Source organism: Leptidea sinapis, chromosome 22, assembly GCF_905404315.1.
Source record: "Leptidea sinapis chromosome 22, ilLepSina1.1, whole genome shotgun sequence".
Lineage (NCBI taxonomy): Eukaryota > Metazoa > Arthropoda > Insecta > Lepidoptera > Pieridae > Leptidea > Leptidea sinapis.
In genome coordinates this window covers 7570951-7859308 of record NC_066286.1, presented here as the reverse complement: position 1 = coordinate 7859308, position 288358 = coordinate 7570951, and the positions used below count along the sequence as shown (strand labels likewise).

Here is a 288358-nt window from a genome sequence, read left to right as displayed (position 1 = left end):
GGATCTATTATGCCCCCTTCTTGCGCTAGCGCGCCTGTTCTCAAACATAAAAGTTATGGTGGAGAATTGAGGCTACTAACTAGGGTATGTGTTACTGTGCCGAGATTTAAATTATATCCTTGAGACTTTTAGAAGGCGTAAGATCATCAGAGGGTCGAGGCATTGCACGTCCACTGCTTTGACTGAAGGTGTTTTAAGACACCCCAGCCTGATTCTGGCAATGGCTTCGCATTCCAGAAGAATGTGTATGGGGTCTTCAGTGATTTCGCAGCAAAATCTGCACAGGTTTGATTCACTGAGACCCATTCTGCCATAGATTTAGCATATTATATCGCAGAGACCAATTAGTGCGTTATCAATGTGTGTGTTATCTAGTGGTTTTTTATTAAATATATTAAGGAGCTAATACCAAGCGTGGCTGACTGTTAACGACTTGTCAATCAAGATCGGTTACATTCATAATTGATTCGCTTTCCTTTTCTATCTTGCTGTACCTCCGATAGAGAATATTATCTTACACATCTTATAAACGGATTGTGGTAGTTTTTAGTAAAAAACATTAAAAAATCACAGAAAATCACACCTGTCTTATAGATTTGATGTTTTCGAAGCTACGAACAAAAAAGAACGTTCGAAGATTTTTTCGCAGGTGCAATGTTGACCTCCTTGCACCCGCCACGCACTAAACCTGCGTCAAAAATATTCTACCTACTTACTCAGGAAGTAGAGAAAACTTACGCATTCTAACCAGGACACTAACGGGGCACTGCAGATTAAACAAACTCCTCTCAATCTTATGTCTTAGAGATTGCAGAGCGTGTGTATTCTGTAATAGTGCACATTAAACCCCGTTACACATTCTTTCTGAATGTAAATGTAGCATCTCTTTGGGAAGTCCAATTCTTCAACCACTTGACGACAGCTCACTGCAATAGATATAGTAAGATTCATTAAAATAATCAATCTTAGCAGTGCGCTAAAATTAACAGTGGCTATCACAATAGATCACATTGGTCGCAGTGAAACAGGGCTGCACTGAACTGTACCAAAGCCACTTTACAAACCATACTAACTCGGGGCTGCGCGCTCCATGAACTTTGCCATTGTCATAAGATCATGTCAACCTTTGATGTAACTGACAAAGAACTCAAAACATCCACCCTTTGATCTCTCTCCGAGGTCCGTATTCTTTTATTCAAAACTTTTTTCATCATAATATTTTTAAAAGTCTGATGAATGCTGCTCGGTAATGAGATTAATGGGGAAAGTTCGCGAAGAGTTCTCAAAGTGACACAGCGAAAGAAATAATTCACAATAAAATGTTTATTACTATGATTAATTACCGAGACAGAAACTTTTTCTAATTTTATAATAAATTTCAAATTATGTTGCGTCAGTTAGCTTATTATTGTGATGATAAATTGTTCTTCAAATTTTAAATAATACCCTATTACCGTACTATTAATTACCATATTATTAATAATAATATTAGTCTTCTCCATCATCTTTCAGTTCTTCCTCTAATCCTCTGTTACCATCAAGCGATTTCTGGCAACTGTTACGAGATCATCTGCCCACTTTTCGGCTTGCCAAGTTTTCTTTTGGATCCAGATCCGGTCCATTTCATGACCTGTAGTGTCTGCCTCTTACCCGCATATCTGCAAATGCGCCTGGTCTATGTATAATATATAGCAAGGGTAGGTTCCGTTGGGGTTCAATGAGGCATTCATTTTGGAATGGGTGGTAGTTCTGACTTTCAATAAGTGATGTCACATCCTATTTTGAATAAAACTCACTGTTGGTAATACGTAGGTCACACTGAATGTTTTGCATAACTTAAAAAAACAACATGCTTTAACCAAAATATTATGTTTATTGCTTTTCAAAATACCCTCCTTAACATTTTAAACATTTTTTCATGCAATCGAACAATTTTTTAAAACAGGATATGATAATGAAAGTAATTTGTAAAACGATAAAGCTGTAAATGTTGATTTTAGATTTTCAATGAGTTCGTATCTCTTGTGAGACAGACAGACCTCAGACCATAAACTTAGTATACTAGCGTAATAGACAAATATTCTCCTCATTACGACGAAACTAAATTTAGAATATTCTTATGTGCTAGTTTTACAGATGCGAGTTAGTTAAGTGTATAGGTAGTATTTTTCTTTTAGGCAATCCCTGTGACATAATATAATGATAAACGGAGAGTTATTCACGTATACAATATTTTATTTTCTAATACAAATTTTCTTGAACCGTTATAATATTGAGAAAATGTTTGAGAAAGTGTTTACTGCGTAATGTAATATTTAGTATTTTAGTACATATTATGTTGTACGAAAATAAATATTGCGAAAATACTGTTGAAGAATCGGTATTTACCTGTTTTTCTTTAATTGGAGAGAACACAACACCATTATATTTTTAATTAATATCCGTTAAAACACAGAACAATAACGATAAAAACACTAAAATTAATAGGTATGTGTTCCAATTTGACAGGAGACTAATGTAAGACACAGTTTCTACTTTTATAATAATTTGATCTATTCTACACACAATAATTACAAAATGTTTATATAGCAACAATTTCTCATTTAGCATAAGTACGTAAAATATAATTTAGAAAGCTTAGCTTCAAGATATTTTTCCACTTTGTCAACGTAATTTTATAATTTAATGGAAAATTCGTGATACATCAAACTCACTCATTGACAAGGATGAATCATCCTTCATTGCAATTTTCGATATTAATTGGAACGAAGTTCTTTACGGCAGGCTTGGAGGAGATAGGGGTTTTGCTGCGGGACCGAACTGAAAAAAATGTGATAGTAAAACCGTAAGAAAAAGTCCGTGAAATAAAACCGTTAAATGAGACGTGCGCAGGCGCGACAGTCGTATACACAAGCGAGTAGTGTATAATACCTTTCTCTTTCTAATGGACTTTATATTTCTTTATTATTATATAATATTTAAATATTATAAAAGTTATTTATAAACGAACAAAAGCAAGGTTACTTTCAATACAGTTATTAATATATTCTTCAGACTGTACGTTCTCTTTCGTAATTTTATTGTCATAGCTGTTGTAATGCAATGTAAAATTGCATTACGACAGTATAATAATATTTATTCAACTTCCAGGACAATCAGTGCGCGAAATTTAATTGGAAAATGACTTACTGTGTTAATATATTTATTATTTTTATGTATTTAAAATATATGTCATGTCAATCAAGAAAACCTACATAAAATTAAAGACGATTTTTTTTACAAATTGTGTCGATTCTACATAAGCCGAAGGAACTTCGTTCCTACCTGGTGTCCCACGACACCACATCTTTTTATTGTTAATGTGTAACTTACTATGTCAAGAATTTGTTTAATATAATTCCCGCAAGTGACGAGTGGGTCTAGACTCCATCATAGTTTTCGTTTTATTCCCATCAGAGTTTGATTTGTTTCCGAAGCGTTAGTGCTCTAAAAATAAGCGATACAATTTGTACTTCGAATTTAAAATTATAGAGAATATTAATTATAACATAAGCCTTCTCCATCCTCTTCCATATCTTCCTATTCGCTTCTGTTACCATCAAGCGATTTCTGGTTACCGTTACGAAATCATCTGCCTACTTTTTGGCTTAGCAAGTTTCCTTTTGGATCCAGATCCGGTTCATTTCATCACATGTAGTGTCTACCTCTTACCCGCATTGTAGATATTGACCAGGCGCATTTGTATCTACAAATGCGTCTGGTAATGAATAATATATAGCAAGGGTAGGTGCCGTTGGGGTTCAATAAAACTCACTGTTGGTAATATAATTTTAATGTCAACTAATAACATGAGAAGCGATATTATACATTTTTAAAGAGTTATAGTATGCAAAACACAATATAAATTTTAACATATCTACTAAAGGCAGCACCGCACGCCTTAAAGCCCTAGGTATGCTTCATAAATGTTTTATTTTTTCGACATATTTCTCTGCTTTTTACATTAGATTTATGTCTAGATAGACAGATTTGAACAAGTCAAGAAAAATAGTGGCAAACTGTTAACAACACACGCATGCTTTAATTATCTTATTTTAGTGTTAATAAAATTTTATTACTTTTTTATTTTACTTACCTAAAAACTCATAATATATGATTGATATATAATTTAAGTGTCACATTATATTATATAAATTATCAGGTACTATGTTTATTACTGGCTTGAAAATTATACTCGTAATTACCATGTTTTAACTGTAGTATAGTGAAGTCGTTTCTTTTATGATATAGTACAATACGAGTGCTTGTACGAGCGAGTGCAGGGTGACATACGTGCGCACGAGTATCCTATACTATTTTTCCTATTAAGTTGCGCAAAGTTCAATCACTTTAATTATAGGACTATAAATAGGCACTATATATTAGAAAAATTTAATTTTCCTATTATCGTGCGCAAAGTTCGTTTTTGCGCATGCATTTGCGTTCGCAAAGTACCACTTTCCCACACGTTGACAAGAGCGTGCCGGAATGTAGCTGAGCGTGCGGGAATATTTGAAAATAATTATTGTGGTCGTACTTTGCGCAACTTAACAGGAAAAGTAGTAAACGATACAAGTGCGCAAAGTAGGTCGTTCCCCCGCGTGCAAATCGAGTAATGTACTATAATATTAAATTAATAGCGATTATTAAAATTATAGCAAATGTTGATGATGAGTTATCATTAATTATAAGCTTCACTGTGCTTTATGCTGGAAAATTATAGGCCGTAAATTTAAGGTAGGTACAAATGGTTGCAGTTCCGAGGTGCACCTTCTGTAGACAGTGCAGACCACAGATTAACTAAGACTTTAACTGATGTCTCTGCAAAACACAAACACCTTTACACTAAGAAAACACTGTATACGCAATAAGCAACTCTATCTCAATGCTTATAAGTCAAAATTGGTATAAACACATTTTTCGGACTTGTACATTGGAGTTGCGAAGTTCGTATACAAAATATCTGTTTTGCAGTTAGAATTATATAAGTCCGGGATATTGAATCTAAAGGGTAGCCAAATAGGGGTGAAAATAACATGAAATATGTCACTAGAAATGGCCATACGTTTTGTATTGCTATTCTGCAGGTGAATAGGAATTAAATACCCATTGAAGGAGACTTGCTTGCGAAATTTATGTAAATACTCCGGTGAATCTTTGCTCAGGGAATTCGGTGAATGAATCGAATAGTTAGACACTTTAGATTGTATTCATTACCAATGACTTAAATAATTTATACGTATATAAATGGCTCGACACTTGCTAAGAGACAACCGATGAAAACAGGCCAGGTTTATAACGGAAGTACAAACCACAAAATTGCACCTGGACTTCTCCAACTATTAAGGTGACATGGGTCCCAAAAACCATGTACGAAAAATCTCTATATTTTTTTTTAAATATTTTTCTCTATATTTATGTTGGTATTAGTGTACCTACGTCTGTGACTAAGTTCATGCAGATGTCGTCCCAAGATTTTAATATTTTAATGGCTACCGCTGAAAACTGACAAACTTATGAATTTTAGAAGCCGGCCACTCGTAAAGTGAGTGATAACCATATATATGGGATATACTAGCGAATAAAAGACCTGGCAGCCGGATAATACGCGACCATGTTGATTTGTCAATATAATATGCGTGAGCCCAAATGCCCAACGTGGCTGACTGTTTACGACTTGAGTATGAAAGTCCGTAAATAAATACGCCGACAATATTTTACAAAAGGACGGCTATCGGTCGTTGATATCTTTTGGATGTGGACAAGAACTTAAATTATAAATTCAAATTCAATAATAATTTATTAATTTATGTTACAAAACGATCGCTGTTGTTCCTTAGATTTCGACAAGGCTTTACATGACAATTTCAAATTCAACAATGATTTATTTATTGATGTTACAAAACAACAGCTATCTCTGGTCGTTTTGAGATGTGCAAAAGGCCTTAATTTCAAATTCAACAATCATTTACACACTTATGTCATATACTGACATTTTTAATCTCAACGCAAAATATTTTAAATCAATATTTAAGGCTTCAGCATTATATACAATATTTATGCAATATTATATACCCAAAAATAATATTATATGCCCGTCAGAGTAACGATATTACATGTACAGTCAAAGAAAAGCCGAACAAAATACAATAACCATCAAAATAAAATAATAACTAACGAAGGCGATATCTCTAAATTCAATCAATTGTCAAAGCCATAACCAGAAGCCTACAAGCAATTCAAAACAAAAATAAGGAACATAAAACTCTGTCAGAGCGCACGTTACAGCTTATGGAGAGACGGAAGGAATGCCAGAAGACAAAACCCAAATCACAAGCAACTAAAAATGAGATCTCTGCCCTTTCCAAGCTTATAAGTAAGTATATTAGGAATGATTACTCAAACCACAGATATAACACTATCGAAAAACACATAATTGAAACCGGAGGCACAAAGAAAGCTTTTAAAGAGCTGCAAACACATAGAACATGGATCGAAGGTTTGAAGCAGGGCAAAAATATACACAACAACCGTAAAGACATCATCACTGTAGCAACACAATTTTATAAAAAATTATACAGCACCAGAGAAACAACAAGCATGGTTGGAAGAGATCAGTACCTTATTCCTAACAATAGAAATCCACTTATACCTCTGATTGAAATAAGCGAAGTCCTAACAGCAACAAAAAACCTTGAACAAGAGAAAAGCCCAGGCTCTGATGGCATCACGAATGAGATACTAAAAACCGATTCCGCAACTCTTATAATTCACCTGACCGACCTGTTTAACCTCATTCTTGAAACTGGAGAAACACCCACCCAGTGGTCAGAATCTGACATTATCCTTATCTACAAAAAAGGTGACCCCAATGATATAGGTAACTACAGACCAATAAGCCTGCTACCTAGCATCTACAAGCTCTTCTCATCAATAATAAATAACAGAATATACTCAACATTAGAAGCGCGTCAACCTGTCGAGCAAGCTGGGTTTAGAAAGGGATACTCAACGATCGACCACATACACACATTGGAACTTCTGATTGAGAAATACCGCGACAAAAAAAGACCACTCTATATTGCATACATTGATCACAGTAAAGCATTTGATTGCGTGTCACATAAAAGCATATGGGAAAGCCTAACAACACAAGGGATAGAAAAAGAATACATTTCTGTAATCAAGGCTATATACAATAACAGCAAGAGCAGAATCAAACTAGAGACAGCTGGGCCTTGGTTCCCAATAAAAAGAGGAGTAAGACAGGGCGACCCTCTTTCACCATTGCTGTTTCTAGCAACACTGGAATCAATAATTAGTCAACTCAATTGGAAAGGCCGGGGTATTAAGATTAAAGATGCCTACCAAAGTCACCTAAGGTTTGCAGATGACTTGGTTCTCTTATCTGAAACAGGACAAGAAATCCAATATATGATACAATCACTTAATAATGCCAGTAAACTAGTAGGTTTGGAAATGAACTTGTCCAAAACAATGAGTGAAAAGAGAGCAGTATATGTTGGTACCGAGCCTCTTAAATATACAGACAACTACATATACCTGGGTAAACAAATTAGCTTACATCACAATAGTAACGATCAAGAAGTTGAACGCAGGACACAGCTTACCTGCAACAAATACTGGGCTTTGAAGGACATATTCAAAAGCAGCATGCCGATCAAAATTAAAACCAAAGTTCTAAACACGTGCCTAATACCGTGCCTCACGTATGCTTGCCAAACATGGAAATTCAACAAAAAAACAAAGGACAAAATAATTGCATGTCAGCGGGGTATAGAACGCAGTATGCTAAATATTAAAAAAATGCAAAAAATAAGGCACACCAAAATTAGAAATATAACCAAGGCAAGAGATGGATTAGAACACGCTCGGTCACTAAAATGGAGGTGGGCCGGACATGTGGCTACGTGACAAGAGATGGACAAAACGGTGACCACATGGGCGGGTCCACAGGGAAAAAGAAAGAGAGGTAGACCTGTAGCTAGTTGGGAAGATGACATCAAAAAAACAGCTGGCACCAACTGGATTCAAGTAGCCCAATCTAGAGAGGACTGGCTATCTTTGGAGGATGCCTTCACCTACAGCCTTCACTACACACTACATTCTTACAGAATGAAGAATAATAATATAGGATTAAGGAAAAACTAACACAAGTAAATTTTAGGAACCAAAGTTAATTACTAACAAAACTAATAATCGTATATAGGTAAACTAACATAATCTAATATAACTTCATGTTTTATAAGCTGTAAGAAATAAAATGCTTTTTTATTTTTATTTATTTATATACCCAAAATTCTCAAATTTTTTTTTTGTCTAACGAATTATGAAAATGGAAATTATTTTTATCAACGTAAACTTATAAAAGCATTTGTAAACAGTCATAATAAAAGATAATCATAATTGAGTATGTTCAAAAAAAGTAATTGAAGCATAAAAATCTTCAAGCAGCCTAGCGAAACTCTAAGAATGTATGAAACGTGCAGTCGATAGATAGATTGACAGATGACGGCTATAATCTTGTAAAAAAAGGAGATTTATAGAAAATTATCTCATAGATTTCTTACATTCATACAGAAGTAAATTTAAAATATTAAGGTTCACTAATCGAAATAAAAACTATCCTATCTGTCAAGTTGGATCAAACTGCACACCGTAGATAATTTATACATATAGATCCTAGAGCCTCTTCGTGTTTTACAACCGATGAAAACAGGCCAGGTTTATTAGTTGAGATTGCGTGACAAGCTACGTCTTACACTCGCGATTTGTATGACACTTTGTGTTAATATGCATAAATTGCTCAAAATATTGATTGAACCTCAATTTTTGTCATCACACATCACATGTCACTGATCTAAGCTGCACATGGCGTAAAATTTTTTATTAATATCAATTGAGTAGTTCAATTGTAGAGCTGACCGCGGGCAAACAGCAAAAATTTTAAATGCATCTACAACAAAATGTACAACGATACCAACAGAAGATTTATCCTTCTGAAACAATATTTCATTAAAACATTCCCCTGTCGAAGGAATACTGCAGAGAATATGAAAGATATTATTGTTATTTATTATTACTTGTACAGCAATTCACGTTGAGTCCACTCAACGTTAGAGCCCACTTTATCGCTGAAAGAACGTGTTTTATGTCGCACTAGATGAAAACATACGGGCGTACGCTCTCACAGTTAACATCACGAAACGATCGATGGACTTCTTGGGTTAAAATTCTGGTCATAAATATGTTACAGCTTAAAATTGTTTTTGTTTATATTTTAAATTTCAATATGGAACGCGTTTATTTTGTTGAGACCTCGATCATTTCCCGTCATTTTACATGTTTTTAAGAGGTTATTATTTATTCTAGTCAGTTCTAAGCTTCAGTGAAGATAAATTATCTAATTTGTTAAAACTATATTTTTATTTTGTACAATACTTAATTTAAACGAAAGCTATCTATTTATTGCATGATAGACATATTGATAGCTTTGAAGTCGGTGCCAAGCCAAATGTAATAATAGGTACCTACACTCGCCACGCGTGACTTTGAGCGGGATAGCTTCGTCTAGAACAAAACAACCCAAGGGGACAAACACGCGCTGCCAGAAATACATAATAATTACAGTAAGTAAGCTGTTTTTAATATAAACTTAAATTTTATTTAAGGCTTGGCACCGACTTAAAACTTATCAATAGGTAGCCCATCTAAATAATAGTATTTCATTAATATTAAATGTATTCGTTTGCATAAGAGGTGTATTAAATTACTTTTATTTTATACTTTTCAGTTTTAAAGTCGGTTTTTTTTAAACGTAGTATTTTTTTGTAATATAAGCTTTGTTTCATTCCTATCTGAACACAAAAAAAATATTTAATCAAAATTTAACATGATTTTCTTTAAAAGCGCACTACCTGTAGTTGTAAATTCAAATTCAAATTCAAAAACACCTTATTCATGTAGGTCACGGAAATGACACTAATGAATGTCAAAAAAAAATGTTTCTTATTGAATTTACCGCTACTTCATTGCCACTCTTTTAAGTCAAGATTTACATTGTAATTGTTTTACAAATCATTTCATTAAATAAAATATATAATAACTTTAACTTTAAAGGAAATAATAATAAAAAACACATCAAGCAGACCTCCCGGTAACAAGATCATCTAGCCACCACGAGTAGCACCCGTTCACGAGCATGACGCATGGACCAGCCATCGCCTCCCTCGCCCATATTTTAGGGACGGGAACGACCCGCTCCACGTCGCCGCCACAAGCAGAGGCATTTAAGCGAGCATGACGATACCTGTCACGAGAAATCTACCGAATAACAAAACAATTCAAGTTCATCTACATATTATGCAATACTTACTAAATGCCTCTACTTAAAATTTTGTTTCAAATTACATAACTCATGATAATTATTATTATTCTTATTAAAATTGATTAAAAAACAGAAACAATATTAATATTTAAATTATATAACTATAATGATATTTATTAAACTAAGACAGACATGTAACAGCCCAGCAGTTCAGTCCCAAGGGTTCTTTAGATCCAGATATTCAGATATTTTATAGTACCCTTTTGTATACAACTTTTTCTTTAGCACTGATTTATATTCATTTAAAGGTAAGTTCTGAATGTCAATAGGGACCTAATTATAAAAACGTATACACAGACCTCTGAATGAATTTGTGACTTTTGAAGTCGACTTACATGAACATCAAGCATATCCCTATTTCTAGTATTGACATTATGAGTGCCAATAATTTTTTTAAATGAATTTTTTTTTTTACATAAACAAGGTTTTCATATATGTATTGCGATGTCAAAGTCAAAACTTTTATTTCCTGTAAAAGCATGGTTGAAGGTTTAGTTTGTAATATTTTTGAATCGGCTGGTCCAAATTAAATTTTAACTGACAATTTTAGTTAATTTTACAATGAGCAATTAATGAAATCGAAGAAGGATTCCTTGCAACAAAAATCTATAATATGGTACACAAAATCAAATTCTACTATAAGATTTCCACAGATTGCCACCAGTGGGAGGCTACTTTGCACAGGAAACCGGCTAGATATTATGGGTACCATAACGGCACCTTTTTCTGCCGTGAAGCAGTAATGTGTTAACATTATTGTGTTACGGACTGAAGGGCGCCGTAGCTAGTGAAATTACTGGGCAAATGAGACTTCACATCTTATGTCTCAAGGTGACGAGCGCAATTGGAGTGAGAATTTTTGGGCTTTTCAAGAATCCTGAGCGGCACTGCATTGTAATGGGTAGGGCGTATCAATTACCATCAGCTGAACGCCCTGCTCGTCCCTTATTTTCATACAAATAAAAAACTTTCCTCAATTCTGCGCGGACATAAGCGCGCGCTCTCACTAGTCATTGCATTACTATACTTTTAGTAGCTTTGCATTCAAGAATTTATAATGCACTAAGGACGAGGAACAAAAAGCTTCTTGTTATAGAAAGATATAAAGTTTAGATTTATTACGTGCACTTTACTTATTTCAAATTTACGAGCAACATACTCATGCATTAGCTTTCAAGTTTATTTCATTAAGTTATGTTCATTACTTAGTCAGCTTCACTACACCGCGACTATCTTACAAGTTATTTACGATTGTAGATGTTTAATTGACGACAGATTTTTTTTTAGAAGAAGAGGGCAAATTAGCATACGGGTCATCTGATTTTCAGTGATCACCGCCGCCCAGCTCTTGTAGCACCGGAGGAGTCAGAGGGGCGTTGCCGGCCTTTTAAAAGTGTACGCGCTTTTTTTGAAGGTACTTACTGAAACTTTTAAGCGTTCTATTTTTGTACGAAATATAATCAAAATTGAATTCTTAGCTAGGTGTGAAAGCATCCCTTATTCCAACCCCACCAAACCTCTTATTCGCGATAAAAAGTAGCATATGACCAGTTCCAAGTTTCAGTGTATCTCTGTATTTTATTTTATCAAAATCTTTTCATTGTGGTATAGGCGTGAAAGCGTAACAAACAAAGCTTCATTCACATTTATAATATTGGTATACACAGCACTAATGTTGCATAATATGTCAGCTGTATAGCTATACTTCTATAAGCATTTAGGTGACTTTAACTACATATATTTTCTAGCTGACTCGACAAACGTTGTTTAACATACTAAATAAAATACTGATTTATTTTAATTCTTCAGTAACATTTGACAACATCAAGAATTATTTCGTAAAATAGTTATACTTCTATAAGCATTTAGGTGACGCGAACTCACCCATTCAGAAAATGTTTAACTATATATATTTACTAGCTGACTCGACAAACGTTGTTTAACATAATAAATAAAATACTTTTTTTTTTATTCGTCAATAACATTTGATAACATCAAGAATTATTTCGTAAAATAGTTATACTTCTATAAGCATTTAGGTGACGCGAACTCACCCATTCAGAAAATGTTTAACTATATATAACTAGTTGACTCGACAAACGTTGTTTAACATAATAAATAAAATACTGTTTTTTTTTTAATTCGTCAATAGCATCTGATAACATCAAGAATTATTTCGTAAAATAGTTATACTTCTATAAGCATTTAGGTGACGCGAACTCACCTATCCAGAAAGTGTTTAACTTATATACTAGCTGACTCGACAAACGTTGTTTAACATACTAAATAAAATACTGTTTTATTTTTATTCGTCAGTAACATTTAATAACATCAAGAATTATTTCGTAAAATATGCTCTCTGTTGTTTTAGTGAAATTGTTTCACAGCAGAACTGTCAAACCGTGCGTCTGTCAAATTTTCTCACAGAAAATATGTCCATACAAAGCAAATATTGGAAATAAAAATAATTATGGGTCCTCAATCGAAGTAAAAAGTATTAGGATACCAGTATATAGATAGGTCTCTCAAGTTGGACTAAACTGCACTCCATGAAGTAATCCCCATTAAATCCGTTCATTACTTTAGGAGTCCATCGCGGACAAACAACGTGTCACGTTATTTATATATATTCAGATTAATTATTTATCGCGTGAGCCAGTCATGAGCATGTCGGTAACGCGAACCCATAAGATTTTCCCCTACTAAAAAGAAGACGGCTAAGAATTTTTCACTTCATTAACGTTAATTTTGCGTATCATAGTTACTAACATTGTAAATTGAACTTTATTATAGTTATTTATGCAACTGTTGTGTAATAAGGGGTATTAAAACACGAGTATGGATTTATCACACGAGGAGAAGCCGAGTGTGATAATAGTATCACATGAGTGTTTAAATACCTAATTATCAACAGTTGCATACAAGACTTTATCTACACCCAGAATATGAATCCTCTAAAAGATTCTGAAACAGTTAGCTTACTGCTAACATTAAAACAGCCAGTCCTAGTAGTAACCTAATATCATCCATCGCTGATTATATAAACTATGTATTAAGAAAGAATTATTTATTTTTGTAGTAATTTACATTTTGTATAGTGCAATAATTAAAATTCACTTGAATATTATGTTCTATTGCAGCGATTAAAATGAATCGCTCATTTTTTGTAAACAAAACAATAAAATATCGAAGAAAAAGGACGGAGATTCGAATAACCTATTTTTTTTACGGCGCGCGAAGTTCTGGTAGTGTGGAACCCGCGTAAACGAAAATGTTCTTTTTTTGAAATTCATACAGATACCACGCATCGAGCAATAAGAATGTGGCTGTCTGTTAAAACTCTTTGAGCATGAAGGGATTGAAAAAAAATAGGAGTGTTGTTATGAAATTCATTACAACATTACAACACTCGTTTAGATGATGTAATGGTTATTAGAACATTGGGTGTTTTAATGTTGGCAATAAGCTAACTGTTTCAGAATCTTTAATAGAGGATTTAAAGCATGGGTGTAGATAAAATAATTAAATAGGCTTAATAAAAATATATTCCTTAATTCAATAATGAGTTATAACACAAGATCTAACACAAACGGATCTAAAAAATCCATTTTTCAAACATCTCTCAACTCAACAATTTGGCAACATTATCTAAAAGGCTGGAAGTATTGCACTTGGATAATACTGAAAAATGTATTCATTCCTGAATGAAAATGTTCTTGGACTCACTCCAAGTGAATAGATAAAGATTCAACTGTCACGTATCTTTATTGAATCTTATGTTATATGCATTGATTTATTAAAATTTATAGTAGGCTTCATAGGATACATAATAGCTTTAAGGGTAAATGTATACACTTCTATAATTTATTATAGAAGTGAATGGGACTTTAGTCCCAGCCACTGTTCAGGCATTATCTATAAATAAATTTAAATGTTTTATAAAAAAATGGCTCTGTCGTAAATCTAATTACTCCACTGCTGAATATCTAAATGATCGGACAGCCTGGGACTAGATTGTGATTATTTTATAGCGATAGAAATGACTGTACAATATTGTATATTTTTATTGAAAAGAGCGCAAAAAAGGATGCTGGGAGAGTTGCTTGCGCCGCTTCTTCTCTCTCAGAGCGCCATTTGTTTCTGAAGCCGTAGTAGTATCTAGTAGTTATTAGATATAATATCAAAAAGAATTCTAAAGGAATCAATTATGAGAAAATAAATGCCTTTTATGCCTTTTTATGCCTTTTTATAGAGAACTTTATCAACCCTTTTCGAAATGAGTTACAGCTCTGTAGCAATGAAAATAGTTTTGTTAAATGATTAACGATGTTATTACAAACAAAAAATTAACATGGCTTGTACACGTTTTTTGTTAGACAGTGACCTAACAATAACGACGTCTAAAATTGAGTTTATCTTTTTTAAAGTGAAACTTTTTCGTCTGTGTGTTGCATGTCGCGTGACAGTCGGGCGGCGCCTGTTGTTCGCAGCAGCTGACCGTGTAGTGTATAGACTATTACAAATTTGTGCCAATGCTCCACGCTATTTTGTATGTTTTTGTCAGTGTTTAATGTAAATGTTGGTTTTAGTTAAATGTCTATAACGTGAAAAAAAGTTTCACTTTTACCGTGGTTTCATAAAACCACACAATCCTTTTTATCTTTTATATAATTTAAACATCTAGATAGTCTCTAGCTGTTAGACAACCGATAAAATCAGGCCAGGAATATAAGTTTAGTGTGCGTGATAAGCTACGTCTTACACTCGCGATTTGTACGACACTTTGTTTTAGTGTGCTTGAATTGCTCAAAATATAGTTTAGTTCTAAAGTCTATTTTTTTTCGACAGCTGTCATAGTCTATGTAGACGTTTAAATACTAAAAGTATGTTGAACTTTGAACCCGATTCGGACAGTGACAGTTGACACACCACTAAGGATAAAAGTGTGCTTTCATTGTCTTTAAGCACACTTTTTCCGTTCCGCTATCAGACTGCGAAAGATATGTATTTATTGCTATATTTAACATGGACACAAGATACTCACTTAGATCTAAATTTAAAAATTTCCAAATTATGACGATTCCCAATCAACATTATATAAAAATTTAGTATATGCATATAAATGTAAATTTTAGGAAACATGTGAAAGACCTAATATTATTACCATGAAATCAACAGATTATTAATTATAGTATCATAACGGGGGCACCGCGGACAAAATCTACGGTTCTATCAAATACGCCACCATTGTTTTTTGAATCTATCTTTCCATTTCAATGTATGTACTTCCTACATGTTTTTTGTCTACAACAGCTAGCGCACAAATCTGCCAACTTTTTCCTACTCTTTCCCACCTAAAAACATTCAAGGACAACTTAATACCAACGTGGACGATAAGGCAAACTGCAGCTCCGACTAAAAATTGTGAGTAAAATACTCAAAAACCAGAGTTTTGTTCTTGGCAATATCCTCCAATAAAAATTAACTAATCCTAGCGAAATTTTGAAAATGGAATGGGAAGGAAAATTATGTTGGACTATTCTGGCTTATTTGCTTGTTGTTGCTGGATTTGTATACTAGCATTCAGTTTGCTACCTATAAGATTAAGCAGTTTGAAGTCATTTTTGAAGTACTCTAGGACATTTTAAAAAATAAAAAAGTAAAAGAAAATTAATAATGATATTATTTTAAAATAAAAATGATCTAGGTTTAAAAACCAATAAGAAAAGCAAAAAAAATTGTAAATAAAAAATAGGAATAACCCTCTTAAGTATCATCTGCTATCTAGACATCCATAAAATCTAGTTCGAATTTTACGGCACATAAAAATAAAGTCATTCATTTAAAAATGAGCGAATAAATTAAAATAGATTCATACCCAACTACAGCGTGGACACCCGACCATTAATTTTTAATTAAGCAATCAGGCGTCGAGAACTGCCGGGGCTCGTAAATAAGGATGTTAAGGCCTTACTTTATTGAGCTATACTTTAATTACACAATGGGAGAATATATTTCTGTATTAAAGATCATTAAAATATGAGAATTTTAGGTCTTTCTGTATTAAAGAAACTTTAGTTCAACATATTGACACGAGAGTGGGTCAGGGATTGGAAATAATACTCCGCTTATAGGAACGAGTCTTTATTTGCGTTCACTTTTTCTGAACTTGCACTTCACCGGTCTGCCGCTGTTCCTCTTGTGAGCGGCGGTACATTCAACGCGTCACACCGCACCGAACTCTAAGTCTCTTCTATCTTCTTCTTCTTGGAACACTTCCACATTTCACTACTTCTTCTTCTTTACACTTTCGAGTCATTGCCGTAGGCCACGCTTAGTACGGCTTATATACCCCCGGAGCTGTTCTATTTTCAAAATGATTCTCCCATTCCATCTTTAAATTTAAAGTGTACTAGAAAATTCTTTTAAGTATTTTTATCCTGCTTACACATTTTCCATCCCTTTTTTTCTGTTCGATTTGATCCTGAACTTTCTAGAAATTTTCATTAACTTTACAAAACCCAAAGAATTCCATACACTGGTAGGTGTATCGATCCCGGGTCTACAGCAGCTAAAGTAAACACTTTTACGCCAAAGCTACGTATTGCTGACGGAGCTGTTGAAATTATCAATGTCTTGAAGTTTGACAACTCTCGTCATGTACGTTGAAGCGTTGCTACGCGACAATATTATCTTCACTGTTTTCCAAAAGTCCAAAAAATATCTATGAGTAACATCTTATGCAAACTACACTAAAAGTTACAATACAGTTGTAGGTGTTATGATAATTTATTACTAGCTTATGGCACCTCTTCACAGTCGGCGATTAAAGGCGATTACACGCGAGCACGATTGTGTGGAGGGCTTATTTGCTTCTAGTAGCCGATCATGGACGATGATCTATACTCTACGAAGTTATTCTATTCCGGGGTACTATTCAGGGGTGGAACAGGCGCCTTAAAGTGAAGTTTTCAGAAGACTGTAGTGCTATCTGTTAGTTGGCCCGAAAATTAAAGCTTTGTCACTGCCTACTGGTCATAAAATGGCGGCTACTTCTAGCGTTTGCGCATGTATGTAGCTCTCGTGTTCCATCTTGCATATTTATACTACTGAATCTATCCTTTATGTTCTATGTTGTGACAAAATTAAATAACTAACTCTACGCGCAATTTCAACATGGTAAAAAATTACAATACCTACATTAAAAACTAGAGTTAGTTATTTAATTGCAGCACAACATTAAAAATGAATTTTATAATTTAGAGCTTATATATAGTTATTTTCGGGGCCAATCTCCAGATGGCGCTAGTTTTCAAATAGACAGCTCATAATGCGTAGAGAGGGCTCTATTTTCCCTACATATTATTATACTCTTTGGTCATAGTGATCGCGGCGCTCGGATACTTGTCGGTTTTTCGGGCACGCATCAAAGGGAATTCGCGTGTAGCCGGTCTTATTCTGTATTAATTCGTACTTCGCCTCGTCGCGGTCGTCGTGGGGTTGTTTTGTTTTCCTTTTATTTTCATAGAGCGAGTACGATACAATGACTGCTGGGTGGTAAAATAATGAAACATTTAGATTCATAGAACTTTATCAGAAATACATAAATAAAATTTGAAAAACAAAATTTTATGAGCGATGCGGGATTCGAACCCACGACCTCCGGCGTTCCGTGCCTGTGCTCTAACCAACTGAGCTGACCGTTCGAGTACCGCCTCGTTATAAAATTCTGTTTGCTTTGTTCAACTCTCAGGTTGTGGCTTCACCTACAGGATCTACTTTACAGTTGATAACCTGCTCAACCCCAATATTTCCATATTGGGAAATTGACTTGAGATGTCGCTCTTTTAAATCTAAACAATATAATAATAATACTTTTATTTTTATAATTTTTTAATACAAATAAAATTTGTATTAATCCTAGAAGTAAGGGTTATCACTTTAAAACCATAACATAATGTTTATCAGAAATATGGAATCCCAAACATATCTATTATATACTGGAATTAAATGAATGATTAACTTGGCGATGACAGACAATAGATGATTATAAAATTAACGATCATTGCCTATCGGCAAGTGGAGAGGAGGCTTTTAATCCAAGATATACGTCGCATAAAATTTTTACTGTGCAGAGCTTATTCAGGCTTAAAAAGGAAATATCCTTTTCTGTACTAATGTCAAAACACATGATTCATGATGATCGGTTCTGTAGTTGACCCTACGTGGGACTTGTCTAAAGTTAAACCCAACCCGGTCGCCATTTGTGCTCTTTTACTACTAGTTAACTTAATAATATTTTCGGAATAATCACTAATTATATCAGTATCGATAAATTTATGCCTATCATATCTCATGATTTCCTGGTAATTACTCATGACATCTTATAACTAAAACCAGAATGAAATATTTATCAGACCCCCGGAAAACAACATTTGGCCCCAAGGCAGTATTCTAGGACCACTGCTTTTTCTTATTTATATAAATGACCTTCCTCAAACTATTAATGATCCAATGGTCCTATTTCCACGATAGTACTGCCATATTTATTGACAACAATCCATTAACATATGAAAATTACATAAACAATTCGCTTAACGAACTAATAGAGTGGTTAAATTATAATAATCTAAAAATCAATCTAAATAAAACATGCATGACGAAATTTGCTTAAAAAAACACACAATCTTATGGATTAAATATAAATTATGACGGTAAAGCGATTAATGAAGAGAAGTCCACAAAATTCTTGGGCATTTGTCTTGACCACAATCTGTCATGGAGAACACACATTGATTATGTCATTAAAAAACTAAATAGGTTCTCATTTGCTCTACACATGCTGAAGAAAGTAGTTGATATGACTGCGGTGTTAGCAGCATATCATGCGTATGTAGACAGCACTCTGAGATATGGAATACTATTCTGGGGTAATGCTCCAGGGATTTATGAAGTATTCAAAGCTCAAAAGAAATGTATCAGATTTGTCTGCTCACTTAAAGCAACCGAATCATGTAAACCTCACTTTATTAAATTAAATATTCTTAGCATGCCATCAATATATATTGATGAAGTAGCAGTTATGGTAAAGAATAATATCAATAAATATGAAACGCTAATTTCGAAACGAAACGACAACAAATTACGACCTTTGAAGTCTAGAACAGAGTTGTATCGAAACAGCATCTTTTGCATGGGACCAACAATTTACAACAAATTACCTGACAATATTAGGCGCGAAAATATATTCTACTTTAAAAAGTATCTCAAATCTTACTTAATAAAAAAAGCATACTACTCATTAAAAGATTTTCTTGACGATAAAATAGTAAATAATAAAAATTAACTTCGACTGAACTCAATATCATTGTATAGCTAATGACATTATATTATAAATTAAACTTAATAAGCCTATGAAATAATAAATATTGTATGATTGATGTTAATCTAAGTTTGCTTGGGATGTATATCTTTTTTTAGTATAGTACAATATATTATAATTGTTACAGAAATTAAAACGTGAACTATGTATTCCTCTATGAGTTTGCATGCCTTGTGGGTTAGGATAAGAGCACTTGTTAATTATAAGCCAACAACATATTATTACCTTATCTTGCAAATAAAGATGATTTGATTTGATTTGACTCTGGGATAATCTTAAACAGATTCTTACTCTTTTCTAATTCTGATTCAAAAGGGACCATCTATCCGTCTGTCTATGAGCATCTGGTCTATTCATAGACTCAGAACTCAAACACAAGTGCATAGTTTAGTCCAAATAAGATTTTAAAATCACTTATTGATCATCAAAAATTACAACCTCTTCGAAAAGATATGCGTAGACTCGAAAAGAGCGTAGGTTTCCCTTCACTGAAAAAAAGGCGTGAAACTATAAAAAGTAACCACTGGCTAGTAAAGCTCAAATGTTGATTAGATTAAAAAAGAAAAGAAAGAATAACAGAATATCTTTTATTGTTAATTTGGCTGAGCATATTGCCGAAAATGGGATTAATTTAATTGGGTGCGGTTATTATCTGTAAATGCAAATACTGCATCGTATTTGACAGTTGGTGCACCGCATTTAAGCGATTATGAACAACTGTCACCCAACGATGGTAGGTAATTACCAAAAAAAAAAATTTAAAATGACATAAGACTGAACAATACTCGAGCTTACTTGAAACTATTACAACAACATCCTGAACATTTCTTAGCTTGACTTATAACCATGAATTAAATATAGCTTCACTATTTTGGTCCAGGCAAAAAGTCAAAGCCTGGAAGAGAGTTTCGTCTGCAACCCCTAAAAAATATAAGGCGACTCTACACAATTTGTTATGTTTTTAAAGTGGTAGCCCTCACTTCTGGAATTAATTACATAAATAAAACTGATAACAAAATTTTAAGGAACGATGCGGCACTCGAACCCGCGAGCTCTCGCGTTCCGTGCGAGTGCTCGTCCAACTGAGCTAACCGTTCGAGTGACGTATCATCATAAAATCTTGTATGCTTTGTTCAACTCTCAGGTTGTGGCTTCATCTACAGGACATCTTTTTGACAGTAATTGATAACCTGCTCAACCCCAATATAATGCAAATATTAGGAAATTGACTTGAGAATTGAGATGTTGATGCTAAGAGCGCTCGCACGGAACGCGAGAGGTCGCAAGTTCAAGTCTCGCATCGTTCATAAAATTTTGTTTTCAAATTTTAATTGTTAAATTTGAAAGAATTTGAAGTATAATAAGGCGAGTTGTTTGGCTTGAAATATCATGGGCTCTCTTTTCTAGGATAGTAGAAAGTGGTCATGTTTGAATTTCAAGACCACCCCTTTTACAACCATCATGATCCCAACCAGTTACTGTTACAGCACAAATTACTACTACAGAACAATTTAATGAAATGAGTAACAAAATTAGTATTAGCCAAATATTGTATAATTTCATCGAGATTTCATCATCATTCAATAATCAGATGTTATTATGGCTGCAATATAAAATCCTGCCTTGGAAATACTTGAGCATCATCCATTTTAAAAGGACAGAGATTTGAAGAAGATAAAGCCGTAGTCACTGCAGTGCAGGAATGTTTAGGTGTGAAGGATGAAAAGTTTTTTAAGAAAGAAAAGCTTTAAATTTAGAGAAAAGATATACCAAGTGTGGTGTGCAAAAATCGACTATATTGAAAAATAAAATTCGGAACCCTACGCAACTAAATGTGTAATGGTGCCTTTTTCTGTCACCCAAGCAGCTATTGTGTCTCTGAAAGGAACTGTAGCTAGTGAAATTATTACCTGCTCCTTGAAAAATCATTAGGTATACACATGGTATAAAGGAACGTCTCATAATTTATCTTACAAAACACTAGTATTTGACTGATTTTTTAGTTTATTGTGTGGCGAAAGACAGCCGCCGCGAGGAACATCTTTATGTTTTTTTTATGAAAATAAGGGAAGAGACGAGCAGGTCGTTCAGCTGAAGGTAATCGATATGCCCTTCCCATTGCAATGTAGTGCCGCTCAGGATTATTGAAAAACCCCAAAAATTCTGAGCGGCACTACAACTACGCTCGTCACTTTAAGACATAAAATGTTAAGTCTCATTTGCCCAGTAATTTCACTAGCTACGGCGCCCTTCAGACCGAAACATAGTAATGCTTACACTTGCTTCATAATCTTAATACATACTTCTTCAAGGCAGAAATAGCCGCCGTTGTGGTACCCATAATCTAGGCATCCTGTGCAAAGGAGCCTCCCACTGGTAATTATTACCTGCTCATTGAAAAACCATTAGGTATGCAGAAACATCACACAATTAATCTCATAAAAAAACTAGTTCTTGACTGATTTTTGAGTTTATTATTATATCTTATATCAATGTATAATAGCTTTAAGGGTTAAATACCTCTGCTCAGACATTATCTATAAATAAATTTAAATGTTTTATTAAAAAATGGCTCTGTCGTAAATCCTACTACTCTCCATAGCTTAATATCTAAGTGATCCGATAGCCTGGGACTAGTTTATGATTAATTTTATAGCAATAGCAATGACAGTACAATATTGTATATTTCATTTAAAAGATCGTAAAAAAAATGCTGGGAGAGTTTCTTGCGCCGTTTCTTCTCTCTCAGAGCGCCATGTGTTTCATAAGCGGTAGTAGTACTATTATATTAGAAATGATATCAAAAGTAATTCTAAAGGAATCAATTTTGAAAAATAAATGCCTTTTATGCCATTTATTGTGTGCAGATAGACAGCCACTTGGAAGAACACCTTTATGCTATAGTATAGTAGGATTATTAAAGCAAACAGAAATGGGTCAGCCCGGTCAATAGTGGGCTATAACATTGTTTTGATCGTCAGTAAATGTGAATGTCGTTAAATCTGAGTATGAAAGTGTCATGTGTTCACTCAAGACATTATAACTTGCGGAACATACGACTCTACAATGTGTGCGGACACGCCTAAAGTAATAAATGTATTTTATTATGGATTACAAACGAGCTTACCAGTGGGAGGCTCCTTTGCACACCACAACGGCGCCTAATTCTGCCGCGAAACAGTAATGTGTAAACATTACTGTGTTTCAGTCTGAAGGGCGCCGTAGCTAGTGAAATTACTGGGAAAATTTAACATCTTACGCCTCAAGGTGACGAGCGCGATTGTAGTGCCGCTCAGAATTTTTGGGTTTTTCAAGAATCCTGAGCGGCACTGCATTGTAATGGGTAGGGCGTATCAATTACCATCAGCTGAGCGTCCTGCTCGTCTCGTCCCTTATTGTCATAAAAAGGTGTGCTCCGGAAGTGCATTATAAGAATATACTTCTACCGCTACTGTAAACATGAAATTTATTAGCATTTGTGAGAGATGTCTTTTCAAATGAATGGCGTACGGGTCACCTGATGTTAAGTGATTACCGCCGCCCCCTTCTTTTGCAACACCAGAGAAATAACAGGAGCGTTACCGGCCTTTACGGCATAAAGGCATTTATTTACTCGAAATTGATTCCTTTAGAATTCTTTTTGATGTCATTTCTTATATACTAGATACTACTACAGCTTCGGAAACAAATGGCGCTCTCTTCTGAAAGTACCCATGTCGTATCATCCCGTAAACACCGATAAAGGAAGCATTTGGTTGTACGTGGAAGAAAAATCACCACCACATTTTTCACTGCTTTTTTATATCTGCAGAGAGTATATTTCTCGTTGAAGTCGTCACTTACTTTTGCAGACCAGTCAAACACCCTTCACCTTCCGTGATCAACATGTTCTCCCGCGCCGCAGTATGCCATAGATCGACGCCATTTAAGGCGCGCGCGCAGCGACCTGTCAATATGTATTATTTTACGTGAATCAATAGATTGTTTATAATTATGATAATTTGAGTGAATGTATAAGAAAACTATTGAAACAAGCTATAAGACCATACAAAATAAACTATCTTATAAATAAAATGAGAGTTTTTGACTCTCTTGGTTAGGGCGTAGTGTGCAGAACGGCACATTCGATTTTGGTGTTTATGAAAGATCTAGTGCCAAATGGCCCTTCCCGATTTTGAAAGGGTCATCACAATCTGAGTCCAAAAACTTCGAAAAAATATTTCTCTTTAAAAAATTCAAAAGCTATTTGGTTAGTCTATAATAACCCAGAGCTTCATCCAAATTTAATTTTATAGCTATATGTATACATTCATATTTAAACGCCTTAAACCTTTAATGTAAGGAACCCTACTTAAAGTGCTCAGGACAATCGAAGTTGCTTGAAAAAATGTATCAATACTAACTAAATCTTGTTGGCTCGATTTTGTTTAAAAAAAAAAAACATTACCAGCAAATCTAACAATTGTCAATGAAATCTGAAAAATTTAGTAACTGCTGAAATATACGATAAATTCCACATCGACTGATCGTTTTTTTTGTAGTATCTGCTGGTTTGCTCCTCAAAAAAAATCAAATTCCAAATTTCTGTATTTGTTATTAAATATATACAAAACTAGCTGACCCGGCAAACGTTGTTTTGCCATATAAAGTATAATTCACGCGATAGTTTTATAAGTAATAAAATATAGCCTGCACATCATTTTGTTCTATTGTCAATAGTTTTTGCAGCGCACGCAAAAATAGGTTTTCGATTTTACACCTTGTGTTACAATATAGCAATTTTATTACGGATCCCTAATTTTGAAAAAAAAAAACATAGCCTATAGCCTTCCTCGATAAATGGACTACCCAACACTGAAAGAATCATTCAAATCGGACCAGTAGTACCAGAGATTAGTGCGTTCAAACAAACAAACACTGCAGCTTTATAATATTAGTATAGATTACTTATAATCTACTTATAACAGCAATTTTCAATTAAGCCTTATATATGTAGGTATCAGAAAACTTATTTCTACAACCCTATCTACAAGTTGAGGGATAAAACTTAATTATGCTTAAAAACGAATACAAAAGGTTTGAAAAATCCAGGAAACTGGGAAAACCTGGCTATTTGCTATCATTTGCGCCTCATAGATTTATAAGTATTTATTTATAAATATTTATACCACTGCCATAATACGTGGGTAACACTGAAAATGTTTAGAACTGGCCAGTTAGAAACATTGCTCATGAAAACTTTTTTTGAATTTCAATTTTAAAACTCTTTGGTAACCTAATGTAGTATATTGTATTCATTTGTCATTTGTTTTTGTGAATTGGCGGCAAAGCTAAAACTCTTGTTACACGTGAAAATGAACATAACGCGAGAAAATTTTCGGTCAATGATTTATTATGACTTTCGTTGTGGGCTTACTCAACAACAAAACCAGGATAGGCTGCGTTTAGCATTTACTGAAGCCCCAACTCGTGTCACTATTTACAATTGGCTTAACGAGTTTAAGCGTGGACGTAGCAATCTCAATGATGATTCGCGTGAAGGACGTCCTTTAACAGCGATTTCTGAAGATAACATCAGTGCTGTGCGACGCATGATGGAGGAAGATAAAAGAGTGACCTATCAGCAAATATGGGGAAGCCTAGGCATTGGTATGAGTCAAGCTCAAAAATTATTACACGAACATTTAGGCGTCAGGAAGCTTTGTACCAGATGGATTCTCCACTTTGAACCGCGACGACCAGAAACACCTTCGCATGGATCGCCAAATGTTTGATAAGTTCAACGGCGGTGACTCAAATGCTGTATTTGACATCGTCACAGGTGATGAAAGCTGGATATATTGCTACGAACCCGAACCCAAAAGACAATCAGCTCAGTGGGTGATTCCTTTCGAGTATTGCGCCACTACAGTGTTGTAAATGAAATTTAGTCAAATAAAATAAAAAACATAATTTAAACAATACCAACCTCTTTACCTAAATCTTTCCAACATCTAGAATAAACATTTAGAAAAACTTTAGATCTGCATTGTAATCGTTATTAGTTTGCCCTCTTTACTATGTATCCCACCTTACACCTTAGGGAGATGGGAATGGCTGAAAACCAGCGCTGCATGAAAATATTATTTCAAGCAGCATAAGCTGAGCCTACTTCTTTTTGTCTTAATGTATGTTTGTAATAAGCTGATATTGTATACTTAAATTAAGTTCAAGGCAATAAATTTTATTATTATTATTATCTTGCTAACATCCAATTAGCAAGTATCTAAATATCGAGGTTTAATTTAAGCCGCGGATGATTTCTTCGTATTTTGATAAATATTCATGATTGGATTAATCCTTCAGATGAAGCCGGTAGTCCTTTTGTAAAAGGATTAAAGATTTTCCATCATTAATCCAATTACGTGTATCTGGATGATGGAAAACGTGATATTATTTAATATTTTTTGTCGCTACACGTTAATAACGTTAATTCTTTTTTAATAATTACTTGTGTAGTAAATATTATACTATTTTTTATAATTTTATTTTATTTATTATTATTTTTCGTTGCTACACGTTTTATTATGTTATTTCTTTTATTTATGTAACTATCCAAAATATACGATGCGGTATACGCCCGTGCGCTCTGAGTTAAGCTTTTTTAAAGTTAAGAGTCGAATTTCACATCGTGCATACAGTTTCACTTATAAATCAAATTTATATATTTAATTTCGGAAGTGATGGAAATGACTGAAAAAATAACAAATTTAAATTTTGTTTATAATTCAAAAATTTTAACACCATCTAAGAATTTTGTAGGTATTTCATCATAGCTTGTCGGGTATTATAATATTCTTGAAGTTTTCATAAAATTCACTAAAAATCCTATAAGTCTTTGATAAAACCGTGAAGGAGGAAGCCAACGGACGTCAAACATTTAATGATTAACGAGCAGTATTGTTTGTTAACTTATTGTTGCTGCAAAAAGTGTCCGTCAGCAGAAAATTGCTGACTTTTTAATATCCCTTGATCGCAGCGTCAATGTCACTTTTGTGCCGACAGAAAATACGAGATATAAGCAAATATTTGTGATCATTTTTCAAAGTGGAGCCATTAAATGTATCTATTAGAGGTGCCCCTATATTAAGGTTGGGTTGCATCAACTAACTTTAACAATAACAAACATTTTAAAGTACCGGTTAAGCAAAAAATTAGTTTCACCATTTGACAATTTCAATATTTTTAGATGACATCATAATAATAACTATGGTCCGGAAACAAGGAATACGATGGTGCAACACATTCCGGAGTCTTTGTTAAAATCAACATAAGGGTTAACGTTAAATTTGACTTAACCCTTAAAAGTAACAGCTAATATGATGCAACCAAATCTAAACCTTACGTTGCATATCATCTGTCAAGTTTCTCAAAGGATGCAATGAAATTTCGTAAAGGATACAATGAAAAAAGTAACAATATGAACTGAGCGTGATGATGGTATATTGAGACTTGCCATGAGATGCAATTGCAAGTGAGACTTGCCTTCAATAAAACCTTCAAGCTCAATCTTCTAATCGGAACAGAACATTTAAAATATTATAAACTAGCTGACACGGCAGACTGCGTACTGCCCCAATGGATAAATAAAATACCTAATTCACGATCACGTAACCTGTGCGATTTAAAAATTCCCGCAATTTTTTAATCTGTAATATCTTTGAAAATATTCATTTAAATCATATGCTGTAAAGGGCCATATTGATCTATATTAAATCAACAATGTATTTAAGGTATTTAATTAGATAAGAATTAATGCTGTATTGGTTAAAATCGCTTCGAAATTTAGCCATTATTTGTCGTAAAAAGTAAATGATAAAAAATGTTATTGTGGGATATCCATAAGATAGACATATATGATAGCGGAGTTTTCTGTAGACCTTTTCAATGTGTACAATACTTGGTACATTATTTTGATAAATCTCGAAGGGTTCAGCCTGCGTTTGCAATGTAAGAGGAAAAAATGTAATTATATACGACAACACATTAGAAACTTCAAAAATAACAGTATTTCCCCACTATTTAATGGATGTTATTATACATATAAACCTTCCTCTTCAATCACTCTATCTATTAAAAAAACCACATCTAAATCCATTGTGTAGTTTTAAAAATTTAAGCATACATAGGGATATAGGGACAGAGAAAGCGACTTTGTTTTATACTATGTAGTGATGACTTTTAGTGTTGATTCTAGTAACTCCCACAAAATCCCATCAACGCATGTCCACCTCTACACGAGGTCATATCTTAATCAATTAATTAATGATTCATTTATTTTCTCAAAATTGACTTCCTTAGAATTCTTTTTGGTGTCATTCTTCCATCGCTTTGGAAACAAATGGCGCTCTGAGAGAAGAAATGGTTTAAGAAACTCTCCCAGCATTCTTTTTTGCGCTCTTTTTAATAAAATATACAAGATTGTACTGTCATTGTTATAAAATAATCATAATCTAGTCCCAGGCTGTCCGATATCACTTAGATATTCAGCCGTGGAATAGTAGGATTTACAAACAAATATTAAGATTACAATACATTACTAACTTTAAGAGAAGAATTTAAGGGAATAAACAAGTTGACTTTTGCATCTCAATATATCATTGATAATGTTCTGTATGTTCATAGAGACATTTGCTAGAAACTGCGAAGGTCATGATGTTAACAGAAAACATTGTCCCAGAAAATGTACAATACAAATATATACATGGCCCAATAAAAGAAGTTTACTAACTCGACTTAACCAGGTATTAGGCATAATAGGTTTATGTCTGTTACGAAATTTAGAAGAATTATTGATACTATAACCTAAATGATTTTCTTTATGATACCACAGGCTGGGAATAGGTTTTTTGATTATAAATTTTAATGTACGATATTACTACAGTTTGTTTTGTAACGAAATTAAAAAAAAGCCCGTTGATTTTCTTGCGCCCGTTCGTCTCAGGTCTGAGGTATACTATTTCGAATGGGTGATGATAGTTTTTGACGTTCATAAGTGATTTTTACTCCTATTTTGAATAAAAATATTTGAATTTGAATTGACTCGCCACACGGGTGGCAAACAGGTGACAAATCTGCTCCAGAAGTACCTACATTATAAGTATATACAGTTCTTCTTCTATCGCTACCGTACGCATGAAATTTACTACTATTACTGAGGGATATCTTTTCAAATGAATGATAGTTTCTAACACATAATCTTGTTTATTTTCCGCAGTTTTTGTGGATGTACCGTCGACACGGTAAAGGCTCAGTACAAAATATTTGGTCCCCGTTAATATGTACTTTAAAAGCATCATATAATACATTTTCATACAAAATTTATTGCTTGCTCTAAATGCATGGAGTATGTTTATGTATGCGAGTAACGCTAAATCATTTTATGAAATTATTAAAAATTTTATGTATGTGCTGTCCGGGGTATTTCTGTTGGTCCGTTTTATTTATTTTAGATTGTATTTTATGATAGAAATGAGTTTTTGTGCTTCATTCGTATCTTTTCTTTATGAAAATAAGGGACGAGACGAGCAGGACGTTCAGCTGATGGTAATGAATACACCATCCACCACTGTGCAATGTACAATTTAGTGCTGCTCAGGATTCTTGAAAAACCCAAAAGTTCTGAGCGGCAATACAATTGCACTCGTCACCTTGAGTCTTGAGACATAAGATGTTAAGTCTCATTTGCCCAGTAATTTTATTAGCTACGGTGCCCTTCAGACTGAAACATAGTAATGTTTACACATTACTGCTTCACGGCAGATATACTTCACGGCAATAGGCGCCGTTGTAGTACCCATAATCTAGTCGGCTTCCTGTGCAAAGGAACGCGTTGTAGTGCCGCTCAGAATTTTTGGGGTTTTTCAACAATCCTTAGCGGCACTGCATTGTAATGGACAGGGCGCATCAATTACCATCAGCTGAACGTCCTGCTCGTCTCGTCCCTTATTTTCATAAAAAAAATAATCTTTGTAGTTTTTCAACGCCTTGTTTGAGACATTCTGCGCTAGTTAGAGATTTAGCTTATCTTTACGTGCTTCATATTTATCTATTTTGAAAAGTTCATCAGTTTTGGCTCATTATATAGCTCGTTATGTTTTATAATATTTTGTGAGAAATTTAGTATATCTACACATATTAAGACAAATTGTTAGTAAGTGTACTTCAAATTCACTAAAAAAAAAAAAAAACAACCGACTTGAAAAATACAAAAGTAAGTAAAAATATTTGACGGCTGATGTGATCCCTCGAACTCGCGGTGTTTCGTCTTAGTCCAATGCTTTATGTCGATAGGTCATTGAAATGTAAGTAAGCGTAAAAGGACAAATTTGTCCACCTCTAGTAAGTTAAACAAAGGATAGATAGGTTATTGAAAACGGCCGTTAATCGCAATCACAATGATTTAACTAATAAGGTACAAAGACCTTATGATCATTAAGATGAAATAGATGAACTAGTTAAGAAGTAAAAATCTTTCATCCATAATTTCAACGACTGTCTTACGAATTTTCAATCAGGCCACGTGTCCTGACGCGAGTTTAACATTCTATCCCAAAAAAAGGTATCAACGCCGCTAAAGAAGTTTTCATTTCAAAAAATTTCTTGCGTTGCTAGGAACACGCTGTATAATCATAGATGTTGGAATCACCACATATAATTTTAAATTTAGAAATAGAAAGGGTGTTCAAACGTTAATTACTTTACTCAAAGCAATTAAAAGGTCGAAACAGTATTTTATAAAGGTTGTCCCATTTTCATCAACTCAGTTAATTTGTGTTATATTATTCCATTATAAGTTATGAAAAAGTTTCCTCTCTAGAGGATAAGTTACAAAATTTGAATGTCTATAATTTGTCGTTGGAAATGTAATTTTAAGTTTAAGTTGAGTTTAAGATTTATTGAGCGACTATGGCGAAGCAAAATTGAGGGTTATCTGGGTTTCTATGTATGTTCATCTGTTCCCTTATAACTATTAAACTGTTTATCATATAAAATTTATTGCAGTAGGTGTTACTTTGCGGAAATCCATAAACATATATTTGAGTTATAATTCACACCGGTCACTCACTCGGAAACAATAATAATTTTAATATTTTACATACATGTGAAAAAGGATTTCGCTTGAATGTGTTAGAGCAATTAGAAATAATAAAACACAAAAATAACATGCTTACATTGTTGAATGAACAAACAAATTTGGTCCCTTCGCCATTGTTACGTATCTCTTCCGAGGGTAATACGTCACAACAGCCGACCAATCACAGCCCGTCATTTCATGGGACTAGGGTATAAAATAGCAGTTTCCGGCTCATTTAATTCAGTCTCGTGCCGTCTTGTCGTAACGTCTACTGAGGATACCTGGTGAAGAGGCGAAATTTTGTCGAATTGTTTAAATACAAATATTGGTGGAATTAACACTAAAGAAAACTCAAATCATTTGGACTGTTTATCATGTGTAACGATTCATATATAAAATTGATTATAGCTCCTCTAGAGGACATAAAATCGTGAATTTAAAGACGCGTTGTCAGGGGACAAGTAAGGGCCCTATCTTTATAAGAAAGTTACTTCTTAATTCAATATGATGTGGTCAAAAAAGAACATGTAAAGATCACCTACAATTATTCAAAAGAGAATAAACATTTTAACTGTTGCATTTCAATACATTCTTGATAATGTCTTGCATGTTCATAAGTATATTAACAAAACTAGAAATTGCGACAGTCATAATGTTAGCACGAGGAACGAACATAAGCTTGTTATGCCTACTACTCAGTTAAGTCGACTTAGTAAGTCTTTTATTGGGCGCTGTAAGCATATATGCTTTTACGACATGATCGCAGAGAATGTACAAAACGAATGTGTTTCGAAATTCAAAAGAATTGTTAAAAAACGGTTACTATAACATAACGATTTTCTTAATGATACCACAGACTGGGAATGGAGCTAACGTCCTTATGATATTTAATTATCAATTTTATTGTATGATAATGCATTTATTGTAACGAAATTATAAAAGTCCACTGAGTTTCTTGTCTTGCCCGTTCTACTCAGGTCTGAGGCATACTATATCAAATGGGTGGTGGTTTTTAATAATTTATTCTAAATCCTTTGTATAAACGTATTTAAGGCGACACTAAATGCCAACGACCTTGAGCGATATGAGTTCACGGCTGCCAGCCCGCTATCTATGTAACAAAGCCAATATTTTCAAAATTCTTGCGTGGAAAACAGTTTATATGCTTACAATCTTCGTTATTCACTACTAATCTGAATAAATGAACCTACACAAAAAAGTACAAGCTATAAAAATAACTTTTCTGAGAGAAATACTAAAAAAATGCGTCACGCCATGCCAAAAAACTTGTTTAACTTCAAAGAAAAGTGGTGGTTCAAAAAGGCTCGGTAGTGTTAACTATAACCAACAGCAAGCATTAACAACCTACAAATAAGACCTGAGGATATGTGTAACAGGATTAAATAGTGTTCATTGCTCGAAATACTATATTTTCACCACAAAACTTGTCTAAAAACACCATGTTTGCGTGTCTTCTGCTTACTCTTCGCCTTAAATTTGAATTAGGTTGACATGAACACTCGTGGATTTTCCATAAATATTATACATACACAGTGGCTGTGTAGTGAATATCCCGAGGCAATATGGTTAGCTAGTAAATATTAACTTCGTTAAAAACAGCTGACAGTTTGCCGTTATTAATTACCGATACCAGGACGAGCAAATTTATTTATACTACGATGATAAAACCTTGTTTTATATAGAATTATGGAAGAGCCCGCAACCGTGTTTATAATATTTTTTTCACTCAAATATTATTTTTGAAGAACAAACCCATTTTAAGAGACAGACACCAAAAAGGTCGAGGTTCTCAATTCATTCGGTATTTTTTTTATGTATGTACACCGATTACTTTGAGATCTCGATTTACGTAATTCTTCGATGCCGTTTGGTCCCATAAAAAATGTACATAGTTTGGCTCAGTAGTTTTTATTTTATGAACATTTTTATGAAAATTTTTGTCTACGTGGATGATATAATTGTTTTTTGTGTACGGCTTAATTAGGAGTTTTCATTTAGGTTGATTATATATTATTAGTATTAACTGGCACTAATAAGTAAAAAATAAAAAGAAACTACTTCTAAAACTTAAAAAATTAATTCAGTTTTTGAAGTCGGTATTTTTAAACGTATTTTTTTATATATATATACTCATAGTGGCGTGGAAGAAAGTATTCCTAACGCGTTCAATAATTACAAACAAAACAAAAAGTTTATTTTGTCTCATAAAAACGAATTCTACAACAAAACCATGTACTTCAGATTTATAATACCTACTATAAAACATATATCACAACCACTAGGTACAAATATTAATAGAAGTCTATATACTTAAGTTTGGTAAGTGCATACTTAAGCACTATATATAAAGAAAAAGTTGGTACGAAGTTGATAATGCTAGGACTTATTTAAAAAACTAGGCACATACAGACATTAGGTTTATGTGAAAAAGACATAAAAGCGTAGATAAAACTTACCTTAAAACGAAGTCTGAAGAGTAAAGTGTCACTTAGCCGACTGCCGAATGATATAATAATAATAATATTGACACACTCTTACACAGATTATCTTGCCCCAAATTAGGCATAGCCTGTAACTATGGGTGCAAGTCAACGATAAATTTTATACAATATGTTTATATATTTTAATACACATAGCTTGAGCCAAAGAAGAGATTTGTTGGATTTGATGTTTATATATAAGAGTCTTAACAACATCTATGATAAGATTTAGTTTCCAACATTAAATATAATGCCTTTAGATATCCCCGCAAAACAATAACACTTCTTCAAAGACCTTTTCGAAAGACTGTTCTCGGCAATAACTCACCAATTTCCAGGATGTCTGAAATACTAAACGATAGTTGCAAACATTAGGATCCTTTTGGGTACTCACTCATATCATTCCGTGGTAAAATTTTATTAAATGATAAATTAAATAATTTGTAATATTAACAAAATATTATATTTAAATGATTTCATTGTGATTTTTTTTCGGTAATAAGTTAATACGTTTTTTAAATTATGTATAAGTACTTCATTTGATTATACCATACAAATATATGTAAGCTTCATAATGATTGCATGCTGTATCTGCCTTAAAAGATAATGCATTTAGAATTAACTTTAGATTGAATATTTTATTGTTGCTTGAATTAATGTAATTATCGCTGGTGGATTGAATAAATTAATAAATAAAACAATATACTTACATAAACATACACATAAACATCCATGACTCGGAAACAAACATTTATATTCATCATATAAATGATTGCACCTACCGGGACTCTAACCCGGGACCTCTAGCTCCGTAGGCAGGGTCACTAACCCTTGGGCTATATATCTGCGATGTTTGAACAAAAACCAATCAACCAATGCCAACTGATTGGCTGATTGTGAAAAAAAAATTGATTGATGTAGGCGTTACTTTGCGGAAATCTATAATTATAAAAATGATTTATTTTATTTATTTAGATTCACCAGTGGTACTTACAATAATACATTTATAATTATTATTATTATGCTAATTTACAAGGGTCTTATTACTAAATGCATTACCTTTTAAATTAAAATTATATTGCTAAATTATATGTGAAATAGTTACATAAAATAAATATAAGTTATAAAACAACCATTCTATAATGTAATTAAATTAAGAAATAAACAAAATCTACTAAACAAATCAAGATAAACGTATTAAACAAATCAAGAATACTTATAAATTATTTATTTACAATACATTTTTTTACATGTTTGCGAAACCTTGGCAAGGAATCACTGAATGGGTCCAAGCATTTATAATCGTTTATAATTTTGCATAATCGCGACACAGGTGAATTGATCCCCAAAATAGTTCTGCGAGAAGGTTTTTCAAATAAGTTCACAGGTTTACGTGGGCATCTAGGCCCTCTAAAATTAAACAGAGACACAAGAAAGGAGTTGTCATAAATGTTGTTAATACTTTTTTATAAGAAAAGTAAATCCAATATGTTTATGATATTTGAGTTTTCTTTAGTGTTAATTCCGCCAATATTTGTCTTTAAACAATGGCACGAGACTGGCCAGATTTTGGCGAGACAACACGTCCTGAGGATGCCGCGTGTAGAGGCGAAACACGTGTCGAATTGTTTAAAGACAAATTTTGGTGGAATTAACACTAAAGAAAACTCAAATCATTTTTATTTGTGAAAACGCAGATCTCCATGTCACTGAACAATAAAAAAGAGAAAACAAAAAAAATTCTGGAACTTAAACATTTAATCAAAACATCAAGGTAATCAGAAGTCACTTAAGTATTCAATTTGTTTCAACTTTGACAATTCTTATTCAGAATTCCCTTTTATGCATATTCAATATTGTGAGGCAGAAAAGAAATTTGCTGAAAGCTTAGATCAGGGAGGCTTTTACGTAAATTTGTGTGTATCTAGTAAATGACGTAAACTCCCCCCTCCCCCCTCCTAAACCCCTACAATATCACAAACGGCTGAGTAAACACGTGAATGTGTAAAAAATGAAATTTACAAGAGAAATGAAGTGCGCGAAGCAATTTCCCTCAGAGATCGAGGTAATGGCTACTTGGTTAAGTTCGAGAGTAGGAATAATGGATGTGACAATAATTTTTTGAGCAATAATTAATTGAAAAGTTAATTTACTTTATTATATATTGTGGATAATGGTAATTAAGGAGGCTTTAAAAATTGTAATAATAGATCTAATTGTATTTGCTTTTTTCCATCCGACTAGACAATCAATCGTTTACAGAACTCATCCTGTAACAAAGACACAATCTCAGTTGTTTGGATAAATATACACTTGCAATTCGCATTAAAAGGTTACATTACAGGTTATTTACTTTCTACGTACGTGGATCCTATTTAAGTTGCAAGAATCGAAAAAAATAACCTAAGTATTTCTTTTGATTAACGCGAGACATTTAAATTAAACACTTTTAATAGGATTAAAACGCGTGATTGTAACTCTGTTTCTACATTAGTTATTGTTTTTTCGAAAAAGTTAAATTTTTATTATTATTTTATATTTTACCCTACGTTTCGTGACCTTTTCAGAGCACGTTTTAGAGAAAAAAGTGCGTTGTAATCCTTTAAAAAGTCTAAGCCTATGCGCCATCGATGTTCGTTAAGAGGCCTCCCATGCTGTATTGCTTCACCAGAAGAATCATACTTGTGACTCTTATTAAGTAATGATCTTTACAATCATCCCAAAAATTTACCACAGCGATCCCTTAGTCTATATAAGCCGAGTTTACCCGAACGAGAGTCACATATTATTTAAATAAATATTAAAATGCCGCATCCATTTAAGAGTAATCTAAGTTGAAAGTACTGCGGTTGGCCCTGACTGAATTCCATAGTAGAAAATTGCAGCGATCTTCCCGCCTCTGCTTGTTTTAATTTAAAATTCGACTTGAAAAACTATTTTTGTATGAAGCCTCTAAAGTAATATCCTTTGAAATTGTTTCATCAACAATTTCATGTATAAAATGTTTTAAAGTTAGTCTCGCTTATGACTTTTTCTTACATTTTAATATTTATGTAACATTATGACCTTATCATTATTGAGATATTAATTTCATACAACTAAACGCATATTTTTCTTAGTGGCAAATGTACAATGCTATTTCGCTCAGGATACTTGAAAAACCCGAAATTCTGACCAGCATTACAATTGTGCTGGTCACTTTGAGACAAACTGTTTTCAAAGTGATACAGTTGTAAGCATACAAGATTTTATAACGATACGTCACTCGAATGGTTAGCTCAGTTGGCAGAGCACTGGCATGGAACGCCAGAGTTGATGGATTCTGGTCCCGCATCGTTCATAAAATTTTGTTTTCAAATTTTATTTGAGACAAGATGATATCGCTTGATTTCACCACCAGCTCCAAAATAAGGGATTCATGGTAGAATTAAGGAGTCCCTTAACCCGATCAAGCTGTCACTTAACTAGGTGGCCTATTCTGTATCCCCAAGGGATATTTTTCTGATTCCTTTATTTTGCCTTGAGGCCGATGAAATACTTCTTCTCTCTTTTCTTTCTCTGCGATTGCGGCCAACTAATCCATAAGCGCAACACCATGTTATATATATCCAGTGTTAATATGATACTGTGGTTCGAAAATGCGGTAGGGTTTGACGAAGTGCTATAAGTATTGCGAACATAATAGTTCAATTCAGGACGCAGTGTTATTAGGACTCATTAGGACTAGAAATAGCCATCCTCTCCAAATAATAATGGATGATAACAATATTTTAGGTAAGGGATACTTATCAGGGAGGGTGAGGGAAAAGATTATAATTATTTTGTGTTTAAAGGGGTACCCTAGTTATGTGACCTTTAGGGGCTTATAGGGGGAAAACGAACGTAAGTCTTACTAAAACTCGCCCCTCAAATCATAACACAATAATGTTTGCAAATAGCTGCTTGACGACAAAAAAAGGCACCGCTGTAATACCCATCTCGAAAGTATCATGTGCTGAGAAGCCTACCGTGAAGTAAATATCAATAAAAGATTCTTGGTAAATAATTGTGTTTGGTTTTCCTAAATATAATATTTTTAAGTTTTGAGACTCTTATCGTAATATTTTTGTATGAAATCTATAATATTAAAAAAATATTATCATAAAACAGTTTATCTATATATATAAAAATGAAATGCTGTTCGTTAGTCTCGCTAAAACTCGAGAATGGCTGGACCGATTTGGCTAACTTTGGTCTTGAATTATATGTGGAAGTCCAAAGAAGGTTTAAAAGGTGAATATATATGAAAATGCTTGGAATTAAATAGTACAAATAAACAATTTAAAGTCATTAAAATGACGTAATTAGTGGTACCTCTATTGACGTAGATGACTTAAGAAGTTAAAGTTTTGGCCAAATTATCCCGACAGATGCTCAACATTGCCTATACGCGGTGTAAACTTAAGAAAACAGTTTGACTACAGTTTCGGGAATCTATAACTTTAGGTAATTTCGGGGATGTGATATTTGATTAACAAGAATTAATTATGGGATAATTGTTTAATAGACACTCTTTGTCGTAAAACGTCAATATGGCGGGATTGTGGGATATTCCTCTCGAAAAACCGCTTGCGCTTTCAATATCCACAGAGAGCATTGTATATTCTTTTGCATCTATGTGTGTTCGAGTATTTTACGGGTTGATCGATGTTTAAGTAATAAAATCCGCCGTGGCGCCAAATCTGCATTCACAAATATGATGCCGGATGTAGACCCGGTACGGGTCTATCACGAGTAAGTGTAGGCCTGCCTGCGAAATCAAATTCCAATATTTTTATTAAAAATAGCCACTTATTGAACATCAAGAAGTACCCCGGCAAATAACCAAGGCAACAACTCGTAACAACACAACAACAATATAAGGTTGTAACATCCTTTTTTGCGTGGCAAAAAACCGCTAATTTAAGAGGTTATTTTACATTGTACTAATAATTGCACTAAAATGATGCTGTTTTAACGTATAAAAGAAAATTTGCATTGTACTTTGGACCTCATTGGTCGATAGATAGGCGCATACATCATGTTAAAAGCCTACTCATAGCTACTATTTGATTTCAAAATGAATATAAAACTGAACAGAAAGCCAAATTGTTTGAAAAATGTAATTTACCACTACTCTGCAGTAGAGCTGAAACTTGAGTATTAATAAATATAATTAGTTACCTAGTAAAGGAAACACTTAGGGGTTATGCAAAGAGAGCAAAATAAGGTGCTGAAGATGGCATCAGTCGAGTGGAAGGTATAATATATATACATAGCCCGGAAACATGGCGAGGCAAAACGGCCCTAGAATGGATGCCTTGGGACGAAAAGAGATTACTAGAATGCTGGTATGTGGTAAGATTAAATGCTGGTTTATTATGATATAAATAGAATATAGAAATCCAAAATAAACCGCAATGAAAGTAGATTTCCCAGAACAAATAATAATTTGGAATGCACAGTGAATAATTAAAATGGCTATACAAAGTGGACAGTATGAATTTGAGCTAGTAAAGAAATGGCCCATAAAAAGGCAAAAGCACACAAATTGCCAGTGTTAAACAAAGAGGTTATGCAAAGAGAGCAAAATAAGGTGCTGAAGATGGCATCAGTCGAGTGGAAGGTATAATATATATACATAGCCCGGAAACATGGCGAGGCAAAACGGCCCTAGAATGGATGCCTTGGGACGAAAAGAGATTACTAGAATGCTGGTATGTGGTAAGATTAAATGCTGGTTTATTATGATATAAATAGAATATAGAAATCCAAAATAACCCGCAATGAAAGTAGATTTCCCAGAACAAATAATAATTTGGAATGCACAGTGAATAATTAAAATGGCTTTACAAAGTGGACAGTATGAATTTGAGCTAGTAAAGAAATGGCCCATAAAAAGGCAAAAGCACACAAATTGCCAGTGTTAAACTTTAGATGGAATATCTCCGGAAGGCGTGAGGAATTCTTAAATAGTCTTAAGGAAAATTAAACTCGTCTAATAGCCTCAACAATTTACGCCATTCAGCCTTTTCTTGAATCATTCAGGAAGAGTTAATTTTAACGACTAACATTTCTTACGATGGTTATAGACTTTTATATTTATTTAATTATGATCCAAACTGTCATAAATCAAATGTTACAATAGCAAAAAAACTAACAAAAATTATTCCTATACTTTCTGCTTATAAGGAATTTTTTTTTTTAAGTTATGTTATTTTTAATAATGGCACATTTTTGTCAATAATATATTAATATTATTTCTACCTACTCAATAGTGTTCTTTGCTAACAAAATGAATATAACAGCTGAATTTCTATTCAGCTTTCTAGGTAGGTTGTTTGTATAGTATACTTTAGAAGTACTCACATTAATAGTAGAAGTTGTTGTTTGTTTGTTAATGACTTATGTTGAGAAACATAAGTCATCTATCGGAAGCTAGATAGGAAAATTGAAAAACCTGGCTGAGATGATCCAATTTTAATTCTTATGTTTATATTCAAAGTTAGCTTTTTAAATACAAAATTGCAACTTCAAAATAATAGCCCATTTAAACATTCAATGGTGCATAAGGGACATTATGACAAGCTGAAAATCAGTAGAATTGTTCAAAACATAATAATAAATAAAAAAATTCATTTCTCCACCATACTTTATCGCGATTTTGAGATAAACTGTAAGTTTTATCATAAAAGTACCTCAGGCAAAAATTGTAGATCATAAAATTATTTATAAAAATGTACTAATATTTTTTTTCCTACGAGCCACCGTTTCCGAGATATAGTTTCAAAAAGTTGTAAAAACGCGCTAATAAACGCACTATCTCAGAAGCGGCGGCTTAAGCTTATTTATATTATTTCAATATTTTCGAACATTGATCGTTGTTGATGCTGGCTTGACTTGATATCAATCAAATGACCTTTTAATAACCTCATGTGACACAACAGAAGCAGCAAAAAACCGATCCGCACTGTGACAGCTCGCAAAATGTAATTTAATTACAAAGTCCAAGCGAATATATCATTCAGAGCGGTGTCCCTTCTCATTTACAAAGTTCATTATACGTTACAGCAAAAGGTTGTAGGTCGAATCGGCGTTTTTGTGTTCTAAATATAAACATATCCAATTCATTGGGTACTGAGTTTAATTAATAATCCGATTGATTCAACCCTTCTTTCAAATTTGGTCCTTAGAGTGGACGGGCGGTGAATTTCCATTAAAATTGCCGCAACGCCAGCGTTTTTCGTGATTTTCGTAAAATTTTACATTTATCATCTCGAGACTACATTGACCGATGTCTTGAAATTGCAATACTTTTTTTTAATTAAGTAATATTTACAATATCAAAGGATAGCGATGGCATATTTTGCGTTGAGGTCCGTCGCGTCGGTTGGTTGCGTCGCAATTGTTTATTCTCTTTGTTGTATTTTTTTTGTTATGGCAAACTATAGAGCAGATAGGTCCTGTAGAAATAGAGAGATACCTATAGACAACAGACGCATTAGTTTCTGATTGGCTAATCTAATTCCAACTAACTTTCGCGCCAGATAATAACAGAAATGTCACCGATCATCGAACACAGTCGCACGCCTTTATAATTCATCAGTGGTCAACGACCTATTCGCATCGTATCAAAGTACTCCGTGTAATGCAATTCATATTTCAATCACAAAACGGCGATCGAACACAGTAGCAAACTTTAGCACCAGGAGTTCTTTCAGGATTAGCGGGGGCCCCATAACATATTTTCATTTTTAATATCATATATTTTCCTACGCACGCGTTAATAAAACCGTTAATGTGATAACAATTCCTTTTTTTTTTAATCCTCAGCCAAGAATATCAAACAAAATACAGACTAATTAGCTTTATTATAATTTGCATGCAGTTTAGTTGCTTAATTCTTCTACTTCAATTGTCATCAGGTGAACGTCTAGCTCATTAGAAAAAAGATAATCGTATTGAAATCGTCGCTGTGAGCTCCCAAATAATTTAAACCAAAATCACCCAACTTCATGCACAGACGCAATCAAAATGACAAATATATCACACTATACCTGATATTACACAAACACACGCCATGACAGATTTATGAGGACGGCTACTAATACCCGCGCATTGTAGAAAGGACGGTAGCCTGTCCTGCAATATAACATCATCATATTTCAGACATTTCCCAAAATATAAGGCCAATACTTTAAGGTTGTCGCAAAATTTATTTACGAATCTTTTGAAACATTTGAAAATAAGTACTGACAAAACAACAAGTCTTTTTATGAGAATGGGAGACGTTTACCAGATGGAAAGTGATACGCCCTGTCCATTACAGTATAGTGCCGCTCTTGAAAAATCTAAACGGCATCGCAATTGCGCTCGTCACTTTAGCAACACATTATGTTAAGTTTCATTAGCTCAGTAAGTTTGGCATCCTGCATATCGAAACATGATTATACTAACAGTTTACACCATATATCTAAACAAACCATCCGAATGACATGAAAGAAGAAAAGAACATATTATGATCCATTACTTCTATCCCCCAGAGATCTAGGTTCAAATACCGCATAGTCCATAAATTTTCTCTCCAACATTTGGAGTTGATGCCAGAGAGCGTACGTAGCTTCTTTTGCTAAGTCATAACCGGCACCTAACCACAGCAGTGTTTCCAGTCTTTATGGTACTTAAGGTATGCATTTCTTTAAAGAAACTCACGTCTTAGAGGAAAGTCATTCCGTAAAACTCTGGCTAACTTACAGAAACAATTCCCTGAAAATTGCAATGTGGAGGAACGCAACACATATAGATGCTGATGTTGATATATTTGTTTGGTTCCGAAATTTGGCGGCAGGAATCATATCAAACACTGCTTCATATGCATTAGACACACAGATGATAAGATACTATTAACCTCAGTACCACCAGACCAGAGATTGAAATTTCAAGGCTCCGTCTTAGAGCATTGATTCGACGAAATATAGGGTTTTTGTTATATGGGGTTTCGTCCAAATTGAAGCCTACTGGGGACTTTAATGATCAAAAATTTTATCCCATTTCGTAACGTTAGCAAAAGAAGATAAAAGATATAAGTTTGTTCAACGATATCTAGAAAACTGGCCAACGATATCCCGAGAAATTAAGATCGACGATAATAAAAACAGTGCATGAGGAAACACAGCCTGCAGACTCCAGCGTTTATAGACTTACGGCCCTAGCTAAGCCAAGTAAATCTTTGACAACAGAAAAAGAGGCAAAAAATTCTTGAAACATTTCTGTAGGATTTCCGAGGCTACGAACTTGGATAGACAGTAGAGTAACAAAGCGGCATTGTCAACGTTGCTTTGTAGCACCGATAATAACCAAAATATCTTACCGCTATCCATGGAACATCACACTTATCTTTATGGCCTCCTTCATTCTTTTCTGCTAAAGAGGGACATGAGCGTATGGGTTTAATTTAAAAGAAATATTCAAATTGGCTCACTAGTTACTGAGCTTTACACCACATATAATATAGTATGTCAAATACTAAGCTTTCAAATGTCATCCACATTTGCCGTTTTGACCTTATGTTGTGAACTCGAAATTGAAAAAAAGCTCCATCGGCAGTGGTTCCATGATATGTGTCATGCGGGGAGCCGGGGTGATAATCTAGCACTAAATGAGCCCAATACTTTTCTGATAACTACTGACATAAAAAAGGTCTTTCTTTAGTTCTTTTATGTAGTAAAACTCTATTTCACAGGTTGAACCATCTGAACACGTGCAACGCAGAGCTATTTGAATCGTCACGAGTCCAGTGCTCTGTAAACAGCTAGATCACTTGGTGTTGCTTAGAGACGTCGCTTCATTGTGAGTCTTCTACCGCATTTATCATGAGGAGTGTTCCGCAGAGCTGTTTGGCCCGATTCCTCTCTATGAAATTCACTTTCGCACGACACGCCAGAAATTAGGATATCATCCCCAATATCTGGCCTTTAACCGATTACAACGTACTTTCACAATCAAACTAGTTCACCAGTGGGAAGCAACTTTGCACAGGATGCCGGCAGATTATGGGTGCCACGCGCCTATTTCTGCCGTGAAACAGTAATGTGTAAGCATTACTGTGTTTCGGTCTGAAGGGCGCCATAGCTAGTGAAATTACTGGGCAAATGAGACTGAACATCTTAAAATATGACTCAACGTGACGAGCGCAGTTGTAGTGACGCTCAGAATTTTTGGGTTTTTCAAGAATCCCGAGCGTTGTACGAGGAAATAACTTTAGATATAGATATAAAATAAATAATTTGTTATGTTTTTTTAAAGTGATAACGCTCACTTCTAGGATCAATACAAAAATAAAATTTGAAGAAGAACATTTTGTTATGTCATTGTCACTTTACATAAAAAATATCTTGCAATGATAAGAAGAAACAGTATGGCGAAGAATACCTTTTCAACGCTATTAAAGTAGTTAAAGTTTTCCTCGAAGCTGTTTAAGAATTCTTCACACCTCCAGAGATGGAACTAAAGTTTAACACTAGCAATTTGTGTGCCTTTGTATTTTTTCTGGACCATTTTTTTGAACCAGTGCCAACTGCACACTAGCGACTTCGTTAAGCCATTTTGAATATTCAATATGCTTTAAGAATTTAAAATTTTGAAATTCCTCAAAATCTTTAACATGCTCGAATCAAGTAAAATTATTATTAATGAACCTGGGGCGGTTCCATTCCCAACCTGTGGTACAATTAAGAAAATCATTTACATTTTAGAAACCTTTACCATTCAAAGATACTTAATAATTATTTTACATTTGGTAATTCATTCGTTTTGTCCGTTTTCTGAGGTCATGATAAAGATGATTCGAGCCGATATTCGGTGTATACGGTCAAAGAGAAGAAGCTCGTACAGGGAAGCACCCGCCCAGAGATAAACATAGTAGGAGTACTCTGGAAATGTGAGGCTGAATTTGCATATATAGTTGCAAACGGTGGCTAGAAGTGAACGAGAACATCAAGCTTTTTAGAGGCTAATTTGGCCTTCTCTTCTAGGTGACCATGGAAATGTAAGTCACTTATTGAGTAAGTATCGACCCCAAGTATGCCCATACAAGCTGTGCCAGTTAGAGGAGTGATCTCGAATCGAGGGGATATAAAAAGTGCAAATTTATGTGCATCTTTGAGATAATATTTTTTGCTTTCAATAGTTATTTATGCAACTTTTGTGTAATAAGGGATATTAAAACACGAATCACATGAGTGTTTTAATACTCAACAATTAACAATAATTATCAACAGTTGCATACAAGACTTTATCAATACACATAATATGAATCCTCTATAAAAGATTCTGAAACAGTTAGCTTACTGCTAACATTAAAAAAGCCAGTCCTAGTAACCATTACATCATCCAAGCGAGTGTTGTAATGTTGTACTGAATTTCATTACAACACTCGTTTGGATGATTTGCTGGAACCCCTTCCGTTCTCATCTCACCCCCTCGCGCTCGTCCTGTTGCGTTAGTACCGTTGCCGTACAATTATAGTGCTATCACTGCTTTTTTTTTGAAGTTTTCATTGTTACGTTTTGGCTTTTGTTGTTAATTGTTCTGTTGTTTTGTGTCGCAATAATAGTTTTGTCCGGAAAATAAATATTATTTATTATAATAATAATAATCAGCATCACAACACAACACCTTTACTTAAATCTATAACAATAAAATATATTCCTAGTTTTTTTAATTATATTATCCTAGTGATACTTGTTTTGCACACCGTACCATAGCGACGCTGTGACGTCATCGGCGTCAGGTCTAGAGATAATATAACCGAGTAGTAAATACATAATACTTAGTTGTTAAGCAAATCCAAAATCACCTAAATATCTCAAACTCATTATTAGAGATATACGAAAGTTTACCAAAACTGTACTTAAACTGTTTCAAGGTTACACCACGTACAGGCAATCTTGAGCATCTGTTGTCATAATTTGACCAAAACTTTAAATTCAAGTCTTCATTAGTTGTGCAGGTACTTCTATTTTGCGGCAAAAATAAGTTTTTTACATGGAAGTACTTCTCTAGACATCCGCGTGCTTATGGATGTGTATGTGAGTTGGAAATAGGTTAAAAATTCATACCGAAATATTTTTTTTTTATTATCTAAAGTAACACACTGAGGGCTTTTAATAACTAAGGAACTTATAATGCTTACTACTCGGCTAAGTCGAGTTAGTATTGTGTGGGGCGATTAAAAAAAGAAGCCCGCTGAGTTTGTTGAGCCCGTTCTTCTCAGGTCTGAGGTATACTTTTTGGAATGGGTGGTAGTTTTTGACTTTCAATAAGTGATATCACATCCTATTTTGAATAAAAATATTTGAGTTTGAATAACAAATCCTTATTAGCTCTTTTGTTAATGTCATCGAAATATCTTTCATTTGGACGAGCTATTTTCCATAATTCCTGTTTCGGCTAAACAATACTCGAGAAGTTATATTATATACAAGCTAACTAAGAACCAAGTGGCAAGTTTCACACTTCAGAACTTCAATTAATACTACCTCGTAGCTTAGCAACACTTGGGATGAAATTAATCAATTACTAGAGAAATACACTTTGTAGGAAGTGGACTTACAGTGAGTATCTTTTACCAGTAAATTTATATAAAATTTAACTGCTGAAATATAATTTACGTCAAATATTATTTTCTATATTAAGTATGATTGTGCTGCCAATACATTTTGTGACAAACAAAGGAGTGCACAGATAACTTGATGTAATTAATAACTGTAATGTAACCAAAGAGGATGTAAATACTACGAAATAAGAGGCGGGAAGTTTGAAATAGTAGTAATTACAGTATCGCGATTAGCCACGAAATATAATCCTGTTAAGTTTGAAACCGAACAGTTGCTTATAACATAGTGGATCTCCTTTTTTTACAAGATTATAGCCGTCATCTGTCAATCTATCAATGACTGCACGTTTCATACAATCGAGTGAACTGCTTTTTTCTTGGAGAGTTACGCTAGCCTAACTGTAACATAATATACTGTGATACTCTTTTGTAACACCAGAGGAATCATATGAGCATTTTTAATTTATTTATTATAAACAAATTACATTTACAATTTGACCGAATTGATATTATAAATAAGTGTAATATCAAAAGAAGAAGATACTTTAAACGAAATACTGATAGTTTCTTAAAAAATACAACAAAAGAATAAGTATTTCGGTGCTAAGACATAAGAACAAAATAAAAGAATTTACAAATACCCTCAAGATAATCAGAATCTCTAAAGATAATAAGAATCTCTTAACAATAAAAGTCTTATACTGCATATAATATTATGTCCCTCTCTTGTTAACATTTTCCGTAACGTATCTTTGCGTCCTTATTAACGATCCTTTTTTGATAGGTGTACGGAGAAAGTTCAAACCTATAGCTTAGTTTATGTGGAATAAACTCATTGTGGACAAAACTTCCCACATCTAGATGATTTTGTCGTGTTGTCCAATGTGGGAATTCCGTGACTGTAGTCAGGTTAAACAGCTCCTGACTCCTCCATGAGGCCTTAAACAAGCTTCAACTTGTCAAGAGATCAAGTTTGTTACCCAACATTACACGAAGAAGAAATGTTTCAGCACAATCCCAAATTAAAACTGTCACCATTCTCAACAAGTCAGCATATTTTGTGAATTCAAATTCAAATTCAAAAAATCTTTATTCACGGTAAAACTTTATAAGTTATTTAGTGCAAATCAGGATGAAGTACAAAACTTACAATGGCATTCAAATTCGTGTAACAATATTCATCCATATATTATATAAAAGAGAATGTATGTTTGCATGTTCCCTAATAACTCCTAAACTATTCGACCGATCTCAATGAATTGATTTTTTGTAAAAGATTCGTTGATGCTCAAGGAAGGTTTGCATATATAATTTATGTGGCAAAAGAACGTTTGCCAGGTCAGCTTGTTAACAATAAATTTATAAACATTAGTCCCAACTATCTTTATCATTCAAATTATCTTTCACATTATAATAGGCCTTGGGTATAAATTTATTGTTTAAGACACATTTAAATTTTGTTGGTATTATTTTAATATCATTTTGAAGTTTATTGTAAAATATAACACAGTCTACTTTAAAAGATTTAGCAATTTTACGGAGCCTAGTAGATGGAATTGTGACTTGAGTCAGAACAGTAAACAACAATCGTGTCTTTAATAAATATTGGAAAACTAATTACGGAAGGAACAGAATGTCATCCTATTTCGAAATATTGCCATTGCAAGTTAGCACAATTAAGTTGGTTCAGTTCGTGCAAACTTTGTGTCCGATATATCCGTTCTGGAAACTATACGCCCTAATTGTTTCCAATCAAACGTTTATTAATTTTGCCAAGAGTTTGCTCTTTAGTGCAAAATATTAAATTATTTTTACATTACGGTTAATCATTTGATACAAAATTTATTTTATGGATAGTAGTTTTAGAAGTTCAATGAGTGATTAAAAATACAATTTTGAATTTTAATTTGACATAAAAATCATCAATATGGCGCCATACATCCAGATGGTGGGTATGATGTACTAATCTGTAGCGTATCGAAGGTGGAAATCGGCGGCATGAATCAGGTTAAACAGCTCTTCGAAACACTCTCCGTGATAAATGCGGTAGAAGACACACAATGACTTTATTAAATTTTTCTAAAATTCTGATAGTACCAGTGGGAGGCTCCTTTGCACAGGATGCCGGCTAGATTATGGGTACCACAACGGCGCCTATTTCTGCCGTGAAGCAGTAATGTGTAAGCATTACTGTGTTTCGGTCTGAAGGGCGCCGCAGCTAGTGAAATTACTGGGCAAATAAGACAAAACATCTAATGTCTCAAGGTGACGAGCGCAGTTGTAGTGCCATTTAGAATTTTTGGGTTTTCCAAGAATCCTGAGCGGCACTGCATAGTAATGGACAGGCGTATCAATTACCATCAGCTGAACGTCCTGCTCGTCTTATCCCTTATTTTCATAAAACAATAGTAGTAAGAGATTTTAATCTTCAGGTTTAAGATAAGAACGCATATCGACATACATTCCGGTCAAAATCAAAATTTTCATTTTACTCCACTTACTCAGGTAAAATGTTTAGGAGAAGACTTACGAACCCTCGCAAACCGGATATTATAAATAAAGGTGCTAAGGAAAATGTTCCATAAAATGTATTTCACTTTTACATGACAAAGAATATATTCAACATTATGTACGCCAGCAAAATAGTTGTCATGTTCACCAACATAATATTTTATTGCTTTTTTTATGAATGAAATATTATGTTAAGAGGCAAGTGGTTATTGTTACCATAGACTTGAATAAAAGTATAGAAAGGGTACAGATAAAAATTTGTACACCGCGTCATATACAAAATTGTAGCGTTTCTTAATAATTTATACGTCTAGAAAGACTATGACAGCTATGAAAACGTCGAAAAAAATTAAGTTTAGAGTTAACCTCTATATTGAGCAATGCAAACACTCACACAAAGTGTCACACATGATACAAATGGCGAGTGTAAGTCGTAGCTTGTCACGCACACTAAAGTATTAAGCCTGGCTACGGACGAGTAAAAAAAGAAGGACTCCGCGCCGTGATATTAACAGGTGAAGCACCTTTATGCTAATGTGTGTGCGGTTACGGGGGATACTAGTTACACAATTTTTTTCCCTTAAACAATCATATATGACCACAAATACTTTTATAGTATTGTTTTAACACTTTTACACAACGCACGACGGCATTTTTTTAAATATTTTTTTGCGACGCAAACTGATCTGTCACAGACGATGGCAAATCTCATAATGGCGGCCGATCGACTTGTATTTGTGTAAGTATGTGCGTGGGGATAGCCCCATATAATACATAGGTATTTACACGTTAACCGGCTTGTTTTGGTGCTTCACTGTTATGTAAGGTGACACGGAGTCCTCCTTTATTTAACTCGTCCGTGAGGCTGGCCTGACGTATAAATTACCTAAGCTTTCAACTTACTAACGTATTAAAATATATTTAAGATATTTTACTGTGACTTGTAACAATTTCAAATAATTTAACGTTACCGTAGCGAGATAAGTAATTTTCTATAAAATAATTTTTTTTGTGAAAATAAGGAGCAGGACGTTCAGCTGATGGTAATTGATACGCCCTGCCCATTACAATGCAGCGCCGCTCAAGATTATTGAAATACCCAAACATTCTGAATGTTTGGGTATTGCGCTTATCACCTTGAGACATATGAGATGTTAAGTCTAATTTGCCCAGTAATTTCACTAGCTACGGCGCCCTTCAGACCGAAACACAGTAATGCTTACACATTACTGCTTCACGGCAGAAATAGGCGCCGTTGTAGTACCCATAATCTAGCCGGTATCCTGTGCAAAGGAGCTGGTGAATTGTAATTTGTGTATGAAGCTGTTTAGTTGTGACGATCTGTGAAGATCTCATTGTGGAAGCCTTATTTTGTTCGATTGTGCAATTCATTGTTCCATGGGTTTTTATATCATTTTATTGTCATGACTAAAATAATGAGGTTTTATTATTTTTATGTACCACACTTAAAGCTTTTGCCTAACTATGTAACTTAATATTATGATTTGATTAGCAATTAAATAAATCATCTTAATCTTCAATCACTTCATTCTCAACAATCAATCTCTTTTATTCATATTTTTTACACGTTTATTTTGCTGCATGCAACATGGTTGCTTTGTATTTAATAAATTGATTTAACCACCACCCAGGAGCTATCATCACCTAGAAGAATTTATCAGGTATTCAAAGTCAAAGTCAAAAAATCTTTATTCACTGTAAAACTTTATAAGTTATTTAGTGCAAGTCAGGATGAAGTACAAAAGTTACAATAGCATTCAAATGAGTATAACAATATTCATTAAAAAAATTTAGAACATTAATTCCAACTATCATTATCATTCAAATAATCTTTCACATTATAATAGGCCTTAGATGTTAATTTAATTTTTACGATACATTTAAATTTTTTAATAGGTAATATTTTACATTTGGGAGTTTATTATAAAATATAACACAATCCATTTTAAAAGACTTAGCAATTTTACGGAGCCTGGTAGATTGAATTGAATATATAAATTCGTATAATATTTTAAACGATGTTGGTGTTAGAGTGTTAGGAAACAATTTTTTATGATCCTTCAATAGATTTAAGATTGTACATAATATTTAGTTGATAACGTAACTTTCAATTTTAATTAAATTCCACCACAGTATGGCTTAAACTCTCGTCTACGGTTTATGTACAATTAATTAATTGTTTATTTAATATAGATGAAAACATTGATTCTTTCTTTTCAAAATTTCTTAAATTTAAAAAACAAATTTATATTGCTCTGCAAAATTTATAGATTTTAGATTTTAATATATCACATGTATTTAAATTGTAATGTTGTGTACCTACCTATAATTTAAGTAAACTTAAACTATTTTATTATATTTTTTTAATTCTTAGTGCATACGTTAATAAATTGTATTAACTTGGTAAGCCTTTATGAATAAATAAATAAACAAGTATCTTCTAGTTAAATCACGTTATTCAATAGAATTGTTAAAAAACGTTTGTGTGGTAAAGGTTACTATAACATAAATGTCTTTCTTAATGATACCACAGATTGGGAATGGAGTGACCGCCTTCAGGCTCTTAAATAATAAGTTTAATTGTACAATTTTACTTTGTAAACATATTTATTCGATGAAAAAAAAGCCCGCTGAGTTTGTTGCGCCCATTCTTCTCAGGTCTGAGGCATTCATTTTGGAATGGGTGGTAGTTTTTTAACTTTCAATAAGTGATGTCACATCCTATTTTGAATAAAAATATTTGAATTTGAATTTGAAATACGCTGCACTTACAATATACTCGTATACGAGAATTCGTGGGTTCGAATCCCGCATCGTTCATAAAATTTGATTTTTCAAATTTTAATTGCATATTTATCCTAGAAGTGAGGGTTATCACTTTAAAAACATAACATATTGTTTAGATTTACAAGAGCGACATATTAAGTCAATTTTCTAATATGCAAATATTGGGGTTGAGCAGGTTATCAACTGTAAAGTAGATCCTGTAGATGAAGCCACAACCTGAGAGTTGAACAAAACAAACAGAATTTTATAACGAGGCGGTACTCGAACGGTTAGCTCAGTTGGTTAGAGCAAATATAATACATGAATCACTTTGATATTTTTTTCCTAATTCGCTAATAGAAGTATAACCTTAAAAAAAGTGTGTGTACTTATGTTTGCACGCATGAAGTTATACTTCTTTGGCCAAACAAAGCAAAAATCCTTTAAATTATTTATTCCTCGTGCTATTCTACGTTTGTAGAAAGATCAATAGTGTAAAAATCTTGCAACGGTAGCCTTGACAATTAATTGGACGTAATTCCAGAAAAAAGTTCCAAACCACAATCATGTTGAAATTGAGCTAAGAACACAAAACTGATCACGTGATTCACATTAACGGACTGACAAAAAATGGCAGTCCTACTGTCACTCTTTAATTACATCATGACAGTATCACGATTATTCACGATTGACGTTCTTACATACATGGCTAATGTTTCTAATGTATCACTGGACTTCATTGGAACGTGAAGCCCTGCCCAGAGGGCCTACCATCAACTTTTAATAAGCAACGCGATTCCGATGCAGTTTAGTTTAGGTACCTAAACTGAATCACTAAAATTCGTACCATGAAGTGCCTTTTACTGAATGGCGCTTGGATCGCTTATGAAGAATGAACGAAAAAAAATTGTCTGTAGTCCGCGGTGTGAGAAAGAGATGATGCTCTACAGTCGTTGCATAAGTTTGTCTCTCTTACTCGAACCATATGCGTTGCGTTTCGAAACCTAAAATGATATAATTTTAGCGGTTTTTTTGCGTAGAAAAACTAAAAATTCTTTTTAAAATTGCGCTTTATAGCGTCAAATTATAAACCATTTAACCCTTTTTTATACTTATTAAATAATAGTAATATAAATAGTAAATATAGTTCTTTGAATTACAAATTAAATGTTTGCTTAGGCGTTTTCGTAAAAATAACGAGTTATGAACGCACCTCCATTGATATTTGGTTTGACAGGACCAAAGAGTACATTTTTTTTAATTCGTTCTTGCGAACAGGCCCGGGCCCTTACTGCCTCGTCTTTAGTATTTTCATTTTTTGTACTTATTTTCAGTATTGGTTTTACAAAAAAGTCCGAAAAAGTTTAGGTTGCAATATTACCTGATGGTACGAATGAATGAACGAACTAAATCAGTTTGCGATTCATTTGATATCATTTTTGACATCCAATTGACATCATTGCGATTTAACCAGTTGATTTGACTTCAACCTAAATTAGATAGCTCGTGGTACGAAATAGCAAAGCAGTTCATTTTAGGTTGTCAATTGAATCGCAATAAGAGTTCATAGTAAGCCCCCAGTTTTTTTTTTCATCCCCTCTCGCTCGTCCTGTTGCGTCAGTACGGCTTGCAGTTTCATTACCGATAGGTGCATATCGTGATATTTTCGGGCTATCACTGCTTTGTATTTGAAGTTTTCATTATTACGTTTTGACTTTTGTTGTTTTGTTCCGTAGTTTCTGTTGTTCTGTGTCGCTATAATAGTTCTACCAGAAAAATAAAATATTTTTAGTTAACCCTAATTCTTTCATTGATTTTTAATTATTATAATCTTAATGATTGTTTTCAGATCCGTTGCTCATTACAATGACGAGGTTCGGGAATTTTTTATTGAAGAGGAGGACAAACGAGCTTAAAGTTCACCTAATGTTAAGTGATCACCGACAACCACATTCTCATGCAACACTAAATTAATTGATTAATAACACATGAGTATTGCCAGTCTTTTATAAATGAAATTTATTAAAAAATAATGTCGAACTTTATCTATTGATTTTATGTGCAGAAAAGTAATTACTAAAGATTCACTACAATACCAGATCCACTGTTCAGGCGTTATCTAATCTTTTATTAATAAATGCCTCTGTCTTCAATTCTATTTCCACATCTAAGTGATCGGACAGCCTGGGACTAGATTATGATTATTTTATTGCAAATATTGTTTATTTTATTAAAAGAGCGCAAAAAAAAAACTGGGAGAGGTTTTGCACCGCTTCTTCTCTCTCAGAGCGTCATTTATTTCCGAAGCGGTAATAGTATAGAAATGACAACAAAAAGAATTCTAAAGCAATCAATTTTGAGAAAATAAATGCCTTTTATGCCTTATAACTCGTAATATTACTAAGTAAGAAAATTCCTTGGGTTATCCTACCTACCGTTTAATAAGTGATTTAGAATCCTATTTTGAATAAAATTATTTGAATTTGAATACCTATTGTCAATTGATCCTTATAGAATACCAGTAGGAGGCTCCTTTGCACAGGATGCCGGCTATATTATGGGCACCACAACGGCGCCTATTTCTGCCGTGAAGCAGTAATGTGTAAACATTACTGTGTTTCGTACTGAAGGGTGCCGAATCATCTTATGTCTCAAGGTGACAAGCGCAATTGTAGCGCTCAGAGTTTTGAGTTTTTTAAGAGTCCTGAGCGGCACTGCATTGTAATGGGCAAGGTGTATCAGTTAACATCAGTTGAACGTCTTGATCGTATCATAGTGATCAGAAAACTACACCACTATAGTATTAGGGATGTTGCTTTAGATTTTCTCTCTTCCTATTTGAGTGATAGAGTCCAAAGAGTCGACGTGAATGGAAAGCGTTCCCCAGGATCAGCAGCTAATTTAGGTGTGCCACAAGGCTCAATACTTGGACCATTTTTATTCTTAGTATACATAAATGATCTACCCCATTTTGTGAGGGACGATCATGAGGTTGTGTTGTTTGCAGATGACACGTCACTTTTATTTAAACTTAAGCGACAACAAAACGTTTTCGACGATGTAAACAATGCAATCTCGAAGGTAGTAAAGTGGTTTTATATTAATAATCTTCTACTTATGAGAATAAAACAAAGTGTATTAGATTTATACTAACAAATGTGAAACAAGTAAAAGCTAATATTATTATTAAAGACGAAGAATTAGCTCTCGTGGACACCACTGTATTTCGATAATAAGCTTCAGTGGGGCCCTCATATTAATACATTGTCGAAGAAGCTCAGTTCTGCAGCATACGCAGTCAAAAAGATCCGTCTCTATACAGATGTAGCCACAGCTAGACTAGTCTATTTCAGATACTTTCACAGCATTATGTCTTATGGTATACTGCTGTGGAGAAGTGCTGCAGATATTAAAGTCATCTTCGTGCTGCAGAAGAGGGCTGTACGTGCAATTTACAATATGGGTCCCAAAGAATCACTCCGTGAAAAATTTAAAGAGATAAGTATAATGACCGTCACTTGTCAATATATTTATGAAAATCTGATGTATGTGCACAGAAATATTAACTTGTTTAAGAAAAATAGCGATAGTCATAAGTTTAAGACTAGGAATAAAGATAAGCTTGCTGTTACCACTACCAGGCTCCATAAAGTTGATAAATCATTTAAAGGGCAATGTATACGCTTTTATAACAAACTCCCAAGTGATATGCTTAATCTGACTATAAACAAAATTAAAAATTCAATTAAAGGGAAACTTTATAAAAAAGCTTACTATAAAATAACGGATAACTTAGATGATAAAAATGCTTGGGAATGAACATGCTCTAACTCTGTCTTAATAAAACAAAATATGTATTATAATTTTCTAGAGTATAAGTATATGTATTATTTTCACAAACTACATTATGTAGCTCTTATTATTATAAGAAACCTTAAATTGACTATTCAAAATGATCAAATATGATTTCAATGAATAAAGATATTTTGACTTTGACTATCATCCCTTATTTTCATTAAAAAAAATCAGCCAGCAACAAAACGCCTTCAAGGTCAACCAAGCACATATAGACTCAGCGTACATAAAAGCTAAATTGCCTATAACCGATTTTATGTTTGCACATTAAAGTACGTACGAGTTTATAGACGCGTATTATTTAAGCTTTATTATCAGTATTTATTTTATGCACCGCCTCCTTTATGGCGCATGTATTATTAACATTATGGTATTGACTGCGCGAGGCTAATATTCTTCTTAAGAAGGTATCGTCTTTAGATTTCATAATTCATTAGTTACTAGCTGACCCAGCAAACGTTGTATTGCCGATATTAAAATCGCGATACAAAAGTAACTGTTGATCGAAGATGGGTAAAAATTTGTAGTTGTATTTTTTAATGCTGACTCATAATCAAATAAATTTAAAAAAAATCGTGTGGACCACCCTTAACATTTAGGGGGATGAAAAATAGATGGTGTCCGATTCGCAGACCTACCCAATATGCACTCAAAATTTCATGAGACTCGGTCAAGCCGTTTCGGAGGAGTTTAAAGTTTAACACCATGACACGAGAATTTTATATATTAGATGATAAAGGGGTTGGTAATTTAAATGCACATATTGAAACTGTTATATCTGTATTTTAAATTTTCCATTTAGAATTATAATAATCACCGGCAATTATAGTGACGGGGATAGAGTCCCCTTACAATTCCCAATAAGTAATGCCCACTCGAATTTTTACGCATTTACGTATTTGGGCCCATATGTCGGACTCGAGTGTCCTAAAGTGTGTGACTAAAAACCTCCTATATGCTGTTAGCCCTGAAGGCTTTTACAGCGACATAGGACGTGGGCCGTGGTGGCCGCAAATACTAGGCAACATCAGCCGTGGGGCGTCTCCTAAGGAGACTCGAAACTTGGATCGGCTGTGTGCTTGTGGGAAGGAGAGAGAATGAAGATGAAAGATGAGAAGATCACACTCGCCGGCGAGTGCGGTGATGTTTTGTGTAATGTAAGTGTGTACTTAGCGCTCTGGCTTATATAGAGCACAACCGTCTACCGTGATGATGCTACCAACTGTCAGTTAGCACTGCTGTGGTGCCAACTAACTTACACGAATCAAGTTAACTAAAGTACTGAATATTATATTCTATTATAGTTATTTCTAATTATAGTGTTATCACTTGTTATCACATTACTAACACAGTAAGTAGTGAAATAAAAGGTGTTATTATCAATTGGAATGTCATATGGTTGTTCATGACGTTGTAAGCGCTTATTATCACATCAAGGAATCAATATTATAATATTGCTGACATATGTGACTCGGCAGTGCTAATGACTATTATATATATTGTTTTGGACTAGTTTTTTTGAAAGCGGTTGTTTTTTTATTGAATTTTTTGTACAATTGTACATAGTTTTATATGTTGTACGAAACCCATCATATGCGAGTTCGACTCACACTTCCTGTAAGGATTACGAGTCAGTATCAGCTCGATCCATTTGACCGCGTGCTACGCAGAGCAGCTCAAATTGTCCTAGTGCTCTGTGAACGGCTGGATCACCGTTGCGTATAGACGTCGCTTCATTGTGTGTCTTCTACCGCATTTATCACGGAGAGTGTTCCAAAGAGCTGTTTCATCTGATTCCTGCCGCCGAATTCCACCTTCACACGACCTGCCACAAGTTAGGATATCATTTTCACCACCTGGATGTGTGTCGGTCCTCTATAGTGCGGTATTCTAGGACCTTTCTTCCACGTACTACAAAGCTGTGGAATAAACTTCCTTGTGCGGTGTTTCCAGGACAATACGACATGGGTACCTTCAAAAAAAGCGCGTACACCTACCGGGCCGGCAACGCTCCTGTGATTCCTCTGGTGTTGCAAGAGAATGTGGGTGGCGGTAATCACTTAACACCAGGTGACCCGTATGCTCGTTTGTCCTGCTTTTCCGTAAGAAAAAGACATATATGAAATATGCTGGCTAGCAAATAACATCCTAGACGGATGGTTGGACGCCCAACCGCACGTTCATTTCGTTTTTTCCTATATGAGAGTACGACTCACACATCACCTTGTTTTAAATCCCGTAATGATTACGAGTGAGACATTCATGAAATATGCAAATGCAAAATATGCAATTTTATTTTTTTATTGTGTTAATCTTGTCGTGTCCATAATGAAGAAATGAAACTGTTTGAATCAGGTTCGATTTACATGCATGTTTGAATTACATTCCAATCCGTCACCTCCCCTTATGTGAAACAGTTTTAATAATTAAATCATCAGCCAAAAAAGACCAAACAAACGAATTGAAAACTTCATTAAGGCGAGGTAAATAATATAAAACACAACTACTTCTTTGTTCTAAACTCATAAAGTAATAACACTCATAGCCACAGAACAGTTTAAGTGCTCATAACATATAGAATTCTGTGTATAAATTACTATATTTTTTTAATGGATGAGACCAGCTGAATGCTGGTAATTGATACGCCCTGCCCATAACAAATTCCGGTCAGAATTCTTAAAAAACCCAAAAATTCTGAACAGCTCCACAATTGCGCTCATCAGCTTGAGACATAATATGTTGAGTCTCATTTGCCCAGTATACTGGTTCCTTAGTAAACTTTACTCTAACGACATTGACATACAATAAATAACTACTCATAATCACGCTCAAAAATTGTCTGAAGCAAAACTCTGCCTACGAGTTTTTGTTCAGTTGTGTTCCGACCGCGCTTTGAATACAACGCCACGCAATTTTTGTAATTGCTTGGCGTTGTATTCAGTTTTCAGTGAAAACTGTCCAACTAACAGCATTTCCAAACGTAAAAAAGGTTGGAGTTAAAAGAATTTCAGGTAAATAGCCTTTTAAATTAACTAAATTGTGTAAGTTACTTAACGCTTTTAATCATTTAGCTAAAAAATTACATTTAAATGACGCACCACTATCAATGAGCTTCTTATGAGCGTATACAACAGACTTTGAACATAACTGCCAAGAAATAAGGTGTTAATTTTAATGAAAGTTTTAGTGTGATCTGTAAATCTGTTAATATTAAAAGTTGATACGTGTACACAACGCCACTCGGATATTTTTAACGATCTTTTAATAGGCGATTTTGAGTGTAGTTGTTGAACGCAGAGCAGCTCGAATTGTCGGGGACCCAGTGCTCTGTGAACGGCTGGGTCACTTGACGTTGCGTACTGACGTCGCTTCATTATGTGTCTCTTACCGCATTTATCACGGGGATCGTTCCGAATAGCTGTTTTACCTCATTTTTATTATACGCTATAAATTAGGATATCATCCCCACTATCTGGATGTGTATCGGTCTTTCACATTGCGCAGTTTCGTTCAGGTACTGCAAAGCTGTGGAATAATTTTCCTTGAGAGGTGTTTCCGGGACGATACTACATGGGTAACTTTAAAAAGAGCGCGTACACCTTCCTTAAAGGCTGGCAACGCTCCTGTGATTCCTCTGGTGTTGCAAGAGAGTATGGGCGGCGGTGATCACTTAACAACAGGTGACCCGTACGCTCGTTTGTCCTCCTATTCCATAAAAAAAAAAAGATATACCGCGATAAGCATTTCGGTGACGCGAACTCACGATATTTCACCCACCCAAAATTGTATAACTATATTATAATTTTTTTTTTAATTATTCATTTATCGCGCGCACCAGTTATGCGCATGTCAGTGACGCGAACCCATAAAATTTTCCTAAGTGCCTAACGCGGCTTAAGAAATTTTCAATTCAAAAATCTGAGATACCCTCATGTCGCTTCAAAGAAGTTTTACTTCAAAAACACAGAAGTGTCCCAGTAACAAAACACCTACACGTAGAAGCTTTTTCAAAATAACTAGCTGCTCAAATGGATCGAGCTGATACTGGGGTGCGCCAGACCAGAGATGACAGCAATATTCCATGTGTGGCCGGACCTGTGGTTTGTACAGCGCTAGAATGTGGGCCGGCTTGAAGTATTGCCGTCCTCTATTAATGACGCCGAGTTTCTTTGAAGCTAATTTGGCTTTGCCCTCCAGATGGCCACGGAATTGGCAATCGCTCGAGATTTCGAGACCCAGTATTCCGATACTAGGCGAGGCTTTTAGGGAAGTGTTGTCGAAGAGCGGTGATGCGACAAATGGGGTTTTTTTAGTGGTAAACGCGAAAACTTGAGTCTTCTGGGCGTTAAATTGGACAAGGTTCAACTTACCCCATTCCGCGACCTTCTCAAGAGAGGACTCGATAGAAGACACAAGTTTCTCCCGGCACTGGTCGACGATTTCCCGAGAGAGACGTGCATGGCCCGTGTATACGGCATCACCAGTGCTGTCATCTGCATAGCAATGAATGTTGGAGGTGTATAACATATCATTGATATGCAGAAGAAACAGCGTAGGAGATAGCACACAGCTTTGGGGCACTCCAACATTCACGGGCTTCGGGTTCGAGCAATGTCCGTCGACAATGACCTGTATGCTGCGCCCAGTGAGGAAGCTGGAGGTCCACTTGCACAAGCTCTCGGGAAGCCCAAATGATGGAAGCTTAGAGAGGAGCGCCTTATGCCATACACGATCAAAGGCCTTCGCTATATCCAGGCTAACTGCCAGGCCTTCCCCCTTGCTTTCAATAGCCGCAGCCCATCTATGTGTTAGGTATACCAGAAGATCACCTGCCGACCGACCATGGCGAAACCCGTATTGTCGGTCGTTGATCAACTGGTGACCCTCTAGGTATACCAAGAGCTGACGGCTAATTATGCTCTCCATGATTTTGGAGAGCATGGAGGTAATAGCAATAGGCCTGTAGTTTGCCGGATCCGAACTGTCTCCTTTTTTTTGGATCGGATGGACAAGGGCTGATTTCCATGAGTCAGGGACTACGCCTTTGGAATAAGAGTGCCGGAATAAACGCGTTAGCACCGGCGTCAACTCAGGGGCACACGTTCTAAGCATGATTGGAGAAATGCCATCCGGCCCGCTCGACTTCCTGACGCCCAACGAAAACAGAGCTCGCCTAACAGTTTTCTGTCTGAACTGTACTTCAGGCATAGAGCTCTGACACCGCGGGATGGTCGGCGGTGTTTTTCCGTTGTCGTCAAGAGTCGAGTTGGAGGCGAAAAGAGCGCACCGGAGATCGGCTTTCCCTTTTGCCGTAGGGGCGAGGGTGTCATTCCTCATGTGCAACGGCGGCATGGACGGCTGGCTGAAGTTACCAAGAGCAGCTTTCGATAACGACCAGAACTTGCGTGTTCCGGTCGGGTAACTGGAAAGCTGCTCGCTGATTTTGACGACGTGTTTTGACTTTGCACGGGCGATTTGCCGCTTAAAAAATCTGGAAGCACGGTTGTATTTCCTCTTTAGAACTATGCAGTTCGGATCCTTTGTGCCCAGCGCCGCAACCCAAGTTCGATACGCCTGTTTTTGAAGTCAGATGCTGCTTTAACTGACGCATCGAACCAGGGCTGTGATCTGCCACCGATCGGTACTACTGAGCTTGGTATAAAAATATCCATGCCCTGTAGTATCACATCGGCTACTGCAACGGCGCAGGCACTAGGATCATCCGAAGGGAAACAAACCCTGCTCCAAGCGTAGGATGCAAAAAAGGAACGCATCCTATCCCAATCTGCTGACTTGTAGTGCCAAACGCGGCGGGTCGCTGGTGGTCTGCGACGTGGGCGTCGTATAGGCACTACACTCCTGACCAGGCAATGCTCGGACGTTCCGAGAGGGGCGTCGACAATGATCTGGTAACCATCGGGATGTGTAGTCAGCAGAAGATCTAATAAGGACGGCATGTGGCTATCCACATCCGGGAGCCGCGTTGGCGACTCAACCAATTGGGACAGATCGTACGCCAATGCAAAATTATGCACAGATCGCCCTGCGTAGTCTGTGGTACGTGATCCAAGCCATTCGGCAATGTGCCCGTTGAAATCACCCAAGACTACGATTTCAGCGGAGGGGATCTGTGCAAGCACGTCGTCAATTGCCGCTTGAACGCAGCCCATGAGATGATCGGTGTCTGCGTTACCACTATGGGACCTGTAGACACACGCATAAATGCGGACGCGGTCCTCTAAATCTACGCGGAGCCAGAGAGTGGACAGGTCCCTACCCTCAAAATTGCCGAGACGGTGACAGCAGATATCCTCCCTAACGTACACACATACCCTGGCATGAGGCAAAAAATTGTGCTCAATTTTGTACCCGGGGTACGTTAAATATGACGTATCGCTAGGTCGAGATATCTGCGTCTCCGTAAGGAAACACAAGGCCGGCTTCGCCGTCTCAAGGTGGTGGTGGACGGCGTTTAAGTTGGAGTGAATTCCCCTGATATTGCAAAAGTCCACGTTGAGTGTGGAGCGGGGTGCCGTGGTGTTACTGCCTCGTTTGTCCTTGGTCATGCGCGGTACTGTGCCCTCCCCAGAATACGAAGGGCAGCCCGGGCTAGAGTGCTCGGGGAGGGATTCTCCGACTCCGGTAGAGCCGGTACCCTCCTGGGGTCCTATCTCTTTAGGGACCGCTTTCATAATCTTTGTTGGGGATGGGGGGGGAATGGCCTCCAGTCCTCGACACTAACCTATGCGAAACATAGCGGCACTAGGCCGCTACTTCACGCCGGTATTCTGTGCGAGTGTGGTAATTAACCCGGACGAGTGTGGCCCGATTGTGCTGACGTCAAAAGACGGCTGCGTGACTCTCCCACTTCTATCTGTAGTGTATAGTGTATCTGTAGTTAAACAGCTGACGTTTCGTGCGACATTAGTACTGTGTATATCTTTTAATTGAAATTGAATGCATTTCTTTGGTTAATATATTATTGAAAATAAGTTTTAAAAATAAATTTAAATTAATAATTTAATTGTTTTTATATTTTATAAAATTTCAAATCTTAATACTAAACCAAAGTTTTCACTTCTATCGGCAGTCTCTACAACTTCCAATTTTTTTTTTTTGAAGTTACGCTAACTTCCTGCAGAAAAAGAAATCAAATGAAGCAATTTTTAAACCGTAAAAAATTAATGTTTCAAATTGCTCAGTAATATTTTTTAAGTTTAAGTTTATTTGTTACTACTTTGTAATAAATAAATTAGGTAAGTATTTGAAAGGTTTTCAGAAATTTTCTGACGCCTGCGACATTCTTTATTATTTAATAACAACGTTAACAGCTTATACTTAGTTATTTTATTTAATGAGTGACAAGTTTTGTAATTTGAAAGTGGAACTTTGTGGAACGAATTTTATGTAGAATAGAAAATGAAATAATAATCAGTTAAATCAATTGTAAATGGTATAAGTACTCACTTATTAATATAATATAATTGCAAGTTCCATTTGTCGTTGCAAATGTGCAATTTGGAGTTTTCTGGCGGTTAAATTGTACGAGGTTTATTTCACCTCATTCCACGAACTTCTCAAGAGAAGACTCGATAGAAGACACATGTTTCTTCAGTCAGTGCCGGAAGATTCGGGGAATCGTTCACCAGTGTGTACGGCATCACGAGTACGTTCATCCACATAACATAGTTGCAATAGTATCCCTTATAAATCTAGTCCAAACCCAAAACCCAAAATTAAAAAGAGAGGTCTGCCTACAAAGCATTTTCTTACTTTTGGGGGATTGAATTACATAAGTCATTGACACCGTGGAAGAGCTTTTAAAAATCACCAGAGCCTCACGAATATAGATTAGATTTAAAATACAGAGAAACACTACTTAGTGACAATTTGTAGTAAAATTGTTTCAAACGTCAAAAACTGTCTTATTTTTATACGCCTTTCATTAGTTTCACCTGTATGTATGTTTGTTTGTAACCGACTCATTTGGGCGCGATTTTGACCGACATTAAAAGGCCAGATTTCGTTCAAACTTCTTAGATTTATCGGGGACAGATGACAGTACATTAAATTCATAAAATTATTCCGTTTGTCAATTTGCAATATAAGATTTTTGGTACTTTTTATAATTTTCATCTATCGTCTATAAGGCAGGAATTGATGTTAATTTTAAATTTCAAAATAATTTTTCAAATATTTAGTTCGGTTTTCTATAAAAAGTGTGTTTTTTTAATGACTATTTTTGAAATGTTGCAAACCTGTAAATTTACAATAGAAGATAGATTGATTAGGAACGGCATTATGTACATTAGTGCTATATACCTAAATACAAACTTTGATTGACGTCTGCTACAGAGTTAGATCATCTTTAAAGTAGGGTCAGAATTAGAGCTTTCTGTGGGTTAGCTATCTGTCAAAGATGGTCAATGGTCGAGTCTGTTTTTGTAATAACAAATAACTTAGCTCGTGGTTTAAATAAGTTTTAAGCTCAGTACTATCTTAAGTCTACGTTTTATACTAGGCGGTAAGAATTTATGATTTAGTTAGTTTAGTTTTCAATCAATAGAGTATTTTACAGTGGGTGTTCAAAGTTAAAATCACAACACACTTGACAGTATTGATTTAATTACTAATTTAATGTAAATACTTTGCTCCCGTTTTTGTCCAAATTCCTCAGATTGTTAAGATTTGACGTAAATGATGATTCAAAAGCATTTAGCTTCTACCAGTGGGAGGCTCCTTTGCACAGGAAGCCGGCTAGATTATGAGTACCACAACGGCACCTATTTCTGCCGTGAAGCAGTACTGTGTAAACATTACTGTGTTTCGGTCTGAAGGGCGCCGGCAAGTGAAATTACTGGGCAAATGAGACTTAACATCTATGTTTCAAGGTGACGAGCGCAATTGTAGTGCCGCTCATATTTTTTGGGAATTTCAAGAATCCTGAGCGGCATTGCATTGTACTGGGTGGGGCGTATCAATTATCATCAGCTAAGCGTCCTGCTCTGAAGTTTATTTGAATTTGACTTTGTATTTAAGACAGAGGTGCACACATTCACATTTTTTTCCTTTTAGTATTTATTAATAGAATAGAATCTAAACAATTTGTTATTATTAATTTATTAAGTATTTAAGATAAACGTTACTTCTGGTATTAATGACACAAATTAAATTTGAAAACAAATTTATGAACGATGCGGGACTCGAACCCGCGACCTCTCGCGTTCCGTGTAAGCGCTCTTCCACTGAGCAACCAGTTCATAAATTTTGTTTTCAAATTTAATTTGTAGAATAGAAACATTTTTCTAAAAGTAAATTTGTCAAAGAGCTTATGATTTTTTTAATATTAGTTTCGGCTTTTAAGTGCTCTGGTAACTAATTATAAATTTTAATAGATCTTGGATAGGGACCGGAACACAAATCTTAATTAAGTTTTAGTTTGCAAAATATTATTTTAACATCGAGGTGTGTTCTACCGGTGTATGTGTCATATGTACCTCTGTGTTATATCAACTCAAGCTACCAAAGTTAGGAAGGCTCTCAAGCGTCAAGTGGGGGGTGCAAAGGGTCGTGTAAGTACCTGAGAGTGTGCTAACGAGACGGCCACTTGAAGTTTTTCTTACCAGAGATCCGTGCTGTCTAAAATGTCTTCGTTTACTTTTAAAAACTTCAAATGTACGTGTTCTGATTGTAGTATTACATTTGCAGGCATTAAATGCTTTTGTGTAGAATTATTTAGGTATTTAATTTACTTTTTATAAGAAATACCTCCGTAAGGCTTGGAGACCGAAAAAAACTGTTAACGTTTAAGTATGAAGAGATCTTTTTCTTCGGTTTTGTTTGTTAAATACAATTTTACGATTGTTGGGTATTTCGTTCATCATAAGAGCATTGTTGAATAAACCGGTTTGGTATTTCCTATTAACCTTGATCCCCAAGCCATGAAACAATAAAAAAATAAAGTTTACTGAATATTTGTTTTACAAAAACGCAGTGGCATGGGTCCTAAAATTTTAACCACAAGACGAGCCTACGCATACGATTTGATACCTACGGTCTTCTCGCTGAGTTTTACTTCTAAATAAGTGTAGTAAAATACCTCCATAACGCATTCTTCGGAATAAATTAAATGATACCGACCCATTTTTAAACAATTAAATCCGTTTTTAAATGTACTACGTACTCTCTTCGCGCCTCAATAAGGCTACTGGAAACCCAAGCGCTGGCAGCTATTTCGGTCAACGATTCAGCCGAGCTATCCAGCACGGAAATGCTGCCAGTATTCTTGGTGTGTTTCCTGTGTAGTCAAAGTATTGTAAATTCAAATTCAACTATTTTTATTCAAAATAGGATTTAAAATCACTTATACTTACGTCAAATCTACCACCCATTCAAAAGAGACTGCCTCAGACCTGAGAAGAATGGGCGCAAGAAACTCAGCGGGCTTTTTTTTAAATATTAAATATGGATTACAATGTGATATCGTACAATAAACATTTATAATTAAAGAGCCTGAGGGTGTTCGTTTTATTCAAAATTTTCGTTTACCTCGATGATATAATTGTTTTTTGTGTACGGCTTTTTAGGAGATTTCATTCAGGATGATCATATATTATAATTAATATCCGGACAACCGAGCCTTGCTCGGATTTTTAAGAATGTGCAAACTTGAATTTAAAAAAAAAACTAATAGGACATCTGGATTCGAACCGGGTCTTCTGCTTTCCAGATCACCCAATGTCCCATCTGAGCTATAATAGTCTTGAATATAGTGGCGAAATTTACCTTTGTATTCTAATGTTATTGTAGCTGTTTCTCATTCAAACATGGATAAAACCATTTTTTTAAATTGAAACCTAGCTAGATCGATTTATCACCCCCGAAATCCCCTGCATACTTAATTTTATGAAAATCGTTGGAGCCGATTCCGAGATTCCAATTATATATATATATATACAAGAATTGCTCATTTAAAGATATAAGATTATCTGACACTAAAAAGTAAATTTTTATATCAAAACTTTTGATGCCTCTGATATTGTTTACCTAATTAGAATACTATTCGCAACAAATTATATTTAAAATATTAGCATAATTGCTTGAAAAGGAAACTAAAATAGTTAATTTTTTATATAAAAATATATCCGAAGAAAGGAGATCGTAAAAATTCTTCAAACCTTAATTAATCCCCGAAATTTTCGAACTTCATTGATTTTCGTCGTAAAAATAATTAAAAAAGGCACTAGGGTACCTCGTAATCATAAAATTTAATACATTAACAGAACCCATCATCCTTTGATGGATGTAAAAATGCTCTCGACCCAGTTTTTTCATCTCGATCGCCCCTTTGAAGAGCACTTGAAGCTTTTTGTCATTTCCATAACCAAAAATGTATATTATTAAGCTAAGGTATAATATTTTTATTTTCTTTACATTTGTGATACAGTCGACAAAACCGTCGTTGAATTACACAAATAATCTACGTACATTGCATGTTTTTTTTTTATATGAGAGGGGGCAAACGGGCAAGAGGCTCACGAGATGGGGAGAGGTGAGGTAACCGCCCATGGACATCCGCAACAACAGGTGTGTCAATAAATGCGTTGCCGGCCTTTAAGGTGGGAGTATGCTTTTTTCTTGAAGGTCCCTAAGTCGTATCTGTTCGGGAAGACCGCTGCCGGTAGTTGATGCCACAAAGTGGTTGTGCGAAGCAAGAAATTTCGAACAAAACGCGCGGTTGTGGAATGCCAGACGTCTACGTGATGCGGATGGTACTTTGCACGTAATGTCCGGTGGTGGAATTCGGCCGCTGGAATCAACCCGAACAGCTCCTCTGAGCTGTAAAGTACAGATTAATAAAATCAATATTTTTTACTTTCAAAGCTTTTGTGTTTTTGTTCTGTTTATTATTTTATCAAAATTAGCTCATCTACAATTCTAAATAAAGCGGCCAAATCGAGTCGGACTCGACCTTGAAGGGTTCCGTAGCAGCAAGTAACATAATATTAAATTTCTTGTAGTTCGTTGTAACATTGATCGATGTTTTAATAATAGTGTATTTTTTTCAATTAAGTTATTGATAATACGATTTATGACGTATTAGAAAAAACTTACTAGATCTCGTTCAAACCAATTTTCGGTGAAAGATTACATGGTAATGTACATTATATATTTTTTTTAGTTTTATCATTCTCTTATTTTAGAAGTAACAGGGGGGGGGACACATTTTACCACTTTGGAAATGTCTCTAGGACAAACTATTCTGTTTAGAAAAAAATTATATAAGAAACCTCAATATCATTTTTGAAGAGCTATACTATATAAATAATCCACACGTATGGGTTTGATGACAAAAGTTTTTAGTTTCAGTTCTATATAAGTATGGGGCCCCAAAATTTTGCTGAGCCTACTCCCCTTTGCCTTAATGTAAGTTTATAATAAGTTAATTTTGTGTACCTAAATTTACTTCAAGGATATTATTATTATTATATTATATAAGTGACTTTCCGTGTGGTAAGATGCCTTCCAACTTTACCCTGGATGACAAGGCGTTCTGTGGACTGACTGCCGCGTGTCCAAAGAAGGCATACTGATAGATAAACGCTATAATTTGCACCAGCAAACCAATATTTAAATACTAGGGGTTATTCCCTCCATTTACATAGGCGCCTATTTCTGACGTGAAGCGGTAATGTGGAAGCATTATTTTGTTTCGGTCGGAAGGGTGCAGTAGCTAGTCAAATTACTAGGCAAATGAGACTTAACATCTTAGGTCTCAAGGAGACGAGCGCAATTGTAGTGACACTGCATTGTAACGGGCAGGATGTATCAATTACAATCAGTTGTACGTCCTGCTCGTCTCAATCCTTATTTTCATAAAAAATTACAGAGACAGTTTTCACTACAAAAGGTAAACCAGCTAAATCTTTGCACACCCTACTGAAGGTTTTAATGTCGAGCCCACCGTTAATACTGTCGCGTAGCAACGCTTCGACGTATATCCCGAGAGTTGTCAAACTTCAAGACATTGATAATTTCAACAGCTCCGTCAGCAATACTCAAAATTTTAGCGTAAAAGTGTTTACTTTAGACGCTGTAGACCAGGGTTCAATACACCTACCAGTGTATGGAATTTTTTGGGTTTTGTAAAGTTAATGGAAATTTCTAGTAAGTTCAGGATCAAATCGAACGAAAAAAAAAGGGATGGAAAATGTGTAAGCAGGATAAAAATAGTTAAAAGAATTTTCTAGTACAATTTAGTGAAAAGTGGAAGTGTTCCAAGAAGAAGAAGCTATAGAGAGAGAGAGACTTAGTGTTCGGTGCGGTGTGACGTGTTGAAGGTACCCCCAAGAGGAACAGCGGCAGACCGGCGAAGTGCAAGTTCAGAAAAAGTAGCGCAAATAAAGACTCGTTCCTATAAGCGGAGTATTATTTCCAATCCCTGACCCACTCTCGTGTCAATATGTAAGACACTATATTATCTATTATTATGTCCTAAATAAAATAGCTTTACAAATTCAGAAAAAAATATTCCAAAATCGTTTGGCCCAAATACATATTGCAGATAATAAATATCTTTAAAATAAAAACTTATTCTGAAATTTCCCCAATTCTAGTAGAAGAGATGTGCTGATATTTTAACCTAGCCGTACACTAAGCCCATTAACTAATCATTCACTCAAGGGCTATTTCCAGATGATCTAAGGTATTCATAATAAAACCGGTACATAAGAAAGTAAACACTTTATTATGTAAATAATTATCATCCTATTACCCTAATCCTCACATATTTGAAACTGCAATGTCAATACGCCTTTATAGTTGTCTACATATTTAACTGTTTACTTGCTAAGGGGTGATTGTGATGTATCAACATCATCAGCAGCCGAAAGACGTCCACTGCTGGACAAAGGCCTCCCCCAAAGATTTCCACGACGATCAGTCCTGCGCTGCCCTCATCCAACGTATTCCGGCGATCGTGACCAGATCAGTGGTCATTCGTGTGGTCGCCATTCAAAGACTTTTCTGCCCCATTGGCCATCGAACTAAGTGCCCTGCCCACTGCCACTTCAGTTTCGCAATCATTTGGGCTATGTCGGTGACTTTGGTTCTCCTACGAATCTCCTCATTTCTAATTCGATCTCGCAGGGAAACTCCGAGCATAGCCCTCTCCATTGCCCTCTGAGCGACTATGAGCTTTCTCATCAGGCGTGATATATGGTCAGGACCAAAATATCATTTTTGACACAAATAGCTTATTTAGCTACTAGTAGTGCTACTAGTACACGGTATAGAGCTCATTATATGAAGACTTGTCTTCAAGATCAATATTATATCGCAATAGTATTAATTATAATGAACATGTACAGTCATGTTGCTAAATACATGCTAGCTTTTTTTTTTTTTTTTTTTTATGGAATAGGAGGACAAACGAGCGTACGGGTCACCTGGTGTTAAGTGATCACCGCCGCCCACATTCTCTTGCAACACCGGAGGAATCACAAGAGCGTTGCCGGCCTTTAAGGAACGTGTACGCGCTTTTTTTGAAGGTACCCATGTCGTATCGTCCCCGAAACACCGCACAAGGAAGCTCATTCCACAGCTTTGTAGTACGAGGGAGAAAGCTTCTTGAAAACCGCACTGTGGAGGACCGCCACACATCCAGATGGTGACGTATGGGTAGCTAACGCGACAGATGTTGTTCTATATACATAATAAATTAAATATATATTTTTTTTGAATTTATCAATAATATTTCATAACATCCAGAATTATTTCGTAAAAAATGCTCCCTGTTGTTATAATGAAATTGTTTCACAGCAGAACTGTCAAACCGTGCGTCAATAAATTCTCTAACAGAAAATACGTCCATACAAAACAAATATTGGAAATAAAAATAATTTTGGGTCCCAAATCGAAATAAAAAGTATCCTATCTCTCAAGTTGGACTATACTGCACTCCATGAAGTAACCCCTATTAAAATCCGTTCATTAGTTTCGGAGTCCAACGCGGGCAAACAACGTGTCACGTAATTTATATATATTAAGATATTATATATATAAATGGGTAGTTATACTAACTGCCGATAAAAGTGAAATCTTAGGTCTAGTAGTTAGTACTTATTAAAATTTGAATTAAAATTATTAACATCAATTTGGTTTTCACATCTATTGACACTCCGAGCAACAATTATACGCATGTTTATATCGTTTTTTATTATTTAATTTTATAAAAAATTTAATTTCAAAATTCACAGTAAAAATAATATGATTGAACAACTAAAAATCTGTTTTGCCGCGATAGGAAGAAAACATCCAAGCCACTGTGACATACTTAGTGCGTGATGCGTTGCAGAGGCTAATTATTACAAAATAATTAATAATAGAAAACATTCCCATAAATATACGAAGGTTAAAAATAGTTTTCTGTTATTTTTTTCTATTTTTTTTCATCGTTTATTCATTTTTCCACGATATATCACCCGTCCAAGAAGTTTCTAACGCGCATACGGTCGCTGCGCGTGTTTCAGTCATGACCATGTCGGTGACGCGAACCCAAAAGATCTGACGCGGCAAAAAAGTTTTCACTTTAAAAAAAAAATAACAAAACAACAACCGACTTCAAAAACACTATTCCAAAACAATAGATATAGGGTATGTTCCGATATGCACTGCGAGCACTGCACAGTGCTATCACTGTAGAAAAATTCGTTCCGTTATGGACTGCCAGTATACTGCCGCAGTACCCTAGGGAAATATATGACGTCATAAATCGCCGCCATATTCTACTGTGAGCACTGGCGTTTTCGAGGTAAGGTACTCGCAGTACTTTGATCACGTGATCAGGCAAAACCACTCGAGTGCCTAAAGTCTTAATTAAAATATTTTTAATTTGACAGTACTCCAACAGCATTTTTTTAATGAACTAGAAAACTTTAATACACCAATTTGAATGCTGCGCCAAAAATGCGGCTGACAGAATACGGGATTGCGTTCCGTTTTAAATAGTAACCAGTATAACTGGCTATAAAGGAACGGCTTCACAGTATACTAAATTGACGTCACACTGTACAGTGGTCGCAGTGCATATCGGAACATACCCATAATATATATATAATATACACCATAAATTATGTAAATAATTGCGTATTTTTATACAATCTAATTAATTACGATTGTTGTTATTTTTGGAATCGGTGTTCTTCCGCCGCGACCCGCTCTCGCCTCTCGCCTATAACTATGTATGTTACAAGGTTACAATCCTAACTTGGCTGACACCGACTTCAAAAATAACAATAATGGTTACTAGAATTAGATTGTATAAAAATACGCAATTATTTTCATACTTTTTAGGGCATATTATATTATCTATTGTTTTGGAATAGTGTTTTTGAAGTCGGTTGTTCTTTTATTTTATTTTTAGTGAATTTGAAGAGTATATGTGTGTACAAACACTTAATTTTGCAATACAGCAATGGACGTAAGCGCTTTGCAATTTGATTACAGACAGTTTGAAATTCTGCCACAGATCCGTTCCCTTACTGTGAGTCGTTAAGGAGTTCCATTGATCATCCATATTCGACTACGACAATTACTTGACCATAACTACGATATGGTAAATGGCTTATATCCCACTAGCATAAAAAAAGATTCAGCCGAGTATCGTTAATTTGTTCCTAAGAATTGAAAAGTTACTTTGTCATGGATCCCATAATCGGAACCCAACTAAACTGTCACCAAACCTTTGAAGTAAACCAATAAAAAATGAATCAGCGAAATCTGTTTGAACGAAATTGAGTTATTCGTAAATTTGTCGTCCACATACGTATAGCAAATTAAAGACTTTTATGGTGTCCTCATGGATGCCATTGTCAGATCTGGACCAAATTACACGGGAAGCACCGGCTTTCAAATAAAAAAAGAATTATCAAAATCAGCTCACCCAGTCGAAAGTTTAGAGGATTGAGAACCTCCTCCTTTTTTGAAGTCGGTTAAAAATATTTAATTAAATTAACAATAAAAAATACGCAGTTGGCGTACCACTTAAGCAAAATCTATCATTTATTTCGAAATTATTTCTCTCAGGAATTCGACGAACTGCCCACAACTGGTTCAAATCTTATCTTAAAAAGCAGTGCAAAAGTTTTAAGCAGCTGTATAATACGACTGTACGAATTAAATTTACTAACCGTTACTCGTAAGCAAACCACTCAACAACTGAACTCGTCAAAACGAACGAAGCCGTGAAGTTAAGCTTATACTCAATAAATGTCAACAGGCAAACACGATTGTCTCGTAATAAACAAGTACACAATAAATATTGACACGACTTACAGGTGACGTACAGGATATTCCGAAGCGAGAATAAACTCAGGTGATCAAATAGACGGCACTCCTATAAACAACCTGTGCGTTTATATTGAAGATTCTTCTCTATGGCCGTGGATTACGAAGCGATGGATGTGGCATTTTATGGTGAATTTAATAAATAGCTCATTATTTATCCAAAGATCTGTTACAGGCACTTAGCAATGCATTTGATTATATTTTAAAATACTACAACCAAATAACTTATTATTATTATATTTCAATTACGATTAAATTTAAATACCTTTACGCACAAAATCGTCGGCTTTATAGATAAATTGTTTATAGATAAAATCCAGTAGGAAATAAAATTTCCGAAATAATTAAAAAACTCACAAAAAGACTCAAACAAAAAAAATAAAAACCCCAAACTTTCCTCAACTGCATCCAATTAATGTATTGATATTTTAAAACACGTTGTGACGTATTTAAAATCTAAATTGCAAGCAAATGTATGTATCATAAAAAAACTTACAATTTTATCAACATTTTATATTAATTCATATTCAAACCTCTTATAATTTTAACGATGATGTCATTTTCTAAATCTCAATAGTACTATACTCATACTTAATTTAACAAACTATCTATAATCTATAATCTTATCCAAGTTCTTTTTATAAAAATATAATTTTTGATATTATTAAGAAATTGCTAATCTAAGCTAAAGTACTAAGTAAAACTTAATTATAGGCTAGACACTAGAATTTATTATAATCTTATTCCATTTCTTTTTATACAAATGTATGTAAAATATATGTAAAAGATTTAAAATGGGAGCAACAAATGAGGTCTAAATTCGAAAAGATGGTCTAATCCAGTGGCAGAGCATCTTGGCTGAAAATCACACATGATGTTTCCGATCGGCATAACTTACAATAACTTGTCTATAATAAATAGAAGTAAGAACCATCACGATGTAGAGGTATTTAGTGAGTATTGCATAACATGTAGGTACACATTCTTTTTTATTATTTTATTGAGTTCTCGTGACAAGCTTCGTCTTGTTCACTTAAATGTAATTACACAAGCAATTGCTTGTGGCGGTATCTGGTAGGGGGGGTCGTTGCCTTCTTTAAAATATGGTTGAATTAAGCGATGGCTTGACTTGTGGTGACTGGATGATCTCGATATCAGAAACTCTGCTTAATGTTTTTAAAATTAAAGGTAGTTTATTTTTAGTTTTATATTTATTAAGACATAAGTGTCATTTCCATAACCTAATAAAATAAAGTGTTTATGATTTAATTTGATGTTCAAAATTGAATGTATGTATAATATTAACATAGAGAAAGAGGTTTAATTTAATTGCAAGCAATTTAATTAATTAGTTGTTAGACTATCTTATTAAATAAAACAATCGCTTGATGGATTTTTCATATTTTATTAATATCATACTGAAATGCCACATCCAAAACGACTCATTGGATTCGTAGCGCCATGTACATGTTTAGGAGGATGCAAATAAGTTACCGCACAGTTGCAAATTGACGAGACGCGCCGTCTACTGATGTACACGCAACGAACATTAAGCCGGCAGGTTTAATAGCTTCACTTGTACTTAGCTAAGCAGAATAACAATAGCAACATAGAATTATAATGATAGAAGTTTGAAATTTACAGTTTTTTTATTTATTTAGAAATAACTTTATGCGTTCGAGACTAAAGATACGTATGTACTATATACGTAAATCACACTAAAAGTTTTGCTTAACTTAAAAAAACAACATGTTATAACCAAAAAATTATGTTTATTGCTTTTCAAAATACTCTCCTTTATATTTTAAACATTTTTTCATGCCATCGAACCATTTTTTAAAACAGGATGACCACAGATCTGAAGACATGTTTTGTGTGTGCAGGATGGGTGACGAGTTGTACTTTTTCGGATGCTAAAAATGACTAAGTTTTGTTGGCCGTGTGTGAAGAAGCGTTGTCATGATGTAAGAGAACGCGGCTTTTTGGTCGCCTTTCGCGAACTTTCTTTTAACAGCCTGGGTAAACAAATGGTAGAATACCACTCGGCATTAACACTCCTTTGATTCAGATGGGACCCGTAGCTGAGAAAAAAAATGTGATCTAATTTTTAACAACGTTTCTCGCCTGCCTCATTTTTGTTGGCCTGTTCTCATTTTCAAACACCCATTCACAAGATTGCTGTTTTTTTTGGGTCCAAAGCAATAAATCCACGTTTCGTCTCCTGAGACAATGTCATTAACAGCATTAGAGATTCCGTGGTCGTAATTCGTTAGCATCTGTGAGCACCATTCCACGCGAGCCCGCTTCTGCTCCGGTGTCAGTTCATGAGGGATCCAACGCCACACAAAGTTTCCGAACTTATAATTCTTCGTATAAAACTTTCTGAATTTAGCTCATACCAATCCACAATAGTCTTCGAATTGTGTCATAGGTAACTCGCGGGTTTTCTTCAATTATCCGCTTAAAAGTAGCCACATTATTTTCGTTGATGGCAGTTGAAAGCTAAAGATTAGCTAGAAGTGCAAAACTTTTAGTGTGCCCCATGTATACTTTATGTCGAAAATTTTCGACCAGTCCTGGAAAGAACTAAGGTATCTCTTCGGTGCCCGCGTCCGCATAAACAGGCAACCAAGGCGGCAGCGCCTTTGCCTTCATGTTTGAGCTTTCAGAGCTGTTCGATATTGACGAAATCATAGCCCTGGCCAGCAGGCTCGAGGCTGTCCGGGACGACCCGCCGTCGCTCCTGCAAGTTATGGCAGACAACGCCAAAATATTCCGTGCCCTCACCGATATAGGGAGAAAGTATAAAAACATTCGCGATGCCTAATTACGTAAGCGGACGGGTTAAACCACATACACTCCGTATAGCGTATTTTAACGCCCAAGGCCTTAAGCTTAAACAACTAGACTTGGTGAAGGAGTTCGCTCACGAACATCAATTAGACATATTCTTAGTGCAAGAGACATTTCTAAAACCACGTATACGCGATCCGCGTATCGCTAATTATAACTTAGTCAGGAATGATCGCACCACCCGTATGGGCGGTACCCTCATTTATTTTAAAAGGTCTCTACACTGCATACCTTTAGATCCTTCGGTCCTCACTAACATCGAGGCCTCTGCCATCCGAGTCAGTATGGCGAATCACCAGCCGATCACTGTTATTTCAGCTTATCTTACGCCTAACAAACAAGTATTAGACACAGATATAGAAGCATTACTCGGCCACGGGGCCGCTGTTATAGTGGGCGGCGATCTTAACGCCAAACACTCCAGCTGGAACAGTAGAGCCACAAATAGAAACGGAATCTTATTAGAGTCGCTGACAAACAGGCCGAACTTTTCAGTAATAGCACCCGACGAACCAACACGTTATCCGGATAACGTCGCGCACCGACCCGATATTCTAGACGTTGCGTTACTTAAAAACGTAACGCTCAATGTAAATTCAATCGAGGTTTTTCACGAATTAGAGTCAGACCACCGGCCCGTCGTCCTAAATCTAGGCCCACCGGTTAACTTTCAACGACCGACGAAAACAGTGATCGACTGGCAACGGCTGGAAAAGGATCTCGAGTCTTTCAAGTTCGACGACCTTGACCTTATACCGGACGTCATCGACTCGGTCCACACGGCTCACAGTGCTATCTCTCATATGACGTCACATATACAGAATAGGATCAAGGCCTGCTCCAGGCAGGTTCCGACAATGCAACCGCATCGCCTAAACCTGCCTCCAGAGGTCAGGAACTTACTCACACAGAAGCACAGAGCCACTAGACTTTACGATAGGTATCCGTTGGTCGAGAATAGGCGCCACCTCCGCTACCTACAGCGGGTGGTACGGGAACGTATCGCGGAACTCCGCGGCGAACGTTGGGACCGCTTGCTCGGCAACCTTAAGCCATCACATGTGGCTTTCTGGAAGCTGCCTCGCGCGTTCAAACAGGAGCCGCCCACTGTCATGCCTCCTTTGGACAGACCGGGACTGCAGCCGGCGCTCGATGACGATGAGAAGGCTGAATGCCTCGCCGATAGTCTCGAGAGTCAGTGCTCTCCAAATGCAGCAGCCGACCCGACACACGTTGACGAAGTTGATCGTGAAGTTGAACGTCGCTCCGCTCTGAGCCCTTCAGGCGATGTAATAAAACCCACCTCTTACGAAGAGGTGAAGCTAATCATTAAGGAGCTTCACTCCAAGAAGGCCCCGGGGCCCGACACTATAAACAATAGGGTTCTTAAAATCCTACCCTCGACTCTTATTACTTTATTGGTTACTTTTTTTAATATTCTATTGTCTAATAGCGCGTTCCCCGAACAATGGAAGGATTCCATTGTTATCGGTATCCCAAAACCCAATAAACCTAAAGCTAATCCGAGTAGCTATAACTAGAACTAGGCAACTGGTTCAGAAAATGGCGGATTGAAGTGAACCCCACCAAGAGTGCAGCGGTACTCTTCGGTAACGCAAATAGCATGCGCGCTAAAAAACGACCGACCGACGTCATTAAATTGTATGAAACACCCATACCGTGGGTGAAGGATTACAAATACTTAGGAGTCACGTTCAACAGCAATATGAACTTCAAGAAACATATTGATACGGTATGCAATAGAGCCCGATTTGTCCTCAGTCGCCTTTATCCACTTGTGTGTGGGCGAAGCAAACTTCCGCTCAAACACAAAGTGACGCTGTACAAAACCATCGTACGGCCCATACTGTCATACGCAAGCGTCGTTTTCGCGCACACCCGACCGAGCTACTTACGTCGTTTGCAAGTAGTTCAAAATAAATTCACGCGCATGGCAACCGGAGCCCCGTGGTAGCTTCCGACGATAGCTCAACACTTTAAAGAGATCTCGCGACGCTTCTTTGACAAGGCGCCTAACCATCCCAACATCTTGGTTAGGAAGGCATGCGGGTACACCCCCCTTCACCATAGTCTCAACCCAATAAGACGTCCCAGACACGTAACGCTAGACCCGGATGACGACATCACCATCGCGAACGTGACACCCACACAAACACCGACACAGACACGCACACACCGCCTTCGCAGGCGTAGGCGCGGTCAACCACCGCAAACCACTGGCACTCGTCGCTCTGACGATGGCCAGCGGCCCGCACCCTAGATACACCACACATTGTTTTGATACCCTACGAGACGTTAGTCCTCATCCTGTAATCGCTTCACTACACTCGCTCACACACGGACTGACTAACGGACTGACATACACCACTTACACAATCACAAACACACTCCACAAACGGACACAAACACAAACATACATGCACACAAACATTTACACTACGTACATACATACAAACACACATACATACAATCATAAACACATACATACACACTTACATACATTACACAAATGATCACCACACTCGCCGGCGAGTGTGTTCTTATCACCTTTTCATCTTTCATCTTCATTTCATCTTCATTTTCATTCTCTCTCCTTCCCACAAGCACACAGCCGGTCTGAGGTTCGAGTCTCCTTAGGAGACGCCCCGCGACTGTTGTTGCGTAGTCTTTGCGGCCTCCACGGCCCACGTCCTACTTCGCTGTGAAAGCCAGGGTGCTAACAGCACAGAGGAGGTTTTAGACGGTATGGGGTGTCCGCTTACGCGGACACTCGAGTCCGACATATTACGCCCCGTTACGGGGCGTAAATACGTAACCGTATTTCCTCCTCTCAAAAAAAAAATAAAAAGGGTATCTCTTGAAAAGGTTCCGAAACTGGATTCTCGGTTCAATCAGGCAATTATACCATGTGGCATAGCCGTGGGAGGCCTGTATGAGACTGTCATATAAAAAAATGTGCGACGAATTTATTTTACGATAAGAAATAAGTATTTTTTTTTTCAGTAATCCAAACTTAATTTTTCGCCCATCCCACTGCTTCGCCGTTCACACCGTACATCCCCATGGCCAGGCCGTGACGGTGCGGCGGGCGACTGAAACAAATGCAAGAATCAATACGGCGCAATCCACGAAGTCTAGCGGTAGACGCGGCGAATATTACAGAAACTAACCAAGTTTAGGTGTTTTCGCCCGAATAAACTGTGAATCTTTTATTTCTTCTTAAGCACTAGCCTGACCAGCTATTTAAGAATATAATCGAAGGTATTTTTTGGATACACCGTATATTTTTTGGAATTCTTCATCTATACCCCGATTCCTAAAGTTGAACGCGCTTTTCTCGAGGTATATCGTGTCACCTGATATCGTGAAACACAGCATAAGGAAGCTTTCACAGTATGGTTGTACCTGGAAGAAAGTTTCTTGCAAACCGCACTGTGGAGGAACGCCACACACCCAGAGGGTGGTTATGATATTCTTATATATTGCGTGTCATGCGAAGGTGAAATTCGTACGATAGTGAAAGGTAGCTACATAAGTTAGTTGCAAATATTTTTCAAATAGGTCGCTAGTATAAGCATGGTATTATATTTCAAAAATATACCACTCGACCAATTAAGATTTTAATATCAACGAATGAGCTACTAACTCCGTCCCAAATCCTAAATTCCACCTCTTAATTAAGCTTCTAATTAAAATATTATATTGAGTGCGAAAAGAAGGCCGTCGGAAATTAAAACATAATTAAGTTAGATTGCCGCGGAAGAAACAAGACAAAAAGACGAAAGTCGTTTCATGTTCGTCGCGGGAAGTTTGTGACTGTTGTTTGTGAAACTTTCTCGCTTTGAGGATAAATAACAGATAAAGCATTCGCATAATTTGTTTGTTGAAAAAACGGCTCTGTCGTTCTTAAATTAACTGTAACTTTTGTAAATGAACGCTACAAGTTTTTGAAGCTGTATTTCAAGCCTCATTTAGAATTGTATTCCAATTTTTTGTGTGTGTGGCCTAATTCAGATCAAAGTTATTCAGCTAAAAAATATATTATTATTAGCTGACCCAGCAAACGTTGTATCGCCAGTATTGAAATCGCGATACAAAAGTAACTGTTGATCGTAGATGGGTGAAAATTTGAAGTTGTATGTATTTTTAATGCTGACTCATAATCAAACAAATTTAAAAGAAATGTAAAAAAAAAAATATATTGGCGTGGACCACCCTTAACATTTAGGGGGATGAAAAATAGATGTTGTCCGATTCTCGGACCTACCCAATATGCACTCAAAATTTCATGAGAATCGGTCATGACGTTTCAAAGGAGTTTAACTACAAACACCGCGACATGAGAATTTTGTATATTAGATGAATGTCAAAGCTATACATTTATTTTTTTTTATTTTTTATTGGGAATACCAAACAATTATACACGACATCTTACTAAATAATTACAATTCTTGTAATATAAATACATGTATAATCAACTACGTCATCCACAGATTACATAATATTTATGTTGGAGAAACAAATAAACTAAAACTACCTTATCATAAAGGTTTTAAAATACATATATATTTATACATAGACATAGATTCATACACATATACATATTAATACTTATCCATATTATATAATATATATAATATTAGTCAAAGATTACGTAATTATTTTATGCAACTTGTTAAATATCAGTTTCTAAAAGGTACCCATTCTTGTTTCTAGTATGTCAATATTAAGGAAGTTTTGATCATGAGACCATTGAAACATACATTTAACCATTGGTAAACAAACATTTCAAAAAGGTTTACTTTAATGAGAAGTAGCAGGCAACAGAGTGGAATACAGGAATCATCTGGCCAGTTCACAAAAACGGTAGCAAAAAGAATGAGTGTTCTGAAGAGCTGTTTAACCTGATTCCTGCCGCCGAATTCTACCTTCGCACGACACGCCACAAGTTAGGATATCATCCCAACCATCTGGATGTGTGGCGGTTCTCCACAGTGCGGTTTTCAAGGAGCTTTCTTCCTCGTACTACGAAGCTGTGGAATGAGCTTCCTTGTGCGGTGTTTCCGGGACAATACGACATGGGTACCTTCAAAAAAAGCGCGTACACCTTCCTTAAAGGCCGGCAACGCTCTTGTGATTCCTCTGGTGTTGCAAGAGAATGTGGGTGGCGGTGATCACTTAACACCAGGTGACCCGTACGCTCGTTTGTCCTCCTATTCCATAAAAAAAAATAAGAATAGCACAATTAATTATCGTCGAATCATCTTATTGCCGAGCGCGTACAAAGTTCAGACCAATGTTCTGTTGATGCGACTGGCACCATACGCGGAACGAATCTTAAACGACTATCAGTGTGCGTTCCGAAGAAATTTATTTTTCTAGAAATTTATTCCTCCTAAAACAACTAATGAATAAGAAAATATGGGAATACGCGCAGAGCATTCACGTCGTTTTTGTCGCGTTTCAAAAGCATAATTATATGATAGAATAGATAGTAAGTCCCAAAATATACATATATAAGGACCCTTGTTTCTTTGTTCAGCTTTTTTTTATAAAAATAAGGGTTGAGACGAGTAGCATGTTCAGCTGATGGTAATTGATACGCAACATAACATTGCAGTGCCGCTCAGGATTCTTGAAATACCCAAATATTCTGAGCGGCATTACAACTTCAGACATATGATGTCAAGTCTCATTTGCCCAGTAATTTCATAGCTACGGTGGCTACATAAAATTAGAACTATGATGTCGTGGAAGCGTACCAAGAATATTGGCAGCATTTCCGCGTTGGATACCTAGGCTGATCCGTTGACCGAAATAGCTGCTAGCACTTGGGTTTCCAAGTAGCCTTATTGAGGCGCGAAGATAGTACTTTGTACATTCTCCGCGCCTCTGGGTTTTTCGGGTTGATCGCACATTTGGTGTCGAGACACTTGATGTATGACTCAGGCACGGCACAAAGATGTAAGACTCACTGAGACAGACTTATTTGCGACGATTGCTGTCTTCGGCTGTCGAAGCAACAGCCCCAGCACCAATTGACGTAACTTGGACAAGAGAAGGAGCCAGAGTGTCGACGCAAGTCGCGTCCCACACCAGCGCCCTTCCTCGTACACAACTACACTCTTGTGAGCATGGTGTGTCAAGGGTTGATTTAACAAAACACCATAAAAAGACTTTGGGCCAAATTGAGTATTTTTTGCAGCAATACTTATAAGTACAAGGTAAGCTAAGTAGACAACTAATTTGTAATTGCTAACATTTAGTTGATAATTATTTTTTATTTGCATTTTATTGATTTCTATACTACTTTGTTTAAAATAACATCTTATAATAACTGTTTTAATTGAATATAATTGTTCTTTTCTTTTATAATATTATGTAATTTAATTTTAAGCGGCTTCACACACAGATAAGCTTCCTAAAGTTTAAGTGTGTGCTATTATATTGTAAGCTATAACTACATTGTATTTTAAATAAATATTATAAAACAAAAGTTCGCCTGCGTATTCATATCAAGAACAAAACTGACTGAACTTGTTGATAAGAGCTAGTTTTCAATTTCATATAGAGTGAAAAATATTGATAAACTAAAATCGAACCATGTGAATACACTCTTTAAGACTTGTAAATGTGGTAGTTACTCGGTTTTTGAAAGCAGTAGACGTTCAAACCAACTTAAGCAGTGGCAATACTTATTTGGATTGTAGCTGTAGATAACAACACAATCTAACACAGAATACGACACCATATTTTTTTTAATTATATCCGTTAAAACATATAATAACGAGAAAAACGCGGTCCAATTTGACAGGAGACTAATGGACACTAAATTGTTTCAAAACGGTTTCACAGTCCATCTATTCCGTCCCTTTCTGAATTTTTGTGTAAGGATAGTTATCTCAATCTCACACAGGGTTCGTCTATTACGCTAGTATACTAAGTTTTTGTTAAAAATACAAAAAAGCTAATGTTAAGCGTGGCTGACTGTTTACGACTTGTCAATCAAAATCGGTTATACTAAATATTGATTCGTTTTCCTCTTCTATTTGTGTACCTCCGTTAGAGTCGCACCTTTTCTATAACACGTCTATACGCTAGTATAATGTAAATCTATAGTTTGGAGCTCTTTCTCGGTCGGTCACGTACACGCAGAATTAATTAAAAATGTCATCGAAAAAATTGGAGGAACATCAGAAGGTACAAAATATCATTAGTTTCCAAGAAAACAGCTTTTTGAAATGGATATTGTTGATATATTGCACCGATGTAACGCACTGGATTTAACTATTGAGTTATACAGATCTCTCAAAGCCTCAATAAACAGTATGTTCAAACTATCGTTAATTAGAGTGACCACGATTCATGAATGAAATGTCATAAATGTAATTCTTCCAATTTCCATTTTAATTTTTCTTCACTGAATGAACATATGGTCGTTAGGTGGCTATCAGTAGTGATATGGTGGTATAAATGGCGATTGAATAAAACTAATTCAATTCTAACACTATGACAGTTTAATCTACTTTAACAATTCACACACACATTAAGTACACTGATACACATGAAGGTAAACCATTACAATATATAAAGAAGGAGAAAACACAGCAATTACAGGTACAGGTATTACGACACGACAGTTGCACAGTAGGTAAATTTTATAGGCAAGAGACACGGGCTTCATTGCGAAAGATCGAGACACGACTGCTGTACCGGCGCGGGCGCGGGTCGTTGAACGATATTCGTTCTGCGCAGGCGCAATATTCACCGGTTACAAGCGGTGGATTTCCACTGCGCAATTCTGAATATTTTATGTGGAATTATTGATAATATTAATCTGTATGTTTGTGTATAAGTGTGTTTTAATTAATATAGTTAAGTGTGAATATTAATATTGTTGTTGTTGTTGTAGTGTAATAAAATATATATCATAGATAATAATAACTAGTAATAATAAATAGTAAATAGATAGTAATAAGTTATGTGTTGTGTAGGTGTAGTGTACGTGTTAGTGTATGTATCGGCCACAAACAGATCATTTTCGGTCTTGTTTCATGTTATTATTCAGTTCTTGTAGAAGCTCGAAGCAATTCCCATAACAAAGACCCCTCGAAGTGTCGGAATTGTCTTCTACCGCACACCACAGATTAAAATATCTATGTGGTTCATTTAGTTTTGTATACCTAGCTGAAGTGATACGTATACTAAGTATATCATATCATCACGTAAGGTTCCAATCGACGCAGAAGATTACTTATCCAAAACTTTAATATTGAGGACCAGAACATTAAATTCGAACTTAAATCAAGGCTAATTGTACTAAAACTTTCTTGTACATTTTTCAAATCATATAAACCAGAGTCCACTTCACCACCCAAACTACCATCATGCAAGTAAAAATTTTGCTATGGCAGAATTAATGGCTAGGCTAAATATGGGTGGGCCAAGAGGGTCGCCTTACTGACAGCAAGAAGATCAAATATCACACCTTTTGAATAATATTTTTTTTATTAATGGAAAAGGAGGACAAACGAGCGTAGGGGTACGGTGTAAAATTTTAACTTACTTAGTACCCACGTGCTTATCAGATTTTCCGGCACCTTTATTTACACCACTTTCTTCCATAATTTATAGAATTTTCACTTAACTTTATGAAAGTATAATAATAAATCAATTTCAATAATGTAATAAAGCTTTAAAATACAAGAAATTGAAAGGTGCGCAAGAAATGTTGCGCACCAAAAACGTTACTATGCCATTTGATGAGTATGTTTTAGTCCCCATATTCTTCTCATACCGGGCGCCTTATATAAAAATCGATTCTAAAGGAATAAACTAAAAAAACTAAAACTAATAATAAAATATGTTATCAAAATTAAAAATAAACTACTAAGTATTTTAATTTTCATCTGTTACATTTTGTTAACAATAAATTGTATCATTATTACTACTCTTATACTGTACTGTTCAAGTCAGACTGTTACTTATTTAAATTATGATTATCATTTTGCTTATAATTTTGGTACTTTATGGTCACCGTAGTTTTATTTAGCGGTGAATACATCGTGTATTTACAGGAATTATCTGCTATACTGTAGCTCTATGAAGTGACTGTGTTTTGTCCCACCTGTCTCCTATAATTACGGAGGTTGCGCTTGAAAATACAGTATTGATCAGAATTTGCTTCATTTGAATACTGCTGTGCTTTGTTATGTTATTTCCTTAATAAAAGGCATTTATTTTCTCAAAATTTATTCCTTTACAATTCTTTTTGATGTCATTTCTAATATACTAGATACTACTACCGCTTCGGAAACAAATGACGCTCTGAGAGAGAAGAAGTGGCGCAAGACACTCTCCCAGCATTCTTATTGTGCGCTCTTTTCTATAAAAAAAATACAATTTTGTACAGTCATTTCTATCGCTATGAAATAATCATAATCTAAATCTAGTCCTGTCACTTAGATATTCAGCTGTGGACTAATAGAACTTACGACAGAGCCATTTTTTAATAAAACATTTAAATTTATTTATATATGATACCTGAACAGTGGCTGAGACTTTATTATAAAAGTGTAAACACTTGCCCTTAAAGCTATTATGTGTCTTATGAAGCCTACTAGAATTAGTTACAAGCAATCCCTTATTTCTAGTGTTATAATAATGAAACTATAAGAGCAATTTTTGTGAACGTATATTAAATTTTCATAAATGTACTGACACTGAACAGTCAAAATATTTATTTCTTTAATTTTTTCTTTGAGATACTGTCTATAACCAAGCTGATATATAGCACGAACAGCTCTCTTTTGCAGAGCAAACACTATATCAATGTCGGCAGCATGACTCCACAGTAAAATACCGTACGTCATTATGCTGTGAAAATAACTGAAGTACACTAATCTAGCGGTCGCCACATTCGTGTACTCTCTAATCATTCTAACGGCATTTACCACAGAGCTGAGTCTATCTGCTAGTTGGGCAATATGTGGATCCCACTGAAGCTTTTTATCTAACGTGATACCCAAAAAGACCGTAGTGTCCACAAGTTCCAATCTCTGGTCATTTATAAGTACGTTGCTTTGTACCTCCGATGTGTTTGGTGTAATGAACCGTAAACACTTTGTTTTTTTACTGTTTAAGTACAGATTATTCGTCTCAAACCAACGCACTATCTTTGGGAGTGCATTGTTTACCTCGTCATCAATATCTGCACGTCGACACAATACAATCTCATTGCTATCATCTACCACATACGGTAGATCATTAATATATATAAGAAACAAGAAAGGACCAAGAATAGAACCCTGCGGAACACCTATTCCCACAGGTTTATCCGAAGACCGTTTACCATTTACATCGACTATATAAACTCTTTCGCTTAAATATGATTTTAACAGATTTAGGACTCCATTTTTTACTCCATAATGCTTTAGTTCTAGGAGTAAAGTTTCAAGGTGGACGCAGTCAAATGGACAGATCACAAAAAATGCCCAATGCATCCTGTGACCCTTCCCAGGCGTCAAAGATGTGCTCAATGAGTCTAGTACCTGCATAAATTGTTGATAAGCCGCTAGTGAAACCAAATTGATTTTAGTTCAATACTTTACAAAAATGCATTAGTAGCTGTTGAAGCAAAACTTTTTCAAAAATTTTACTAAAAACAGGCAGCACTGAAATAGGCCTGAAATTAGCAGGGCCAAAAGAACTGCCCGACTTTTAAACAAAGGTATAACTTTGCTGTATTTTATGTGGTCAGGGAACACACCCTCATCTATGCATTCGTTAAACATTGAAGTCAATAGTTATAATGATTTAAGCAAAGCTGTTTATAATTTAATTTACCTTACCCGTGGGAGGGTCCTTTGTACAGGATGCCGGCTAGATTATGGGTGCCAAAATGGCACCTATTTCTGTCGAAAAGCAGTAATATGTAAGCATTATAGTGTTTCGGTCTAAAGGGTGCCGTAGCTAATGAAATTACTGGGCGAATGAGACTTAACATAATATGTCTCGAGGTGACGAGCGCATTTAAAGGTTCTTCAATAATCTTGACTGCATTCACTGCATTGTTATGGGTAGAGCGTATCAATTAACATCAGCTGAACGTCCTGCTCGTCTCGTCCCTTATTTTCCTAAAAAAAAAAGACTATACACAGCACTAATGTTACACAATACGTCAGCTATATAGCTATAGATATACCGCTATAAGCATTTCAGTTTTGGCTGTTTTGTTTTTACTTACACAATCCTAGAAGGATTCTTAGCCTTAGTGGAGGCCTTCGGCCGACGTATAAAGAAACGTCAATATGAAGTTGGCGCGCACACGTACGTCACTCGATAATGACGTTTGTGTGTAAACTTGACACTTAAAAAATTCCTCTGATGAACGTTTAAGACGCAAACACGTGTGCTGTATTAAAATTTGAGTAATTTGGTGTATTGATGTGGGTTTGGTAATCATTTTAATCGTAAAACAGTTCTACAGTCCAAAACGCGTAAAACGTATTTTGTACGATTCGCCTGCCTGGAGTCGTAACCGGGGCCCCGGAAAGTGAAGAAAGCTGTAATGAAGAACACTTCAAGTAAGTGACTCTATTCTTCTTTGGTGAAGGGTTGATTTCGGGGTTGTACTGGGGATAACGAAACGACCGATACTGGATAAGGAAATAAAGATAGTAATTGTATAAAATAAGAGCCTTGAATTCATCTGGAGTATGCCCAACACAAGTGGCGCGTACAATTTCGGTGACGCGAACTCACGAGATTTCACCCATCCATAAAGCGTCTAACTTATTTATATTTATTTTTTAGTCCTTAATATATCGCCAGTCGGTGATGAGCATGTCAATGACGCGTATCCATACAATTTCCCTTACCAAAAAGTTCCCAACGCGGCTAAAGAAGTTTTCGCTTTAAAAAACTTATACGAAGATTATAATAAACGTGATTCTTATATAAGTTTCAAGTAAACATTCTAAATAGCTATACAATGTTAAGCTGTTATTTCCACATTACAAACAGGCACTCAATTTTTTTTTGTATAGATTACTCCACCAAAAATGCTTTGTAATAATCCATGATACATTCTGACAGGTATAAGAATTTCCATTACCTAAAAGATCAGGCTAAAATTTCTGCAATGAAACCAATATTTCGTTTATAAATTAAGGCCGTGAAGCCTCCGCTAATGGCAAGCAATCATTAATCATTCCGTAGCAAAGGAAATAGAACTCGAATCCACAAGAAAACATTTTGTGTGCAAGAAAACAATTTTTATCTTCAGATTAATGATTTGATGAAATTTCTTAAGTGTTAAAATCTTATTTATGACCATTCAATACTTTTTCATCAAAGCGTCAATTAGAAAATGTAACAAAAAATAATTAATAATCACTGTGAAAATTTCTTCTATCAGGTATATGCCTCATCGATAAAGTGCGAAAGAGGATGTCAATATTATGTAATAAGAGGCGGTACTGCCTAAGTATAAATTGAAATTTAGTTTACTATAAAACGTGCAGGGATATGACATAAGTTTGAAATAGTAGTACATAATTACAGTATGGCGATTGGCGACGAAGTATAATCCGGCTAAGTGTAAAAGCGAACTCCGTTTTTTCCAAGATTATAGCCGTCATTTGTCCATCTACAGAGATTCGCTAGGCTGTAGAGTGCTTTCGAACAAGGAACGAAGATAATTTTACTGCCAAAAGCAAAAACATTTCTCTATCACAATTCCCAAAGAACTATATTATAACGCATCACTCTAGATTGACATTAAATAATAAGACGATGCAAGGCCGTTTACAGTATCTTCGTGTTTGTCACAAAACACAGTCTTATGCACACACTGTGTCACTATTAGCAACAAATACATCATAATGGTAGGTACACTTTATAAAGCCGTAGGATTATGTTATATGGAGGTGGAGTCCCCGGCATGCGCGTGCGACACAACCGCCTCGCTCGATAGTTCTTCTCTGACTGACTGCTCGCCGCTTGCCCGGCGCGCGCTCTTACCCGCACTTGCACCGCTCGCTGATTACACCCGAGCTAAGACGAATATCGAATCATCTTCGTACTCGCTTCTTGGCTCGACGTTCTTGACCACGACAAATATAAATAACATAATATTACACAAATAAAATTTGTAAACAAACGGGACTCAAACCCGCGACCTCTCGCGTTCCCTGTGATTGCTCTTACCAACTGAGCCAACCATTGGAATGACATATCGTTGATAAAGTCTTGTATGCTTTGTTCAACTCTCAGGCAGTGGCTTCATCTACAGGATCTACTTTACAGTTGGTAACCTGCTCAACCCCAATATTTAATATTAGGAAATTAACTTGAGATGTCGCTCTTGCAAATCTAAATAATTTGTTATGTTTCAAAGTGATAACCCTCACTTCTGGGATTAAATTTATCACACAAATAATTATTTGCTTTTGAGACACAGTCCCTCACAGGGCTTATTCATATCTCCAAGTTGTCCAGAATTGTATGGAACGTAGAACTCTCGGTCCCGGCCTGTACGTCATAATTCGAAACAACGCTATAAGAAGCAAATACCGAATTGTCAATACAGGGCTGCCACGCTGAAGTAGTCGTGGGCGGGACATGCGTATTAGCAACAAATAGGTTTGTCCTAGACTAAAAATAAGTACAGGTAAACCAACAGCTAGATTGCCTGATGACGTCATGAAGATAAAAGGCTCACTGTGGCATCCATATATTGAAGAAAATTCGATTCGCGCTATTTATTACCTAGGTTCAAAAGAACAATTTAAAGAAATACACGTCTTAACTGTTGCCTCTCAATATATTCTTCATGATGTTATGTACGTACAAAGGCAAATAAGTGAATTGGCTAGAAACTTACATAGTCATAATGTTGCCACACCAGGAACAAATATACACTTATAATGGCTTCTACACGGCTAAGTCGAGTTAGTAAGTAAGTCTTTCGTGAGGTGATGTATACCTATGCTTTTACAACAAGATCCCAGAAAATGTTCAAAACAAATATATTACGAAATTCAAAAGGATTGTTAAAAATGTTTGTGTGGTAAAGGTTACTTATAACATAAATGATTTTTTAATGATACCACAGATTGGGAATGGAGCGACCGCCCTAAATAGTTAATTTTATTGGACGATATTTTTTGAAAAAAAAATTGAATAAAACTATTTGAATATGTTATAAATGGTTAGAATCGAATCACTGTGGACAAGAACTAGTCATATCAATCGAAAGAGAACAGTTGAACTCGATTCAAAAGTTTAGGCTGATCACAAAGACAAAAAAGCGGCCAAGTCCGAGTCGGGCTCGCCCATGAAGGGTTCCGTAGCAGCAAGTAACATAATATAAAAGTTCTTGAGACGATTTATGACGTATTAAAAAAAAATTGTACTAATTTTCGGTGAAAGTTTGCATGGTAATGTGCATCATATATTTGTTTTTCAGTTTTATGATTCTATAATATTATAAGTTACAGGTGGGGGGACGCCTTTCGCCACATGAAAGTTTCTCTCGCGCAAACTATTCAGCTTAGAAAATAATGGTAGTTGAATCCGCAATATCATTATTGAAGACCTATCCATAGATACCCCACACGTATTGGATCAATGAAAAAAATATTTTGAGTTTCAGTTCTAAGTATAGGGAACCCCTACATTTATTGTATGGTTTCTATTTTTGTATGAAAATCTCAAAGCGGCTTACAGAATACATCTACTTCCTAAGTTTCAGCAGTATAGTTCTTATACTTTCAGAAAAAAGTGGCTGTGACACACACGGACAGACAGACAGATATGACAAATCTATAAGGGTTCCGTTTTTTGCCATTATGCTACGGAACCCTAATACAGAAGATCTACCAAAACTGTAACTTTAACCCGCTTCATTTCACGACGGGCGCCCCAATCAGATCTTCCACGAATTGCTTTTAGCAGTGAAAGATGTTCACGAGAAAACCCCGTCAAATCAATCAAATGTGCCAATAACTTAAAATATAATGAAAGTGCTTCTGGCTTACACAACTCTGGTAGAAATTTTATTCAATTTATATGAAAACAAACTTACTGTCACAATAAAACCTTTAAGGATTATTTCTCTGTGTTATGTTTGATAAGAAAACTTGTAAAATGGCAAAAGCTATAGCTAGTTACATATGGTTTGTTATTGGCGGGAAAATCAACGAATTTTCATAGGGTTTTTGAGCTCTAAAAGGGGAATAAAATATAATATACGATTCAAAAGATTGGCTATAAATTTCATATAATGGAATTTTATTTAATTACTAGTTGACCCGACAGACGTTGTTCTGTATATAATAAACAAAATAATGTTTTTAGGAATTTGTCAATAATATTTCATAACATCAAGAATTATTTCGTAAAATATGCTCCCTGTTGTTGTATTGAAATTGTTTTACAGCAGAACTGTCAAACCGTGCGTCAATAAATTCTCTCATAGAAATTATGGACACATCAAAGGAAAAACAAATTTGTTATTTTTATTTAATTTTGCAGCATTTTCCTATTTATTCACCTTTTAAACCTTCTCTCCAGAGAAGTCCACTTCCATAAATAATTCAAGACCAAAATTAGCCAAATCGGTCCAGCCGTTCGCGAGTTGTAGCGAGACTAACGAACAGCAATTCATTTATATATATATATCTTAATTATGGTAAGTTCTACTCATTTCAAAGCCTCTTTACGAACTGATGTAGCTTCATGAGGTTTACCAAGGGGGGTTACGTTTTTCAATATAATGTTATGTTATTGTCACTCCCTATGGTAAATAAATATATTTCTATTCTATATATCGATAAGCACGGGACGTACTACGGCGAGGAATATTGGAGAGGCATATGCAACAAGAAGAGAAAAATAATTCCTAAATATATTAATACATCTAGGAAGATGAGTATACTTTTACATAAAAATTCTGAGTATGTTTTATTATAACATCTTTATTGTAAAGTCTACTGAAATATTGGACTAATTAGGGAGTAAAAAGAGTAACATGAGAACTTTCTCGAATAATACATCGTTACAATGTACCTAATTTAAGAAAACATTAATGATGACAATGAGCTTTCCAAAAAAAAATAACAAAGCCGAGATTATTCTGGATTATTCGGGTGCAAGAAATTGTTTATATTAAAAGACGCATTCTTAGATTAAGGATTGCCACTGTACTGCAACTAAATACCGCAGGCGTAGTCGCAAAGTGCGGCAACTAATACTACGCCCAAGTGGGCGTACTCGAGCCAGTCTCGAACAATATGTGACGTTGACGAGCCACATGTTCTGTTAAGCTTTGATTTTTAAGACTTTGTAAAAATAGTACTACAAGAAATAAGTAAGACACTGGGACCACTTAACATCAGTAAGTAATTTGTATTTTATTAATTTCAATGTAAAATAACACGAAGCTTGTTTGCAAAATTTAAAAGAGGCCATTAAGTGTCAAAATGTCAAGCACACAAGCATCTAATAGTTGCCGTAATAAAAAAGTTATTATTCTTTGGTAGTGCGGTATCTAGTAGGAGCGTAGCGGAGGCCAATCCTTAATCTGAGGACGTATTATATTATTTTGATAATAGTTCTATACGCGGGTTGCTGGTGACAGTTCTCTAACAGAAATTGTCACGTAGGAACATTAACGTATAATTATCAACTAGACTTACAATCACGCTCAAAAATTGTCTGAAACAAAACTCTGCCTACGCTTCCATTAGGCAGTTTCTTTTTTCAGTTTCTTTTCAGTTGGGCTTTATCTGCGCTTTGAATACAACGCCACGCAATGCTTTGGCATGTATTCAGTGAAAAACTATCCAGATAACAGCATATCCAAACTTAAAAAGAATGTTGTATCGTATTTCAGATAAGTAATTACATTTCAATGATTTCTAAAACAAAATTCATCGCCTACGAACGACAATCTACTTTTCCTTCTATCAATGAGCTTCTTATGACCGTATACTACAGACTTTAAGCATTACAACCACAAAATAAAAAATATATAATTAATAAAGAGACACAAAACTGAATACAAACATTAATAAATAAAATAAAATATTCCATGATATCAAATTAATTGTAAGAAAGTAGTTTACTCGCCGTATACGTTTTAAAACTAATAATAGACAACAGAAGTTAAAAATATCTCTATTCCACTTTTATGTTTTATGTACTAAAGAATTAGTGCCCTGTGAAATATTTCCTTAGTTGCATCGTTGCTAAATAATAAAAAATATTGCTAAATAATAAATAAATAAAAAGCTTCAGTGGGGTCCACATATTACCCATCTAGCAGATAGACTCAGCTCTGCGGCATATGCAGTTAGAAAGATTAGAGAGTACACGAATGTTGCGACCGCTAGATTAGTGTACTTTAGTTATTTTCACAGCATCATGACGTACGGTATATTACTATGGGGTCATGCTGCTGACATTGATATAGTGTTTGCTCTGCAAAAGAGAGCTGTTCGTGCTATATATCAGCTTGGTTATAGACAGTCTCTCAAAGAAAAATTTAAAGAAATAAATATTATGACTGTTTATTGTCAGTACATTTATGAAAATTTAATATATGTTCACAAAAATCGTCACCTTTTTGCTCTTAATAGTGATTTTCATTATTATAACACTAGAAATAAGGGATTGCTTGTAACTAATTCTAGTAGGCTTCATAAGATACATAATAGCTTTAAGGGTAAATGTATACACTTCTACAATAAAGTCCCAGCCACTGTTCAGGCATTGTCTATAAATAAATTTAAATGTTTTATAAAAAAATGGCTCTGTCGTAAATGTTTTACTCCACTGCTGAATACCTAAATGATCGGACAGCCTGGGACTAGATTGTGATTATTTTATAGCAACTGTACAATATTGTATATTTTTATTGAAAAGAGCGCAAAAAAAAAGAATGCTGGGAGAGTTTCTTGCGCCGCTTCTTCTCTCTCAGAGCGCCATTTGTTTCCGAAGCGGTAGTAGTATCTAGTAGTATAAGAAATGACATCAAAAAGAATTCTAAAGGAATCAATTTTGAGAAAATAAATGCCTTTTATGCCTTTTATGCTATATGTAAATAACACAACCTAATACAGAACACGACACCATTATATTTTTAATTATTATCAATTAAAATACAGTACAATAACGATAGAAACACTAAAATTAAAACGTGGTCCAATTCGACAGGACACTAATAGACACTAAATTGTTACAAAACAGTTACATGGTCTTCATCTATTCCGTCTCTTTCTCACGCCTAGATTTTTATCTAATAGTTTCACTTGTATACAGGGTTCGTCTATTACGGTAGTATACTAAGTTTATGGTTGATACACGCACACAATTTGAATAAATTCTTGTAAAATCTAACACAAAAGCAAAACAAGGAGGCCAAAACACGTCAAGAATATGTGCATAACAATTTCTCAAGCTACACACATATTTTGAGCAAAAATGTACATTTCTCAAATCATTTGGCATCCGTAACTACAGCGAATTCACTTCGTAGCATTAAAGATACGATCGTAGCACGGATAGTGCATCTGCGTAGTATTTCTAGAATTTATGTCGTAGCATGTCACGAACATTGAGTTTTTTCGAAACACCTGGAAATATATAATAAAAAATATTTTAAACGAAACTGTGGGCTTGTACATTTTATTATAACTATAATTTCATGAACCCGATGACAGAATAGTAATCGTGTCTTCATATCAAACAACGAGATGGCGCTTTTTTGCTTCTGGGTGTATCGTATTATTTGAATAAATTCTGGGTAAATTAAAGGATTTAATGCCATCATAACATTGTCACTGTGTTATTTATTTTACGTGGGGTTATACTTGTTAACCTGTAATGCAAAAGAAAATAATGTACCGTCATGTAATTTTTATTATATACAGCCTAGTTGCAAGCCTCATACTTCTATATTTATGATATCATTTCGACTACTACATTATTTGAAGTTCTTATTTATGGCCACTACATTATAAATAGCATAGAAAATAGCTTATATAAAAAAAAAACGAAAGCAATGTTATATAAAAATGGAAGCAATAACAATGGTATTAAAACTGAAAATTGTATGGTACTGCTAAAGAAAACTACGCTGAAAAATTAATGTGGACTGACTAGTTCTGCGTAAACTTATGTAAAAATATTATTCACTTTTGTGCAAGGGGGTGCCATTTTGTTTTTGTCATACTCTGGCGAGAATCATGAACATCGTCAACATTAATTCTGTTGGATCTTCCAGACCGTAAAGTAAGTCAGCAAAGTCCTAGAATGGAGAATATGTACCGGAAGACGTAATGTTCCACGCATTGTTGCATAAGATGGACCGACGATCTGGTCAAGATCACCGGAATATGTTGGATGAAGGCAGCGGAGGATTAATCGTCACAACGTCGGGGATCATCTTTGGGGGAGGCCTTTCTGCAACAGTGGACGTCTTACGGCTAAAATGATAATGATGTCCAGACCGGGCTATTGCGATACTAAAATCATATCAAGAAAATAACAAAACTTCTAAAATACAGAGACAATTCAATGCCAAATATCTCACAAAACCTAACCATATTTACTTCTAAAACGGGAATTTTGAAAAATTCCCGAAACCCATATTTTCCTGTGACATGTTTTCTCCAAGCAATATGCACTCAATAAGACCGGCTGTAAATCTCATAATATGAAATGTTTATGAGTCGGTTATACCAGGAAGTAGTTATAAACTGTATTTATGTCAGTCAACAACGGACGATCGTGAATGTTTCGAAGGAGATACGACATGGGTACCATAAAAACGAGCAAACCTACCATAAAGGCCGGCAACACTCCTATAATTTCTCTCGTATCGCAAGAGAATATGGATGCTGGTGATCATGGACCATCGTGTAACCCGAATACTTGTTAGTTCATCTCTTTCTAAAACAATGATCCTTTATTGAGGATCATACGAGCATCATAATCACGAAGCATCCTTACACAAACAAGAAATTCAAGATCTAAAGGTTGATGCATCCAATATACGATAATTCATATTTAAACTGTTTATACATTGCATTTTCTAAAATAGTTTATATGATTTAAACACGATTTATTCATTGGATGCAGCACCTTTCAAACTTGTTTGTTTTGTATATTACAGCCATTGTAAAATACTCTATTTGATTGAAAGGAATGGACATTGAGTTTCTTGTATGTTATTCTCACGGGCTCTACTTTTTCTGAACATATAATAACAAACGTTATTCAAATTACCTTAATATTTTTTATGGTGACTCAAAAGCGCTTAGTTAAAGCCTAACTTAATAATGTTGTTTATTTGACTTTGCCATTCCAGCCCATTACATGAGTTACAAAGCTGCCGCTGATGGATTTTTTTTATTTCAAATTGGGATTACTGTGGAGATCCACAAACTACTAATAATAATGAATAAAAAATGCAATGTCATTTATTGGCTTTAAAATTAAATTATAAATTATTTTTCTGACTGACAAGGGGTCGCCAGAATTTGTTAAGCTGTAATGGTGTCGCGAAGTAAATAAAATTGAGAAACACTGCTCTATACCATTAAGCACAACATCTTACAATCTAATACTAATTAAATTACCCTCATACATCAAACTGCAATATTTCTCATCATAAATTCAATATGTGCCTTTTTCTTGGATACATTTTATTCTGTTAAAAATATAAGGGTGTATTTGTCAAACTGTCACAATAAAATCCGTTTCTGATGTAAAATAATATCAAATCCCCATAAGGGTACAAATTTGATTTGAGCAGTTTAAGCTTTATGATCCTCTACGTAATAAAAGTTTACGAACATCCTTATGGTTGGACATTTCTGCGCGTGTGAAAGACCTTTGCGTGTCGCGGTTGGGGTGACAAGGACTTCTCAATTTTTTTGACTTTAAACAAATTTGTTTTGCTTATCTTTTAAAATAATTAGCAATCCAGCTTTAGCACTACTTATTGCTAAGTTTAAAGTCAGCTGTGGTCACGTCTACCACCAAAAAAAATGCTCTTGAAAGCCTTTGAAAGGTCTTGTCATACAATTACGATACAAGATAAAAGCTATATATTAATTAAATAAAAAATAAAATTGGTATTTTTTTTTGTCAATAAACGAATAAACATGAGCTCATTGCAATATTGTGAAGGTGTTTTCAATTCAGTTTGTCGAGTTTTTTTGTATTGAAAAATTTTTTTTTTGAAAAGATTCGCTGAAAATTGTTTGCATAAATATCATTGTATTTTACCTGAGTTGATGTCATTGGAGATGATCCAAATTTATCTCAAATAATTAAACTTGGCAATCGAATATGTTGACTCACCAAACTCTGGCACGAGACTCCGAGTCCCGTGCTTGATCATCTCTTAAGGATGACTCGTGTAGCTTTCCTCTTTTGGCTTTGGTGGATCAATTTTATCATGGTTCTCATCATATCTTGTGGAAAGACGTTTATGTGTTGCTTTAAAGGGCTATTGTTCTCAACCATTCAAAGTTACATCGGGTGTTCCTCAGGGATCAATTTTGGGACCACTCTTATTCAATATTTTTATAAACGACATCACCAAATGTGTAATAAATTCAAAATGCTTGATCTTTGCAGACGATCTAAAGCTTGCAAAAGAAATCCTTACTCATGATGACGCTCTATCCTTGCAGGAAGATATCGATAGAATTGCTGACTGGTGTAATTTAAATGGCATGGATCTAAATCCTGCAAAATGTTCCATTATTAGCTTCACTCGTACACGCTCTCCAATCGATCACATATATACAATTAGCAACTGCCCACTGCAGAAACTTGAAACTGTACGTGATCTAGGAATTACACTAGACGCAAAACTACGATTTAATGTTCATATCGAAAACACTTGCAGATCAGCACGCAAGATGCTAGGATTCTTGTTGAGAAACGCGAAGCCTTTCAAAAAGCTTAAAACGAAAAGCTACTTAGTTAGAAGCAAACTTGAATATCAACGGTAATTTGGAACCCTGGCTACCAAGTTTATAAGGATCAGATCGAAAGCATTCAAAGGAAATTCACAAAATTTTATTCCATTGGAAAAGACAAGCAACTACCATATATCATGCGGCTAAAAACTTTCAAATTAAACTCACTTATAGATAGACGAAAAATACATGATATGATATTTTTATTTAAGCTCCTCAACGGCATCACAAATAACACTGATCTTTTGAGTCAAATATGCATCAAGGTTCTCCCCCCCGTACTCCACGGCATCCTATTTCACTTTTTACGTACCCAACCCACAGGACCAATCTCGGTCATCATTCCCTAATACCCCGATTAAGTAGACTATATAATGAATTTATTAGTAGAAACAAGTCCATTGATCTGTTCAGCGATAATATAACAAAATTTAAAGATAAATTAATTAAGACACTCGATTCATAGATATTAAAATTGTGAATATTTTTTCATTATTATTGTATTCTTATTTTTATATACCATTGTATAAACATAACATTTATATAACTTTATTTAGCCTTTACTTATTTTATAAATTTTAACTTTTTGTACGACTTGTATTTGTGTACATGCTGTAACTGCCTATAAATATAATTATGTGTATCCCTAGCACCTAAGACTTGTTTAATGTTAATGTATCACATGTAATTCTGTTGGTAGTTCATTACTAAATAAATAAATAAATAAAATCTGTTCTAAAAAATACAGTTGTATATTTTGCTGCTTCGTATCTTGTACCACAATTAAACTTAATAAAAAGAAGGAACTTATGAAAACTATTGCTATTTTTTTCAAAAAAATTAAAAAAAGAAGATTATTTTGCAAGGGCTGTTGTTAGTAGCGTTTCCATAACTCTAACTCGCTCCGTAATACATGTTGATATAATTTCGCATAGTGATTGCATTTCATTAGCATATTTTAAACGGGGTCAAGTTAAAAGATGTACGTCTCATGTAAGAATACTAGATGAACTCATTTTAATTTTAATTCATTGCACTCATAGAAACTAATTTTATTACAATTGAATTTCACAGTTTAAGTTCTTAAATGTTATGTATTTGTATGTGGTCGTTGCCTGTAATTGCAATAACACATTAGATGTGATTTTATTTAGAATAATATATGTATTTAGTTAGTGCTGGCGATAAATAAATAAATAAATCACCAAATCTGTAATTTTAGCCGCACCGGAACTTTCGGGACGATAAATGAACGGTTGTACCGTGCACTGCAAAATAGCAGTATAGTTATTTAATTAATAAGTGTGATGGGCTTGAACGAATATTGCATATTATAGAGGTAATTAATACAAATTTCTTACACTTAATACATTTATAAATACTAAAAAAGTTAGCATACCAAAAATGTCCACAATAAAACTTAACGCATGGTTTTGGTACAGGGTCGGCAGTTTTACGAGACAAAGGGGCTGACGCAATGCGGATCGTTAGCGGCGAACTTCACCACCTGTTATTGGGTTCCGCACTCTTTGATATCAACATACTTACAACAGTTACATGTTTATGTCAACATATTTGTTTTAAAATTAAATCTTTATGACCATGGGGCCAGAATACAAGTTGTCTACTTTATGAGCTTCGAATTTGGTTGATGTGGGAATAGTATCCATCGTTGTGGGGCATTTTCTTTCTTAAAATATGGTCAAGGAGGCGATGGCTGGTCCATGCGTCATACTCGTGCTCACTTGTGGTGGCTAGATGGTCGCTTCATCGTGAACTCTGCTTCATGTTGTCAAAATTAAAGTTATCTCATATATTTAAGGTTTTATATCTCCTTATTAACGTTAATAATTGATGCATTTACTGTACTCAATTACTTTTGACTTTACTGATTTCTTTATTTCATTAATTTCCATTTTTTTAACTTTCTCGTCAAAGTCATTAATTGACATTATTCAGTATATTTTTTGCATCACAAAATAATTAGTAGAAATGTTCATTTAAAAGAGTGACCATGAGATTTTTGCCTGAATATTATATCATTCATATATTTTTATTCAAAATAAAATTTTGAATAACCTAATGAACAACCAAAATCTACCACCCATTCGATAGATGTTTTAGAACATACAGTTTTTTTCAGTCAATTTTATGTACCCATTTATTTAACACAATTTCCTTAAAAACATTATTATAAATAACCTCGCGCGTCACCATTTGCCGACCAGTTCGCACTCAATGATATCGACAATTGATTATAAATATTATCATCGCTTAGTGAATCCGGATACGGCTGAAAATAGTATGTTGCCTATCAACCCCTGCCGTTCCATACAAACAAGACACAATACTTCACCAACAATAGAAATGCTGGCACGTTCCAAGATAGTAATGAAATAGCCTAAAATCGACAAAGAATTCACACATTATTATTTATGGGAGCTATTAATCGCGCGCGAACAATAGCGGCATTCTGATTGGAAAACTTCGCCGTTTGATCAAAGTTTTCATATTAATTCTGTCTTTTACTGTCCGCTTAACGTTGATTATTGTTTTATAACATAATACCTATCGAATATTGTAACTATTTCAAACTACCTTCAATTGTATGTTCCTCTAATGCAATCTTATATAAAAGTTCTTTGAACTAAAATTCTGACTAGCTTTCTCATTGCGCTCGTCTCATAAGTGCTATCATTACTAATTTGGCCATATGGTAAACTATTAAAAAAAGTGTGTGTGTACTTATGTATGCACGCAAGACGTTATACTTCTTTGGCCTAACAAAGCAAAAATCCTTAAAATTATTTATACCTCGTGCTATTCTTCGTTTGTAGAAAGATCAATATTGTAGTTGGCTTTGAAAATTAATTATTAAATAACGAATACGGCTGTACGGGCTTGAACCCATTGCCGCCCTAATAATGGACGAAGAAACCAAAAAAAACGAATGTCGCAAACGTCAGAAAAGAACCAACTTCAGCTGTTGTTTTGTGTTACAGTGATGTGCGCGCATCTTTAAATTTCACTATCATCATATTTTCATAACGCGCCTAAAGAACTTTAAAAGTCTATCGGCCTTACAAATAAAATTAGCATAAAGCTATAACTAAGCATAAACCGAGAATATGTAAAATGTTAACAAATAGACATTTTGCTTACGAATGGTTTGTTCGGACGTATAACGTTTCCCGCGTTTATTTGCACGGCAGCTTGTCATTAGGAAAACTTCAGAATTATCATTGTATTGACAGTGTTGTCAACGATAGTGTAAACATTTTTCATTTTCTTTGTTTATCATCAGTTATAACTTTATACCAAGTTTATATGTAAGGCCGTGTGTATTTTTCACTATCAACTTAACTGTTCAAATCAATATTCAAATACTCAACTATCGTATGTCATATCGAAGTATAGGGATCAACACAGTGTGGAAAATGTAAGCTCTTTGTTACACGGCGGTTCAAATTCTATTATTTACAGCTTTCAATTGCAAGTATTTTTACTGTATTTAATTGGATTGATGAGTCCGTTCGCCAATCGATACCAAAGGCATTAGAACGACAATGTTGTCAGTTGATATTTTTTATTGGTTTTTAAAAGCCAGAATCCAAATATGCAAGAAATATAATAAGCAACTCTGAAACTAAAAAACTAATTGTTTGATAATAAAACTAATTTTAAATCAACACAGGAAGCAATTACAGTGTTAAGTTACAAAATTGTTAGACTCATCACACAACATCAGGAGACGACTGAATGGTAGTTAAAAAAAACTAAAAAACACGCTTTTTATAGAAAGCCAAACTAAGACATGAAAAATTTATTTTGACATCAAAGATTAACATCAACACCTGCCTTGAAGGCGATAGATGAAAATTATATAAATTAAAAAAAATCTTATTTTTCAAATTGAAAAATGGAATAATTTTATTAAATTAATGTTTTTTCATCGGTCCCCTATAAATCTACGAAGTTTGAATGAAATCTGGCCAAATTAGTCGGTTACAATCAAACATACATACAGGTGAAGCTAATAAAAAGCGTGTAAAAAAGGAGACAGGATTTCTTAAATATCATACGAATAGTTACAAATCCATTCCCTCGAAACATACATCCGCTTATGCCCCAAAGGGCTAATTGCAGACATAGATATAAGGAAAAACATAAAATTTGTTTGCAAGAAATATTCAGAAATTTCTGTCTCATCAGCTAAACACTTCTCAGATGAAAGCGCTATTATATAAAGATTTTTGTCAATGCTAATGCTCAAAGTTAAAAAAATAACTTTAGAACATTGCCTTAACGTGAACATTGTCAACTACCACCAACATACGTTGTATTTATTGGCACATATGGTGATGAAAAAAAAAATTCGGGGTATAAAAAATAGATGCAACCGATTCTCAGACCTACCAAATACATCGTACTACAATTATTGTATTCGATTGCCATCTTGCAACCCTATAGCGGATTTGTGGATGGAACAAAATATTATAAAAATCGCGATACAAAAATAGTTGTCGGATTGTAGAAGGAGGAAAATTTGAAGTTGTATGTATTTTTCAATGCTGAATCATGGAACTAGTAACATGGGACATGGAAGCACCAGCTTTCAAATAAAAAAAAAAGAAATATCAAAATCAGTTTACCCAGTCGAAAGTTCTGAGGTACATACAAACAAACAAACATAAAAAAACATACCGACGAATTTTAAACATCCTCCTTTTTTCGTCGGTTAAAAAGAGCAACTCTATTGTTTTTATTTCTGACTGTATCCTTTCATCTGTCCTATTCTGACAAGCGGGTCTTGTCTACGGACTTGTCAATAATTAATACCATATTTAATGAAAAAATATTCGTTTTATTAAATTACTTACGCTTTTTGTGTATCAATCTTTTATAAATAAAATAACCTTAGATACAGATGATAAGTCGCATCATCTTTTTTTGAGTTGTTAATGTATTATTTAAGCACTTTTAGCATACATAGGCTTGTTGATTGACACGCAGTTGACACACGACTAAGGAGAAACGTGTGCTTTAATTGTCTTTAAGCACACTTTTGCCGTTCCGTTATCAGACTGCGAATGATATGTCCATATGTATAGAACGTCATTGGTTGCAAGACAACGATATATATTGTACAATATACCTACTTAAATATACATGAATATGTATAAACATCCATGACTCGGAAACGAACATCCATATTCAACATAATATAAATGTTTATACCTACAGGGATTCGAACCCGGACAACTAGCTCAGTAGGCAGGATCACTAATCACTGGGCTATATGCGTCGTCTTATAAATAATTAAGCTTTCTAAAACTTGGGCTTATTTCGCTACACCCGATTCAAGTTTATTTTATATTATTATTGTAATAAAATTTCTTAGAATATTTTTTTTATTAAGTAGCCTGAGGGCGGTCGCTCGATTCGCAATCTGTGGTAACATTAAGAAAGTAATTTATGTTATAGTAACCTTTACCACACAAACGTGTTTTTTATCAATTCTCTTTAATTTCGTAACATATCAAGCATTATGGGGAAGAATAACTAATTTTTGGCAAACACTTTATGCATGTAATATCACAGAATATGGATGGATACTTGTAATATCATTATTTTGTTTGGTTACAATTCTAAAAATTATAAATACGTTGTTGGTTGCGAATAAATATCTTTCTTTAACTTGTTTTGTACATTATCTGAGATCATGTTGTAAAAAGGATTTAGCATATACATCGCCCGACAAAATAAAAAATTATTCATGTATGGAAAATGAGATAGGAAGCATTATACAGTTTTTGGTACCAGGCGATCGTTGAAGAAGATCTTATGTATGATGTGAATATACCTTTATATATTCTGACGACATGTGCATGACGTACACAGACACCAGAAGGCACCTAGATAATAATGTCTTTAATAGCGGTTGAAATCATGTGTCATCCTAGCAACATGTACCAGGACTTCATATACAGTTTAGAGGTTGATGCACATCTTATGAATTTATGAGTCTGTCTCATTCTCTCGCCGGCTGAATCCTATACATTTACCTGTTTATGTTTCTACCGTCTCGCTTTTTCGTTTCATTGAGTTTCAAATCACATCAATTCTTAAGATATTTCACATCAAAAATTAGGTACTACCTCGACTTACCCCGGTATAAGGCATAAGAATTTTATGTAGGTTTCCTGGTGTTAACATTTTCATTATCACAGTTTCTAGAATATAGCTAAAGCATATAATTACCGAATAACAAAGCAATTAAATCCAATAAGCCACAAATAAAGTAAGCATTGTTACGCTCCTGCTAGTTGGCAACCCGACCGCAATCGAAACGGTAACAGCGTGATAATTCATCTGTGGTATTTGGCAATAATTTATGGACAAATCGGGTGTTCCGCGCGATTGGCGAACTTAACGGCACCGAAACATATGAGCTAAGGAATTACGTAATGATAAATAGTATGGCTTTCTACACTGTTTTCTCCTAATAATGGTCTTAGGAGGTTTAAAAGTGGAAGGCTTCATTCCACAGGATGCCGGTTAGATTATGGGTACCACAACAGCGCCTATTTCTGCCGTGAAGCAGAAATGTGTGAGTATTATTGTGTTTCGGTCTGAAGGGCGCTGTAGCTAGTGAAATCACTGGGCAAACGAGACTTAACATCTTATGTCTCAAGGTGTGCGCTGCGGTCTCAGTGCCGCTCAGAATTTTTATGGTTTTTCAAGAATCCTGATCGGCACTTCATTGTAATGGGCAGGGCGTATCAATTCCATCAGCTGAACGTCCTGCTCGTCTCATCCCTTATTTTGCATAAAATAAAAAAGTTTCACTTCAATTTTGTGTTTTTATTTGAATGTTTTACTTAATTTAATTTAATTTAACTGAATTACCTACATGCGAAGTTTTAACACAAAAACACCCAACAAAAACATGAATATGCTAACCTTTATTAAACAAAAACATTACCTTATCCCGTGAAAATTCCCGAGTTATTTTCGAAGGTAAAAAGCGAATTGAGAGATTAGATAAGCATTAAGGCAACTGCCGTTAAAGGCTGTATATTTTTATCGTGCTGCCGGTTGTGCCCAAGAGCCGGTTTAACCGTTAACTGGGTATCCGGGTAAACAATTGGCCGTAATGCTATGCTAATCTGCCTGTGATGAGTTCCCTTATTCTGGCGTGTATCTCTATAGGAAACTGCACTGTACAAACTCTACTTTAGATAAAATACGGGAAATGTAGTCTGTACGTATTTCAAACACTGTCCAGTTAATAAAATTTATCTACACCTATGTCAAATCCTCTATTAAAGATTCTAAAACAGTTAGCTTATTGCCAACATTAAATCACCCAATGTCCTAATAACCATTACATCAACCAAACGAGCGTTGTTATGTTGTACCTAATTTTAACAACACTCCTTTGTTTTTTTTTCGATCCCTTCATCCGCAAAGAGTTTCAACAGACAGCCATATTCTTATTGCTCGATGCGTTTTTGAACATTTTCGTTTACGCGCGTTCCACACTAACAGAACGTCGCGGACCGTAAATAAAGTAGATTATTCGAATTCCCGTTATTTTTCTTCGATATTTTTATTGTTTTGTTTACAAAAAATGAGCGGTTGAAGTTTTGACAGCACACCGCCAGATATTATAAACGCTGCAAACGAGCATAATATTCAAGTGAATTTTAATAATTTCTTATCTTCTTATAAATAATTAATTATTTCTTTAATACTTAGTTTACTTGTATACTTTTTTTTTTTTTTTTTGTTTTTATTATGAAAAATAGAATTACAATTTATTATTATATAACAGGCCAAAAACCACAGAGGTTTGTCCGGCATGTTAGAAGAAATACTATTATCGATTACAATTACAATAAACATTAATATTAACTTATAAATACACAATTTAATAATATAGGTACAATACAAACGAAAAAATTAATGTAGGTACAACAACAACAGTACTTATTGTAGCACGGGTGAGTCGCATGGCCTGCCACCGCAATGTATTGAATTTTTGAATGACCGTCTGTTTAGATATATTAATTAGTAAACAATACTCAACTTTATAACGAATAGTTAAGTACTCAATTGCGGATAGCACATCACGCTACGCACTAATCATGGCTTCGACAACGAAAGGCAACTCAAGACATAAAGTTATGACCAATATACAGGTTGTTTAAAAAGAATAACTTTAATTTAGTTTTAATATTTTTTGTATTTATCTTGTTTCTTATTTCAGGATTGATTGTATTAAGTAGGCGGGGTACTAAGTATGCTGTAGTTCTCTCACCGTATACATTTCTGGCTTTCACCGTTTTATAAAATTTATTTGTTTGATTGCGTGTAATGGTTTCATGATTATATTTTTGTATAATGTTCTCATTGAACATTTGTTCTTTTAATATATTGTAGTAAAATTTAGATTGTACTGGTAGCACCTTACAGTGTTTGAATAAATTGAACTCATCATTTTGGCTAGTTTCTTTTATGTTTTTTGAAACAATTTGTTTTAAAATTCTGTTTTGCAACTTTTCGATCTCATTTAAATACGTTTTGTAAGTTCTACCGTACGAACTAATACCATAACTTACTATTGTATCGGCCAATGTGTTATAAAGCAACAGTAAAATTTTATAAGGTAGTTTACTTTTAATTACTTTAATGTTTGCGAGGAAAGCTCTAAGCTTATCACAAACTGAATTTATTTGAGGGTGCCAGTTAAATTTATGGTCTATAATTAATCCAAGATATGTGTGCGTTTTAACCGAGTCAATTGTAGGACAGCTGCAAATACTAGGGTCCAAGTTGTGGTGAAAGCAAATGTGACTATGTGCTTTTACTATTTGGGTAGTATCAATTGTTGATTTTATGTACGGGGATCGAATGTGTATTAGCTTGGTTTTTTTAGCGTTTAGGACAAGTCCGTTGTCATGGCACCATTTATTGATTAAATCGAAGTCGCTTTGAAGTTTATCGAGAGCGTCTTTGACATTCTTTTCACCTATTAACAGACATGTGTCATCTGCATATTGGTATGAGGTGCAATATTTTAAAACACTCGTCATGTCATTAACATAAGCAATGAAATGAAGCGGACCGAGCACTGATCCCTGAGCTGTGCCTTCAGTGACGGGAATCACCTTGCTGGAAGCATTTCCCACCTTTACATAATATGACCTATTATTGAGGTAATTTCCACACCATTGAAGTAGATGACCTCTTATACCGGAGTCTTCTAATTTGTTTATTAAGCAACCATGATCTAAGGTATCAAAAGCCCTGGAGAAATCTATAAATAGTGCTAGCACATGCTTCCTATTATCCAGGTATTGGTTAACAGTATCCGAAAAATCTGATAGAAGGGATGTTGTGCTCTTTTTTGGCTGAAAACCATATTGACTCTTGCATATTATTTTATGTTTAGAATAAAATGACTGCATCAAGGCACTTATGTATTTCTCCACTACCTTATCGATGGCTGATAGTATAGAAATGGGTCGGTAATTACTTACTTCATCTTGTTTACCGTTTTTATATATGAGGCGAATAAAACATAGCTTTAATTCGTCAGGGTAATTTGCTGTTAGAATGCTGCAATTAATAAGATGTGAGATTGTACTTGATATTTTGCTAGAAATAGATTTCAAATCTTTAATTTTTATACTGTCAGTACCGGGAGCTTTTGAGTTATTCAAGTTACTGATAATTTTCTCTACTGATTCTTTCCCAGCTTTTCTGAAGTTTAAGCTCACATTAGACTTATTGTTAGTTTTATGTTCTAATAATTTGACGTCACAGGTTGGGAGTATAGATTTTACTGCGTCCTGAAATTCGCATGCAAAGCGATTTGCAATATCCGAGTGTGATTCTTTTGCTGTATTAAATGCATTAGATATAACATCATCAATACTATGCGAAACTCTACCACAAACAGAATTTATTATTCGCCATAATTCCCTGGGATTTTTTGCATTCATATTAATTTTGTTTTGATAGAATTTATTTCGCTCTAGTTCCACTATTTTATTTATTTTATTTCGAATTTTATTATATCTAAGACGAAGACACATGTTTGATGTATCTTTTTTCCATTCTTTGAAAATATTTTCCCTTTGATTTGATAACTGAATAATATACGGTTTTATCCATGGTTGCTTAAAATTCTTCACTTTGTATTTATCTTTATTAGGTCTGCGGGATTTAGTATACGCATGTTGAAAACTTGAATTTATAAAGCTATATATCTTGCTTGGACATGTCATATTTACTGTGCTAGACCAGTCTATTTTATTTAATTCTTGTTGCAAGGTTTCACTATCACAATAATAAAGATGTTTTTTTGTTGGAACACGCTGTATATTGCTCATGCCTGGACACTCGCAAGCTAGTACAATAACACGATGATCTGCCAGAACTGTATCGACAGTCGCCGTACACGGATTCAAATGAATGAGACGCGTAAACAAGTGGTCAATGCAACTTTTTGTGACTTTATTTAATCTTAATTCGATTCTAGTGTAATCTGATATTCCCATATTGAATCCGAGTTCGGAGAGCATGTCCAAATACTTAGTTTTTGTGCTGTAGTCACATTTTAAGGTAATATAACACAAGTTAAGTGTCACCTAACACGACTGCATCATCAGTTTTAATATTACCTAAAATTCGTGATAATTCGTTTATGAAAGTTAATTTATCCGTGTGTGGTGGTCTATATAATGCACAGAGAGTGACCGGGTGATTATTTGCATCAATTAACGTGCCAGTTATTGTCTCAAAGCTTGTTGTTTTGGTGGATATTGTTGTAAATTTAAGATAATTTTTAACGTAGACTATTATTCCTCCTCCCCTTTGTTTAGAGCGAAGCTCACTGTGCATTCTATAGCCTGGTATATTATATAAATTGATGGTACTATTTTTTAAGTTGACCTCCGTTAATACAATTAAATCAATAGGAGTTTTACATGATTTGATCAAGACTAATAACTTATCATAATTCTTGATTAAAGATCGAATGTTTACATGCACACATAACAAGTGAATTTGGTTAAATGGAACAGAATTGACAAATGTATTTATGGTTGAACAATTAAATAATTCAGTACTTTTGAAGGAAGTGCTTACAGTATCCATTATTATAAAGTAATAGTCTTAATTGTTAAATAAAATCTAGTGATGTGAAGTAGATACACAGCTAATAATTTATTATTGTTTACTTGCTAGGGATTCAATATCTGATAGAAAGCGTATGATGTGAGGGCGGCTCTTATCATCTGTTTTTTTAACATAAATAGTACCTGATTTACACCAAATGAATTTATAGGTATCTTTCAGCTTTAGTTTAGCATTGTATAGTAGATTTTTTGTTCGGTAGGTAAGTGCTTCACGTATAAATAATCGACGAGCAGCTTGGTCTGCAGGAGCTCGCTGTACGATATCTCCAGCTGTAATATCCCTACACTTAGAAGACACCAACCACTGGTTACGCACTAAATCGGACTTTACTTCAACTAATATGTGTCCTGGGTGAGGGCGGTCCTTTGGCTTAGGCATTCGGCGACAGGATAAAATATCAGATGGGTTCACTTCCAGTTTTTGAGCTATACATTGCATTACTTGATCCAGACTCATATTAGGGATTTCTGGAACGCCTGCTATTTCTATAGTACTAGCCAACATTTTTTGTTCGATACCACTAATCTGTTGCTCTGCGGCGGCTAGACGGAGTTCTAGGTTTTTGTTTCTATTTATCAGCTCAATATTTTTGGTAAGAAGTGATTTTATGGTAACATCTTGCTGTCTTATAATTTGTTCTAAATCTGTAATTTGGCCGTTCATATGGTCCATTGCGCTCGTTAGTTCGTATAATTCTGTTTTAATTACTTTTTGCATTTCACGAGTTATACTGGCAACTAGCTTTTTATGGTTAAGTACTGAGTGTGGTCCAGTATCTTCCTCATCGGAACTGGCTTCAGGAGGTATAAAGAAAGATGTGCGGCGGGTTATATTGCCGAGACACTGTTCACAACTCCATTCTAAGCCTTCAGAATTTCGAAGTGCCCTTTCGTAAGCTTTGCACATGAGCTTGTTGCATGCACGGATTTATTACAGCGGCTACATTCTAATTTTGTGTTATGTTTTTATCACAATTCACACACTTTTTACTCGACATTATGTCTAACTAAGTCTAACTTTATAATTTCTACAGAAAAAACGTATATATGAATAGCACACGTGGTAAGGTTAAAAACGATCCGATCGTTGCCGACGTTGAGGCCGAACTGACTATATTTTTATTACATTTATAATCAGTAATGGGTGATATAAGGTTACTACTAGGACTGGCTGTTTTAATGTTAGCAGTAAGCTAACTGTTTCAGAATGTTTTAGAGGATTCATATTATGGGTATAGATAACTTGTATGTAACTGTTGATAATTAGGTATTATACCTACAACAGTTGCATAAATAACTATTACTTATGTCGTAATTCATAATGCACTTCTCGTCAATAAAATGGAAAACCTTTTTTAGGGTTCCGTTGCCAAATGGCAATAAACGGAACTCTTATGGAAAAAAACCCAAAACTATAAGAACTATACTGTAGAAACTTGGTAAGTTTTGAAACCGCATTAAGATTTGAATTTGACACTTAGAACTGAAACTCAAAAAAAAAATATAGGTCTTTAAAAATGATACTGAGCTTTCTAATATTATTTCTTTTCTAAATTGAATAGTTTGCGCGAACTTCCAATGTGGTCAATTGTTCCCCCACCCCTAAACTCCCAAAAAATAAGAGAATGATAAAACTAAAAAATATATATGATGTACAATCCATGCAAACTTCCACCGAAATTTGGTTTGAACGAGATCTAGTAAGTAGTTTTTTTAATACGTCGTAAGTCGTTTACCGCAATTTACCATTCATTCAATCAACTCAATTATGAGTAAAAGTCATGGTAATGTTGTAGTTTTATGTTTACAAAATAATAAAAAAATTAAGCCTGACAATTTAGTCCGGGTTTTGACATTGCCCGGCGCGAGCAAAAATATTTTGCAAAAATATGTAAGCCATAGTGTGAGAGAGAGCGCTCACTCGCACCTATATATAACTTTTTAGTTCACCTGGCAGGTAGAAAGTACCACTAAAATGACCTGTCTTTTTGGGAATATTATTAGTTTGTCATAAATAATGGCCCTATAAAAATTTGAAGTTGCCTCAAATACATTTTTTTCCATATTTTGGCAAAATATTTATGCACGCGCCTGGCAATGTGAAAACCCCGACTAATTGTCTGGCTCAATTTTTTTTTTATTTTGCAAACATAAAACTACATCATATATAAATTGCATATGGCCTCATATATATTTTTTGAAAAAAATAATATTTTTAAAATTTTAAAAATTTAGGAGTTTATATAGCCCCGCTACTCACCAGCCAGGTCTGCAGTTCCAAGTTGGGGTATATCAGGAGAGGTATAGACCAAGTTTTCAGCTTGCCTCAAATACCTACCCAAAAATTTGTGCCAGCTCTCCTACCATTACCATCCTTTTATAGTTACATCTTTTGCTGCTGCACATATGATGATGAAGCTATACTTTTTATTTAAGATGTCTGAGTAGGTACTCTTTGTTAGCAAGTTTTCCTGTTAAAATAAAATAAATACAAAATAAATATTGTTCTTTTTAAAACAATAATGAAATTTACTACTACTAATTTACAAAAGAGTAAGTAAGTAAGATAAAGTTCTACCTTTATCCTTTCTAACAGTTGTACTAATGCCCTTCGACCTGCCTGTAGAGCTCGCTCAACTCGGGAATATTAATACCACCCTTGATACATAACTATGTTAAACACAGCATGCTATAATTTATTTTATTTTATATTTTTCTACAAACTCTAAGTCGGGAATTTCACTAATATTAAATTGATTGCATAGGCGGCGTCGGGTCTTTCCACGTTCTAAACGTTTTTCACATAGAGCCTCGATTAAAAGCATTCTTAAAGCCATTCCAAACAAATTTGCAACAAAATTCACAAAAACGAAAGGTAACACCTTTGGTTTCGTCAAAATTAGGTTAAAATTCCGAACAACCAGCTTTCATATTCAAATTTTCGTTCGCAACGTCGAATGAATTAGAGTAGGTTTGGAAAATCGAAATGTCAAACAATGACGTTCGGGACGATACTTCGAAACGAATTAATTCGTTGAAGGAAACACCCGAAACTTCAATCGAATCTTCGTTTTTCGTTGAAAAAGAGTAGACCTACAGGATTCTTGATTGAACGTGACATTATGTGAGGGTTCGCAATTACTCGCTACTCGCTCATCACTTCGACACATAAGATGTTAGGGTTCATTTACCCAGTAGTTTTATTAGCTACGCTACCCTTCAAACCGAATAACAATATTGTGCAATACATACTTGTATAACCGGGGTCATAACGATTGTTTACAGGATTTTGGTCTCCTTTTTCTTTTTTCAGACGGACAAACGAGCGGACAGGTCATCTGATGTTAAGTAATCACCGCCGCCCACATTCTGCTGCAACACCTGTAAAACGTAGGAAATGACCTTTTAGAAAAGTGTATGCGCTTTTTTTGTAGGTATCCATGTCGTTTCGTCCTGGAAACACAGCACAAGGAAGCTCATTCCACAGCTCGGTTGTACGTGGAAGAAAGATCCTTGAAAACCGCACTGTGGAGAAAAGCCACACATCCAGATGGTGTTGAAGTTATTCTAAATTGTGGCGTGTCGTGCGAAGGAATTTGGTAGCAGGAATAGTCGCTGAGGGATTCTCAGACTTTCGCAGAGCCGGTACCCTCATGGGAAAAATATTTTTAAGGACCGCTGATATATTCTGGTGGAGGGGAAGGGGCTCCGGTCCTCAACACTAACCTATGCGAAATTTATTTTGCGTTATTTCACTCCATTTTTCTATGCCGAGTGTGGTACTTAATCTGACTCTCCTACTTCTAAAAGCCTGTAGTCGCCCCTTATGACACCCTTGGGTCTGGGACTCCCTTATTCTAATCAAGCCCAGGGAAACAGGGCAACGCAAAAGGCAAAGAAAGGGCAGGTGTCTGTATGTCTGTATATCCGTTTGTTTATTTATCTACATGTATGTTCGCCCAAATTGCAAAAGTACTTTATAGGTCGGAACAACATATTATAAGCCACATATAGTCAGACTCAACGCAGGCACAGTATTTCTGCTGCTTTAAGGCGAAGGGTAAGTAGTAAACACGCAAACAAGGTGTTTTTAGACAAGTTTTGTCGTGAAAATGTAGCATTTTGAGCTATAAATACTACTTTATCCTGTTACATATACCAAAGGATGGCAGTACTTGTTCTCATTTATAATTATCACTCCAGAGCTATTTTCAACTATCACTTTTCTTTGCAGTTAAACATGTTTTTTCTCGGCATGACGCATTTTATTTAATACTACTCTCAGAATAGTTATTCTCATTGCTTGTACTTTTTTTGTGTAGTTACATTTATTAAGATTAATAATCATTAATGAGGATTGTAAATATTAAATGTTTGCCCCTGTTAAAATGTTACGTTTTCCACGCAAGAGTTTTGAAAATATTGGCTCACATTGCTCAAGGTCGCTGGCTTTTAGTGTAGCCTTGTCCACGCAGAGCAGGCGACGTCGCGGGCAGCAGCTAGTATTTAATAAATGAATCGGAATACGCGCCCCAATTAAATATAACAGTTCTATCATAAAGCAGTTAAGAGCGAACGGTTGTTTCAATATAATTAATAATTTCTGTATCTAAAATGAATTTATTGCAGAACGTGATATTAATAATGATAGCTTAGTTGATTGAATTCAGTATTCATTTCAAATACATGTATCATTTTTATCGCATTATATTAATTACTTGGGCCAATTGCTTCCCTGTGAATGTATGAATGAAAAACATTGTGACGTTGCTGATTAGGGTAACGTACATAAAATTTATATTTTTTTTTATTTAAATAAGGGACGAGACGAGCCGGACGTTCAGCTGATGGCAATTGATACGCCCTCCCCATTACAATGCAGTGCCGCACAGGATTCTCGAAAAACCCAAAAATTCTGAGCGGCACTGCAATTGCGCTCGTCACATTGAGACATAAGATGTTAAGTCTCATTTGCCCAGTGATTTCACTAGCTACGGCGCCCTTCAGACCGAAACACAGTAATGCTTACACATTACTGCTTCACGATATATTCAAATAGGCGCCGTTATAATCTAGCCGGCATCCTATGCAAAGGAGCCTCCCACTGGTGTCCCTCTGTATTGTTATTATGCTATAGTCTGGGACCAATTATTACACTGGGCGGAGTATATAATATGATAGCTACAAATTTTTATTATGTGCATATGTCATTTCTACTAGTAGTAGATGTAGTTCTACTATCATACTGTGAACATTTAAATCTTTATTTTTTATCGAATATCTAACTCAAAACAACTAAGTATAATGAATAATTAGTTAGTATTTAATTACGTAGGTACCACATCCATAATCTAGGTGGCATCTGGTGCAATTTATAATGATGATTATAATTAAAGTAAAATTGTTCCACTTCTAGGAAACTATGAAAAAGCAAAACAATCCACCGCCTATCAAGTACGAGTATATACGATACACCCGAATATGGAATAGTATACATATATATGTAGATCTGTGCATATGTGGTAAACACCTATCTCGAACCGACTAGATTGAACTGGAAAATATCCAATGCAAATATCCTATTGATATGCCCCGGAGACTGAAACTTGGATCTGGCATATCTGACGGGCGTTCTCTCAACTCTGCATAATACACTGAGTTGTACATAAACGGCATAAATAAATCAACTTACAAATAAACATGGTATAAAGTTATAACTGAGAATAAGCCAAGTGTTCAGGCGTTTAATAACATACGCGGTGGTACTTCAAAACGCGTTAATACTTTTATAACAATACCCACAATATTTTGTTGCATCTGTCACATTGATTTTATATACACGTAAAAGTGGTTGCTCGCATCCTTCTATATAAATAAAACTTCTTTTTGTAATAACGAGTACATTAAACCGTTTCTACAATTTATTCGGTTTTATCATTTAAATCAGTACGTAGGTCTGTTTATTGATTTTCAAAATACTCTCCTTTACATTAAAAGCATTTTTTCGTGCGATCGAACCATTTTTTGAAAAAGGAGGACCACAGATATGAAGGCATGTTTTGATTGAACGCTATCACTGCCTCTTCGGAATTGGTAAAAGTGAAACCTCTCATCAAATCATTGATTTTGGGCAAAATACAGAAATCACAGAGTGGTAGGTCGCGGCTATGTGCAGGATGGGAGACGAGTTGTACTTTTTCGGAAGCTAAAAATGACTTGTTTGATTTGATGGCTGTGAATGAATAAGCGTTGTCATGATGTAGGAGAACGCGACTTTTTGGTCGTCTTTCGCGAACTTATTTTTTTAACACTCTGGGTAAAGAAATCGTAGGATACCATTCCTCATTAACACTCTTTTGATCTTCAAGTGGAATTGTGCAGATGGGCATTTTTACCAACGTTTCTGGCCTGCCTCACTTTTGTTGGCCTGTTCTCATTTTCAAACACCCATTCACAAGATTGCTGTTTTTTTTTCGAGTTCAAAACAATAAATCCACGTTTTGTCTCCTGTGATAATGTGATAAACAGCATTAGAATGTCAGTGGTCGTACTTCATTAGCATCTGTGAGCACCATTCCACGCAAGCCCGTTTCTGCTCCCCTGTCCATTCATGAGGGATGCAACGAAAACAATGTTTCCGAACTTTCAATTCTTCGTGTAAAATTTTCTGAATTTGGCTCATACCAATCCTCAATAGTCCTCGAATTGTCTCATAGGTAATCCGTGGGTTTTCTCCAATTAGCCGCTTAACACATTATTTTCGTTGACGGCAGTTGAAAGCCGCCCTTCACAAAATTCGTCATGTAAAGAAACCCGACCTCTCCCAATATCAGCAAACCATCGCCTCACGGTGCTCAAGCAAGGTGCTTCTCTCCCAAGAGCATTTTGAAGACGAGCGGCACAGTCTTTTAAAATCATAAAAAATCATCGCTATAAAATATTTTCGACTTAATTCCATTTACGTTGCGTACGTAGAAATTTGATGTGTTATACAAAACAATTGGCAAATGATTTCCCGCCATTTGTTTTTTTACTAAGAAGGTTGCAACGTTTGAAAAAATATAACATTCGAAATTCAAATAGTTTAGAGTGCAAAACTCTACGCGTGCCCCATGTGGTGTACATGTTGGGTACGAGTAACGTACACCAAGAATATGCAAAGTGGTTACAAATAGACATTTTGCTTTGCTTGCATTCAAACCGAGGATGAAACGGTCATTCATGCAATACTGGAATGTGCTGGGGTGGCCAACCAACGGGTAAAAACCTTAGTAAATACAAGGTAGCTCCAGAAAGTTTGCGAACATCCCAGGAGTGTTCTGAACTTCTGGAAGGAGCTGGGCTGGTTTTTTTATTATTTTTTTTTTATTTGGGTGAGTTAAAGCTAGCTTTCAATTATTATTACTTATGAAATAATTAAAACTAATGGAGGCTATATAAAAGTTTCCACATTTATGTAGAACAATTGTATTGTATGTGCTTTTATTTTATGCTTCAATAACTATCATAATTACAATTATTTAAACTAGAAGAACTTATTAGTTAAGGTTATTTTTAATTTAGTGCTAGTTGTAGAAAATAAATCTAGATCTACGTCATTTAACAAGTCGTTATAACTTCTGCAGGATCTAGTAATGAAGCTATTTGCACGATAGTTACACCTCGCCATGGGAGTATGTAAAAGGCTAGGATGAGGTATTGGAAAGGCATGCGCTACTAGTCCAAGCATGCTAAGTAACTCTGGACAGTCGATCTGATTGTTCGCTATACTGTACAAATACGCCAAGTTGGTTGAAATGACTGGCCAACACTGCACTCAGAATGTACCCAACTACCGCTTAGTTCTGATTGCGGAAACAGGAGCCCTTTACCTTTAGACATTTTGCTTATGATTTAGGCACAATAGACATATGATTTCGGTTTATTCAGATTTCAGACGTATCCCGCGTTTATTTGCAAGGCTGCTTAACATTGAGAAAACTTCAAAATTATCATTGTATTGACAGTGTAGTCAGTGATATAGTCAACATTTTGCACATTTTTGGTATATTCTCAGGTATATATTTATACCAAGTTAATTTTTTATAGTGTAATTTGTGGAAAATTCCATATGATTACTGTTCTATTACTTGTATTATGGCAGTGATCATTTGCATCAGGTATTCGTTCTAAAGTAATCTTCAATCATTTAATAAATCCACAACTCCATTTTTCATAGATCCCAAGTAATTGTCGAGTTCGGAAGAAGGGTGAAATAAGGCACGCGTCGGGCTCGGTAAGTCCTCATAAATATTGTAATCGGCTCTCTGTTCCTCCTTCAATGAAATTTATTATAATGCTCTACAGTATAGTCACACTCAGAAACTGTCACATAGAGTTATGGATATCTAGATTTTTTATGCCTACTACTCGGTTAAGTCAAGTCTTTTGTAGGGCGCCGTTTGTGTGCTTTCAAATTATGATCCCAGAAAATGTGTTACGAAATTCAAAATAATAACGCTTATGTCGCGAAGGTTTTTTTAAGGGAGAGGAGGACAAACGAGCGGTCATCTGATGTTAAGTGATCACCGCTGCGCACATTCTCTTGCAACATCAGAGGAATCACAGGAGCGTTGCCGGCCTTTAAGGAAGGTGTACGCGCTTTTTTTAAGGTAACCATGTCGTATCGTCTCGGAAACAGTGCACAAGGAAGCTCATTCCACAGGTTGGTTGCACGTGGATGAAAGCCACACTTTTAAATGGTGAGGATGATATTCTAATTTGTGGCGTGTCTATGATATTCTAATTTAAAGGTGGGATTCGGCGCTATGAATCAGGTCAAATTGCTCTTCGGAACACTCCCTATGATAAATGCGGTAGAAGACACACAATGAAGCGATGTCCCTACGCAACGCCAGGTGATCGAGCCTTTCACGGAGCACTGGATCGCCGACAGTCTGCAGCTCTGCGTTGCACGCGGTCAAATGATTCAAGCTGATACTGGGGTGCGCAAGACCAGAGATGACAGAAATACGTGGGGCACACTAAAAGTTTTGCACTTCTAGCTAATCGGAAGTATTTGAATTTCGAATGTTATATTTTTTTAAGCGTTGCAACCTTCTTAGTAATAAAAAAAAATTGGCGGGAAATCATTTGTCATCTGCCGTTTTGTTTTTATCACACATCAAAGTTCTACGTACGCAACGAAAATGGAATTAAGTCGAAAAGATTTTAGAGCGATGATTTTTTATGATTTTGAAGGCAGGACTGTGCCGCTCGTCCTCAAAATGCTTAAGGGAGACGCGATGGTTTTCTGAATTTGAGACAGGTTGGGTTTCTTTACATGACAAATTACGTGAAAGGCGGCCTTCAACTGCCGTCAACAAAAAAAATGTGGCTACTGTTCGGCGGCTAATTGAAGAAAGCCCGTGGACTACCTATGAAACAATTCGAGGACTATTGGGGATTGGTATGAGCCAAATTCATCATGCCCTCATGAACTGACAGCGGAGCAGAAGCGGGCTCGCATGGAATGGTGCTCACAGATACTAATGAAGTACGACCATGGACATTCTAATGCTGTTTATGACATTGTTACAGGAGACAAAACGTGGATTTATTGTTTTGAACCCGAAAGAAAAGCAGCAGCCTTGTTAAGGGTTTGTTTCAAAATGAGAACAGGCCAACGACAGTGAGGCAGGCGAGAAACGTTGGTAAAAAAATGACAATCTGCACAATTCCACTTGAACATCAAAAGAATGTTAATGCTGAGTGGTATTCTACCATTTGTTTACCCAGGGTGTTGAAAAAAGTCCGCGAAAGACGACCAAAAAGCCGCGATCTCCTACATCATGACAACGCTTCTTCACACACGGCCAACAAAGCAAAGTCATTTTTAGCTTCCGAAAAAGTGCAACTCGTCACCCATCCTGCACATAGCCCCACCCTAGCTGTGATTACCTTGTGATATCTGTATTTTCCTCAAAATCAAAGATTTGATGAGAGGTTTCAGTTATACCAATTTCGAAGAGGCAATGAAAGCGTTCAATCAAAACATGCCTTCAGATCTGTGATCCTCCTGTTTTAAAAAATGGTTCGATCGCATGAAAAAATGCTTAAAATGTCAAGGAGAGTATTTTAAAAAGCAATAAACATTATATTTTGGTTATAACATGTTGTTTTTTTAAGTTACGCAAAACTTTTAGTGTGACCTACGTACTCCATGTGTGGCCGGACGAAGTTTACTATAACGTAACTTTCTTTATCATACATTTTACACACAATACAGATACACACGTTTATATCCTTTAAAAAGTATTTTATTTCAATGTGTTTATCAAAGAAAATACTAACATACATATTATTATATTATCAGGAATAGATCACAACATTTCACAACTCAAATACAATTAGAAGCCTTTCAAATTGGCAAAATAACCAAAAAGGTATAATAACCTTTTGTTATTCAGTGGCATAAAAAATTATAGGCCGTTAATCTTACATTTTGATGAGCCAACTTCCCGAATGAAAGAAAAGCCATTTGAAAGGTAACATAAATCGTTGCTTAATGATGATTCAAAAATTGAATCCGAGTTTCTTTAATGAAATTTCGAAGGCTTGCTGTGAAAACGTTATTAACTTGTTATTCTAGTACTTTTAGAATTCCGTACAACAAATAGAATTGTCACCCGTTTGTATGTCTGTCAAGAAACATTATCTCGGGAACACGTAGAGGTATGGAGTTGAAATTAAAATATATACTCAGGTCTTTAGTCGCTTGAAGCTGTGAAGATCAACTTTTTTAGTTTAAATAAAAAGATACGGCCATTTATGCTGCAATAAATGTATATCTGGACACTGTAAATGGAACCAAAATTTATAGGGTATTTTCTTTTGGTCTAGAACTATAAAATTTGGCAAGTAATACCATCTTATAATAAAAGTATAAGATGACAGCTAGTACATGGGCCCTCGCGAGTAACTTGTTTAAAGTATTTTTATTTTTTTTGTAGGGTACAGTTGCCAAATTACGTCCCTTTTTTTTATGGAATAGGAGGACAAACGAGCGTACGGGTCACCTGGTGTTAAGTGATCACCGCCGCTCACATTCTCTTGCAACACCAGAGGAATCACAAGAGCGTTGCCGGCCTTTAAGGAAGGTGTACGCGCTTTTTTTGAAGGTACCCATGTCGTATTGTCCCGGAAATACCGCACAAGGAAGCTCATTCCACAGCTTTGTAGTAGAAGCTCCTTGAGCTTTCTTCCACGTACTACAAAACCGCACTGTGGAGGACCGCCACACACCGCCCTGAGCTTAATTTCGTCCCACTCAGTATCTTTTTTCTAGATGACTCGCTTTAGTTTAAATACGTCAAATCTAAAGTTCGTTATGTTAAAGTCGGCAATTGCAAAAGTTCCAGCCAACATACAAGTGTCAGGAAATCTTCAACAACAACTATGCAAGTCAGATACATGGGAATTAAGGATACGTGTAAACGCGTAAATAATATAATAGACGCAGAAAAGGTAAATAAAAAGATCAACGCAGAAGAAAAGCAGAGAGCAAAAGAAAGAAAAATACGGCAAGAAGTAACAAAAAGAAAACAAAACAGCGAATCAATCTCCTGACGAGGACACGTCTGATAAAGAGCGTTTTTTAGTCTTTACTGACGAATAAAATAGTTAAAATGATGAAGCTGAATGTTCACACAGCAAACAGATTGTATCGAGATACGAAGCAAGAGAAATCGATAAGATACCCCAATGTTTCCAATAGTTGCAAGATGATTGTGTTGAAAATCCAGGACTAAATTTTGTTTGTGCAATCTGTTTTGAGAAATAAAATGACTTTACCCATACCAATAATACATGTAAGGCTGCTCAAATGTTATAAATATTATAAAGATACAATGTGAATAATAATTATTGTTAAAGATACACTTGAAGTTAAAGAAGTGATCTCAATATCGTTCCCGGGACGATATTAGACGGCTAATAAAATATTTCTAGAATTCCTAGTTTTTTGTAAAAATATATTTTTGTATAAGTAATAGCAGAGGTGAGAACTGTTTTGTTTAGACTGTTTAAATAATAAAGGAATATTTTTTAAATATACATGAGGACAACATACCTTTGATGATTGATTTATTAAATTCACTGGTTGTATTTTTTAAAATTTTACGAAAAGGGGACGTTATTTGGCGACTTTACCTTATAGGGGAAAATCTGAAAACTATACATTCGAGGCGAGTGCCGTGCAAGTGTTATGTGAAAGAATAGTCGTACAATTAGAATGACGGTTGTGTTTGACAGGTAGATGATGTACTATTGTAGTAGTACCTACATGACGAAGTTATATTTGAGTAAGTTGATTGGTCGAGTTTATAAAAAAGCGTATGATGCTAAAAGCTATAGGCTCGAATCTATAAAATTTTGCGTCTACAATGGATACTGTAAACTATACGTAAAAATTATTTTTATTTAAGCACTTCTTTCCCTATTTTTATATGAAAACGTGACGTCACAATCAAAGTTATATCATTGAATTAAAAACCAGTTCTTATTTTTAGTTTTTGCGATAACTAACGTTACCATCAGAAACCCTATCAAAAATATTCAGTTGTGCACCCGTGTGTCAGCGAACAACAAAAAAACAAGATTGCAAACTTCAAAAAGGTCACCATCGAAAAACAAAAAGATTATTGTAAAGCAGTCAGGTAAAATAAAAACAGAATTCCAACACAAACCATTATATTGTGTACAGATTTCACAATTTTAATCTCGGAATTATTTAAAAACACATTAACACTATTAGAATATTTTTTAAGGCTACCCTCCGGGACAATGACGGGAGGTTGGTGGTGAATGCTCATGCAACGCAGCCTAAGTCTGCATTGGTTATGTGGGACTCACGTAAAACCTAAGTGCCTACCCACTAAACACCACCTGAGGTTGGCTTTGGGCGCTACACTAGCGCCACCTCAAAAACACCCGCTGCTCACTTCACTTGACTCGTTACATTATTTTTAGAGTGTGTTTCACTTATTTTAAGGTTCATTAAAATATTATAATATTTGGTATAGGTCTACAAGGTTCTGATGGCAAAAAAAAAGTTAAAAAAATAGCGATTTTCATATGGCAACAAAAAAAATGTCATCTGTCAACTGAAATTTCGAGGAATTGTTTTTGGTTTAGCTGGGAATGACACGTCTTGATACTTTGGTTTATTGCATTTTTCGTGTGTATTATATTATGTATACTAAAGTTTGGTTAACTTCAGGGCTTTCTAATACTATCATAAGACGAATTGTTGCTGAAGGCAGATCTAACAGAGAAATTCTTCGGGAGGAAATCAATTGAAATGGAGGAAGAGAATCATTAAAGTAAAATGAATTTCATTTTCTTTCAGTTTGAATATATTCTAAAAATAACAATCTTATTTTGACTTCAGACTTATTTGAATGACATCGGATTCGAAATTCGTGACGTGCCATTAGGACTATTTTAATGGAGCGACATGACATAAAGACGACAGATTCAAGTAATCAGAGCGTGTGCAAAATAATCGAGAAGCCGATGATAAGCTAGATGTGGTTTATCTAGATGAAATACATACACGGTTCATGTTCAGTGAACAAATGCTGGCAAAATAAAGATATTGCAGGCCCAACTAAAAGTATTTCGGCAGGGCCTAGATGCATCATTGTACATGCTGGTGGAGAAAATGGTTTTGTGCCAAACTGTTTCTTGGTGTATAGGTCGAAGAGTACATCTGCTGACTACCACCATGATATGAATAAAGATAACTTTACAAAATGGGTTACGGAGAAGTTGATTCCCAACCTTACAAAACCTTCTCTAAGTGTCATAGACAACGCCAAGTATTATTCTGTATAATTAAACAAACCTACCTACACAAGCCGACCGTATTGCTGTTATAAAAGAATGGCTTCAATCATACAATATCCCTTATGACGATAATTGGCGTAAATGTCAATTACTGGAAGCAGTGAGAAATCATAAGTCTGAACCTAAATATCAGATAGATGAGATTTTAAAATCACACGGCCACGTAGTCTTGAGTCCACTGATCACCATATCATTCAAATTCAAAAACTACCACCCATTCAAAAGAGACTGCCTCAGACCTGAGAAGAATGGGCGCAAGAAACTCAGCGGGCTTTTTTTTAATATAAAAAATATGGATTACAATGTGATATCGTACAATAAACATTTATAATTAAAGAGCCTGAGGGTATTCGCTTTATTCCCAGTCCGTGGTGTCATTAAGAAAATCGTTTATGCTATAGTAACTACTAGTACATTGTACGTTAAACCCCATAGAATTAATCTGGGAAATAATGAAAGAAAAAGTTGCGGTAAAGACGCCAATAGACCTGCAAGTGATATAAAATATTAAACAGATGAAGCTTTCCCTCAAATAGAGATCGATGCATGGCAAAAATTTTGTGGACATGTAATAAAAATTGAAAATCAGTTCATAGAACAAGATCGATTTATTGACATGCAGGAGGAAAGGTTTATCATCAATACTGCGTCTTTCTCGTCTTCCTCTGCCCATGAAGACTTCTTTATGGATGTGCAGTATTTGGAACCATTTTCAAGTTCTGATAATTAATTAATAAACTCGTGAACAGAGTAATTGGAGATTTCATCTAAATTTCGAACCCCACATTGCATAAATTTTTATATTTGCATGTATCACACAGAATCAGCCGCTATAAGGAAAATAATGTATCAAAACGTTTTACTCCAATTTCCCCAGTATTTCTAGCGTCAATTTCTTTTTTTCCTTTTTGCCATCAGATTCTTGTAAACCTATAATTATCCTAACTAAACGATGGTATACTTGACTTGCACATGGCCTTTTCTTAGGCTTTTTAAATAATCCAACTCTGAAATTAAGGTAAAATTGTTGTAGCAGACTTAGCACAATACACGTGTACCTATAATTAAAATTATGCAAATCATCGAACACAGTGCGGTCGGAATTTGCATAACGCCTTAAGGTAACCCAACCGATATTTGGTTTTAATTAATCTCACTTGAAGCCAGCCACAATACAGGTACCTACACAGCGTTGATTCTACGCTTCGCTGATTCGGGGAGATTGAACTTAGCTACACTAACGGATTTTTTTTATGAAAATAAGGGACGAGACGAGCAGGACGTTCAGCTGACGGTAATTGATGCGCCCTACCCATTACAATGCAGTGCCGCTCAGGATTCTTTGAAAACCCAAAAATTCTGAGCAGCGCTACATTTGAGCTCGTCACCTTGAGACATAAGATGTTAAGTCTCATTTGTCTAGTAATTTCACTAGCTACAGCGCCCTTCAGGCCGAAACACAGTAATGTATATGCATTACTGCTTCACGGCAGAAATAGGCGCCGTTGTATGTTGAAATAGGCTTTCCGCTTTACGGTTAGTTTTGTAAAGAGAATTTCAACTAATCAATTGTCATGAACCGTTCATGGTGCGTGTCCATAAATCATAACATAATCAAACCATGTACCAAATATTATTATAGCAGAGGAGACCAAGCAAGCATTTTGGATTTATTCGAGTGCATCAGAATAAAATAAGAGGGGCAAACCTGTACCTTGTGAAAATTCCTGCCATACCTGAGCCCTGAGGGTCGAATGTCTAGAGCAGCCAATCAGATCGGTAAAAAAATCGACTGACAGAACAACTCGAGCGCGTCAGATTGGGGTAAGGTAAGTTAATTATATGCAGTAAAGTGTGAATTTCAATAATCTAACAATTTGAGCGTTACATAAGGAAATCGGAAGTCACATAGTTTCAAACCAAACATTTCAAACCGTCCGGTTAAGGGAATTCCTTCACATAATTGTCAGATTAGGGTCAGGACGACAAAGACATTAAGTTGAACCATCTGTATAATAATCTAACGCGCTTGAGTATTTCATGTTCATGATTTTTTTTTGTATTTTCAAAAATCATTCATAGCTTTTGGTCACGTCCAAATCGTCAGTCTTTTGAATTGCTACACTTCACGGGTTCTTCGGGTTCATTTAATATCTCGTCTGAAAGACGCATTATATAATATGATTTTTCAAACTTTCTACCCCTTCATATGGGCATCCCCACCATGCAAACCGGCAAATTAATATTTATCCATTATTTATTATCCAGAAACACACGGGGCGCATACACTATTAATATCTAAAGCGCTTTAGTTTTTCTTTTTGATTGCTTTTTTTAACATTGTTGTACACACTTCAGTGACACACATCATATAAACTGTTTTTCTTTTCATCTAATCCTCACAATCCAATAGGTGCCCACAATGATTGATTAAACCTTTATTTTACTCTTGGGCTCCCCTACTGTTATATAACTTGACATCATTTGGTCAAATGCGTGTTACTCTGTCTGGTCTGTCACTACTTCCATCCTTTAATTTAAATGGCCCTTACCTGTTAGATAAAACTATCTGTTCATTGTGAAACGAAAAATATGATGTCTTTATTCGATAGGTAAGTAGGAAGTAGCCTATTGGGAATTTTACTTGTATATTGTGAAAATATGACGTACCTATTTACTAACGGCAGTTTTCAATAACGTATCTCTAGTTACGGATAAATTGCTGTCACCGTTTAATGACAAGATCTTATCTATTTATAGTTATGTCCAATATATTTATAGTCCAATGCTTAATGTCGATAGGTTATTGAAATGTAAGTATGCGTTAAAGGATATATTTGTCTTGTCGTAGTATCGTGGTATGTTAAACTAAGGATAGATAGCTTATTGAAAAATGCCGTTAGTGCGAAAATAATCATGACATATTGTGTTGATTTAATAAAGATGTTTTGACTACTCGTTGTGAAATATCGTAGTATGTAGATATACTACGATATATCACAACGAGTCTTATATATTAAGAGTCTTAGAGAGATATATTAGTACTTCTTTATAAACCTTAGTCCCGCTTTTACATATAAAAGGTACTTCGTGAAATTCACTAAAACATTTATGCCTGTAGTAATAAATCCCAATCAATGAAATCCAGCAAAACCCAACTAGAATTAGTCACTTATGAATGAACTCACGTTTTCAAACAAAAATAAATGAAAGTGGAATTCCAGGGCGTGAATAATTCACACAAGACATCGAGGAGCCTAACGGAGCGTATCTTAATAGGAATCTAAATTTCATAATGTCCACCTCATCAACGTTTTTCCAAAATTACCTCTTGAGAATTGTGAACTTTCGCTGATACTGGCATTTCTTATTTTAGGAAGAATATAGCCTTTACGCAAATCATTGTTAAGTTAAATTTTCCTAAAGTGAAATTTTTAGATTGAAAACTTCTTTAGCGTCGTTGAGCACTTATCTTGGGATGGGTATAAAATGTTAAACTCGCGTCAGGATATGTGACCTGATCGAAAATTCGTTGGACAGTCGTTGAAATTACGGATGAAAGTAGATTTTTCTGTAATTTTTATTTAATATAAATTGTCATTTTTCTGAACAATAGCGCAATAAATGAATATTGTATTTAACAGCAATTCGTGCGAAATTATTCCCAAACAGTTTCAAAATATTCAACAATGCACAACGTTAATGTTCAAGTTTTCACTTCTGCCGGCACTCCTGGAGTACAGCCAGTTATTTTTTTCGCTTATCTATCGCATGTCGCGTAGTAGGAGTGATATTGTATGATTATTATTTTAAACACTGTTTTCAAGACAGTTTGTCCGCGCGGCGCCAGATTTAATCTCTGTAGTCTCTCGGAGAGTAGGTTCGAACCCCACCCCCTGACCAAGATTTTTTATTCTTTTTATAAAGAAATTCATATTTTATAAAGATTTTTTTTATAAGTGCAGTTTTTTTGCATGCAGTTTTTTTTTTCTTTGGTTAGAATGCTGATATTAAGTATATTATGTTATTTTGTGAAACAAAGTATCGCTTGCATTTTGGTTTCACAAAACCTAAGTGTCACGTGAATAATTGACACTATTTTTAGTATAAATTATTCACGTGGAACTGTTTACACTCATGTAAAATATTTTTTATTTATTTATTGATTTCAAAGGAACAAAACAGTCATATACAAATACAATATATATAGATAATTAAATCTAACAGACCAAAATAGTACCAAAATATACTTTACAAAAATAGCTTAGAGAGTAAAGACAGTGTTATAAAATATCCTTTTTCATTTCTCATACTCGGAAAGTAATGTTGTCTTGATCTGATTATTGGGTGGAAAATGCTGCTTCCCTCCATAGAGAGGGAAAAACTCATACAAATTACTTTCCACCTAAGGACCGGAATGAACTTCAAAAATAGAACTGCTTTCAGCTGTGAATAGTTTTATGTAAAAAAAAAATAATTAAAAAAATGCTGCGTCCATGTGACTTTCTAAACAGCCAGTGTGAACTTAGCGCAAACTTCTTTGAGCGGAATATGCCGCAACAATTACGCGGAGAGTTCCATATTTAAAATTTAAAAAGTCATCATAAATTGTCCTATTTTGACAATTAATTTAAATAATATATATAATTAAATAGGTACTACTAATATTATGATTTAATATCAATAAATAGTTTAGATAAACAACTAGTTTTATTTTCCTCATATTCGAAATGAAAAGTAAAGTGCTCAACACGGGTAAAACAATCAATTCCTACTCGGACTATAGCCGTCTAAATACCTAGGTTAACAATCTACTATTACTTAAAATATTCTCGTACTGCGTACATAACCATTTTCAAAAGAAAAATAGAGTCCGAATACTTGCGTCTTCTTAGTCAAATACTCTCTAATGTATAAATAAGATGTTGGGTTGAGGTAGTCTCGTAGTCAACGAAAATGAAATTAATGAAATAATCTGCATATTAACTTAACTTCAGATTATTTTAACGGCCTGTACCGGAAGTGTTTTATTAAAAAACGCAATGAAAAAAAATTTTTTCTTCCTTCAAGAATCATAAAAAGGCATAAAAGGCATAAAAGGCATTTATGGCCACAAATACTTTTATAGTATCGTTTTTACACGTTTTCACAACGCACGACGGCATTTTTAAAATATTTTATTGCGACGCAAACTGATCTGGCAAATCTCATAATGGCGGCCGACCGGCTTGTAAGTGTGTGCGTGGAGCTATGTATTTACTCGTTTCGCGGCTTGTTTTGGTGCTTCACTGTTATGTAAGGTGACACGGAGTCCTTCTTTTTTTACTCGTCCGTGAGTAGACATAATATTATGTACAATAGACACTGACTTTGCTTATGATTGGTATATTCAGACGTGTAACGTTTCCCGCGTTTATTTGCAAGGCATAAAGGCATTTATTTTCTCAAAATTGATTCCTTTAGAATTCTTTTTGATGTCATTTCTAATCTACTAGATACTACTACCGCTTCGGAAACAAATGGCGCTCTGTGAGAGAAGAAGCGGCGCAAGAAAGTCTCCCAGCATTCTTTTTTTGCGCTCTTTTTTATAAAAATATACAATATTGTACTGTCATTGCTATTTCTATAAAATAATCATAATCTAGTCCCAGGCTGTCCGATCACTTAGATATTCAGCTGTGGAGTAATAGGATTTACGACAAAGCCATTTTTAATAAAACATTTAAATTTGTTTATAGATAATACCTGAACAGTGGCTGGGACTTTATTATAAAAGAGTATACATTTACCCTTAAAGCTACTATGTATCTTATGAAACCTACTAGAATTAGTTACAAGCAATCCCTTATTCCTAGTGTTATAATAGATAATGAAAATCACTATTAAGAGCAAAAAGGTGACGATTTTTGTGAACGTATATTAAATATTCATAAATGGACCTACTGACAATTAACAGTAATAATATTTATTTCTTTAAATTTTTCTTTGAGAGACTGTCTATAACCAAGCAAACACTATATCAATGTCAGCAGCACAGTAAAATACGTCATGATGCTGTGAAAATAAGTGAAGTACACCAATCTAGCGGTCCCGGTCGGAACATTCGTGTAGGTACTCTCTAATCTTTCTAACGGCATATGCCGCAGAGCTGAGTCTATCTGCTAGTTGGGCTATATGTGGTTCCCACTAAAGCTTTTTATCTAACTTAATACCTAAGAAGACCGTAGTGTCCACAAGTTCCAATCTCTGGTTATTTATAAGTACGGCTGCTTGACATTCGGAAAACTTCAGAATCATCATTGATAGTGTTGTCAGCAATATAGTCAACATTTTGCATATTCTTGGGTTATTCTCAAATATAACTTTATATCAAGTTTTGTTGAAAAAGTTTCAAATTTGGAATAACTTAGTGCACCAGAGAACACGGCAACTTAAAACATATTGTCTAAGTGCATGATGAATAAAGGAAATAAATCTATAAACAGAAAAAGTGCTTATCACTGGGATTCCAGAAAAGCAAACACGGCATAAATGGATATGGGTAGGACACCCAAATGGTTTTATAAAGGAGTTCCAATTTTAGCCCATAAGCAAATTAAACAATTGCTAAATGCATCAAGTCTGGGGAGGGCACCATAAACAGCATCCGCAAGTTACTCCACGAGAAGTACGCCAGTCTTCCCGAACAACTCGTCGATTTTTTTGAAAAATTACTTGAAGATTGCTAATTTAGAATCTCGCACAAAAGAACTACTACCATACATATAGCAACATAGGCCGCATTACTGGATTATGTTTTATGGAAAAGGAGGACAAACGAGCGTACGGGTCATCCGCCGCCCACATTCTCTTGAAACACCAGAGGAATCATAGTAGCGTTGCCGGCCGTAAATGAAGGTGTACGCACTTTTTTTAAAGTAACCATGTCGTATGGACCCGGAAACACCGCACTAGGAAGCTCATTCTATAGCTTAGTTTCACGTGGAAGAAAGTTCCTTGAATACCGCACTGTGGAGGAACGCCACACATCCAGATGGTGGGGATGATAATCTAATTTGCGAAGATGGAATACGGCCGCGGCAGAAGAAATCAGGTCAAACAACTATTCGGAACACTCCCCGTGATAGATGCAGTAGAAGATAACAAATGAATTTTGTGAACAAACTTTTTCCCCGACCAAGTATAATATCATCACAAATAGAAGCCCTTACAACCCCTGCTATTTAAAAAATATAGTTTTTAGTGCCTATAGAAAATTATTATTTATTAAATTTGTTTCAGCCAAAGAGGATGTAAATACTTTACCATTCCAATTCCAATATAAGAAGACGGAACTATTAAGAATAAGCGCCAGCTATTGGTTTCTAATAAAACTAAATGAAACTAACATGCCGCATGCCGTACTTTTGATGATGGTTAAAACCAACTCGGCGGTTGGCTTGTGGACTTAAACGAAATAAATATAAATGATTGATTTGATTATGACCAAAATTTAATATAATATTTAATTATTTATTTAGCAACGAAGATTAAATCAGAATTGAATAAAATTGTTACCATATATTAAAATATTATTTCGTACACAGTAGTTACACATAATCTGAGATAACCATGAGTATAGTAAGTATTTTGAGGAGGTATTATTATATGCCATAAGTCATGATTAATACAATATAATATATAAAATAAACGTTAAACATTATTTGTCTTTTTTGCAAGTGGTAAAATATACTTTAATTTTATTATGTGTACCGAATCGGAATTTTATATTTCGGTATTTATGCCATCTAGTTGAATAATAAGAAACCTTGCAAAGATACATCAGTACTTCACATAGTTCCTATATTTTCCGTAGCGCTGTTAGCCCAAACAACAATGAATTCCAACATGGTGGCAATGTGGTACACAGTTTGAAAATGCAGGCCGTGTCATGCTGTGAAAAAATTCATTTAATGCTTGAATTTGGTGGAAAATGTCGGACTCTAAACGTGCTACGCTTATAACAGTGGGTGCTCCAAAAAGTGCAAAGAATAACGTGAACAAAACAATTAGATTAACCATAAATTTGGACGAAAGTAACGAAAGTAAATATCCAGAGCTGAACTACAAGGAACTAGTCATAGCAACAGCAGTAAGTTATCACAGAAAATCATAGTAATTTACGCAACCATACTGCTTTTTCAGTCCTTTGTAACATAAGGAATCTAACAGAAATATAAAACCTTGTTTAAATACTTCGCTTGTTGACAAAATATTGGCCCGAAAAAGGTTCCGAGCAGAACACTTAGATTTATATTTTGCTTATTTCTTATTGCATTGCATTAGGTTTGTTACATGATTTTGCGTTCACGAGCCATTTGAGAAGCCCAGATATCGGTCGCCATGTTTGCTATAATCTTTGGTGAATATTTTCATCCTAGGACATCTGTTTACAAGCACAGTGTTTTGGTCTGAGTATGTGATGTTTAATAGCATAAAACGGGTATTTAGTCCAGCATTTTTTGTTGTAATTTCCAAGAAATTACACGTTGCATATTTGTCTTTGACAGGAATTATTTATTATTATAGGAAATCAAGCGAAAGTAGTCTATTCGTATGACCTAAGTTAACCCGCCGTTGTAGGTATTGCAGCAAAAGTTTAGGTTACTTTCTATTAATTTACTAAATAATTTTTGTTACGAAGCTTTTTACATATTCCCAAAGAAGAATGCATATTTTAAGTATATTACTTATTAAAAAAGATAACTAACAGGCGTTCACTTAGTGACACATTTCCTTCTATGTTACGTGTCGGTATTTTATAGTGGTATATAAATTGGATAGAAAAGTACGTATATACATACATAATGTACAAACAAGGTTTATTTGCCAATAGCAATTCGTTAATTAGAATAATTTTATTATGGAGTACCTAGTATTTTTATTATATCAATCCTGTTGTTATGTTGGTACTCTGGAATTGAAATTATTTTTATTATTGCATATCCCGAATGATGTTGGTACGTGTTGCGAATTCTGTGATCTTTGCTGTTTCATCTTTCAAGCTTTTGTGTGAATCGATCAAAGTTAAAATAAAGAGATAGGTTATGTTATATATATCTATAGCGTCGAGTTGTCTATATGTGTGTGTATTGTTCAGTATATCGCGTATTTGTGTGTTTATTTACTATGTGAGAGGCAAATCGTTCTCGCAGGCACTCTCGAGACAGGTTATTCTTGCTGTGTGACATATATTGGTAAATGCACATACAGAGGTAATTTTCTGCATACGTTGCTATAATGTAGGTATTTTATTATCATGATTGATGCATAAAAAATAAACAACTGATTAAATTATTCCCATTATTACTTATATATAAATATTATATGGAATTATGTCTGCAATGAACAGATGGATAGCTGATATTTATACTGTTTTACTTTGGGTAAAGATTTTAATTTTCGTTAGTTCACGCGATTGTTTTGGGAATGCAGATGGCATATTGAACGACCTTGACTTTAATCAATGTTTTTGTTATCTTTTTCAATTTACAGGCGCGTAACTATTATTATTATTACAATAAGAATAATTTTGTAGTTTCGGAGTTGAAACTCCAAAACATCGGTGATGAAAACCGATCCTTCCTAAGATTTTACAAATAGAATAACGGGTTCATTTTTGTTATGTCATGATTTTATGTAGTGACCGATTTGAATTTGTTTACATTTTGCCTATTTGAATTAATTAAGCTTATATTCAGTACAAGTTCAGTTCAACATGATATGTGTCGAACGTTTTTTTTTATTATATCGTCGTAGTTAATGATTTCTTAAATTCGTAATCGGCTCTACTTCGTTATCTCTTATCTGTTTTATTCATTGACGGCGATACCTATATTATTTTTTTAGTATTTGGATTGATTAGATGTATTTTTCCAAAAAAAAAAAATTCTTCTGAGACAGCCTATTTCTGCCGTGAAGCACTAATGTTTAAACATTACTGTGTATCGGTCTGAAGGGTGCAAAGTGAAATTACTGGGTAAATGAAACTTAACATCTTACGTCTCACGGTGATAAGCGCAATTGTAGTGCCACTCAGAATTTTTGGGTTTTTCAAGAATCCTGAGCGGCACTGCATTATTGTAATGGACAGGGCGTATCAATTAAAATTCGCTGAACGTCGTGCTCGTCTCGTCCCTTATTTTCATAAAAAAAAACACTTTTCATTGTCTTTTTAACAGTCATCAGCTCATCTGCTCAGTGATCTGAGCGGGCTGTAGTCATACAGGAATCAGGATCATACCTGATTTCACTTATTAAACCTATGATCATTGATATGAATTCTAACTTCAGACTTAAACACAGTAATGTTTACACATTACATTACTGTGTCACGGCAGCAATAGGCCCTGTTGTGGTACCCATAAACTAGCCTGCATCCTGTGCAAAGGAGCCACCATCTGGTAAAGATGGTTCCATATGCCGATGACTGTAATAAAGACATTGTCTTACAGTCCTGTATCTGGTTACTTGATAGTAGTAGTAATCACCACCACTCATTACCACTGCAATGTGCTGATGACTAATGGGGATTTTGACAAGGTCAAAATCTGCATAACATATGGATTTGTAGAATTATGGGTGGTTCACATAAACTAACTGAATTAATATATATGTAAATTAGATGGTTTAGCAGACTGCTCTTCGTTTTCTGAACAGGCAGAGACAAAGAAATTTGTAGCTACATAAGGCAATATTCAAAATCTACTTTTTTTATGGAAATAAGGGAAGAGATGAGCAGGATGTTCAGCTGATGGAAATTCATATGTCCTACCCATTACAAAACACACACATAATTCTTGAAAAACCAAAAAATTCCAAGTGGCACTACAATTATTGGGCTTGTCACCTTGCGACATAAGATGTTAAATCTCATTTGCCCAGTTATTTCACTAGCTATTCGGCACCCTTCACGCCGAAACACAATAATGCTTACACATTACTGCTTCACAGCAGAAAGAAAAGACCCTACCTGTGTAAGAGGTAACACATAGTCTTTTTAACAAATAAAGGTACTGGAATTTCGGGATGGGCTTTGTCAGTATATCAGCTAACTGATCTTTATTGTTTACATAACTCAGGTTAATAATTTTATCGCTAAGTTTTCCTCTCACTATATATTCTGGGAGTCAAGCTAATCAATCAATCAATCATTAGAATAGAGCATTTATATGGAAATGTTTACTTTTTTTATGTAAATATTTACTTTAAATCATTTAAATAGAACTTTAATTATCAATATGGGTTCGAATCCCAGTAGGTGCAAGCATTTATATGATGAATATGGATGTTTGAATGTATTATGTATGTTTAAGTAAGGATATTGTATTAAATATATCATTGTCTTGTAACCCATAACACAGGCTATATATGCTTAACTTGGGGCAAGATAATTTGTGTGAAAAGTGTGTCAATATTATTATATGAAAATGAAAAAAAAAACTACCTAACCAAACTACCTATGTCTTTAGTTGCATTACATGCAGCGATGTACTTTGCCTCACAAGTGGATAAGACAACATTACTTTGTGTCTGACTAGCCTATGTAACAGCTCGACCATTTATCATACTTACATAACTAATCAAGGGTATCTGAATCTATATCTGAAATTAAAAATCTGAATCACAATATAAAACAATAACAAAATTATTTGTATGTCCTTTTTTAGTATACACAATACCTAAATGTTTAGTAACATTTAAGTATTTTAAAAATCTTTGAAGAGCCTTCCAGTGCAGTATCGCTATATCTACCTACACATAGTATTAACAGCATACACAATAATTATCTGCATACAATGGCAAGACACATTAGTGCACCTACCATCTGATGGTAGTGCAATTTGAGTGAACTGAAATGAAATAACAAATCTTTAGTTTAGACTTTTACAACTGAGTCTTTTTAATACAGTTGCTCAAAAAGTGGCATATTGCAGGGACATATAGAGTCCGGGATGTGGGCTATTACATACTCGAGCTTTTTCTTTACCTTTTCCAAACTCAAGCGTTACCTAACAAACCTAGCCAGAATGGGTGAAGAAAATAAAATTAATTTCTGCTTATATTCTTTTATGGTTGGCGCTATTTTCCAAAAATTTTCTTTGCATGACAAATATACATGAACAATCATACGAAATTAATAATAGCTTGTCTCAAACAGTAAATTTGCAACCTAAAACATCTCCAGTTAGTATAAAAAACTGTACCAATTTCAATGTATATGTGAATTATAAGTTTCATAAGAAATAAATGATTAGTTAATTGAGTTTATTCTGTTTTTATTATTCTATCAAATTGCTTCATTTTTTCGCAACTGTATTAAAAATAGTTTTTCAGTACACGGGCGGAACCTTGTTCCGACTGTCAACCCTCACCTTCGGCTGCGCCTCGGCTCTGGTAGACATTTGTCAGAACTCTTCGCAATGACAGGCTTTCCGCACTCGTAATGAAATATACTATTCCAGCACTCCTCATAAGCATGCTTACACAGAGTGTGTTTTTTGTACAAACTCTCATATTCTAGAAGGTTGACCCTCATGTCACATTTCACTCCTGTCTTCTCATAAGTTTTCGCTTCTGCAATGACTGCTTATCATAAAAATTTTACATTCTCCTTGTAGTTTCTATTTATAAGTGATTGATGAGAATCTTTGAAGATATTGTAGTATTTTCTAACAAGCTTGTTAAGTCCTAAATTGGATTTTATAAGTGTTCTGCTAAATGTATTTTAAATAGGTATATGCGGAAATCTTGATGGTACAGTCCAAGATGTTTTATAAAGCTGTTCTGTTGTATCAATCTATTGAGGATTTTTTATGAAAATGTGATATTATTCTTGGTACTCGCCATGCCTTGACTTGGACCAGTGGGAGGCTCCTTTGCACATGATGCCGGCTAAATTATGGGTACCACAACGGCGCCTATTTCTGCCGTGAAGCAATAATGTGTAATCATTACTGTGTTTCGGTCTGAATGGCGCCATAGCTCGTGAAATTACTGGGCAAATGAGACGTGGTGCTCAGAATTTTTTGTGATTTGAATCCTGAGCGGCACTGCATTGTAATGGGCAGGGCGTATCAATTTACATCACCTGAACGTCCTGCTTGTGTCGTCCCTTATTTCATTTAAAAAAAAAATCTATTTAGAATGATGTAACTATAACATAGGTTATCAACCGAAACTCTATACTAATTGCCGCTGTCCATCTTACACACTATAAGCTCGTTTGTTGTCCTCATCCATAAAAAATTGTATTTACAGGCAAAAAAAAGAACAGAAAATGGAAAAACTGCAGGGCTGGACCCATTCTCGGATAATGATGACGATGTCGAAAGAGTTGCCAGAAAATTTGAACAAAAATATGTAAGTTGCATCTTTCACTGATCCATAACTGGTTTTCTGTTTGTTCATATCTTTTTACTACATCCATGTTTATATTGATCTTTTCGATACTCCATTATAACCCAGTGTAGATAAATTAATAGTGGTTGCAACAGTCAGAAAGTAATGTGATTTGGTGTCATATTGATTTTGCCCTAACTGGTTGACAGGTAAAATAAGGTAGCCATAGGAAATAAGCTGTAAAACTATTGTTTTTGTTTAAATTGAAATCTTTTTTTTTATATAAACTTTAGTGTTCAATTACAAATTGTTTCAATAAGTTGACTCATTCTTTAAAATTATTAATACTTTCGTGAGACATTAACTTTATTTATTTAAATCGAGTTTAACTACCCACAGTGTGAGACACGGCACGTCACAGCGAACCTGCTAAGGTACCTCCGAGTGGGAGGTGCTTTTACACTTGTTTCCCGGAGCATAAAAATATTAGGGGAGTACCAGGCCCAAGCGTGTCCGTCGTAAGAGGCGACTAAGGGCTTTTAGAAGTGGGAGAGTCACGCTACTGTGCACAAATGGGCCAGATTGTCTGGATTACTTACCATACTCGCACAGAATACCGGCGTGAAGTAGCGGCCTAGTGCCGCTTTGCTTCGCATAGGTTAGTGTCGAGGACTGGAGGCGGCGCTGGGCACAGGATTCGGATGCAAAGTTCTAAAGAGCAAATATAACCGTGCCTCCAGATCTGTAGGCGGCAAATAGCCCGTCCGAAATCGGAGCACATCGTTAAAATCGCCGACCAGCTTTCTAGTTTCCTGACTGGAACACGCAAGTTCTGGGCGTTGTCGAAAGCTGCTCTTGGTAACTTCAACCAGCCGTCCCTGCTGCCGTTGCACATGAGGAATGACACCTTGGCCCATACGGCAAAAGAGAAAGCCGAAGATCTGTGCGCTCTTTTCGCCTCCAACTCGACTCTTGACGACAACGGAAAAACACTGCCGACCATCCCGCGGTGTCAGAGCTCTATGCCTGAAGTACAGTTCAGACAGAAATCTGTTCGTCGAGCTTTGTTTACCTATGACATAAAGAAATCGAGCGGGCCGGATGGCATTTCATTCATCGTACTTTGAACGTGTGCCTCTGAGTTGATGCCGGTGTTAACGCGTTTATTCCGGTACTCATACTCAAAAAGCGTAGTACTCATGGAAGTCAGCCCTTGTACATCCGATCCAAAAAAGAGACAGTTAGGATCTGGCAAATATAGGCTATTACCTCGCTTTTCTCCAAAATCATGGAGAGCATAATTAACCGCCAGCTCTTGGTATACCTAGAGGGTCACAATTTGATCATTTGACGCCGACCGATAACGGCGAAAGCCGTCGGCGTCGGCTGGCGATCTTCTGGTATACCTCACATAGATTGGCATGGCAGTTAGCCTGGATATAGCGAAGGCCTTTGATCGTGTATCGCACAAGGCGCTTATCTCAAAACTCGACGATTATTGCTTAAATCTGAAACCCGTGATTGCTGGAGTTCCCCAAGGCTGTATGCTATCTCCTACACTGTTTCTTCTGCATATTAATGAAATGTTGGACATTACTATGCAGACTACAGCTCTTATGATGCCATATATACGGGCCATATACAGATCTCTCTTAGGAATTCGTCGACCAGTGCCGTAAGAAAGTCGTGTTTGCTAATAGACTTCTCTCTTGAGAGGGTCGCGGAATGGGGCAAAATGATTCTTGTCAAATTTATCCCCAGAAGACTTGAGACTGCGCTTTTACCTCAAAAAAATCCCATTTATCGTATCACAGATCTTCGACAACATCTCCCTTAAAACCTCGTCTAGTACCTATCGGAATACGGGGTCGCGAAAGCTCGAGCGATTGCCAGTTTTTTTCCTTACATGCTGGTATCACGAGGAGTGTTCCGAACTCTTTGAAGCCGAAGAGCTGTTTGCCGCCGAATTCCACCTTCGCAAGACACGCCACAAATAAGGATATCATACCCACCATCTGGATGTGTGGCGTTACTCCACAGTGCGGTTTTCAAATAACTTTCTTTCACGTAAAACAAAGCTGTACAATGAGCTTCCTTGTCGGACGTTGCTTCCGGGACGATACGACATGGGTACCTACCAAAAAATGCGCGTTAGCCATCATTGGAGGCCGGCATCGCTCCTGTGATCCTTTTTGGCGTTGCAAGAGAATGTTGGCGGCGGTGATCACTTAACACCAGGCGGCCCGTACGCTCCTTTGTTGTTCTCTTCCATAAAAAATTGTCCGAAAATTTTCGGTAGCAACACCGATGAATCGTGGGTTTGCCGCGAAATTGAAGCCGATTGAAATAAATAGAACTTCTTTATTGTTACACAGGGCGGTAAAAGCACATATGGAAGGAAGGGAAGATCAAAATATGAAGAGTTTGCCGACATTGGTGCTGGATATGATGAAAACGATTCCTTTATTGATAATACACATGGGGTATGTATTGATGATATATTTAATGCTATTTGAGCTTTCTTAAGAGTAACATAATTGAGGTTATGAGAACTGTAGTGACCCAACTACGTTTTTTCAATTGATAAGTTTAGGATTTCTGACAGTTAAAATTATTAATCTTGGTAGAGAAGAGACTGAGTGATTTAATAAGATCAATAAACTAATCACTTTAAAACATACTTTTTGAATGTTTTTAGTGTACCTTGTGCAAATTGTAGCCTATGGTTTGGTATTGGTATTACAATAAGAATATTTATGGTTGTACAGGAACTCTAAGAGTCTCATGAAGGTAATAGAGCGAATGAAGATGAATATTGGTGCAATCAACCAAGAATATGACAGTTTGTTAAGAGCGTCGGTGATGCAAAGGATGAGGCTGCTGCCTTTTATCCGGGAGATGCTGGTTCGATCACCGCTATGTGTTAGATTTTCGAATTAATATGTACGTTCGAGTTATGTACGAAGTAATACAAAGATTGTGTGTAAAGTGGCCCTTGCAAGTATTCATGCAGATATTGTGTGTGAAGTTGCCGGTGGCAGTGTTCACGCAGAGATTGTGTGTGAAGTTGCCCATGCAAGTATTCACGCAGAGAATGTGTGTGAAGTTGTTGCCCATGCAAGTTTTCACGCAGAATGAGCGCACAGTAGACATAGAGTTGGTGAGAACAGTCCGTAATACGTAAAGGTACACCTTCACGTAAGACAGCTTGTTTAGTTAAGTGTTTGTATTTGAGGTCTGATCTTCCATGTCTAACAGACCTTCAAATTCTCGGGCTACCTTTCTATTCAAATCTGCAGAAGATGGCTTTCCGCACTAATAATAATCTAAGCCCTAAAGAATCATTAAGAGAAAGGTCTAAAGAAATTTAACTGTTTCCCCTCAACATATTCTTGATAACGCTATGTATGTTGATAGGTACTTTATTTTATTTTTATTGTACTTACTACGTACATTAGTGATTTTTCTAGAAATTGTGATAATAATAATGTTTACACCAGGAACAAACATACTAAACTTCTCTTGCCTACTACTATTTTAAGTCAAGTTAGTAAATCTTTTCTTTGGCGATTTATATACATCCCATGCGCTTGTACAACATTATCCCAGAAAACGTACAAAAATAATATGTTACGAAATCTAAAAGAGTTATTAAAAATATTATCCACACAAGATGTTAAAGGTACTATAACATAAAAATATTTCTTAATGATACCACTCCTTGAGAATGTGACCAAACAAAAGACCGCCCTCAGGCTATTTAATAAATAAAATTTATTTAAAAAATAAAAGGAAAACCGCTGGGTTTCTTGCGCCCGTTCTACACTGATCTGAGTGATGATTTCGCGATGAATACTTACCCCGCGTGCTCATTAACATTCACAACAACATCCTTTTAATATAAATTTCTGGACAATATCTTTCATTTGCCTATCGTATTGTAGCAACAGCTCGAAAATAATTACATAGTCGAATTGGTCCTTCGAGCCGGATTTAGTTCTAATAATTTACCTATGTTTACATTGTGATCTCTATTTTTGTTAAATCAAATACAGCCAACAAATGAAATAATTTTTAGAATTATTCAAATAGACTTTATTCATTTCGAAGAGAAATATAAATCTTTCCTAATTATTGTAAAATTTATAATAAACTAACATTTTTTCCAGTACGATGAGATGATACCACCCGAATGTGATACACTGTACGGCGGGTTCTACATAAACAGTGGCTCGCTGGAGTTCAAAACTGTGCCAGAGAAGCAGATACTACACTCTGATGGCGAGCCTCGGCGGAATAAGGTTTCTATTTTCAGGCAATTTAAAGATGGAGTGGTTTGAGTAACAGCATGACAATGTAGTTTAGCTTGTAATCTAGTGTGAAAACTAAGATTAGTTCGCATAGTTAAGCTTAGTATATGCTAACTAAAATATGCGAAGCATAATACACAACTACTTAACTTAAGTTGTGTATACCGATGCGCAGCTACACGAGCTAAGCTAAGAATTGAATTGCTTGAAAGTTTAAGAGCGATAAAATATTTCTTTTTAATAATTTTTTTTTTTTATAAGTAAGGTAAAAAACAGTAAGGCCACCGCTAACGGGTGTTTCTGTCTTTTGATTCTAATCGTTTTTAAGGATAACTTTAATGTTATAATATTTGATCACTGACTCTTTCCCAAACAACAAGTTGATATCATACATCGTATATTCCCACATATATGGTTTTTCAATAAAAAAAAAAAAGTGTGTGTGTAGCGTAACAAAGCAAAAATCATTAAAATTATTTATTCTTCATGCTATTCTACGTTTGTAGAAAGAACAATATTGTATAAATCTTACAAAAATGACTTTGGCAATTAATTATTAAATAACGAATACGGCTTTATGGGCTTTAACCCTTTGCCTGTCCTAATAATGGAGGAAGAAACCAAAAGAAAATAACGAATGTCGCATCACAAAATTTTAGGAACCAAGTTCATCCTGTTACTTTTGTGTTACAGTGATGCGCGCGCATCTTAAAATTTCACTCTCACAAGTTTTTCCATAAACCGCCTAAAGAGGTATAATTTCAAAAAAATTCTACAGCGCCGTATATCGTCAAGTAGCAGCGAAGATGAATCCTCGGACAGCTCGTCGGGTTCTGACAGCCACGAGACCAAGGAGACCAAAACCATTGCCAACGGAAAGATTGATTCACATAAGACTGAACATAGGAAAAAGGTAACTTATACAACTGTTAAATAGACATGCAGTCTGAAAATGGAATTAAAAAACGTTACAACCTCTTAGATATTTTTTACGGTTACGGTTAAAGAATTTATCTAATATATAAAATTCTCATGTCGCGGTGTTTGTAGTTAAACTCCTTCGAAACGGCATGACCGATTCTCATGAAATTTTAAGTGCATATTGGGTAGGTCTGAGAATCGGACAACATCTATTTTTCATCCCCCTAAATGTTAAGGGTGGTCGACGCCAAATTTATTATTTTATTTTTTTGACATTTTTTTTCAATTTGTTTGATTATGAGCCAGCATTAAAACAAACATACAACTTCAAATTTTCACCCATCTACGATCAACAGTTACTTTTGTATCGCGATTTTAATATCGGCAATACAACGTTTGCTGGGTCAGCTAGTTTCTCATAAGAATTTACAAATTCACTTTTAGAGAAAACAATTTGGTAACTTTATTATTAAAGTAAATGCCGGTAAGCTTAGTTTATATGTAGTTAGTAAAATTATAAATATAAATATTATTTAAATATAATATAACTATAATTTGTTAAAAGATATCGCGTCAGCGGGCGAACGTAGTCTGACTCGCCGTGGCCGGTGCTCACTGGCAACCGCTGTTTTTTTCATTATCACTGTCAAAATTGTAGGAAATTTATTTTATGCAATACAAAAATTGATGCTAATTAGTATTATGCCGCCCTATTGGTTTTTTTCATGACAGTAAGGCATGAAACGTGCAAGACGTTCAGCTAATGGTAATTGATACGCCCTGCCCGCTCAGGATTCTTGAAAAACCCAATAATTCTGAGCGGCACTGCAATATTGTGGTCGTCACTACTAAGATAAACTTAAGTCTCATTTGCCCAGTAATTTCACAAGCTACTTCAGATCGAAAAACAATAATGCTTACACATTACTGCTTCACGGCAGAAATAAGCGCCGTTGTGCTAGCCATAATCTAGCCCGCATCCTGTGCAAAAATGCCCTTAGTCACCTCTTACCTTGGGGTGTGGAATTTCCCTATTCTTTTTATGCCCCGGGCAAGCATAGAGCATTGGTTTTTTCATTTAGGTACTACTTGGTGTCCCTGTGACTCCATTTGTTTTAATAGTATCCTACTGTTATCTCAGACAACCTGCTATTATAGTAAGAATAGTACCTTGCCCAATTATTGATCAGGGAAAGGAAAAAAAGGGAAAATTAAAGGCCGGCAACGCTCTTGTGATTCCTCTGGTGTTGCAAGAGAATGTGGGCGGCGGTGATCACTTAACACCAGGTGACCCGTACGCTCGTTTGTCCTCCTATTCCATAAAAAAAGGGAGCAGTTTTCGCACGGGCGGGTTGGACGTGACGAGCTCATGTTCATATTGGCCTAAGTGTACCGTACCGTGTTGTCAGAGGTTTACCAGTGGGGGGCTCCTCTGCACAGGATAGATTATGGGTAACACAACGGCGTCTATTTCTACCGTGAAGCAGTAATGTGTAAGCATTACTGTGTTTTGGTCTGAAGGGCGCCGTAGCTAGTGAAATTACTGGGCAAATGAGACTTAACATTTATGTCTCAAGGTAATGAGCGCAGTTGTAGTGCCGCTCAGAATTTTTGGGTCTTTCAAGAATCCTGAGTGGCACTGCATTTAAATGGGCAGGGCGTACCTACTACCATTAGCTGAACCTCCTGCTCGTCTCATCCCTTATTATCATAAAAAAATTATGGATGACGACTTTTTATCGAATATTCATACCTAAGGTGGGAGATGTGAAAAATTTAATTATTGTGTACGAAACCAATAAAGAAAGAGAACGATATGTGGGAGTGAGTTTAAGAAAAAGACAGCAAATTCCTTCCATAGCTATTAAGAACGTTTACTTAGAATTCGTTTTGATGTCACTTCAAACTACCACTGCTTCGGAAACAAATGGTGCTCTCAGAGAGACGGCGTCTTGGCATCTCGCTCTTACATGACTTTTACCAAGCATTTGCGCTATGTTTTAAATATTTCTATCATGCTGATATATTAAATTTAAAAACATTTTGTAACCTTTCAGAAAAGCAAGCCTGACAAGAAAAAACAAAGGAAAATTGGCGACTCGTCTGCAGCAAATTCTGGGAAACAGACATCAGATGGTAAACCCACCAAGTTTATTATTATTACTTATACATATATTATTAATAATAGACGCACAGAATAGTATGTACTTTCTCAAAATTCGTTTGAAATTATTTTTGATGTACTTAAAAGAGTTAAGAAATAGCGCAGTTTTCATTGTTCACGTTATCCCTGCTTTTACCCTACTGTAGAGAGTTGTTTGGTTGTATTCAAATTTACATACCAGAATCTATAGACGGTCGGGTCGGTTGCAAGAGAATTTGGGCGGCGGTGATCACTTAACACCAGGTGACCCGTACGCTCGGGTGTCCTCCTTTTCCATAAAAAAAACAACATATAAATATAAATAAATATACGTTATATATTTATGATGTATCTTAATTCCCAGAAGTAATGGAAATCTTTTTATTAATTTAAAATTTATTTCTTTAATGATAGTAGGTATGGGTAAACGTGCCTATGTGACCCATTAGATGTTAAGCAATCACCACCGCCCACACCACATTCTCGTTTTAGAAAAGTGTTTAAACAGGAACTCAATTTACGCGCTTTTTTTATAGATACACCGCGTAATGAACCTCGTTCGACAGTTTGATAAATCCAATAAATATATGTGATAGTTATATAATAATAATAATAATAAAGCTTTACTTTCTAAGATTACGATACAACTCTTAAATCTGATAACTAAAGATATTTTTTTTCCTATCCTTGAACCCGACTGGGTACAATCCTTTTCTCTCTGTCGCCTGGTACCTCAAGCCAGTTTTATCCAATCACAGCCGCTAGTGAATGAAGCTATGAAGTGAGAGATTGATATTGTATTATCTATTTGATCAGCTTGAATTCAGTTGTTAGTTAGCTGTAAGAAGCTCGCTTCGTTGTCAATCTTTGTTGATTGTTTTAGTTGGTATTTCGGGCCTTTTTGCGTGAAAGCGACCTTTAGTTGAGTTGGCCCTATTTTGAGGGCTTTTTGATGTGGTAGAGCCATCTGCCGCCTGATAGCGATAGCACAAACGGGCCATAACATAGTACGTTAATATTGCAAACTCCGTTTTATTAAATGGATACAGGGTTATATATGTTGGGTTATATTGGTAAATGAGATTACAAAATGTTAAGCAGCTTTAAATATAATTTTATTTTGTATACTATAGTATATCCGGCTCGAAGGACCAATTTGTCTATGTACGCGCTGTTGCTACAATACGATAGTCAATTGAATATGATATGATGAAATGATAGCTGATAATCTCATATGCTTGTTTAAAAATAAAGATTTCAACATTGTATCTTTGTAAAAGTCAGGTGTAGACTTCATATTCATTGTACTCTTTCAGAAACGGCGCCATGTTCTGCCGAGAGTGATTCTCAAACGTCACAGTCGATGGCTGAGTCCGGTGCATCCAAACCTGCTCCCAGCTCCGAGAACCCAGCCACATCAGATAGCTCCAGGTAAATACCTAGCGCTGCATCGGCACTTATAACCGTAACGAGCATTGATTGTCTTAGGATGTCAATTAATCCATAGATAATTTATATGTCTAGATAGAGCCTCTTGTTGCTAAGACAACCAATGAAAACAGGCCAGGTTTATTACTTTAGTGTGCATGACAAACAACGTCTAACACTCGCGATTTGTATGTCACTTTGTGTTACTGTGCGTGCATTGCTCAAAATAGAGGTTAACTGTCAACCTCAATTTTTTTGACGTTTTCACCGCTGTCACAGTCTACCTAGACATATAAATGATCTAAGGTATAAACAATAAAATGATCTGTCGATTTTCATTTGTCCCGAGCTACCGAGAAATAGAGCCATACGTAGAACTGAGCTAGAGTTTTATTTTGATTAATAAAAACAATAATCACATGTGCACTGTTGTGTTCTATTTTTTTTATGACAACAAGGGACAAGACGAGCTGGACATCTTCATACAGAAATGCTTTCACATTACTGCTTCACGGTAGAAATAAGCGTCGTTGTGGTACTCGTAATCTAGCCGGCATCCTGTGCAAAGTAGCCTCCCACTTGTTTTCAATTGCATTCGATGGATAATTTCGCTAGAGAAATGTTTACTATCGTAATTCAAAGTACCCCATCAATTTAGGATAATTCCTCATCAAATTATTCCAATAGAGATTTAAAAATGTAACGCTAAGGCTAAATAAGGATGAACTCACCTCTATGTTTTATTCTCTCTTAAACTTTCATTTTATACTCATATACAGCAGTAGTGCTATCTTTCGAGGTATCTGTATGGTCTCTAGTTTCGTAGCTTATGGACACCACAGTAGCGCGACTGGTTGCGCCGCCATGTTGTAAATATAGCTTAAACGCGTGCGAGCTAGATAAATATAAAACAAAATCCAATCAAAGTTACTTATGAATGTCAAAAAAAAATATTTTTTCTTATTGCATCTACCGCTACTTCGTAAAGGGCGCTAATGAGCTAATGAGAAGAAGTAGCAAGAAACTCATTGCCACTCTTTTAAATCAAGATATAAGTTTTTTATTGTTTTACAAATCATTTCAATTACAATATAATATGTAAAGTGATGCAACAAACATACTATGATAACCATTGCTACAGTTTTGGGGCAGTATTGTCCTTTCTTTTATATGAATTTAATGTGATCATACCATTTTAATATTTCTCTATCTGTTATTGTTACAGAGACACAGAAGCCAAGCTTGAAGTCAAACTGCCTGAAGCTGTCACCCTGGTATTGGAGGAGATGGAAAAGCTGAACTCCCAAGTGAAGACAAACCCCGGAAAAGACACCGATGATAAGATTGACCAGCTCATTCTTAAGTGAGCTATTTACTCTACTTATTTCTTTCATTGCTTTTTATTAGCCCCCATGACCACTATAATATATTTCTTGTAAATTCACAATACTTTTTGTAAAATACTACAAGAATAGTCCAAGGGGTTCAGATTGGGGCTAAACAAGGGTCAGCCTTCTGTGTATTGTGGCGAAAGTTGGCTTCGAGGCTAATTTGGCAAATGAAGTATTAGTAAAAGGAAAATATTCAGTCTATCCATAACACGCACAAATTATCGTCAACAATTGTGTTTCGGTCTGAAGGGCGACAGAGCTGGTTAAATAACTGGGCAAATGGAAAGCGCAATCATTGTATTGCCGCTCAGAATTTTTGGGTTTTTCAAGATTCCTGATCAGCACTGCATTTTAATGGGCAGGGCGTATCAATTACCATCAGCTGAACGTCCTGCTAATCTAGTCCTTAAGTGTCATAAAAATAAAAATTATTTAGAGCTTTGGTAGCAAGACCATCAACTCGAAACTAAAAAGAGTATTTAAATCATTTTTCAATATACTCGAATACCTAAGTACTTACTAGAACAGCCTGTGTTAGGTTTATGGGCAAAAAAAAACTTGATGAACTTAGGTTAGACCTGCTGTTTACAATCAACGTGTTCAGTGATGCTAACTGATAAATCAAATCAAAATCACTTTATTCATGTAGGTCACGTAAGTGACATTTATGAATGTAAAAAAAAATTTCTTATTGAATCTACTTCTACTTCGTAAAGGCTTGAGCTAATGAGAAGAAGCAGCAAGAAACTCATTGCTAGTCTTTTAAATCAAGATTTATATTTTCATCATTTTACAAATCATTTCAATTACAATATATATGTAAAGTGATGCAACAAACATAGTCAAACGTCAAATAGTCAATGCCTTACACGAGTAAGTCAAAATAGTAAATGTAAATGAATACAAAAGAAAAGTTATTGAGTACAGTAGCTGCATCATCCACACACTCCGTAAATAAATAAAGGTATTCTGTGAGCATTTTATAAACCACTAGCTGACCCGACAGATGTTGTTCTGTAGATAATAAAAAAGACAATACTCTTTTATAGAAATTTGCCAATAATATTTCAAAACATCAAGAATTAATTCATAAAAAATGCTCCCTGTTGTTATAGTCACTAAATTCTCTCATAGAAAATATGTTCATACAAAACAAATATTGAAAATAAAAATAATTGTAATAATAATATTGACACACTTTTTACACAAATTCTCTTGCCCCAAGTTAGCATAATATATAGCCTGTGTTGTGGGTTACAAGACGATGATATATTTAATACAATATACTTACTTAAACATACATATATTCATATAAACATACATAAATACATTTAAACATCCATGACTCGAAAACAAACATCTATATTCATCATATAAATGCTTGCACCTACCGGGATTCGAACTCGGGACCTTAGTAGGTAGGATCGCAAACCACAATAATTATGGATCCCTAATCGAAATAAAAAGTATCCTATCTCTCAAGTTGGACTAAACTGTACTCCATGAAGTAATCGTCTTTAAAATCCGTTCATTAGTTTAGGAGTCAATTGCGGACAAACAACGTGATTTATATATATTAAGATTTTATTGTGGTAATTTTAAAATAATGGTATATTATTTCAGACTGGAGCGCGCACTGGCAAAAGCCAGCTGCGACGGTCGGGCTCGGCGTGTTTGTTCTGCTCGTGCAGCCACGTCGCTATCCCTGTCCCGGGCCGCGCTTCTCAAGCGTGCTACAGCGCTCATACAAGCGGCTACGCTCATCGAAACACGTGAGTCCCTTTCAACTATCTTTTATAACAATGTGTCGGAAGGCCCCCCACAAGATGGACCGACAATCGGTCGAGATCGCCGGAATACATTAGATGATGGCAGCGCAGGTCTGAGCGTCGTGGAGATCTTTGCGGGAGGAACTGAAGTGGCAGTGTGCAGGGCACATAGTTCGACGGACAGACGACCGGTGGGTCAGAAAAGTCCTCGAACACGCACCATACTATTATAACACATTTAATGTTTTACTTGGACAAGTCAGAAACGAAGTTCCTCATTGCTCTCTCTTTCGTTAAGAATTCAGTTTTGTAGTTTCTTGTGCATTAAAAGAAAAACTCCATTAAAATTTATTTTCTTTCTTGATCTCTCACTCAACGAAATAATGGAGAATAGCGAATGAAGAGTAACACACGACCGTTGATGATAGAAAGAGACAAAAACTAAAACTTCCATAGCAAAAAAAGAGACATAATATATAAACAAGTTTAAAGACAAAAACGGGGGTCCGGTGCGTCTTGGATATCGGATCTCGCTTGATGAAACCGTCCGGACACCAATTCAAGATTTTTGTAATTTTTAACTTCTATAAATCCAGAACGGCTTGCACTATCATGATAAAATTTCTTCATTTGTCAACTGTCAACAGTGGAACTTGTGCTTAGAGATTTTAATTATATTTTTAGTGTCTAACTTTACTAAATTGCAGACTTTTGTAATGTATTTGTAGTATAAAGTGTTGTGAACCTTGGTAAATGTTATAGTATGAAAATTTACAGTGATAAACTTTTATTAAATTTGCAAACAATCACATAGTGAACAAAAAATTTTCATGTACCCTCAATTTTCGTAATAATTGGTATTATTTCGTCGTCAATGCCGTATCCATACAATTGCTAAATAATCATGGTTGGAGAGTGTTTGGCATGTAATATTGGTGTTCTAGTAACACAAAAAAGAATAAGATGCACTAAATGTAATGGTTTATACCACACTGAATGCATATCCTCAAATTCAGTACAAATAGCCCGTATCAATTGGGTGTGTCCTGCATGTACTGCTGTTACTCGGAAGGGTGGTGATAACACTAATACACCTATAAGAGTGCCACTACGTATAGAGACATCGCCGTCGACATCGAGTATAATAAATAATCAAACTGATTGCTCTACCATACTGTCGGAACTTAAATCATTTCGTAGTGAAATGCATTCAAGACTAACCAGTCAGGAGGAGAAGTTTGATGCTTTCAGTAATGGCCTTAATTCCTTGCAGACTGAGTTGGCTGATATGAGGAAAAGTTTTCAGTCACTTCGAACTGATCTCGATTCGGTTATTGAATGTTCAAATAACATAAAAGAAAGCAACAATCGTAATACAGAAGTTCTTAATGACACAGTAAATTCAATTGGAGTCATTCAAAGTCAAATTAAAGAACACAATGACTCATTAGATTTTTTTTCCAAAAAAATTGAGGCACTACAAGTTGAATCTTCATCCCATTCTTATATAATCTCAGATTTAAAGAATGACTCCTCTACTTTCGATCACAATTTCAAATCCCTTCTGAGTAAGGTTATGCAACTGGAACGAATATCAAGAAGCCACAACATAGAAATACAAGCTGTGCCAGAAAGGAAGAATGAAAATTTAAATACAATTATAAAAAAATTATTTGATAAAATATCTGTGTCACTTCCAGATGATGTTGTTATCTCATGCAATCGAGTAGCTAAACGTACTGTATCTGATCGTCCCCGCACCATTGTAGTTACTCTTATGACACCGAAACATCGTGACTTAATTTTTTCAGCGGTTCATAGATATAATAAAGCTAACCCAAAAGATATGCTTTGTTCTTTGGACCTTGGTATTATAGGAGAAAGAAAGCCAATATATGTCGCTGAAAATCTTTCACCTGAAGCTAATCATCTGCATATGGAAGCAAGATAAGCCTCAAAAGTTTTGAATTTTAAGTATGTATGGGTCAAATTCGGTAAAGTATACATGAGAAAGGACGAACACTCTCCAGCTATTAATATTAACAGCTTAGATAAGCTCAAAAGCATTTCTTAGATAATAAGCAATTATCACTTTATTTTATTTTTATATATATTTCATATCCTTTCCTGTTGTTTTTAACATTATGTTAATTTATTATCAGAATTTAAACAGATTTAAAACGAAGCTATATGATTTTTATATAAATGTATTAAATAACAACTATGATGTAATATGTTTAACCGAGACTAATCTGAACTCTTCTATTAGGGATAATGAGTTCTTAGACGATCGTTACAATATTTTCAGAAGAGACCGTGATGTTAACACTAGTCATAAAATTACTGGTGGAGGGGTATTGGTTGCTATAAAAAAATGTTTTGTAGCCAATAGGGTTACTGTTTGGGAATGTAACGTTGAATGTATTTGGCTTAATCTTGTTACTAAAAGTGACGATAAGCACAAAACCATAAGTACTAAATTGGGTCTTGTATATCTGCCGCCGGACCTATCTATAGAAAAGTTAAAAATATTTTATCATAAAACTAGTGATATTCTATCAAACACAGATGAGTCTTTAATTTTACTAGGTGATTTCAATACACCCAATCTAAACTGGCATATAGATAATGTATCAAAAACTGTAGAGTCTAATTTTGCAATTATGGACACACGAGTTAGATTTTTATTGGACTTAATGTCAATTGGCAACCTTAAACAACATAATTATATTAAAAATAGAAATAATCATACGCTTGATCTATTTTTCTCCCGCCAAATTTCCGTATCACTTGAGCCATCTCAAGCCTTGTCTCGAGAAGATGTACACCATCCTGCCTTTGAGGTCAGTGTGAATCATGGTATATCTAAACCAGTACTTAAATATTGTCAACGTAGTCAGACATTTAATTTTAGGAAGTGTAACTTTGAAAAATGTAAAGAAGAATTTAACAATATCAATTGGCATTCACTTCTCTCATCTACTGACATAGATAATGATCTGGCTAACTTCTACAAAATTCTAAATAATGTAATTCAAAATAATACACCTTACAAACAGCAACGTAGATCATCTATACCAGTTTGGTTTAACAACTCTTTAATTAAATGTTTAAAGGAAAAGGATAAATATCACAAAAAATTTAAAAACCCCCGGGATTATGATACCTTTTCTTTTCTGCGTAAAAGATCAAAGAAAATGATGCAAGATTGTTACATCACTTATATAAGTAATATCGAGTCTAGTCTTAAAAAAGGTAGCAGTAAGTTATTTTGGAATTATGTAAAAAATAAAAATAAATGCTCACTTATTCCACCTACTGTTCAATTAGATAACAGAATTGCTACAGATGGTAACCAGATATGTCAAATTTTTGCAGACTATTTTCACACTGTGTATGAGGCTAATATGTCATGTGATTTTGTTACTAACGCCCATAATAGTAATTTAGACTGTCTCAGCAGTATTCTTGTTCAAATGGATGATGTAAGTAGAGTTATGAAAAACCTAAATCCGAGTAAAGGACTCGGTCCGGATGGAATACCGTCACATTTCGTTAAATTATGTCATGTTGAACTTTCTGCACCCCTTTCTATTATTTTTAATAAATCCCTATCATCTGGAGCTTTTCCTAAAAAGTGGAAAATTGCTCATGTAATTCCTGTTCACAAATCTGGTGAAAAGACAGATGCTCGTAACTACAGACCTATTTGTATACTTAATTGCTTTGCGAAAATATTTGAACGCGTTATATATAGACATATTTACAACTTTATTAAACCTATACTGATTCCTGAACAACACGGATTTGTATCATGTAAATCAACAACAACAGATGTCATATATACAGGACAAGTAGATGTCATATATACAGACTTTCAAAAAGCGTTTGATAAGGTCAACCATGAGCTCTTACTTATAAAGCTAATGGAATGTGGTATACATGGTGATTTAATGCGTTGGATCACGTCATATATTAAAAATCGCACACAAATTGTAGCTATCAACGGATTTTTTTCTGACGCCATTTTGGTTCCATCTGGAGTACCTCAAGGGTCTCATCTCGGTCCTTTATTGTTTGCTTTGTTCATTAATGATGTCTCATCATGTTTTACTTGCAATAGTAGATATCTGTTTTATGCAGATGATCTTAAACTATACAGAAAAATTGAAAACATTGATGACTGTTTCAATCTACAGCGTGACCTTTCTGCTCTCAGTACTTGGTGCCATAATAATTTAATGAAACTAAATGTTGACAAATGTCATGTTGCCACATTCACTAATAAGATAAATAGCGTAAATTTTTCCTATCACATTTCGAATTCAGTTTTAAGTCATAAAGAATTTACTAGAGATTTAGGTGTCATTGTTGATAAAAAACTATCATTCATTGAACACATTGATACTACTACTGAAAGAGCAAATCGGATGCTAGGTTTTATCTTACGCATTTCAAAACCTTTCAAATGCCAACATAGTGTTGTAATATTATATAAATCTCTGGTTCGTAGTATTTTAGAATATGGTTCAGTAGCATGGTCACCTTTTTATAAAAACCACATTGATACCGTGGAAAATGTTCAGAAACGTTTTTTGAGAATTTTGTGTAACCGTTTCAAACTTAGAAAATCACTGCATAGTTATGAAGCTAGATTAAAATATTTTAATCTAGACTCACTTGAAATGCGCCGTAAATTAATTGATCTAATATACATGTATAAAGTTGTAAATCATCATATTCATACTAAACTGTTGTCCAGGTTTTCACTATACTGTAATCCTTGTAGGACTAGAAATGTAAGGACTTTCTTTGTTCCAACTTCTCGCTTGTGGACATCACATAATGCACCAGTTAATAGATTATCTCGTTCATATAATGACTTAGCAAATATCAATAACTGTATTGATATTTTTTCTAATAGTCTGTGCAGTTTTCGACGCCTAGTTTTAGACACTCTGCGCCTGTTAGAGCCTTAGCTTATCTTTATGTGCTTCATATTTATGTTTTTTGAAATATGTATCAGTTTCGCTTTATTGTATGTTATACTTATAGTATGTAGGATATAATTTTAGTTTGTGTGTTTTAAATTTATGTTTATTTTATCTCAGTTAACAAGTTACATGCATTTTCCTAAGTCATGATAGTAACATAAAATTATTTATTGTTTTATATAACTCTACATTTATTTAAGTTAAATATCACGTGTTACCATCATAAGTGTTTCCATTTAATTGACGTATATGTTAATAATGATTTACTTATACAAGCGTTATTTTGTAATTATTAATACATGTATGTTGTATGGGAACCAATAAATAAATAAATAAAAATTGGTGGATAATGTGATCTTTATATTCTTCTAGCCCGCGACTTCGTCTGTCTCTCTTCAAAACCCTGACCAATTTTGAAGGAACATTCACTGGTCAAAATAAATTGTAAAATAATTCCTTGGTTGATGGTTCTTGGCCGAAGTTGCGTGCTGCCTGATATACAATAATAGTCACTAAAAGTTAAATCACTGATTTCAGAGAGCAAGCAACCACCGACAGCATCTAGTTCTACAACAAACAGTATTCAATTAGTCAACAAGAACGGACAAACAAATCCTGTGAACTGCAAACCAAACCGGGACCAGGAGACATTGGATGTCAACAATCTTACACAAGAGCAGAAGGAAGTGCTCATTGTTGAGACCTTACAGAAGTAAGAATTATTCGTCATAATAGCTAAACAATTTATAATAATTACCTAAACACAGTTTATTCAATAATAATAATATTGTCATATTTTTACATAAATCATGCAAATTACGCAAAGCCAAGGTATATATTTAAAATGATATACATACATAACAAAGAAAGAAAGAAATCATTTATTCTGCAACTTAAACCTAGTATACAAGTGAACTTAATTATTAATTTATATTAATTACATTTACATAAACATAAATACATAAAAACATCTATGACTGAGAAACAAACATCCATATTCATTTTATCATATTCATATTGAAATTGTCTTCTTTTTTCTTGGATGGATGATTACATGGGCAATAAATAAATAAACATAAATACTTACATTACAACATCTATGGGTAAGAAACATACATCCTCATTATTAATATTGAAATATAGTCTTCTTTTTTCTTGGATGGTTGCTTACATGAAGAATAAATAAATAAACATAAATAACTAAATTACAACATCTATGACTCTAAACAAGCATCCATATTCATCACTTCACACTCAAATTATTAATATTGAAATCTTTTTTCTTGGATGGATTCTCACATGGACATAAAAGATTCCTTAGTCAGTATGTGTCACAAAAAATCATACATACAAACAAACTGAAATTACAGACTTTTATAGCTACGGTTCTGACACACTTGCCTTTCTTTCACTAGCATCAAACTTTTTCATACCCACTCCTTTAGATTCCCAACATTAAGTACACTTGACCTGGTCTATTTTAAATACATCCCGGTCTGACTGTGAAATGTACGCCTAGGTCAACCTCTCCCAAAATTTTTATCCACATAAGCTCAGTAATGTAGTGCAGCCAATCTATTTTCATCACACCATCATTTTCTTACTAATGTTAAACTGTCACTACCTTTTTTGTATGCCAATACAGGCTGTGGCAGTTAGAGGAGTGATCTCCAATCGAGGGGATACGACAAAGGGTGACTTTTTAGTGGTGAACGCACAAACTTATATGGACTAAATTTTGTCGGCCCCATTCCGAGACTTTGCAAAGCATAGTCTCGATTTCAGACACAAGTTTGTTCCGGTTCTCGTCGACGCTATCCCGGGACATGTTGGCACGGCTGGTATAGGAAGCATGTGCCGGTGCAGCACCCTGTGCTTTCGTCTGCATAGCAATGAATACTGCTGATTTGCAGCATATTGATATGCAGAAAAAACTGTGTAGGGGATTGCACGCAGCCTTGCGGGACACCAGCGTTTAAGGGTTTTAAGTCGGAGCATGCACCGTTGATAACAACCTTGATGCTCCGATCGGCCAAAAAGCTAGCGACCCATTTGCACAACTTCTCGGGAAGCCCATAGGATGGCAGTTTCGCTATAACCGCTTTATGCTACACCCGAACGAAGGCCTTCACTAGGTCCAAACTCACCGCGAACCTCTTCTTTTACTCTAAATCACTCATATGTCATTGTTTCTTCATATATTTCATGTTAACATAACTTAATCGGGATGTGGAGAGTTTTTACAATAGTATTTGTGGTATTTGTGATCTTGTACCGGCTTTAGGGTAGTAAAACTCGTCAAATGGAAACACTTCAGTTCCAAAATGTAACAAGTCTGACTTTCAGTAAGTTTGAGATAATGAGAAATTGTTACATAAATGATAACCCACCATTACCAAAGTTTCTCTTTATATATAAGTCGATAAGTGACAGTTTAGTTGTTACTTCCAATATTTCATCATAAGTCTAGAATATTTTCGTTTGTACAATAGTACCAACTTACTGTCTTTTGGAAATATTTTCTGAATTGTTACTCTTTGGAACTGAGGTATCGAATTATAATTTACTTGAACACTATAACATGACACATAAGTATAGAAAGTGTGCAAATAATGGTCTTTTAATAATTCTAACTGTTTATCAACTTTGTCATTGACATTGGCATAATATTGCAAGAATTTTGTTTGATGAAGATTATTTTTTCAATATTTTTAAAAATTGCTATATTGTTTTTCAGATTGAAGTTATTAATTGATGATCAGAAGCCTGGCATGATCTCCGCTTACAACACTGAATGTGAAAGGGTTCAAGTTGAAAGGTTTGTCAGTTATATTTTATTTCATCAAACATACTTATCAGGAATCGTAAATAAATATCCACTTTGACATAGGCAACCAAAGCGGAAGTAAATACTACGCAATAAGTGGCAGGATTGCCTAAGTAAAAATTTAATTTTAGTTTAGTACGAAAGATGCAGCCATTTGACATATGTTTGAAATAGTAGTAATTAAAGTATGGCGATTGTCGACGAAGTATAAGCCGGCTAAGTTTGAAACGTTGCTTCGTTGCTTAAGTTTCGAACAGTTGCTTCAAACATAGTGGATCTCCGCTTTTTACAAGATTATAGCCGTCTGTCAACGACTGCACGTTTCATACAATGGAGCGATTATTTCGATAAAAGAAAGTAATGAGGGGGTTATTCTGGCCTTATTGTGGATTGAATAAATGTTAGTAGTTTATTCATTACATTTTGTTTGTTACCTAAATCAATAAATAAAACAAATCTGTGAATATATCGGATTTTTTTCTCGAGATCGACTCAAAACGCACTCGCCATCGACAGGTCGTTCGGGATCGACCGTTTGAGCACCCTCACCCAACAGTGGATTTTTCTATTGTTGTTTTATTGATTCTCATTGTACAGGAAGAAGATTCAAGAAGCGACCGCCGGCGGTACAAACATGAACGTGTCGTACCCTGACAAGCGTTTGCCGAAGCGGCGGTTTCCGTGGTGCAGTCGGTCGCGGTCTCTGTTGACTCGGCTCGCGCGGCTGGCGGGTGCGCCGCACGACGCCGCCGCTCTTCTCGCCACACGCGCGTTGCCGCTCTTCCCCGCTGGCTTTGTGCGGATGCCGACCTTGCTGCGTCAGGCCTCGTGAGTGTGTCCCACTGTATTGTTATTATGCTGTAGTCTGGGCAGTATTTTTACACTGGGCGGTGTATATAATATGATAACTACGAATTGTATTTTTAAGCTATTGCATAGCTTGTATCGCGGGCCTTGAGCGTGGAGACCGAATCCAGAAATTCCGTAACGAAAATAACCTAACACTTACTTACTAGATGTATTTTTTTTTATGGAATAGGAGGACAAACGAGCGTACGGGTCACCTGTTGTTAAGTGATCACCGCCGCCCACAATCTCTTGCAACACCAGAGGAATCACAGGAGCGTTTCCGGCCTTTAAGGAAGGTGTACGCGCTTGTTTTGAAAGTACCCATGTCGTATCGTCCCTGAAACACCGCACAAGGAAGCTCATTCCACAGCTTTGTAGTACGTGGAAGAAAGCTCCTTGAAAACCGCACTGTGGAGGACCGCCACACATCCAGATGGTGGGTATGATATCCTAACTTGTGGCGTGTCGTGCGAAGGTGGAATTCGGCGGCAGGAATCAGGTTAAACAGCTCTTCGGAACACTCCCCGATCATTACAGTTGCCGTGGTACAGCGGTTGTCACGTATGCTTTTTGTGCAGAAGGTCCCAGGCTCGAGCCTGGGGTACGCATTGATTTTTTTTAAGTCTTAATTTTTTTTATCACGTTATTTTAATTTTTATTATTATGACAAGCATTTTTATTTAGTTTCACCTGTCCGGTTGTCTATCTGTAATCAAATCTTGCAAGCTACATTTTACTCACTTCCCGTTTGCTTTTTTTAAATTACTTTTATCAAAAAAAAATACTGCAGAAATAAATAAATAATTATAATTGCATAAGTTGATAAAAATGCTATGCAATAGCTTTACCGCGCCAATCCCCGAGTGCCACACGTCTTTTTTTAAATATCTAATACAAAGTCAATAAGTATAATGAATAATTAGTATGAAATGATAATTCCGGGTCCTTTACAGATCCTTTTGTTGTATTATATAGCTACACATCACTTTTCAATAAATTTTTAACAAAACCAATGAAATGCATGAATATTTTACAAACCAAATCGCTATATTTTGACCTACTTTACCCACGTGGTGTAACGCAACCTGACACAATTTATACATACACTGCAACGTTGCCAACTTACATGAGGTATATCCTTATAATTCGTGCAAAGATTTCGGGAAATGGATAAAGATGACAATACACATAGTATAAGAGTCACAACAACTCGAAGCAAGCTATAGCTACGTAGTAATTGATCCGAGGATAGCCTCGCGTATATCCGCTGCGTGTGGTATGGGACGATTGTATTAGTGATATCACCACCTGAGTTAAGAGTACTTGAATCATATCTCTGGAGGCTCGGGGTTCAAATCCCATATTGATGAGCAAGCTATCAACTATGAAGCAGATCCTGTAGATGAAGCCACAACTGGAGATGTTTTTTTTTATCCTAAATTGTTATTTTTGTTAAAGATTTTGTTTTAATTGACAATTGCTACAGTTATTCACATTAGTCCATCTAATATATTATGAACACCAATATTCCTTCTTTCAGACTCAACAAAGACATCAAAGCTTCAGATCTCAAGAGAAGAGTCCCACCAACACAACCCAGTACAACTACTGCTACAAACAGTCACACATTCAATGAACCAATACAGTTCCCCAGCTCACTAACAGTAACCACTACCATCAAAGGTGTTGATAAAGAAGACGAGAAAAAGACCAACTCTGCAATTTTCAACACTACTGTAAACTCATACACAATTAACAAGGAAGTTGTAAATGATAAACTCGGAGATAGAGAGAAAAAGAATGTAGCTAGCTTAAGTAGTATTACAATAACCCCCTTCATCACAAAACCAGAAAAGAAAGATAAAACTAAAGAACCCTTGATAAGAGTTAAATCACCGGCAGCACTCAACGAAATGGTCACCAACAACAATAAGAAGGAAAAGAAAAAGGAAAAAGAAAAAGACAAATTTGACACACCATTACATATAGATACAAATAATATCCCAAAAAAAGATGCAGTGAAAAGTCCCAGGGCTCATGAATTAGTCATTAGTCAAAAACAAATTGAGCATATGAAAGCAAAAGAGAATAATTTACCACATCCAGCTTTAGTGCCTGTCAACCATTCACCTACATTTGCTAAGCCGGATAAGAGGCCACCAGAAAAGAAGAAAAAGGACATTGTGATTGTGTCTGATCTTGACCCTCTTGGGGACATACCTCAGGAGCCGGTAGCTGTTGATGACAGTAGTAGTGATATTGAAGTTATTGAGGACAAGAGTGAGAAGGACAAGTGTGACAGTGGCAAAGTGAACAGTGCTAATGACTGTAATAGTGTCAAGAGTGATTATGTTGATGAAACTAGGTTGCATATTGATAAGCTGATGAAGGAGCTTAAGGAGTTGCAGGTATGTTGGTTATCTAAATAAGAGCTAATGTTATAAATGAGATTAGAGATTTAATTAGTATGTTTGTTGCTGATTCACGCCAAAATGGCGCAATGAATAACTTAAATATTTTTATAACTGCAATTTATTATGATACATTGCAATCCAGATGTTTTAGACACCATTTGATTATAGATAGTTACGACTTGTCAATATAATTATATTTTTAGATATATAGCTGAAAGGTTCTCAAGGAGATACTATTCACCATTTTCCAAATTCAAATGCATACCTCAGTTCCAATCTGTCTTCTTCTTCACAGTTGTTGCCTCATTGCTGAGGATTGTGACTCCGCTTAAGTTTGTCTACAGCTTTCCTCCATCTGTTTCGGTCTGACGCATGGCAGAGTGCGATGCTGATGGGTTGGTTAGTCTGCTCGGATATTTGGTCAGACCAGCGGCGTGGGCAGCCTCTTGTTTTCTTCCCCTCAATTATCCCAGTGACCATCAGATGTTCTAGGTTATCAGCACCGCGTCGTGCAATGTGGCCAAAGTATCTCATGATCCGCTGCAGACATGTAGTGGATACACATTTACTGCCTCCTATTTTTAGCTGTTTAAGAATCGAGGCGTTAGTGCGATAAGCCGTCCATGGTATCCTTAGCATGCGGCGACAGCACCACATCTCAAACGCGTCAATCCGTTGTCTGTCAGTCGATTTCAGGGTCCAAGTTTCAGCTCCATAGAGCGCGATGGGAAAGACAAGAGAGCGGACCAGGTGAATTTTCGTCCGTTTGTTGATATTTCTGTCCTTCTACACCTTGCTTAGCTGTGTCATTGCTGTTTTGGCCATTCCAATTCGCCTCCTTATTTTGATCTCGCAGTTACCTCTGTTCGTGATCACTGAGCCAAGGAAGTTGAACTGATCCACTGTTTCTTAGCTCTGTAGGAGATCAGTGCGCGGGATTGCTGCGAAGTGGTCGACGACCATGACCTTGGTTTTGGCCGTATTTATTGCCAGACCCATCCTGAGGCTCTAGCTTGTCCAGCAACTCTTTCATTTCCACTTCGGATGATGCGAATAGGGTGATGTCATCGGCATATCAGAGGTTTGATATTTTGACTCCACCTATCTTTATGCCACCTTCCCAGTTTTCTAGCGTTTGTCGCATTATCTGTTCTCCGTAGATGTTGAATAGGATAGGGGAGATCACGCATCCCTGTCGAACACCTTTTGGGAACTTAAATGTGCTCGATGTGACATCCTCAATCGTAACTGTACCATACCCTGACTCATAGAGGCTGCGTATTAGCATAACAAGATGCGCTGGAACACATGACATTGAGAGTACATGCCACAGTTCTTCCCATTTTACGCAGTCAAAAGCCTTCTGGTAGTCAACAAGGCACATGAAGGTCGGCGTGTTGTAGTCGTAGCATTTTTCTACTATTAGTCACAGATTCAGGATTTGCTCTCTCGTTCCTCTGCCCTGTACAAAAGTATTTGCCAGCCGAGAAAGGTCGCAATCTCGCGTTGATTACATGTAGTAGAATCTTACTAGCATGTGACACCAGGGCGATTGTTCGGTAGGTATTACAGTTTCTTACTGAGCTCTTTTTATTAAGAGGGAGTGTAGACAAGTGTGTCCAGTCCGATGGCCAGTGTCCAGTTTACCATACTGTGTTGCAGATGTTGTGCAGTTGGGTTATTCCATTAGGTCCCAGGGCCTTTAGAATCTCCGCTGTGATGCAATCAGTTTCCGGAGCTTTGTTGTTTTTCTTTTTGATGATGGTTCTGCATCAATTGGTGTTGCGGGTGCCACTGCAGCCCGGTTTGACTGGTTCTGATAAAGTTCTTTGCAAAACTCCCTCCAATCTGTAACAAGTCTGAAATTCAATAAGTTTGAGATAAGCATGAGAAATTGTTAGATAAACAATAACCTACCATTAACACAGATGGTGATAAGGGAAAACAGTTTAGTTGTTACTTCCAATATTTTTAATAAGTGTGGAATATTTTCGTTTCAACCAGTAACAGCTCAAGTTATTTCGGAACCATTTTCTGAATTGTAACACTTTGGAACTGAGCTGAGGTATCAAAATAACTTAGGTGTAACTACTTCATTACAATTATGTAGTGTAAGATATAATGTTTTGATTCCCATATATTGTCATAGAATTATAGAAACATGTTGTTACATATTATGTCGAGTAGCGACACAAAATCAACTGTTGTAAGTAGATCTTGGTATAGTTATATATTATGTTACTCATTTTAATCCGAAATTTATAAGATCTCTTGGAATTCAATGGAATGCAAACAGAAATAGGTTATAAGAATTCATGCTAAGAGATCACATCCAAAGTGTTTTAGCCATAATTCTTGTTTACAAATTGAACAGTATCTATCAACAACTAATTATCCACAGATTGTATTTGGACCGTACATAGTACATTCGATGAGAGTTTGAAATACATCAGAATTCATTTGAAAATTTATGCAGATCTTCTTAGTTATTATCCACTCCTGCTCTCATATAACGCTACAAAATCCAAAGAACATTCTAGTTCTTCTCTAAAGGTTTATGCGATTTTCTTGAAGGTTATTCTCTAAATTTTATTCTTAAAATGTTAGGTTAAAGGTTATTCTCTAAATACTAACAATTTTAAGTGTCTGTATAACCATGCAGATTAGATCCTTGGTCACCACATACCAATGTATTAACTTCAATCAAATTCATATGTAAGTTTATTTAATCTTTCATAAGGTTGTCAAAACTCTTGAGGTTTTTTTAATGAAAATACCGGACAAGACGAGCAGGATGTTCAGCTGATGGTAAATGATACACCCTACCCATTACAGTGCAGTGCCGCTCAGGATTATTGGAAAGCCCGAAAATTCTGAGCAGCACTACAATTTCATTAGCTACCCTTCAGACCGAAACACAGTAATGTTTACACATTACTGCTTCACGGCAGAGATAGGCGCCGTTGTGGTACCCATAATCTAGCCGGCATCCTGTGCAAAGGAGCCTCCCACTGGTCTTGGTATGTCCTCTGATGTTACAATAGAATATATAGTGTGTAATAGGTTGAGTGATCATCTAATATCATCAAATGTTTGCTTGTTTGTACTCGTCTTCCAATAAGAAATTGGTTTTATGTATGTGGTACAATTTTTTTAGAACTGTGTCTCTGTATAACCACAGTCAGATGGTGAGTATCGAATTTAAGTTGTAATGGTGCCGGAATGCTGCAACTAGGTTAATAAAAAAATTAATAAGAGATCCTCGACACACATAAAATCCTTCTAGTGTTCCTAATCTATTCTTCCTATTATGGCTTCTGTGGAAGACACACCACAATTTAGCCAATGTCATGTAAAAGTAGACTACCAAGCTTTGAGTATGTGTTTTCCATTTTTATCGGTAATGATTGGTGCTAAGATAAATGAAAAGTTTTATTTTCTTATAATACCTGAAACACAAACCCACACGTTGTTGGACCTTAAAGAATATATTCAAATAAAATTACCTAAAAAAACTAAAATTACCTAAATTGTTAATTATAATTTTTTAGTGATATTTACGACTTAATCTTATTTGTTTTAATATATTTTTGGAAAGCATGCTTGGTTGCAACTACTTAGTGTCAGGTGGCCACTTTTTTTTGTTCATTCCATAAGACAATTGGACGTAATTCCAAAACAACATTCCATACCGAAATTGTCGAAATTGAGTTAAGAACACAAAACTGGTCACGTGATTCAAATTAATGGACTGTAAAAAAATGGCAGCCCTACTGTCAATCTTTATATGACAGCATGACTTAGTAGGCCAACCGATATGTATGGAATACACTAATATTAATTATTAAACTTTAAACACGAATTCCTTAAAATGTGATGTTTGTGGCTTGGAACGTTTTTCACGAACTATGTTCAATTAATTTGATATAATTTCATTTCAGCATTCGCAAGACGAGACAAACTGTAATTCATATGAAGGTGCTATAAAATCTGGTGAGTTTATATCTTACTTATGCTTGATCTGCAAATTGTTAAAGCAAAAATTCTGGTTACAGTAACCATATGAATTATTGGGCTATATTAGATAGAATTTTGTGTGAAAATGTGTTAATTATTCATTTTTTTACAGACATATAATACATGCAAGCATAATATAAGTATCTATTTTATGGTAGTTTTTTTTTATTTCCATGAAATATTTCTGTAATGGTTATGGGGGAGAACTTAGCATAGGGTGAATACATACTTATGTTGTCCAGTTATATAGGTATTATTGAAGACAGGATAGCTCATTAGTCGGGAACACTTTCTGGGTTTTATGTTAAAAGGTTGCATGCTGTCCCCTATATATGGATGATAGCAAATTAGCTGCATGGATTATCCTTTTTATTGGAACAAATTTGTTTCTTAACACTATGCAAAGTCTCGGAATAGGGTCGACTAAATTTAAGTCTTTCTTGTTATTCCTTTCGATTATTTTTTTAATGAGAAAACTTCTGTGAAGTCTGCAAGTATTAAAGAGGCAAATTGGGCCTCACATGGAGTATTCTTTTCATATCCTCTGCAAGACTAAAATTATGTCACGGCAATTTGTCCAAAAAACTCAACCGTATACGCAAATGTCAATCAATGCCAAAGTAGGTATGTAGGTGTAGGTGTACCTACAATATATATTTTTAAAAATAAATTTCTTTATTTACTAAACTGAGACCTTATAATGACATTAATATGACGCCGCTTATATGTCTTTATAAATGGCGCATCGTAATGACTAACAATGGTTTGCAGAATGATGTTAGGGCTAGCACTAACCCCGCAACCTCTTCAGCAATTTCGCGGTTCTTTTGCGTCGGATGGCATGGAAGCCGTCCACCCTCGCATCCGCGAACTTTGCCGAAGCACTGCAAAAGCGGGGCAGCCTTAACATCAACCTGACACAATTGTTGTATTAATAGAAGGTCACATAAACTATTATGTTTGTACGATTTTTGTTACTGAAAAAAAAAAATTTTTTTCCAAAGCAACAAACGGAATCTTATAGGACATTGTCCAAAAATATTTATTCGATTATTTGTTTGTGATAAATGTTCTAGACTAATGAGTTATCCTGTTACAAAAAATATATTTATAGTTATATAACAGCTTCTCCAGTGGGTAGTAGGATGGAATTATTGCATGTATTAATTGATATTTCTGTCGGTCAGCCAAGCACGAGTCTTCCAAGCAAGCTTTCAGTCGGCCCACAGTGCTGAAATCCACTGAAAGAGATAAATTGTAAGTCTGGTTCGCTCCCTCATTGTCACCTCCGTACACATGGCTTGCAGTAGATAATGGCCATCGAAATTACTACTCGTGCGCGTTAACTTGAGACCCGAGTGAAATGCCTCAGTTGCAAATCCATACGGACAAACTTAATAATAATAATCTATTTATTTGCATAAAACATGGTATACAATGGTGTTATGAGACAATAATGAGCTTTTATTTTTTTGCTAGCACTATACTTAACATGCAAATATTTAACTTACTACAACTACAACTACTTAGTACAACTAAGATTAGAATTTCTTATTCATAAATTCCTTAATACTTACTATAGAAATAATTATAATCCCCTTATTCATAATAGTCTGCTAACTTAAAGCATTGCTAATTCTCACTCTGTCTTCTTCTATTGACCTAAGTCAGAATGAGAAAAAACACTCCTAAGCGGCTGTTTAAAGTTAGCGGACCATTATGAATAAGGGGGAAATGTATTTAGCCTATTCTTATATAGTTTATTCTTAAATCAACTAGAATTTAAATTTTTAATACTTCTCGGAACACAATTACATACACAACTTTTATTATATTTAGTAATTTTGTGAACATCATGTAGAACGAGTCTTTGTGGATCACGTCGGTTCCGCGGATTTAAATCATTAGCTGATTTATTCAATGCTTTATTCTTATTTACAAACATAGTTACATATCTAAAAATATAAAGCGATAAGGTATAGCGAGTTCGGGTCTCAAGTTGTCGCATACGACGTGTAAATATGTTATTCTTTCATGCTTCTTAATAACACTCCATCCATCCACTTGAAAATCCCAGTTAGAAACAAAACTTGTAAGTGGCTGTATATACTGTAAATGAGAGCTTATTTTGGTACTTAAAATTAAGCCCTATTATGGATACTTTTTAACCCGAATTTAACTAATTTCTCTTGTCAAATTCTATTTGACGTCTCAAATAACTACTATTATGAAGCGCTTTCGAACGCTAGACCACCAGTCTTCTTTTTGGCTGCAGCACACAAATAATGGCATCCTGTAGCATAAGGCAAATGAGAAGGTTGATCTTCCGGGCTCTTGATTTCCATCAGATCCCGAAGACCATCAACCCGAACTTGAACTGATAGAAAAATTGTACAACGTGCTCTGTTTTCATTGACGTTCATAAGCGGGATAAAAATAATTAAAAGAAATTTCTAGTACAATTTAAAGATGGAATGGGAGAATCATTTTGAAAATAGAACAGATCCGGGGGTAAATAAGCAGTGCTAAGCGTGGCCTGCGGCAGTTCTAGTTCAGTCACAAGTGAAAAGGGAAAAGAAGGAAGAGAAGAAGGGGTAGTAAAAAGTGGAAAGTGATTAAGAAGAAAGATGAAGCAGAAGATAGAAGAGTACTAGTGTTCGGTGTGGTGTGATCTACTAAAGGCACCGCCATCAACAAGAGGAACAGCGGCAGACCGGTGATGTGCAAGTTTTAAAAGGGAACGCAAATAAACACTAGTTCCTATAATTATTCTTTCCAATACCTGACCCACTCTCGCCTCAATATTAATTTATTTTTCTGGCAGTACATAGCGACACAGAACAACATAAACTACAGAACTATCTATATATATAAAAATGAATTTCTGTTCGTTAGTCTCGCTAAAACTCGAGAACGATTGAAACGATTTGGCTAATTTTGGTCTTGAATTATTTGTGGAAGTCCAGGGAAGGTTTAAATGGTTTGAATAAACATGAAAATTCTCGGATTTAAATAAAAACAACCATTTTGATTTTCCTCGGAAGTGTTCCCTGTCGTTCAGAAATCAAATAAAAATAATAGTAATGAACTAATTAGAATTTTTATATCTTTCTAAATTTCTAAGGTGGTAAAAAATAAACTTCCTTAAACACACCTAAAAAAAGGATTCCTTTTGTTTGTTTTAAGTTTATTTTATACAAAAGTTTAGGTCTTTTATTTATCTATTGAGGCAGTATGAAGTCTGCCGGGCTAGCTAGTTAACAATAAAAGTCAAAACGAAACATTGAAAATTTTTACAGAAGATTACATTTAGGATACCTCGTATGTGTGAACGCAACAATAGAGAAAAACCTTTATTCTCAATTCCGATTAGTAGAACTTGTTCGTATCTATACATATTTTATATACTTTATAAAATTCACCTTCTTACACGTAAAAACTTTATGTATATAAATGCGCCATAACCTGTATATAACACAGGGAACTAAAGGTTAATATTAACTCATAGTTATTAAGATAGTTGTATGAAACTGTGTTCCTTATATAAATAAATAAAAAAAAAAAAATTCAAAAACAAAGCAGTGAAAGCACGAAAATATCCTGACGGTAATGAAACTGCAAACAGTGCAATAGGACGAGCGCGAGGGGGTGAAAGGGGAACGGGAGGGGGCTTCATGTTCCAGCGACGTCCAGAGATAATTTTGGCCTATTATTATTACCTCTCTATTCTCTACAATTATGTATGACAGACTAAGATACTTTGGTCTGCTACCTGTATATGTTGAAACCATTAAAATTTTCTCTGCATCGCTACCAATGTTTGTTCATTTAAACCATAGATTGTCAACGTGGGCGATAACGCCCCCTTGTTGGCGTTTGAGACTTTCGGGGGGGCAGTAGATGACCCAGAGAAAATTAGGGGGCATTGAGATGGCGCAGATGGGGCGTGGGTAGATTAAAAAATATAGTCTAAAAAGGCAAAAAAATACACGAAAATACTCTAGAAAAAACATATTCTCAAAGTGGGCGGTGAGCAAAATAAGGCTGAGAAACTATGATTTAAACTGAAGCTGATCATGTAGACGCCATGTTCCAGAAAGCACGATTTAGTCGCACCTTAACACGCAATATCTTTCTACTTTGCTTAGTTTCATTTCTTCCTTCAGATTTTTATTTATTCACGTTTTCAATTAAATCTGGAAAGCGACCAAATATCATTCCACATATATGCTTGGGTTGAATGTAAGTTTGTTTAATATATAATATTGCACTGCTTTGAATGGTGAATGGTAATTTGTTATTATAATAAAACTTAATATTAAAATATGTATATCATCATCATCATCAGTCGGAAGGCATCGACTGCTTGAAAAAGGCCTCCCCCAAAAATCTCCACGACGATCGGTCCTGCGCTGCCCTCGTCCATCGATTCCGGCCATCTTGACCATCATTCTTGATCGTCAGCCCATCTTGCGGGGGGCCTAGCAACACTGCGTCTTCCGTGGTCGGCATTCGAGGACTTCTATCCGTCGAACTATGTTCCCTGCCCACTGATACTTCCGTTTAGCAATCATTATAATACAATCACCTCGTGTAGTCTCTCACATCGACAGATGTTGACTCGTCACACTCTGGCGCGAGACTGAATAAAATAAGCCGGAAACCGCTGCTTTATACCCTTGTTGCTTGAAATGACGCGCTGTGATTGGTCGGCTGTTGTGACCCCCAGAAGAGATACGTAGCAATGGTGAAGGGACTAAATTTGTTTGTATCATTCAAAAATGTCTGTGTTTACTTTTATCGCTCGCTAGTAGATGTTTCACATCACATCCTCACTGCATCTCTGTTTAAAATAACTTTGCTTAGCAATGTGGATCGATGCTTCGTTATAATGTTCAGTACTTTTGGTTAAAACAATCTGTATCACCTAATTAAAGTTTGTGATGGTTTTCTATAGATATCTGCTTTGTTTCAGCACAGAAGTAAATATTTTGAAAGAAATAGATGGATGTAGGGCGATCACTGGTGAGTTGACATCTATCTTATTATTATTCGAATATAAATAACTTAGTATTTTCTTTGATTAACGCATATTTAAATAAAACACTGTTTACGAATTAAAACGGCTGTAAAAGGGTTAAAGCGCGTATTCAGGGGAAGCCCCCTGCTTACGTTGTTTAAAAGGTCACGGTACGTCGGGTTAGTCCTACTAATATTATAAATGTGAAAGTTTGAATGTCTGGATGTATGTTTGAACTTCTTTAACGCAAAATCTACTGAATAGATTTTGATGAAACTTTACAATAATATAGCTTACACACCAGAATAACAAATAAGCTATAATTTATAAAACTATAGTCTAAATTATACAAAATATAAAAGAAGTGTGATTGTTACTAATGAATACAACTAGCGCCATCTCTTATCAACTAGCAAGCAACAGATCAATACAATTTATATGGCAAAACAACGTTTGCCGGTTCAGCTAGTTTACAATAAAAATGTAATGAACGCAAAAACTAATGTAAAAACAGTTACAATTAATTACACCCGTTGTAATCCTTTAAAAAGTGTTTTATTTCAATATATATGTAGAACTTTACAAGCAAGGAAGGTTGCTGGATTATATTCCCGTCGTCGTATTAATTATATTAATATTGAGGACATTTTTCGATACCTCAGTTCCAAAGTGTAACAAGTCTGAAATTCAGTAAATTTAAAATGAAAAATGAAAAATTGTTCCATAAACGATAACCCACCAATACCAAAGAGAAATAAGTCGATAAGTGAATGAAGTTTAGTTGTTACTTCTAATATAATCTTATAAGTGTAGAATATTTTCGTTTCTAGAGTGTTTTGTTTGAGTTGAAGTGTTTCTCTTTGGAACTGAGATATCGATTTGTATTTTAGTTATTGTTCACGTAATTTTTAGACATTTTGTCATGAAAGAGAAGGGCAAACGAGCGTACGGGTCGCCTGATGTTAAGTGGTCACCGCCGCCCACATTCTCATACAACACCAAAGGAATCACAGGAGCGTTGCCGGCCTTAAAAAAGTGGACACGCTTTTTTTGAAGGTACCCATGTCGTATCGCCCCGGGAGCACCGCACAAGGAAGCTCATTCCACAGCTTGGTTGTACGACAGACAGACATAACATGATAAGTCTCATCAGTCCAGTAATTTCACTAGCTACGGCGCCGTTAAAACCGAAAAACAAATATGCTCGCACATTGCTACTTCACGGCAGAAAAGGGCGCCGCTATGAATCCTGTAGATACTAAGAAATTCCAGCACATTCCCGAATGTCATCGTGACATGTAATGAGGCAACAAATGGCGCTAAACTTCACAATGACAACTATGAACTAACTACAACTATTCTCGAATCCTGCCAACCGCAATCGTCCTGAAAACGTGCTCTGCAAACTGATGTTTGCGACGGGTTAAATAATATGAAAAATACAACGCGTTTAAATCCTTTGAAAAATATGCAACACCCACATTCATCCACATAATAATTGATCAGTAATTTTTCATCAACTCTGCAAGATTGTTGTCATATCGTGGAGAACTCTTTCATGCCATATCCTAAAAAATGCGTGCTTCCGATATTTATAGGATACATAAACATAGTATTTATTATAGTGTTGTAATAAAGATTCTGAAACAGTTATTGCCAACATTAAAACACCCAATGTTCTAATAACCATTACATCATCCAAACGAGTGTTGTAATGTTGTACTGAATTTCATAACAACACTCCTATTTTTTTTATTCAATCCCTTCATGCTCAAATAGTTTGAACAGACAGCCACATTCTTATTGCTCGATGCGTGGTATCTGTATGAATTTCAAAAAAAGAACATTTTCGTTTACGCGCGTTCCACACTACCAGAACGTCGCGCGCCGTAAAAAAAAGTAGGTTATTCGAATCCCCGCCATTTTTCTTCGATATTTTTATTGTTTTGTTTACAAAAAATGAGCGATTCATTTTAAACGCTGCAAAAGAACATAATATTTAAGTGAATTTTAATTATTGCACTATACAAACTGTAAATTACTACTAAAATAAATATTTTTCTGTTACTGTTCATAGTTAGTTATTAACACACTCATGTGATACTATTATCACACTCGGCTTCGCCTCGTGAGATAAAGCCACATTTGTGTTTTAATACCCCTTATTACACAACAGTTGCATAAATAACTATTATGCAACTGTTGGTAATAACGGGTATTAAAACACGAATGTGGGTTTATGATGATAATAGTATCACAAGAGTGTTTTAATACCTAACTATCAACATTTGCATACAAGACTTTATCTACACCCATAATATAAATCCTCTATAAAAGATTCTGAAACAGTTACTATTTAGTTTATAGTTTACTGCTAACATTAAAAAAGCCAGTTCTAGTAACCATAATTTCATAAAATGATGATAATATAATGTTGTACTGAATTTCATTACAATACTCGTTTGAATGATGTAATGGTTATTAGGACATCGGGTGTTTTAATGTTGGCAATAAGCTAACTGTATTAGAATCTCAAATAGCGGATTTTAAAGCATGGGTGTAGATAAAAGAGCATGTATGATGCACCACCTTACAAACTAGTTTGTTATGAACATAACAGCCATTGTTAAATACTCTATTTGATTAAAAATTCTTCTTTTCGTGAAACTCTCTTACGTTCTGCGAACATGTGGTAGATTCAGTAATTTAAATTAAATGTTTGGAATTACGATTTCAAAGCGTTTAATTTAGGCCTATTTGCATAAAGCTTATTTGAATTTGACTTATGAGCAGCGATACTGTCTCAAGTGCGCACGTTTCTGCTAATCTATATATTTATAGGTGGTCTTTGTTTGAGGCTCAATCACGGCTAAACCACTGATCGTATGGTCATGAAACTACCACCATTCGATGCGAAATGTATCCTAGGTGGTTTATGGCTACTTATTTTTTTATTGTTTAATTTTCGTTATAAATAGAAACTTATAATGTGACCGTCAATCATTTTCTTATGCACATATAATTATTTTGTTACAGGCTGACGACACAACACTTCACGACTACAAAATTTTAATTTCAAGTATTAGTGATTAAGTTACATCTGCACTGCCATTCATGGAAATTTGCTCAGGAAATATGATTACCTACTGTCATTGTTTCTTGCCAATTTACTAAATGATATTTGGCTTCGTACAAGTAGCGTACTTAAATTGATTTAAACGTGGACTCTCATTTATTCGTCTAGATGGACTGTGAGAGCTGTGTAAATATCGAAAAATAATTGAAGTTAACTGTTAACCTCTATTTGCTTGCAGACTAAATCGCGAGTGTAAGGCGTAGATTGTCATGCACACTGAAGTAATAATCCTGGTATGTTTTCATCATTTGCCTAGCAGCATGAGGCTCTATCTAGACGTATAAATTATCTAAGCATGGAATACACATGCTACGTAATAAGTATGTTATTTAATCTCGGGTCTGAACATTCGGTGATTTTGTTATCTGCTAAGAGACAGACTGACATTTACCAGTGGGAGGCTCCTTTGCACAGGATGCTGATTAGGTTATGGGTACCACAACGGCGCCTATTTCTGCCGTGAAGCAGTAATGTGTATGCATTACTGTGTTTCGGCCTGAAGGTCGCCCTCGCTATTAAAATTACTGGATAAATGAGACTTAACATCTTATGTCTCAATGTGACGAGTGCAATTGTAGTGCCGCTTAGAATATTTGGGTTTTTCAAGAATCCTGAGCGGCACTGCATTGTAATGGGCAAGGCGTATCAATTACCATCAGCTGAACGTCCTGCTCGTCTCGTCCCTTATTTTCATTAAAAAAAAACTGATTGGCGGCTGAAGTGAGACAGACGGTCACGACGCAATGGCTGGGTCAATTTTGCCAAATTACCACTCATCAAATTTAACTGGTTGTATTCACAAATGTTTCCCGAAGCTTTAGATTACCTAATACTTTGTCCCATTTCATTAAGCAAACAACCACTTGCCTAAAGATATTGTCTTCCATTAACGTAGTTCCCCGCCCTAAAGTATGTTTCTCTTTGTCAAAATTTGTTATTTCCTTTCATTTTAAGTAATACATTTCTTTTCAAAGATTGATCCTTATCAGCAACAAAGTCCATTGGACCAATAATACAGAAGTAATTTTTTTTGAATAATCTTTCGGGTCGATTTCCGTCAAAAGTTCGAGAAGTATTAAAAATCTAAATATGCAGTAATTTTCCGTAGTTTCCGACTTCGCCATCACCGCCTGTATAACATAATTTCATTAGTATTCTCATTATTTTGAGCATTTCTGCCTTTGAGCTTGTGTTCAGCATCATGAGCGAATTTATACAACCATGGAGCGTGCTATAAATTAACACTAATATCATTTAGTGGCAAAACAAATGTGCTTTTAATTAGCATGTGTATTCCAACCTTTATTAATAATTACAATGGAATCTGCTTATGATGATTGAAGAGACGTGCCAATTTAATGGTAAAAGATGAAACAAAGATTCGTTTCACGCATAGCACAGGAAGAGGTGGTAAGGCCCATCATCCAGTGAAAGCGAAGCGAAACTAACAGAAAAAAACCATAGCTAATCATTATAACCATACATATTTTCTCAAAATAGAAAATTAAAAACGTAGTTCTGTAACGTCGACAAATAACTCCAAAAGTATTTAAAGCCAACTGACGCGGACTCTACTCCTGCCATTTCGGGGCGCTCGACGGCTACGACGTTGACGATGCTGATGACGTCATAGTCCATATCAACAAAGAAACAAGTGTTAAGGGTCTACTCGAAAATTATCATATTGACTTACTTTCACGTCAAGTTTCGGCTCTGGCCAATGGTGTAGGTTTTCAAGTATTTGAATTTCCAATATTTTTTTGACGTTTGACAGAAAGAGACAAAACAGTTAAAAAACTAAAATAGTAGTCATATTAAGCGGATCGCATTGAATTCGACTTGCAATCACTGGCGCATTAGAGCGCTTTCTCACTACGTCCGATCCGAATCCGATCCGTACCTGTGAAAATACAGTCCGGTGTAGCCGTAGAACTATTTCTAACGGTGGACGTAAAGAAATCTGATGACGGAAGCCGGATCTAGTGCGTAAAACTACATATCCGGATACCAGATCGGATTCGGACCGGACGTAGTGCGGAAGCGATCCTACACCTCTAAACTATTTGTTTGGTTGTGTTAATATTTTGATAGTCATTCTAGATAGTTTTATTAACAAACTGTTTTGATACTAAAAGTTAATTTTTCAAGATAAGACTATATCGAAAGCTGTACTTGATTCTCCTTAGCCGCTGAAAATTGACTTTTTGCATTTATAAACTTAACTTGAATTTTAACTTTCAGTTCGAAACATATTATTCTTGTGATATTTTACTGTAAAAAGCTAAAAAAACTGCCCTTTACCTCTACAATTTTACAAACAATGATAAATTTCACTTCCATAGCTTAAATATATTAGTAAAATATATTAAATGAAGTAAAAACATCCCTAATTTAGTCGGTAATAGGAGATAAAGGATTTCCGTGTTGTTTTTTAATATAATTTCCTATTTCTTGTAATCATTAGACGCAGGAACGATTATGAAAATCAGTTATTTCTCATTAGGCCGCATTAAGATTGATCACACAGATTGCTTTTATCATACGATTTAAAATAATATAATTTTTAACTGTGAATTTTAATATAGTATGTATTTACTTTTATTGCTTCGATCAATGACGTTCTATACACGGAATGCCGCAAAAGTGTGCATAAAGACAATGTAAGCACACTTTTCTCCTTAGTCGTGTGTCAACTGTCACTGTCCGAATTAAATCTGAACTGAATGAATGTTTTACATTGCTGCTTATTGACCAATAATATTCTAAACAACTGGAATAAATGCGGCAATGTATAGATACAGCAGTAGAAGCTTGTTATGGTGTCATTTGTTCTATATTTCGGCTTTGCGACATGATTTGTCTATGTATAAAGATTGTCATTAGGTTCGATGTTGTTACTAAATGACAGTAGGGGAGCGGGGGGCACGTTGTTACAATTTTTAGATAATTATTAATATCACAAAAGCTATCAAATAATGTATACATTTGATTGCTTTTACCATTAGTGTGTCTATTCAGCTAGTAGAATAGCATTGGAAAAATATTAAAGTTTACGTAATTTTTCCCGTAATAGAGAATTAATGAAATAAGTCGATTATAACAACTTACCCCTGACTTGGGGCTAGTTGTTACAGCTTCGGGGCACGATGTTACAGTAGGTAAATAAACAAAATGAACAATAATAAATCATTTATTTTTTATTGTTTCAAAACGTTATGAATAAAAGAGACTATTTTGAACAGTCTTATAACATTTATGAGCAATTATACTATCTATATCGTAATTTTCCAACTTTTTAACAGTAATAATCACATAACTTTGGCAGGAACTTTCTTAAATCTTATATAAAACACATTTTCATTACTGAATTAGAAAATTTCGTCAGTAAATACCAACATGTAATAAATTATTTATACTTTTTTAACTTGGCACTTCAGTTAAACTAAAATCTAACATTTTCAATACACTTATATTGCAATAAAATTTATAGTTACGTATACAATACTGTATAAACAGTCGACAGCATATCACGAGTAACAGTTGCACCAGGCAAGCAATAAAGGCGACCTCAAGGTCAACCTTCACCTTTATTGTAGGTAACAATATCACATATTTATATTACATTAGTCTTCATCAGAATTACAATTAATACAAATGAATAATTGAACGTTTCCTGTTACACATTTGACATGGGCCCACATTTTGCATTCTAAACATTCTACCCAATCTTCTTTTTTAGAAGTACTGTAACTTTCGCTACACACTAAACAAAACCATTCTTCAGTATCAGAATCTGAATCAGAAACCAAAATTTTTTTCTTCACCTTTTCTTTTCCTACTTTACTCGTTTTCGCAGATTTCCCTTTTCCTTTACCTTTTCCTTTATTTTGGTCGCACGCTTTTTTGGTCTTGGCCAGTTTTTCTTCATACTCCTTTTGTAATGAGTCTTTTTCAGGTGTGTCGGTTAATACAGCGGATTTACGTTTACGACGGTTATGGTTGGATTGTTTTCGAGCCTCTGCCTTGGGAAAGGATCTTATCTTTGAAGGCGAAAAATTTTCAAATGTACTTTGTATACCAGATGAACCTGGTATCGCTAATTCAATTTTATTTTTAAAACTTGACGAATCTGCACTCGGTAATGTTGTTAAACATTCTATATCTTGCGAACAAGCTGGATTTGGAGAAGGTGAAACAGTAATATTGTTAATAGTGTCAGGTAATAGATTGGTTGCTGTTTCGATTGCCTGTATGATTTCATTTGTGCTTATGTTCAGTTGAGGCGCAGAATCTAGCAATTCCGGATTTTCCAGGTCCAGTGTCAAATTGGAGGTGTTCTGCGAGGCAGTGGGATGATTCGTTTCTGGATTGGGGCGATCAGTGACATAAGAAGGTGCATAATCACTGTCTTGAAAGATATCAGGATTAAAAGGCCATATCCCGGTTGATCGAAATCCGCTCATGATATTTACAGGATTTAGGGCCAATGGCAGTGAATCTTTCACCACGCCTGGGAGATCATGAATCGTCATTGTTTTTCCTGGATGATTATACATCCAGGCCGTCTGTGCTCGATTAAGGTGGTTTTTAAATGGGCCATAAACGCCTACATCTAATGGTTGTAAATTGTGAGAGCAGTGCGGGGGAAACGACAGCATGATTATGTTGTTTACTTTGGCTTTCTCCACGACGTGAAAATTTACATGTGAGTTGTGGTTATCCAGCAGGAGGAGGACGGGCTGTTCAATGGAAGGTTTGACATGTTGAATGAAATGATCCAAGAATTTTAAAAATTCTACTTCTGTCATCCATCCTGAAGAATTGCCTGCTCCTATCGCTTCTGATGGTCCAGCACGAAGAAATAGATCAGTGTATCTCATTCTGGGAAAAACGAACATCGGCGGGACTGAATTTCCAGCAGCATTTATGGCACATGTGAGCGTTACAAGTACTCCTCTTTCTGCAGATGTGATCGCACCGACCTGTTTTTGACCACGAGCAGCAACTATTTTTTTAGGCTTCTGTACCGTTGTGACACCTGTTTCATCAACGTTCCATATGCGCGAAGCAGTGAATTCATATTTTTGGAATAACAATTGCAGTTTGTCAAAAAAGTCTTTAACGTTGGTTCTGTTGAATGACGTTGCTCTACTCAAAGATGTAGCTTCTGGTGTTCTCAGAGATAGTTGAGGATTTCTGTGCATAAAACTTTTAAACCAGTCCGGCCCAGCCATATTATTTTGGATCCAACTGGGGGGAATATTTTTTAATTCGAGTTTTACTGCACATTGATAAGCTAGTTTTCGGACTTCAGTTGGTAGTAAACCAAAATATATTTCTGAACTTTTGATTAGATAAGAAGCTAATTTATGTTCGGCTTCTTGTGAGAATACCAATTTAGGTTTAACGTAACCCAATGAACAAGATTCGTTGTTTTTGTTTTTTCTGACATACCTGGATAAGGACATCGGACACAAATTAAACATTTTGCTTGCTTTACGAATGCTCGTTTTATTCTGCAGTACTTCTGCCGCAGCAGATTCATAAACTTCTTGACTAGTTGTACCTCTTTCCGTTTTTCTTTTATAGTTTCTCATTCTAAAAAAAAAACAATGAGTATTTAGAATTTAAAAAATAATTGAAAGATGAACCATTGTTTTAAAAAGCAAGAATGCGCCCGTCGGAACGAAAGCTTCAATTTCTTTCCATTTATTCTAATTTTTAAGTACAGCGTAGTAATTTCTAAATGATAGTCAATGAGATGAACGGTAATACAAGGTCTGAGGCAAGTTGTTACATGTAACAACCTACCCCGAAAAATTGTAACAACCTGCCCCATGGTGTGTTTTTTAATTAAAATTAAAGCCGCCATTAATGGATATCAATAGCAGAATAAAACGCTATTACAAATTAAAACTCGATACATTATGAACGTTCGAGGTGAAAAGAATTTAGAGAATAACAAATATAGACGGCAGGAATCAAAAATTTCGTAAAAGATTTTGTTACGTACTTGATGGAAATCGAGACACGTGCACACAACCTAACAGTTTGCCGCTCGGCGGGTCACTGATTGTTTTTTTGCAACGCACGATGTTATAAGGAAACAAATGAGTCCACTTACGTCTACCAAAGAGTTGAAAATCCCGGTAAAAAATGCGTGTAACTTCTTACCCCTGTAACAACGTGCCCCCCGCTCCCCTAATACCTATTCTCGTTAATTGAAAAAGTTATATAATATAAATATAAAATTATGTTACTGAACAGATTACTTATTATGAGTAACAAATCACGGGGTCATTTTATTTGTACATCGGAATTTGGTTAAATCATTGTTTTTTTTTTTTAAGAGTTGCCACTTTTAGACATTGACATTAACATGCTGTAAACACATCGTATTCTGTCAAACCTTACTATTTATTTATATTTTTATTCAAATAAAAGATTGATTTAAGATGAGGTGTGTACTGCTGTTGTTGTGAAAACAGATTCATTACTTCGGCTAATTTTATCAGTATAGCCATTTTGTTGTTGGATACGATATCGCTGTATACTGCTTGGGCTATTATTTCTCTTATTTTCTCATATTATATATTTTTTTTAACAATTTCTACAAAATCTTATTTTGTCGTAACTTTTTCCTAAACGACAAATATGTTGTTATTTCAAATAACCATGGGAAATTGTCTTCTGTGTAAGTGGCCCACTTGATGTGAGTTTAATTTGCGCTGTATATAAATATAATATTATATGTAGGTGGCCTTGAAACTTAGTGTAAGGGCCTGTTTAAGATAGACGCCGATGCAGGGGGTTACATTAAAATCGGCGAAGCTTTGTTTTTCATGTCGGAAAATGTGTTATATACAGCTATAGTGTAAATACAAATGAATTTTAAATAAATCAAAATGCAGGCCCCTCGTACCAACAACATTAATGTCAATATTTTGCAATCACATAACATATGAAAAATTGTTAAATTTCGAAAGAAGTGCGTATGCTGACTTTTTGGAATACATAGTGGTTTTGCCATTGAGTAGTCTCGAAGCATAAATATGGAATCATGAACTAAATGTATCGCTTACACGCGGATCCTGAATAATAAATGGATAATTTTGTAAACATGCACGTATGTTATCTCGTTCTTTTAAACGAGGTACTCATCGTTTTCAACATAAAAAACTTGGCAGCTCTGTGTCATAATTTTGAATTTTTTTTATTGTTGTTTCCCATCACAGACCAGAAAATTCGTTCATATTTTAATTAACTGTTTAGAAAAGTAAAGCAACGCAGTTTTGAAAATATCAAGGACTTACTGCTAAAAAATCAAAGTTTCAGCAAACGACGAGACGATAGACGCTTATGAAGGTTGAGCGGTTTTCTCCTCTGTGTGAGTCAAACTTTATAGTCCATATTGCATGTAAACCCCCTTGCTATACACAAGTAGACACATGCATCGCCTACGAGTTAAAAGCTTCGATTATTTTGCGTATCTACAAGAATGCATGGAAAATATGAATAATGTAAATGATTGAAGTATGTGATAGTCATATATATATATATATATATAAGAATTGAGAACGGAATGTATCATAATAATGCTTGAAGAATGTAATTATGATGTATTTGTATCGGAGTTGGAAGATGTTATTTTTACAACAGTCGGAGTGAAATTATTTACATAGCGTTTTTTGTGCCACCTCATTTTTGTTTGAAACCATGATGGAAAGATAGATGTTATTCCAAATTATGTCCAACGTATGATGAATAAATATTTATAAAAATATGTTTGTTTTATTTTAATCCTTTTCACTATTTTTAGGTTGCGTTCCGCTTAAAGAAAAATATTGGATTGTGCTTTTCAACACACTTTCCTTTCAACGCCTGGAGATATCAAATAGAAAAAACATTGAATAGATATTAATACGATTCTTGAAGCCTATGTTATCTTTGGTTAGTTACGCTTTGAGTCTAATCATAAACTTAGAACTATACTACCGTAACAGACTAACCCTGTGTGAAAGTGAGATAACTAAACTTACATAAAAACCTAGATGTGAGAAAAAGACGGAATAGATGAAGACCATGAAACCGTTTTCAAACAATTTAGTGTCCATTAGTCTCCTGTCAAATTGGACCGCGTTTTAATTATTATTATTTTATTAATTATAAAATATAATGGTGTGTTCTGTATTAGATTATGTTGTTACTTATAGCAACAATCCAACTAACGGATTTATTTTCGTAGAACATGCACCAAGATACTAAATATTACATTTTATATACGCAGTAAACACTATTTTCTTAAGATTATAATAAATATATAATAATTTAAGACAATATAGGTTACATGATAAAATATTATATACGTGAGTATGACGGAATTAACAATATTTTTCATAGGGTACATATGTAAAACATAATACATACACATCTGTAAAACGAGCATACATGAACATTTTAAATTTAGTCTCGCCGTAATGAGGAAAGTTTGTCTATTACGCTAGTATACTAAGTTTATGAGTCTAATTGATGTCAGAGATAGCTCATTGAAATTTCTGGGGTTACTAGTGATGTCTGGGTAGAATTTTTTGTGACATTTTTTACTTTGTTGAATTTTTATTACTACTTAATTTTTATATAGTAAAAGAGAAGACCACAATTTTATTTATTTGTATGCAAGGCATTTTATTTGTTTGTATGTACGCCACAAGTTAGGATATCATCCCCACCATCTGGATGTGTGGCGGTCCTCCACAGTGCGGTTTTCAAGGAGCTTTCTTCCACGTACTACAAAGCTGTGGAATGAGCTTCCTTGTGCGGATTTTCCGGGACGATACGACATGGGTACATTCAAAAAAAGTGCGTACACCTTCCTTAAAGGCCGGCAACGCTCTTGTGATTCTTCTGGTGTTGCAAGAGAATGTGGGCGGAGGTGATCACTTAACACCAGGTGACCCGTGCGCTCGCTTGTCCTCCTATTCCATAAAAAAAAGGCATGCGATTCACCTAGCTAATAAAATCAAGCACATAACTTAATAATTGTCGTCCGTGACGAATAATCTCTTTCAAGTCGGGATTAGTAAAAAAAATACTAAATCACGAAATATCCATGGGGGTGATAGCTCTAGTAATTTCTTGGGACACCTGTATATTCAAACTTACAGTATAATGTCTAGATATATATACGAGTTTTATGTAGGTAAGTTTTTTTAACGAAAATAAGAGTCGAGACGAGCAGGACGTTCAGCTGGCGGTAGGTAACGCCATGTCCATAACAAGATCTCAAGCTCAAGATTATTGAAAAACCCAAAAATTCTAAGCGGCACTTCAACTGCGTTCGTCACCTTGAGACATAAGATGTCAAGTCTCATTTTTCAAGTTTGCCCGGTAATCACTAGTTACGGCGCCCTTCAGACCGAAACATAACTGCTTCATGGCAGAAATAGGTGCCGTTGTGGTAAAAACTCCCACTGGTAAGTAATTAAATACTACCTGCTAGAAATTATTGTATCGTAGGCCGTAATAAAAAATAATGCGGCATATATTTTTACCCCCTTATTCATAATGGTCCGCTAACTTTCAACAGCCGCTTAGGAGTGATTTTTCTCATTCTGACTTAGGTAAATAGAAGAAGACAGAGTGAGAATTAGCAATGCTTTAAGTTAGCAAACTATTATGAATAAGGGGGTAAATATTTAAGCACCTAGGTACTTACCTACTCTAAAACAGAAACTGGCTATTTACGAAAATAATGTTCGTAAAAATAACAATTATTGTTATTTTTGCAGTTCACCGCGATATTTTAGCACGATTACAAGTACTCGAGCACTTGCACTCAATTACACAGGATTCGAGATATTAGTAATATTTGTGTATCGAGTAAAGTCGGTTTCGATTCGTAAGATAAGGGAGCGCGATCAACCAGAGCTACAAATTACCAGAGTAGGTAATTTATACCCAATAATAACTAAATGTACCTACTATTGAAACGTCACTTAGCGTTTAATTAATTCGAGTCAGTGTTTTCATGCCCAGGGTCATCGTTTTTATGTAGGTCCGGTTCTGCACTATTTCTATTTTGACTATCTGTTTGATTTCGGGTAAGCGAGTGATTAGCCCACTATACCCTAGTCCATTGGTGGCGATGCCATCTCGGAGCCAATCTCCAGGGGGACGATGGATGACTCTGACTGGTTAGGGCTCTACTTTGGTAGTGTTTGCCACTAACGTCGTAATGCTGCTCTCACTATCAGTGATTCCTACCCAGACCATACCCTAACTCTTCCTCCCCCCCTTTCGTATTAGGTGCATAAATTTTACAACACAAAAGAGTTTTGTATATGTATGTACATTTGTCTGTTTTTGAAATGCAGGAATCTTCAAAGTTTGCCAGAAATAAAATAATATAATTACAAAGATATCTTCGACCTATCCCTAGACACCTTCAATATTCTATGGATTAACGTTCGTCAATATTATATTGACAAGCACTACCTTACTGGAATAAAAAATGAGTCGATTGTCGCATGTCATCTCTTTCTCTCGCACTACTAGGTGTATTGGATGATAGAGTGCCACTACTTCAACATTTTCAATTAAATGCGCGCTCTCCTGGCCTTATATTTTGCCCCAAGTCTCATTCCGTGAAATCATAGAGAAGTATGTCTTTTCCCATGAAATACTTCTAATATAATAGTTATCTTATTCCGTGAAATAATTATCATAGAAAAGTATGTATATCTCATGAAACACTATCTACTTACTTATCCCGTGAAATATCAAATATAAGACTCGGCGCCGTTTTGCGCCCTTCAGCAAAATGATGCTTTCTTCTATATGAAAATACCTTATTTGTGTTCATATTAAAATGACTTTTTAATAATTGATGATTTTGGCAGGAGGCACCAATTGGAAACAAGTACAATAATTAAACTTCTCAATAATCAATGAACTCCCAAAACATAACAAAGAATAACAAAACAACATCTGAATTTATGTATATTTTTTTATTAATTTCACAAAATTATTCATTAAAAGCCACAAGTTAAGGCTTTTAAGCTGTCAAAGCGATGACGGCTGTTATATCCATCGTTTAAAACAGTGAGCTCTGAAAGTGGAGTTAAAGCTATCTATAACTACATATACATATTATATTTTATAGAAAATATCTCGTAAACATCACCAAAGGCAGTCAAGCTTTACCCGCGCACCACCATAGAAAGCTATCCGAAGCATTTTTGTTAAAAGTATTAATAATTAATAGCGTATTAACAATTTACTCATAAGGTTTTAATCTAAACAATGTTTTTATTAACAGTTTTGTATTCGTTAACGAATTAACTGTTTTTCTTCAACGAAATAACCTGTTGAACATAATAAGCTAATAAATTCAATCAACGTCTTCGCCCGTAACTCGCAATAAATGAAGCATAATTCCGACCTTTTTGCACCTATCCCTTTTTCAGTTGCACTTCCGCCACAACAGCGCCAATAAATTGATGATTGATTGCCTCACTAAAACAGCTTAATTCAAAACACACACGATTTCTATGGTATTAGTTGTCCGCTTTACATCTTTCAAGGCGGAGAAGGCAATGGCTTAACATAATACAGCCAAGTAAATAGTTATAACTTCGTGCAAAAAAAAAACAAATTTGTTGAATACATAAGAAGCAATTTTATGAGATAGGTATTACTTATTTAGAACGTTCTCAAAAAAAATATGTTTTGAGATCTGTGCATGCTACGTTTACCAATACATAATTGGATAACATCTTCATATAGATTCTATAATGCGGCATTTCACTATAATACTACGGATAGCTTCCCTGGCCGTACAAGTGGATATAATTAGGTATACCTGAATAATGCAACTAGTTGTGTATAGGTACGTACTATATATTATATAAGTTTTGATAACAGTCGTGATATGTGGCCATGATCATAAAGAAATTAACGGGATGTGGACTGTTCTGATAAAATTCAACAAGTAGGTATGTATACACACATTTACAATAATAATGCCATTTCTTTAGTAGAAGCACAAATGCAATGTGACTTTGTAGAAGAAATTAATGAAATATTATTGTGGAACTAACAGATATCGATATTGTCAATAAAAAGCATTTATTTTCTCAAAATTGATTCTTGTATGATTATTTTTTATGCTATTTCTAATATACTATACTATGAAAGATAACTAATCAAAAACGTTTTCAATAAAATTGAATTTCTTCTAAAAATTTATTGATGTCGTCTCGCTAATATTGTATTGAAATGGATGACATCGAGTGTTTCCAACTACATAAAACAGTATTTACGATGAAATTGATTATGACGAGTGATCTTCTTTGACTTCAAACGTGTATTTTAATTTTTATTGTGGAAAAAAGTTGACTTTAACCCGTTGCGGCGTTCGGCGGTTCGATCATTGCAACGTACCAATCTGATTTTTTTTAAAATCATATGTTGGGTCCTGGCAAACAGCTTAAAAATCACCAATCAAAAGTACCGTTTGCAAACTAACGACTACCTGCTGACCTCAAGCAACTGATATAATATTTTGTCTGTGTGGTAAGCACGTGTGACCGTCCGAAATTTAGTTGCTCTGTTTCAAATATTATTTGAGATATCTAAAATAATTGTCTATTCATTTTGTAAGCTTGTATTAGATACACAGCGACTACTCTATCATTCTAAGGTAAGATTACTGAAATATACATACTGGATAAAGTATTATCTGCAACTAAGTACGATTCAAAAATAAACAGCGTCGCACACTAGTACAGTACATTGTACATTTTACAATGCCCGATGCCACACTTGTAACGCTTACACACATCAAGATTGAAATAGTGGGATACGTTTTAAATATGATTAGTAATTAAAATTGATATCATAAAATAAAAATAAAGGCCTATAGTGAATATTTATTTAGATTGAACTCAGACCGTCTACATCTTAAGTAATTTAGCGTTTATGATCACGGCCGTTACGAATACCATCACGAATATGTATATGATCTTACATAATATTTTAACAGTGCACAGTTACAACAAACGCATTATTAACACCACCCAGGAAATATATTATATTTTATATACGATCACTGCACTTACATATAAATTTCTCAGGACATAAGTATTCATTAAAAATGTTTTACGAATGTTGTATATGTATGCATACTATTAGATAACAATACTAATAACGAACATGTGCACTGTAAAACATCTTGTATTATATCAAACACTATTTACACAAAAGTAATAAATGTTTACAATAATAGAGTATTATTACTTGTGTAAAAAGTTTGGAAACGTCAGAAACGGCACTGAAAGAGCCATGACACATTTAAAATAATCTTAATATTACAACGTGATTTAACTATTTTACGTATTAATAACAGCTCATTTTATATGAAGTATAACGAGCAACATTCAATTTTAATACTTGATTATACTTTGAAGCTTGTGATAAGTGTATATCTTATTCTAAAGGGCGTAGCACACTCAATACTTTGAGCATTATTGGTTACCGATTGCAATGCTGCGATATAATACAAAGTCAACAATTGCAGTTGCCATTTGCCATAAAGCAATAGAAGCTGTGGACAATGCAATGGCTGAAACGCACAATTATTTACCAGATTCACACAATGCTTAAAGTATCTAGTGTCTTCGAACTAAGAGCATTTCCCAATAATTTAAGTGTCAATAATGTAATATACTACTTACATACTCATTTTCTGTCGTTTATATGCGATTTCGTATTTTATGAAATACACGAACTTGTGGTACCTATTTAGGTAGGCTTAAATAAAAGCCTTTTCACGCCAGCAAGACAAATCTGTTGCTGGGTTACTTACTGTGTAGTGCTAAAATTGCGGCGTCTTTCTTCGAAGCAATGCAAAAATTTGTTTCACTAAATTTGTTTAGTGCAACAAATGTGGTACACTGCTTAAATCAACTGCCTGCAATACAACTTTGAGGACGACAGTGATATTAACTTTAGTCCTTAATTATACATAAATTTTTGGGAACTGCAATAAATAGTGCGGAAATGATCTTTCTACTTAAACACTCTGAAACCTACGGCCTATCGGAAATCACACATCAGAATACAATTAAAGCAATTAAAAAAAGGTCAAGCTTTCTCACTTTATTTATATAGACACTTATATTAATTGTAGCAGCAATTCCTAAGAGATTGCTTTCGGTACCCGCCCGTTAAGTTGTATTAAATATTTCTCTTGCCAACTTTTGTCACAGCATGAAAATATGGTAAAGCAAATCTTCTATCTCATCAAAATATACAATAAGTGTCACAGAAATTTTGGACTAGATCGTTCACAATAAGTAATAAAGCTAAACATTCGTTCTGGAAAACACATAAAACTTAAATTGAACTTATTTTAAGCGAACATTTTTGATGATATCCGTTGATAGATAAAGTTGTGCGCAATCGTCATTCATTTTCGCGCTATAATGGTAAGAAGGCTATGTGTAAATATGAAAAGAGCGAGTAATAAAAGCAATACTCTTTATACATCTTGTTGTATCTGGATTTATATTTAGGGTCCCGCTTAGTGGAATTTATATACAGTGAATAATGCAAGGTACATTTTAATTGGTTTACATAAGCCAACTTGACTAAAATAAGGGGTCTACCCTAAGTTACATTCATAACTTTAGAAAAATCGTACACTGTGTGCTACACAGGTAGTCAGGAAAGCATGATTCCACTGTGAATTTGTAAAGTTTGAATCTTTCCTTTTAATCAAATGAAGGAGTCTGTACATTGAGAATGGTTAAGAAGTAAAAATTATTAAATTCAGCAGGCACAGTGTACGACCTCCCTTAAATTATTACATAAAATATTTGCGGAATACACTAGGGTTTTAATTAAAAATATAGGCATTTTAATCCAAAGCTCAATGGTTTCGAAACCCTTGGGAATGAGGCATAATGGCTTTTCAGCAAAAATGGGTAAAAATAAATATAAATTCCTTTTGAAAGCTATTCAATATGCTAGCATAGTAAATATATGCATATATCAATACCAATTGAGACAACATACAAAAAATATTTACTTTACGTATGCAATCCAATATACTTTATAATGTACAAGCTTAAGCAAAAATAAACTCTTTATTTATCTATTTATTATTATCATAATAGCCTACGACCAACTCTAGATTTGATTCCGAAAACCGATATAACATTACTAAGCCGTTATTTAATAATCCTTCATCAATTCTGACGTCAATATTTTTAAGCTGACATACGTACCAAATACTCCTTCTTATATACCAATTTTCGACACATTATAAATTTAAACAAAAGACGAATTTATAAAACGGCCGTTCCCAATATACTATGTACAGATAGAGATAAATTACTACCTTCTACTGTCAGTAATTAGCTGACAATAATCTGAAGCTTTCCCAATATACCCGATAAGTCATTCTTATCGCCTTATATTGGGACGCGTGAATTGCTATTTCCATACAAACTTTATATCGCTGGTAAGCTGTACGTCGTCCCATTGACAGACAGCGTGCACGGATAAAGTGAGTTACCGTCGATAAGTTTATTGGGACAGAAAAGTCAACGATAGTTCCGATTTTTATCTCAAGTAAGAGATAGACTGAATATTGGGAACCGCTGGCAATTCGGAAGCCAGTAATACTGATATAAACAAATTTTACAAATGTTAAATTATTACATAACAGCAAAGCGACCGCACTCAGTAATTCACTCATACCGTGCTCGAAAACTGACTAAAATTAAGTCATTCACCATTATACATTCCATTCGCTAAACTATGTAATACTATTTACAGACCAATAATTCTTAAATACCACCAATAAAGTAAAATGACAGAATGACTATTCACTAATGACTAAACATTCAACTTTCCAAAGCACTCCGACTTAAATACTTGTCAAACCGTGTCTTAATCTATGCTTAAGTAGGCGTAACTATACAAATGATATCGACTAGGAATTCATAAGGTAACAATAAACGAAACCGTACAAGTAAACAGTGCCATTTAAACACTCATTAACGGCTTAATAATCTTTCTATCTCACTCTTACGTCGATAGGTGTGAGATAGATACATTTTTAATATTTTTATCTACACCCATGCTTTAAATCCTCTATTAAAGATTCTAAAACAGTTAGCTTATTGCCAACATTAAAACACCCAATGTAACCTAATAACCATTACATCATCCAAACGAGTGTTGTAATGAAATTCAGTACAACATTACAACACTCGTTTGGATGATGTAATGGTTACTAGGACTTTTTTAATGTAAATGCAGTAAGCTAACTGTTTCAGAATCTTTTATATTATGGGTGTAGATAAAGTCTTGTATACAACTGTTGATAGTTAGGTATTAAAACACTCTTGTGATACTATTATCACACTCGGTTTTGCCTCGTGTGATAAACCCACATTCGTGTTTTAATACCCCCTATCACACAACAGTTGCATAAATAACTATGATGAAGTGGCTTAGTCTTTATAAATCTAAAATGGTAACAATTACTACTATAATTTGTAAATATTTGATATTGAACAATGAAATAACGTTTTATTTGTTTGCGAAAATATTAATGTAAGTACCTAGATACTTAAGTAAAATATATGTAAGGATTTACAAAAGTAAAATAATAAATAAGACGAAATTGACAGCAACAAATGATTTGTGCAGTTAACTTTACCTGGGATTTTACCAAATAGCAACTGTTTCAAAGCTCTGATATAATATTGAATGATATTTAGATATTGCGTAAAATATGGAATAAGTACCTACTTAGGTATAGAAAAAAAAACAAAACAAATATTTAAGTCGCTTAAAACTTAAGAACTGTTTTAAGTTTACACCGTTTTGGTGATCTGAGTATATTATTAAATAAGAAATTAATGATTTGAATGAAATATCTGTAAATGTTAATATTAATGAAAAAGGTTTCACATTTCGAAAGGACTTAATTAAAGTAACTGGTGTTTTACTATTAATCAGATTTTATACTAAAATAAAAAAAAAGCTTAAGGTAGCTGTTTGATGATAAGGCATTTTAATTTACCTTTTTTTTTGTATTTCATTATCAGAAATGTAGGCAGGTAAGTACTTTTCGTGTTCAACTATAAAACTAATGCGATATAATTAAACAGATGTAAATTGGTAAAATCCACAATTTCAATATGGCTTTCATTTATAATGCAAATTTGCCGTATATGTTGGCAGTAGGTACACAATAATATAATAAATATGGGATGGGTATAGGTGCGATCGCGCAGTAGAAATAAATTCGGTCAATGAACTTACAACGCCAATGTAAATAGTTACAACAGGCGATCCCTTTAGTTTGATTGAGTGAACGAGACGGATAGAAAATTGTTCACCTGGAATAGAGACAGCTAGTAATAGTTCAGTGACCGACATTTCTTCAATACCACCATATTGGAGAAATATTTATACTTAACAAAATCAGTCAAAAAAGCATAGTTAATAATTTAAACTGAACTCAAATAAAAAAGTAACATTGGTATTGATGACCTAAACTAAGAACTATTTATTATCGTCTATTGTATGTCTTACATAATATTTGTTATTCTGTATTTTGTTCTAATAAGTCCATTAAGATAACGAGAGTAGAATTTCTCGAAATCTTAATGATATAATCCCTTTAGTTTACAAATAAAATATTATGTTTATAATATATTCTAACCTAAGCGATTTGACGCAATGATAAACTGCATGCACTATGCGCTGGCGGTCCAATATGTTTTGTGAATTTCTGAAATTAAAAGAATATATATTATTTTAACTGTTAAATTTTATATGCATTATTGATCTGTGGATGATTTATAAACAATTTTAGTGGTAAAACTATTGCTTTATCTTTTTTCTAACTATTACAATAACAATGGGTACCTGGCCGAGATAGTCTTAGTGATTGTACTGAGAGGCGCGAAAGACTCTAAGGATGGCCATAAAAGCGGGGTACTTACGGCCGCATCCCAAGAAATCGCCAAAATAGCGCATAATTAAAACCATTTCTTGAGGGTTTATATAAAGCCTATATTTTTACAAAAAAAATATTATATATCTACAAAATATGTGAAGACAGTACGAAAAAATATCATCAAAATACCTCTAACTTTTACGTTGGAGCCATGCTAATCATTCAATCTAGATAAAAATTGTACAAAAATTTATTAATATTGTACACCATATATTTAACATGACATATTTTGTAAAGAAAATTGTATTATCTATACTAATATTATAAAGAGGAATGATTTGATTGTTTGTTTGTTTGCATAGAATAGGCTCCGCATCTACTGAATTGACTACTACCGATTTGAATAATTCTTTCACTGTTGGGAAGCTACATTATCCCCGGGTGTTAAAGGCTATATTACATTTTCAAAAAATTAGGGATCCCTACTAAAAGTTCAGTAATGTAACTCAAGGTGTAAAAATACGTACGCGAACGACGTCGCTGGGTATCGGCTAGTATTTGTAATAAATTAAAAATGCTTCTAATTCTGAATTACAACCATGGCGATCTTGTGCGAGAGAGGTACCCTAGCTGCGCTCGACTCCTCAAGGCCATTGGCACTGTCCCCAGCCTAAACACTTAATAAAGATGACACCCCAATTCATGATGATGATCAACCCACTGATGGTCCTCTAAGATCTAATTGGCCTCGAGGATTTGGTTAGGGTAAAACTACAGCAAAGCAAAATTTACCTCATTTATTACCCTCAATTTTATACACCTTTAAACGAGGTCAGTTTGCGTTCGAGTGAATGTTCTCTACATTTTTACGATAGACCATGGATGCAAGACCAATAACCCCAAAAAAAATTACTCATTTATCGTGTGTAGCTAATTTATCTTTCAAAATAGCCACAACTTTACTACCTAACCATTTTTTCATTAAGTAAGGTTCGAACTCGTTCCTATTATAAGGTATTAGTAATTTTCTAGAGAAAAAAAAACAGTACCTAATATTCCTAACAATTCCAGCCGACTTTGCTATAATATATGAATAGTTAATGTACCTACTTACTTATGATTCATCCTTTTGCATAACAAACGCCCTAAACAATCCATTTTCAGAAACTGTTACTATAGTTTATTTAAGTCTTAATCTCTCTCTCTCTCTCTACGTACTTAAGTACATTGTGTTCTGTGTCCACTACTAACCACTTGACGGCATTTAATTTGTCCAGTATGTAATATAAGTAACGCCACGAAGTCTCATTTTAAACAACAAAAATAACAAATTAACTTCAAAACGAGTACTTACATACCTATATTATAGTATTCAAGAAGCACGCCTCCCCGTGAGAGAGCCGACGAAGGACTTGAGCGCTTGTCCAAGCGACGCACGCTCGCCGCCGTGCGAGTGAGACGGAGAGCCTGTTGTTGTCCCGCTCGCACTCGTCACGCTGCACACGCTTCCCATAGCCGAGTAGCCGCCGTGCGCATCCAGACATTTCTGGTAGCGAAGCTGGAATTTGGTGGTAACAGGTTACGATTCAAGACTGACCTTTCCCCAGATGATCATTAATAAATAATATTGCGTCAAAGGTACAATAACGGCTGATATTATCATGTTTCAATAGCTGCTTCTTGTAAAATCTTGAGAAATTCCTCGAGGAATTGCAAATTTTACGTGGTTATGGAGCTGGAAAATTCTGGACTGGCACCCACGAGCTGTTAAGCGTAGCTATTGTTTTCAGGTCTTCTACAGCGTAGAACGACGTTAAAGTCGCAGGAGTCCACTGAATGTGGAAGGCACAAATCGTCGTTGTAGCGATCTATGAGGGAAACCTGTGCTCAACAGTGGACTTCCTTTGGCTGATATGATGATGATAGAGCGTTTAATTTATATCCTAAAAGGGGAAAAAGTGGCTCACCTAACTGGTAAGTTAAAAGCGACTATGGAATACCGAGGTATTAGAGATGAATTGCTGGCCTTGAGAAAAGTGTGTGCTTTGTTTGTTGTTGAAGGTCCCTAAGTTTAAATGTATCGGTTTGGAAATATTAAAGCCGGCAGCTAAATTCACAAAAAAGCTGTCAAGGCAAGAAGCTTCTATGCAAATCACTAATGATAAATTTTGAATTAGACGTGATATCCGGCTTTAAATTTAATCCTCTAATATTAATTTAATTATATCATTGACTTTGTAGCCAGCTCAATTACTGAGCTGCTGAATCGAAAAACGTTTAAAGTTTCGGGCTTACGATGATTAGCCTGTACAACAGTACTGTTCTACAGAACTAGCTTTTGATGCAGTTCAGCCACCACACTTGCAGCAGCAAGTGCACTTGTTCTATTGCGTTCCGTTGTGAAGGGTGTGCGTGTCTTGAAGCTTCGTCCGGTCTTGCGCCAGGCGAAACTCTCGTCCCACTCCACTTTCAGCCTGCCAATACTGGTCCACTCCTAGATATTTTGTAGCCATGACTTCTTTATGCGTCGCATTGTAGGTTGTAGAAGGTCGTGTGTCTCCGACATAGAACTATTGTCACGCATCAAGTAATTTATAGTTCCTTTATTTATTCCTACGCAAATCATTTTAAATCAGACAATAATAATAAACAAGTATAACGACCCGAGCGATGAGAATGGAACAAGTCGCATAAGACGCGGTTATGCGAAGTTGTAGTGACGTCAGTGATTACTTGGAGACACTCCAAAAACGAATCACAACTTTGACTGAGGAACGTGCCAACGACTCCTTGATTGAGTCCAATTTGCATGCAGGGTTGGCTGTTCACTCCAACCAGCCCACCTCCTTCCAAAATTTCCGTCCTTGGATGTCCGTAGATTTCTTGCAGTGACTAGTTTCGAGGATTCTCCTGTACATTCATAGTTGTCAGAACGACATGAAATTTGCCAGGGGTATTCAACCGGCTTACCTTACAAGCAGCTTCGATAGTCTTGCAGAGCGCTCCGGAGCTAGGTTCAGCGTGGAAGGCGTGTGCGATGAAAACGTCCTGGGGCGTGTGGACGATGAAGGCGCACCGCCTGACGTCACGTCCGATCCCCAGGAAGGACAGGTACCGAACCCGACACTCCACAATCGGAGTTGTTTCCTGTTAACAAATCATATAAGAAATGAGTGGTTTAATACCTTCAGCAATTGTTGGCCTAGCAGCACCTATAATAATACCCTTCAAACAGGAACAAAACAGCACAAAAACAGCGCAGCTTTAAGGCAGATATAAGAGTGGCGACACTACTGCCCTGCACGAAGTTAGTACCTATTACGAGATGTATCGATATATGGACTTCCTGAATCATTTCCGGCATCGAACTCAACTTCATCGAATTCAATATCTAACGTAAGTTGATCAAAGAAACACTAAAGGTATCAATAGTGTCATAGTATCATAGAGACAGTTAGTTCTACTGTTACAACTTACTCCTTCCTCAGTGATGGTGATCATGGATGGTGCCACAGCTACTGCGACAGGTCTCCAAGCGGAGGGCGCTCGTGCTGCCGCCAGTCGCTCCAGAGCATCATTGAGGACGTCCATACCAGTGGCACGGGGAACCTCCGCACTACCCAGGTATCGAGCTCGTACCGTCTTGCGGGGCTCCTCCATGGGAGTTGGGAATGAAGCTCCTACAAACACAAATATTTTAGTTCAACCTTGGATTTCTAAATCGCATACTGAAATTCTTCTTCAAAATCTACTAACCATTCGGTGAAGACTGATTTTTCATTGCATCAATATTAAGTGTTGTTTTAGAACAACACACTTCTCCCAACGATAGAACTACTTCGAGAATTATGCATAACAATTTATCGGAACATATTTATTGGAAAATTTATCTAACTAATAAAGAATGAAGAAACATTTAATTAAAAGGGAATAAAAGTGGATCTTAAAAGACTAAAAGATAAGAGAACGTACCCTTACCCGGAATATATAATATTTTTTTTGTTCGCGGTCGTCACCTTGAGACATAAAATGTTAAGTATCATCATGTCAGGCCGAAACACAATAATGCTCACACATTGCTGCTTCACGGCAGAAAAAGGCGCCGTTGTGGTACCCATAATCTAGTCGGCATCCTGTACTTGGGAGCCTCTTTAATATGTCTATATGATTCTGAGTATGTTGGTCTCACCTGAGAGTGGTCTGGGTCTCCTGGCCGACGGCAGGTCGGTGGGTCGTGGAGGCGGTTGCAAGGACCTCTCTATCATGATTCTCTTACAGATGTCCCGCAAAGCGTTGGCGATGGAACGCGCGGGGGCCTCGCAGCGAAACACATGGCACATGTGCTTGCGGGTCACTCTGTCACGTGCCACGTAAGCGAAATCCCTGGACATAACACTTTATTTTATTAAGATAATACATATTGTAAGCCCAGAACTATTATTATTATAATTTGGGGATTAAAATTAGAGATGAAACGGATATCCGGTAACTATCCGGTATCCGGCCGAATACCGGATAGCTACCTACTATTCGGCCGGATAGGCATCAGGCCGAATTGAAAAAAATCTGTATAAAAATTATTTAATATTTTTATAATTATTTGCTTTATTTAGTTAGTTTTAGTATCACTTAAGAAATATAATTAGTTTTAGTTGTAAATTTTTAATCACACCATAGTAAATGAATGTAATAGAAAAAAAAATTAATTAGTACTCATACTGAACTAAAGGCAAATTATGGTGGATAAATACTATTTTCTCTGCATTGAGAGGTAGCAAGCGGTTTCGCTTCTTTTCATAAATAAGGCCAGCTTCAGAAAAAAGTATTTCGCTGTACACACTGCTTCAAGGTGCTGAAAGATACATTTTGGCAAACTTTGTTAAATTTGGGTATTGTTTGGCATTAGCTGCCCACCAAGAATAAGGGTCACGATTGCGATCAATGCGTATTGACTTGAGATAAAAATCCAGCTCACAGGTTATCGCGTTTCTTTCTTCACGTTGAACCTGGTCAGTATTGTTTTCATTTGCTACCTCACCAAAGCAATCCAAAGCTTTGCGAGATACAGCTGACTCTGTCTCCTCTCCTCTACTCTTTTTAGCCGGTGTTGAAGATGAACTGCTACTTGAGGACTCTTCACAAGACATTTTCAAATATTCCAATAAGATCTCCAAACGGCTAAGTTCCGCAGTCCGGATATTCGGCTATTCGGCCACATGGTTGGCCGAATATCCGGTGTCCGGTATCCGGCCAAACTGCTATCCGTTTCATCTCTAATTAAAATGCACTCAAATCCTAGGATATATTGTGCCCTCTGCTTGCGCTAACGCGCCTACCCTCAACTCAAAAGTTAAGGAACAGAATCGAGGATACTAACTAGGAAACGTGTTACTGTGCCGAGATTAAAATTATATCCTCGAGACCTATTACTTTTAAAAGGCGTAGGATCCTCAAAGGGTTCAGGCAGGGCACATCCTCTGCTTTAAGTGAAGGTATTTTTATTTTATTAATCCAGAACTAAGGTAGATCATAAGATTTTTAGTGAAACATAAAGATACTAATAATACTTTGAATGTCTATTCATAGCTATGCCTTTCGATGTGCACGTTATAATTTTGGACTTTCATGATTCATTTAATAGCATGTAACGCAATTTATGAATAAATTAATAGTTAAACATAAGATTGTAATATGATCTCTAGGTATGTCGACCCATCGAGAAAAAAGTCCGATACAATTATCATCCTACAGTTCGAAATTCTTCCAACATACACTCCGAAAATCCTACAGTTTTACCCGAGGGACACGAAAAAACAACAATGGTTGAAATATATACTTCTAGACTTAATTAATTATCATTTATCATGTCTAACAAAACCTAACAAATCCGAACACACCAAACAAATCTAATAATTTATATTTTTATTATAAAGTAAAATCTTACCTCTCACTGTTCCACGAAATGCAGAAAAAAAGGAAATTGTAATCAATTTCACTGTATTTTAGTAAACAATATTTTTATTTTTAAAGTGATTAGGTAAAAATTAGTATTAACATAAGATTTAAAGGTTTAAGTGTTTATTATTGTATTAAAATCTATGTTATAAATGTTAAATAAACTAAAATTATACACATATCTAATTCTAATGACTTGCGGACAGGCGAACAGAAAGACAATTATATAGGTTTTATATAAAATTAAACTAGCAAATATGCTTTGTTTTTTTTAATCAAACGTTTATATCTTTTATCATAACTTTTATCACAAATAGATTTTTCTAATACTGTTACTCCAAGTATGAGTGACTTACCGTCCGTTATCCCTGCCGACTCCCCAAACCCGTATTGTGTGTATGGGCTGGGTGTGAAGGGTATTCAGGCTTTCAGGATCGATCAGCTTCAGTGCTCCATCATCCAAGTCCATGAACAGATCCTTACCCTTTTCACAAAAAAGTCGAGTCAAAGTTAAATAAATTTACAACAAAAGAAACATTAAATCGTTTATTATAATTCTTATCACAACCACTGATCAACGAAAAGTTGAGTTTTAAGAATTACAATAAAGTAAAGGTCAAGACAATTAAAACTAAATAATGATTAAAGTCTTCTTGTAAAATCCCTGTAAAGAACAAAAAAAAAAACATTTAGAGAAATTACTTTTACTGTTTACTTGACTAAACTGCTCTATGACTCTCGTACTCATTCGCACGTAATAGAGGATATATATTCTCATACCATGCATGTTTAAAATATGACTTTTCACTTCTTAAGGGCAGGCGATGCGGCACAGAGACAAACTTAAAGGGATAACCAGGGCCCGCGCAAACCTGCGACTTACCGGATGAGACCGCTCTGGGAGAACAAGCGCTCCCTTGAGAGACCTTGCAGTTAACTCCAAAAGATGACCTTAAAGGGCTTAAAAAGAAGAAGAGGTCAGCAGGGAGTAAACGCTCCCAGTCTAACGACCTGCCCATCTCCACGGGCGGAGAGTAATACCTGCTGCAGAGGGCGATAAAACCCGAATAGCATCCCTCCGGGCGCCCTTTGAATGCGGTGAGAAGACCACGATGTTAGAAAAAAACCATAGGAGGGAGAGGTTACTTATCATCAATTCAACAGAAGGCAGAGACAGGTTATAATACTAACCAGGACCAGTATCCAGTTAAAACAAACAGCACATTGCGGAAAGGATGAAGCACTTTTTAACATTCTAAGCGATTGCAATTAACGGATACCTAGACATAATTGGTCTTAATCAATTCAGCTTGTGCAGACTCTGCAGGTTACTGAAGACTAAACGCGTTCTACTGGATTGCTTGGGTAAGAATGAGGTGCATTACAGTCTCTATACTTAAAGAAGAGGATATACTTCATCTGAACTCCTGAGGATCCAACGCCTATTAAAAGTAATAGTCCTTGGGTTTAAAATCCGGCAGAGCAAGAGAACGCAGTCCGTAGTCACAACCATTTCAACATATCTAGGTGTATGGGAATCTAAGACCATGCGCTTGATAACATATAATGATCGGATCCACGGATTTAAGTACTTCAGCCCCAAATATATAAAAATGCGCAATCAGTGCCCTTCGAGATAAAAGAATCCAACATGATGCATCATATGAACTCTTTAGGACATCTTTAAATTCATGCAAGGAGCCTCTACTGGGGGAGGTGCTTTAGCACAGATGGGCATACGATGGACCTATGGGACCTATATTTTGATAGAAGAGGAGAAAAACGAACATGGATCACCTGATGTAAAATGATCACTTTCCGCATTTACAGCGCCGGAGGAATCACTATAGAGTTACCAGACTTTTACACAGGTGTAAAGTGAATGCAATAGACCATTCAAGTCAAGGGACTACACGATTTTATGTATATATTTACTTAATTTACTTGAGGAAACCATAGTGAAGATATTGGTGATCCTGACGTGATATATAATTGGAATAAAATATGTGCCTATAAGTTTGAACTTACATCTCCCCAACGTCCAACTTGGTCTAGCAAATCGTTGCGTCCCAGACTTAAGTCCACGATACACTTGTTGACGGCCCGGCTCGAGCGCTCCGGAGTCAGGTCAGACTCTGAAATCTCCACCCAGCCCAATGACCGGACGAAGAACCGGACGGAACGACCTTCGGCGTCAGGGCGTGCTGGGTAACTGCGGCGTCTGCAATATACAAAAACAGTCGGACAATTACATATAATACAGTTAACAGTACGAGGCTCCTTTGCACAGGATGCCGGCTAGATTATGGGTACCACAACGGCGCCTTTTTCTGCCGTGAAGCAGTAATGTGTAAGAATTATTGTGTTACATGTCTGAAGGACGCCGTAGCTAGTGAAATTACTAGGCAATTGAGACTTAACATCATATGCCTCAAGGTGACGAGCGCAATTGTAGTGCCGCTCAGAATTTTTGGGTTTTTCAATAAATCTGAGCGGCACTGCATTGTTATGGCCAGGGCGTATCAATCAGCTGAACATCCTGCTCGTCTCCCTTATTGTAATAAAAAAGTTAGTCTGAGCTTCTTGGAAAATGCCTTCTTATTGATGCTGAAACTGGGCTAATACTGCGTCATTAATTTCGTGCAAATAGCGCGCAGGTAAAATGTTTGAAATGTGGAGAAATCCACTTTTGATCAGCTTTTGCTTTTGCCAGGCAACGATTCTGGCAAGTGACCCTTATTATATTTATATGAAAATTTTGTGAAAGCGTCCTACGAAATAATTCTTGAAATGATTACTTTTGTCAAAAAGACTCAAATCTCCTTGTCATAATTTGTGAAATTTATATTTGCCTTTTGTTTGTTAATTTTTATGTACCTCGTAATTGTGGAATAAAGTACCATGCATATTCATTGGGAAGAAAGTGCGATTCTCACTTAGGCTTTGCCTCGTGCCCATTTCAAACTTCACCCTCAACAATAATGTACTGAATACTGTTATTAATACTGAAGATTAGAATAATAGTATATTCCAGAATTTTCTCAAATGTAATGGCAAGTATTTTCTTTATATTGCTGATGGTTAAAGTCTAAAGCTTAAGACGCCATATTATGTAATAGTGAACACTGACCTGTATAAATTACCACTGGACTGGCTGGTCCATATGTTTGACAGCAAATTTTTTGTGCCTATTTGAAGCGCCACTCGCGAGCCTCCAGAGAACTAATTTTGACGTATAATACAAATGGCTGCGAGCGAAGTGTATAGTAATCTGAAGTATTATTGCATTTTAAATTAATTTCGGTCGTTTTTAGTGTTAATTATACTTCAGGAATCAACGTAATAAAGTACACAATATTTTTTTATAAATAGTTTTCTTATCGATGTTTGTTTAGCTAAAGTTGTCATCACTAGTTTTAGTACCGCAGACTCTCGCTATTGGCCAAGAGCGCCAAAATGGCGAATATCAAACAGGCACAAAAGCACTTTGACAGCTACCCATCCAGCGATATATACTAGAGGTCAATAATAGTGAAGCACTACTTATGTCTAATTGAGCTAAAATGTAAGTTTTTGTTATATAAGTTGTGGGCATCTGTAGTCAACTTATATAGTCTATGCTAAGCGTATCTAGTAAATAACACGCATTTGAGCGCTGGGTTTTGTTTAACATAATATGCCTTCGTATGTATAGAGATACTGTTTAACACTTCACAAACACAAGTAAATTTCAAGTGTCAAAATTTGTCAAAAGAATGTGCATGGGTGCAAGAAACTCAAGGATACTTTTTATTTTTTAGTATAGTTTTAAACCTAAAATCTCATTGCAAGAAATGCTTCACCAGCTACTTACTTATACGCGACTTCTTCCTTCCGCTTCCTTTCATCATCCACGTGATCCGCGAGGGCGCCGCTTGTGGTACTTCTGGTGACGGAAGTGGTCATGGGCCCGTCGAACTTCATATCTGAGCGGTTTGTACAATCCATTACCATGGAAATACGGGAATCCCTGGCATCGTTCGGAGGCATTTTAGGGATTTCCCTCTGGATTGTTCCGCTTTTTATATGCCAATAATATGGACCGTCATTGTCTGGAAGAATATAAAGTAAAGTTATTCAAAGAGATAATACTTTCCTATGTTAACTGAAAAACCTCAAAATAACTACACCAACGTACCTTCATGTTTCTCCCAGCCTGGAGGTAGAACCTCTTTTTTGGGCCTCAACTTGACAGGTATAGCGTAGAGGTCATCGTTGGGTCCCTCTGTGGAGTGAGGCACGGGGCCCAGGGAGCCATTGTGGCTTTTTTCTGAGTCTTCTCTATCTGCCCTTTCTTTCTCGGGAGGGGGCGATTCCTCCCCACTGTTTTGGGGCGGCGTGATTAGGCCGCTCTTCTCACTTTGAAAAATATTATTTAATTAATCTCAGAATAGACCGTGTACACATTGATTAACGTTTGAAGTGATCCACATAAATATTTATTTAGATATTTTATATTTTATGTCCAATTCATATTATTTTGTGTTCCCTATTAAAAGTTAAGAACATCAGATCTAGTCTTAAAAAGTCCTGTTTTATGACACTCTGTAACTAATCCCAATTCTGATGTCACACATCAGAAGTGGTATTGATTCAGATTTAAGAATTTAAAAAAATTAAAAAAGATTCTTTCCGCGACATGATTTTGTAATAAATACGGGATGAGGATATACAAGAGTGTATCCTACAAGCATTTTTTTTAAGTTCTGTCAGAAAAAAAGGTGAATGAACGCAATGCTTTCATCGATTATCGACATCGTAAACCCCAACAGGCAGCAAATCTCGGCCTAGTCGCTATATATATATTAATTAAGAATAAAAAAAAATCAAAAAAAACTTACTTCACTTTGCCTATTGGCGAGGACGCTTCGTCTTCCACTCTGAAACAATACAAGAACATAATAAATATTTATTCATGAAATTATTAAATACATAATATTAAATAAATTGATCTGTGTTTATAATATGTATAATATATTTTCATAATGCAATTTTTAACTCTCCAAATGTCTGTTTGTTTCGTCTATTACGTGAAACGCGTCAAACAATTATTTTAACATTAATTTTAGTGGCATGTTATAAGAAGTAATACAATTAGAAGCAAATAATTATAACATTTAAAATGTGAACAAAATGTTATTCACTGACATATTAACTAATTAATTCATAAAGAGGAAATAATATACGATTAATTTTCATTTTGTTAAAAACTTGCAATGTCTTCACACGTGTCTCGCCCTAAACCTGCTCGAATGAACGCTAGTAGGGAATACGAGCTACTTACTCGAGGCCACGCACTTCAAATACCTACTTTAACCCTGCCTACAAATGTAACATTAAACGTACAAACAGCATCTTGTATCTAAATGTAGGTTAAATATTCACAGGAATTAATTAGGCCAAGTGGCAGAGTACACTCCGGTGATAAAGGCTTTGTAAAACTGGGATTGGTTTCATTGTGTACAGATACAACTGGTCTTGGTGTATAATACAAAACATTTTCTGTTACTTTATTGTCTTTTCTTTTATTCTTTATTGTCCGATTTACCTCGAATGTAAATTTATTTATTTATTAAGGTTTACCGACAGATAGTACACAGAAACTTATTTAGAATACATATACACAACTTAAAAACTATAGTGAACATCCAATTATGGATAAACACAGCAAATTAGTTACCTTGGTTGTAAACAGAAGTAGAGAAGAACATGTTATGGATAATATATAATGATATACATATGTAATATCTACTCCGCTATTTCGTAAGATATTACAAGACAAAAAAATGTTAAAATTAACAGATAGAACAAGTATTTTAATATAAGTGTCCCATCTCATATTTTTAAAAACGCTCTTGTAATCGCATAAAGTTAATTCAATTAGGCGTTTGTTTGTGGACATCCATAATTATTTAAAATGTTAGAATCTTCAGCGTTAATTCTGCTAAGTTTCGTAAGTCTACATGCTACTTATTAAATAAGAATGATAAATTCACTCAGTACTCACTGTATGTGAATTTATAAATTATGTTGTTTAACTAGCCGTTTCCGCCCGCTTCGCTGGGCGAATTTTAAAAGAAAGGAACGTTGGAATTCGAAAAATAAGAAGCCATACTTCTAGGATAAATTTCGCATCGAATGGTGGTAGTTTCATGTCGATACGATCAGTGGTTTAGGCGTGAAAGAGTCTCAAACAATGACCATTTTCATTATATAAATATATATAATGAAAATGGCAAATTTTAAAAGGAAATAAATAATACAATAAAAAAATGCGTAGCCATAAACCATCTAGGGTAAATTCATGTCGATACGAGCAGATACAGAGCAGATAGATAGATATCGACAAACAAGACTCACTAATACAATTTATAACAGAGTGCTGATCATCGGTTCGCTTCACTAAATAAATGCATACTTATATACAAAATAACATACTTATATAAAAAAACCTTTTTTGTTGATTACGAAATTTGTAGAAGTTCAATCATTGAAATTATTATTTCGTTTTTCATTGTCCTTGTAATAATGTTACACAGTACAATTGTTAAACAGTGCTTCAAAAATTTATCACATAGAATTAGGGAATTGTTATTCTGTGGAATTATTAATAAAGAAATATAACTAATAAAATGTAAACGACAATGAATAATTCGAAGTAACTCTATCTTATCTCTCTAAGTTGGACTAAACTGCACATTTATTTATTTTTTATTTTATTTTATTCGGAAAACAAACAGTACAACTTAATACACTTAAAAAATAAAACTTAAAATATAAATCACTGACCAATAAAAGTTTCCACAATTAAATAGTACATACATAGAAAAATGCGAGCAAATTAAATTACAATTTAAATTTGTATTGAAAATAATAAATTTGATATATTGAATTTAAATAATAAAAAATTTAAAGAAAATTATTGATGGTTTTATTAATGATAATAATAGCATACATTTTTAAGTTAATAAAGAGATACAAAATTATTTAATACTAAAGAGAATGAATTAAAACTAAGATATTTTCTTTATTTGTTCAATCAACTTCAGTAAGGAACCTGAAAAGTAATCAATTGAACAGTATTCTTTGTTGTATACTAAACAAGAACGATTAATGAAGGCATTTTGTTCATAGTTAGTGCGTGTAGTATATAGGTAAGTTAAATAATGATATGATTCGCGAAGATTGTCTTGGACATCGGAAATCAAATCAAATCAAATCAAAATCAGTTTATTCATCTAGTACACTTATGAATGTCAAAAAAAAAAAATTTTTCTTATTGAATCCACCGCTACTTCGTAAAGGGTTGAGCTAATGAGAAAAAGTAGCAAGAAACTCATTGCCACTCTTTTATATCAAGATTTACATTTACATCGATTTACAAATCATTTCAATTATAATATAATATGTAAAATAATGCAACAAACACACTCAAACGTCAAATTGTCAATGTCTTACACGAGTAAGTCAAAAAAGTAAATGTAAATTAATACAAAAGTTATTGAGTCAAGTAGCTGCATCATCCACATACACCATAAATAAATAAAGGTATTCTGTGAGCATTTTATACGCGATTATTAATAAATAAATATGTATATATCCATACATATATATACACACAATAACTTTTAAGAATCTGAAACCGAGTCTCCGGCAACAGGATCACCACAAGCAGCGCCCGTTCACGAGCATGACGCATGAGCCAGCCATCGCCTCCCTCGATCATATTTTAGGGATGGGAACTACCCGTCCCACATCGCCGCCAATTAAGAAGAAGTGGAGAGTCTATAATATTATGAAGTAATTTTATGGAGTATTTTTTGCAGAATTGTTTGATCCTTTACCTTACGACCGCGACGTTTTTCCAGAGAGATTAAGTTAGGAACACATTGATCGATAGCGGAACACCTAAATTTTATGTAGGCACTATAGGAATTCATCGCGGACAAATCAAATCAACACGAAACAACGTGACACTAAATTTTTATATATATAAAGGTTAAACTACCTCGTACAAAGTTAACTTAAAAACGAAATAACCAAGTACTTAACATAACTTAACAAACTTAGGTAGTTAACAGACTCGCCGGCGAGTTCGCCGTCAAACGTACCCTCAGTATCCCTTCTAAATTAGCCACGAATCTAGTTTACGACCAATCCCGGAGTTAATGGGACCGATTTCGGCCATTTTATACCCACTTCTATTCTAGCTGTGCTGTTAATTGTGTTAACTGCATTGTTTGAAAACACGGTGTACTTTTGTACCTATGTATCGGTAAACTTAATAAACTTTTTGTTAATTTTAAGGATTTTCTTTCATTACTAGGATGACATACGTAAATACATTTTTTTTGTTATCTAAATATTATGAGCAATCTTAGTCAAAGTCAAAGTCAAATAAACTTTATTCAATCAGGCTTTACCTAAGCGCTTTTCAAACGTGTGTTCAAATCAAATATATTACGAAATTCAAAAGAATTGTTAAAAAACGCTTGTGTGGTAAAGGTTACTATAACATAAATTACTTTCTTTATTATACCACAGATTGGGAATGAAGCCACAGCCCTCAGGTTCTTAAATAATATTTTTTTTTATTACATTGTTACGATATATTTATGAAAAAAAATAAATCCCACTGAGTTTCTTGACTTTCACTAAGTGATTTTATATCCTATTTTCAATAAAAATATTTGAATTTGAACAACAAAAACATAAAAAAACTCATTACGGAAAACAACATAAACCACAGTTTCATTGATAAACATATTTTCGTAGATGAAAAGTTTTTATAGTGTTTGACAGTTCGAATAAAATAATATGGCAACACTTTAAGGAAATCTTAGGTCTTGGTGGCCAATATAAATATTATCTGTCAATTACATATACCGATATAGATAGGTTGAGTGCCCAACTATCAACGTTACCTCTAGCTCTCTACATGACATATCATCATCTCATACTATAATCCTAAACTGTATTTTCCCTTTAAGTACTTAATGTTAGAATAAAAGCTGCTATCCCATGAAATCGTCAATACAGCGCATAATTAAAACTATTCCTTGACAGTTTATATAACGCTTATATTTAAAAAAATATATATATCTACAGAATATGAGAAAAAAATCAGTTTTTATTTACATTTCTATTTTGAGTGCGAAAAAAGTCAAGAAAAAAATACTCCTAACTTTTACAGTTGGAGCCATGTTCAATTTAGATAAAAATTGTACACCAATCAGGGGCGTGCATTGGTTTTCTAGGTAGGCACTGAGGATCTAACTAGTCGTAGTAAAGCTTTGGAATATGCAAACATTGCTTACCGTAGGACTCTAGTATCTATATAGAGTAAGTAAAACTTTTATGAGTGGGTATTCAATAGAAGTTTGGTTATAAATAAATAAATAACGGAACCAAATGAAACTACATTAATTTTAACACTAGTGCTATATTCATTAAGGTTCATAACATCTTTTCAGTTATATCCTCATTTGAAGCCTCAAGTTTTTCAAGACTTTTGAAATGCACATCGATAATTGACATGAACATAAAGCGAACAAATGAAGAAGCCTTTTCATGTCAAGACATCCTTAGAGCTTCGTGTGACTTACGTGTCAAGGGTCTTCTACGTTGCTGAGGTATTATTAGACATTCTGCAGTGGGCTTTTGTTAGGAAGTCTTATGTTTGTAATATACATACAGGTTGTAAAATAACTACATCCTAAAAGTAGGGGCTTGCAATTGGACGTACATCTGAATATATATGCACTGAAAATTTCCAAAATAAAAAATAAAGCTGTGATGCCGGCTAGATTTATGTACCACTACAGCGCCTATTTCTTAAAGCAGTAATGTGTAAACATTACTATGTTTCGGCCTGATAGGCGCCGTAGCTAGTGAATTTACTGGGCCAATGAGACTTAACATCTTACGTCTCAAGGTGACGACCACAATTGTAGTGCCGCTCAAAATTTTTGTTTTTTTCAAGAATCCTGAGCGGCACTGCATTGTAATGGGCAGGGCGAATCAATTACCATCATCTGAACCTCCTGTTCATCTCTATTTTCATAAAAAAAAGGATTAATAAAATTTGTAATGGCGAGCTGACGTCATCCCAATTGTTATCTGAGATTAATTTCCGTATAGTTTAGCCACTAGATCACGAAACTTATTCCATGTCTCTAAAATAGGACCAATATTTGTAAACGTGCGGGACTTCTCAGAATATGTACACTACATAATCTCACGTTGAATAACATTGACAATATGTTTTCGTGCTCCCTTTTTACATATGAAACTAATCTTAAAAAAATATTCAGTTCTAATAAAACTTAAATCTTATTATTCTTGACTTGTATATTCAAGTTTACATAACAATGATATTTTCTATTCGCCTATTTCTGCCGTAAAGCAGTAATGTGTTTCGGTCTGAAGGGTTCCGTAGCTACTAAAATTACTGGGCAAATGAGACTTGACATCTTATGTCTCAAGGTGACAGAAGGCGGAGAATTTTCGGGTTTTTTCAATAATCCCGAGTGTCACAGCATTGTAATGGGCAGGGCGTATGAATTACCATCAACTGAACGTCCTGCTCATCTCGTCCCTTATTTTTATAAAAAAAAATATATCCAGCAGTTAAAGCAGCAGTAAATCTATTCAGTTAGTGATTACTTTGTGCAAAGATTTCAGCTTAACGTTACAGAGTATGTAAATAAACAGAGAACATTTACACTCTCTTATTGTAGTCCGTTGGGACCAGCGTAAAAGCTACAAAGTATACAGAGAGATGATAGAATTTTAAACAGATCTGCTTGCCAGATGTTACTCATAGTATGGAACGAATTTCCTCGCTTATTTTAAGTTGCATTTCTATTTTATTTGTATACAGCGATGTATAATTAAATAATATTCATAATATAGGGTCGATTTTGTGCGGAGGGTTGTCACTTCAACCATATTTCCTCGTAATTTCGAGCATTTTTTATTTGTTTACAATATGATAGAAACTAGCTTTTTCAGGCCACTTCATGCTCGGTATACTCGTGCAGCGCTTAACTCTTAAAGCCTGAACACATGGCCGGATTTGGTACGGCCGGAGCATCAGACAGTCCGGTGGGCGAACTAATTAGTACGGCGTCGTACTCGGTATTGTCCGAATGCTAATAATAATAATTGTGTGCGATAGACCATGCGACATGCCATCGAATACGGTCTGCTACTGGACCGCGTCCGATAGTTCAGCCGTACCAAATCCGATCATGTGTTTCGGCTATTAAAATCTCGGTATAAAACGTATCCAATATCCATCTCTACCAGAAACAACGTGTGTGAATTTTAAAATGATCGAATAAGGAGTTTTTTTTTATGAAAACACGGGATAAGACGAGCTGGACTTTCAGCTGATGGTAATTGATACGCCTTGCCTATTACAATACAGTGCCGCTCAGGATTCTTGAAAAACCAAATAATTCTAAGCGACACTTCAATTGCGCCCGTCACATTGAGACATAAGATGTCAAGTCTCATTTGCCCAGTAATTTCAATAATGTTTAACACAGTTAAGACTTAAAAGACTAAAAAAAAACAAACATACATTCACGTGTATAATATTAGGATGAGACGAGAAATACGCGCATACAATTACTAATAAAATCATAAAACCTACGAAATAATCTCATTTTCAACACGAACCACTATAATACTGACCGGCTTACAGCAGATGTTATCCAAAATAGTTTTATCGTCAGCACGAAGATTACACTAGAGTTCCTCAGCGTCCGGATTCAAACTAAATTTTATTAAAACTCCAACGATTTCCTGACGTTTTCTGAACGTATGTTAAAAAGCTTTGAACGGTGGGAGTGTGGAAAATGGACTCATTAAAATTTAATGACGTTTTAGTATTACGTTTTATAAAACATAAGTGCAAACTTAAATAACTTTTATCTTAATAGGATTGTTGTTAAGCTATATAACAAACTAAAACTATAGTAATTAATAATTAAATATAGTATATTTAAAAAAATAGTAGATCAACAATCGGTTCGTATTATTTAAAAATTTAAAATATTAATGTTACATTTCTTTATATACGAGTTAGGTACGTAAGTATAGGCCTTTAGACAAAAGCATCAAAAAAAATCTGAAATTATAAAAAATCCAAAAAAAAAAATTTTTTTTTCAAATTTTAAATTTCTTCTTTTTGAATGAAAGTAAGGGAAGAGACGAGCAGGACGTTCAGCTGATGGTAATTAATACGCCCCGTTCAGAATTCTTGAAAAACCCCAAAAATTCTAAGCGGCACTACAATTGCGCTCATCACCTTAAGATATAAGATGTTAAGTCTCATTTGCCCAGTAATTTCACTAGCTACGGCGTCCTTCAGACCGAAACACAGTAATGCTTACACATTACTGCTTCACGGCAGATTGACGCCGTTGTGGTACCCATAATCTAGTCGGCATGATGTGCAAAGGGGCCTCCCACTGGTAAAACTTTTGAATTAACTATTAGAATATTTACAAAATTACTTATAATCTACTTATATATAGCAATTTACAATTAAGCCTTAGATATGTAGATCTCAGAAACTTATTTCTACAACCCTATCTACGTGTTGAGGGATAAAACTTTATTATGCATATTACTAACACATCTGGTTTGTAGGGGAAAATCCAGGAAACTGGGAAAACCTGGCTATTTGCTATTTTAATAAATAGCCAATTAATTAGTAAAATCATTACATTCCGTTACAATAACTAATTCTTGTGATCCGTTTGACCTGTCGACAGTTACGTCTATGACATCTGTTGGCTGGAAAAATAACTGTGGGGTCTATTTAGACAGTTATTTTATTAAGAGAATTTATAAAGATAATTGGTAAGTACTTAACAGAATGAAATTTCTAATTTTAAATGTTAAATACGTAGGATATTTATACATACCTATTTTGTACTCGTATTAACATTAATTTACTACATAAAAAGTCTGTCAGTTCATAATAATTATGTGATTGATACCTTTATACACGATACACTGACCTCTACTATATACCACTGGACTGGCGGCTGTCAAAGTGCTTTTGTGCCTGTTTTATATTCGCCATTTTGGCGCTTTTGGCCATGTAGCGAGAGTCATTGGTACTAAAACCAGTATTGACAACCTCAGCTAAACAAACATCGATAGGAAACTAATTACAAAAACCATATTGTGTACTTTATTACGTTGATTCCTGAAGTATAAATAACACTGAAAACGACCGAAATTAATTTAAAATGCAGTAATACTTCAGATTACTATACGCTTCGCTCGCAGACATTTATATTATACGTCAAAACTAGTTCTCTGGACGCTCGCGGGTGGCGCTTCAAATAGGCACAAATAAATTGCTGTCAAACATATGGAACAGCCTGTCCAGTGATATTTATACAGGTCAGTGATACGAATAGCTAACGATGTCACTTAACGTAACTAAAAAAACTCAAAATTCTGGAATGGTCAACCCGTCGCCTTACTGGTATTGATCAACTGTAACTCGTTATTCCTTATATTCCCTCATAGATGGAAAACATGAATACGTCTCCCGCTAACTTCAATTTCCTCAGACTTGATTGCCCACGCTGAATCCATTTTAATTAACCCGTCTGAACTCGGACGGCTAGAACTAGGGTCAAATTTATAGACCGTACTGAGACTTAACTTACGGAAATCTCAGCTGAGTGTAAGCTTAGCATAATCATTTATTTCGTTTTTATAGTCATTTGACAGCTGAAATTATTCTGAGCATAAGCAAAGACTGTTATTATAGCCCAAATGATTGCGCAACCGAAGTGGCAGTGGCAGGGCACATAGTTCGACGGACAGATGGCCGTTGGGGCAGTAAAATCCTCGAATGGTGATCACTTACCGGAAGTCGTAGTGTTGGTAGGCCCCCCATGAGGGCAGAGCAGGACCGATCGTCGTGGAAATCTTTGGGAGAGGCCTTTGTCCAGCAGTGGACGTCTTCCGGCTGATGATGAAGCAAAGACAGCCCAATGCAAAAGTCAAGCTCGCGTTTAATCACACTCAGCTAAGATTTACGTAAGTAAAGTCTGAGTAAAATCTAAGTACGCTCTATAGATCTCAGACTAAGTACCAGAATTTTAAGGGCTATAGAAGATCAATCTTTACTGGAAATTTAACTGTTTTTTATGATCATAACGAGCAGGACTTCATCTGATGGTAATTGATGACGCTAAGGATTCTTGAAAATCCCAAAAATTCTGATCGGCACCATAATTGCACTCGTCTCCTTGAGACATAAGAAGTTAAGTCTCGTTTGACCAGTAATTTCACTACTTACGTCGCCCTTCAGACCGAAACACAATAATGCTTTAACATTACTAAGTCACGGCAAAATACGAATAATCTACGCCGCCATCCTAGGCAAAGGAGCCTCCCACTGTGGTAACTAAAATACTTGCCTCATAACAAATCCTACACACACACGTAAACATAACAAAATGTTCATACAATGTAAGCTATCCTCATCAACTCGTAAAGTCGAAACGCTAACTGCGATACAGCTTATCCGCTGAACACTATCGCCCGAAGCGTGCACAGCAATTTATTGGGCTGAGTAATAAGATTATAGCGATTTTTCAACTTATGAGAGTAAAATTCAACGACTACATTATTAATGTCTAGCTACGGACTTGCTGTTTGACATAAACATTGACGCACAGTAAATAACTAACTCACAATCACATTAAAAAATTGTCTGAAGCAAAACTCTGCCTACACGTCTAGCACGTCTCGCTCCACGATTTGCAAAATGCAGAAAGGATGTGAAAAACACACTATTCAAGGCATACTGTTTAGGGATGTACACCTGCCAGCTGTGGATAACGTTTTCGCAGAAAGTTATGAGCAGAATAAGAGTCCAGTTCAATGACGCGTTCCGAGCTCTCCCTTCCCGCGGTGCAGCAGAACGTCGGGCATGTTCGCAGACGCTATGTTCTTACACTTTTTCGCGATAATAAGAAAGAGCGCTCACACGGATTGCGAGAGTTCGCGGGTTCGAGTTCCGCATCGTTCACAAAATTTTGATTTCAGTTTTATTTGTGTATTTAATACCAGAAGTGAGGTTATCCCTTTAAAAACATAACAAATTGATTAAAATTTAAAACCACTTCGGAAAAATTTAATATATTAAGTACAATCTTTGCAAAGTGAAAAATACTGCAAACGTTCCGATTTACTTGAGTTAATTAGTTAAAAATACCGATCAAATTGAGAACCTCCTCCTTTTTGAAGTCGGTTAAAAATAATTTAACGTAATATTATGAAAAACCTTATTAAGTGGTAGATGCATCAGTCTACATACACTGTAAACAAAATAAAGATATACTTAATGCGAAGTATACCTTCATTTGTTTATAAATATTTAGTCGAACATTTTACAAAATGTTGTGAAATATGAAAAAAATGATAACCCTTAACCGACAATAACAAGAGTTCGTCCCTAAAGCACCGATGATTTATGGCACCGTAGACACCGAGTGTTTGATAATATATTCATTTCATATCTTACTATAACTGTACTTGCAATAATAATTCAAAGTTCGTCTCAAAAAACAAATAAAACTTTCATTAACTAAAATAAACGACTCGAAATTGCAATATAAATAATCATTAAAACTTGGACCAGCGCTTAATATAATGTTCAGCAGACGTGCCGTACTACGCCCGATACAGATGAGTAGGGCCATTAAACGAGCGTTATGTATTACAAGAGGATTATCGACGAAACAGTTTGTTCAGAAACTAATAGTGAGCTAGGAGACTTGTGCATTAGTTAGAATTAGTTAGTTGAGTGAAACAAGTGAAATTTCGAGTAAAAATATATAAGTAAGTGAAAAATCTATAATGAATGATAATGGATGTTGATCGTAAAAATTCCCAGAAAGTAAATTATGCTAATATAGATATAATAAGATAATATTATCTAAAAATTTAAACATTAATCAATAACAATAAGCCTACTTCCTACTACTAGCGCCGAACATGACATCCATCCTTGTAAACTAGTTAAGGTAGCAATGTGAGTATTGAATTGTTGTTTGTTCACATGGGCTTAAATTTGGCTTGTAATCTTAAATTTATTAACTTGAACTGGTACTGAAAATACAAGCATAGCCGTAATATATTATTACAAATAGATAATACTCGAAGATTAATTTATCTTAATCTAACAAGCACAGTCTGGCGATCGTGAAATTCTCATATCTCAATCGCTAACCGACAGGTTAGTCAAACTTCTGGCGCTCAAAGTCAAAAAGTCAAAAATTACTGAATTTACCATATATTCTTAAAAAGTTGAGCTCGTTAGTCATTCACGAACTTGATGTGTTTCAACATTACTCCCTACAACATATTATTTTAGTGACCTGCCCAACGACGTTAGTCCTTTAAGAATGAAAGGAAAAAAAATATAGACAATGGCCACTAGTATTGAACCTGAACATTTTTAATTAAAAAATTTATGGAGTAAATAGTAATAAAATCTTCTGTGTAACTCATACTCATAAGCTTTCGTATCATTTCAGTATATTTCGATTTTTCAATAATTTTTCACATCTCCTCCCGCTTTGTTGGCGCCTGTCCAGAGCCATCCACATAAATATATATGTGAATGACAGAAATGAATTCGCTAGGTCAGTTTCAAGTTCAAATTTCCAACTTAAAGTTGGCTACGTCAACCAAATCAGTAAAAATATCAGTAATTTTATGAGCCGATATTGATACTGTAGAAGTGATAAGTAGTTTAAATTAAATGATTATTATTTATTTACAATAATTAAGTTTCGAATAAGAGATTGTGAAAATAGATTTAAAAAAAACTAAACGCATCGTCCTGGCCAACTAAAACAAATGAAAAATTGCTAAAAAACTACTAAATTGCTCTAAACTGGTTTCCAGAATTGCTTCTACTTTTGAATTGGAATGTTACCCAACTTATAATAATAAATAATTTAAAATAATAACATAAATAGATTCTTATAAATTAATAAAAGCACTTAAATTTAAAATGAAAAAAAAAATCATAAAGCTATGTTTTGTAGGAATATCTTTTCTTAATGTATGAAGCTTGAAGATAAAAAATCTATATAAACTATTTTATATAATTACCTTAGTCTTCTTAGTAAGTATCTGAATATAACATTCGGTATTTTATTGTATGTATAATCTAAGCTCTTATTAAAGCACATTTTTGTTTCAACGCCTATAAAAATTTTCAAATATTAATTAAATAAATAAGTACTCGGAAAATATGTTATAGTGGCATTTTCAGATACAATAATTATAAATATAATGAGAATAATAATGTTATTATTGTAATTCAACAATGAAGGTTGAAAAATGTGGTACATGACAGTAAATTAAGTAATCTATTAATATTAGAGTAGCATAATTTTGTTTTTAGAGTTTTTATTATCAGTCAGTGTCAAGACAAGAGTACCAAAAATAAGAGTTTAAATTAATAAGGGCAAATTAAACAATTTATTTATTTCAACGTCTCGGTGTCTTTATAGTCAACATATTCACGAGTGAGAAGTGTTAATGCCAGTGGAGACGACCAGAAAGGAGTTCCACAATCTCTATTGATGCCAGTAGGTGATACAAGCGATTGTAAAAAAATGTAACACTACTGTACTGTTTTAGCTTTAAGATCTTTGTGAGGAGAAAATAAATAGATATTATTATATTATTATTATTATTATTTATAAATTAAAGCTGTTCTACAATTTGCACTCATATGTACGACTCCTTGTCTTAGTGGTAATTAAAATGATTTTTAATAGGATAATAGGTTCTGTAGTACGTATTAGTAGAGAAGAAACGCAAACGCTATTGGACAATTTTTAGATTTTTCTCCATTATAATATACAAACCGCAAAAATTGACATATGTATGCTATCCAGTGCCTGCATTTTGAATAATAATGGAAGATGTATATTTTTACTAATATTATAAGGCAGGAGAGATTTTTGATTGACCGTGCTAATGGCTCTGGTACTGGCTTTTGTGATTGATAACGAAATTCAGAAGCCAGACTGTTTATTAAAATGCTATGAGTCTTCGCAAGCCTAATACATTGGTAGTACATCAACTCCAAAGATAGAGAGTGCACTGAGATAACCTCCGTTTCTACAACCTTATAGTCGAACCTTAAAGTCCGCGATACTACGAGTATCTTTTATAAATTAGCCACTATAACCAATTTTAAAAAAATTGTCAGTGACTTCTTTTCAATAATTTTACACAAGTAAATCCGCGGTGCTTGTTAGGAAATATGACGTCAATGTTATGTGTCATAGGCGTTGAAACAGCTTGTGTAATGGCCGCACCGTACCGCGCCGGAACGCGATGCATCAGCGATCAATGCATCGCGACTGCGCGCTGTGCCGTGAGGGGTCGCTGCTCCCGGTCTCATGCAATACGAAATACGACCGACTTCGGTATTTCCCACTCGAAATGGGGTTACCATACACGTGAACAGTGCTCTTTATACGCAATTCGTTCCACTGACTTACAGAGGAAATTCGATCAAGACAACAACAGAAATACATCAATACTAATATAGTACATTTTTTGGGAATAAAACGACAATAGTTATAACTAACTTTTAACATTCATTATTTCCGTTTAAGTCAAATCTAATACTAACAGTAACGCTGACTTTAACATAGACTGCGAAATATGTTGCACTATCGTAGGTATTCCTTGGCACAGTTAAAGTTAAATAGTCAATATCGAATATTTATATGACACATTTGACACTTCGCTATTTAGCTATTTACCATTAACAATAGCGTTAACCGGCGAAGATTGGTTACGGTTAACAGGTAAAGTTATGACGTCATATAAGAATTGTCAAATAATGCAACACATTTTAGCCTAACCGGTATTTTAACATGTTTGTTATTAAAACAAGTGTCAACCTAAGAGTTTACATTGCCGAAAACCTAAAGTGAAGCAAAAATGCATCACTCGGTGATGGATACATGTTTTCTCTGTTTGGAATAGAGACGACAGTTCTTTGAGATTGAGGCTTATCAGCACATAACCCCGTATAAGACTTGTCCAAGTGCCTTGCCGATTCGACAGGAGAACCATTGTCTGATAGGTATCACTGTCCTTTTAATTTCCTCCATATTTGCCACAATGAGAGGTAAAGTAAAGGCTGTTCTCGTAATTTTAAAACCGTAGGCGTTAAGTTCCGATTCCATCAACGGTGTGCTCTAAATTCTATTTATTCTCCTATCATTTCCGCCACAAGTCAACAACATTTGAACGACAAACTCGCACGTAGTTACCAACATTATTGTACCAAATATAAAATATTCCAATTACTATTAAAAGAGTTATCTGATGTTTTAAATTGTCAACTCCAAACGTCAAAATTTTTCTGAAGACTCATCTTGATCGAAGGCAGTAATTGACGTTCTATATTGTTACGAGTTACGATTAATGTAACTTCGTCACAGTCGGAACCGTCAATTTGTGTTACAAGAATACGTAATTTAACTTTTTGACATCGCTTCGATTCTATTCTCATTTTGTTAGGGCTAATGGGCAGCTTACCTGTCGACTGAGACCTTAATGATAATAAAATATGGTAAATATTATAATATTAGTCGTTCTCCGCGCGAACGTTTTTCCATTTTAGGAATGGATATTCGCTGTCCACTTCTTTTTCATGAAAAAACTAGCAAGAAGAGCCAAGTGTCGTAGGATTCTTGAAAAACCTAATATTCTTAGCATTGAAATTGCGCCCGTTACCTTAACACATATCAAGGTTATACATGTTGTGTCTTGAGAACAGCATAAGTGAAAAATGTACATTTTACAGGAGGGCGAAAAAAATATTTATTGGAATATCTTTTTCAAATTCAAATTCAAATATTTTTATTCAAAATAGGATGTGACATCACTTAGAAAGTAAAAAAAAACTACAACCCATTCCAAAATGAATGCCTCAGGCCTGAGAAAGATGTGCGCAACAAACTCAGCGCCTTTTTTAGCTTGGCTTTTATGAGTAATTCAGCGACTCCACTTTTTTATTGAGAAAATCCGTCAAAAAATCCTCTTTTCACTAATTATACAAGCTATAAGTTAAAGTTAATACTTAACTAACTAGTAATTTTCTATTTTTTTAAATTACGCGACTCTTTATTAGACTGTTTTGTTTAAAGAAAAGTGTATGTATAGATACGTCTATGTTCTTTAAAAAATTAATATTTACAGAAAAAATAATCGTAAATACATCAAGATGCAATGAAATTAGACTGAAATGGAAGTAATATTACGCTTTTTTTTCAGAATTGTGCATGTTTTAAATAAGTCCCCCCCACCCATCAAATAAAAGAACCATTTTAGAATACGGTACATTGTAATTTTTATACCGAAATTCCAAAGCGCGGTCGCGGTATGACAATGACGCGGGTAGAAACTATGTATAATAAAATTCAAAATAGACTTATATATTATTAAATAAAAAATAACTGTAGAGTGAAATCCACGAGAGTCACAAAAGCTAACAGTTTTAATTGCTTCCGGCGTCATAAGGGCACTCGCAATGAGTCGACGAACATGCTCAGTTTAATACTAATTGTTGATAGTATTCCAGTATCAAAGAATTTAACTAACGGAAATCCAGCAAGATAGAAAAGGAAAGTGAATCTCTATTGTTTCTGTAACCGGTTTTGGTTCAGAAGTCGTAAACAGTCAGCCACGCATAGATTTGACTCTTTAGTATTTTGAACAACTCATTAACAAATCGAGGTTTGTCCCGCATTGTCGGGCTGGTCGTCTGTATATTTTTTTATAGTGCCACTCAGGATTCTTGAAAACCCCAAAAATTCTGAGCGGCACTACAACTGCGCTCGTCACCTTGAGACATAAGATTTTAAGTCTCATTTCCTCAGTTATTTTACTAGCTACGGCGCCCTTCAGACCCATAAACTAGCCGGCATCTTGTGCAAAAGAGCCTTCCCACTGGTGAAATGGTAAGTATTTATATTATTTAAATTGATAAGTGTCATTTAGGGGTCCAAATAAATGAATGTTTTTTTATTGACTTTGACTCAGTAAAAAAGAAATTCTTAACAAGCAATTTCATGATATACCCAAGAAGAATGCATTGTCACCGATCTGTGTGGAAATACCTTTAACCTTTACACAGACGTCATGCGGGTCTATGAGCCAAACAGATGACTCATACGAATTCTATAGTTATTGTAAGGTCACGGACTTTATACAAAGACAAGACACAGAAAAATCATATCTCTATTAGTCAAGCTTTTATAACTATATATTAATTACTAGTTACGCAAGTTTTATACAAAACTAATTTATTCTGTAGTAGATATTCAATATCTTTTAAATAAAACAAATCTTCACAAAATCGCGATACAAAAGTAACTGTTGATCGTAGATGGGTGAAAATTTGAAGTTTTATTTTTTTTTTAATGCTGACATAAATCAAATTTAAAAAAAAATGTCAAAAAATTAAAAAAAAAAATCGTGTGGACCACCCTTAACATTTAGGGGGATGAAAAGATAATAATAGATGTTGTCCGATTCTCAGACCTACCCAATATGCACTCAAAATTTCATGAGAATCGGTCAAGCCGTTTCGGAGGAGTTCAAAGTTAAACACCATGACACGAGAATTTTATATATTATATTTACAATTCTATGATTACATTAAATTAAAATTATCATTACGGGGAATTGTACCAAGAATACTGGCAGTATTTCCGGGTTGGATAGCTAGGCTGATCCGTTTACCGAAATAGCTGCCAGCGCTTGGGTTTCCAGTAGCCTTATTGAGGCGAGTAGATAGCACTTTGTACATTCTCCGCGCCTCAGGGAACCACAGGCCATTTTCCCTTGGGTCGCCCTCACGGGCCTCGGGGCGATGGCCCCTTTCAGTGATAACATCACCGCCTGAAACTACAGACAGGGCTCTGGGTGGGACCAGCCACGGGCCAAAAGTCTCGAAAAAGATATAAGTCTCACTGAGACCAACATATTTGCGACGCTTGCTGTCTTCGGCACTCGAAGCAGCAGCCCCAGCACCAACTGACGTAGCTTGGACATGAGAAGGAGCCAGAGTGTTGAAAGTTACGTCCCACATCAGCGCCCTTCCCTCTTTCTTTTGGGCGTATCGTTTTTTAACCACTTACCAGAATGTCATAAATACACTGGCCTGCAAAAGTAAGTATCACACTTTTCAAATTAATTTTTTTTCTTAACTATAGAAGGTAGAGATTTAAGATTAAAAACGTTTTGTTGCAAATTTTATAGGCTTTAATTCTTAAAAACTAAAATTATACATTAGTTACATTTTTAACTTAAAAAAGATAAAACAATGAAAATAGACATTTTTAGTTTAGTGTAAAAAAATTCAACTAAAATGTATTACATGTTATTTAATTTTTAATAACTGGTATTGCCTCCTCGAGCTCTGATTACAGCTTCGAGCCGGTTTGGCATACTGAACACTAGGTTTCGGAGCCGATGTTGGGGAATATTCTCCCATTCTTCTACCAGGGCCTGCTTTAGTGCCCTGAGGGTACCACCACATAGGTCTGCGATTTCTGACTAGCCTCCCAAGCTCATCCCAGGCGTGTTCAATCGGGTTGAGATCAGAACTTCTTGATGGCCAAGCCATCACGCTGATACCGACCTCCTGAATATACTCTTGTACGATATGAGCCGTGTGTGGCCGGGCATTATCATGCATCAGCATGGATCCATCACCCATATTTGCTAAATACGGCCCTGCATACTCATTGAGAAACTCTTGAGCATATCTTTGCCCAGTGAGGGTACCATTTTCTATGGATTCTAGCTCTGTGCGACCTTCTGAAGATATGCCAGCCCATACATGTACTGTAATTCGGAAACGTCCACTTTGAAAAAGGAATGGTTTTGTTTTTGATGTTTTTTTTTCAGCCAATTCTTAAAAGAAGGTTACCGACTATAAAGTTTATATGTACAAAATTAAATTCTCTTTGGAGTCCTTTTTATTTCGAAAGTATATCTTGTGAACTTAAAACGTTATCCCAATTTTAAAAGTGTGATACTTACTTTTGAAGGCCAGTGTATAAGGATTGACATTGAACATCTAAATAAAATACATATAAATAAAATTGAATTTTCTGTTTGTGATATTGAAATAACCGTTTTTTACTGTATATGAATATATATACGGTACATACACCAAAATAACATTTTTTACAACTTTATCTGTCTGTTTGTTCCGACTAATCTCTGAAATGGCTGCACCGATTTTGACGGGATTTTTATTGGCAGGTAGCTGATGTAATAAGGAGTAACTTAAGCTACGTTTATTTTAGAAATACTTTATATGGTAAAACAACGTTTGCCGGGTCAGCTAGTTTATAAATAAATGCTTTAGATTTTTAAGATGCACAGGCAAGTTAAAATATTTCTTGTAATGTATGAGTTAGATTTCAAAAAGCACTTGAATACTTCTACTTGGCAGACATCGATCAAACTCTAGTTGATATAGTTATAACTCCTACATAAACATCTAACAATGCAAATTAAACCTTACCACCTTATACATAAGGTTCAAAGCTATTTACCAAAAGCAACTAGTAATGTATTCTAATCGAGCTCTTCATCACGAAACAATTAATTATTATAAGACTATTGAAAAAAACGGAATATTTATTGTAATGATTGAAAAAAAAAGATTTTAATTTTCATATGAAACTTTTATTATTATTAATTAAGTATATTTGTTTAAATGGAACGAAGCGACCCGTCACCAGCTAGTAGGTAAGGTTATATGTATCTGTTCCTCTTCAAATTCAAATTCAAATATTTTTTTAAAATTGGATGTGACATCACATATTTAAAGTCAAAAACTACCACCTATTCCAAAACGAATGCCTCGGTCTGAGAACAATGTGCGCAACAAACTCAGCGGGCTTTTTATTTTCTATTAAAAAATTATGTTTACAAAGTATTATTAAATTATATTTATTAAATAGCCTGAGGGCGGACGCTACATTCCCAATCTGTGGTATCATTGAGAAAGTCATTGATGTTATAGTAACCTAAGCACACAAACATTTTTTAACAATTCTTTTGAATAACGTAATACTTTTGTTTTGAACTTTTTCTGGGACCTTGTTGTAAAAGCATTTACATTGCCCCATAAAAGGCTTACTAACTCGACTTACGGCCATTTTCGAAAATCTATCTATCCTTAGTTCAACTAACAAGAGGTAGACAAATCTATCCTTTTACGCTTACTTACATTTCAATAATTTATTGTCTAACATCTAACCTATATTGGACATAACTATGGATAGATAAGATCTTGTCATTAAACGGTGACAGCAATGTAGCCGTAACTAAAGATACGTTATTGAAAACGCCATAAGCCGAGTAGTAGGCATTCCAAGTTTATGTCTGTTCCTGGTGTTAACATTATGGTTATGACAGTTTCTAGCAAATTCCCTTATGTGCCTATGAACATATATTACATTATCAAGAATATATTGAGAAGCAACAGTCAAGATGTTAATTTCTTTAAATTTTTCTTACCGTCTGTTGTCGAGATATGTCTCGTAGTCGTCCTGGGCTTTGTCGTCATGCATGTCGTAAAGCTCGCTATAGATCGCAGACTCGACTCGTGACGGATCCAAGTGGTAGTTGGGGTTCTCGTACGAGAGAAGACCATTCTCTGTGGACAATGTAACGGTTCATTTTAATTACTTTCACTGCATATGACAAACACTAATTTGCCTGGGAGTATGTTACGATTGTCTTTTATTTACGGAAAAGGCAGTCAAATGAGCGATAAGTGATGTGACAGAGAGGAATTACAGGAGCGTTGCCGGCCTGTCGTATCATCCTGGAAACACTTCAGTAGGAAGCTCATCCACAGGTTGGTTGTACGTGAAGAAAGTTCCTTGAAAACAGCACTGTGGAGGAACGCCACACATCCAGACGGTAGGGGATGATATCTCAATTTGTGGCGTGTCGTGCGAAGGTGGAATTCAGCGGCTGGAATTAGGTCAAAAAGCTTTATGGAACTCATGATAAATGCGGTAGAAGACGCACAATGAAGCGACGTCTCTACGCAACGCCAAGTGATCTAGCCGTTCAAAGAGTCTTTAACAATTACTTATTTTATAATGTTAAGGGAATATTATTAAACTGGGAGAGAGTTTCTCGAGTAGTTTGTTCTCACTGAGAGCGCATTTGTTTCCGAAACGACAGTATGACATCTAAAAGAATTGTCGTCAAACCATAAATTACAAAAAATTTAAGTTTTTTTTCGAAAATCGCGCAAGGAAGATACCAATAGAAGTATCAAAATAGTAATATGAAACACAAAACGATAAAATTGTTGTTAATTTTGTGAAAATTCACGTTAAAATTTATTATTCCATTTTTTTATATTAACACACTTTTATACAAATTATCTTGCCCCAAATTAGGCATAGCTTGTGCTGTAGATTGCAAGACAACGATATATTTAATACAATATGCTTACTCAAACATACATACATAAATATATACAAACTTCCATGACTCGGAAACATAAATTCTTCTTATAAATGTTTGCACCTACCGATATTCGAACCCCGGACATCTAGCTCAGTGGGCACGGTCAGTAACCACTGGGCTATATGGGCCTTCAACTAAAATATTTTTTACTGTGATTTTAAATTAATTTTGGTGGAAACTGAGAAATTGTTCAACTTAATTTTTATATTTTATCCCAGAAGAAAGGGTTATCACTTAAAAATAGCAAGTTGTTAAGATTCGAAACAGTGACAAGTCAATTTCCTTATATGCCATAATTGAGGTTGAGCAGGTTATCAAATGCACAGTAGATCCTGTAGATGAGTGGTTCCCAACCAGTGGTCCACGGAAGACCAGTAGTCAGAATATGGTCGTGGATCGCGGACCAATTTCAATACATGCAAGCTGCACATTGTGAAGAATTATTGATTTCACGAGAAGTGGAAACAACTTCAAAAGGTATCGACGTCATGAACACGATATCGGAATATTTTCATAAACATAACATTAGCTGGGAGAAACACGTTGGTTTCTGTACGGATGGCGCTCTGGACAGCAATGTTGGGATCACGCCTCTGGTCTGGCAGCAAACAGAAGAATCCTAAGGCAACAACAACGCATTGTATCATCCATCATCAGGCGTTAGCTTCGATGACTCTTCCTGGATGCCTTAAGAATACAACGCAAATGCATTGCAATTTATAAATTATACTTGTTGATTCAGTTTATTTTTCTTGTACATCGAGGTACCTGCTAACAATAAAAAAATCAAAGTGGCCCATGGCCAAGAAAAGGTTGGGATCCACTACTATAGATGGAGCACCAACGCCTGATAGTTGAACAAGACATACCGCGATTTCGGTCGAGGCGTCACTCGGGACGGTTTAATCCCAGAAGTATGCGATATCACTTAAAAATATAAAAAAAAAACTGTAAAGCTATTATAATTTGAATATATTATTATATGAATTCACCATCCTATAAGATTACAGGTACATAAAAAGATTTATTCATTTATATTCAATCTAACAAATAACATAATTAGGCAGCATTCAAACGAAAATCCGCATTAAAATCGGTCCAGTTCTTTGAGTTTCCGAGACGCAAACAAAGGATTTAAAGCTCAATAGTGTTAGTTTAAATGAATTGAGTTTGTAACTTAAAACCAGTGTCGGCCCAGACTTGCCCGCTCGCTAAAGCCAGCACTTATAGAGTTTCTCACGACAGAAGCCATACATTCTTATATAATTAACTAATCATTTTACACGAATGCCATCTGTAATTTTATCTGTTTGATATTTTACCAGTGGGAGGCTCCTTTGCATAGGATGCCTGCCGTGGAGCAGTAATGTGTAAACATTACTTTGTTTCGGTCTGAAGGCGCCATAGCTAGTGAAATTACCGACCAAATGAGACATAACTTTATTTAAGCACACTTTTCTCCTTAGTCGTGTGTCAACTGTCACTGTCCGAATGAAACCTGAAAGTTTTACATTGCTGCTTATTGACCAAGAATATTTTAAAAAACTGGAGTAAATGCGGCAATGTATAAATTTGAATAATATTGCTACAGTTGAATCTTATTATGGTGTAATTTGTGGCATGTCTATTTATGTATAGAATGTCATTGATTATTTTCAATAGTAGTTTGATGGACGTTCAACTTGTTGTATTTCTATCTTACGTCAATATAAAATAATAACGCGTCGTGTTACTAATAAAATCAGATAACACAGGTCTTGCTAAGTAAGTAACACTTAGTGTTCAATCCACTTCAAGTGTATCAAGATAAAGTCAAAGTCTAAGTTAAATAAACTTTTTTCAATTAGGCTTATACTTAGCGCTTTTGAATAGTCACTATAAATTTATCGTTAAGGCGACACTAAATGCCAGCGACCTTGAGCGATATGAGTTCACGGCTGCCGGCCCGCCATCTATGTAACAAAGCCAATATTTTCAAAATTCTTGCGCGGAAAGTTTATATGCTTATAATCCTCGTTATTCATTACTAATCTGAATAAATGAACCTACACAAAAAAGTACAAGCTATAAGACTAACTTTTCTGAGAGAAGTACCAAAAAATGCGTCACGCCATGCCAAAAAACTTGTTTAACTTCAAAGAAAAGTGGTAGTTCAAAAAGGCACGGCAGTGTTAACTATAACCAACAGCAAGCATTAGCAACCTACAAATAAGACTTAAGGATATGTGTAACAGGATTTAGAAGTGTTCATAGCTCGAAATGCTACACCACAAAACTTGTCTAAAAACACCATGTTTGCGTGTTTTCTGCTTACTCTTCGCCTTAAATTACTGAATCTACCATTAATTTGGAAAAAGTAGAGCTCGTCAGAAGAACATACAAGAAACTCGCCGGCTACTCTTTTCAATCAATAGAGTATTTTACAATGGCTGTATAAACAAAACAAATTAGTTTGTAAGATGCTGCATCCAATATATGAATCGTGTTTGAAGTTTAAAGCATTTCAAATATTAAATATTTCATTAAAATTAATAAAGAATAAACTGTATAATTATAAATTATCGAACATTGGATGCTTCGACCTTTAGACCTTGATTTTAATGTTTGTGTGACGCTTTGTGAACATGATGGTCGTGATTACTGTCATAATTAGTAAGAATATAACCAGCCACAATATCAGAGAAAAAGATGCACTTTCTCTAAGTCCCTAAGTCGTAACGGTTCTTTTCTCAAACTTGATTCCTTTAGAATTATTTTTGATGTCGTTTCTAATATACTAGATACTACGACCGCTTCAAAAACAAATGGCGCTCTGAGAGAAAAGAAGCGGAGCAAGAAACTTTCCCGTTATTTTTTTTGCGCTCTTTTAATGAAATATACAATATTGTACTGTCATTGTTATTGCTATAAAACAATCATAATCTAGTCCCAGGCTGTCGGAACACTTAGATATTCAGCTGTGGAGTACTAGGATTTACGACAGAGCCATTTTTAATAAAACATTTAAATGTATAACATTTACCCTCAAAGCTATTATATAATCTTATGAAGCCTACTAGAAGTAGTTACAAGCAATCCCTTTATGTGTAGTGTTATAATAATGAAAATCACTATTAAGAGCAAAAAGGTGACGATTTTTGTGAACGTATATTAAATTTTCATAAATGTACTGACAATGAATAGTCATAATATTTATTTCTTTAAATTTAAAGTGTATTAAAGTATAGTAGATTATATAGAGGATAATAATGGATGGTTCTTGTAGGGTTCTGCTCAGGCCACCTTAATATTGTATGATCTCATTTTAAATAGGCTAAGTTGTTATATGATTTAAAAGATGGTTTGGGAGTTTCTTACCACTTCTTCTCCCCATGTCAAAGCCTCTTAACGAATTGATGTATCTTCATGACGTTTACCAATTAGTGTTGTTGCAATATGTTATGTTATTGTCACTCCCTATGGTAATAGTTATTTATACAACTGTTGTGTAATAAAGTAAATCTAATTATTAATATGAAACCCTCTATAAAAGATTCTGAAACAGTTAGCTTACATTAAAAAAGCCACTCCTAGTAACCATTTTATCATCCAAAGGAGTGTTATTATGACAATGAGTGTTGTAATGTTGTACTGAATTTCATTACAACACTCGTTTGGATGATGTAATGTTTATTAGGACATTGGGTGTTTTAATATTGGCAATAAGCTAACTGTTTAAGAATCGTTAGTAGAGAATTTAAAGCATGGGTGAAGATAAATAAATATATTCTATTATATGGGAATGGAGCTGCCGTCCTATGGCTACTAAGAAATTTGACTGAACGAAATTTTATAAAAAAAAAAGAAAAGCTCGTTGAGTTTCTTAAGCCCATTGTTCTGATTTTAAATCCTATTTAGAATATTTGTATTTAAATTTGAATTATCCAAAGACGTGATACCCTTCAATACGGTTTTAAATTCAAATTCAAATATTTTTATTCAAAAAAGAATGTGACATCTCTTATTGAAAGTCAAAAAAACTACAACCCATTCCAAAATGAATGCCTCAGGCCTGAGAAGAATGGGCGCAACAAAATCAGCGGGATTTTTTTCCATCAAAAAATATGTTTACAAAGTAATATTGTACAATTAAACTTATTTTTTAATTAGCCCGGTCGCTCCATTCCCAATCTGTGGTATAATTAAGAAAGTCATTTTTGTTATAGTAACCTTTACCTTTTACGTTTCTTAACAATTCTTTTGAATAACGTAATAATTTTATTTTGGCATCAAACAGTCACAAAATTACAATTTTAATGTTATATAATTACTAAAGAGAAAAAGAAGTGCCGAAAATTACAATGTTAAATTAAATACCTAGTGCTAAATATAAACATAAACCCCCTTATTCATAATAGTCTGCTAACTTAAAGCATTGCTAATTCTCACTCTGTCTTCTTTTACTGACCTAAGTCAGAATGAGAAAAAACACTCCTTAGCGGCTGTTTTAAGTTTTAAAGAATTCATATTTACAACAAACGTGTACAATACAATAACTTTAACCCCCTTATTCATAATAGTCTGCTAACTTAAAGCATTGCTAATTCTCACTCTGTCTTCTTCTATTGACCTAAGTCAGAATGAGAAAAAACACTCCTAAGCGGCTGTTTAAAGTTAGCCGACCATTATGAATAAGGGGGTAAATATTTTATTCTCCATTCGTTCTTTTGTTTTGAATATTTTCTGGGACCTTTATGGTAAAAGTTGTTAATATTCCAAATCATTGTTAAAGTTTATCAAATAAATAGTACTAAGTCAGTTACAAGGTGAAGGGCATGTCCATTTATATAAATGCTAATCTCGTGGTTCACTCGCGTGACAGCAGTTGTATCGTAAAGAATGTGCTTTATTGCCGCGGGAGTTGAACTTGCCGTTTCAATAATGAATTGTTCACTTTAACCTCTAGACTACGATAAAATTAAATCGATGACTTGTCGTATTGAGAGACTGTCTTCACGAGACACGACAAACTGAGCTGTTAAATCTTAATATATATAAATTACGTGTCACGTTGTTTGTCCGCGATGGACTCCCTAAACTAATGAACGGATTTTAATGTGGATTACTTCATGGAGTGCAGTTTAGTCCAACTTGAGAGATAGGATAGTTTTTATTTCGATTTGGGACCCATAATTATTTTTATTTCCAATATTTGTTTTGTATTGCCATATTTTCTATGTGACGCACGGTTTGTCAGTTCCACTGTGAAACAATGTCATTGTCAACATAACAATATTATTGACAAAATCATATACAACAGTATGTTATTTATTATGTACAGAACAACGTCTGTCGGGTCTGATAGTAGAATCTGTGTATACATACGCTAAACATAATAATAACTGCACAATTTAGATGTGTGAATGGATCTTTCTAACATGGAATGTTATGACCAATCAGATATTCTTATTTTTGTTATATTAAATGTCATTATTTTTCTTCAACTACAACTGAACGGTGAAACTTTCTTCCAATATTTTCAGATCACAACAAAATGTCAAGACATGACTGCCTACTGATCGGTATAACTACAACATCTCTTTATTTGGAAATTTAGAAATTTAGGAAAAGGAGGAAAAACGAGCATATAAACTCTTACAGTACCAGAGGAAACACCGCATTGGGAAGCTCATTCCACAGCTTGGTTGTACGCGGAAGAAAGTCGGAATACGGCGGCAGGAATCAGGTCAAACAGCTCTTCGGAACACTCCCTCTTGATTAGATATGGTGGAAGACACACAATGAAGCGATGTTTCTACGCAAAGCCAGGCGATCGAGCCGTTCACAGAGCATCTCTTTAAGTATGTATATAAAATCCCAAGTATTTTATACTTGGGATCGTACTTTTGTTCAGTTCAGTGATCACCTATTTTTATATTATAGCAGATATCAGCAGAAGAGCAAAAATCTGGACATGATTGATGAGAGGTAATCATCCTCCCCTTCTTGCGACATTAACACACCTCCTGAAGAGATTTATTGATAAGTGTTATTTCCATGGCTTTTGTTTTCAGTAAATTCATTCAATAGAACCAAATTTATTAATAATATATTCGCAATTTATAAAAATAAATGGGGGTACATGACATGAGATAACACATGGATGGGAGCCGAGAAATAGAGGAAAAGTGATGTATTGTGAAAGAGAGGTTACACGCATAATGACAGCCGGATTCGTCTAAAAGACGCTTTCCTAAATACGCCAAAGATCTAGAAAAATCGAGACATTGAAAATCATTCGATTTGTATTTACATGAAATTTAAATTTCGAATTACTCGGCCAACGGGCCTGTCGAGCTATCAAGTGAACCTTATCGTCTATAGATAACAGAAAAACAGTAAAGTCAAATTCAAATAAACTTTATTCAATTAGCTTTAAAAAGGGTCACCATAAATATTTCTTTTAAATTACTGAATCTACCGCATGCTCAAAAAAAGTAGAGCTCATGAGAAGAACGTACAAGAAACTCAACGGCCACACTTTTAAAAGTATTTAATGTAATATTATTATCTCTATATAAGCAGCAGACGTCTGAAGTATTTTATATAACGGGCCAGTATTCTAGGCATGTGCGAGCGAAGGACACAAAAGATCGATAGCTCATCTTCAGACTGTCTGTCGTGTGACCTACTATTGCGTAATAATGTAAAAGTCAAAGTGTAATCTCAATTTAAGTATGCTTCCACAACTACGGCATTATATGGCCCAAATTGGTACACCGATACTAAAGTTCTGTTATTTTTTACTCTACACGACGCGCTAAGTAAAGTAATGTTATTAATCTATGATTGTCCCTTATTAGATATTTCAATAACTATCTAACCACATATCCTTATATGTGGTTAGATAGTTATTGAAATAATACATACATATCATTCGCAGTCTGATAACGTAACGGCAAAAGTGTGCTTCCAGACAATGTTAGCACACTTTTCTCCTTCTTAGTGTGCGTCAACTGTCACTGTCCGAATCGGGGTCTAAGTTCTGTCTATTACGTATGTTTCAACATAAACAGAATAAATAATATACATTGCTGCTTATTCACCAAGAACATTTTAAGCAACTGGACTAAATGCGGCAATGTATAGATAAAGCAGTCGAAGCCTATAATGGTGTAATTTGTGGCATGTTTCATATTGCGGTTTTGTTTTTATACGACGTGATTTATCTATATGTACTAGCTGACCCAGCAAACGTTGTATTGCCGATATTAAAATTGCGATACAAAAGTAACTGTTGATCGTAGATGGGTGAAAATTTGAAGTTGTATGTATTTTTTAATTTTGACTAATAATCCAACAAATTTTAAAAAAAATACAAAAAATTCAAAAAAAAAATTCGTGTGGACCACCCTTAACATTTAGGGGTATGAAAAATAGATGTTGGCCGATTCTCAGACCTACTCAATATGCTCACAAAATTTCATGAGAATCGTTCAAGCCGTTTCGGAGGAGTACGGGAACGAACATTGTGACACGAGAATTTTATATATAAGATAGAAAGTCATTGGGATATTTATGAATTTTATTTCTTTGGACAAACAGTTCACACAATACATTTTACAATTTCAAAGCAGTATTAAATTAAATTCTACTGAGAGCCCACACCGTTATCCACAGGTTGATTTTATAGTTACTAGTATCTAATACATAATGAATAAAAAAGTTTAACAATAAAGTAATATGTACCTACATACAACAAGAGGAAAGAAATACAAAACTAAAGTATTAGTTCGAATTTTGTAATGGACATAAACAGAACATTACATCTCATATTAATTTGAATATTATAATATTTGCTGGTTACCGTTTAAACACGAGAATTTATCTAATTTTACCTCTTACGATTTATAGTTTTTTGGTAATATGGATAATGCGGTTGAGAACAGTTTTTTCCTTTGCCAAGTCATTAGTCAGAGCACTGATTCAATTTCACTTACCTTGTATTTGTTTAACTTTCGTTTGCAGACTTACCCGCTTTATAAATACTAAATCATTTGATCCTAACTTAATAGAAGAAAAAAACCGAATTTAATCATTTATCCGATGAAAACCGGTTCGCAGCCATCCCTGTCAGTGTTAATAAACCACACCAACCAAATAATTATTTATAACTGTTGCATAATAAGGCATATTAAAGCAGTGTTTGAACTAACCATTTGCAATATTATTCATTATACACCATTTTATTTACCTACTCTCATGTATTTATTCTAATTGGGATTGACTACAATAAACTACGTTTAAAAAAACCGACTTCAAAAACTGAAAAGTATCAAATAACTAAAAATTTTATTTAATACACCTCCTATGCAAACCTTTACCTTTAATATTAATAAAATACTATTATTTGTATGTGTTACCTATTGATAGGTTTTAAGTCAGTGCCAAGCCCTAAACAAAATGAAACTTAATATTATCAACAGCTTACTTACTGTAATTATTTAGGTTGACTGGCGACGCGTGTCTGTCCGCTTGGGTTGCTTTGTTCTAGACGAAGCTATCCCGCTCAAAGTCACGCGTGACGAGTGTAGGTACCTTTATTACATTTGGCTTGGCACCGACTTCAAAGCTATCCATATGTAGCACATACAAATAATAGTATTTTATTAATATTAAAGGTAAAGGTTTGCATAGGAGGTGTATTAAACTTTTAGTTATTTGATACTTTTCAGTTTTAGAAGTCGGTTTTTTTAAACGTAGTTTACTTTTTATTTTTTACGTTTTAGTGTCAGTTAATAATAATATATAATCAACCTGAATGAAAACTCCAATAAAGCCGTACACAGAAATCACTTATGTCATCCCGGTACACGAAAATTTTCATATAAATGTTCATAAAATGAAAACTACTGGGTCAAACTATGTTAAAATTTTTATGGGACCAAATGGCATCTATTTCGCATCAAACAAAAGAAGAACTACGTAAATCGGATCATAAATCTCAGAGTAATCGGTTTACATACATAAAAAAAATACCGATCGAATTGATATCCTCCTCCTTTTTGAAGTCGGTTAAAAAAGCGATACACTCGATTGTATGTAACCTACAGTCATTGATAGATTGACAGGTGACGGCTACAATTTTGTAAAAACGGAGACAGCCGAAATCCACTACGTTTTAAACAACGGTTCGCTTTCAAACTTAGCCGGATTATACTTTTTCGCCAATCGCCATTACTGTGATTCAAATCACTGCACGTTTCATGCTAAATTAAATTTCATTTTCTACTAAGGCATTCCCGCCTCTTATTATGTAGTATTTACATCTTCTTTGAAAACAAAATATAAACTAATATATAGCACATCACCACGCATGCGCACTTAAAACATTTTTCAATCTACGCAATTACAAGTAAAACCTTCTGTAGGCTAATCACTAATGGGAAAACAAAATTTGTATTGTAGGTCTGACCTATATTTTTCAATTTATTATCACAGATAAGACAAATTGGTATTGAAACATTTTTATTATGCCATTATGTTTTCAAACAATGGCAACAAAATTATTACAATAATTATGGCAGATTGTGGACGATGCGATTTAAAAAATATTATATTAATTGATCTATTTACTTTTACCAGTGGGAGGCTCCTTTGCACAGGATGACGGCTAGATTATGGGTACTACAACGGCGCCTATTTCTGCCGTAAAGCATTAATGTGTAAGCATTACTGTGTTTCGGTCAGAAGGGCGCCGTAGCTAGTGAAATTACTAGGCTAATGAAAATTGACAACTTATGTCACAAGGTGACGAACGCAGTTGTAGTGCCGCTCAGAATTTTTGGGTTTTTCAATAATTATTCCGACCGACACTGCATTCTAATGAGCAGGGCGTATCAATGACTATCAGCTGAACGTCCTGCCCGTCTCGTCAGTAATTTTCATAAAAAGAACTATCGTATAGACGACCTGACAGCCCGATATCGCGTGACAAACTTTGATAGTTTGTCAATGTGTGCGTTAATTATTGGCTTAATATTTAAAATACTAAGAAGCTTTTCCATGCGTGGCTGACTGTATACGACTTGTCAATCAAAAACGGTCACAATAACAAAAGATTAGCTTCCCTTTTGTTTTTTGTGTCTAACTCTAGTAAATTCAAACGGCCTTACAAATAAACTTAGCATAAAGTTATTCCTGAAAATAAACCAAGAAAATGCAAAATGTTGACATATCGCTGAAAACACTGGCAATACAATGATAATTCTGAAGGTCTCCGTATGTCAGGTAACCTTGAAAATAAACGCGGGAAACGTTTACGTCCGAATAAACCAATCATAAGCAAAATGTATATTTGTAAACATTTTTCATATTCCTGGTTTATTCTCAGGTATAACTTTATGCCAATTTTATTTATAAGGCCTTAATTATGTCTATGAGTGTCACATTATTTTGTTATAATGTTGTAATTAAATTTAATAAATTCTATACACTCATTTTGATGTTTATAATTCAAAGTTTACGATATAAGAGTAGATTTACGGCCGTTTTCAGTAACCTATCAATCCTTAGTTTAACTAACTAGAGGTAGACAAATCTATCCTTTAACGCTTACATTTCAATAACCTATCGACAGATAGCATTGGACTATAACTACCGGCCGTTCCCAATATACTATCAATAGATAGAGATAAATTACTACCTTCTACTGTCAGTAATTAGCTGTCAATAATCTGAAGCAGTCCCAATATACCCGATAAGTCATATCGCCTTATATTGGGACGCGTGAATTGTAATTTCCATACAATCTTCTATCGCTGGTAAGCTATACGTCGTCCCATTGACAGACAGCGTGTACGGATAAGATGAGTTACCGTCGATAAGCTTATTGGGAGAGAAAAGTCAACAATAGTTACGATTTTTATCTCAAGTTAGAGATAGACTGAATATTGGGAACGGCCGTAATAATATAACTATATTGGATATAACTATGGGTAGATAAGATCTTGTCATTAAACGGTGATAGCATCCGTAAGAAGACATACGTTATTGAAAACGGCCGTTACTCCATGTCATCTAAGAATTGCTCACCAAAAATATAAATATATGTACACAAATGACGAAGCATTTTAGATTGATTAAATCTAACTCTTAACTAATACTTACTTTCACGTTTGTGAAGTCCCATAGCTGTTGTTCAACACATACCTCACTTGAATTTCACTTTTAACACATCACTAGCAAGTCAAGTTGGCAACAGTACTCTAAAGCACACACTGGAATACAAACAATGTTATGCAATGCTTAGCGTAATGTGATTTCCAAACACACAAGTTCTGCTCATTTAAATAAGCGATCAATTTCGAATTGAACTCTGCATGGAGAATAGTTAGTGTTCTGGTGAAATAATTTTCTGTCAATTACTATTTTTTGTGATGAAAAAAGGGACAGCTGATGGAAATTGATACGCGCTGCCCATTACAATGTAGTGCCGCTTAGGATTCTCGAAAAACCCAATAATTCTGAGCAGCACAAGAATTGGCGCTCATCACCTTGAGACATAAGATGTTAATTCTCATTTGCCCAGTAATTTCACTAGCTACGGCACCCTTCAGACCGAAACACAGTAATGTAAACATTACTGCTTCACGGCAGAAATAGACGCCGTTCTGGTACCCATAACCTAGCCGGCATCCTGTGCAAAGGAGCCTCCCACTTGTAACTATTTACTGTACAGAATCTTTGAAATGGCACATGATATAAATCTATACTAATTTGTAGGGTTTTTATAATAATACTAGCTATGCCCTTAGCTGGTGTGGGACGCTTATTCTCATATCATACACGTCTTTTCTAAACAGTTTAATCTTAATTATAATTTGGTATTGTGTTATGGGCGATGCTCGGAGTTTCCCTGCGAGATCGAATCAGAAATGAGGAGATCCGTAGGTTTTTTTATAAAAATAAGGGACATTAGGAACTGATCGTTCAGCTGATGGCAATTGATACGCCCTGCCAGTTACAATGTAGTACCGCTTAAGTTTTTATGAAAAACCCAAAAATTCTGAGCAGCACAACAATTGGCGCTCGTCACCTTGAGAAATAATATGTTAAGTGTCATTTGCCCAGTAATTTCATTAGCTGCAGCGCCCTTCAGACCGAAACACGATAATGTTAACATATTACTACTTCATGGTAGAAATAGGCGCCGTAGAAGAACCAACTGCAATGACATAGCCCGAATGGTTGCGAAACATTCGACAGGGCACATAGTTCGATGGACAGATGGCCGTTGGTGCAGTCAAGTTCTCGAATGGCGACCACGTACTGGAAGATGCAGTGTTGGTAGGCCCCCCAAAGGATGAACCGACGACCTGGTCAAGATCGCCGGAATACAAGACCGATCGTGGTGGAGATTTTTGGGGGAGGCCTTTGTCCACCACTCTGGACGTCTTTCGGCTGATGATGATAATGATTGATAACCGTCAATTGAACTTCTTTTTGGTCTCGTCACAATTTCTCATCAAAATCCTAGAGTACTTTTATTGTTTTATTTTAAGTTTTCCTACAACCATGAATGCCAACTTAACTCAAGTTATTATGACACAATTAAATTCACATGTTCAGCGTATTAAGGCTTTGTTTGCCATTCCCAGCCGCAGCTAATTAGATTTATATAACGTAATGTTATGTGACTAATCAAATTAATATCAAACCTGCATTACTAACAGATCTATGGTTGTGTAAGATAAAAATGGCTCACCCAAATTGGAGTGTCGTCTAGAAAAAAGTTTACAGTATGTTTTTCGGGTCGATTGATCGATTTACTTTTTACTTTAAGATCTGAATTTTACTGTTCTTAAATTCATTTATTTAACGAGCCAAAACCGGCGACTATAGAAAACCTTAAGGCGACACTAAATGCCAGCGACCTTGAGCGATATGAGTTCACGGCTGCCGGCCCGCCATCTATGTAACAAAGCCAATATTTTCAAAATTCTTGGGTGGAAAACAGTTCATATGCTTACAATCCTCGTTATTCACTACTAGTCTGAATAAATGAACCTACACAAAAAAGTACAAGCTATAAAGAATAACTTTTCTGAGAGAAGTACCAAAAAAATGCGTCACGCCTTGCCAAAAAACTTGTTTAACTTCAAAGAAAAGTGGTAGTTCAAACAGGCTCGGCAGTGTTAACTATAACCAACAGCAAGCATTAGCAACCTACAAATAAAACTTAAGGATATGTGTAACAGGATTAAGTAGTGTTCATAGCTCGAAATGCTATGCTTTTACCACAAAACTTGTCTAAAAACACCATGTTTGCGTGCTTTCTGCTTACTCTTCGCCTTAATACAGTCCCAAATATTATTCCTGAGCCCGAACAACCATAATACATGTTTTAATATTTAACTTTCAACTTTATAAGGGTTTTATGTGTCCTCTGTGATGTATGTTTGTCATTCAAGCAATAGTGTGGGTAATATTTGTTGTATTTTAATATATAGTACCTGGACGACCGATCCTTGCTCGGATTTTTAAGAATGTACAAAACTTGAACAAAAAAAACTAATAGGACATCTAGATTCAAACAAAAAAAAGGGTTCTGCTGCTTTCCGAATTACCCAATGTCCCATTTGAGATAAAAAAAAGTCTTGTATATAGTAGAAATTTACCTTTGTATTCTAATGTTATTGTAGCTGTTTCTCATTAAAATACGGATAAAACTACATTTTTTAAAATTGAAACCTAGCTAGAACCATTTCTCGCCCCCGAAACTACCTGTATACTTAATTTCATTAAAATCGTTGGACCCGTTTCCGAGATTCAGATTATATATATATTTATATACAAGAATTGCTTGTTTAAAGATATAAGATATATTATTTATAAGACATTTTATATAAAAATTGATTTATGCACTTATTCTCCATATAAACTTTAACAGTGTTAACGTTCATCCGTTCACGTATTTTTTTAAAAGGGGTCCAATGTTTTCGCTTTACGTATAAACATAAAGGTAATCTTACTATTTACTAGCTGACCCGACAGACATTGTTCTGTGTACAATAAATAAAATAATGTTTTTATATGAATTTGTCAATAATATATCATAACATCAAAAATTACTTCGTAAAATATGCACCCTGCTGTCGTAATGAAATTGTTTTACAGCGGAACTGTCAAACCGTACGTCAATAAATTCTCTCATAGAAATTATGTATGGTCATCAAAGGAAAAACAAATTTGTTGTTTATATATTTACTCACCTTTCAAACCTTCTCTGGACTTCCACAAATAATTCAAGACCAAAATGAGCCAAATCGGTCCAGCCGTTCTCGAGTTTTAGCGAGACTAACGAACAGCAATTCATTTTTATATATATACATAGATTGTTATTAAACTATTTCTCATGTTATAAACGAGTTTTACTACCGTCCTTCATGTATTCAAATACACAATGCATTTCTTTGATTATGCAATCTTAAAATACGAAAATACAAACAGGATTATAAATAATCAATTAGTTTCATGACGAGCACCCAACTAACAATATGGGCGGAAAAATATCGTCACAATTAATTTAATCTCCATTATTTTCGACTAAGTTCAGGATGCATCAAGCTGTTCTTTGAAGCGTATCACCGCTCGCACCGGATTGTTCTAGAATGTTTGCATCTTTTTGTGCATTTAATATCTTCATTGTGAGTATATTTTATATCGCTATGAGGTGAGATTGGTTTATTGGAACAGCCTTTAAAATATAACCTCAGATGTTTTTTGGGTCGTAATAATTTCAATAACCTCTGGCACATTATGGCAACGTAGATAGTTTCTTGTTCTTTTTGAATTTATTACAAAACTTAATGATATGGTTCACATTGACCAGTGGGAGGGTCCTTTGCACCGCATGCCGGCTAGATTGTGGCTACCACAACGGCGCCTATTTCTGCAGTGAAGCAGAAACGTGTAAGCATTACTGTGTTTCAGTCTGAAGGGCGCCGTAGCTACTGAAATTACTGAGCAAATGAGACTTAACATTTTATGTCTCAAGGTGACGAGCGCAGTTTTAGTGCCGCTCAGAATTTTTGGGTTTTTCAATAATCCTGAGCGGCACTGCATTGCAATGGGCAGGGCGTATCAACTACCATCATAACGTCCTGATCGTCTCATCCCATTTTCATTAAAAAAAAAACATTACAAAACACTACTGCTTGACACACATACATTATAGATGTATAATATTAAGCATATAAATCATAATATTAAGTTGAATCTTAAAAATTTAATGAATTATGGTAGAATTTCGACCTATGGGCGACCACTAGTATATATTCATATGTAGGTATTATATTGTAAATATTAAAATATAGACCCAGAAAAATATATATTTTTATTTTTAGTATTAATCTCATTTTTTTAAAGTTTTCACTTCAAAGTCAAAATCAAAGATTTTATTTGCATAAACATGTTAGATTGATGTTACATAAATATTATAAATTTCATGTTTGCCACATTTATGACGTGCAAATTTTGCAAAATACATTTCTAAATCATTAGTTACAAAAATATAAATTCAACAAAAGATTAGTAGTAGTATTATATTTTATTATAAAAAAAAATCAGTTTTGACTATTCTATCTTGTAGTTTTAAGTATACAGCGTATTTTGTCAAAGAATTACTGATAAAGCCAGGCTCATTTAAAATTCAATAAAGAATGCAAGGAAAAGGGCAAAAGTAAGCGATTTTATATAAAAAATAAGAAAACTTTAGTGGAACTGGACCGGTCACATTGTGAGAACAAATAAAGAAAAACTGGTTAGGTACGAGTTGAAATTGTAAATGAAAGGTTCCGTACCATTGTACAAAATATAGAACTATATACATCACGATTAGCAAAACTCATAAAAAAACCGATTCACTCGATTGTATAAAACGTGCAGTCATTGATAGATTGACAGATGACGGCTATAATCTTGTAAAAAAAACGGAGGTAGCTGAAATTCACTAAGTTTTAAGCAACTGTTCGCTTTCATACTTAGCCGGATTATACTTCGTCGCCAATCGCCATACTGTAATTACTACTATTTCAAACTTATGTCAAATCACTGCACGTAATACTAAACTAAATTTCAATTTTTACTTAGGCAGTCCCACCTCTTATTACGTAGTATTTACATCCTCTTTGATGTACATATATATTTTTTTTAATTGTTATAGCAGCCATTTTGAAATTTTAAATATGAACGTAAGGGCACTTCATTGTATGTGATAACAGCCGTCTAAACTGTCTTTCAATACCAGAGGAATTACAGCGTTGCCCGTCTAGATAGGTCTACGAGCTTTTTTGAATATACTCATATGGTATTGTCCTGAAAAAACCGCGTAACGAAGCCCATTAGATTGTTTATTTGTACGTGGAAGAAAGTTCCTTGAAAACCGCACTGTGGAGGAACGCCACACATCCAGATGGTGGGAATGAGATTCTTATTTCTGTCGTGTGAAGTTGGAACTTGGCAGCAGGAATCAGATCAAACAGCTCTTCGGAACACTCCCCGTGATAGATACGGTAGAAATCACACAATGAGGTGACATGTCTTATCAAGCGATCCGCCAATTCGAGCAGCTCTACGTGACGCGGTCAAATAGTTCGAGCTAGTACTGGGGTCAGACCAGAGATGAGAACAATACTCTATACGTGGCCGGAGTAGCGCTTTGCAGAGCGCTAGAATGTGGGCGACCTTGAAGTATTGACCTTGACTTGACCCAAGTTTCTTCGAAGCGAATTTGGCTTTGCCTTACAGACCGTGGAATTGGCAATCGCTCGAGATTTCGTGACTGAATATTCCGATACTAGGCGAGGAATTTAGGGGATTTATTGGTATATAGTTTTATGAGTAAACATTTTTTTTTATGACAATAAGGGACGAGACGAGCAGGACGTTCATGTGATGGTAATTAATACGCCCTGCCCGCTACAATGTAGTACCCATAGAAATCTTAATAATAAGTATTAAGATATGGAAAATCCCAAAAATTCTGAACAACAAACACAGTAATGCTTACAAATAACTGCTTCACGGCAGAAATAGGCGCCGTTGTGGTACCCATAATCTAGCCGGCATCCTGTGCAAAGGAGCCTCCAACTGGTATAACTTTAAAATCACATGGAAGTGTACAATTACAGAGTTTCCTGTATACAAACAAATAATAATATAACACCAACAATAATATTATTAAAAATAATACAAAAACGTTTCCGTTTCAATCGACCTCAACGTGCGAAGATGTATCACGCGCTAATGTACTTTTTGCTACATTCGTTATTATTACAATTACTAGCCATGGGAAACTCATCTCAGCGGATACTCCACAGGGAGCTTGCGCCCCTCTCTCCCCAAGAGAATGTCACCTTCGATGAAGGCTTAGAGGGCACCTGCCCAAAGCCAACTGCAGGTGGTGATTAGTGGGTAGGCACCTAGGTTTTCACGTGAGTCCCACATAAGCACGCAGTCTAAGTCTGCGTTGGTATGCATGAGCATTCACCACCTCCCTCCCGTCGTTATCCCGGAGGGTAGCCCTTTCCCTTTGTTTGGGCGCAAACAAAAAACCTTGGGAAAATGGTCTTCCACACTATGTATCAGTCTAATTATAATTATTTATATAACAACAATACCTACAATACCAACGGCAAACCTGATGAGTCAGGAGACCAATAAAATTTTAAGATTAGAGGTGCAAACATTTTCGCATTTTCTATATGCTATGCATCGCTTTTTACACGCAAATTCAATATTTTGTACACAAAAATAAAATTATGTAACATGAACTTGCTGAGTAGCTAATTATGCTATACTATATATAGACATACACACACACACGTACACGGACACATATTTCCTTCCCCCTCTTTCTGAATTGTCCATTTTATCTATTTAATCATGCCTATTTTATGAATCTACTAGTAACGTAAAGTGTAATAGTAAAACTTTTATAAATAGCTGTAAAGTATATAATTGGTATGATTTTGTTTATTATTAATATTATACCAATTAAGGTTAAAGATATATTTTTATCAGTTAACTTTTATAAATAAGTCTTATGTATAAAATTTTGTTTATCATAAATAAAGGTTAAAGAGCGGCGCCTCCCAACACAGGCGATAAGCTTAACAAGAGACACCTGCCCCTAATTTTTAAGTACTTTTTACTATTAAAGAAATAAACAAATTTATTATTACTATTTATTATATGAACATCAAAACAAACAATCACCCATACCCAACAACACACACACACCTATGCATACACACACACACCTCTTCAATACTATTATTAAAGTACGTAATAATAATAGCATAAAATAACAAATGTATTCGTATTAATGTTTTGTAGTTATTATTTATAATCCTAAATTGGCGTAAGTATTTATAAGCAGATAGTCCAGTGGTTAGTGACCATGCCTACTGTGCTAGAGGTCCCGGGATCGACTCCCGGTAGGTGCAAACATTTATATGATGAATATGGATGTTTGTTTCCGAGTCATGGATATTTATATGTATTTATGTAAGTTTAAGTAAGTATTTGGTATTAAATATGCTAGTGTGTATGCGGTTGCGGGGGATACTAGTTACACAATTTTTTCTCCCTTAAATAATCATATATGGCCACAAATACTTATATAGTATCGTTTTTACACTTTTTCACAACGCACGACGGAATTTTCAAAATAATTTAATGAGACGCAAACTGATCCGTCACAGACGATGAAAATTCTTATAATGGCCGCCTATCAGCCTGTAGTAGTGTGTGTGCGTGGGGCTATATATTTACACCCTTTAGTTTAGAGTATCTGTGATTTAGTTACACGTTAATCGGCTTGTTTTGGTGCTACACTGTTATGCAAGGTGACACGGAGTCCTTATTTTTTTACTAGTCCGTGGTATATTATTCATAAGATACATAATAGCTTTAAGGGTACATGTATACACTTCTACAATAAAGTCCCAGCCACTGTTCAGGCATTATCTATAAATAAATTTAAATGTTTTAGAAAAAAAAATGGCTCTGTCGTAAATCCTATTACTCCACTGCTGAATATCTAAATGATCGGACAGCCTGGGACTAGATTGTGATTATTTTATAGCGATAGAAATGACTGTACAATATTGTGTATTTTTATTGAAAAGAGCGCAAAAAAAAGAATGCTGGGAGAGTTTCTTGTGCCGCTTCTTCTCTCTCAGAGCGCCATTTGTTTTCAAAGCGGTAGTAGTATCTAGTAGTATAAGAAATTACATCAAAAAGAATTCTAAAGGAATCAATTTTGAGAAAATAAATGCCGTTTTATGCCTTTAATGGCATTGTAAAATGGTGCGATTGTGTAAACCAAGCCTTAAGAAATAAGAATACAAAGTTAGTAACAATTAATTCGGTGACCTCGTATCACAATAGTGCGCCAGACAGTAACATGAGAATATCATTATAATTTATCTGTTTTCAAATCTTATATTAATACAATGACATTTCAAATTAAATTTGTAACAGAATAAGTATTTTATTATTTCGTTTCTTTTTCTGTTTTATAAGGCAACGTCTGCCTCGAACCATACTATTTGGACTATTTTGGACAAGTAAAACATCGAAATTATAACTATATATATACTAAGAAACCTCTTTGAGCAACTTATTAGTTACGTAAAAGTGAGATATGAAAAGGAATTTATAAAAGTTTCTATTTGCTTTCATTTTTAGTAATACACATCTTTGAAAAGATTGCTGTATCTGTTGCTTATCAGCAACATCCATTGGTCCATTGGTTCATTAATACAGCGTGTAATTTTTTTGAAAAATCATTTGGGTTGATTTCCGTCAAAAGTTCAACAAATTAAAAAAAAAGTTAAATATGCAATTTGTTATGTTTTTAAAGTGATATCCCTCACTTCTAGGATTAATACACAAATAAAATTTGAGAAACAAAATTTTATGAACGATGCGGGATTCGAACCCACGACCTCCGGCGTTCCGTGCCGGTGCTCTAAACCACTGAGCTAACCGTTCGAGTACCGCCTCGTTATAAAATTCTGTTTGATTTGTTCAACTCTCAGGTTTCTTCTTTTGTTCTTTCTTATGAATCGAGGGCATGACTCCTTTCATGACATTTCTCTAAGTCTCGTAGTTTACGACTTGGTCATCACCGCCACTCTCAAAAATGCATTCTAAATAAAGCTTATAATAAAGTACAGCTAAAAAAGAATTAAGAAATATAGATCTAGTACAATAATTATCCATACTCACATATATACATACACCCTTAAAGACCCAACATACACCCTTACATACACGCACACATTCACACATGTAACCACCTTATTTTGTTAAATTTATATTCTAACCCCCTTATTCATAATAGTCTGATAACTTAAAGCATTGTTAATTCTCAATCTGTCTTCTTCTATTGACCTAAGTCAGAATGAGAAAAAACATTCCTTAGCGGCTGTTTTTAGTTAGCGGACCATTATGAATAAGGGGGCAAGTAGCTTAATATAGTAATTGTAAATTAGTTAAGTACTTTATTGTGGTATGTTAAATCATAAATTTTAAAATGGATATAAGTTTTTTTTGTTTCTTTTTTTTATGGAATAGCAGGATAAATGAGCGTACGCGTCACCTGGTATTAAGTGATCACCGCCAACCACATTCTCTTGCAACACCAGAGGAATCACAGGAGCGTTGCCGGCCCTTAAGGAAGGTGTACGCGCTTTTTTTGAAGGTACCCATGTCTTATCGTCCCGAAAACACCGCACAAGTAAGCTTATTCCAAAGGTTTGTAGTACGTGGAAGAAGGCTCCTTGAAAACCGCACTGTGGAGGACCGCCACACGTCTCTACGCAACGCCAAGTGATCCAGCCGTTCACAGAGCACTGGGTCCCCGACAATTCGAGCTGCTCTGCGTTGCACGCGGTCAAATGGTCGAGCTGATACTGGGGTGCGCCAGACCAGAGATGACAGCAATACTCCATGTGTGGCCAGACCTGCGCTTTGTAGAGCACTAGAATGTGGGCCGGCTTGAAGTATTGCCGTGCTCTATTAATGACGCCCAGCTTCTTCGAAGCCAATTTGACTTAATTATTTAATTTACTTATTATGTTTTTAAGTTTGATTGTCTCTTTCTTTTTTATAATTAAGTTAATTTTGTACAAATTATTTTTAATTTACATACATTATGAACGTCATATTGTTAATAACAATTGATACTTGTAATGCATATTTAGTTCTCAATAAATAACCAAAAAAAGGTAAGTACTATAAATTAATTGAATTGAAGAAAACGTCGTTCGATAGATAATTGTAAATAAGAGTTACTAACAGAAATTTCCATAAATAATTCTGCTTACGAGATATTATGCAAAATCTCCCGGCATTGTACTTCAGATGTTCGACCTAAAAACTAGCATTTTATCTTGAATATAGATTTAGGCCAAAGCTCTGAGTGAACAATATTGATATGGATTTTTGAATGAAAATCTATTCACATTATAAAATAAAACAAAATTTAGCCGGACAAGATTTTAAAAATACGTCTGTAAGTTTAGTTCCAGAAGAAGAAGAATAATGGAATAAAATGAAATAAAGAAGAAGAAAGAAGAATGAAATAAAAAAATCTAAATAAAGACAGTGGAAACTACAGCCCTTCGTGGGATACAGTGGGTTGAGATTCAGACTCAGAAATAGTGAAGTTAAAGAGCGGGATGGAGTAGAATATAATAAGGTTCTTATAGATATGGCGGTAGACAAAAAAATATCCGCTCCAGTTTAAATCGGAGGAGAGGTTGTTTTTATGAAAATAAGGGACTGACGGTAATCGATACGCTCTGCCTATAATAAAGCAGTGCCACTCAGGATTCTTGAAAAATCCAAAAACTCTGAGCGGCACTACAATTGCGCTCGTCACCTTGAGATTGCCCAGTAATTTCACTAGATACGGCGCCCTTCAGACCGAAACACAGTAATTACTGCTTCACAGCAGAAATAGGCGCCGTTGTGGTACTCATAATCTAGCCGGCATCCTGTGCAAAGGAGCTTCCCACTGATGGTATTGAAAAGGAGCCCGGAACATCGGCCACCGTAGAGTGGCTTTGCTACAGTTCAGTGCAGCCCTGTTTCACTGGGACCAATGTGATCTATTGTGATAGCCACTGTTAACTATTGTTTACTGCTAAGATCGATTCTTTTTATGAATCTTATTATATCTTTTGCAGCGAGCACTTGATGCTTGAAGAACTGGACTTCACAAATAGATGCTACGTTTACACATTAAAGGACCACATTCAGAGACGATGTCTAACGGGGTTTCATCTGCACTATTACAGAATCTACACGCTCTACAATCTCTGAGATCTAAGATTGAGGGGTGTTTGTTTAATCTGCAGTGCCCCATTAGTGTCCTGGTTAGAATGCGATTTCCCTACTTATCCCTAGTGACCCAAGCGCAGCCTTCTTGTTGAAGGCTTGGATTAGGGTTTTAGAAAGGGTTGTTAACGAGAAACCCGGAGTGTTGCTCTAGAGTTTACTAAACTCTTGTGAAAATGATGTATCAAGGGCTGATTTGACAAGACTCCTTGGGACACCACATAAGTGTTCAGATGTTCTCTCAATGCAGAATTCGGCGAGTCAACATCTTCGGATTTAATAATTATTCAAATAGGATTTATAAATCACTTAATGGAAATTGGCAAAATTTACCCGGTTGCAAGGAAATGACAGACCTGAGAAGAATAGGCAAGATCTTAAGTGGAACTCTTTTCTAAACTAATAAAGAGGAAAGATTTGATTGTTTGTTTGCGTTGAATAGTCTCCGAAACTACTGAACCGATTTGAAAAATTACTTTATTGTTGGGAAGCTACACTATCCCTGGATCACATAGGCTATATTATATTTTCAAAAATATTTGTGATCCTTACTAAAACTCTAATAATGTAACCCAAGGTGTAAAAAAATTACCGAAAATATTCTTTACATCGCGTGCACTGCGAAAAGTATTTATGATAATATAAAATAATGTACCATGACTTTATAGAACACACCATTATTTACAAACAATGTCATAAGTGTTATTTAACACGCTTTTTATTAGCTTCACCTGTATGTATATTTGTTTGTAACAGACATTGACTATTTGACGTTTGAGTGTGTCTGTTGCATCATTTTACATTTTACATATTATATTGTAATTTGAAATGATTTGTAAATCGATGTACTTAAATGTAAATCTTGATATAACAGAGTGGCAATGAGTTTCTTGCTACTTCTTCTCATTAGCTCAACAACAAGTAGATTCAATAAGAAATTTTTTTTTTGACATTCATAAGTGTCATTTCCGTGACCTACATGAATTTGATTCTGATTTTGATTTGATTTGATTTGTAACCGACTCATTTGGGCTCGAATTTGACCCACTTTAAACGGCCAGATTTCTTTCAAACTTCGTATATTTATCGAGGACCAATGACAATACATTAATTTGATCGATTTAAAATTGTTCCATTTTTCAATTTGCAAAATAAGATTTTGTTTATATATATAATTTTCATCTACCGTCTTTAAGGCAGGAATTGATGTTATTTTAAATTTCAACCAATATGTTTAACCGATTTATCTAATATTGGAAAATTTTCGAATACCAAAGAGAATTTAATTTAACTTTAACTTTTTACCTTGTCCAATTTAACCCCCAGAAGACTCAAGTTTGCGCGTTTACCACTAAAAAAACCCCATTTGCCGTATCACCGCTCTTCGAGAAAACTTCCCTTAAAGCCTCGCCTAGTATCGGAGTACTGGGTCTCGAAATCTCAAATAATGCAAATAATAGTTTAAGAAAACAAAAAAAAAACGAAATTTTGTAAATAATTTGGTAGTAGGAAATATTTTCTATGAAAATTTATTGAAGTAGGCGTTACTTTGCGGAAATCCATAATTATACAAAAAATGCCAAAATCTCTCATTTTGGCGAGACAACACGTCCTGAGGATGCCTCGTGTAGAGGCGAAACACGTGTCGAATTGTTTAAAGACAAATATTGGCGGAATTAACACTAAAGAAAACTCAAATCATTTGTATAATATTTTCTATTGTTCGTTCGGTTTTCTATGAAAAGCGTGTTTTTTAGTTTTTTATTAACTACTATTTATTATTTTAATTTTTTTATTGAAATGCCGCTACTGCGAGTTCAGTCCGTTAAGCTAGTTTTAAAGAAATTAGCAGTACAATTAAATTTGTTCAATAGTCTGGGGGCGATCGCTACATTCTTAAGGTATGGTATCATTTAGAAGCAAAAAGTATGAGCAATGACAAATGGAACTCCGTAATATTTGATGATGAGCTCTCGAAGTTACACATAGTTAGAACTATGTTTAAGATTCTGTCCGCCGTTTAGTCTGCAATAAATTCGTATACCGCACTATGGGATTTAAGCCCATGTCCTTTCCTGTAGGTACCTCAGAAAATGCATGTGCAAAATTCATGTTGAGGCGTGAAATAGTAGCAAACAAAAATAAAAACATATTTGTATTGTTAGAGCTAAGTTTAATATTTTTTCTTTCTGGAATTAATTATAGTAGAATATAAAATTGCAACCAAAATTTAATATATTTATCCAAAGTCAAAAAAAAATTACAAAAACAAACGAACGCGCAAAAGTAAATTACGGAAGTAATTAATATCCGTTAGTAGTGGATGCTACGGGGTCGCAGAGACACGCTATATGCAAGGAACTGTTATGATCGTGGGGATTTTATTATAGAACCTAACACAATTTCCCAAAAATGACTTGATTGCCTTCCACAAATAAAATTTGAAAAACAAAATTTTATGAACGATGCGGGATTCGAACCCACGACCTCCGGCGTTCCGTGCCGGTGCTCTAACCAACTGAGCTTACCGTTCGAGTACCGCCTCGTTATAAAATTCTGTTTGCTTTGTTCAACTCTCAGGTTGTGGCTTGATTGCCTTACTAGTTCTAAAACTGGGCATGGCAATTTTATGTATGTGTCTTCTATTAAACTTATGCAGTTTAACATTTTTTTGCACATTTTACCAGTTAACATTGATAGAAATATTTTGATGGCAGTATAAATATATTTATTTCTACCGAACTTTCGAACTTCTCGAGCTATTCCCACTAGTGACCATTAGAAATATAATTCCAAGACCATCAATAAAGTTCCAACAACATATCAATTTTCATTTTATCATTCACATAGATAATAGAGTATTTAGTAGATAATTTATACGTCTAGATAGAGTTTCTTGCTGTTAGATAACAGATAAAAACAGGCCAGGAATATTAGATTAGTGTGCGTGACAAGATACGTCTTACTCTCGCGATTTGTATGACACTTTGTGTTAGTGTGAATTGCTCAAATTAGAGGTTAGTTCTATTTTGTTCGACGTTTTGACAGCTGTCATAGTCTATCTAGATGTATAAATCATCTAAGGTTCAAACCATTCTAGTATTGTGAAGAAACATTCAAACCGACCCTTCAAGATTTTATGAGATTGAGAAGGGTACAGGACGCAGTATTGGGCCGGTCCTACATTGGAAGCGGAGTCGGTCTGGCCAGCAGGGACGACCCGGCCAGAAGAGACCAGTCCAGTCTAGTCCAGACTGAGCGCTCCTACACTGAATCTAGACAGGAGCGGACGAACCAGTCACAATCCAGAGTCAGTACAGTGTGTGACGTTCCACTCACCAAAGCTTCCATGCAACTGAAGTCTGGAATAGACGAAAAACAAACCTGTTTGGTTGTTGTCAGACCAGTTCAGACTTGTTCCCCCTCCCCAGAGCGATCACTGGCTCCAGTGTAGTAGGGGACACTGCACGTCAATAAGTTTGTTTTGTTCAGTCCCGACCAGACACGCTGAGACCGTCTGGTCAGCAGAAATTCCGCTTTCAATGTAGGATCGGCCGTAGTAATGTTATCTCTTCCTGGCGATAGGCAGACGTTCAAATGACATTTGGCATCCCTGTCATCAACAACATCGCGTGACGGTTGTATAAAAGATGTATAGTGAATAATGTTAGCACCACAGAACAGAAAAAAAAACTAGTAGAAGTGGCATCATGTCATTTTACTATGGAAACCGATGTCGCCAAATACACACATTTATCTATTAAATATGTAATACACACACTTAATTCCTGCTTTATGATAGGCCTAAATTCACAATCACAAAAAGACATAACTACAAATTTATTTACATCAATTTCGAACTTAATACCACGACGCTAATCTCATATTCTTAAAATGATAATGACAACCTCAGAACTTTTTAAAATTGCGAAAAATAACATATAAATCTTGAAGTAATAGGAACTCTGTAACCATAGATTTGACTTCTGTCAAAATACCTAGTGTTGTACGAAAATTAATAAACATATCGATAAGTTAGTGAAAACTAGAAATGATGTTATTTGGGTTGATAAAGTATATTACCGATAAAAATACGTCGTAAGCTAAAATAATAACAGGCCAATATTTTTCGTTAGATATAGTTTTATTAAGGATGGACAATATTTAGCTCAATTCAAATAAAATCAATACAGCGTACACGAATAGTCTTGGAAAGTTACAATAACAATATTATATTTACCTGGGAAGCAATACACGCATAAAACATAGTTTTTTTATAAGTATTCTTCGTTATTCTGTATAAACCCAGGGGCCAGTAAGACATGAGATTTTATAAACCGTACTGTTCGAAATTTCCAAAACAAGCAGTAACGAATGATTAATAAAAAAAAAAGCTATAAGTACTGATATGTGTATTAATCCTAGAAGTGAGGGTTATCACTTTAAAAACAAACCATATTGTTTAGATTTACAAGAGCGACATCTCAAGTCAATTTCTTAATATGCAAATATTGGGGTTGAGCAGGTAATCAACTGTAAAGTAGATCCTGTAGATGAAGCCACAACCTGAGAGTTGAACAAAGCAAACAGAATTTTATAACGAGGCGGTACTCGAACGGTTAGCTCAGTTGGTTAGAGCACCGGCACGGAACACCGGAGGTCGTGGGTTCGAATCCCGCATCGTTCATAAAATTTTGTTTTTCAAAATTTAATTTGTGCATATGATGTATGATATTTTATATTATGATGTACATATGCTACAATGATGGCTTACATTCCCAGAATTCATGGTTTTCGATCTATTTTTACAATTCTATGACGTATTTCCTCTACTTTACGATGTGATGAGGTTTTTCTTCTACTCCACCTCGACTCAACCTTATCGGTGAAACCTCAATCAAAAATTTAATTAAAAAAACATGTATGTCTATATTACAAAATTAACGCTTAAATAGTTAAACTGGAATTTTACGCATACGCAGCATACGCACATACGCAGCTTATTAAAGCTGTACCTAAAACTAATAATTTGAATTTTTCGTAGTCTCTCTTGTACCCAATTACCGCCACTATATTATAACATTTTGCTTACTTACACCCTAATCGCATTGTGCATGGAAAAGAGAAATACTTGAATACAATTTATAAAGAAAAAAATTATTTCGATAAAATTATATCGATACGTACATGCATGCGCTTGTTGAGTAGAAATATATTTTTATTGTTTACATTAATTATTCTAACATAAGTTACATCGATTAAACGTAAAGGTAAATCAATCATATGTCGTAATATTATGGTTCATATTTACCTAATTGTATATTTTGCACAACAAATTTTAATTGTATTTAAATCGGAAAATTATGATTACCGATGATAGGAAATCCCTTCGTAGGACATATTTTTATTGCGGCTATGATTTCTACAGTCCAAAATGGCACAATAAGGCATATTTGTATTTTTTTTTAAAGATAATTATGCTTCACTTGACATCAAATGACTGGTCTCACTTGAGCCTCGAGTAGGTAGGTACATTTGTACTCAATAGTGGCGACAGGGTAACGCCCACATGCCACGTCCACTAGTTTTTTCTGCTCCGTGGCTAGAACAGTGTTCGCCCGAGTCGTGTGTCAACTGTCAATATCCAAGAATATTTTAAACAACTGAAGTAATTCCTAAAATGTATCGATATAGCAGTCTGTCATCAAGAACATCGTGCGACGGTTGTATACAAAAAAATACAATAACTTGAAAGTCAACCGTTTTGCAGTCCGTTAAAAGGAGATAATAAAGCAGTTAATTAACATAAGCAAAACCAACATGAGGAATATTTTTATTTTATTTACAGCCGTTTGTATTATCTCGTCAGTCTCGTTCAATTAATAGCTTTCATTTTAGACCTTGACGACAAAATTATTGGCAATAAAATATTACCTGCTGTTTTCGAACGAATAATCATAATACATTGGTTGCAGGTTTTTAGTAATACACAACCTGTGTGTGTTTGTGTGCATATTTTGTCATAAAATACTTGTATAGTGCATATATACTATCATTATCATCATCAGCCGGAAGACGTCCACTGCTGGACAAAGGCATCCCCCCAAGATTTCCACGATGATCGGTCCGTTGAACTATGTGCCCTGCCCACTGCCACTGCAATCATTTAGGCGATGTCGGTGACTTTGGTTCTCCTACGGATCTCCTTATTTCAGATTCGATCTCGCAGGGAAACTCCGAGCATAGCCCCTTACATTGCCCTCTGAGCGGCCATGAGCTTTCTCATAGCAATGGGGTTAGCGACCATGTCTGCGTACCGTAAGTCCTATATACTATAATATGTGAAAAAAATACAAATAGTGACTCACTCGGCCACTAGAGCATGGGTATGGTAATACAAAAGGACAGAGTCCCCCTCCAACATGCATCGCTGCATGTTGGAGGGGGACTCTTCTGCTGCTGTACCGATTCATTCAATTGCAAATCGTTACTCATATTTTATAAAAGATTGCGTTTGTAGGTGTGTCACTTACACGTAATCAATTTATTTATTACCACTTCGGAAAAGTTGAGATTTAATGACAAGCGGTAAGTTCTTTCGCAATAAGCGAACCTAACAACATCTTATAGTGTCCATATCAATATTAAAAATCTTTTAGATTTGTCGACTGACGTGCCACCAGATTTGGAGGCCACTGGTGGCATTACCATGAGGTACTTACAATAATGCCCTCGTATTCTACAAACCCAGCAACACAAAGCTATTCTGAATAATAGCGTATTCACAAAAGTAAATCACTACGTAGTTAATAATACACGGGGTTCATCGGCCGAGCAGTTCGTTCCACATTTCGTCTCATTACGCCTTATCATGGCTAACTTTTGCGAAATACGGCTCTATGTCCAATTTAGGTTACAATTTATATATGAAAATTTATTGTAGTAGGCGTCACTTTGCGGAAATCCATAATTATACAAATGATTTAAGTTTTCTTTAGTGATAATTCCGCCAATATTTGTTTTTAAACAATTCGACACGTGTTTCGCCTATACACGAGGCATCCTCAGGACGTGTTGTCTAGCCAAAATCTGGCACGAGACTCAATCCCATGTTGAATTGTTTAAAAACAAATATTGGCGGAATTAACACGAAAGAAAACTTAAATAATTTGTATAACAATTTATATGTACATGTGGTATAAGCATCACTTACTCCCAACTTTTTCACAATTATTTTCCATTCCTGTATATTCATCTATTTTCAACCGACATTACAAAAGGAGGGGTTTCACAGTTAGTATGTAAATTTTTGCGTTACATCCATTTTTATCTGATCATTATAAGTTTCATTAAATAAATTAATTTTGAACTCAGGTCCAACTTTTGAATGGCAAATTTGAAATTTAAACAGTTCTACATATTGCACCATTGAAGTCAAATGAAATAATTTAGAGTGTTTCTTTTAAAATTTTGCTATTTAAGTTGTCTAAGAAAATAAAAAAATACGGTAATCCAATAAACTAAAAACTTTACTGATACATATGCATAGGTACATGAAAACCAATAAGATTTATGGTAATATTTTATTATATTATATTTTTTTTTTATATTTTTTTTTTTTTCAGCCGGTGAGAGAATGAGATAGGAAGCATTATACAGTCTACTGGTACCAAAAGAAGAAGAGATTGTTTTATGTATGGCGCGAGTATACCTTAATATGTATATTCTGACGTCAAGCGCACCACGTACTACTACATAGACACCAGGAGAACATAAATATGGTAGCGGTGATAGTAATGTCTTTCATGGCGGTTGAAATCATGTGTCATCCTAGCAACATGTACCAGGACTTCATATGCAGTTTATAGGTTATATTATTTATTTTTTATATTTCTGTTTAAATTTATGTAAGTGAAAGTACCGTTATAAAGAGTGTATTTATAAAATGAAGGTAAAATTATCCGTCTGGTCACGTAATGATGGATCACAAATTAAATTACCTCAATTTAGTTCGCGTGTTGAATCGTGCACATTTAGGGTAAAAATGCTTTTCAATATACCAGGCAATGATTTTATCGTTGGCACATAATCAAAATAATAACCACCCCATTTATCTTTACAATATATTTAACAAATGGCAAATAATTTTAACACGTTCATGTTTAGGGCAGATCATTTGTCTATGGATCCTAATTTATTGAAATTTACTCAAAGAGATATATATATTATATAATTATGTACGTTTCGAGAAACTGAAAAACATCAAAAAAAAAAACAAGTCAAACTTGCCTATAATATTAAATAGATAATATTTGAGTTCCTTTTTCCAAGACTATTTTATTTGGCTGAGTAAATTTTACAAAACTTGTTTATTTTTATAAAACTTTTAGAATGTTTTTATCCAAAATATAATTTTTATATTAACATAATTACTATCTAATCTAATATATAAAATTATCGTGTCATGGTGTTAAACTTTGAACTCTTCCGAAACGGCTTGACCGATTCTTATGAAATTTTGAGTGCAGTTTTTTTGGGTAGGTCTGAGAATCGGACAACATCTATTTTTCATCCCCCTAAATGTTAAGGTTCCACACGAAATTTTATTTTTTTATTTTTTGACATTTTTTTTTAAATTTGAAAATGAGTCAGCATTAAAAAATACATACAACTTCAAATTTTCACCCATCTACGATCAACAGTTACTTTTGTATCGCGATTTTAATATCGGCAATACAACGTTTGCTGGGTCAGCTAGTAATTTATATAAAAATGACTTATTGAACGTCAAAATCTACCACCCATTTGAAAATGTATGCCAACCACATGAGAAGAAAACGCAAACAAAAATCAGCGGGTTTTTTTTTCATATAAAATTGCATTACAATTAAATTTATTCATTAAATAGCTTAGTGGTGGACAAATCATTGACAAGGTATCATTTAGAAAGTTATTTATACTAGTTATTTATTACTATAGCTGTTGAATTTCGTAATATATTCTGTTTTGTACATTTACTTGGATCATGTTAAAGCAAATCAAATCAAAATCAGTTTATTCAAGTATGTCACGGAAATGACGCTTATAAATGTCTAAAAAAAAAAACTTATTGAATTTACCGCAGCATACCTATAGATCCTCCAACAAAATACTTTCTTACTCAACTTAAACAAGTAGTTGGCATAACAAGTTTATAACATAAAGTTAGCATAGTTCTTAGTGATAACATGAACACGACAGAATACTTGGGAGTAAATCTTGTATGCTTTGTTCAACTCACTCAAGTCGATTTCCTAATATGCAAATATTGGGGTTGAGCAGGTTATCAACTGTAAAGTAGATCCTGTAGATGAAGCCACAACCTGAGAGTTGAAAAAGCATAGAAGATTTTATGACAATACGTCACTCGAACGGTTAGCTGAGTTGGCAGAGCACTGGCACGGAACGCCAGGGGTCGTGGTTTCGAATCCTTCATCTTTCATAAAATTTTCCTAGAAGTGAGGGTTATCACTTTAAAAACATAACAAATTGTTTAGATTTACAAGAGCGCCATCTCAAGTCAATTTCCTAATATGCAAATATTGGGGTTGAGCAAGTTATCAACTGTAAAGTAGATCCTGTAGATGAAGCCACAACCTGAGAGTTGAACAAAGCATACAAGATTTATCAACGATACGTCACACGAACGGTAACCTCAGTGGGAAGACACTCGCACGGAAGGCTCGAGGTCACGGGTTCGAGTCCCGCATCGTTCATATTTTTTTTTCAAATTTTATTTATCTAATGATGAAACAAGCCTGATAATTCACGCAGTATATCTTTGCCAGCGCGTGTTGAATTGACCTGGGCTAATCTTGGATAAGCCAAGCTTAACATATCGGATTTAAATGTGTAATGTAATAGGGTTCCATACAAACAAACGAAACCCTTTCAATAATTCGTATATATACATATATTTGCTACGTTTTCTTTATTGGACGAATTATTTATTACATTTTACATATTATTTTTTAATTTGAAATGATTTGTAAATCGATGTACGTAAATGTAAATCTTGATATAAAAGAGTGGCAATGAGTTTCTTGCTACTTCTTCTCATTAGCTCAACCCATTACGAAGTAGCGGTAGATTCAATAAGAAAAATATTTTTTTTTGACATTCATAAGTATCATTTCCGTGACCTACGTGAATAAACTGATTTTGATTTGATTTGATTTGATTACAAGAGCAATCTTTTATCACATGAAGTGCTCCTTTGCACTGTATGCCGGTTAGATTTTGGGTACCAAAGTGGCGCCTATGTCTACCGTGAAGCAATAATGTGTAAACATGGTTGTGGCTTCATCTACAGGATCCACTTTACAGTACATCCTCTCGTTTAGTAACGGATCATTATTATTTAGTGTTTCTGTATATAATCAATTTTTGACGACAAACAATAAATTTTGTTTAATAAATAATATAAATATATTTGTAGTGCATTAAGTTTTTAGTATTTCTGCCGTGAAGCAGTAATGTGTAAGCATTACTGTGTTTCGGTTTGAAGGGCGCCGTGGCTAGTGAAATTACTGGGCAAATGAGACTTATCATCTTGTCTCAAGGTGACGAGCGCATTTGTAGTGCCGCTCAGAACATTTGGGTTTTCCAAGAATCCTTAGTGGCCCTGCATCGTCATAGGCAAGGCGTATCAATTACCACCAACTGAGCGTCCTGCTCGTCTCGTCCCTTATTTTCAAAAAATAAAGATCACATGAAGTGACGAGTTAATGAGATGGTTAGTGATACCCCCCTCTTATCCATCGTCCATTGCTGAATTTATACTGTTATATTATATTCTTCCTTTCGGAAAATAATTGGATGACTACTACCCAGCCAGTGGTACTCAGATAATTGGATTATTACCCAGACAATAGAAAAAACGGGCGCAAGAAACTCAGCGGGTCTCTTTTAAAGATAAAATAGCGTTACATTATTATTCTCAGTGAATAGCCTATTTAGTACTAACCTATATACTCATTTGTACTATAGTAAACTTAACTACACAAGACATTCTAAATAATTATTTCTATTTATTTTTTCAATTGATTTACTTTGTACTTTTTAGGGTTCCGTAGTCAAATGGTATAATACGGAACCCTTATAGATTCGTCATGTCTGGTCGTGTATGTCACAGCCCCGTTTTTGCAAAACTATAAGAACTATTCTGTTGAAACTTGGTAAGTAGATGTATTCTGTGAACCGGATTAACATCACACAAAAATAGAAAAAAAAAACAATAAATTTTGGGAGATCCCAATACTTAGAACTGATTTCAATTTTTTTTTTCAACCAATACTTCGTTGAATAAACCTTAAAACCTCAATAAAAAATGATATTGAGGTTTCTAAAATCATTTATTTTCAAAACTGAATAGTAGGCGTGAGAGACACTTCCAAAGTGGTAAAATATTGGACCAGCCATCGCTTTAAATCGAGACGATCCCCCCCCCCCATGATGCTGTTGCTAGTAATAACATTTAAGCTAGTATGACTGCAAGTCTACCTTGTGAAGGCGACCAAATATATATAACTACATATGGAGAAGTAGTAGAGAAGAAATAGTATAGTGTCTTCAGGCAAGGGGCGACAGGAAAGGCATTTATTCTCTCAATATTGATTGCAAATTGCAATTATTTTTGAAGTCAGTTCAAACACTACCACCGCTTCGGAAACGAATAGCGCTCTGATAGAGAAGAAATGGCGCAAGAAACTCTCCCAGCATTCTTTTTTGCGCTCTTTTTAATAAAATGTATGAGAGGATTATTTTCAAATTCAAATATTTTTATTCAAAATAGGATGAGAAATCACTTATTGAAAGTCAAAAAAAAACTACCACCCATTCCAAAATGTCTCAGGCCTGAGAAGAATGGGCGCAACAAACTCAGCGGGCTTTCTTTTTTCATCAAAAATATGTTTTACAATTAAAGTAACATTTACAAAGTAACATTGTACAATTAAACTTATTATTTAATAGCCTGAGGGCGGTCGCTCCATTCCCAATCTGTGGTATCATTAAGAAAGTCATTTATGTTATAGTAACCACAAATGTTTTTAAACAATTATTTTGAATAACGTAATACTTTTGTTTTGAACGTTTTCTGGGATCTTGTTGTAAAAGCATATACATCGCCCCACAAAAGACTTACTAACTCGACTTAGCCGAGTAGTAGGCATCATCAGTTTATGTCTATTCCTGGTCTAATTTATGATAGTCTAATTATATCAGGAGACACCGACTGTACCGCTAAGAGACTAGTAATAATTGTGATTGTAGTAGTACAACCTAAAAACACCACCCACAACAACCACCCACCTAAAAGACAGTAGCAACTCAAGTTCTAGAACTTCTAAAAAGCCCTTAATCACCTATTACGACACCCTTGGGCCTGGGACTCCCCTATTCTTTTTACGCCACAGGGAAGCACAGGGCACACACTTTGTTGTTTTTTTTATGGAATAGGAGGACAAACGAGCGTACGGGTCACCTGTTGTTAACTGATCACCGCCGCCCACAATCTCTTGCAACACCAGAGGAATCACAGGAGCGTTGCCGGCCTTTAAGGAAGGTGTACGCGCTTTTTTTGAAGGTACCCATGTCGTATCGTCCCGGAAACACCACACAAGGAAGCTCATTCCACAGCTTTGTAGTACGTGGAAGAAAGCTCCTTGAAAACCGCACTGTGGACAACCGCCACACATCCAGATGGTGAGGATGATATCCTAACTTGTGGCGTGTCGTGCGAAGGTGGAATTCGGCGGCAGGAATCAGGTTAAACAGCTCTTCGGAACACTCCCCGTGATAAATGCGGTAGAAGACACACAATGAAGCGACGTCTCTACGCAGCGCCAAGTGATCCAGCCGTTCACAGTGCACTGGGACCCCGACAATTCGAGCTGCTCTGCGTTGCACGCGGTCAAATGGATCGAGCTGATACTGGGGTGCGCCAGACCAGAGATGACAGCAATACTCCATGTGTGGCCGGACCTGCGCTTTGTAGAGCGCTAGTATGTGGACCGGCTTGAAGTATTACTAATTACTGGCAATAGTAGCCCATACAAATGATTTAAGTTTCCTTCAGTGTTAATTCTGCCAATATTTGTTTTTAAGCAATCCGACACTTGTTTCGCCTCTACAAGAGGCATCCTCAGGACGTGTTGGCTCGCCAAAATCTGGCACGAGACAATAGTAGACCATATAAAATCAAAAAAACAAAAGCGTAACGCAAGATAACCTTATAGCCTCCATTTTGTCATTAAAATGATTGTCACTTCACAATAGGCTGACTTATTAACAGTTATTATTGATTTGTCTTGTAGCCTTCATGATTAATGATAAGGTTTCGTAATGAAAGTGTTCCATTGAAGGTAACATTCATTGAGATAATCTGTTTCTAAAATGTTAAATGTTCAGTTACAAACAGGTATCTTACTTTTAAACTCTTTGGGAAAAAGAACCTAATAAGTATTTAACTTGTTCATAACTTCTTTTTTTGCGATTTGAATTTGGAACGTTTGAACTGCGAATGCATTTCCCGTTTGGCCTTTTACATTTATTTTGAAATAATTTAAAAGCAGAACCTTTTCAGCCTCTACGTAAATGAAGAGTTATGTCTCTGCTCAAGGTATTGAAATACTTCGTTACAATTTACCAACGTAGGTGCACGTTCGCAAAAAAATAATAATAAAAGATTTACTTGACTTACTTAAATGTCTTACTTACCAGGAGATAAAATTCCATAAAACAAAATATACACGTTATGTGGGATTATGTTAACTTATCCCGGGCTTGTCAATACGAGACACTTAGAAAAAGCATACAGTTATAATTTACCAGTGGGAGGCTCCTTTGCACAGGATGCCGGATAGTTTATGGGTACCACAACGGCGCCTTTTTCTGCCTTGAAGCAGTAATGTGTAAACATTATTGTGTTTCGGCCTGAAGGGCGCCATAGCTGGTGAAATTACGTGGAAAATGAGACTTAATATCTTATGTCTCAAGGTGACGAGCGCAATTGTAGTGCCGCTCGGAATTGTTGGGTTTTTCAAGAATCCTGAGTGGCACTGCATTGTTACAAGACTATTATTATAGTATTATCAGCTGAACTTCCTGCTCGTCTCGTCCCTTATTTTCATAAGAAAATGTTCCATTTCAAATTAAATTACAGCAAGAAGAACAAAGTGAATTATTTTTGTCACCTTCACAGTTTAATACAAATCATAAAAACCAACAACGTTAACGTTTATTTGACAAGTAAATGACATACAAAGGGATAATTCTGTTTGCTGTTACGAATGAGGTTTAATGTACGCCATGCATAAAATAAAAAGCCTAGGTTTTCAAAATGATAACTAATAAGAAACGGCTATTCTAAACAAAATTCTATATAGCTGAAATCTAATCAAATATATTTATAAGTTAGCTGTTAAACACAATAACATATGAAAATTTATTGAAGTAGGCGTTACTATGCGGAAATCCATAATTATACAGATGTTTTGAGTTTTCTTTAGTGTTAATTCCGCCAATATTTGTCTTTAAACAATTCGACAAGTGTTTCGCCTCTACACGAGGCATCCTCAGGAGATGTTGAATCGCCAAACTCTGGCACGAGACTCAAGTCTCAAAGCTCAAAACATTTGGACAATAACATTTAATTTAATTAAAAAACTGCAACACTGTAAGAAATGGCTACTCAATGCTTATTCAATACAGGGATTTATTATATTATTTAAATCTATTTTGACTTATACCGATCTACTATTTCTAATTATATTGTTTGATAAGAAATTGCTATTTTTCAAAGAAATGCATTAAAAAGTATGATATTTTACTATGATAAAATTGAACGTGTGTTTGGAGTGACTTATATGAGTATATTTAGCAAAAATAACACAATATGGATATACAGGACTGTCAAAATATATATGTATACATATGATATATAAATATATGGTGAAAACTGAGATTACTGCAATAATATATTGAAGAGCTAAATTTACTCATATAAAAATAAACAGTATCCGATCTATTGTTAAAATGACTACAACTTCATACACAAACACGCTATATTAATAAACAGTGCTATAAAAGCGACTTCATTTACCGGTATGTAAAACAGGCCACAAAATCACATTTGCCACAAGTTTATTTAAAAAAAAAACCAAACGTCAGAGTCAAAAACTGAACTGTCAATTGTTTTAAAATGGCGCGTAAACTTGCACTAGCGCTGCGATCGACCGCACAATCGTGACTGGCTAGTGGCTGTACTCTGAAGGGGTAAGGGGGGCTTGAGTAACTGGGGTCGTCTGTCGGGGGTGCAAACTGCAAACCCCGACAAACAATAATATATATAGGTATTTGTAAAATTAATTTGTGACCCTTACGTAAAACGGAACTTCTGCAATTTGGTACGTTATTAATTTGATTACATACCAAGGCTACTTACTGTGTTTATCTTTATACAAATATAATTGGGAAGTAATTAATTTAGCGGTTAGTAATTATGAATACGAATTAAGTGTGGAAACAGATTAAAGGAATGCTGGTATTGCGACGATCTTTCATGGTACGATTTTCAAGGAACTTGAGCTTACTTGCGTATTGTTACCACGACTACAAGAAAACACCTCTAAAAAAGTGTTTCCTCCTAGTGTTTGAAGAACATGTGGGCAGCGGTGATCACTTAACATCAGATGACATATACAAGAAGAGTTTTCTCAAAAAGAGTTACCAGAGATACAAGAAGTTTGTCCTCTTATTCCCTAAAAAAATATAAATGGTTTTCTATCACGGCTTAAGTTTTGCTTAAAAAATTCTACTTGTATAAAACAAATTGTAGTAAATTTTATTTCTTTAGTTTCGCTTTAATGATAATTGTCCGGGTGTGTCTACCGGACAACGGTCGTAATAATAATAATTATATTAAAATACTTTATTTCTACCAACAAAGGATCATAATGTGTTAGTCAAAGTATCTTAAAGTAATGCGCTGTCGATTGTATACTCGTAGTAGATTCAGTAATTTGAATTACCTAAATATTCTTAATGTCGATTCAAAAGATTAAGCCTAAATTAATAAAGTTTATTTGGCATTGATTAATTTTATTTAAAGAATTAATGTCAAAATAAATTAAAAAGGTATGAAACCAGTTATATTTGTGTTAAGGTTTCAGTTCGCAGTCTGCCAAACTTATTTTCTACTTAAAATTTTGCATTATTTGGTTATACTGAAAAAATACCGCTAATGTCCAATTTTTACACGCTTTTTATTAGCTTCACCTGTTAAAGCATACATATGTATGTATGTTTGTTTGTGACCGACTCATTTGGGCGCGACATTGACCCACTTTAAACGGCCAGATTTTTTTATATGGATATATTATGTTTTTGTTCTTGTTATGTGCTTATTACACAGCTGTTAGCAAACCATAAAATGTGATAAAATAACAGTATTTTTGGAAGATAGTCGATTCGAGTATTATGGAGATTCGCAAACTAAGCCCGAAACGTGCAATCTGCACTTCAAGGCATGTAGCACTAGGGATCAATGAGATTTTCCTTGTCGGAAATAAATTTTATGGTTGTTCCTAGTACATTATCTAGTAGTTATTAATTAATTAACTTATTCACCATTGGGTGGGTTGTTTTCAGAGGATGCCAGCTAGGTTAACACAGCGGCATCTATATTTACCATTAAGCAGTAATTTACAAGCATTACCTGTGTTTCAGATTTAATGGTACCGTAGCTAGTGAAAGGTATAGAGACCAAATATCTTATGTCGTTGTATTGCCGATAAAAAAAGTAACTGTTGATCATAGATGGGTGAAAATTTGAAGTTGTATGTATTTTTTAATGCTGACTCATAATCAAACAAATTTAAAAAAAAATGTCAAAAAATTTTTCGTGTGGACCACCCTTAATATTTAGGGGTATGAAAAATAGATGTTGGCCGATTCTCAGACCTACTCAATATACTCACAAAATTTCATGAGAATCGGTCAAGCCGTTTCGGAGGAGTACGCGAACGAACATTGTGACACGAGAATTTTATATATAAGAATAATATTCAAGACTATAATAGTTCAGATGATCCGGACAGCAGAACGCCCCGGTTCGAATCCAGATGTCCTATTAGTTTGTACATTCTTAAAAATTCGCGCAAGGCTCACTCGTCCGGATATTTATAATTATTGGGGGAAGCAGGGCTTATCTGTAGATCTTTTATGCCCACTATATGTACTGGGAGTCCCACCCCTTGATTGATGACTATGCTCGTTATTATGAGGTAGTTGGGCAGACGTTTAAAAAAATATTCCTTTTATAATCGGAGTTCTTCATTGTATCTTTTACACATAGTTTATTTTAGTTTAGTATTAATATGTTATAAGTATATTATCCTCTGTAGCGGGGAAAAGTGGCAAATGCTCGTGAGACTACGACCGCTTCGCCAAGATTGTCATGAAGATGAAGAAGAATCCACTAGTGCCATCAGAAAAATGTTTTAATAATTTTATTGTAGTATTGTTTGTATTAATACTACGTCAATCGCCATTATTAAGTCATTAGAGACATATTATTTATGTATAACTGTTAACATAGTGGTAATTCTGTTCATACTTCACGCCCACTGACCAATGATGCAACTTTACTATTGAGCAAAGATGTGTTGACGCTTCACTGCACGTCCCGGTGTGGCCACGAGTACAGCGATTTGTTTATAACTATAACGCTATACTCAAACATCTGCTACTCTCCCTGATTTCGCGAAAATGGAGCTTGATGTAAAAAAATATATTTTTTACCATATTTAATCTTTAAAAATCTTTTCAGACTTATTCTACTATTATAGTTTAGGCCACTAAGTAGAAAAATAAGTAACTGATATATGATTACTAAAAAAATTACATTGTAGAAGAAAATCAATTAGAAAGTCTTCAACATTTGAACGCTGTATAATTAAAATTAAAATTTTAAATATATATTTTACGAAAATATATGAAAATATTACAAACAAATTAAAAGATATAATTTTGTAAATGGTTCTAGATAGTATTGTCTCCTCACGTTTCACATCCAGTATCGCAGGAAACTATAATAAAACTCCATACTTTTGTTGATGTATGATATGTATAGCTTATAGACCACGAAAGTCCGTCCCTATTTTTTTGTGAAATAACTTTGCTATTCAAATATTTTCTTCTATTTCCTGATTCACATTCAAATATATTCCAGTATTTTATTTATTTTTATAGGATTTTAAATCACTTACTAAAAGTAAGAATTTACCATCTATTTATTTTGAATAAAAATATTTGAATTCATTTTTAAATGAAATCGTTCGAGTCTATATATTGTTTGCCTTGCTTTCTGTGTTCTAAATAACACATATTTTAAATTGAAACATTAAAACTTTGAAACTTTAAAAACCACGGAAACATCTAAGAATTTGTAAAAGATTTACAACACTTAGTTTTTGAGTTTATAATTAAGTCAATAAAACAAACAGTAATGAAATAGCATTTATTAGTGCAAAAACATTAGGTTTTATTTCGAAGTGTTACATACAAATTAGGCAGTCAGAGGTGTTTTTTTTTTTGTTTGTTTAGCGCTTATTGACTGGTTTATTTTGGTGTGACAGAATTATTGCATTTTATTACAAATGTAGTAAATAAATAAAATTGTTGTTCACTCAAAATGGTTAGGAAAGGGAATCAGTTAATCACACAAAGAAGCCGATAATTCATGAAAAAATTACATTTCGTTGGTCACGCTAACTTTTAAGATTAAATCGGAATTTAAAACAAATGATACACACAACCAACGCAGACTGAACCTGGTCAGTGGGATCATCGAGTAACAAACTAAGAAACTGTCAGTACAATCAAGTTTTAATGTTTCATCTGTCGATTCCTTGACTATTGTTGCTTATTTGAAACGGCGCTTTCAATCACTTTATTATTCTGATAACTAAGAACCGTAAAATACTCTTTGCCTATTCAAAAAGTCCAATCGAAACAAATATGAGACCAGGAAGAAAGCCCCAAATGAATTACTTTAAAAAAAATCCAAATTGAGAAATTTCAGTTATATTACTTTATTAGTTAAAATATTAATTTAAAAAAAATGTTATTGTTGAAATGATTTTATACGTGTGTGGACTCATAGGCGATTTTTACAAAATTCTTCAAAATCCTAATTGATGGTAGCATCTCCTTCGAGCTTGAAAGTATTTTAAAATATGTTTATAATTTTTGTAGATTATTCTGCTAACAATTAATTGATGAGCGTGGGATGACAAAAAAGACATAGAAAAGGAAACCAGTCTCCAATTCTGCACACTTCACTCGAGAGTGAAGGAGGGGAAGAAATAGAAGTTAGTGTCCAAAATAATATTTGAATTATTATAAAATCGGTAGGACCTTGATGACGTTGAGGTCAGTTAGGCCGTGGGATCTTCCCATATTCTATTTATCCTGGTTTGTACCCAAATTATTAATAATTGTGTCTGTAATTTTTATAAGCTGATTCCCCCTCTAACTGTATGGCCCCACATAGCGGCCCACATACATAAACAATGTCCCCTACTGCATGACACGGAGCACCAACACAGAACGAAACAGGTTCACACAAACATTCAACTTACTTCATTAATTACGATTACACGATAATATAACGTCTTCGGTCTATTAATAAATTTTCGAAATTTAACCTTCTTTTCGATTTCATTGATATAAGACGGTAGCGCGATAGGAAAAACTCACTTTCGGGATCCATAGTGTGTAGTACCTCTTTATGTTATGTTTATCTACTGCTACCAATGACGTTCTATACATAAAAATGTCATTGATTGCTACTCATTGGCTACTGTAACCGATTTTGATTGACAAGTGGACAAAATTTGTGGCCGTCCCCAATCTACAGATAGAGATGAATTACTACCTTCTACTGTCAGTAATTAGATGTCAATAATCTGAAGCTGCCCTAATATACCCAATAAGTCATTCTTATCGCCTTACATTGGGACGCGTGAATTACAATTACCATACAAACTTCTATCGCTGGTAAGCTATACGTCGTCCCATTGACAGACAGCGTGTACGGATAAGGTGAGTTACCGTCGATAAGTTTATTGGGACAGAAAAGTCAACGATAGTTACGATTTTTATCTCAAGTAAGAGATAGACTGAATATTGGGAACTCCCGTTAGTCACGTTTGAAATTAGCTCCATTAAGAATAATCGTAGATAAAAGATGAACAATAGATGCGTGATTTAAATAACAATAATAATGTGACAGAGACACATAAATTAGATTGGTATTGAGAGTAAGCGAGATACACTACAATACCTTTCACGTATGCGGTTTTTTTTTCTTTGGACCAACTTCATCAGCTCCCAACAAACAATGGCTAAATACTATTTAATTTAAATTCTAATTGAAAAAATCCTGTTTTTTAGGGTTCCGTAGCCAACTGGCAAAGAACGGAGCCCATAAAGATTCGTTATGTCTGTCTGTCTGTCCGTCCGTATGTCACAGCCATTTTTATCCGAAACTATAATAACTATACTATTGAAACTTGGTACTCTGAACCGTATTAAGATTTTCTCACAAAAATCGAAAAAAAAAAAACAATAAATTTTGGGGGTCCCCATACTTAGAACTGAAACATAGAATTTTTTTATCATAAAAAAAACGTGTTTGGATAGGTATTTAGAAATGACACTGAGATCTCTAGTATAATTCTTTTATAAACTGAATAGTTTGCGCGAGAGACACTTCCAAAATGGGTAAAATGTGCGCCCCCTGCAACTTCTAAAATAAGAGAATGATAAAACAAATCTTATAACTATATTTACAATACTATGACTACATAAAATTAAAACTATCATTACGTGGAAGCGTACCAAGAATACTGGCAGCATTACCGCGTTGGATAGCAAGGCTGATCCGTTGACCGAAATAGCTGCCAGCGCTTGGGTTTCCAGTAGCCTTATTGAGGCGCGAAGATAGTATTTTGAACATTCTCCGCGCCTCTGGGCCCCACGGGCCAAGTGTCTCGACACCAAACGACACAAACTGACCCTGAGACCAACATATTTGCGACGCTTGCTGTCTTCGGCAGTCCAAGCAGCAGCCCCAGCACCAACTGACATCCGTTTTTTTTATTTGTTTTGATTAAAAACTGATTAAGTTTTACTTTCTATGATAAAACTAAAAAAAATATATGATGTACATTACCATACAAACTTCCATCGATAATTGGTTTTAACTAGATCTACTAAGTAGTTTTTTTAATACGTCATAAATCGTTAAAAACTATTATTAAAACATCGATCAATGTCACAACGAACTACAAGAACTTTTATATTCTGTTACTTGCTGCTACGGAACCCTACATAGGCGAGTCCGACTCGCGCTTGGCCGCTTTTTAATCCGTAATTGAGTAATTTGGTGTGAATTCAGTTATTATTAAAATATGGGATGTTGTTGTCTATTAAAATAATAATAATATTAATATTGACACACTTTTTACACAAATTATCTTGCCCCAAGTTAAGCATATATAGCCTGTGTTATGGATTACAAGACAATGATATATTTAATACAATATACTTAATTAAACATACATAAATTCATATAATTTTACATAAATACATTTAAACATCCATGACTCGGAAACAAACATCCATATTCATCATATAAATGCTTGCACCTACCGGAATTCGAACCCGTTATGTTATACAAATCGTACCGAACCAAAACATGAAAACATAACACACGTCACAGACTATTGCTATCTCATTTACATACGCTGACAGCGAATCTAGTGTTTATCTTCTATATACATGAGTAATAAACTAGCTAATAATACACACATTAACAATCGGCTGTCACGTCGTTTATACGCTAGTATAGTAAGTCTATGGAATTATTTTTTGTTTTGCCTTTTATTGAAAATGGTTTATATTATACTTGAAAAGAAAAGTCTTTTTTAAGTATTATAAACTGATGTAATAAATCTTATTGAAAATAGTTCTTTTCTTTTTAAGTATTACGTATGTAAATAAATCTTAAACATTACATACACAGATAAGCTTCATAAAGTTTATGTTTTTTTATGTTTTTTTTTGACAATAAGGGACGAGACAGGCAGGACGTTTAGCTGATGGTAATTGATACGCCCTACCATGCCGTTCAGGCCAAAAATTCCGAGAGGCACTACAATTCCGCTCGTCGCCTTGAGGCATAAGATTTTTTTCATTTGCCCAGTAATTTCACTAGCTACGGCGTCCTTCAGACCTAAACACAATAATGCTTACACAATACTGTTTAACGGCAGAAAAAGGCGCCGTTGTGGTACCCACAATCAAGCCGGCATCTTGTGCAAAGGAGCCTCCCACTTGTTATTCGTCGAGTATAGCAAGAAATCGTTTGCGTTGATCCACTCCCTCTGTTCATCAAAACTATCCTTCGTTTGTTCAACGCAGGCTTTGATATTTATGCTTGAATAATAGATGGCTATTGCCAGGCCGGTACGAAGCCTGTATTGATTTTCAATTACATTCAGAGCAGTCAATACGAACGATATTCCAGCCTGTTTGTACTGTAATTAGGTACTCTAATGTTTAACGAACGTAGATTATCTTTTATATCCGAATATCATGGAATGTTGTTTGTTTGATCTGAACTGTTGCTTTTGTTCAATATTACTTTACCAGTGGGAGGCTCGTTTGCACAGGATGCCTGCTAGATTATGGGTACCACAATGGCGCCTATTTCTGCCGTGAAGCAGTAATGTGGAAGCATTACTTTGTTTCGGTCTGAAGGACGCCGTAGCTAGTGAAATTAATGGGCAAATGAGACTTAACATCTTATGTCTCATGGTGACGAGCGCAATTGCAGTACCGCTCAGAGTTTTTGGGTTTTTCCTGACCTTCGCACGACCCGCCACAAGTTAGGATATCATCCCCATCATCTGGATGTGTGGCGGTCCTCCACAGTTTTTTTATATGAGAGGGGGCAAACGGGCAAGAGGCTTACGGGATGGGGAGAGGTGAGGCAACCGCCCATGGACATCCGCAACAACAGGTGTGTCAAGAAATGCGTGCGGTTTTCAAGGAACTTTCTTCCACTTCCTTGTGCGGTGTTTCCGGGGCAATACGACATGGGTACCTTCAAAAAAAGCGCGTACACCTTTCTTTAAGGCCGGCAACGCTCCTGTGATTCCTCTGGTATTGAAAAGAATGTGCGCGTTAACAACAGTTGAGCCGTACGCTCGTTTATCCTCCTTTTCCATAAAAAAAAATTCATCCTGAGCGGCACTGCATTGTAATGGGCAGGGCGTATCAATTACCATCAGTTGAACGTCCTGCTTGTCTCGTTCCGTATTGACATAAAAAAAACTAGTCATCCGTGCTACTTCGTAAACGAAAGAAATTTAAACTATTTATTTATATATGAAAACTTTACAACATTTCTATTTCACAAATTAATTGGTACTTTAAATTCTCTACGTCATGTATTGCATATCACAAAGTTCGACTGATTAAAATTGGCAAGACGAATATATTAATAACTTTAATAAATAATATTCTGTGGATTGGTAAACTAGTATGGTAACTCTATAAAAAAAGAAGAAGTCCTGAATAACATGTGCTTATGAAACATAATGATTAAATAAGAGTGGGTGTAGTGTTTAGTATGTATGTAGTGAGTATATTAGGTTTATCATTGTGAACGATGTTCAGTCTAAAACCATCGGACGGTCCGGTGGGTGCCTCACATCAACTAGTCTACCGTCATTCTCTATATGGTCCGGACGGTAATAAAAATAATTTTGTGCGATATAATGTTAATAATTATGGACAATAGTAATAAAGACACACTCTTACACAAATTATCTTGCCCCAAACTACGCATAGTCTGTACTATGGATGCAAAACAACGATATATTTAATTCAATATACTTACTTAAACATACAAAAATACAAATAAACAACTATGACTCGGAAACAAATATTCATATTCATCTTATAAATGATTGCACCTACCGGGATTCGAACCCGGGATAAATAATGCGACATACCATTGAATATGGTCCGGTACCGGACAGCATCCAATGACTCGGCCGGACCAAATCCGATCATGTATTAAGGCTTGTGCATCATTTGAGAATGAGACAAGTTGAGACTTGTCGCATAAGAATATAATAGAAATTTTACACGCGCTAATTACTTGTCGGACGACTCTTACATACATAATCATGCATTACATTGCTACGTATGCTTGCAACGCCGCGGATATTAGGGGTCTTGTGCAGTAATACTGCGCAAATTGACGACAATTTTTGTTTAGAAAAAGATTTGTTGATGAAATATTATTAATAATATTGAATTGTGATTGTCGCAGTCTGTGGTACAGTTTCCGCAGTTACATATACCAGTCGGAGGCTCCTTTGCACAGAATGCCGGCTAGATTATAGGTACCACAACGGCGCTTATTTCTACCGTGAACCAGTGATGTGTAAGCATTTCTGTGTTTCGGTCTGAAGGGCGCCGTAGCTAGTGAAATGACTGGGCAAACGAGACTTAACATCTGTCTCAAGGTGACGAGCGCAGTTGTAGTGCCTATCAGAATTTTTGGGTTTTTCAATAATCCTGAGTGGCACTGCATTGTAATGGGCTGGGCGTATCAATAACCATCAGCTGAACGTCCTGCTTGTCTTGTCCCTTATTTTCATAAAAAAATATACTGAAATACACAAAATTTACGCATTAATACTAAATCACCACTGGTATTGGACGTTCTGTGATTCCTCCGGTGTTTCAACAGAGTGCGGGCGGCGGTGATTACATACCATAGATGACCCTACACTTCTAGTGCATAAAAGAAAACTTATTATCACATCTTCTATCTATAGTGTCAAAGTGACGGGCGTAGAGTGATTTAGGTCGTTTTGTCGCGCGTTGCTTTTCAGAACATAATCGCAATCCTTTACGCCCGTTTTCAATAACCTATCTATCCTTAGTTTAAGTAACAGATACATTGCTGTCACCGTTTAATGACAAGATGTTATCTATCCATAGTTATGTCCAATAATCAATATAGTTATGGTCCAATGCTATCTGTCAATAGGTTATTGAAATGTAAGTAAGCGTAAAAGGACAGATTTGTCTACCTCTAGTAAGTTAAACTAAAGATAAATACGTTATTGAAAACGGCCGTTAAACAGATAATGACTCTATGGTAATGGAAATATAAATAAACTTAAAAAAAGTCTCGAGTTTTCACATAAAATGCGAAGAAACTTACCCCAACCTAATATCTTATACTTATCAATATGTTTCTTGGATTGATTCATAAAAAATGGAGAAAGCATTTTACTCGCGTTAAAATACGCAAAAGCAGACTTTTTAACAATCATGTTAAGGTTGATAATCGTTTGTGTGTACGATGACTAGGGCAAGGGGAAAACCAGTTGAGTCATCGCTGAAAATTCATGAAAAGCTTCACGGAGCCATTTTGTGGAAATCGCATTCGTTCCAGCTAATATTTGTGTTTCTGTGGCAGTTTTTCAAAAGAACTGGAACTTTTTAATTAGGTGATGTTTTGTACAATGTTTGAAACTGATTCTCGTCTGAATGAGGTACTCTCTACTGTACTTCAACAAAATATTGTATACATTATTAACTTTTTAACTTTTGCATTAAATTTTGAAGACTCACTAAGTATATAAAACTCGTATATTAAGACGTTTCATTACACAGTTTTTATTTCTATTTTAATTAAATACTTTATTATATTACTAGCTGACCCAACGTTGTATTGCCGATGTTAAAATCGCGATACAAAAGTAACTGTTGATCGTAGATAGGTGAAAATTTGAAGTTGTATGTATTTTTTAATGCTGACTCATAATCAAACAAATATAAAAAAAAATAAAAAAAAAATCGTGTGGACCACTCTTAACATTTAGGGGGATGAAAAATTGATGTTGTCCGATTCTCAGACCTACCCAATATGCACTCAAAATTTCATGAGAATCGGTCAAGCCGTTTCGGAGGAGTTCAAAGTTTAACACCATGACACGAGAGTTTTATATATTAGATTATATTGTTTCACATAAATCACCCTGCACAATGACCGAGGTAAAATTACCTGTATAAATATACAGCGCCAGAGCTATATTGTCCTAATCATAATATCTTTGACATCCTTTACACGATTAGAAGTGGGAGGCTCCTTTGGACAGGACGCCGGCTAAGTTATGGGTACAACAACGGTGCCTATTTCTACCGTGAGCTCGGTCATAAATACGGTTATTTTGCTTGGTAAAATGTTGCTCAGTTATAAAAAAATGATTATTAAAAATATGATATTATTATGAGTTAAGAAATGACCAGTTCTTCTCTTAAAGGCCGGAAGGCCCAATTCATGTGCAATACAGTTAAAACGTTGAGGCCAGTTATCAATAGAAGCACGCACTCTTCCCATGGGAATATTCTTCACTGCCCATCGTACAGATTGTTTTAGGGACTCTAAATTAATATGGCGTTTAGAACAAGCCGTACCTTCTAAAACTCTGACCATAAATAGGCTAGATGACGGCCAGTCTTCAGCTCTGATGAAGTCCGAAACGTTCGATTCCAACCAAGACTGCGTAGACCGAGCTTTATGACTTGGCGCCGAGTCTTGCTGGAAGGTCCGTTCTTGGTTATTTAACATAGTGTTGTAAAGGGGCTTCACTACCGTCTCAAGATTGCTATCTTGATACACTTGTGCCGATGTTTTGATACCTTTTCCGCAAAAGTATGGCTCATTCCTCCCTTTGCGTACCGCATCAGCAGTTGTTTCGATTTTATCACCCTATTCTTTATTTAGTTATCAGTTAAGAAATGAGCAGTACTTCTCTTAAAGGCTGCAAGTCCTAAGTCATCTTTTAAAACGCGACATGTTTCTAGGTGCTATCTTCACTTGCTGCTTTGACCACCTTTTTCATACGTACACTTTTGGCGGTATTTAATACGTGACAAACAAAATTCGTATAAAAGAGTTTGTCCTTCCACCTTTATAACACGTCATTCACAATATCAGGCAGACATCTAGGAGCCATTTTGAAAAGCAATACTTTTATGACTAGCTCGACTAATTGTATAACAAATTCAAAGAGGTCACGTTATAGCTTCATAATTTTTTTAATATTGTTGTATATTATTTAAAAACAAGTGCTGCAATAATTTTACCAGTGGGAGGGTCCTTTGCACAGGATGCCGGCTAGATTATGGGTAACACAACGGCGTCTATTTCTGGCGTGAAGCCGTAATGTGTAAGCATTATTGTGTTTCGGTGTGAAGGGCGCCGTAGCTAGCGAAATTACTGGGCAAATGAGACTTAACATCTTATTTCTCAAGGTGACCAGCGTAATTGTAGTGCAGCTCAGAATTTTTGTGTTTTTTAAGGAATCCTGAGCGGTACGGCATTATAATGCGCAGGGCGTATCAATTACCATCAATTGAACCTCCTGCTGGTCTCGTCCCTAATTTTCATAAAAAAAATATTAACACACACATAATATTGTGATATAAATTATGTACCCCCTCATTGTATGAATTGTCATATGTTTATTTATTTATTTATTTATTAGAAAAGGCTTACCAACTAGACACACAATAAATATTATGACTACTTATAATATAAAATTTCTTATATTTATATTTGTATATCTAACTTATAGGTATGCACAGCGTTGCCTTCATTTATTATTGTAAGTTAAGTAATACTACTACAATATGTGTTTTCTATTACTAAAAACTATAATTTTATACATCCAAATTATAAGGGTTCAAAAGCGTATTTTTTAAAATTCCAAATGTATTAAAATTTATATCTATACTACTATTACTATGGAATTTACTGTTATATAATTTTGAGATAAGTTGGATAGGTGAATTTGAGCCATAATTGTTTCTGAAAAAATCGTACATGTACTGGCAGATATGTACTAATACGACAAGGATAAGGTGGTACACATAATCCAATCTTAGATAGAAGTAATGGACAGTCTAATTGATTATTTAATAATTTATATAAGAAAAGAATTTGTGACGCATTTCTTCGCAATTCTAAGGTTTTCATATTGAAAAATTTTAATTTGTCCTTGTAACTTATAATAGTGTAATTATTAGTGACATAACTCAATTTGGATATAAATTTCTTTTGAACTGACTCAATCCTAGTGATGTACGTTTTGTAATAGGGGCACCAAACTACCGAATTGTATTCAACCTGAGATCTTACAAGGGAATAGTATAGTATTTTAAGCGTAGGAATTGATGTAAAAGCCTTGGTGGTACGTAAGAAAAACCCAAGCATTTTAAAACTTTTGTGAGATATGTAATGAAATGAAATGTCATTGACAGAATTATTTGAATTGCGAATAAAGGTATTTCTAAGTCCAAAATATATGGGTTCGAATAAGTTATCACCAATATATCATATACTGAAACCTTCTCCGAAACATGTTGCATCTTATGGTCTAAGTAAGATTCCGATTGATTCAGTAGTTTTTGAAGTATAATTGAACAAAACACCGAAGTGGGAGTGTTACGAAGAGCTGTTTAACCTGATTCCTGCCGCCGAATTCCACCTTCGCACGACACGCCACAAGTTAGGATATCATCCCCACCATCTGGATGTGTGGCGGTCCTCCACAGTGCGGTTTTAAAGGAGCTTTCTTCCTCGTACTACAACGCTGTGGAATGAGCTTCCTTGTGCGGTGTTTCCGGGACGATACGACATGGGTACCTTCAAAAAAAGCGCGTACAACTTCCTTAAAGGCCGACAACGCTCTTGTGATTCCTCTGGTGTTGCAAGAGAACGTGGGCGGCGATGATTACTTTACAACAGGTGACCCGTACGCTCGTTTGACCTCCTATTCCATAAAAAAAAACACACCGGCTCTCCATTTATTAGTATAGCTGTATAGATATAGATGTTAGGAGCGTTTCTTAAATAGTGGAAATGAAGTGCACACTCTGTGGAACTAAAAAAATTAATGTTTTTAAGAAAGTTTAAAGAAAATTAATTAAATTGAATTGCGTGCGGTTCTTAGAAAAATTATACGTAATATAGATAGTAATATATAGATAGATATAGATAAACCCCCTTATTCATAATAGTCTGCTAACTTAAAGCATTTCTAATTCTCACTCTGTCTTCTTCAATTGACCTAAGTCAGAATGAGAAAAAAACACTCCTTAGCGGCTGTTTCAAGTTAGCGGACCATTATGAATAAGGGGGTAAGGATCTTGCTGGTAGACAAGCGATGAAAACAGGAAAGGGTACTTTAGTGTGCGTGGCAAGCTACGTCTTACACTCGCGATTTGTGTTAGTGTGCATTGCTCAAAATAGAGTTAACGGTCAACTTCAGTTTTTTTGACGTTTTTTAAACGTGGAAGAACATTCACCAAAGATGACCCACACTCAGGTTGCTCAACAATGGTAATGACAGAACGAATGGCATAAGGAAGCTTAAAACATTCAGAATAAACATAGATGGGTTAAACGTGTATATCATTTTAAACGAACGCATAGGGATAAAAATGTTACCGCGCACTGATGCTCCACGAAATGATAGTTTTTATTTTATGTAGTCTTAGTATTGTAAATATAGTTATAAGATTTGTTTTATTTATTATACGAATAATTTCTTAGTTTCATTTATAACTATGGATGAAACGGGGCTTCACCATCACGATGAAGAAACAAAATTACAGCCTCCAATCCTTAAGTAAAGTCAAATTCAGACGTTATTGTACTACGCGGTTTTATTTAAATCGTTTTCAATTTAAATGTCACAGAATGCAGTATTCCTTAATTTTTACTTACCTAAGAAACTGGTTTGATCATTGGCATGCAACGCGTGCATGACTAGCGAGGCGAGGAGATCGGGACGCGCGGATGGCAGTGGAGGTGCCAGCCCGCGGAGACTCACCGGCGCGGCAGACCACACGGCGCCGCAGAGCATGCCCTAGCGCACCGCACGCATGCCATGCACCCCTGCGGCAAATGATGCTGTTGGTTAATATGATCGACGAAGCGAGTAGTTCAAGACGTGAAACATAACCCAGCTCACAACTAACGTGACACGCAACCCCGTGAACGTGACACTGCTAGTGAATAGGAAATGCACCCCGACTACGACAAGCAATGCTGTTAGTTAATATGACTAGCGAAGCGAGTAGCCTAGGACGTAGTTCTCGCCCCAGCGCACCACAGGCATGCCATGCACCCCAGCCGCAAATGATGCTGTTGGTTAATATGACCAGCGAAGCGAGAAGCCTAGGACGTAGTTCACGCCCCAACGCACCAAAAGCATGCCATGCATCCCAGCCGCAAATGATGCTGTTGGTTAATATGACCAGCGAAGCGAGTAGCCTAGGACGTAGTTCACGCCCCAGCGCACCACACGCATGCCATGCACCCCAGCCGCAAATGATGCTGTTAGTTAATATGACCAGCGAAGCGAGTAGCCTAGGACGTAGTTCTCGCCCCAGCGCACCACTCGCATGCCATGCACCCCAGCCGCAAATGATGCTGTTGGTTAATATGACCAGCGAAGCGAGTAGCCTAGGACGTAGTTCTCGCCCCAGCGCACCACACGCATACCATGCACCCCAGCCGCAAATGATGCTGTTGGTTAATATGACCAGCGAAGCGAGTAGCCTAGGACGTAGTTCCCGCCCCAAGGCACCACGCGCATGCCATGCACCCCAGCCGCAAATGATGCTGTTGGTTAATATGACTAGCGAAGCGAGTAGCCTAGGACGTAGTTCTCGCCCCAGCGCACCACACGCATGCCATGCACCCCAGCCGTAAATGATGCTGTTGGTTAATATGACTAGCGAAGCGAGTAGCCTAGGACGTAGTTCTCGCCCCAGGGCACCACACGCATGCCATGCACCCCAGCGGCAAATGATGCTGATGGTTAATATGACATTATAAGAAACTAAGGACGTAATGCTCCCCCTAGCGCACTTCACCCAGCAACAGATAATTCTGTTCGTAAAAATAACCGACCTATAAAGTAAATTAGGAGGAGGAGCATACTTTAGCGCACTACACCCACGCCATGCAACCACTGTGACAAAGTTAAGTTTTAGAAGATATAACTAACGAAGAAAATTGATTTAATAGTCTACCCTCTTTGGTAAGCGCTAAGCCTTGCTTTACCAGCAAGTACTTGACATCTATGCGTTTATGTTCACGAAGTCTTCAAACATATATGCAAACAAAAAGAAAAACTTATTCAAATTGTATACATTTAAATATTATACCCAATAGAAAGCTTCCTGCTCTTTAAATTGGTTAAATTGGTTTTGTCACGAATTTCAACAAAATATCGATTGTGGTTACTATAGAGGCCAAGGTCACACAAGCCAGAAGCCGTTAAGTATTTCATATTTACCGCTAATTCTGATTCAAATTCTCGCTACTTGAAAATGTCACATGAATCAGACAGTTGAAAGCACTAACAAGAAAGCATTATATTATGTAGTTAGCAGAACCTTAGAGACAAATTTTTAAGTTTTCTTTTATGTTGACAACAAGATGTATTTGGGAATTCTTCAACCCAAACATCATGTATTTACAAACTGTCCATCCTGCCTTTGCTTCGTCGAATTTTATTATATTATGTAATGTAAATATATTAACATACATTTTGGTTATTTTTTTATTCCTAGATTACATATTGTGATCTGATATTGTTCAATTCTAACAGGTTAATATGTAATTTTATCAAATTATAATATACCATTTATTGAATTAGTCCCATGTCCCATGGCAATTTTGTTGCACTCTCTTGTTAAAAGGATGACTCTGATTTTGTTCTAAAATATGAATTAATGATTAACTTACAATAAACGAATTATGTCACAATATACTAACTCGAAAGGTTTAGTTATTTCGTGTCTTCTATGTCCTTAGTGTCGAGAAGTTGGATTGCCTCCAGATTCACATGATGGAGAACCTATGCATACTAGTGGGTGCATTATTATTCTGCTCTATACTTTATTATGGAAATGTTGAATAATTTGAAAATTACCTGGTAAAGGTAGAGTAGAAGCGGGACTGCCTAAGTAAAAATTGAAATTTAATTTAATATCAAACATGATTTGACATAAGTTTGAAATAGTAGTAATTACAGTATGGCGATTGGCAACAAAGTATAGTCCGGCTAAGTTTGAAAGCGAACAGTTGCTTAAGACGTAGTGGATTTCGGCTATCTCCGTTTCTTAACAAGATTTAAGCCGTCATCTATTAATCTATTAATGACCGCACGTTTCATAGAATCGAGTGAATCGCTTTTTTATTAGAGAGTTTCGCTAAGACTAACCACAGCAAAAGTCAAGATTGGGTTTTATCACTCAGCTGAGCAAAGTCGAAGTATGCTCTTAAGATATCAGCCTAACTCCTATAACTTTCATAGATGTACTAAACAGTATTAGGCATATTCAGATGAGCTGAACTTTACGTAAAATCCTTTGTATTTAAATTCGAATACAACACAAATATAAATTCAAATATTAGTAACAAAAAAGTTTAAATTATTGTTGCATGCAATGTTATTTTAACAAAAGAATTATTTGTATAAAATATTTAAACTTACAATATTTTTATCATAGTAATTTATAAATTATTTAAATTAGGCTAATTTAAAATACAACGGTGCCAAATAATAACAGCAGTACTATGTTCTATGAATAAATATATATATATATATATATATATCCTTATTTCCTTAAATAATTTTTTGCCTCTATTTAGAGCCTCTTGCTTCTAGACAACCGATGAAAACAGGCCAGTATTATAACTTTAGTGTGCTTGACAAGCTACGTCTTACACAAGCGATTTGTATGTCACTTTGTGTTAGTGTGCGTGCATTGCTAAAATAATAGCAAAATAGAGGTTAACTGTCAACCTAAATTATTTTCGACGTTTTCACAGCTGTAACAGTCTATCTGGACATATAAATGATCTAAGCGTATTTCTTCTTTATATGGCTTTTGTACTTGGGAACAATGATTTATTGCCCTAAATAACATCAAAACCGAGCGGGAATCGAACCGGAAACTCGAGTCAATTTTACTTGACAAACTGAAAGATTTTCTAAATGTGCTATATATTAGTTAGCTAAATCACCCGCTTACGAATCCATTCATTAGGATTCAAGATATGGAAGAGAGAAATAAAAAATGGGTTAGAAATAATAATTTATCAGGTTAATCAAATGTTTTAATAAACATATATTATACTAGCTGACCCGACAGACGTTGTTCTGTTCATAATAAAAAAAAATATCTTTGGGTGAAATTTCGTAAAATCCATTCTTAGCTGACCTCTACTCGGCGAAAGGAACCAACCAAATTTCAGTTCATAGATCTTATGGTTTCAGAGATATCGCGTTGAGTCAGTACCTAACTACATAGGTGGAAATATCTCATATATTATATAGATAGATACTCTAATTAGGTACTATATTGCTTTCAACAACGTTCAGTGACATTGCCGTGTCTCAGTAATAAATATTTAAAGATTCTTGTTTTTACTTGACTAGTCTCAAACGATCGCTCCAAAATTCCCAAAGTCCCATAGCTTCAGTGCTGCAATAAAGTTGAAATTGGATTGTTCGTCATTCATGACAGAAGGTAAACAAATAGTGGACTCATTGCCATATATTTCCTCAGACAAATGGTCGGTTAAATGTGCAGGATGGTTCCAGATAATTGTCGTGTTTTGATCAGGTGCTTCGTGTGCGAAAATAGCTCTTAGGATCTAATGCGTAAAGCTACCTTTTATGTTGCTATAACTCAGAGCTTAGTCAGTACTTTTGAGACAATGTGAGTTGTATCTTAGCTAATTGAAATTTTCGATGTTTGTTACATTTCTCTATTGTTTATGGAAAAGAAGGACTAATAAGTGTACGGATTACATGATGGCAAGTGATCACCACTGCAATCTTCGTCGTCCCTGCTGAGGATCGTGACTCCGTATACTGTCAAAAGCACGTCTCCATCGGTTACAGACGGTAGCCTGGTGCAGTGCTACGTTGACAGGGATATCCAGATGTTTGGATACCTGATCTCTAAGTCCAACTTTGTCCTCTCGGATTTTTCCCCTCTACCTTCCCCGTCACCATCTATAACATAGCGACCCGATAATACTGCGCAAAGAAGCTCATTTCAGATTTAGTTGAACATGGAAAAAAGTTCCTTGAACTGTTAAAGAACGACAACAACATCCAAATGGTGACGATGATTTTGAAGTTTGAGGCATGTAATATGATGGTAGAATTAGACACCAACCGATCAGATGAAACAGCACTTCGGAATACTCTCCGTGACAAATGTTGTACAAGACACACAATGAAACGTCGTCTCTACATAACGCCAAGCGATCGAACCATTCACCCAGTTCAAGCTGATACTGGGGTGCAATACACCAAAGATAAGAAGAATACTTTATATGTGGCTGGGATTTGACATTAGAGTCATTAGTTCACTCAGAGACACAAATTTTATTTAAAAATAGCCTTTAAAATTATTTTCCGTACAAAAGTCCAAAGAAAATTAAACATTATCCAAAAAAGATGATAATTTTTTTAAAGGTACCCTGTTATTTGTTATTGAATACGTAGTAGAAGTTGCGAAGAACAGTTTTGAATTTCACCTAGATAACTTGTAATTTGTTCATCAATTATTAGATGCTTGGACTTTTGAAGACAAAGTGGTATTTCTTTGAAAATTTATCAGTGCAATTCATCTGCTGTTTGACTTATGACTTTTAACGGATGTATTTAACCATACTTGTGAACGACACGATGAAATGGTTTAGTACAAAATAAAGTGATTACTTTAAGAAAAATATGTGTCTTTTGTCCTGTGTTTTTCTCCTCTTCTGGCATAAAATGCAAATGTTAATACGGGTTAATTATCTATATTTACACTTGCGTTTGATTCCCGAGTAGTACATGCACATATAGTGTCCACAGGCCCGACTAAATTTCCAATGATCATCTTTGGCTACGCTGTCATTAAGTCCCAATTGACCAACAGATAAAACGCCGCAAATAGAGCTGGGTGGAACACACTCTTGAGGGATTCCAACCATATTATACCGAGGCAAGCCCTAGACTGGAACCCTCAAGGGAAAGCGTGGCCGTCCAAGGCAAAGTTGGCCGCGGACTGTCATTTACGAAGCGAAAGGCAACGGAAAGACCTGGAGTAAAATCGAAAGAGATGCTCAGAACCGATCGCGATGCAGACTTAAATGATACAACTAGATTATAGCACTATAGTGCGGTCAATTCGCTAGAATGTCATATTGAAATTAAATAACTTGAAAAATAAAACTGCATTCTGATTACATTTAAGACTTTATTTGTCAAAACAAACGTAATTAATCATTACGCCATTTTTATAAGGGAAATAAAATGCGTGCGTAGATTTGAATAATCATAAATAGTTACATATTTGATGTTATTTTGTTTCCCTGTTCTGGTATATAGAGCAGTCCTACGCTTGATAAGATTTTGGATTATTCAGTTCTATATTATGGTTAAATCACAACCTGTAGGCGACTATTTGTTAAAGTAAATATTATCCCCTCGTAACCGGTACGTTACAGTAATCATTTTGTAATCTGTGTCACATAGCAAGCTTTCAGCTAATTAAAGCTTAGTGGTCTGTTTGTGTGCATTATAACATCTGCATAATGTGCGCAGCCTAGCGAAACTCTCTGAGAAAAAAGCAATTCACTCGATTGTATGAAACGTGCAGTCATTGACATATTGACAGATGACGGCTATAATCGTGTATAAAACGGAGATAGCCAAAATCCACTACGTTTTAAGCAATCGGTCGCTTTCAAACCTAGCCGTATTATACTTCGTCTGTCTACTAGGGATTACATTTTCAAATTTTAATATCTTTTCGTTTTTTAACTTCCCGTTAAGAAAATATAAATGTATATATAGATGTATGTAAACCTCTTATAACTTTTGAACGGCTCAACCGATTTCATCGCGATTCGAAAGGGGTTGACAAATCTTAGATTTTGAATAAATTTCGGACCGATCCGGACCGATAAATCTTTACCGATTGCTTTACTGATATATTCCAACTAATCAGCTCTTAACCACGTTGATCACCACTAAGCCGGTCAAAATCGGTTGATTCGTTCGTGAGTTGCCGTTGACGAAAGAAAACCGAAATAACACTTTTCGGTTTTCTTTCGGAACTCGGAATTACTTCGATCAATTGAAACTCAAAGATTCTTTCTTTATGAGGCTCAAAAAACGCGTCAATTGTCGCAAACCACGTGAAAATTAGTTCATAAAAAATTTGAAAATTGAAAAAATTTTGTTTAATTAAACTTTTACCAGACTTTTAAACTTCAAGTGTTCCTATTTTTTTATTTGTAAGTATCACCACAGTATTCCGATGGTAAGATTTCTAACAAAAAGTTTGAATAGGAGATGAGTTGAAGAATAATGAAGAATAAAATAGAAAATTTGGTATTTCCTTTCATTTTTAGTTAGTGTTGATACATATTTAGATTGAGCTGTACAAAGAAGTTAGATACAGAGAATCAACTTTAATGAACAAAATTTTATAAGTTCCAAATTTGTGAATATTGCGGGATCAAACTTGCGTCTCCAAAGTTAAATCAAATCAAATCAAAATCAGTTTATTCACGTAGGTCACGGAAATTAGACTTATGAATGTCAAAAAAAATTTTTTTTCTTATTGAATCTACCGTACTTCGTAAAGGGTTGAGCTAATGAGAAGAAGTAGCAAGAAACTCATTGCCACTATTCAAATTACAATATAATATGTTAAATGATGCAACAGACACACTCAAACGTCAAATAGTCAATGTCTTACACGAGTAAGTCAAAAAAGTAAATGTAAATGAATACAAAACAAAAGTTATTGAGTACAGTAGCTGTTAGCATCATCCACATAATAATAAAATAAAGGAAAGTTAACACTAACCCTCCTATGATTTGACGTATCGTTCGTAAACCTTGGTATGTTTCTTGGACTACGTAGAGGTTCTACGTTGTAAGTCTATTCAACAACGAGGAAATACTAGGAAATCGATTTGAGATGTCGCTCTTTCAAATCACTTCTGGGAATTGAAAACAGACAGTTGAAAACCTTCTTCGGAGTTGAAATGGATGTTGGCAATCTCGGTAGTGTCGCTTAGTTGATATTATTTGTACCTTGTATTCAGTGCTTTGAGTTAGACTCCTTAATAATATGATGTATATATCTATTGAAGTGAAAACATCTTTAGCGGCGTTGAGCACATTTCTTGTGATGGGTATAAAGTGTGTAACTCGCGTCAGGACACGTGACCTGATCAAAAATTCGTAAGACAGTCGTTGAAATTATGGATGAAAGTTGATTTTTTTTATGGAATAGGAGGACAAACGAGCATACGGGTCACCTGTTGTTAAGTGATCACCGCCGCCCACAATCTCTTGCAACACCAGAGGAATCACAGTAGCGTTGCCGGCCTTTAAGGAAGGCGTACGCGCTTTTTTTGAAGGTATCCATGTCGTATAATCCCGGAAACACCGCGCAAAGAAGTTCATTCCACAGCTTTGTAGTACGTAGAAGAAAGCTCCTTGAAAACCGCACTGTGGAGGACCGCCAGTCACATCCAGATGGTGAGGATGATATCCTAACTTGTGGCGTGTCGTGCGAAAGTGGAATTCAGCGGCAGGAATCAGGTTAATCAGCTCTTCGGAACACTCCCCGTGATAAATGCGGTAGAAGACACACAATGAAGCGACGTCTCTACGCAACGCCTAGTGATCCAGCCGTTCAAAGATCACTGGGTCCCCCACAATTCAAGCTGCTCTACGTTGCACGCGGTCAAATGGATCAAGCTGATACTGGGGTGCGCCAGACCAGAGATGACAGCAATACTCCATGTGTGGCCGGACCTGCGCTTTGTAGAGCGCTAGTATGTGGGCCGGCTTGAAGTATTGCCGTGCTCTATTAATGCCGCCCATTTCTTTGATTTTTCTGAGAGATAAACTTTTGATTGTAAAATAATTGTAATGTTCTGAAGTGTTAATTTTTTTATGTAATAATATAAATTGTCGTTTTTGGGTACGAAAGCGCAATAAATGAATATTGTATTTTTGATAAATAAAGCAATTCGTGCGTAATTATTCCCTAACCATTGCAAAATATTAAAAAATGCACAGAGTTAATGTTCAAGTTTTTAATGTGAAGATTTTTAGTATACTACCACGAAAACTGCAAGAAACTGAACATTTTCCCATAAAAAGTACCAAGCCAATGAAAAACCTTATTCGATAAATGGTTCGGGTGAGAGAAACAGTGAGTAAAGAAACAAATATTTTTTTTTTTACAAAGTGCAAAATAGTTGAGGACAAATCCGTCTATTTGTGTGTAGCTCTAGACATCTTTACTTTAAAAAATTTATTTGCCTTTTCTAGCAAATGGTTTATAAACCAATAGCATGATGGGGTAAATGGTATTGGGTATGATGGGGTGTATCAAGAGGGGTTGGGTAAGAAAGTCTATATGGATTCATTTAACTTTGTAGAATGAAAAAAATTTATTAGTTCTTGAAAAAAAGTAAAACAATTTTGAAAGAAATAATTTCTATATCATAATAAACTATATTTATACTAATATATCCTTTTTTACTAAACTTATCAAAATATTGGGTTGGCTTCATTCCTTGTGCTGTTGTAGATAATAAAGACCTCAACGAAATAAATATTTTTTGGTTTTTTCATTCTAAATATTTTACTCCATCTTGCCCCGCAGCACTAGGAAAGATCGTTTTTTCACAAGTAAATTAATAATATTTAAATAAATTACTTATCCAAAAGACTATGCCAAATTGTTAATAGATAAATTAATATGGGTTTTTGTGATTTAACTGAGCCACCCCATTAGGCCCCTTAAGTTATAGGGTAACATTAAATATTGGAATTTAGAAAGGAAAGTTTGTAGTCAGCGTTGTGGCACGTGACCATAAAATTACGATATCGTTAAAAAAAACAGCTTGAAAAGCCTTTTGATTCGTTGAAAATTAAGTATATGAATTTATTATAATTATTTTTTAATTTAATAGCATATATTAGTTAAATATTTTATCAAGATACCCTCATTTTATTTTGCTTAAAATTAAATGACACATATCTATATCGATGATATAGAAAAATGATCCTTGATGTTCCGGTATAAAAAGAATGAATATTCCCTTGCAAAAGTCCCACAATTTGCCACTTGTGAACAGGAAACGGAAATTGGTCCCCAATTTGCATAACGAAACAATATTTTCTCATGTTGAGCTCAATATTGAGTGAACTTATTAAGGTAACCGAAACATGTATTGTATAATTTTCACATTATGTTTAACTAATACCTTATCTCTTAAGACCTATAAAGGATAGGTAGTTTTTATCGAGACTCTTTTGATTCCGAATTACAAACGGTATATGCAAGAAGAATATATTTATTTAAGGATTTCAACAACTAGTAGATCAACCCAAATACTACACAAAGAAATAATATACTTTTAAAAGGATATAGACTTTAGGTGTCACCGTTAACTTACCGCCTTACTAAGCATTGCTTTTAGCACGAGGAGGAGAGGCAGAATTTTAATGGGTTCGTGAAAATAAAATTTGAGGGTATTAAAATAATTTTAATACAAGTAATCCTATGATTACTATATTGTCTACACAATACCAAGTAGAAAAACAAACAAAACTAGAAGAGGATAATCGATAGTTCCTTTAACCAAAATACCAACGAAATACAAATACTTAGGTAACGTAAAAACAATACTAAGTTTTTACGCTTAAAGTTTGTTAGTTAATGGATACTTTTCGGCTATAGTACAGTGCTTAATTATCACAGTAAAATTACTATTTGCAACTGTTGCAACTGATCGGCCATCTCAATTCTTTTTTTTTAATTACCTATATTTCGTTTTTCTTCATATTTAATCTTGTCAAATAGGTCCTCTCATCTCTTACCCTGTGCATTTTTCTCTATTATTTTTTAAAATTATGTCTTCAAAATTCTGTATTTTTGCACCATTTAGGTTACCTACTTAATGTATTGCAATATTTTTCAGGGGACGATGAATAACGACGAGATTGCGAATAGTCTACAATGACAGCAATCAAACTAATGAACGAGATGGAGATTGTAGATTACATCTGCTCCACATTGATATCTGCTATATGAAATTATGTTTTTTTTTTTATAATATTTAGTATCGTCATATTACGTATCGTCTTCACTCAGTTTGGTTAAATTTTCTTACCGAAACGCTTCCTTGCTTTTATTATAATGATCGTCATCAAACCTTAAACCTTTCAGGTAATCTTATATATAAAATTCTCGTGTCACAATGTTAGTTACCTTACTCCTCCGAAACGGCTTTACTGATTTTAACCAAATGTTATATGCATATTCAGTAGGTCTGAGAATCGGCTACTTCCTATTCCCTAATATTAATTTCTATTTTTTTTTTTCACTTTTTTTTATTATCCCGACCCGTCTACGATCGACACCTATTTTTGTATCGCGATTTTAATATTATTCTATTACATCCACAGATACGCAATATGCGATGCAAGACAGCAATTGAATATTATAATAATTGTAGTACGATAAATTTTATGTACGATATATTTGGTAAGTCTGAGAATCGGTCGTCATCTATTTTATTTTATTACTTCATATGGCAATACAACGTTTGCTGGGTCAGCTAGTAATAATATAATAAATTAAAATACCTGCATATAATATGTGCATAATATTATTCAATCATCTACTCTAAAAATAAAAAACTTGCCAGAGAAATAATTTTCTCGACTCCCGTGTAAATGATTAACGGACAAAAAGTGTTAAGGGTTTTTTTTATTTTATGTAAACTTTTTGCATGCTAATTTAAATTTGCCGAATAGAAGACACTACAATAAATGTAAGATCTATAATGTATACTGGATTCGACGTAATAAATACAAAATACATATTTTTTATGGACGAGGAGGAAAACGGGCGTACGGGTCAGCTGATGGTAAGCCCACATTCTCTTACAACACCAGAGGAATCACAAGAGTGTTGCCGGCCTTTAAGGAAGGTGTACGCGCTTTTTTTGAAGGTACCCATGTCATACCGTCCCGGAAACACCGAACAAGGAACCTTATTCTAAAGCTCTGAAGTACTTGAAAAAAAGTTTCTTGAAAACCACACTGTGGATGCCACACATCCAGATAGTGGGGATGATATTCTAATTTATGGTGTATCGGGTGAAGGTGGAACTCGGCGACAGGAGTCAGGTGAAACAGCTCCTCGGAACACTCCCCGTGATAAATGCAGTAGAAGACACACACTTATTTCTGGAAATGGAGATTGACTTGGAGGCTACAGCATCATGATGTCGATTTCCATATCATTATTATTCCAGGAACTGGTAACATTTCTTTAGGATGTACATTGTTCACGTCGCTCATCCGTATACTGATTTTAATATCTGGTGATGAAATTAGCTGAAACAGATTTATGGCACAATATGGGAGGACGTACTCCCATATTTTCAATAGTTTTTTTTTGCAAAAGTTGTTTGTTTTAATGTAGATTTGCTAGAACGTGTGAGAGCGCCATCACGGTAAGTCAATAATATAGAGCCTAGATCCTAGATCATTGAGCGCCGACCCCAAATAGATTATGGAGATGTTGGACCCGCCTTTTTTTTCAATTTAATTCAGCGCGACCTCGCGTATTTAAAAGAATATATATTTTTTTTTCATTAAATAAAACGAAAATGATCATCTGTTGACCCGTAAGTTCGTTTTTCCTGCTTCTCCATTGAAAAGAGTTGTGATTTGCTTGTTCGCTTAGATTGTATTAACTTTTGATGGACTTAAAACGTTTATGTTATAACTTGTTTTGACAAAACCAATGATTTATGTTTAGAACGTCATTGGACAAAACATAATAATATGACATATTAAGCTCAACTTTAACGCACTGGTGGCGAATAACAAAATGATGACAATTTTAATAATTACTTTTTAAGTATATATATATATATATATATATATATATTAGCAGGTTATCAACTGTAAAGTAGATCCTGTAGATGAAGCCACAACCTGGAAGTTGAACAAAGACATATCAAGCTTTATGAACTTTACGTCAATCGAACGGTTGGCTCAGTGATAGAGCGCTCGCAGGGAACGTGAGAGATCGCCGGTTCGAGTATCGCCCGGTGGATGTCGAAGCGCTCTTATTTTGATGTACATCGTCGCTATTCCACATAATTTCCGCTTAGGATCCTTTTATTCTTGGAAAAGCTGTGACTTTCCTTTACCTTTCTATTCTCAGCTCTCGTCGAAATATATCAGTTATATATATTTTCACCAGTACCACAACGTCGCCTATTTCTGCCGTAAAGAAGTAATGTATTAGCATTATTGTGTTTTGGTCTGAAGGGCGCCGTACCTAGTGAAATTATTGGAAAAATGAGACTTAACATCTTATGTCTCAAGGTGACGAAACCTGCTGTAGTGCCGCTTAGAATTTTTGTGTATTCCAAGAATCCTGAGTGGCACGGCATTGTAATGGGCAGGACGTATCAATTACCATCAGCTGAACGTCCTACTCGTCTCGCCCCTTATTATCAATAAAAAAGAAATATATTATATATTATTTTAAATCTGAAGGATGCGTGTTCAAAATAATTTATGTGACAAATATAATATGCTCTTGAAATGTCTTGAAAACAAAATATCGATGTATACTTATTCAAGGAAAATACAAGGTTTACTTTATTTTCTCTGTGATAAAACGCGAACTTGACTTTTGTATTGGGCTGTCTCTCAGCATAATTTCAGCTGCCTAATTATTATAAAAACGAAATCAAAGATTATGCTTAGCCCAAACACAGCTAAGTTATACGTGAGTAAAGACTGAGCAAAGTCTAAGTATGCTCTTTAGATCTCAGCCTTAGTCAGAGAATGAATAAATGAATCGATTGCGCCTCTACACCCCTAAGGATTATTCTCAAATGATGCCGAACAGTGTGGTATATAACAATCAATAATAATACTAAACAAGCAAAAAGGTTGTTTATGTAGGTAAGTTACGTCATACACGACCCTATTGCGTTATACATAAGGTACAAATCCCCTTATGCTCTAGCGAATTATATTATTACTGGCGAAAATTTTGCGTTAGCTTATTAGACAGTAGATATAATCTTGTATTTAAATTTTAATTAGATATTGTATGAGTGTTCAATATATATTGTAATTTGTATGATATAGGTCATAGACGAATGGATGTAATATTTCTATAACTATAAAATTATAGTACTGAAAACTAAAACAATACTGTAAGTAGGTACTATTATCCACGATCTAAAACAATACAGACACTGTCTTAATCAGATATCAGCTTTTATACAGAAAGTTCTGCAACAAAATCGGTCCATTGTTTTTGAAGCTATGATGCAACGAACATAGACAGGTACCCAAAAACACAAATACACAATTTAAGCGTCTATCACCCCTGTTTTACGTCAGGGGTTAAAAATAAAAGTCTTTGAATCAGGTTATAAGCGAGAAGAAGTAGTATTTTTAAGCTTCTTTGCAGACGAATGACATAAAACTTAAATTGATTATAAATATTTAATGTACACATATCACACGGCGTTGGTACATTCTGTTTTACGCACATGCTTTGTATGACGTATGTAAAAGCAAATTAAAAATCAATGATTTCAACCAATCTAAAGTAAATTTTAAGTACTGGTCACTTTAAAAGCAGGCGATCTTATGTATTATTAAATATTGCGGCTAAATTCTATAGTATATTTCGAAATTCATACCTTACGTCTTATATGTCGAATCTTCTTCAAGCCACGGCTTACGTAACATGCGAAAACTCAAACGTCTTTCGTTTATATTAACATCACATCACACATTCAAGTCCATTTGGTGCTCGGTTCGATTAGAATTAAAGCGTATTTAGAATTTATTGCAGAATTAAGAATACAAGTAAGAAAGATGGCGTAACTATAACATGGGTTACTTTTAGGGGGTGTCTACGCATGCGCGCGTCCCCTAAGTTATTCACATAACTTATTGGCATTCAGGAATTTTTGCCGTATTTTGGGGAAAAATCACTCGTTCAAAGTGTTAGTTAAAATGAATTTAAACTAAGTTGAACTAAATCTGATAACTTAAAATGAATTCTTAACGTAAACCAAGGCCATAATTGTGTTTTTTAAGGTAAAACATACTCCTGGAGAAAATCAGGATATTTCATTTTTTCTCATAAATTTGCATATAATATTAATTACTATAAAAAGAATGGTTTAGGAATATCCTAAAAATGTTTCTATTTTCTCTGTTGTCATCGATGGAATTTTGCCGCTATTTCACCTGACGTTGAATGTCACTGTCTTTATTGTGGATGAAGTTTGAATGGTGGCGCTTCTGGCGATCTGTCAATGTCTAATAGATAAACCCTACGAAAGTATCCATCCCTACTCTATGTTAGATAATAATATCTTCATAGAATAAAATTATATGGATCAAATTAAAGAGGATGTAAATACTACATAATAAGATGCGTGACTGCCTAAGTAAAAATCGAAATTTAGTTTAGTATGAAACGTGCAGTGATTTGATATAAGTTTTATAATGACTGCACGTGTCATACAATCGAGTGAATCGCTTTTTTCTTAGGGTATGTTCTGATATGCACTGCGAGCACTGCACAGTGCTATCACTTTAGAAAAATTCGTTCCGTTATGGACTGCCAGTATACTGCCGCAGTACCTTAGAGAAATATATGACGTCATAAATCGCCGCCATATTAAACTGTGAGCACTGGCGTTTTCGAGGTAAGTTACTCGCAGTACTTTGATCACGTGATAAGTCAAAACCACTCGAGTGCCTAAAATATTAATTAAAATATTTTTAATTTGACAGTACTACAATAAAAGTTTTTTTAATAAACTAGAAAACATTAATACACTCATTTGAATGCTGCGTCAAAAAATGCGGCTGACAGTATACGGGATTGCGTTCCGTTTTAAATAGTAACCAGTATAACTGGCTATAAGGAACGGCTTCACAGTAT

At 35.1% G+C, this 288358-nt stretch overlaps 2 protein-coding genes across 6 annotated transcripts; one reads left to right on the top strand and one right to left on the bottom strand.

Annotated features, from left to right (window-relative positions):
• Positions 1–130441: 130441 nt before the first annotated feature.
• On the top strand, positions 130442–174048 carry LOC126970798 (ubinuclein-1). Of its 5 annotated transcripts, none has more exons than XM_050816905.1 (17): positions 130442–130676; positions 135845–135946; positions 138301–138408; positions 140095–140226; positions 141014–141148; positions 143214–143292; positions 144616–144730; positions 145953–146090; positions 147742–147890; positions 153419–153593; positions 155619–155699; positions 156306–156536; positions 158098–158965; positions 162913–162964; positions 164176–164245; positions 167969–168013; positions 171045–174048. In XM_050816905.1, exons 1-16 carry the CDS (start codon positions 130518–130520, stop codon positions 168000–168002), a joined length of 2628 nt encoding a protein of 875 aa, XP_050672862.1. In that variant the 5' UTR covers positions 130442–130517; the 3' UTR covers positions 168003–168013; positions 171045–174048. The 5 variants fall into 5 exon arrangements, with proteins under 5 accessions (XP_050672862.1, XP_050672861.1, XP_050672863.1 ...); XM_050816904.1 differs by having other exon boundaries at positions 167964–168013; XM_050816908.1 differs by lacking the exon at positions 130442–130676 and adding an exon at positions 131666–131799 and having other exon boundaries at positions 167964–168013.
• An 8083-nt stretch (positions 174049–182131) lies between these two features.
• LOC126970813 (protein Fe65 homolog) lies at positions 182132–287291 on the bottom strand. The gene is made up of 12 exons (XM_050816936.1): positions 287100–287291; positions 219740–219878; positions 199957–199995; positions 199254–199474; positions 198930–199167; positions 197105–197297; positions 195433–195560; positions 193311–193504; positions 192599–192801; positions 192092–192268; positions 190480–190679; positions 182132–188953 (listed from the first exon to the last, which is right to left on the bottom strand). The coding sequence occupies exons 2-11, from the start codon at positions 219790–219792 to the stop codon at positions 190494–190496; spliced, it is 1632 nt and encodes a 543-aa protein (XP_050672893.1). The 5' UTR covers positions 219793–219878; positions 287100–287291; the 3' UTR covers positions 182132–188953; positions 190480–190493.
• Between the last annotated feature and the right edge of the window lie 1067 nt (positions 287292–288358).

Excerpts from the sequence above, each read along its gene's own strand:
- LOC126970813 (XM_050816936.1), bottom strand. The coding sequence starts at position 219,792 with ATGCATGACGACAAAGCCCAGGACGACTACGAGACATATCTCGACAAC. Across the intron at positions 199,475-199,956 it reads TCGCCAATAGGCAAAGTGAA|TGAGAAGAGCGGCCTAATCA; the intron begins GTAAGTTTTTTT and ends TATTTTTCAAAG. Across the intron at positions 197,298-198,929 it reads AAGGAAGAAGTCGCGTATAA|ACGCCGCAGTTACCCAGCAC; the intron begins GTAAGTAGCTGG and ends TGTATATTGCAG.
- LOC126970798 (XM_050816904.1), top strand. The coding sequence starts at position 130,518 with ATGTCGGACTCTAAACGTGCTACGCTTATAACAGTGGGTGCTCCAAAA. Across the intron at positions 146,091-147,741 it reads ATTGACCAGCTCATTCTTAA|ACTGGAGCGCGCACTGGCAA; the intron begins GTGAGCTATTTA and ends ATATTATTTCAG. Across the intron at positions 158,966-162,912 it reads AGGAGCTTAAGGAGTTGCAG|CATTCGCAAGACGAGACAAA; the intron begins GTATGTTGGTTA and ends ATTTCATTTCAG.